This window comes from Pteropus medius, unplaced genomic scaffold, assembly GCF_902729225.1.
Source record: "Pteropus medius unplaced genomic scaffold, Ma_sr-lr_union100, whole genome shotgun sequence".
Lineage (NCBI taxonomy): Eukaryota > Metazoa > Chordata > Mammalia > Chiroptera > Pteropodidae > Pteropus > Pteropus medius.
In genome coordinates this window covers 4,286,648-4,575,005 of record NW_024356249.1, presented here as the reverse complement: position 1 = coordinate 4,575,005, position 288,358 = coordinate 4,286,648, and the positions used below count along the sequence as shown (strand labels likewise).

Below are 288,358 nucleotides of genomic sequence, written 5' to 3'. Positions count from 1 at the left end.
GCCGATGATATCATGTAAATGGACTGTAGCAAATGAAATTTTCTCAAATCAAAGTAAGAAACAAACCTGCATGATCTTGATTATAAAATGTAAACTATTATATGTACTGTTTCCATGAATAAATATTTTTCTGTAGAATGTAGCTCTAGTCAATTTTACTACCACATAAAATTAAAAATTTCCATTATTTTAACTCTTAGTACAATGCGGCATCATGACAAACCATAGTCCAGGGTTGACAAACCATAGTCCAGAGCTGAGTAAATTTTGTTTAGGTGTTTTTTTCAATACCCAATGTCAAATAGTAGAGACAGAGCCAATGACCAACACTAATTATCGAACAAGGAGTTCATTAGCATATGAAGAGACGAAACAGGAAGAAGAGGAAATCCAAAGAGGCAGCTTTTCTGTTAAAAGAAGTAGGAAATGCATTATCAAACAAAGGAGACCAAAATAGAAGATATAAACAAATCACTAATGTTTTAAAGGAGAAAAATATGCTTACTAGGGAAAATATAGCATTAAAAAAAAAAAAAATCAAGTATAAGAAACGTGACACGAAAAATATAGAATCAGCTGTCAGTAGGGGAGGGAACGTGTCCTAGCCAGGTGGACTGGCATGAGCAAAGACAGAGGTTTGGGAGGTGGTGGGTAATAGAGTTTTCTTGGAAGAATACTGTCAGGATATCAGTGAGGAATGAGAACCTGTGGGTTTTGGTTAAGTGCAAAGAATAGTGAGGGAACATAGAGGTCTCCAAGCCGAATCAAGAGAAAGGAAAAGGAAAATAAGGACTGTCTAGCACTGGAGATGCAGCAGGTGGGGTACAAATCAGGTATTAGAATTTTTTTGGAAATTAACTCATTCTTGAAAGATACATGATTTTTCACACGTTAAATATAAAATTTGTGTATAAGTTGCATGTAACCTCCAAGGCCTTACTATTTTTACTACTATATAGATAGCTACATGAAAAAAACATAGGTATCTATTGTTACCTTATATGTGCCTTTGTTTCAGTGCATATTCAAATGCTTTCTTCCTCTAGTACCTTTCTGTATCTATATCAATCTTTTTGTATTTGAAGATGCATTTTTGAGATTTATCAATTTTATATGCATATAAACATTTTATTCGTTTCATTGCTATATAGCTATACCTCCTAAGGCTTTATTACAATTTATTTATAGATATTTTTATTTTGTCCATTATTACCCAGCTAAAAACAATGCTTCAGGTACTAACATCCCATAAATGGGCCCTGTGCCCTCATTACTCTCTATCATGGGAGACTCCATGAAGTGATACTTGAAGTCCTGTAGACTTCTTGTTTTTGCTCAGAAAATAAGAGAACATTGAAGAGATCTCCTTTCACACTTACAATAAGAAAAAAAAAACTGGGCAAACTACGATTCGAAGACCAATCTTGACCCATCAGAGAACTTAAGTCAGAGGATAACACCTTACACAAAATCCAGAAAGAGGTGGGAATTTACATGGAGAAATAGAACCTTACCATTTGCTTATTGGGGGGTTATTTAAACTGGACAAAAATATTTAGCTAGAAAATTTTAACAAATGACTACAGCCTGACATGAAAGTATGAATATCACAGGGAACACAGGCACAAGGGGCTTCACACTTCTCTTCAGACTTTTCCTCCAAGAACCACATCAGGTGCTTTTTCAGAGAAGACCAGGGAGAATATTGAGGAAAATAACCTTGTGGTGCTGGCTGCAGGAAGAGACTAGCAAGCTCTACCAAAACCCATCCACACTCTTCTCTGTCTCCCTGAAAAAAGCCTTAATGTGATGAGGAAATAAAAATTGTCATCAGAGAGAGCAGGTGAAAATGACCTCCAGCTTGGGGAGAGGAAGAAGAAAAAGAAACTTAGGGAAAAAAAAAAAAAAGTTCTACATCCAAGGCGGGTCCAGGAATACATGGTGATCGTATCTCCAGGAAGGGCAGAAACATGTGATTACCATGCCTCTGAGACCCAGGTGCACAGTGCCTGCCTAAGGCTGAGGCTTACTCACAACATCAGAAAACAGTACCCCCTTCCACACACACCTTGCCCAACCACCATCACACTAACAAGCATGAAATGAAAATAATAGTGTAAACGTCGCAGAGAGCTGGAAGACACAAATTTTGAGCTGCTGCCCAAAGAGAAGACTCATCATCAAGTGAGGGGGCCTGCAGCCGAGCAAGGGCCAGACACTGAGAAAAATCCTTTGGCTAGTTAGCCCTCACCCTAAGCACAAGTTGCATGAGAAATGGGAAGCTCATGCTGAGCTGAGGCTAACCACGAGCAACAACTATCTTCAGTCCAAGCAACGCTCCTGACTAGACTGACAAAAACTCCCACACCAAAGGTCTGGCAGAAGGAAAGTCATGTTCATCTCCATGATTAAACATTTTTTACTTTAACATCTTCTGTTCTATATAACATATTGGGTTTTCAACAAAAAAATTAAAAGGCATACAAAAACAAAACAGAAGAGACAAAACAGTCATCCGAAAAAGATTTGTGACATAGACATTGGAAGTAGCAGACAGATAATTTAAACTAATTATGCTAATACAGTTAAAGGCTCTAATGAAAACAAAAGAGACTAAGCATGTCATTCCTTTCAAACTCTTTAGGTGATTGGTCACTGCACATTGTTCACAGACAGGAAAGTTTTTGGTTGCCTTTCTTTTTGTTTCCCAGTGATAAACCCTTGTGACATTTTGCTAAAATGAATAATCAGAAGAGGAAATTGGTCAACAAAGATGAAAGTGTAGCCTAGAGATAAGAAGAGATAATAGTGAAATAGATAAGACATGAAAATTAGAAAGTGGTTGTAATGAAAAAGGATGTAGATGTCCCAAAGCAAATGACACTGGCAAAACTTTCACATTAAAGGGACTCTATTTCACAACATTGAAAGTGCAAAGGATAAAATGTTAGAAGCTAATCTACGCTTAGAAAGGAGAATGACTACTCACCAAGGTGTGGAAATGCTTTCACTCTGAGTCATATGTTATACAAGAATGCAAGCATTATTCAAACTATTCTTGATAAGTTCATTTGTTTTTAGCAAAGAAGTAAAACATTTCCATTCTTAATGCTTATAATATTTTAAATGGCAATGTACTTAGCAAATATTAGTTTTGATATTTTTTCATTTTGACCAAAAATACATTTATGACCAAAAATAAGGGAGTTTTTAATATTTTGACAAAATTTTAAAGATAATAATTGTAATTTTCCCCATATGTTATTATCATTTTCTCAGTTTCAGCTTGCACATTTTTATAATCCTGCAGCTACCATGCAAAGGTAGGAATGAGTGTATATGCACTGTATGTTGCATATTGTGTGTTATAACTACATATTAATATGATCTAATAGTTTCAAAGTTTTCTGTTCACAAAAATGAAAACAAGCCAATAAAGCTCGTATTGATTACCAAATATTTATAAACATTATTTCAAAAAGCATCACCATAATATATTAGAGAGCAAAAAATTGGAAAAAATTTCAGATCATATGTTATAGGTTATTATTGTTAGTATAAAAACAAACAGAAATCAATGAAATAAATAGATCAGCTGAGTAAAATTTGAGCAAAAGCGCATGAATCAGTTAACTCATAATGGTCAATGAGCTTATAGAACCATGTTCAGTTATCAGAGACATGCATATTAAAATAACGATGAAAAGTCCTATGCAGCAGTAGTTGTCACGTCTGGGCGTAAACCAGAATCACCTATGGAGATCACTATATATATTCAGGCCACACTTCAGAGGTGATGATAAGAATAGGAACATTCATACCCTGACTGAGAAGCAAGAAATTTTCTTCTCATATCCTACTTTTGAGGAAACACTCTCAGAGTAAGAGACATGTCAAAAGCATGAGACTGGTAAAGTGATAGAACCTGAGATTTAAACCTAGGCTCCACCACCTAAAAGACTGAAATGGAGTTTTACCGTATCAAGTAGCCTTTATTTCTTTTCCTTATTTATTCATTTAATTTTTTTAAATATTCAATTACAGTTGGCATATAATATTAAATTTGTTTCAGGTGTACAACGTAGTGACTAGACATTTATATAGCTTATGAAGTGATCACCCTGATAAGTCTAATACCCATCTGACATAGTACCCCTTATATCTTTTGAATTAAGGATACCATGTCCTGGAATATCATATTCTTGATACTGCTTCTATTCCATCAAAATTATAACTAGCTCTATCTCTGAGATACTCTTTTTCTTCTCATGGACCAGGGTAGAGAGATGAATATGAACTTTACTTTTGCATAGCTAATGAGATTCACATACCAGAGAGCTCCATGCCATTAAAATATGTTAAGCATTCCCTAAAGGGTATAAAAAGGCAGAATTAAGATTGAGAGTCATCTTCCAGTATAAAGAATACAGATAAAATGTTGTGGAGATTGAAATCAGGAAGAGTTTAATAGGGAGCTGATTTTCATACAAACCTGCATAGAAATCTGTATCTTGTCCAACACTCTTATCAGGGAGGTGGCATTAATAGAGCTTCATAAGAAATTTGGATGAGAAGAGAAGAAGAAGAATCATGACATAACACAGCAATTCAGCTGCAGGGGTATTTTTTTCCTGGACCACTCCCCTGACCTCTTGCCAGTTCATACAAAGCCAATCAGTTTAGACTTAACAAGAAGTAGGTAGGCCAAAAACAGGAGCTGCATATCTCCTAGGCATGAAGATGGGAAATTACAAAATGTATGACTCATAGTTTTCTTTCTTGCAATCCATTCTACATAGTTGGATTTTGAATAAATGCCAACATATTGCCTTTTTCTACAGTTTTTCAAAAGTTAAAAAAATCTCAGAATACTGTGAACAAATTCTCTAGCCTTTCCTTTTCTCAGGCGAACTTGGGATTGCTCCTGTTGCCAATACTATTTACTTTTCAGAGTTGATTTCATGCTCTCTTTTATAGAAATTAAACAATGTCACTGAAAAATGTGTGACAAATGATCCTGGACTTAACTTTAATAGTGACTGTTAGCACACAAACCATGAACGGGCAAGGAACAAAGTCTACCCATTTGTAACGTGTGAATCAGTTAGAAAGATTTCAAGTTAAGCCTTGAGAAGTGGTTCATCCATGTTGATTGGTCCAATAAACTCTGACCAAGCTTCAGGGAAGTACTTTTATATTTTATATTTTTATTTTTAAGTCTGTTCCTCCACATTCTAGAATCTGTCTTGGATGTTAAATTACAGGGAAAATTTTCTTTTGTATTCATTCTTATGTTTAATCTTAATGGAACTGATACTGACAGATTTTTCTCCACATTATCAGTTCTCGAGGAAGACCATCGTTTTTCTATTTCAAAAATCTATGCCACTATGAAGTATTTCTGGTAAAGTTTAAAACTTCAAACTGATCAAGGCTGTAGAATTAACTACAGAAAGTACAAAAAATACTGAGTATAGAGGGGTCTGTTGAAATATACCACTATCATATAATCTTTGAAATAAAGAGTGGAGGAGATGCTACATGTCCACAGAGAGTAGTTTCTTGAACAAATAAATTGAAAAAAAAAGTAATAATGGAAGGGAAATCTATAGATTAAGAGATAATATTAACCAGTCACATCATATGGACCTTATTTGGATTTCGATTCAAAGAAACTCAAAAGAAATAAGAAACTATCAGAGAATTTTGAACACTACATTTTATGATATTAAAGGATTATTGTTTATTTCAGGTATTATAAGAGCATTGAGATTATGTTAAAAGAGTCACTATCTTTAAAACATAGTGTTGTCTACGGCCATGCTACCCTGAACAAACCCAATTCCGTCTGATCGCGGAAGCTAAGCAGAGTGGGGCCTGGCTAGTACTTGGATGGGAGACCACCTAGGAAGATCAGGTGCTCTAGGCATAAAAAATAAAAATATAAGGGATTGTAAGATGACAAGTTCCTTGCAGTCTGTGAGGTCAACCAAGGGTTGCTTTACCTAAAAAAAAAAAAAGATAGTAAAACATAGTGTTCATGGAAAAATTATAGGATATTAATGAGTTTTGAAATTGGCATTATACTCAAGGGAGTGTGAGTAAAATGTGGAATAAATGAAACAAGGTAGACGATGGGTTGGTGGTCTTTGAGGCTAGGTGATGGATAAAGGGGATTCAATGGACTGCTTTCTACATTCGTGTATATTTGAAAATTGACTTACACTTCAAATCAGCAGAAAATATCAGCTATTTGATTTATCTTTCAGTTGCTTTATTTTCAGTTTTCTTTCTCTATCTACTTGTTCAATTTTTAAATGTTTTAAAATAGTTTAAAATGTGTTTAATTGTGACTGAGCAAATAATAGCTCTGTGCTTCAGTTTTCTCAGTTGTAAAATGGAGAGAATAATACGACTTACTGAAAGTATCGCTGGGAATATTAAATGATAGAGAACATATAAATTGCTTAGAACAGTAAATGCCAGCTATTAATGTTACATTGAGTTAAATGGTCGCCTATTTAATCTTACACATCTAAATATAGATTTTTACCAATTTTGTTTGTTCTGTTTTATCTTTTTGACTGACATAATATGAAGTCATTGTTATTTACTGTAGTAAACTGATGTCTGAGAGGTGAGAGGTGATAAAAAAATCACATTTATAAAAGAATAATAAAAGGAAGGAGATAGCTGTTCTCCACTTCTTTTGAAAATGGAATGATAACTTGCACAAGGATGTTTCCCATATACAATTATTAGCTATCAGAACAAATAACAAATAACAGAAAGAAATTTTATCTGTGGAAATGAGATAGGAGGTTCAAACAAAGATAAAAATAAGGAATTGCTCAGAATAATTTCTGGAGTCACTTATAAGCGCTGTGATTTTAAGATCTGATATTGTTTATAGTAAAGTCCATGGATAGAGAATGTTCAAATCGTGACAGTTGGATATGAAATCCAGTATGAGATTAGAAGGGGAGCACGTTGTCACTACTGAAAGGGGGGAGGAGATAGACTTCTAAAGGAAACGAGAGGCTCGTTTAATAGCAAAGGATTTTGCTTATAGGATATTATTATTATTATTATTACTGGTATAAATACAAATAAGCAAATATATTCAAATCTGGCGAAAAGGGATATGATTAAACAGTCACAACAAATGAAAAACCATTTAATTCAAGGAAACTGCACAGTGGACCAAAAAGAAAACATATCTCGTGTTTTTTGATAAAAGTATAAGAATTATGATTATAAAGTAATTAATATAGTCTATTGCTAACTACAGTAAATTCATTTTAGGTTTTTTTTTTTTTTTCTATTTTGAAACTGTTTTCCCTACAGAATTCCTATACTTATCTAGGAAAATTTCCTTCTAAGTAGTGCTTCAGCTGCACCCCATACTTTTACAGAGGGCACTGCCTGAGGCATGCACACAGTCACCCTGGTGTGGCAGTGGTTTTAGCCAGGCTCTCTTTGCCTGCCTCTCTCCCTGACATCTCTGTTATGCTAGCTGTCTCTGTTAGTATCACACTCAGCTGTTATCCTCCATTAATTGCTGAATAATTGCTCTATTGTTTGTATGAATGCCCTGGACTTTAAATTGTTCCACAGTCTGATCTAATTAAATTCATGTCCCTTCGTATAGATAATCTTTGAGACCATCTTTGAGGTCTGTTCTGAGCCCAATAGGTCTCTTCTCTGATGCCTCTTTCCCTGGTTCTACCAGAATAAACTCTTAGCTAGTTTATGGTTTAGCTTGTTGCTTTCACAGAGCTGCCATCTCCTCTTAGTTACTTACCCCACAACCATCTGGATGATCAACAGTCATCCCAGGGAGGACTCCACCACCAGGATGTCCTGTTAGAACTTGTTCATTTTTAAAAACCACATGGCTATGAAATGTGTTCTGTCCTTTGTGGTCAGTGATGGCATACAACAGGCGCAGGGAAACACTCTACGCAGGTAACAGGGCACAGGGCTCTGTTCATCTTTTCCCAAGTGAATCTCCCTCTACCCGCCTACCCCCCCACCCCTGCCGTGAATGAGGGCTGAGGTGAAGAAGTGAGCCCCAGTATGCTCAGAAACCTTTTCCTGGAATAGAATTTTTGCAACTCAGAGCCAAGAAGGGTGAGGAATGCTGGTGGCTGGCCCCTCCTCAGGAGGTGCTGTGGGCCTTGTTTGCAATCTAGAGGGAGAAGGAGCCCTGAGTTCTTAGCCACAGCTGCCCAGAGTGAGACCTCCATAATGCTGAGCTGGGAGGAGGGAGAACGGGAGTGGGTCATGGCACAAATGTCACAGACTTCTGCTTTTCTTGCCAAAATTTAGTAGATTTTCCTGAATAAATGTGTCTTCTTTGGCTGTGTGCTTTTAGGGCAATTTCTAGAGATTTGAAATTGTTATTGTTTTTTAAAAATGTTTGCTATCGTTTTGCTGTGGAGAGAGTCCACAGAGTTCTTCACCCCGCTGTTCCAGAAGCTGCCGCGGTTGGTTCTCGCTTTGCTGCATCACATAGATCACGGTGCCTATGTTGGTAGTCATGTCGTCAATTATTCGAGTGTATTTTGTTTTAGTCTTAGTAATTGTTCTGCCTTGCTCATCCATTAATACAATGACCAGAATAGCCATAAAGACCTACAGTTTGTCTTATAGAAGGAACTTAATTGTAATATATAAATAAAATAACTCCCAGTGCTGAGATCCATGCTAAGCCTTTTAAATATGATATTTCAGTTAGTCCTATAACAGATTATGAAGAAGAAATTATGATCCTGATTTTACACTGAAGAGTTTTAGGTGTGAGAGATTAAATCACTTCTCAGGGTTGAGTTGAAACCAGATCTACCTGTCTCCAGAGTAGATAACTAGTCTTCTCCTTGCTGCCTGAAAAAAAAAACAAAAACCATGATTTGATTATAACCAAATAGAATATTTTTCTCTGGAGTTGTTTAGTTTAAATGATGTAAGTTAAACATAGATGTTCTCAGTAGCACTGAGACACACCGCAGAGGATAATGTGTTCATACGCGCTCTCTCTCTGTCTCTCCGTCTCTTTTTCTGTTTCTCATTCTTTCCCTTGCTGTCTCTCCGTCTCTTTTTCTGTCTCATTCTTCCTCTCACTCTCTCTCTCTCTGTGCACCACCATACCCCTCACACACTCTCTCTCCTTTGTTGATACACTGCTCGTTTGTTAGTCAAAACTAGGAAACTTTGAATAGCTAATACATTTCAACAAATGGCTATGTAACATCAACAAATTACATAATCTTGGATTCTTGTATAAGGTTTATTTAATTTCTTGGTGCCAACAATTTAAAGACTTTGACTCTGTCCAACTTTGAAGAAAATATCTTTGCTGCATTTAAGACACAGGATCTTGTTATGGGTTACTTACCTGACGGTTTAGATTGTCATAGACTTTTGCTCAGTTCACAGACTTAATACTCATCTAAAACATTATTTCAAGATCTATACAAAAATGACAACAGATGTCCAAATAAGATCCACAAAAATTATATCAAATATCAAAGGCATGTTAAACAATTGAAGTGTAATTTTGACTAAAGATTTTGAGGTCTTTTTATTTTTAAGACACCACATAAAGGCAATAATGTTCTGTGGGGTCTCCCCCTTTTTTATAAAGTCTGTAGCAATAAGCTGTTCCCCTAGAAGCCTGGAATGTCTCCCCAGAGCTCAGTTAATCTTTAAAGTTTTTCAGAAGCTAGAAGGGAAAAAATAGCAAAAGAGAGGTGCATTTGTAGGCTCTGTTCAAAAGGGAGTTTAACTAAGCGAATATTTTGTAGATATGGCAACATAGAACACCAAATCTCTATTCGCGAGGTTTTCCTTCTCAAAGACTGTTTCCTTGTTATTCAGCAAGCTCAGTGTTTCTCTGCAACAGCACAATCAGCTTCAAATAATTTTAAGAAATGTTGTATAAAGGCAATGAAAATATTTAGAGACATAATTACTTCCTTTAGAACAGTTTGAGCAGAGTGTTAAACTGTAGACCCTAGGCCAAGAAGCGATGAAACGTCGGCTGATTATTGGTGAAGAAAGGTAGAGGTAGTTCACTGAATTAATAACCAAGTTGCTTGTTAAGTTAACTTTTTCTCATTGCTAAGAAATTGTCACTGAATTGAAAACAGACTTTATGTTTGTCAAAAAAAATAAGTGATATGTATATTATGTCTTGGAAAAATCAAGAAATATAGAACAAGAGTGAAATAAAATATTAGATTAATTCCTCTTGCATAACAGAGCAAGCTAATTAAGTGACATGAAAACCAGTAAGAAACTCTGACATTAGTGACTTTCAATTAAGCAAGAAGCTGAAGTAAGTGTGATAAGACTTTGAAAACACAAACTACAGCTGACTGACTGGTCTGGCATGTATTTTTCCAAAGTCTACAATAAGAGAAAGAAAGGGTTTTACTAGAAAGAGAAAGACATCCAAAGTTCAGTTAAGAGATTATTTATGAGTGACAGCAAAGGACTTAGTGTTTAAGATATCAGTTTATACTTACATTTTTGCTTCTTTCAATCTTTCTCTAAATGACATCTTTTTTAACACATTCCTAAAGGTTATTACACATGTCCAATAAAAATATCTATGCTGCTTACTTAACAAAAAGTTTATAGAAAAAAAATCAGGAATGGAATTGTTTATTGTTATTTGTGCTTCCAATGGTTCATACTTAAGGAAAATCCCTATTGTAGGAAGATTCAGATTTAAGTTGATGCCTTCCAGAACTATAGGCCCAGTACTTAGGAGAAAAATGATCAGTATCTGTGGGGTTAGTCCTACATTTTCAAATGTGTTAAGTGACAGTGAACATCAAAATCCCTCTTCAAAGAGACCATCTTTTTTCACTATTCACTGGAAGAAAAGAAAGAGATAACAAAAGCCGCTCTTTTAAATACAGTCTCATTTCCAGAAAGGCAGTGTGTCTGAAATCACGTCAATGGCAAGTATTAAGCTCATCTGCCTGAAAAGCACAAGCACAGCTGCTTCCCTGTCAGACTTTCTGATTTTCAAAGAATGAACAGAGCTAAGATACATGTAACCCTTTTCACAACAGCTCATCAAGTGTTCAAGCCCTCTGCACAGGCCCTCTCTCCTGCTAGGCAATTAGAATGGTCTTGAGCTTTTCAAAGCAATGATACAGATCGTTTTACCTTTAAGTCCTGATTGCACAAGGCTCTAAGGTAAATGCTTCTAAAGAGGTTAAAATACAGCAATCTCTTACAAAGTCATAGTGCAGCCCAAAACCCAGCTTCCTGCAGCGAGTCACAGGGAAGAAAGCAGGGTCGGCAATTCGACAAAATGATATAGTCGATTTAATAAATATTTCTGCTGCCTTCTCCTTAGAATAGCTGGGTCTGTTTTCAGCATTGTTATCTGTTCCTTCCATATTTTATTTCATTGAGTCTTTATAATAAACCCACGAGGACGGGATTCATTGACGTCTGGGGAAAGGCATGCCAGGCTCCTCTCTGCTCCTTTTCAATCCTCTCCTCAGTCATTCCCTAAAAATGAGCTGGGATTAAGGTCAAGTTACCCGACTCCAAGAAGGAAATGCCCAGATGTAGACCAGTTAGAGTTCAGGTTCGTGCTGGACCTCAGTCCTAATGCAGAAGGATCTGTACATAGCACCAACACAGTGACAGCTAAAAATGTTCTCCTCGCCCACTCTCACTCGGTAACCAGGCCTCAGAAGGGCCGGAGCTGGCTCCATTCCAAGCTTTGGGACAAGTGGCCTTATCTCTCTTATTCCTTCTCTTTTGTCACCAGGAGGTACAGTTTGGTTTATTTATGTATGTATGTATTTTCACCATTGAAATTCTGAATTGAAATGAAATTTAGACTTTGAGGTAAATATGAATGAAATAGGTCTGACCTGATTTTATTTGAGGTCAAAAAAGAAAAGGCAGACTTTCCCCCTACGTCACCAGGTTCTGCCCTGGAATCTGGGCTCAGAACCCCAGCTGGCCCTTCACAATCTTCGAGGACTTTGTGGGCAGAGGTGATCACATTGAGGGAGGATTTGGGCTTGTGGTTCTGGTTAAATACCATGATGTTATCTTCATCACAATACTACTCACACACCCTCAACAATATTGCTGTTTTACACATGAGGAAACTCAACAGCAGGGAGTTTAAATAATTTGCCTAAGCTCATAGAGCGCTGATACACCGCAAAGGCAGGCTTGAACCCAGGGTCATCTGACTCCAAAGCCTTTACTCTTTTTTTTTTTTTTTTTAGTCTCGTTTATTGAGGTATAATTTATAAATAGTAAAATCCACACCTTTGCTCTCTTTTTTAAAAATTATTTCTTTAATTTTCCATGAGGTGAAATTCACATGACATAAAATAAACCATTTCAAAGTGAACACTTCATTGGCATTTAGTGCAGTCACAAAGATGTGCAACCAACACCTCTATCCAGTTCTCCTCCACTTTCAGTTCTATAGATTTTGGCAAACTCACACAAGAAGGAAATTCTGCAGTGTGCAGCAACATGGATGGACCTTGAGGACATTACGCTAAGTGAAATAAGTCATTCACAGAATGACACATACTGCACAATTCCATTTGTATGAAGTATCCAAGAGAGTCAAATTTGTAGAATCGAAGCACGACATAGTGATTGCCAGGGCATGTGAGGAAGGGAAAATGGGAGTTACTAATCAGTGGATATAAAGTTTCAGTCAAGCAAGGTGAATAAGCTCTAGAGATCTGCTGTACAGCGTTGTAAGGATAATGTGTTGTGCTCAAAGCCTTGACTCTTAACGATACCCTAAACTAAAACCATTTTTTAAAAGTGTCAGCCATACAGATCATGTACAAATGCCAAGCAAATGGGACAGTGGTCAGTACTAAAGGAATTAAAATGAAGCAGCTGTTGCAGTGGACAGTGAGTCTTCATTAAGGAGCTCCTGATCCATTATGAAGCCCAAACACTAAAAAGCGGGAAAAATTAAGCAGGAAACAGAAACAAGAAAGGAGAAAGCCAGCCCAGTTCAATACAGCATGCTATCGGCGGGCCATTTGTAGCTGGTCACATTTATGTCGGTGCCCAGATAAAGCTCTCAACAAAATAAACCAGCAGGTAATCAGAAGGTGACCAAAAGGTGACTAGAAGGTGGGAGACACACCTCACCTCCACTCCAAGTATCCCTTCATCCTCTCCTCCCCCACTACGGACCCCACCCTTTTGAAGAGCTCACTGTTTATTTTTGTTATTTTCTCCAACCAATAAAATTAAAACACATGGCCTGTCACGTCGAAATATACTTAAGAAAGCCCTGAAACAAAATATTAAAATTTGGAAAATTCTGACATTGTACTTGATACACCAAAATTAGCACCTCAGTTATAAGGAATGACCCCCAAATCAATATTCTCACTTCTCAGTTTGGTTAACATAGTGAGTTGTTCTTTCGGAATATTTGATTTTTAAATTAAAGTGTTATTAAACCAAATGAGGAAGATCTAAATGATGTGAATTGTGCCCAAGTTATAAAGCCATATATGAATATGAAGTTATATAGTAGAAAATAATGTATTTTTATATTTGGTATAAATTTCCTGGAATTCTTTAAATAGTATTATCTTAAGATCATGGTAATATAACTTTTTTATTTTTATGTAAATATGTAGTCTGAAATAGCCTCTGGCAGGCATTTGTCTGACATTTATAAAGCTTTTTTGTTTACTATTTCTTTGTTATGTTTCTCACATAGTCTAAGTTATCTTTGTTTTTTAAGCACTAAATATCATTAGAAAATAACTTCAAAGACAGAGATTCTTATCTGAGAATGGAGAAGAAAATACTTCAATTATACCTTCAGAGCTGGAGGTTTTTTCTATGAAGAATTTATTGGCCAACATTTTTAATAAAAAAAAAAAGTTTCTATAAGAGCCAATTTGCTACTTTAGAGAATTTCCCATAGTGCTTCATGCGCACATACAAAATTGTTCTTCTTCAGGATATCTTCTTTGTTTTAGTGAAGTAAAACCTGGTGATGATGATGGAGATAACAATAAGAAGAAAAAGAAAGTATATTTCAGAAACAATTGAATGTGCTTCAGCTTTTGGTTTGCCATTGGGTTTTAGATGTATATGTGTCTTTGTGGTAGGCAGAGAGTTCTCAACTCAGAATACAGCTGTTGTATGACTATTCTATTTAAGAAAAGTTTGGATTTCTCATTTTACCTCCTCTAAGGCTGTACAGTATTCCCTCTTTATCCGTGGTTTCACTTTCCACAATTTCAGTTACCTGGGGTCAACTTCAGTCCAGAAATATTAAATGGAAAATTCCAGAAATAAACAATTTATATGTTTTAAATTGTGTGCCATTCTGAGTGGCATGAAATCGTATGCTATTCTTCTTTGTTCCGCCTGGGATGTCAATCATCCCTTTGTCCAGCATCTTCATGCTGTATTCGCTCTCCACCGATTAGTCACTTAGTAGCTGTGTTATCAGATCTATGTCTCAGTATCACAGTGCTTGTTCAGGTAACCCTTATTTTACTTACTAATGGCCCAAAGCACTAGTGATGCTGGCAATTCGAACATGCCAAAGAGAAGCTGTAAAGTGTATATATATATATATATATATAGGAAAAAGCAGTATATACAGGGTTTGGTACTACCTGTGGTTTTGGGCATCCACTAGGGTCTTAAAACATGTCCCCTGTGGATAAGGAGGAACTAATGTATTTGACATGTTCATAACGGTTAGTAGGGAGAGAATGAAGAGAGTACATACATTTTTAAGCTGGTGAGTTTGAATTTCTTTTTAAGAACAGGACACTTCTTTTTTCAGATAAAGCCTCCAAATAGCTGAATTATATACTAAACCTATGAAAAAGAATCTGTTTTGAGTAAAACGGTGCTGAGGTCCAGATTTTTGCTCACTTAGAGTCTCAATGGAACTGTACATGAAGCAACTTGTAGAACTCTAAGGCTTGCCCGGAAGCAGTTTGAAAATCTGCTTTCGATTACATATCAGCTTATGGGAAAGTGGAAGATTTCAAAAATGTCTTCTTAAAGTGGACGAAGTAAAAAGGAAAAATATTCAAGACAGGAAATAAGCACAATCTGGTTGTCTTTAAAAAGGCACATATTGAAAATCTATTTGTAATTCATTGTATCAGATGATGTTAAAATGATATGTAGGTCCCTAACCCAGTCCTTTTAATACTCAAACGTTAATTGAAACAATAATGTGGCTGATGTGAATCTATTAAGACCCTTAAGACCTTCTGAGACTTTAAGACTACACTACTGATCCCATGTCTTAGTTTTATGATCCTCCTGGTTCACGATGAACCTCAGATCTTTTGGTCTTTGTGTTAAGAAACTCTCTTTGACATTACCAGCTAAAAATGTAACCTGGTAGAGAATACAAAGAGAATTAAGGTTGAACAATTATGTATTCTTGATTTGGAAAGACAGTGTTAATTTAAGATGGTTGTTCCTGTGATCAGACCACTTGCCCCAATTTTTGGTTCAGAAAATACTCAGAAAAATATTATAGTTAAATAAAATATTTGGTTCAGAAAAAATAGAGTTTTCGTGTGTGTGTGTGTGTGTGTGTGTTTGTGTGTGTGTGTGTATTTAGAGTTTTTATTTGATGGACATGTATGTTGATATGTTTACAAATGAAATATTCGTAACTTTATTTAATTCAGTTTATGAAACAAAACAAATATACAGGGGAACTAAAAAGGAAGATTGAGTAAATAACGTATGTAAAATGTACTTTACAAAGGAGTATATTGTTTTAATAGTTTACGGGGGGTTTTGAAAAATTAATCCCACTGATAATACTAATTTCTTAAAGATTAAATTAAAAATTATTTTTTGAGTATAAACACAATGCAGTAGAAATTAATAATAATAGAAATAATGTAAAACTCTCTTAATGCCTGGGTCAAGAAAAAATAAAACTATGAAATATAGCACATTAAATTACAGTATATAATATGTTGTTGAATTAACATCTTTAATAAAAGAAAGACTAACTTAGCTCATTAGTTTAGAAGAACAGTAATGTCACAGTATTTATAATAAATAACATCCTGTTTACAAAGTATGGATTTAAAAATTTTTTAATTCAAATTTGGATTGGATAAGAACTTATAAAATTAATAGGGGATTAAAGAGGATTTAGAGAAAAGGAGTGTCTTTGAGATATGTGTTTGGAAAAATACTTTGTCCTCTTAATTTTATTTGGCTAGGGAAAATTTTCCTCTGCCACCGAATTAAAATTTGGCAGTCCTGTCACTTTGCTTTTCACTCTCGGGTAATTCAAGAACTACACAAATGCAGTGTCTAATAAGGAAGAGCCAGTAGGATTGAAAGAGGATGTGGTTGCCTTTTTTCTTTCTTTTTTGATTATCTCTTTTACCACTTGCCAGGGTAATGGTGGAATTAGAGGTTCAGTTAGAAGTTCACATCTCACTGATACGGTTGTAAAATATCTTCCCATTCTCTGGAATGGCAGATATATTAAGCTTTTTTTGTTTGTTTGTTTTCATGCACATTTCCTTACCAGACTCTTCGGATTGCAACTCCTCTGAAACGATACATTCTATTTCTTCAGAAGTTACACCTCTTTAGTCCATGGCTTTTCAGCAGTCCACTAGTTATCTTCCAATGGTTCTATTGGACAAGGGCTAAGTGACTCGAGCCCAGCTGTATATATTACCATGGTTCCCACATCTAGTCCCCAGGATTCTCACTATTCTGTTAAACTAGGGAGTTTCTTCCCAGACACAGAATCTCTGCTACTTTAGTCCTCTCTGACAAGTCTTTTATCTGATTAGTTCTCAGGTCTTTCAGACAGCTGTCCAATATGCTCTCCACATTCCTTGGGAAAATAACAGTTTCTGACTGGCTTCAGTCAATTAGAGGGAAGGCAGTCACACAGCGCTCACTCTTGGGATGGGTTTGACTCATAGTACAACTTGTTTGAAAGCAAATTTTTATCACAAAATCCACTCTCTGCCAAATCATTCTTGTCATAAATTAATTTTGAAAGTAGTTTTTGATATTTTTTATGAAAATTTTTACATGTTAGTCAGATGCTGGAGTTTTGATTCAAATCTAGGCATTCTGGCTTAAGAGCCGAGGACTCTAACCACAAATCTATACTATAAGTAATTATGAAATGCTTCCTAATAACATTTCCCCCTTTATGTTATATGCGTATGTGTATAGGTGTGTGTCTTATATCTTCATTTAGACTTCATGCATCTAGAAAGTGGAGATTATGTTGTCAGTCAGTATTATTTTTATATCTCCATAGGAAAAAATCTTATACAGAAATGGTGTTCAGGTACTTTCAGTTAGTGTGGTTGCCATGACATGACAAAGCTACTTTATTCTCTCTCCTACAAATACTTAGAAATTCAGGATAAAATAATATAAAATTTATTTTAAATGAATACACATGTTCAAAATTTTGAATGGAAAAGTATCAGTTTATTGAAATAGAGAGAGAAAAGAAAATCACAGAACAGAGAGAACTTAGGTGAAAATACTCAATAAAGCATCAAAAGTATAAAAGCCTTGATATTTAGTAACAGGCTTCAACACCTTTTATTTTTAAAAAAAGGGCATTTGGCCCAGAAGCATAGATGAACCTGGTCAATTACCATAAATCCAGAATTAATGGAAGGCTGCCTTGTTCTAGAAATGCAAATTAGACGAGACCTATCTACCAGCTAAAGGGAAGTTTTCAATGGACTAGAGTCATAGTTGGGTAGAAAGTCACCCACAAAAATGTAAATCCTTAAAGAATTAAAGGAGAACATTAACTTCTGATCAACATAACTAAAATCTTATTTTAGACACATGTTAGTGAAATCCTATAACATGAAATGAAACATTAAAAGTAAAGAGAAGAAAAAGGAATTACTTTTAGTCTGATGATATCATTCTATCAGATCCTTATCTTTGAATTCTAAGAGGAAATGACTTTCAGCCTAGGCTTCCTTACCCAGCTAAACTATCATACAATATTTAGAGTGAAATAAAGATAATTCTGAACAGCCCAAAACTGAGAGTCCAGTATTCTCACACTTTTGCTAAAGGATAACTAAATGATATAATTAAACAAAAATTGAACGGAAAAGAAAGAAAGGAGTTCAAGAAGCAAAATTGAGTGAAAAAAATAACTTTTAAAATATTTTTGATTCTATGATTTTGATACTATGTACATATTTATAAAATAATTTTATTTTTTAAATTTATGTAAATGTCATACTGTCTTATCAACATAAAATTTGTTTCTTTTCACTCAGCATTCGTTTTTAATGAGTTTATTTCTGGAAAGCAAGAAAAGAATAATAGAGAACATAAAGCATATTAAATCAATGGATAATATTTTTCTTATAATTAAAAATACCTGGAGCAAAAATGACTAAATTTTAAAACTTATTGAAATCTGAGTGGTAGGTATACAAGTATTGTTATGTTTTTGGTAACTTTAACTTATTCATTTTAAAATAAAAATATGTAAATGAGCTACACATCCAAAGAGTAGAGTAGGGAAAGGGAAAAATGATAAGTCTGCAATGGAGAAACCTGACAAACACAATGTGGTCAAAGTGATGAAGTTTAACAACATCAGTGATGCCTTGTGGATATTGTGCTCCCCCTGCTTTGATGTGACAAGATCACATGTATCATATTTTCTTTAAAAACCCATAACTTCAATTTAATCATGAGAAAAAAAAAAACATTGTATTAAACCTGGATTAGGGACATTATGCGGGGTACATGACCAGGACTCAAGGTTGCCCAAATCATGAGAAACAATTATAGACTAGAAACTGTCATAGACCAGAGATTGGAGAGATATGACAACTAAAACCAATATGGTACCTTAGATTTGATCATAGGACACGAAGAGAATGTTCATGGAAAACTGATAAAATTCATATAGTCTAGAGTTTACTTAATGTACCAGTGTCGGTTTCTTACTTTTGACAAATGTAACAAAATAATTTAAAGTGTTAACAATGAGGGAACAGAAGTATACAGGAATGCTCCAAATTATGTTTGCAACTATCCTGTAAATCTGAAATTATTCTAAAAAAGTTCGTTAAAAAAAGAGTTAAAAATAAATCATTTTTAACTTAGTAAGCAATATACATAATTGTAAATTGAATAGACAATATTTTATATCTGAAGCACACGTGATAGTGAGGAAAAAAAGAAACGTGCTGTCCCGTTTTGCCTGAGAACATGTTAGCTGGTTAGCCTGAAATATTTAAATAATTAATCCTCAGAAAACTGTAGTCACTTTGATCTTTAACAGATATTCCATGATTTTGCTTCATGTGGAATATATTGTAAGCTTGAATTCAGTTAGGAAATTACTTTCTCTTCCAACAAGTTAGAGGATATTAAACTATTTCCATTGGCACTGTGTTGGACAGATCCCAGAGAATATTCAGACAAGTAAAGGCCCATGAATGCTGATCATAGAGCAGAACACCAGCACAGTACATCAACAGATGCCTTTTCTAGATTAAAGTAGGAGCTAGTATTTCACAGAGAATGTTGAGAAAGAACAATCTCGTTAGCAGTCTTGTAGAAAACTGTATTTAAAACCTAAACTGTGAATAACTGTTGACACAGAGACTAAGAATTCTGGTAAAATTCATACAGGGTGGAGTTTACTTAATAATAATGCACCAGTGTCAGGAAATGCTAACTCAACACAAACTGGCCAGGCTTATAGCTGCATGGGGGCACTAAGGGGAAAATTTGCAAAGCCTGGTGACAAAGCAGAAGAGAACAGAGAATATTAAATTAGTAATCCTAGTCTAAGGTTTTCACCAGTTTCTTAGAAAAAATTAGATTCAAAACGAGGACCTAAACTTGAGTCTATGTATAAATATTTGTGTTTAAGATTACTGAGATAAGCTTTACATTATTCTCATTTAGTTGTCTCTTTAAAATTCTTGGTTGAATAATGTCTTCAAGTATAATTATTGATAGATATACATATTTTTTCCATTGACATTCCCGGCACCTAGAACAGTCCATGGTACAAAATAGCTGCTAAGTAAATATTTGCTGAATAACTAAATGAATGGCACCCTTTTAGGTGCTGACAGTCACTGATGTCTCTCAGTGGGGGCAGGGAGTCTCAGGGTCAGTGGGCAAGGAAAGTGTGTCCCCTGGCCAATTATTGTTAGTCAAACCCCTGATTGGTCCCCCTTGCCGGTGCTACCAGTCTGTCTTGGTGTTGTCAGCAGAGCTCCCGTTCCATCTGAGGAAGCTCCTGTTCCATCTAAGTGACCTACCTAGGCCACTGTTTTAGCTCGAGTTGCTATAGCGAAATACGATAGACTGAGTGGCTTAAGCAGTGAACATTTATTTTCCCACAGTTCTGGAGGCCACAAGTCTGAGATCAGGGTGCCGGCATGGGTGGGTGCTGGTGTGAGCCCTCTTATGATGGCTGCCCTCTCACTGTGTGCTCTCATGTCCTTTCCTCCATGCAGGCACATGGAGAGAGAGATCAAGATCCCTCTTTCCTCCTCTCTGGGGTGCTAATCCCATCATGAGGGGCCTGCCCTCTAATTATCTCCCAAAGGTCTCAGTTCCAAATACTATCACATTGGGAATTAGGGCTTCACATATGAATTTGGAGTGGGGGAACGCAGACATTCAGTCCGTAATGGTCACCTTCTATTGCCAGCTGGGGGTTCCTGGAGACCCAGGGTTTGGACCACCTGCCACGGCTGGGTGAGAGATCCTAAGAAGCCCTTGGTACTATCGTGTTCCTCAGTCCTGGGGTCTTCAACCAGTCTGCATCACTCTTTCCATTTTTCACGGTTCTCCTTCGTTGCCTCTTGTATTTTTTTCAGGTTGTTTTTGTTGTACTTAGTGAGGTAGAGTAGGGAAAAATGAGTCTCTGCTATCTTGTTCCCACCAGAAATTGCATTTAATTTTGAAGTCCAGCTAAATCTCACTTCCTTATTTTCATGAGCATCCCACAAATATCTGAGAACTTCAAGTCTTTACTTTCCTGTTGTGATCCAGGTCGTTCCCAAACCAGCTACCCTCTTCAAGAATCTCTCAGCTGAATATTATCTGATTATGAAACTTCTTGATCAGGTCTGCTTTTAAGCTATTTGATTACTGTGAGAGTGGATTCACTATATTGAAGAATGAAAAGTGGAAAATTGTTCTTAAAAGTCAATTTTGGTCATTTTTTTCTTACGCATAGGCATAGAAATTGAGTTGCCTTATTGTGGTATTTTCCCTGTCTCTCGTTGGCATGACTGAGTCTCTTAATTTTGATTTCTTTTCATTTTATTCAGTGAATTAAGTCATCATTCGTGTATATATGAAAATGTTTTAACCGAGCTTATTATGCTTGAAAAGGAGTGACAATAACTATTTTGACTTATTACTTTCTGTTTGGTTAGGATAATCAAACATTCAGCAAGGAAGGATAAAAGCATCGTAGGTGGTATAAATGAGCATGAAAAAGAGCTTCCAAAAATCTCTTCCAAATAGAGAACACTTCCCACTCCCTCCCCTCCCTAATTCCCACTCCACCCACATCCTTTCCCTACTTTTAGACTGTTCTTAAACCAGGAAGTAAAAGTTGTGAGTGGGAAGGGTTGGGAGTGTGTATGTGTAACCAACAAGGGAATTTATTCTCTTGATGAATCATAATGATTGTACTATAATCACATGTTCTCACATACAGTCCTGAATTCCTGTGCCAGCGTTCAGCTAGCTGCCTTTGCAACCAGGCAAGCTGGCTCCTGTTTTCTTCTCCAGCTTTGCAAGCAAATGGTATAACCAGAAAATTAGAGCTATAAGGAACCTTGAGACCATCAAATTCCCGCCTCTTATTTATAGGAGATAACTTGAGGATCTAGTACATGATAAGAATCATTCAAATTCACATACTTGGGAGAGATGGAGGTGGGTTGAGAACCTGTGGCTTTCAGGCCAGCACTGTTTTGATGATACTGGGTTGTCTCATTCTAGTCGTGGCCACTAGGACGGTTATGCTTTAATACGTAATATTTGGCATATAAGAGGCTATCTCCCTGCTACTTAGAACTATAATAATGTCAGAAAAACAAACACAAATTGTAGTGACAATTTATAACTTGAAATGTACACTTAATACTTATGATTCTTGCAACTAGTACTTTTTGTGTTACTGCATGTATCTCATCTTTTATCTTTTCTTTCCTTTGCTTATGAGAGAATAGAGGCATTATGAAGGTTATGGGGATATTTTTGTCTTAATATTAAAACTCTTCTCATTAGAATGGGACAGAGTGCCTTACAGCTGAAGCCCAGGTACATGTGGGAAGAGAAGAGTCCAATGGTCAGGCCAGAGAGCAGGTTCTCATTTTCTTTCCTATGCCCAGCTTGAATAGAGGACGTAGCACGTAGGAAATATTTAGTAAATACTTATTTTAATAAATCCTCGAATGAACATTTCCTACAATCAAGACATGTTTCATTCCAGGCTTTATGTATTGGAACAAGGCAATCGACACAGATGTTATTAGAGGGATCATAAAAAATTGGAAACTGGTTGCAAAGTCTGTTAGATTAACTGTAGATAAGAGGAGAATCAGAAACTGATAGCTGATGAAGTGGGAATCCCACCTCTCAAAACCTGATTGGTGCCCAAGTAATGCACGCCATTGTTAATGGATCAATTATTTGGGAAAAATGTATTTCCTATACAGCTAGGGTGAAGTAAAAAATGGACAAGACTAAACAGTTCTCCTTTTCTGTATGGACCTGGACATAATCCTGTCTGGATGAATAAAGAGTGATCACAGTCAAGCGTAGATAAGTTTATGTCAGATTAGGTAAGATTTGATTTCTGGCCATCTGTGTGTCTGCAGACTGAATGCAGCGGTGAGTCTGTATAAGAGTGTTACAAATGAGCAAGTTCCGATAAAGGGAATTTTCTCAAGGGGACAATGAAGAGCTAGGGAAATAGAAATAAATTAATGTTAAGTCCTGTCTGATCATAAAACTAGGGAGGAGTTTGGCAAGCTGTTGAAAAAGTCAATTGAAAAGAGAAAATTCAATAAGACAGTAACTAGTATATTCAAATACCTGAAAGACGATCATGTGGCAATGAGAATTAGACATATTGAGAATGGCACCGAAGGGCAGAACTGGGACTGGCAGGGAAGGATTAAGGAGAAATGTTTCTGCGAACATGAACGAAAAGTTTCCAATAGCTAAAACTGTTCAAATTTATAATGGCTTGTTTTAGGAACTAGTTTAGTCTTATCGCAGGTAGTGTTCAGATATAGGCTTAATCACCACCTAACAAAACCATCATGAGGGGACTTCAGGAACATAATAGATTCATAACTACAAGGTCCTTCATGAACTCCTGTGCACCAAAATTCAGCATGCTCTGATTTTGTGATTTTTCTAAAACCACTCTTTGACTAGTGAACATTAGGAATAGAACGAGAACCTGGCTGGCCATTTTGACTTCCGTTCCGGAAACAGCAATTCAGTACCTTTTGGAATTCTGTATGTATTTTGATGCCAGTGTTCTATATCAACTTGGCTCTCTTAACATCTCAGATTCAGTGAATCAATCTGTATTTTCTCAAGCTACACCAAAGTGCTTGCTTTCATATAAACACCCACACAATCATATCTATGTACTTATTGTTCAAAATGGAAAACAAAAATAGAATCCTCTCTAATGGGTATAACAACCACCTGTTATATCAGTAGGGTTCTTGGTAGGAGACAAAATTCATCCCAGATTATTCCAATTAAGACACTTTAACGAAAAGACTACTCATGAAATTGTAGGCAGTTGGTAAGGTAACCGATAAAATTCTGAGACTGGCCGTAGCCAGAAGCTATTATTGCTACTAAGGTTGGAGAGAACATAAGGGAACCAGTACTGCAAGAGCCAGTGACCAGAGCTGGAACAGTGGCAGGGGAGCTGCCCAGCCGGACCTGTACCCGTGGCGGGTGACAGCCACTGCTTGGCTGGAGCTGGGAAGGAAGAGACTTGCAGCCCTCTCCTCCCACCATGTGATCTTTCAATGCCATTTTGTGGCCACTTCCTACTAGAAGTTGGCCAGCAAAGGGACCCCAGCTAGTGCATGATAGAGAATGAATGTGGACGGTCAAATGGAGAGCATTTAGCAAACCTACAATGGACATTGTTTGAAGTGCAGTCCTTAGTTATAATATATATTGCTAGATATTGGTTATATGTTTGCTTTATACTCGTTCTAATTTTCTATTTTTATTTTAAAATTTATTTTTGTAATTGTTGCTTTCATAAGGTCTTCAAATACAGGTTTTAGATTGTGACTTATTTTATATCAAAAAGACTACTCATTTCATAGAGGCTTAAAGTTTACTTTACTTTTCATTTCTCCTACATTGTCTTCCTCTTTTTTTTTCAAAATGAGATTTTATTTCCCAGTTTTACTTCTTATATATGTTGCTCAATGCTGCAAAATCTGGTGACATTTTATTTATCAATAGCTTGTATTGTTTATATTACTAACTTAATGATCGACAAATATGACTACTGAACAAATGACATAAAGCAACAATAGACAGTAGCTGCAATCTGTAATGTCAGATGTTTTAATCAGTAGTCATTGCTAGAACATTGTATAGGTGTTAATGGTCATAAGCAAGCCATAGTCATTTCAAGAACCGAACTTTTCTTTGAAAATATATCAAAAGTTACCTCTTAAACCTTTGATGGTTACTTTTGCAAAACTGCATATTTGAAAGAAGCATAAATACATATTCACATCTTTTGAAGTTTCTCTGACACTGATTTCTACAGATGCTTTATGTTTTCACCTACAAATGTCTTTGGTTTTTTCTCTACTTCCCTTTATTTATTTACTGCCCGTCCCATTTCTCTCTCCTGTCTTCAGCCCCATATCTATCACCTAAACAACATTGTATAGTATTTAGACTTACAGGGCTTCTACAACATCTAAATTATTTTAAAATAAGATAGTTATTGCAGATTTAAGAATGGAAAGTAGAATTTGCAGAGAGAAATAAAGGAAGGTCACATATTTATAGACTCCCTCAAAAATTTCAACACATTAAAGGTTAAGAGATGGATTGCTCAAACTTTATTTTGTTCCAAATTACACAGGCCTAAATCTGGCAAGAACACACATTGAATTACATTTAAAAAACAATACTTCTTTAATGCTTCAAAGAGACAGGTTTGGATTAATTGTTTGGGAGAAGAAATGATACATAGATGTAGCTATAGATCTAGATCTCTAAGCACAACAAAAACTAAAATGATTTAATGTCACTTGGCAAGAGTTGGAGAAAGAGAGAATTTAGGAAATTTTTGTGTTCGTATGTTACCATCATTTTCCTTTTCAGCAGTTGATATCACTGCATGTAAACCCAGGGTATCCACAACATGTAAGTAATGTTAGAACTCACAGTAAAGGCACTAGGAGATGTAGCAGGAAAGATCCCTTTTCTGAAAAGTCACCATATAAATGCCTTGAGGAAGGAACCAAGAAATGATGGTCCTGATTTTAAGATATCTAAGGTTCTATCGATGGACGTTATAGCTGACATGCTGCTGCTTTGATCGTAAAGCATTTGGAACTAATTTCTGTTACTTATCATGAAAGTCGTTACAGTTCTCTGAAATTTTATGGCCGCTGCAGAAGAAGGTTGTATAAAGTTAGAGTTGGAGTTAGAGAAGGCTTATGTGGGCTACTACTGGCTTCCATTGCATTTGCAATTCTTCTCTAAGTTATTTGTTCTACTGAAAATAAAATAAACAAACCATGAACCACTTCCTCATTTCAAGGCAGAAAGAAGCTTTTCCTTAGAGAACATATAAGTAGACCACTAAATCTTTGCTCATTAGTACTAGACCTTGACGCCCTGGAAATTTAACACTCTTGCACAAAGTTGTTCTGTGATGAGAAAGACAATATTTTATCTGTCTTAAGATTGATATTTTAAATTTTCACCCCTAAGAAATTAGGTTACAACTTATAGTTGAAGGTATTTAAAAATAACTGTAGGTCAGGCATTGATGTAGTTGTCATTTCTTCACATGTTCAAACTTTGTTATCTTTCCTGCTGACATGACTGGACAACTATCTAGTCAACATAACAGTCAATAAAGTGATTGTGGCCCATTCGAGGACAGAATCTATGTCTTGTTTGTTATATGAAATCATCTATAGATACCCTTGGGTAAGATTTTTTTAAAAAGAACCAATATAAAAATGTACAAGTGGAGCCACAGCTTGGTAGAAAATTCCATAACAGTATGGGATACTGTTAAGAAATATTGCATCATCAAACATCTGGGTAGCGCATAAGTTGCTATTGCATGGAAAAATAAAGATATTGATACTGAAGCCATGAGGAAGAAAGTAGAATTTTTCTTGTCTTTCTACCATAAACAGCTAAAAATCTGGACTACTTCAGATATTGGACAACTGGCAATACAGGAGAGGAGAACCAATGAGAACCAACCTATACTGAACCAGATTTCCGTGTGGAGCCACTGGTTTATTTTGGTGGTGCAGAGACGGGGAACCCAAGCAAAGCACTAGGTATTGACTGAGCTGAAAAAATGAAGATCTGATTTCAGGAAAATAAGTCAGAATTTTCAAAGCTGATTACTACAAAATAGGCAGCTAGGCAGAAAAACATTTAAAAAATCCACACAGGTCTTCTCAAGTCTGTTCCTAAATAAGAAGCTCTCATGCCTAGGGTAACAGTCCATGAAGCCAGACAGAGAATGTCAGAGAAGCTGAAAGCTTAACAATTCCCAAAGCTCACCCAGAGCTGGGACATATTTAAGTTTATTCAGAGTAGAAAATCTCCCTGGAACACAAGGGTATTTAATAGTAATCTCAGGTAAAGCTTTAGAAGTATGGCTAAAATAGTTCTGGGTTTAAAGCTCCTAGAGAACTTTCTAAACAAACCTGGAAAATGTCAAGCTAATTTGTAAGTAACATAATTGCTAGCCAAAACAAAATTCCATACACTTTAAAGAAAACAATAAAATCCAGACATCAGCAGTATAACATCTACAAGCTACACATCAAATAAAAAATCACCCAACACATAAATAAACAGGAAAATGTGACCTAAAGCTGGGAGAAAATTCAGTCAATATAATAGACACACAAAGGAGAGAAATAAAGCAGTTAGCAGAGGTAAACTTTAAAATATTATAAAAATATGATTAAGAATTAGAGGAAAACATGAACATAACAAGAAGAGAAATAATAAATAGAAAAAAAAAAAGAGGCAAGTACTACTTCTGGTGATCAAAAGTAGAGATTCAAAGTAAAAAATTCACCGGATGAGCTTAATAGCAGATTAGACACTGCAGAAAAAACATCAATAAGCTCAAAGAGACAGCAGTAGAACTACCAAAATGAAGCAGTGAAAGAAAAAAACAAAAACCAAAAAACAGTGACTCAGTTATCTGTGCAAAAATATCAGTTAGTCTAGCAAATGAATTGGAATTGGGAGGATGATGGAAAAATATTTGAAGAATTAATGGCTAAAACTTTTCAAATTTGATAGAAAGTCTAAACACACAAATCCAAGAACTTCAAAGAAACAATATTCAAGTAGAATATCCAAATATTCAAACAGAATAAGCACAGAATACACTGTGGTAAACAGTCCTAGTAAGATTTCAAATATATCTTACTATATATATCTTACTATATACAAATATATAGTACAGTTGCTGAAAATCAGCGATGAAGACAAAACTATTAAAGACTGCCAGAGAAAAAAGGAAACAGAATCAGTACAAACTTCCTGTCATACATGCCACAAAACAATAGAATTACTTCGTTAAAGCGACAAAAGAAAAAAACTCCTAACTGAAAATTCTATGTCCAGGGAAAATATCCTTCAAAAATAAAGACAAATACTTTATCAGACAGATAAAATCTAACAGAATTTGTAGCTGGCAGACATCATGGCCCACTTATTAAAAAAGTCCAAAAATGTGAAAACACTTCAGGTTTTTATTGGTTTGTTTTGTTTTGTCTTTTTGTTTTAAGAAAGAGAATGTAGATCCCAGAAATGACATGAAAACTTATTGTTCGTTACTGAAAAAAAAAAAAAGTTTTAGAATGGATTTTAGCCAAATAGCCTATAGCACTTAGAAGAGAAAGTGGCATCAGCGCCAGCTAGTATAAACTTAGAAAGAATGAAGACATGGCTAACTCACCTCATTATTTCCCCCTATTAGTTTACTTGAGAGGCAGAATTAGAGTATGTGGCAAGCACAGCATATCTCAATTTCTAAACTCACCTTAACAAATTCCCTCATGACCCCCTCTGGGTAAAATGCAAAGATTTATATATGATGACAATACACTTAAGTGTTGTCTTAGCTGATTGAGGATTATAATCTAAAAGTTTGATAACAGAAGAGGAAAAAAATTAACAATGAAACTGGGTTTTTTGATGAGTTTTTAATTATTGAGAAAAAACAGTCCTAGTAAGATATCAAATATTCTTTTATAATAGAAAAACATTTTGTGACTAATTAAAATATATATTTATACAGAATAAAATTATGGGAAAAGCATTGATTAGAGAGTAAAGTGTACAATCTCTGTTCTTCAGTCACTTATGAATATCTTTATGTCACTATATTTTCCTGTGCTTTTACAACTTTGTATTTTGAAAAAACATACAGTTTTTGAACTTAAAAATTTCTAGAACCTTTGTAGTTTCAGTAGTCTCTTTTTCTATATTTCCGTAAATAGTCACAGATCTATTTTGTTCATTCAGGTACTCTAAAGTGGAGAGGTAAGACCACAGATAAACCCAGACACTGCGACGTCACAGTAATATAACTCCAGATACTTTGTTTAAATTTGAAACTCAGTTTAACATTTTATAATAACTTATTTTTGCAAGGTTTTTCTGAAGTGGTTAAAAAAAACCTTTTATAAACTCTAGGTAAAGGCAAATCCTTTAATTAAACATTGCTGCATCTGCCTAAGTACACTAACTGGATGGAAAATTAGAAGGCTTTCAAATATTTAAGAGGGAGAAATATAAATTGGTAAGAGAATATTATTAGAGAAGACAGGATGCATAAAGAATAGTCAAACAGAGATTAATTATTTCTTTCCTCCCCCAAAATAATAGACATATTACTGACTATGTAGAAGTTCAAAGCTTGAGTGCTGCTCAATCTTTAGCTTTCACTTCTCTTTCTTCAAGAACTTCTTTCATTGATTTATGGGATATTTAGCATTGAAATATAAAAGGTGGAAGGTCTGATGATACACACACACACAGACACACACACACATGCATACACGTGAGTACTGATATTTCCCAAAGAGGCCTATATGCCTGAGTATGTGGCCAAGAAGTGAAACCAAGCAGAATAAGAGTATTCGAATGCAGACTTCTAAAGAATGTGATGGTTAAATTGCTTCGAATAAGGACATATCAAGAAAAATATTTAAAGGATATAAATACCTTTATTAGTCTCTGTATATTACTGGATATTGAACAGCAGTTTTATTAAACAAGCCAATTTTTATAATCATATTCTTTTTCATCCTTAATATTATGTAGACACATACTTTTAAAAATATTCTACAGATAAAAAACTTACCCTGGAAATTATCTTGATTGAGCACTTACATCTAAATATGTAACATTTTTTCTTGTTACTAGATTTCACCTAGGACTCGAACGTCACCTCAAAGTAATAACGTTTCAGTCTCTAACTGATCATTTATGCATAAGAAACAGAAAGAATCATAAGTTTGATGACTTGGAATGGAAAACTAAGATTGCGCCTTTAAGAGAGAACTTTTTGAATCTATTACAAGGCCCCAGGAGAAACAGTAACACTCAGAAGTCTGGCTGTGGAGGAAGAAGTAGGAATATTAACTACCATAGTTCAATTACTGTCTATATGCTGCTGATGCTTAAATATTTATCTCTAATCCAGATTTCTCCCCTGAGATGCAAACCTGCATGCCTCATTGCCTGTTGACATTTCTACTCAGATGCTTCAACTTTGCAAAAACTGAATTGTTTCCTCTCTGAAACGTTCTCTTCCTCTCGTGTTCTCTATCTCTATGAAAGTCCTCAAAGACATAATGGGACTGAAATGGGGTGGACAGTGCTGGGGCAGGTTGTGTTTGGGTTGAGATGGGAAATAATGTGACCTTATATGGTGGTCATCGTTTTTTCCATGAAACAGCACTTGTCCTTTTCAGAAATTTTACACCTGTAGAAAAAAATGCTGTGAAATGTTTCAAGATGTTTATAGCTAATTTTATGTATGATCAAGTATACACTTATCACAATCTAAAAGTTATAAGTATTTCCTCTATTCTGGGATTCCCGATGCAATGTGACAATACTTGGATGTATATTGTAATAAGATACAGAATTTAAAGAGGTTCCATGGAGGCATGGGCTGCCACATCCCTTGATTCTGTGCTTCAGATGGCACCACCACCTGCTAGATGCGCCAAGACAGAAACCTGTGTGTGGTCCTGAATCTCTCCCCCTCCCTCCCGCCTCATAATCAGTCATCAACTATACCATTCGACTATACCACTCAGTACTGAAAGGAGTCTGGGGTGGGATTTCGTTCACTGAAACTCACTCTTCTCTTTCTGCTACTCCACATCTCTCAGTCATGTGAGCGGAAACAAAAGAATGGGAAGCCAAGTGGAAAACGAGGTATCACATGGCGGTTATTGGTGATGTTCACCAAGTATTTATGGCTTTTCATCTGTCTGGCGTATGGTTGGATTGCGCCTCCACACCATATTTTGACATTAAGTCTTTCTTTGGCAATGAAATGTAAGGAGAAATGACATGTATCCCTTCCCAGTGGATACTTTAAAAGCCAGTGAGGGACTCATCACTTCTCTCTCACTCCTGCATGCTGACATAAAGCTTTAGTACCCCAGGTCTCTGAGTCCTTTGATGAGCAGACTCCCCCTCAGCCCACATTGGACATAGACCAGCAGCAAGAAATAAACTTTTGATGCATTAAGCTACCGATTTTTAGGGTTTATTTATTTTTACAATATAAACCAGACAAATATCCTCACTGATATTTGTCATTTAACTGACAGTTGAGCAAATACCTAATATTTTCTCCCTCCCACACTCCATGGACAATTTCTCCGATGAAAGCATATTGGAGAGTAGTAACTTAAGTGAAGTTTCTCACTTTGTCCTTTTAGTGTAAAATGCCTGGGACTACAGAGGAAACTGTTTCCATCAGCCATCTGACAAAAGGATGACAGGTCCATACCTAGGTCCCCAATTGTCTTCATCCAAACCATAAAATAAGACTCCTCTGTGAAAATTTTATCACAGTATTTGTTGTTGATACCTCTTGCCTTCCCCCACATCTCACAATTGGGATCTATATATTCAGGCATGTCTGTGAGGAAATAGAATAATGGCTGGACTTCAAAAGGGGCCCTGAATTCCATGATCTGGAAGATTTACTGGCTCGCCCCTAGAGACCAGGCTCTTACGCGTATCTGGTGGAGGCAGAAAATGAAAGATTAAGATACACCATGGCTCTTTTCATTAACTCATAATAATGGTAAACACTAGTAAATATGTTTTTTTTGTATTTTTGTTTTTTTAAATATCTTAAGCTTTGACCATAGTATTAGCCTCTTTCTTAGAAAGAAGTTAGAAAGTTGTGGGAGGAGACGTTTTGGAACCATGGGTAAGAAAGTTTCTTCCTTCCTATAGGAAAGGAAGATTCTTAAAGAGAATTTCTCCTTCCTCAAATTTCTCTCTTACTTATTGTCATTTCTCTGCCCTTACTTCCACTAAAGGAACAGGCCACCACGTTTCCTCATTTGTACTATACCAGCAGAACTCTGTAAGGCCACCGAACTCCAGCTAAGGTCTTCTTCAGCAGTGCTGTGTATTACAACCCAAGGGATTTTTTTTCTAAAAATACAAATCAAAACCTTCAGGATATTGTTTAAAATCCTACGATGCTTTCTCATTGTTCTAATGGTAAGGTCCCAAAATCCCTATTCTGGCCTGGAGGAGTCTGCAGTGTCTGCTCTTTCTCTCCTCCTTTGCCTCATCTCGCACCACTAATCTTATAGTTTATTTCAACCACATGGAACTTATTCTAATCATTGAAAAACACCATTTTCCCTGTTGCCCTGGGCAAGTGCATTGACCATTTCTCTTTTAAAATAATCTTCCTTCTCTTCAAGGACCATCTAATGTCTACTCATTCTTCAAGTTTCAAATTTAAATGCTCTTTTAAATGCCAAGTTGACTTTGGTTAACTGCTCTATGCACAGATTATGGGGAAAAATGATCCTGGTGCCATCTCATACTTGGAGGTTTTGTTGTTCCCATCCTGACTGCTGCCCTCTGAAGTCTAGACGCTCGATAGGGATGCTCTAGAATTTAGAGAGAAATTTGGACTTATCTTTCCTAATACCATCTGCTGATAGGATAGCAGATGATATCTGAGAGTATTGTCAATAGAGATAAAGGTCACAAAGGTCCACTTCAATTTTGTAAGTGTAGGTCTTGGCCTAATGGGGTTCACAGAAGGCCCGTGTCCAGGGTTCCACATAAGGAATTTTGGCAAAAGTCTTGTAATAATAAACAACAGACATTTTTCTAATCTAAAATATTCTTTAAGTCCCGAAATCTCTTCTTAACTTACACCTCCAAATTTTCCCTCTCTATTGACTTTTCCTCCTTGATTTAAAAATATGCTCACGTTATGATAAATGAATTATTTTATTTACTTTGTTATTGTTCAAGTTATTGTCTCTCCTATCTGTCTCCTTCCTCTCGACATCACTCCCCTTGGTAGAATAAGCTACAGCAGTTACCCTAACTCATCCGACATCCACTCAGTTCTCAGCCAAGAATGGTTCAGCTACACCCTCCACACCCTTAGCCTGTGATTTAAACTGACCATCGGTGATTGGGAAACTCTGCGTAAGCCAGAGAGAATGATATTCTCTGCCACCATCTTACGTGATCTCTTCACTGTATATGATTGTATTGATACTTTTCCTCTGGAAATTCTCTCTCTCTCTCTTTTTTTTAACTCCTAAGATCAGTACTATTTTGATTCTACTTCCTTTAAGGTTACTTCTCCTGGGAAAGTAATTTTCCACTTAAAAAATTATATTTTCACTCTCATTCTTTTCATTATTTCTTAAATAAATTCTTCAAATAGCTTCATAACTATATTTTCTGCCACAATTGATTTAAATTTTTTTTTTTATTTTTTTACTACTTACTATCTGATCAGCACTGGGCTAGAATTAAGAATGTAAAGGTGATTTAGATACAAGTTCCTCCAAGTGCCTCATTCGTGGACGCTCCTTCCGAAGGATCTGATTCAGTAGGTGTAAAATGAGATATGAGAATCTGCCTTTTGAACAAAGGTCGCAGGTGACCAGATGGATTCAAGAAATTCTGGCCTGGATTAGTAGTTCTCAAAGTTTAGTGTCCCTATGCATCACTTGGGAAGCCTGTTAAGTAGCTTTCTGGGCAGTATCCTCCTATATTCAGATTTAGTAGGATTCAGATGGTGCCCAGGCACTGGAATTTTTAACAGGCCCCTTAAGTTATTCTTTAAAAGTGGTATGAAGACAGTTCCGTAAGAAACATTGGCCTAATGCTACAGTAGATACAAAAACAGATGGCAAAAACATGCCATAAGTGAAGACAGACAAATACTGTGTTTCCTATGGTCCTACTGAGTTCTCTTCCTTTTCCCTCCTGCAAGCTTCTCAATGAGCTCTTTAAGCAAAACTGAGTTTATGGGAACTCAAAGCACTTAGCTGATACCAAGAGCATTAGTATGCAAACTCATCTGCTTAAACTCAGATATGAAAAGATCTTATTCCCAGCAATGGAGCTTGCCCTTTAACTTGGTCAGCTAGCAACTGCCTCTCACCTCCCATCTGATCCCACCTTATAAATATGTAGGGTGGTGAAAGCAGAGTCCCTGTTCTGGAGCGCACTCCATGCGAGTCCAGCTGTGCCTGGCTTAAGCACGCCTCCCAGTGGGGTAGCGAAAACTGGGAGGATTACATATGCTTAGCTAGTTACCTGCCTGTAAATTTGTTAATAAACCTTACCTGGTATATCACTAGTAGTTTGTGTTCCTGTGTCCCTTGTGCAGCCATTGCTGACCGCCGTGGACACACTACATTTTATTGCCATATGGTTTTAAGGAATGAATGAGTTCTAATAGGCCATCCTGGTGGCGAAACACCCTCCTGGTGATGATTGCAGATCGCCAAGGTGGCTGGTGACCCGGTTACTATAATAGTTGTGAGGCATAACGGCCTTAGAGTGGCCAGGTCACTGATCAGACTAAAATGCCTCGTACCTGGTAACTGTGGTGTTCATAAGCTATCATATCTATAGAGTCCCCGTGTCTCTGATGCCCAAAAGTAAAAACGTCATTTGGAAATTCTAAGAGAGTGTATTAGCCTCAGGTTAAAAACAAACAAACAAACAAATTGTAATAAGGCTGCTAGTAGCCAAGGGGAAGGGACTTGCCTCATCAGAACCTGGGAAGGTTCAGCAGCAGAGCTTGGACACAGAACGCACACAACAAAGAAATTTATTCTGCGTCAAGAAGGTAGATGGGAACAAAGAGAAGATTATGGCCTCTGCATACTCAGAACAGACCTCAGAGAGACACAGAGAGACTGCTTTGCTGTTCTTTTATGAGACTGTGTAGCTGATTTGGACTTTCTGAGCTCCTTAATCTCAGCACCAGTGAGAAGACAAGTTGATTAGATGGAAAGCACTGTGACCTCTGCTGAAGGATTCTGTTGCATTTGGCCAGGGGCATTGCTGAGAAATGACTGTAATCCTAAAACTTGCCACAGCCATGCCATCGAAGCAATACCACTTTCCAGGAGTAGAGAAATAAATTAGTCTCCATATAGCAAACTTAATGCAGGCAGGGATGTTACACAGCACTGTTTCCCAGTTTAACAACCTCATCTAAAAAAAAAAAAATAGGCACCAGTACTTCACTGTGGATGGTCAGGTCTATATAGAGAAGTGTCCACTATTGTTCCCGCAGTGACATGTATCATGATGGTGTCTTAATAAATCATATCTGTCACTGACACTTGGTGTGCAGCCTCGGACTAGCTTTTCCCCCTCTCCCCCCACCCCTCAGGGGAGAGTGGACTAAGCTGCCTTCTATTATCAGTGTATTCTGACTGTCGGCACTTCGCAGCTAGTGATGTATCATCAGTGGGCCGGGGAAACCACAGCATAATGTGACTTGCTTGTTGGAGTCCAAATGTTTCCTTATATTGCCTTTAAAAATTCTTGGTTCAGAATATTTAAATATACACAAAAGAGGAAGATAGTATATTAAACCACCATATGCGCATCTTATAATGTAAACATATATATTCTTAATATCAGCATTTATCAACATTCTGACATTCTTGTTTCATTTATACTACCATGTTTTTCCCCCTGACAGTATTTTAATCAAGTTTCAGATTAACATTGATAGTAGTTTTAGAATGGCCCCACTAAGGAAACTGCTTGCATGTGCGTGTCATTCAAGCACAGTCAGCTAAAGATGGATGGGCCTTTTATCAAGACAAAAATCCAAGACCCTCAGCCCAGAATGACATTCCCCCGCTTAGTAAGAGCTATCCAGTGGCCTTGCAGCTACTACCTAAAACAAAAGTGACTCGATACCCGATTGGCCTCCCGAGAGATGAGAGGCAGCATACTCCATGCTGGCGAGTTTTACTGTAGCCAAGTCACCACATAAGTGGCCAAGACCAAATGGGACCCATGAAGCAAGAACTCTTGAAAATATTCCAGGCCTCAGTAAAACAAACCATGTCTTTTCCGTCCAATGTACCTTTCAGAGTCAGTGTGACCAGCACCTGTGAACAGTCTTAGAGATGACCAGGCCGGTGTCTTGCCTGGGAAGCTTCCCGTACTCACTGGCCCTTGTTCTTAGAATTAGAGGATTTCCTCTCACTGTTGACCAGTACTCACCCTCTGAACTGTGACTGCCAACCGATTTTGAAATCCCCTGATGGAACTTTCCTGACTTCACATTCCCATCCGTCAGTGGGACATCTCCAAAACTAAGTCCATAATTTGAAAGAGTTCCCCAAAAGCTCTAGATGAAAATGAGTGTCTGTTAAGAGCAAAGCTTGGTCCTGCTTATATTTGCCATTATATTATTATAATGCCAAGACTTGCCTATTTTCATAGCTACAGGGATGAATTTGTACCTGTTTGTGACTGTGGTTGTGGATGAGCAAAATCCTGGACTTGATATTCAAGGTTCTCCAGAGCTGGATTCTAACCTCTCTTCTCAATCTTATCCCTTAAGCCGTCTTTCTCCACTGCGTCTGAGTACACCTGTGAAATGTTTGATTTGTTCACGCTGATGCCTCTGCGTGGAATACCTCCCTCACTCCATGTCTGACACCCAAATCTTATTGATCCTTTTAGGCCCAGGTCAAATGTTACCTCATATTCTCTCCTCTGACTTCCCATAGAACTTTATTTATAGTTCTTTTATGACACATTCTTCATTGTGGTATAATCATTTATACTCATGACAGACTTTTAACAATCTTGTATCAGGAATTGAATTGTATGAGGTTCAGCTCTGGGAAAGAAACAACAAGAGGAAAATTCATGGCCACATGGAGACCATGGTTGAACAGGGTGGCTGGACAATTAACAAGTGCTGGCGTAGGGCGTGGCGAGGACTCTAACAGGGATGTGTCAAGGGGACTGTGGGAGAACAAAAGGGGCAGCTTCTGTTGCTGAATTTATCATTCAAGGTCTCAGAAAGAAGTGATACTTGAACACAGACTGAAGAACGTGTAGAAATTCCAGCAGAGCTAAGAGGGAGGAAGGGAAGGTGTGCCAGTCCAAGCGTGTCCCTGTGTCCCTGTATGTTATCCAGGTGTGAGCCCGCTGAAGACAGGGATTGTTCCGGTCTTTAAGGTCTCAGAGCACCTTCCTGCCTGACACAAAGGGCAGGGTCAGTAAGTCTGTATTGTCTGAAGGAGATTTTTAGGATATGTGTGGTCCAACAGCACGTGGAATTTGAGTAACCGAGAGGCAACAAAGTGGTAAGAGGGTATCACTGGATGCTTCACCCAGTTACCTAGATTAGTCCTGCTGTAACGAAAATTGGTGCAGGGAGCAGGGCGCCGCTGTGCGGGTTCTGGTTAGCAGTCTAGGAACACAGCACAGTTCTCGTCTTCGCATTTCGAATCTCTGAAGACTGACACTGTTTCTACCGTCATTAAGAGCCCTGTCCTTTCACGAAAAGTGGATACTACTGATCTGTGACCTGCAGTTTGCCCAGGATGCTAATGAGGTTTATGAGCCTCTCATCACTCCTCGTTTTCTCTATTTAGTCAAAAGGTGCACGTTTCCAAAGCCATCAGTGGGGTCAAGAATGCGAGCTATCATGGAAGAACTTTCACCTCATTAGCACCGACTTCTCACCAACTAAACTAATCTTTTCAGAAGAAAACAATAGGCTGTAAAAATCATGTTTTAAAACACAAAAAGGAGTAACTCCAGAAGTTTGGAGTTAGAGCACTTGAGCTTACAATTTAGCCCCGTATTTCAGTTTTGGCACTGGTCAGTTTCATACCTTCCTTCATGCTCAAGTTTCCATAAGGTCGTCTATGCTGCTGGTCTTCATTTCTCTCCCATGCTTCACCCCCAAATCAGTCTTGTTACCCACGTCTCTGTACCACCATACTGCAGGTGCTTACCTCAGTGTACAAGCATCCACCGTCCTCTCTGGCAAGAGTGACAGCTTCACCGCAGTACCCGGTCCCTTTGACCACCCACCTTACTCATAACTCTTTGGGGTTTTTGTCAGTTTTCCACTGAAATCTCCTACTGAGATTTCTTTGCATATTATTCTTTTCCAGAGATTTATCTTCATATTTTTCTGTTTTCACTTTTAATACTCTGATGAATTTAATCTTCTTTTCCTTGCTTTATGTAAACACTGACAGAAATAAACTATAATTTTAGTTAAGGCTTCTGGCCTCTAGATTCATGTATCCAGCTGTACTTGAATGTCCCTTTGAACATTCAAATTTAGCACATTCAAAATTGAATTTCAGGGCATTTTATGTCTTTAGTATCCACCTAGTGGCTCAAGTCTGAACACCTGGAGTCTTCCTATGTTTTGTATTCACCTTCATATCTTTTGTGCCCTTTTTCTTCATAGCATCTCCACTGCTCTTCATGGAGACCCTGAACTGCTTGAGCCCCCTAAGTAAGTCACCTGCCTCCAGTCCTGTCCTTTTCTAAACTTCTCCCAGCTGCTGCCAGAGAGTTAAAAAACGAAAAGCACAAAAACAAAAGCAAACCCCCACCAATGTAAGAATACTGCGAACTGACTAAAATATCTTCACGACTTTCCATTACTTCGGGCTGCCGTCCAGCCTTACCGATAGATCTTCCCTAATTTGGCTGTCCACATCTGCAGCCTCGTTAGTTGCCACTCCACTTGGGACTCTGTGGGCCAGTCACTTTATACCAGTGGTGGATTTCTTGGCTCCATAATCATGTAGAACTTTGTTCTTTATTATGTGCTGCTGCTGCTGCCTTGACTGCCTTATACAGTTCTTCATCTAATTAACCTCATTGGTCCTAAAAATTTTAGTTATCGACCTATTGGAACCCTCCTCCCCCCGCCCCCCACACACAGCTAAACTGGATTAGCTGCCTTCTTTTTTTAAAAAAGTGTATTTCCATAGCATTCTGGAAAAAAGTGTATTTCCATAGCATTCTTGCTAACAACAATGATCTATTTTAATTATCTATTGTATATCACCTTACTCTTCTGTTTCTCCTTCATATTGGCATTGTGCTTTAGTTTTCTTTCTCATCTACCACCCAGCATTATACATGGTACAAAATGTCTATTCACAGTCTTCTCAGTAAATGGATCTATGGTTTATTACCAGTTGTACTCTGTGACAAAAACTACCTCTGTGTATCGCAGGTTCTCCATTTATCAAATAAGAATTATAGCAATATCAGCCCCACTGGGTTGTGATGATTAAATGAAATGTTACACTTGAACAGATTTTCAAACTATGAAGCACTCTCTTTTTTTAAAAAAATATCAAATCAGAGTTCAATCCTTTATTATAGTCCTTAGACAATACAAGTGTGTTTACATTTCTCAAATATGTTTTAATTTCATAAAATGTGCATGCCCGAGAAAGTAGACCAAGCAATCACTTTCATAGTCTGAAAATGTGATAAAAACAGAAGGCTCTTAGCTGAGCCAATACATTTAGGACTAGAAATGCAAACAAAAGTATGGTACATTAATTTGCTGATATTAGCGCCTAAGTATGGGTGTTATTTTATATGCGTGTGCAGGTGCATGTGCGTGTGTGTGTGTGAGAGAGAGAGAGAGAGAATTTAGATGTCTTCTTCTTGCAAATAAGTTGTGAAAATACAGCTCAAAAGAGCAGCTTCATACAGCCTTTTTTCTTACATTCGTCTGCTTTTCTTAAAGTGAAAAATAAGGTGAACACACTGCATTTGAAAGCTTTCTCTGCAGGATGACTCAGTCTTCTGGCTATTGTTCATTCTATTTCTTTTGCTTATAGAGCCACTAGGAGGTCAGTTTAAAGTTTTCAGGAAGTCAGTGTGCTCACCTCTCAATTTACTGTTTCAATAAATAGCAAAAGAGTTAAATGGTTATCTTCCAAGAGCTGTTACATTCAGAAAATGACCAAGCAAAACACACTGAGCACCATATTGTTGTAAAGCTGATATCTTCAAGGTAAAATGGTTTTCTTTATTCGTCAAAGCAGTTTCCTGTTTCTGTGCAGTGAGAGTCAGGGAGTCAAAGCTGGGAACATTAAGTTGTTTTCTGCCTCCTGTGTCATAGGGTATTTGGTCAGGCCCATCGACTATACAAGCTTTAGAGGCTCATTTTTAAGGGTCAGTCAACTCAGAGGTCCCACAGTTTTTAAGAAAGAATTGTCTTCAAACTACAGTAAAATTTTTTTTATTCTGGAGGAATAGGATTTTTTTCCCGATGAATTGAACGACAACTCCAGAGCATGGCAAGTTCAATTTCGTGAAAGTTTATGAGGGTGAAGGGGAGGAAAAAAGTTTTCCTCCACCCTCTCAAGTTCTATGTCTGAGATCTACAAATTAAACTGACAAAACAAACAAACAAAAAAACAGATTAACAGGAGAAACAGTTTATTATGTTTGCATTCGGGGGGCCCTCATAGAAAAAAAGTAAAGATTCAAAGAAATGGTTAGAACAAGGGTCTTACATACCATTTTAACTAAGAGCGATAAATTTGTGGAGAGGTAACAAGCAAAAGGAAAAGAGATTTAGGCTTTCAGAAGCTGTAAATTGTGGGAAGGTAATTATAAGAATATGGGAAGAAACTAATGGAAGATAAGCGTTATTTAGGAACATCCTGTTTATGCAAATTCATAATATTCAATCTTCCACTGGTACCAGGGAGAGGGGACACCTTCCCAGAGGGAATTTTATGCCCAGCTATCAGGCATAGAAGGGGAAGGCAGGGTTTTTTGTACCTGCTTTTTCTGAATTGCTTTCAGCTCAAAATAATCATTATGTCAAAGTGGCATATTTCGCAATGGCATATCATGATCCCCATCAAGGGCATGTCTTATAATTCATATACATATATAATTTTAATCGCCAGTTACAGTATGGAGCTGCAGACATTTTCAGTGTTTCCTCTTCCTCAAACCTGAATATTATTGATTATTGTAAGGCTCTTTCAATACACTGGATATTGTTTCCGAAACCCTTTTCTGTCCAAATTTCCTTCCTTTTTTTCTCCTTACAAACTTTCAGTGACATATAGGGTGCAAAGCTACTGTATCGTTATTACTTTACATCTATCTTTAAAGTGTCCAATTATTTTTGTTAAAAATTATTCAGAAGGAAATTGTAAAATAATTCTTGTGGGAAAACCATTATCATATATCACTCACAGGTTACTGTAAAAATGAAGCAAAATAAAAATACATAATTTCCATTTTAAATAATAGTTTTTATTTCTCTGCTAAAGTTACCCATCTGGACTTGTATACCGTCTATTTCATTAGAAAAATTAACGTATTAATCATGGTAATTTAAATTCCCTGTCAAAGAGTTCCAACAACTCTCATCTTATCCGAATCGAATTCTGTTGATTTCTTCATCTATTGGGAGTGTATTGCTTTTTTCTTTCCTTCTAGTGTGCCTGATCATTTGTGTTAATAGACAGATATCTTTTGTAGGATAGTGAAGGGGTTCAGAGCAGGCCTCCCCATTCGGCACGTGGATTATATTCAACTAAAAGCAGTTGGGGCCCTCCAGGTGCAAGAGAAATTTTTCTCTTTTCCTTAAAGAATTTATATTTGTAACCTTACCCATAATAAGAGTTACTACCAGAAATGACTTTTTATGACCTATCCGTGGGGCAGGGCAAACCTCTAATTACTGAATATCTGCTCTTCTTATCATCCTTCAAATTACCATCCTCCCCTCTGAAGCTCCAGGGCTTCTGATTTCATTCCTTAGAGGCTCAGGATGTCATATATACCTCATTTTACTTCCCTGTCTCCAAACCACTTATATATGTGAGGTTCATGCACATATGTACGTAATTAGATTTAGTTATTTTCTCTTGTTAATTGGTCTCATATTGAATAAATGACTAGACCAACTGAAAGAACCTAGAAGTGTAGAGGAAAATTTCTTCCTCCGTGATAGTAGTACAGATTTTATTCTTAGAAATTGGCATGCTTTTCTTCTACTCGCACTGTGGTGTGGAGGTTTGTAGTAATCCATCCAGATGTTGTTCTGAGCTTGATGTCTGTTATCACTGTGGCCACCCTGGATGCACCACTGTCTTTGAATTCTTCCAGTGATGGTTGGTGTGTAAGGTGAGGCTGATCTGCCAGAGGGTTTGTCTCAGTGTTAGCTCCCTGCTCAACATTAGGTCTCCTCTTTATATGTACCTTGAATAGTGTGTTTCTTACAGCTCCTCCAGCAATATTCAGAGTTTATTTTTGCATAGTCATCATTACTCTAGTAGTGGGAGTTACGGCGACATTTGCTGATGTTCCGCTTAAGCCTCGGTCCCAGCACACACTGCAGTTCTCAAGTTCTTCACCCACTACTGCAGCTGTCATTCTGGGTCCAGGATTTATTTTCTCCCCTTTACCAGGAGCAGAGAATTATTTTCTGTTTCTTTCAGTTACAGTGGATTTTTACTGGTGATCTATGAGAGACAATTTACCACCACCACCCCCCCTTTTTTCTGAATATTAAGTCTTTCACTGCATAGGAAGGATAGGACCGTAGGGTCCAGTTATAGCTCTGTGCCCTTTTCACAGTGGCTGTCTTCTGCTCCGATCAGTACCACCACAGAAGCTTTCTCAGGAATCTCCCTAGTTCTCCCTTTTAGCACCTTGAACAAGTTGTGAGTTATCCAAACCTAAGTTATCAGGGATACCATCATGTATTGGTTTCTCCTTCCTTTCAATAATTGCAGAATGTTCTTGTCAACATAGAACTAGGAGGTTATTGGTTTGGCAGATATGAAATACCTGCCATTGGTTTGGCTGAAAAGCATAGATTTGAAACGTACTTTAAGACTATGTGTCTTAGAATGGTGACGATTTTCATAGAAGGGTGAGATGAAAAAAACGCTGAGAATGAGCAATGAAGATAATTAGTTAAATTTAAATATTAAGCTGCCACTGCCAGGAGGAGTGGAAAGAACGGACTTAATTTTCAGCAGTATCGTCTGTCTCAGAAATAATGAACAGTTTTCAAATCGGAGAATATTTATGGACAGGTAGAATTTATGGATTGTGTGAATGGACAGACTAACAGAATCTGGCAGTGTCACTGTTCATTGTGGCGAAAAGAACAAGGCCACGGCCCAAATTTGATTACAAACAAGAGTCCTGGGCATACATTGGAGAATTAAACAAAACAGATATTTAGACTGAGAGATGTTCTTAGCAGTAAGGGGAGTAAATGCACTACAAGTTGAAATTTGAATACTTTGTAAAACCACAACAAATCGCATTTGCTTTTTCAATACTCTAGGGTGCTAAAACAATAGCAGAAAGGAAAAATATGAAAATACACCTCATGTCTTTGCTGTGGTATGAATGTTTGTATCCCCCTAAAATTCATGTGTTGCAATCCTAACCCCCAGAGATGATAGTATTACGAGATGGCCTTTGGAAGATGCTTAGGTCATGAAGGTGGAAGAACTCGATTATGTTTGCACCTTGATCTTGGACTTACAGCTTCCAGGAATGTGAATAATAAATTTTCATTTCTAAACTACCAAGTCTGTGGTATGTTGGAATAGCCACCCGGAATGAAATGATAGCCTTTTCATCTCAATATTACAGATCCTTTTTCACGACTAAAAATGAGTATCGCATCACATAACTTTACAGTTATCATATATCTAGTTGTCAGTGTTTAAGATTTATGTTAGGCTGGTAGTAAATATTTCCTCCGTTCACAGAAAGATTTGTTCTGCTAAAGATAGTATATTGCTAAGGGAATTTTTCCTATTTTTTTTTTCTTCATGAATCATAAGCTCCCCAAACCAAAACTTTGAATAGTAGAAAAGGAAAATTTCCTAACTTCCTTACAGTGTGAATTGAAAAGGGCATAATAATTTATTAAAATAAAGTAAGTTGAAAGTTATAAATAATAGTATATTAATGTATTCTCTACCCAATAATAGTTCTTTGCTAGCAGAGCTTTATCTTGTTCCAATTGCATGTAAAGAGAGAAAGTAGCCAAATTCTTGAATAACTGAATGTCATTCTTCGTTTGCCTACTCCTTCCTGATTATGATCTCTCAGTGTTTTTATCTTCTAATCGTTTTAAGCATCACACTATGAAGCCATCTGAATTCACAAACTGTAGAACCAAAGAAAACCACACGAAAATATCCAGGTAGTAGGATGTGAAAATGGTTAAGAAGGACACATCCCCGCATCTTCCTCAAAGTGTAGATGCAAGTGGTAGGTGCAGTAAAGTAGGCACATATTATCTTAAGAAAAGTCTGGTACAGTATATCAAACAGAAAAAATGCAGGGACTAATATAATGAACACTTAGGTACCCACATGCCAACTTGGCCAATTGTTGGTATATTTTTCCATATGTGGTATGTATGTTCTTTAAAAAATACAGAAAGAGTTTAATTCCCATATGATTCCCTCCCCAATCCTATTCCCATCTTTCCATTTCAAGAGTTAGTCTCATCCAAATTTTCTCTTTCTATCCCAGAACTATTTTTTTATATTTATTACATTTATTGAGGTGACATTGGTTAATAAAATTATGTAGGTTTAAAGTGGACAACTCAAGATATATATATGTGTGTGTGTGTGTATATATATATATACATATATATATATATAGTATCGTTGCATATGTTTGTATTGATAAATAATTTATATTTAGTTTGTATTTATATTGATATATTTTAAGTGTCACTAAAATAGAGGACTTTGACATTATTATTTCTTCATTAAAAGTATTTATTAAATTGGGGACACTGTCATCTCATCAGGAGGCAGACATGGACCAGTGTTAGAGGTTTGGACTTGGAATCTGGACCAATGAGAACCCTACCGATTATGGGCTAGTAAACAATCATAGAGAAATACATTAGATATATAGGTATAATTAAACAAGTAAACTCAGTGTTACGAAATTATGCAGACTGAAAGGGACCTTAGAGATGATCATACTCAGTAGGAGTCAAATTTAATGCATAAGAATGAAATATAAAGTCAGAGATGACTAGTTTTAGTCACATGTGGAGACTTCTAAGCAGAAAATCAATATTGATTGAATTTGATGATACCTCTTCCACTTAAAGTAATAATATTATTTTTATTATATTTATTTCCTGTGTTAAAAGAGAGCTAAGGCTCTCTCTGTTGAACATGATTAGTGTTGAAACTGGCACTGCTGGAGCAAAGTACTGATGAGAGATTTTCTCCCCCTGAAGATGAGCCAGACACTTATTCACACAGTTATTTAATATAAATATGGACTTCTCTGTCAACGATGCGACTCTTCTTCATTGTCACAAACTGCTGTTGCATGTGCATCAGTGGCAGAGCTGTTCCTCATTATGCTGTTGTTTTCCTTGTCTTAGATCAGGGCCTGGACTGTTTGTTCATTCTGGGGAGTGAAGGAGCTGACAGATCAGGCGCTGCCAGCAGCTCTCTGTCGGCCTGGAGATGCAGGGGCTGCTCAGCCACGGGGCTGGGGCTCCAGCAGCCGCTTCAGCTGCTGGTCCCTCTGGGGTTCAGGGCATGTGTCTCACACTACCTGTCTTTCAGCTTCCTCTGGGAAAAGATCTGTAAATCTCAAAGAAGGCGAAGGTGAAAAAGAGCGGTGCACATTATCATTGTGCTGATTCTTCAGTCTGTGCCACAATATAAGGCTCGCCGTGATTTATTCCGCCCATTCGGCTGGGCACATCCCAGTTGCTTGAGTTTCAGCTACACGCATTTATGCCGGGCAGAACCGCTGCACATCTGCTGCGAAGCGACTCACGGTGTTTTGGTGCATCCTGCAGCACTGAAGTTGGTGTGTTTTCGTGGAAAGGACACCAGACCAGAATCTAAATGATCTGGGATACAGTCCTGACTCTGTGATGGATTAGCAATGTGACCTTGGGCAAATACTTTCAGTCTAGACCTCAGTTTTTTCAGTTGTAAAGTCAGATGGTTGTTAGGTGATTGCTGAAACTTCTTTTGCTCCGATTCTGTGATTTCTCAACAGGCGATTATAAGAACAGCTACCGTGAATTGAACATACACTACTAGCTGGACACTGGTCCAACTCATTTACATGGATTAAATTGTTTACTCCTTAAACAGCACTTTAATGAAGTTAGGTGCTGCCGAATAACTCCTTCAAGGCTAGTAGTAGCCTATTGATGGGTTAGTAAGGGCAGAGCTGATACTCAGACCTACATATATCAGATATCAGATATATTAAGTTTCTATGAATAGAATTCTAATGGCCCTGTAGAACTGGACCTCAAAAGACCCAGGTTATCCTAGAATTAATTCCTGTGTTGGGAATTTCTATAGTATTTCAGAAATAGCTACTATCATGTGCCCCTTCCCACACCAAGATGGTATTGGACTTGGACTCACTGGAATTGTAAAGGCACTTTTGTGATTTCCTTAGAATTCTTATATAAAAAGAACCGCCCACCTCGTGAACATCTCAGTTTGGAATGCTGCCTATAAATTAACAGAGAAAGTGGTAATTAAAATTAATCTTATTGTTGCATACACTTGTGTATTCCTAATCAGCTCTGTAAGGTTAAATTCTTATTAATTTTTTAATTATTGAAAGCATAAAATGCATGGATACTAGCACAAATATGTAAACTAATAATCATTAACATTTTTGGGGGAAGAATTGACCAATAAATATATTTTTTCCTTATGATTTTACTTTTTTGATAAGAAGTAAAAAGAGGTGAGCATGTTAGAAAGAATTGGTAGGGTTTAATAGCAGATCCCAGAGTGGCTTCTAATTCTTTAATGGCCTGACACAGTCTATTTCAATTCACCATGAATAATAGCTACTTCAGAAGCACAAAGATCACAATAAGATACAGAGTCATAGAGTTACCCTAAAGATTTACCTCTCTCCTCAATTATTTTAATAGCCTTCTCATGAGCCTCCGTATCACCAATATATCTTTATTTTATTTACATATATTGAAGTGATCATCGTGATAACATATATTACTTTTTAGCTTAAAACTTTCAATTATTCCTCTTTGCCAAGAGAAGCGAACGCACTTTTCAGCCTGGCGCATAAGACCGGCCAGTCCCGCGGCAGTGCCCCCTTCCTGTTTCATGGCCTCACGTGATAGCACGGCTCGTCTCTCCTTCCCACACTCTTTCACTTACCCTGAAGATCGCATCATGCGTTTCAAAGGCTGTTCACCTAGGCCTCTGGTCTCTGAATTAACTTCCCCATTGTTTCTCTGATACATTCTTACAGGGCCAACTTCAGAGTATTAGAGTTTTGTTTTGTTCCTCTACTGCACACGCTCCTGCCACAGACTCATTCTCTCATGACTCCACTGTATTTTATGGATACCTCTATCCATATATTTGTACACAACCTGCTAATTATTCTATAGCCTCCCTGATGACAAGAAATTTTTCCCGTGGATATGAAGGAAAACATTGTACTTTGATATTCTTAGGAAATGAATCCAATCTTACATAGAATATTTTTATATTGGCTAAAAAGTAATGTTTTTAAGTTTGTTTTGTATTTTACTCCTAAGTTATTAAAGAATCTAAACAGAGCTTTATTTAACCTTAAATCAACAAAAAAATTATATAACCATGGTCATATTTGGGAATATCCGATCTAAGAAATGTTCTTTTCATAGTTCAAGTTTCTTTTAAAAATAAAGTATTCTGGTAACTATAATTAAAACATCTCCTTCACTCGACAGAGGTAGATTGTATGCTTAATTTTTCCATTATCTGCCAGCTAGCAAACTATTGGCAGTAATTATTTTTGTCTCTGCGGTTGCCGACGGAGATGTTACACAGAGAGAGGGACTAAAGTAGAAGTGTCAGCTTAGCCATTTTCTTGTTTATTTATTCTAGCCTCATTGTATGATGGTCAAACCACAGTTTCCATACAGGAACTTTCTCAGGGCTCTTTGTGTTTTATGAGAGCTAATTAAGGTACATTATATGGTATGATGCATAAATTTACTTAATCAGAAATACACAAACTTCAAGTGTCTCAATCTTCTGATAGCAAATAAGTGAGGATACTACTCTCAATTCTACTCATCGTTGCATCCCAACCTCCCTAAAGATACTTCACTTTCTATAATGACATGTGACTAAGTGATGGCACCAATTTCTCTCTCTGTCTCTCTAGATAGAGATGAGATAGAGATAGAGAGAAATATCTGTATTTATATACACATATATATTTATAAAACTTAATTGCTTTCTTATTATATCTGTTGAATTTTTTTTTTTTTTTCCTACTGACACCTCTATAGATTCTTCCACATGAGCCTGGAGACCACTTTTCTAAAAGTTAGAGCAGCAGATGGGATAGAGCCCAGGGAAGAGGAAGAAAGAATGTGGGCCCTTGGGCTCAATGGAACCTCACCTTCGGGGATTCTTTTAGGGTAGGATACAAAGGAATGCTCGGGACAGAAGCCCAATCTAGAATCAAGGGTGTCAAAAATGAAATGGGGGAGAACACTAATAAATGGCTCATTTTTTGTTCAAAGCAGTTTTCTACTTGATTATGCTCTTTATTGACATCTCCAAGGCTCAGCATCCATACTTGTGGAGCCCCAAGAGAGCATGATGGGACTGCAAACACAGGCTGAAGGAATGGGATGTGATACCTCACAAACACAGTGCATATATGACTTTTAAGGACAAACATGCACGAAATTATAAAAACCCTGCCTGAACAAGAATGTGGATCCATCTAACGTGGATCAGGATATTGTCCTTGGCCCTTCCTGCTGATGGCTTTTTCTTCTCTTAAATCTATCAGTTTAGTGATATTCATGCTGATATACTTCTGATAGACAGATGGAAGAACCACAGAGGAGCTGGGGTTATTTGCTGCTTCCTTGTCTGTTCTTTGTGTCTTTGGCCAAGTTGGGACACTGTGATTAATATGAGATACAGATGTCAGCTGTGCAATCACTGTCTGATGCTGGCTGGCTGACAGGCTGATTTGGCTATGCAGGTGACAGTTTCCGTTTGCTTGGGCTTGTATCAGTACCTTCTTCCTCCCTAGGAGGAGAGGGTCTCCCTGTGGCAGTTCAAGGATGATGTTCCTTTCCCAGACTATAAGGATGCAAAGGCCAGAGATCAAGCTATTGCTTATGATATTATTTTTGTAATGTTTCCAGCAACTAAAGTAGACTTGTTAAATCACTCTAGACTCATAAGAACCTTTTACTTTCATGCCAACAGATTTCCAAATGAGAGAAATAATTCATGTGATTTATTCAAAATGGATACAGATATGGTTACGAATCCTGTATCTGCCACTTATAAGCTATGTGACTTTGTAGTAAGTTAAATACTGCATTCGGAACCTGACATTCTGCATCCATTAAATAGGAATGATAATACCTACATAATACACTTTTGAGAAGATTAAATGAGATGAGGCATAATAATTCAAGTGACTCGCAGTGGGTTCTTAATAAATGTTAATTTTCCTTGTGTCTTTTTTCTACACTTTTCTTAGATTGTGTAGAAAACACAAGTGTACAAATTTAAAACTTTAAAAAAATGATAACAACAATAAGATTATATATTATGAACTCATACATACAAAGCCAGTGCTTTGTATATGTCATATTGTTTAATTTCCCCAGTAACACTATGAGATATATATTATCTTTATTGTTATCCTCATACAAGAAATAAGGAATCTTAATAAAGCGATAGATTCAAATCCAGCTTTATCTAACTCTGTGGTCTTAGTCGCTCTAAAGATGCCACTCATATTGCCCATATGTTAAAGACATTAATAAGATTTTAATATCAAATAACAAATTAAAAACTGTTAAAACTTAGCTATTACACTCACTAACACCTGGGTGTGCATGAGTGCAAAGACCCCCATGCAAATGCACACGTGTGTACATAGCTGTTGAGTTACAAACTAGAGGCATCACGCATGGATGCTATTTTTGTTCTCAATAGAACATCTGAGTCTCTTAAAGATGGGACTCAGTCACTGATTTTCCAGACAATAATCTGGTTTGTTCACAGACATAAAATACTTTATTTCAGCTCTGTCATTTCATCCCCCAGAAAACTGAATGATTGGCCAGGAAGCTAGTAGGCCCTGTACCACCTTCACTTAACTTATAGTGTGGTCATCTCAAAAAAGCTTTTAGGTTCAGGTAAGTCTGGAAAATTAGAGGTTGGTTAAAGAACAATAAAAAACCTTCTGCAGTCCTCAGCTACCGTGGTCATGTGTATTCCTTCCTGCGGTTTCTCTCACTGAACAACACATTCTCCTCTCCAAAGTCAGCCACTGCTGCTCTCTGTCCGCTCCGAGCCCAGGCGAATCTGTCAGTTTGCTGCACACCCTTGTCCTTGAGTGGCCGCCCCGTTTCAGGTAGCTGCGCAGCAATCTGGCCTAAAGCAATCAGAATTCAAGTCCTGGGTCTGTACCGACTGTCTCTCTGATTCGTCTGTCTGTTCTTCGTGTCCTCAGATATAACTTCAAGGTGTTTCACTGAATGATTCCCAAGACCAAGTCTAATGTATTTTATTATTTAAGCCTTAACCCCTCTACACAGCTTCCCCACATCAACCTCCTTCTTCAGAGCACCTGGCACTTTCCTCATCAACTCCCTAGTCCCATCTCAGTTGCAGTGCCCGCCTCCCTTAGTAATTTGATGCTGTTGCCTTCCCTTCTCTGTAAAAGCTTCCCTTCTTTTATCTCTGTGACATTCTCCTTTCAGTTTTTCCACATAACTGACAAATTTGTCTGTGGTGCTTACTTTCAGGTTCTGTGATGTTCCGAAAATTCTAGAGACTAAATATGCAAGTATTGCCTCTGAGGTAATACAAGAAGGCTCAGTGGTCAAAAGAATTTTGACTCATCCCCCTTAACTGTGGTTATGCCTAAAACCATGTGAGCAGAGAGAGCATCAGTAATGATAATACCTATTTGAACATGGTGCTTTAAAGACTTACACGCTTTGTCATTTGATCATTAGTACAATATAGGGAGCAATTTGTAATATGAAGGAGCAGTTTAGGATATGCTGACATTAAGGAAGCAGAAATGAAACCATCATCAAAAGATGTCTTTTGAAATTTTACAGTCTGCATAGCGTAGTCGATATATAGGTATGCTTTTTTATTCTTTTAATTATGACTGTAGTGTAATGAGAAAACAACAAAACTAGTTATCAGAATATCTGGGTTCCAGCCTCAGTTTGTCTTGTTCTAGCTGTGTGACTTGAGACAATTTAATAAATTCAGTAAGTATTTTTAATGCCCATCATATACAAGAAACATACTAGGTACTGCCAAAGATTAGAAGAGAAACTAACATAATCCTTTCCCTCGAAGCTTTACCATTAAATTGGAAAGAAGGAAGAACATTTCATCCCCTTTGTGTGTTGGCTGAAATGCATTATTTCGAAGATACCTTATAGCATCTTCAATGTATTCTTCAATCTAAGAGATAAAATGTAGAGAAATATTATTGGAAAAATCAAAAGTCCTTCAAGAGCCAGATAAATTTATACGGAAAACCTGCCCTGGCAATCCTCTAAAACCTTTACCTGGCTACCTTTAAATTGTATTTTTTATTGAGTACAGAGAGGTTTCATGTGAAGAAGTGTGTGGTCTGCCTCATACCCATCCAAATGCCTAGGAGAAGCTGGTGGCCCTAGTCACTGATTTAACCCTCATTTGTAGAGGCGGGGCAGTGACCCAGGGTAGTTGGGAGCCCAGACTGTTTTCCATTTAACTCTGGAGACGGGCTCAGTGAAGCAAGCATTCCACATGCCAGTGAGCAAAGCCAACACAACTGAAGGTTTTCAGTGTCACCGTTGCCAAAAACACTAAGTAGCATCTAAGCCCCCTTTCTCAGTTGTGTCTCGGTTACTTTCTGATGCCATGTTTTAAAAATATTGGAACCTTAAAATAGTATTAATTCCGAAAGTGCTGCTCTGACTTTGGAAATGGTATACTTGCTCTCATAAATTATACTACTTAGGAGGAAGAAATATGTGTCAGGCACACTGTGGATTGTAGCAGCAGGAATAGGGTTGTGGAGAAAAACTGCTTTGCCTCCAAACCAGGAAGTTAGTTGGCCCTCGATCCTTCTGAAATGGAAAGAAAAGAGAGAACATTCTTCTCAGTTTCACCTCCAGCCTCTGGGACTATACTTGGTGAGAAGAGAGATTTGCCAGAAAACAGACACCTCTTCAGATTGTGCCGTGACTTTTCCTGCCTGATGAAAATCTGCATCCCTGTCAGCACAGTCACATCCTTGGAAGGAAGATTCACAAAGGCAGCCATCTGTCAGGGGAATGGATGCCCGTGTTTACTCTGAAACTGCCTCCTCCCAGACTCGCCCTTGAGATGGTTCTCAGGCTGGAACAGGTTGCAGTTTGCTGTCATGTGGCTGCACTCAAATTGCATTTCACGTGAATGTGTATGGCAAGGCTTGACATGATAAGCTCCCGTGATTCTATGGTCGTCTTGACTGGCTTTGAATCCACCCTGGTCCAGCCGCTTACTAGCAAGATGGACTTTTTCTATTATCTAGCCTTTCTGAGCCCCAGTTTGCTCATACGTAAAATGAATGCCAAGTTTTTGGAATTAACTAGCATGTAGTTTGCACTTATTAATGGTTACTTACTCCTGGAATTCTGTTGGTATCGGTGTCTGGAAGGATAAGATGTATTAAGGAAGGCATCACCGGTGCTGCTGTCTCAGGCGCCAGGAGTACAGGAAGCAGATGTGAGATACGGTCTCCCCATGCCTGCCCCTCGCCAGCTCGCAGAACCAGAGGCTTAGGGACACATCAGACCAACCTCAGAGATGAGGACGATTCATCACGCAGTGCCAGCTCTTCCATCTCTGTTTACCAGCACAGGCTGGTTGAAAAATTCTCGACATGGGCAGGGTCAGTTCTCACGAGGCCAGACCACTTGGCAGAGCTCCCTGTGCTATCAGGCCACTGTATCTATCTTAATAAAATCCCTGAAAGCATGCTGATTTAAAGGGAGTCCACACTGCCCCCGCAACATATCAGCTGTCAATGGTGTTCTGTTCTACAGTGCTTAAATCAGTTAATTCCATAAATTACAAAGTAGTCACTGTACAGAGATTCTTCCCAGTGGTGAGATGTTAGAATACCACAGATGGGGTTCTAGTGAACTTTTAATTGTCAGATAACTCCTTAGTTGTTTCAGATGGGTTACTTACATCCCAGTGATGTGATATGCAGAGATGTCAAGTGGAGTGTCAAGTGATACTCCAGCCTAACAGGTGACCAGAGGCAAAAGAAGCACTTGGAAGGAGAATGTGATTATTGCTTTCAAGATATTGCCATTTAAAGGCTTAATGCATTTGCTATTAGGCACAGAAGGATTTCTTCATTTTCTTAAAAAATAGATAATCACCAGATGTAGTCTTTTCAAATTCAATGTCTCATTGGTATCAGACAGCGAGCACCTGGAGAAGGCCAAACATGGCTGAATATGATGGCTCCAAATAGCACAGATAAATTTAGAATCTTCACTCATGAAAAGGAGTGCGATTCCTCTGGCTCCTATAACTGGTTGTGTTCATGTTCTAAGCTGAAACGTATTGCACATTAGCATCCTTTGGTCTCTGTGGAATCCACTCGCATTTCCTTTCTCTATCTATTATCTGCCATGGTCCTCATCCATCACCTTCCCAACCTCTTGCTTCCCTACAAGGCCTCCTGCTTATTCACTCACATCTTTAACTACTCTATTCACGTCTTTGAATGCGTGTAGGTGTTAGTAAGTTCATTGTCACTTGTTTTTGTGAGGGCGTCTCTGTGGGTTTATATACATGTGCATGTGTTTACATATATGTAAGTGGACTTAAGAAATCTTAGTCTAGAGTTGAGTATCCACCTGAATCTTGAACCCCTTCCCTCACTTAAGCATGTATCTCGGGCATTGTTCCAGATCAGGTGGGGGAGTAATTTCTCTGGAAGATGACATTTACATAGTTCACTGCTGGTGGATTTGGGGGCAAGGTTCTTTGTTCCCCATTTTCTCTTACCTACCTCCTTAGTATTGCAAGCAACGAGAAGAGCCATCACATTTAGGAACAGAGAGCCATCCAAATTCTAATTTCAGTAATTGCTTTAAGGGCAGCAGGAATCCTGTATGTGTCGCAAATGCATCAGTTATGGTATTCCAACACAGAACAGGGAGGAGATAAAACCATTTGATACCTCCACCATGAAACAAAGCACCACAGACACCTGCGAGCTGGACCTGGCGGTGTCATGGTTCCATTCCAGCCTGTCCTGTTGTTTCATGGGGTTGGTGACGCATGTCAGGCACAGCAAAAATACCTTTAATTACGTGAGAACATAAAGGAATATTTTAATTCTTAAAATATTTGAATGTTTCTTATAATATGAAGTCTATTTCGATCCAGAATAAAAGAGAAAGAACAATAATACTACACTATCTGAAAAATTGAGTGCCTATCATGTACCAGGTATTTTTATATACTTTTCTTCTCAATATTTAAACTTCATGACCAGTCTGCATGGTGGCATTACTGCTGAAAGTTAGCATGGCTAAGTGACTTTCCTTATGCTATATACTTATTAAGTGACAGAACAAGAATAATAGCTGTACCCTTTCTCTCAGTAATCATCTATTAAACTCAAAATACAATGGGTACAGAAGAAAATTTCCTGTACCTTTCTTCCCTTCCTAGGCCTTAGTAACATGTTAACAGAACTGAAATCCTTCTTTATCTTTTGTTCTCAAGTTAGGAGTCTCTGAATTCTGGATCCATATAAAATTCAACTTGGCATCAAATGCAGTATATAGTTCATAGCAGGTACTTAAAAATGTGTGTTGATATTGACTCTGCCTCATTTCTTGAATAATGCTTTATATCTCTGCTTTCTTTTCTTCTCCTCTTAATTGACTGTCTTCTGTTACTTCTTATTCCTGTATACTCGGCTCTCTAACTCAATGGGATAGAACTGATTAATTGTATGAAGTTTGTACAGTTTTCAGATAAGTTTAAAGAAAGCATTAAATACATTGGAACAAAATGCCTATCAATTTAAAAAAGTAACTGTTGGAAATAAGTTCTTTTTCATTTCTCTGAAAAATCTCCCTATAAAACAAAGTGTATGAATAATAGAAATTGTGCTGATAAAATTTGTTAAGTATACCGAACATTTCTAGAAATATAGTCTTTTCGTAGGAAACAGAGCTTTAAATTCTAGCTACTTATATGTTCCACATATTTAAAAGTGCCTACTTTGTGCCAGATTATGTGTTTGCATTAGCATATAGAGAGTAAAGACAAGATTCCTACCTTCGAGTAAATTCAGATTGAATGACCTTAATTCAGGAGCATTAGACATGTGATGTCTGGATATGTCAACTAACTATTGCATTGCCATGAGAGAAGTGCCATGATAGATTTTATGCAAATATTTTGGGAGAACAGAATAATGGTATCTAATTGAGACCTTGGGTCAGGAAAATTTTCCTCGAGAAGCTGGCTCACAACATGGGGTTTGACAGTGGTCGTTGATTCCATAGGAAAGGGAGAGAGACTCAGAAGTTAGCAACTGGATAACTCTCAAGGTTCATTGTTCTGCACTTCACGGGGTTAGACTTGACTTATTCTGTTCTTTCTCCAGACTAGCCTCTTTAAAGACATGAACAAACTATTTCTATTATTACTTTTGTTTTTTTTTTTAGTTTGTAAGACTGAATGAATTCACAATAAAATTTTTAAAATGTTAGCCCAACCTCCTGCTTCTCTCCAACTAAATGAAATGGTAGCATGGGTTCTGAATTTGTAATGTCTTAATTTTTGACATTTTAAAATGACATTCTGCTGCTGTGAAGTCTGAACCAGTTTATCAAAGCTTTGCCTGGTAAATATCCATACTTCCTTTATTGTTAAGACAAAATTTGTAATTAACATGCCAGCTATCGAAACACAGATGCTCTATGTTGATTGAAAATAATTTCTTCTCTTAAAATGGTTAGCCACTCTGCCTGAAGTTTGTATATACCATCCAGTTGTTTAGAAATGTATTTTCACAAAGAGGATACATGTAAACTCCAACCCAGCTCATCCAAAATGATAAGTTACAGATGAGTGTATTCCAGAGCAATGTGGTATAAAAGTCCATATAAATAGACATTTGTTATTGCACTGTAACAGGATTTAGATTTATAATCTTCAAAATGCAAAACCAGCAAGGAACATTTGCAACAACTTTATCTAGTTTAATACTATAACAAGTATAATTAGAGCCTACACATCCATATTAATGAGGGGCCTGGGATTAGATAATGGATGAGGAGAAGGGAAGAAGGCAGAAAACTAAATAAGAATTGATCCCTTTGGCTGCAGATGTCCAGATCCTGAGCGATGAGCTCATATGGATTTGCATGTCTATTGAAACACTTCACATGTTTTACCTAATACCAAATTGGGCCTTTGTTCATATTCTGCTACCAGCTGGATGTATGAATTTCTTTTTTTCTATGAGTACATTAGGTGACCTTTTAACTTTTTCCTCTGTTATGTATGTAATTCTGATATGTATCTCCTGTCCAAAAGATGACTGGACAGATTCTATAAAGGGTTAAATGCTACCAGGAAGTGAGCCACAGACCTGGACAGATATGATTCCTTTTTTAAGACATTATTCTTTACACCTTACAAATGCACAGAGGTGGCAGGTGGGTTCCTATTTGTATGCCGTGTTTTTAGTACTGGTTGCCTACTGTTGTGTTGTCTTATAACAATTCTAAGATCTGAATAATACACTTAAATTTTTTTTTAATTAACAACCTCGGTGAATTTGATAGCAATGTAAATAAGACATAAAGAGAAAATTAGTTAACTATATATCTGAATAAATTACCCAGGATTAATCAAAGATATATTACTGGTTGGAATGTAAAATAGCATAGCCGTTTTGAAAATGTTTACTAGTTTCTCAGAGAGTAAAACATATACTTACTTTACAACTGAGCAATACTACTCTAAGGTAAATACCCAGGAAAAACAAAAACATATATCAATATAAAAATCTGTATGCAAATGTTTATGACTTTATTCATAACAAAATTTTTAAACCAAATATCCATTAATAAATAAGTGCATAATTATGATAAATGTATATACTCAGCAAGAAAGGGCACAAACTATAAATACCTGCAACAGCATGGATGAATCTCAGATACATTAAGCTAAAGGAGAATCTAGACTTAAAGGTAATATATGTTTTCCATTTATACGACATTCTAAAAAAGGCAAACTGTAGGGGCAGACGATATATCAGCAGTTGCTACAGACTTAGAGATGAGCGAGACTTGAAAAAGAGAGAGGGAATTAGTGAGGGCAATGAAACTTTCATACGTTTTGATTGTAATGATAGTTGCATGACTGTGCAACTCATCAAAACACAAGACTATACTATATAAGTCGAAGGAGTAGCTGGCTACAGTTAGCTAGTGTCTCTCTGTCTCTGTCTCTCTCTCACTTAATTTTGTCCTAGATACATGTACGTGGGGAATTTCCCACATTCAAAGTGGGAAAGAAAATTAAGAGGTTGTGAAGATACTGGAAAGTAAAGGCAGCAAGTTCAAAATATCGGATATGCAAGGCCGCTATCACACAAACGTCACTTGACGGGAGAAGAGTTAGTGTGCACGTGTAGATCCCTTCCCCCGCCCCCCCCGACCATTTATTGAAAATGCATGTGCTCAAATTAACATCTTGATGGACATTTTAAATTCGTAGGTCATGGATTCTAAATTAGTTGAATGATGGCAAGGCTAAAGGAAGATTTTCTCTATTTGTTTTCTCAATCAGTTACCATTGAGAACGCATTATGATCTTTGGCTAGCTCCAAATACAGGCTCTGGGAATGTAATTTTGCCTGGGATAACTGCTCTAGACCCTGAAGATTTTGTATTATTTGGTGAGTGTGGAGTTGGTGTCGTCATACTCTTGAGATATCCTGTTAATGATATGGATTCTAAAAATGAGCAATCTTAGAGACTTGGCACTGATCAGTTTAACTTCCAAGTACTCAAAGACATTCTATCCATTCCTATGGAAGACAGTCCAGGCTAAAGCCACTGAAGAAAGTATATTAAAGCCATATTGAAAATTTATTACATCCCAGGCATTCTCTTAAGGACTTTACATATATTACTTTAGGTAAAACGCACATCAGCTTCATGAGATACATATGATTATCCTTTTCATTTAACACAATGGATATCCGAGAGACAAAGAGATTTGATAGTTTGTCTATGGTCACCCAACTATCAAGCAATGCCCACAGGATTCGAACCTAGGCAGTCTGATCCAGACTCTGCTTTTATCTACTAATTTGACCAACTAGACAAATATGACTAAGCTTTGAAATTGAGGAGAAATAAGAAATTGGGGAGGACTTAAATTTCTTTGGACTATTAACACTTAAGGACAATATGATTTAGTTTGGGTCTACAAATCTTTTGATCTTTGGGCTTTGACTTACAATGGAATTTAATAATTGGATCTGTTTTCTACCAGGGAATTCGATGATGGCAGGAGATTTATATTTGTATCTGAAGCACCTCTGTGTTGTTGGAATTTTAATATTATAGTGTCTTTATGTAGTTTACTATTGAAATATGTGTGTGATGTCATTTGGTCTCTTTGAGGGCCTTTGAAAAAGGGACTGGACATAATATGAAAAGAGAAGTAGAATAAAGAGTGTCTTTTCAGCCTTAAGTACAGAGTGGCCTTGGAGATGATTTAATTAATGCACTTTTCTAACTCGTATCCAAGAGGAAAGCCAAATAAGCAGTTGTAAAATGCAGAGTGGCATCGTGGAGGCTTGTTCTGATGGATAGCTAATCTCTTTCTTAGAGGGATGTAGCACATTCCCAACTGCTTGAATGGTTAGGCCAGTGAGTTAGGAGAATAAAACTTGAGTATGCTTCTACCTTATTCCTGATGATTACCTCCATGTAAAAGGAGATCCTTTGGCATAATTCTCTCTTTGGCCTTTTGCTACCTACTTAATAACCCCACCTGAGAGAAAGTGGAATGCTCTATCTGCTGAGTGAGATTGGAAGGAGAAAGTGAGCATGTGTAGCCAGCAGATTCCTTTCTTTTTAAGGAGCCTGCAGACTGCAGGTCCCATGCATTGTGTCTTGGATCTCTAGCAGCTCTGTCTCAGGGATGGTGTCCTGCTCCTGTCCAGCACTGCTGGGTGGTGGATAAGTCTAGTCTCTTCTTTCTAAGATTTAGTAATAAGAAGTGTACTTTCTTGTAGATAAAAGAAACACTATTTAGTATCATCATTAACAGTTCAAAATGTTTGTTTTCTATATTCCTCTTTCTTTTGCCTTATTTTTGAAGTGGTTAATATTAGGCGAGAAAAAAGAGACCAAGTGATTGTCTCTTTACCAAGTAACCCACCAATGTACTGATGTGATGGACAGATGGATGGATGGAGAAGGGGGGAGAGAAGATTAATTATTTCCATAATTAATATCAATATTAATTTGCAAACTAGGATGTTCAGAAAGTAATTATAAAACAATCCTCTTCTCTTCCCCAAATCTTGGAAATTAAACATATCAGATCAGAAATGAAAATGGTAATAGAAATTTTGGAAAATAAAGTTTCAGAAAACTACCAGAAAGTAGAATAATAACAACAAAAATAAAAAGATAGATAATAGAAAAGGTAAGATAAAGTTAGAGAATCAGTCATAAAGTCTAAATATCCAAATACAGGAAGTCTCTTTTGAGGAGAATGGAAAACACAGAGGGTGGGAAATTACCAGTGATATTTCAAGAGAAGTACTGAAAACCAAAAATAAGTTTGTTGATTAAACATGCCTACCAAGTGCCCAAGCTCATGACAGTAGAACAGACTCATACTAACACACATTATTGTAAACTTTTTTAAAAAAGAAAATAAGAGATTATCAAAGTTTCCAAAGACAAGGTCAGAAACTTGTTATGTAGGAAGCAATGAAAATAAAAATAAAATCAAAATTTTCCACAGCAGTAGAAATTTGACAATAATGAAATATTGTTCTCAAATATAAAGGACAAATTAATCCTACCTAAAATTCTATTCTTAGTCAATTTGTAAAGCCTCAATCTATCTCCTAAATGCCCTTCCCCAAGAAGAGATGAAAGTAAACTATGGAAGAGGGAGATGTATGATTCAGGAAGGAGGGGCTGTAGCTCAGAAGAGAGGAGAGAGACCTTTTCATGATGGTAAAGAGATGCCAAGTTGACAACGATGCAGTTGACCTAGAGGAAAACCAGCCCAGATAGGTCACAGTACTGTAGGACTGAGGTCTCCAAGGCAAGGTGAGTTTGATACAACAATTGATGTGCAGAATACATTCAGAGAAGATATAGAACCATAAAACTCACCTGAAAATACATGTAGAAGAAACATTTTGAATTATCACCCTAATTTCCTTTGATTTCTCCTATTAAATTATAATCAGAATCTGATGAACAGAATTTTTCCTACTCTTTCCTTCTTTCCTTAACTTCTGCATCAGAAATGGTCTGTGTTTATCACTTTTTGCTATGACAGGGGAATTAGTCAGAAAAATAAAATAAAATAAGATAAAAGTAAAACAGCAAAGCCCTGCTTACCAGGTAGAGCTAGCTAACAAAATGCTTGGATCAATATTGTAGTAGCATAATTAATGTTAATATTAAGAACCTTTAGAAAACCCATACACAAAGAATTGACTACTGGTATTTTAAAGCTTCTCAGGACTATGATGATGTGGGGAATGGAGTGAGGGTTTTGAGTACCTATCAGATTTCAGAATATAGGTGACTACCTGCCATACATCTGTGCAGGTAGAGAGCTATTCTTCTGGAAAGTTATGCCACGCTCTCAAAAGGATCCCTATTAATGCCTTGTGTAGCTTCATGGCTGTCTGTCTCAAGGTCCAAGTGGAACCACAAAGATACAGATGTGAACATCAAAGAAAGGGAACACATGTACTTGCTATGCCCTCAAGTAGTTTAAATGCGAGGTTGAGAGACACTTCCTCTTCATCCAAGGAGACAGGTTCACTGGATTGATTTTTTGTGCTCATCTGTTCTTACTCTGACAGATGCCCAGAACTGCTTATAGAGTTTTCAAAAAGAATTATTCACAATAGTTTTTAATACTTTCACATAACCCAAGACTTAGTTTTAGAGTCTTTTCTTTACAAGGCATATGTCTTAAAACACAATGGTCATTTTTTTTTTAATACTTAGGTACAGTTGCCACATGCTCTTAGAAAAAGTAAGCATATTTGGATCTCCAGTTTTTCTTGATCCAGCCTTAGTAGTCCTTGGTTTTTCTTCTTTGAGAACGTCTTTCTTTATCTTTCCATCTCAACATGAAGACATCCAGTCAACTTTTTTATCACCTTTGTTTCAGATTCACAGCCTCAAAGAGGGAGATATGACCCACTTCTGGAAAAGGACTATCCATTTTTGATGTGAGGGTCAAGGGTTGCATACTAAGGAATTTGGCTGTCTGTGAAGTCTTTGCCATGGAGTTGCAAGTCTAATGCCCGAAGAAGCTTCACTTGATTCCAGAGGTCAGGATTGCCAAGTAACTAAATATTTCCATCTCCATTTAACCCCCATCCCAAGTATGGGATCATTTTTCACAAGTATTGGGTATTTCTATGTGAAATAAAGTAATAGGCAAAGTTAATATAAATAATCCCTATCCAGGTAGATGCAGAAGTTCTAGCATCTTTATTTCTTATGCATGGTTTCCACTTACTACAAGTCTACTTGGCAGTATTCTGATTACTGCCGTCCCTCCTCACCTGTCATAAGTTTCAAACAAAGTTAAGGGAGTTTAAAACCTAAGCTCCTTTCCTAAGTGAGACTGATGAACATGTGATGACAAAGGAGGTGAACATCTCACATGGGTCATCCTTTACTTCTCCAAATTCAGACTCTGCAGTCTGTTAACTGCTTAGTTGTGAAAACTCAGAATTTCCCAAGTTTGTCCTGCTTTACCATGCTTCATTCATCATTCCCTTCTAAAGCAGGCCTCTTGCCCTATCTTTCTCCTCTTTTCCATGAACTCTAATCATAGATGTCGTCATCAAGAAAATTCCTTTATTTTGAAAAGTAAAGTGATATTTGGAAGGAATAACGGTTAGGTGTGGTCGGCCTGGAGGAGGCAGGTCTTCCGTCCCTGTTCTGTGTTGCTTGCGGGAACTCTTACCCTCAGGAGACAACACCTGCCCTCTTCTCTCTTCTTTGCTTCGCATCTCTTCTCAGCAGATGCAGCAGGATGCTCAGGAATAGTTTCTCACCAGCCCAGAGAGTCCATGTGGCTTTGGGTGAGTCATAGGCTCCTTTACTAAATCTTTGTGCTTTCTAAAAAAGGGAACGTGTGAATAATGTATCAGCAGTTTCTACCAAGTTCATTAAAATAGGCCCCAATTTATACTGATTTTATAATTGACTGCTATGTCACCAAATAGGGAATATTTTCAGAGTACAGAATGCCTAAAGAGGGGAAATATCAGACCTTCCAGTAAAGTAATGGTGACTCTTCTCAGAATGAAACAAATGTACATAAAGCATTCTTCTAAATTTAATTTCGAGAGGTTCACAGACTCCCATCATCAATCTGTAGAGGATACACCCCTTGACTAAAGTTAAAACCGGGACGAATCAGGGTACTTTCATGAGATGCAGATTTCATCTCCCTACTCCTGGTGTCTTCTCCTTACCTCCATCCCACACTCCTGTGTATCCAGTGTTTGGAAATTGGAAAATCTTGCTTCCTTGAAACTCAGACTTGAGTAAAGAAAAATGAGCAAAATTCAGCAGCATTCCAATTGCATAAGGGAATGCCTTTGTCTCTCCTGCTGAATGATCAATAGAGGTCGATGGCTGAACCATCAAGCCAACAGGGAATAAGGATGTCATCCTTACTCTAGGTGCCAAACCAGAAGGAAGAAATTCATTTGGTGTGCTTTGAGAAAGCTGGCACCCATAAAAAACTGACGACAAATTTACAGCAAACGGACAGACTAAATTCCGAGGTAAAAATGAAAATAATAATCCCAAGCTTCTGCAATGGTCCCCTCCTGTCCTCATGAGGCGCCTACTGGTCTTTTCACCCCTTGCCACTCATTCAGTAGGATTTGTTCATTGCAGCACTAAGTTACTTCTGTGGAAGTGTGAGTGGTCATTGTGTGAACATGATATTTTTACTGTAAAATTAGTGCGTGTTGTGTTCCAGCTCTCTTCCGATCGACCTGGGCTTTAAAACATCAGTGATGCCATTGAAAATTTTAACCTGCTAATCTATAGTATCTGAAAACACTTGAATTATTGCAAATCAGTTCCTGAACCACTTTTCCATTTTTTATGACCCAGCAAAGTGGTTCAGGAAAAAAAATGTTTAAGCTACTTATTAACTCATTCCCTGTTTCACTAATCCAACACATATCTAACGGATGTCTTTGTGTGCCTGGCGCTGCTCAGAAGCAAGGTATATAGTAATGAAAGTGAAGAGGAAGATATCTCCTGCTAGAGCTAGAGACTGCGGGGGAATAAGACAATAAAACAATACACTTCATCATAAGCAAGATTTAGTGATGACTTAGGAGTGAGTTGGGTGGGCTCTGGGCTTAGACATTTAGAAAAATATTTCACTGAAGCTTTGAACTGAGGCTGGAATAAGAAGGAGGAGAAGCTGTGGAGATTTTTGCAGGTAGATTCATGCAGACACAGCAGGCCTTTTTCGTCTTGGCAGTACTGACATTTGAGGGCAAATAATAATTTGTTATGGGGGTTCTGTGATAATAGGATAGTTAGCAGCATCCGTAGCCTTTACCCAGTTATTACAACCAAAATGCCTCGAGAAATTGCCAAATGTCCCATCAGGGCCAAAATGCTCTCAAGTGAAAACCACTGGGATGGAGGCATGACAAAGTGCAAAGGCCCTAAACAGCAACAAGCTAAAGAGGCATGGAAGATGCTCATGTGTCTGGAAGGTAGTGATTTCAGGTGAGAGTGGGATGGAAGAAGATCTGGATGTCGGCAGAGGCCCAATCACATACAAGCCTTGCAGAACATGGTAAAGACCTAGGATTTTACTGTGAGTACAGGTGGAAGACACCAGAGGATTAAGGAAAGCAAATTCTAATATGAATTATGTTTTAACATCACTGTGGCTATATGTAATGTTGCCAGTGCCTCATTTTACTAACTTATTTAAATTAGATTTGCTACTGAAGTTCAAAGCTAAAACTTATTTTAGCTATTTGGTAATAATTTTTACTCTCATTTTATGGATTTAGATTTGCTAAGTGAGCACTCCAGAGGCTCTTTCCTCCAAAGATATAATTATGCTCTTTCCTCCAAAGATATAATTAATCTAGGTAGTCATCAAAGTATGGTGTCTTAGCCATGCAAAAATTAACATAGCCATGATTAGAAGTTAACACACCTTTGCATTTAACTACTACTCTACACATAAAAAAATGGGAGAGAAACAGCATATAGCCATTTATCAATTACTAAATTACTATGTACTATAGAAAAAACAAAGACTCTCAATTACTGATGTAACACTCATACGATTGAGTTCTTTGTTTCTCTGTTTTAGTTGAGTCAACCAGATCTAATAGATGTGGAATTTCAAAGTAATATGCCAGACTGCTGAGTAGATATTTCTCAGGAGGTGTCTGAAGATAGTGAACGAGTTTTCAAATTCGCAGGGAAGATAAAAACAGGTTTGGAGGTGAGAGGCTAAACTGTGGATATGTGAAGAGTTGCTGCCCATACTTTGTGTCCAGCTTACTCAGAATGAGAGGGCGTTCTCTTCTGTCATCAAGCTGAGTGACAGGCAGTGTCATGAAACCATTCTCTAGAATTAGGATGCTCAGTGGATAAAGTGTCTCATAAAAGTCTGAGTTATCTTAAGAGATGGAGGGAGGGAGGGAGGGAGGGAGAGAGAAAGAGACAGAGAGAGATTGATTGATTGATTGATTTGGAACATCAGTGCAAACTGTGCTCTTCCCAAAGACTAAAGGCTGCATCTTGAAGAATGTCTGAGTTTTTCCCATGAATTTTCCCAAAGTCCAGAGTCAAGGGAGTGAATTGACTTGGAGTTGTTACGAACCTTGTGCCTCACATAACTGGAGTAGCAGTGGGGATTTCAGCAGGGAGAGTTCCGTGTGGGATGAATCCAAGAACAAGTGGGAGGCTAAGTCGGGTGCAGCCGCCTGATAAGGAAGGTGAACACAGCCCACCTAGAGCAGCCCAGAGATGGAGAAGAGAGACCAACGGAAGTGCCCCGAAAAGAAAGATTTGAATGTCAGGTGCGCTCAGCAGACTAGTCCGTTAATCACTCTCCTCATCAAGAAAGGTGTATGGTCTCTCTCAATTCAATCAAATTGGACCAAAAGCCCTGATTTGCAAGAAGGGGAAGGTGCAACAGGTAAAGGAAGAGTCGAGGGAGCAGTACTTTTTGAGTTGACCAGGTTCGAGGTTCTGACAAAACAGGAGACCAGGCTTCCTCATTAACAAGTAGAGAGTGTGCATTGCGACTCAAAGTACGTTAGTTCATTGAAAAAAAAAATAGTGGAAAACAAAAATATATTTTCATTTTATTACATCCTACTCATTATGCTCATTCAACACTCCAGTTGTAATGTTGTCGAACTATGAGTGTTACTCTTCATTCTAGAGTATTCCCACAGGATTGAAGGAAACGCATCACTTTTGCTCACCTGGAACATTCTTCGTTCAGTGATGCCAGGTTTTGTCTAGACAGAACTAGGACCAAGTAAGTTTTTTCTTATACTTTAAAGCATTCAGTTATTTATCTATCCATTTATTATATATTCGTTGAGTGCCTAATATACATCAGGTGCTGGTTTTAGTAATCTTAGCTTGAGATGCTTCTTATACTTTAGAGCATTCAGTTATTTATCTATCCATTTATTATATATTTGTCGAGTGCCTAATACACATCAGGTGCTGGTTTTAGTAATCTTAGCTCAAGCTTTAGTAATCTTAGCTTGAGACTTATGTCACTAGATAGGCTCATACCAAGGGAAGCTGGTTTCTGGAGTCGGGACCATGTTTCAAGGCCATGGAATGCTCAGGATACAGTCAAGTAAACATGGTACCCAGAGGTCCACTGTCCAGGGGACACAGTGGAGAATTACGCTAAGATGGGGATGTTTCTATTCTTTATACACTCCTTCTAGTCTTTGATTCTCTCTCTTAAAAAAAGACATGTCTACTTCTATCTTAATCTTCAATGTGATAAAATACTAAGAGAGGTATTAGTTAAGAAATATTTTAGAAAGAAGCCATCGGCAATAGAAAATGCCACAGAACAATGCAGGTTGAATTGTGTCTCCCAAGGCAATATGTTGAAGTCCTAACTCCCCCAACCCCAATCAAACTTCTGAATGTGACCTTATTGTAAACAGTCTTTGCAGATGTAATCAAGTTAAAACGGATCATACCGGGTTAGGGTGAGCCCTCATTTGGCAACTGGGGTTTGTATAAGCAGAAGGAGATGGAGATGCACAATTTAGGGATACAGACGCACACAGAGAGGAGAATGCCAAGGGAAGATCGAGGCAGAAATTGAAGTGATGGAACACAAACCAGGAGATGCCAAGGGTTCCTGGCAACCACAAGAAGCTAGGAGAGAGACACAGACCAGATTTCTACCTCATGTCCTTTGGAGTGAGTGGGCCTGCTGACACATTGATTTTTAGATTTCTAGCCTGCAGAACTGCGAGAAAATACATTTTGTTTTGTTTTGTTTTAAGCACTCAGTTTGTGGTAATTTGTTATGGCAGTCCTTCGAAATAATACAAATTGTAGATGTAGCAAAAAAAAAAAAAAGGAGAGAGAGGGAATAATGAGCATGGACTTTACTAACTTTCCTTTGAAAATGCTGGAATCAAACAAGATAACTTTGTTCTGTCAGATCATAATAATATGTTCTATGATTCATAGGTCAGAAACAGATCAAGTCACAATTTAGTAGGCAGACATAGGTGCAGTAACAACTCCATATATTTAAGTATATAAAGGTGTTTGTAGACTGTTCGATGCTCTGAAAACAAAAACAAAACAGCACTGTTGCTCTTATGCTTTCATTCCTTTTAGTTATAAAAAATTAACTAGCTATTTATATAATCAATTAATTTTGCATTGGGGAATATTTTTATTCTCTTATTTCTGGGTCCCAGTCAAGTTCCTTTATGATAGAACAAATTCTTACATTATCTGAACTTTTAAGATGAACATGTATTACTTTTATAATTAGGAAATAAAAATAACTTTTAATTAAAAAATAAAAGGTTATGATCTACTAAGGTATACAGGCTATTTCTGTTTGTTTCCCTTTGTAAAGTGCCCCAGATTAATGTTAGCCAGTAAGGCACTTAACTTCTTTTAATGATTAAGAAAGTAGCAGGAATGGAAGGGAGATGGTATGACATACAATATAATTTTCCATGAAAAAATTAAATTTTTATTTAGAATGTGTATTTAAATTTATAAGTATATAGAAAAAGGAAATATGAATAAAATGAGATATATATAGAAAATATTGAAGTGAGTGAATGCTAGGTAAGTGATACATGTTTTTTAAGATTGTGGAAAAAAGGTAATAAAATTTTATTTTGTAAAGTCGGAGACATTTAGCATATTATATTCTCAGAAACTAAGCGAATTCAGTTTATAGCTTTGGATTAGAAGAAAGTGATTGATTTCCTTTAAGATGCTTTGTCTGCAATTAAAATATGTTCCTGCCAGGTTTTTATGTTCCTGCCAGGTTTTTATAGTGAGGTTTTCATGGGTGACATAACCTGAACCAGGGAGAAATGGAAACGACTAAACCATCTGAGAGAATCATTTACTAGTTTAACACCGGTTTGAATCTATTTATCATCCTCACAGCAACAACGCTGTAGAACAGCTGCTCCCTGAACAACTCCAGTCGTTTCAGAGGCATTTCATGGCGTCGCTATTCTTCCTATACGTTCACTATTCCTTCCATCTTTTTCAGTGGATGTACTTTCTCTTTTTACCCCTTAAAATGTCTCAGATACCTTTGTACATTCCGCTTTTTAAAATTCCCACAGCCTGATTCAGGATGGTCCACTCTCTCAGTGGCCTCGGGCAGATGGTGCAGTATGAAGGTGCCTGGCAGAGGGGGCCAGAGGGGAGGTGACACTTCCTCTGCTTGCCTCAGGACGGCACTGTGTCCCTCTGGAGAAAGGGGTGCCTACTCCTTCCCATAAAGAGAATATCCGTCTCCCCATATGTGTGCCTCTGGGCTGTATCCACCTGGAGAGAACCTTTATTCTCTTTTTAAAAAATTAATCTGCCTAGAGGAAGTATATTTTTCTAATTTACCCAAAGACATCATATGAGAGTAGAACTTATATTTTCTCATACATACAAAATAGATAAATATATGAGGTGTTGGATGTGTAAATTAACTAGATGAGAAGCATCCTTTTAGAATGTATATCAAATCATCATGATGTACACTTTAAACATCTTATAATGTGATCTGTCAATTGTACCTCAATACCAAAGCTTGGGAAAAAGAAATCCCTCTAAGTATTTCAGAAGGATATAAGGCAGCTAAATGTTTCTAAACTGTTGGAAAGGAGGGGGCCCTAAGGGAAAAGGCAGTGCAAGTAAATGCAAGAAGGTGCTTCAGCTGCTTAGGCTGAAAAGTGAAGGAGTGTCTCCCAGGACCCATAGAGGAGGGAGCCTCACAGTTGCTGAAACCACTGAGCCAGGAGCGCGCAGACCCCCCAATACTGCTGGCCTCACTGCTGGTGTCTCAGCAGCTGCCCGACCCAGAAGCAGAAAAAAAAAGTGGCTTTTCTTTTTCTCCTGTTTTCCCAACTGGCTGCCAGTGCTTCTCATGGGCCGAATTTAATCAAAACCCAGTAAGCAAAGGAGTCCAGGAAAACATTTTGGAGGGTTCCAGTCCTTGGCAGAATAAAGGAACGAAGAAAAAGGCATGTTGTGGGGCTGGGAGCCAAGAGGGACCAATGGACCCAAGAACGGATTATAATAGAAAACGCGGGGGAAACAATCCTACTCCATTTACCTACAGGCTGTGTGTGGTTTGGGCAGCCTGGCAGTTCCAGGGCATAGGTGAGTGGTTCCTGGAGTTTGCTGTGCTTTGAATCACCTGGAGTCTTTTAAAAAGTACCCAAACCCAGTTTCCACCCTCTAGACATTCTAATTTCATTGATAAGGGCTGCAAACTGAGCATAAAGATTTGAAAAATCTCTGAAATGGTTCTAAAGTTTAATTCGTTTGGGGCCAGTGGCCATGGGCGTGGTGGCAGCCAGAGTACCTGGTGGGCAGGACACAGCAGCAGCAGCAGCAGTGGATCAGTGAAACCCCCTCGAGGCTCCAGAAACTGCAGGGAACTGCTGTCCTTCATAAAGAGAGCAAATAGGGTCAAGGCACCTGGGAATACAGACTGTACCAATGTGCGAAAGTCAAACTCCTAACGGATAGGTTTCATGATCTATTCCCATTGCCTACGGCTTCTTTACAGTACAAAACATTCAAGATATGTTTTCTTCTTTATGTACTGGTTAGTCTCATATGTTTACAATGTGATTAGTTTTACATTAAGCAGATTTGCACAGTATCTTCAGGAACATATCTGCTGTATTTTTGAAGAACATTTAGATGAAAATAAAACACACAAAAAAAAATGTTGTAGAGTAAGGCAAAATGAACACTGAACTTTGAGACAGACCAGAATAGTGAATTACAGTCTATGATTTACCTTTATGTAATTGTATATTTCAGAGTAAGAGGTTAAACCCTCGGACCTGTACAAAAAAAAAAAAAAATCATAGATGATGTATGAGAACCCTTCCAGCCCAAATATCAGGCTTTTTTTGTCATATAATTTTTTATTATGAGGTAGTCTGCATAGCTTTTGCACTTTTGACACAAAAGCTATGCAGACTACCTCATAATAAAAAATCCCCCTTAAGCCCTTTCTAGGGAAGAATCGCTCATTTATGGGAGCAGGCTCCGAAGCTACAGTAGTCTCTTCTGAATTGGTTGATCTAAAATTACAAAATGAGCACTTGGCCCGCTACGGGAACTCTCTCCCTCCTGTGCATCTTCTCTGGGGCAAGAAAGAAAGGAGAAGGAAGAGAGAGCTGTATGGCGGAGTGCAGAGTCACGTTCTACGCTCGTGCACTCAAACCCTTGGCCTCTTCACGCCATTATGGTGTAGTCTGTAAATTCGCTGACCATCAATTTTATATTTAAAAAACATTTTAGTAAAATATTATTAAATTTAGAATGAAAATATAAGTATATTTTTAATAGTTGGAACTTTTTGTGACTGTGAACAGAGGAATAAATGTATCTTTTTCTGTGTTGGTGATAGGGAAATTGAGCAATGAAACAAGATTCTACTTGCATTTCTTATTCTTTATTTCCATTAAGTGAAAATGTTTTAAGCTACAATTGCAGAATATTGGGAAAGGCAGCCAGAATGTGGTGGTTTTGTCAGATAGTTCTGGATAGTCAATTCAAATGGAATAAATAGTTCCTTTCAGCCGTCCTCTCTGGATGCCAAGTTGGCAGGTATGTTTCAGTCAAAAGCTGCTAGGCCGACTAGTTAAGCTCAAAGAATGATGGCGAATGGATTGCTTGTCTACTTTGTAGAAGGACTGAGCACTCAACAGGAGTTTTTACACTCCGCACTGTCATTTGGATGTGATTTTAAAAGATCCCTAATAATTTATCATTGTTTTCTTTCTTTAGCGAGCGAAGAACATAGTAAAGGATTAGGAAAAAATAAAATTTCCAGCAATCTAGTTATTTACCCTCTGTGGTAGTTAATTTTTATGTGTCATTTTGAGTGGACCAAGAAGTGCCAGTCGAGATTATTTCTGGGTGTGTCTGTGAGTGTGTTTCCGCATGAGCTTAGCATTTAGATAGGTGAGCTTAGTAAAGTAGTTGGCCATCCCAGCGTGGACGGGCATCATCCAATTTGTGGATGTCCTGAATAGAATGAAAGACAGAGGAAGGAGGAATTTGCACTTTCTGCTTCAGCGGTTAAGCTGAGACACCTCATCTCATTTTCTCTTCCTCTCAAACTGGAATTAACACTGTTGTCTCTCCTTGTTCTCAGACCTTTGAACTTGGACTGAATTATACCACCGGCTTTCCTGGGTCTCCAGTTTGCAGACTTGTGAAGGACAGATGGTGGGACCTCTCAGCTTCCATAATCACGTGAGTCAATTCTTTATAATCAATCTTTCTAGATAGATGGATAAATAGGTACATACATAGATACATAGATACATAGATAGATAATCTACATATGTCCTATTGATTCTGTTTATCTGGAGAACACCGACTAATACACCCTCAAGTAGACTTTTTTTCTTAAGATATGTTGTTCTTTTATCCCCAATATCAAAAATAATATTACGATCCTTCAATAATAAATTTATACTCAGCACCATGCCAAGTATGTCACTAATCTATGCATATAAACCAAACGGAATATCTTTTCCCATTTTAATAACAGATTTCGTTTTTTTTTTAAAATAAAAGATCACACAAGTACTAATCGAGACTTTCTCCTCAGTGTAGGTACCACATATGTTCTAAGAGCAGAATCATATCTCGTACCTCAGGGTTTTATACAGCTGTGGACCAAAATATCTGGTGGAGTGATCATGTGATAACAGTTGCTTTCTATACTATATGTCATCAGCACTGTGTCGTAACTGAAACATCATCTAATGAGAGGAGTTTCACTAATTTTCTCAATAACTTTTTCTGTTTTCTCTTTGAACAAAACGTTAATTCTTAATTTTCTACCTGATTTTGCAAGTATCCTGCCATACTGTGATTTGTACTTGTTTTAACTCAAGACTGCAATTTTGAGTGATACAGCTATAGCTTTAGTTTCTTCTCTGTATTTATTTTTATAATTCATCTTTTTTTTTTTAAACTGGAATCTACTAATTCAGGAAAAGAAACCCTTTAGGTCATTCCGTGTTTTTAAAACGTCTAATTATACAGACTTTATTGGCTCTATGCCAAAGTTCAACTGGCTCTCCAGTCTAATAATAATAGACAATGTTTAGATGTTTATTATCATATATCCTGATTGAAATTTTCCATTTTAGGTGCTTATACAAATAATCACACACACTTTTATGTTAATTTGTCACTACATTAACAGATTTACTTTTTTCATAGCAGACTCTTCTTGCCTGATGTAATTTGAGACATTTTTCTGAGTTCTATAATTCATGCTTTGCCTTTCATTACTAATTTTATGTTTTATTAAAGTATTTCTGAGACACTAATACATTTTCGTGAGTTGTTAATATGAGGCAGCATAAACATCAGAGCAAATGGCACAGTTCAACATATGTAAAAGTCAGCATGAAATGACGTGATCATATTTTAGGGAAGTTAAACTTCAGACAAATTGACAACTAATACCGTCATTCTAAAAAATGGATCGCCTTTAACAATATCTTAATTAAAAAGAATGTATTGTCATACAATTATACATTTCAAGTCTATAAAATGAATATAAATATAACTTTAATTTCTTTTTTCCTCCTTTACTACTTTTTTGACAATTGATAGACTGACCATCCTAGACAAATATGGCTGACCAAATACTTAAAGGAACATACTTTTGCTCATGGATAGAGGAAAAGTAGATGGTTGATATTTTAAAGGTGTCTTTTAAAGTCCTGTATTAATCACTTAATATCTAATTAACTATGTTACCTCAGGTAACATATAATTTCTTGGGAGTTTAATTTCTTCATCTGTAAAATGAGGATAAGAATGTGTTTATTAATTTCCGTTACAAAAATATGAATATCTAGCACAAAATTACTGTAATTTTGTGATAAATGTTAGTTTCATCACTCATCTGAATTCACTGTTGTGTTGACTTTAAGTTTGGATTGACCATAATGGAAAAGTAAAATTTCTTTGTGAAATATTTTGAGAAGATAATGTTACATGGAATTGCGTGTGTTTCCTTTTCAAAAAAATTATCACTAAATGCTTATTTAGAAGGGTTGTACCAGGAAAGGTGCAAATAAAGTGAAGACTGGAGGAAGGGTAAAGACAGTGGCTTACTTCTTGGATTGTTTTCATCCTGGCCTCAGCCAGGGAGAATGTCTATTGATTAGTGAATATTTAGAGCTGAGAGTTTGGCAGTTGGCTTTGCATTTGCTTGAACACTAAGAAAAAATAAGGAAGCCTAAGAGGAAAATTAATAGATCGTCACTGTCTGCAGCCTTCAGATCTTCTAAAATGACTCGAGAGAAATAAGTCCCTAATTCCCTAACTCTCCTAAGCTTCTTCCTCAATCGTTAGATACTTGTTTATGTTTTGGTTCCCAGATCTAGCTTTGCTTAAAATGCTTCTGATGGGGATTGCAGAACGTTCCAAGGCACGATCCAAGGCATGATTAAAAAATAGTATTGGGGATTTGTTCCTTTGAGTTCTGGAAAGGATAACTTTAAATATGATGATTATCGATAATTTCTTTTTCATTATACAAGAATCAGCTTCGTATTTCTCAGCTCTCTGATTCCAGGTCATTAGCATGCATAGAGAATTATATTGAACACAGATTTTTTCAGATATGCTCGGTCCATTGAAGACCATTTTTATATGTATATATTTTTTTCAATTTCCAAGTACTTGAAACATTTCTCTTTATATCTTTTCTTTATTAAAAACATCTGGGCTAATGTTTAAAAGGATCTTTATCAACACAGAATACATAATTATAGAGAAAATATCAGTATAAAAGCTTCATTCTTTTTATTTTAATGTCAATATAATAGTTGTTACATTTTATATATTACAGGTATACTTATATAAGTAAATACATAATTATACATAATGATATATATCATATATGATTCATACATATCTTAGAGCAATTCTTTCAGAAGTTTTCTTGATTACCTTTAAGGATTATAATATTTGCTTTAACATTTTTCATAGAATAGTTTAAGTTAATATTGCTAATAAAAATATGACTCTTCTGATTGAAAGCACAATAGATGGTCATAAAGCATTACTTACTAAAGATTCACATAGTAATGACTTCTTTCATTACCCCATTATAAAACAGCGAAACAACATCTTGCCAGATATGATCAATTACAAGAAACAAAAACCACTTAAAGTGGCTTAAGCAAGGAGGATATTAAATACTAAAGAATAAAGGGCATCTAATTGAACTCAGTTATAACTATAGTTAGACCTTACAGGACATGAAGAGTCAGCAGGTTAATATACTTTCTAGCTATGACTCCAGAAATGCATGGTCTTCTGTGCCATTCTTGTTCTCTGTATCAACAAGTATCATTGCAAACCCCATCAGTGCATGGGGACCAGAACGACCTCCAGATGCCCAAGTCCATTACCATAGTGGATGCTTAGTTTCTTGGTCCTTAATTTACATTTTCACAAAAGAGGATGTGATTGGACACATCCCTGGTCTAAAAAGTTAGACAGGTGCGATCACCTGGTACAAACGTGGCTGTAGGACTCTGCCTCTTTAGCCGAGGTCTGGGTTACGGGTTTGCAAAGAGAAAAATTAATTGAGATAGAGAAGTTAAGGATTAATCTGTCCTTAAAGACAAAGCTGATGATTTTTATTATGGGGTACGTTAGTGGGATTAGGGCAGTTTTTCCTAATATCTCTCGTCAGTACTGTCTAGAATATTTTACTTCACTTTATTACATTGCATTTAATTTCAGATGTCAGAGATTCTTTTGCATTAACAAGGGAAAATTTCTAAGAGAAGATTTAAACTTTCAAGCACTCACATTTAAATAAAATAAGCTATGCCAAATAATTGACATTGAGAAAAGGTTGGGTTACAAAAGTGAAATGAAATCTAATTTTGAAGAATTTAACTCCATGGAGAAATCCAGGCCTGGGTGGCTATCTGTCTGTAGCTGTGGATTGCTACTAATACTACAGCTACCAGCTGGTTTATTCTAGTGTTGCCTCTTCTTTATTCAGCTTTTTCTCTGACTGTGAGAAACTTGGCTCTCATTATTCACAATATGTTTACATATTTTTTCAGCCCTAGGGTACAGATAGTTTCACATTTGCTAAATTATACCTCTGTAAAAAAGAAAACTACTAAATATTAGACAGTTTTCTTCTTTAAAATGGGAGACACATAGATGGTAATACTTTGTATGACTTCTGCAACTTTATGTATGTCTGAAATTATTTCAAAACATAAAGGTAAAAAAATGAAAATTTAAATCTGGTAGTCATTTTTTCAAAATGTCCTTTGAATTCTGTGTTTTGTTCGGGAAGCCTTCGCCTAACAGCCCCTTCGCATCCAAGATTATAAAATATTGTCTGATACTTAATTCTAGGTGTTCTCAGACCTTGATTTTTTTCTACATCTTTGATTTATGGGAAATTTGTTTTTATGTCTTATATAAGGTAGAGAATTGACTACATTGTTTTTGTTTTTGTTTTTGTTTTTGATACGTAGACTCCATTGTCCCCAACCATTTACTTAAAAGTTCATCATTTTCTGGCCATATTAAAAAAAAAAAAAAACCTGTATGACTTACCAAATCACTATAGACATGTGTCTGTCTGTTTCTGGCTATTCTGTTTTCTTCCGGAGTCAGTTGTCTGTTGACGTATTGGTACCTTCGTGTTTAAATTGCTGTGTTTTTGGGTTGCGCTGTCTGCACCTGACAGTGCATGACTGGTTCTCCAGAAACAGACTCTGAGATGGACAATAGTATGCAGGAAGTTTATGAGTGAGTGACCAGCATCTGATGCAGGTACGGGCAGAGGGAGAAAATGGTCTTGAGATATCACAATAAAGCCACAGTTGGCCCCACAGGGAGCTCTGAAGAAAGGAGAGTTCTTGAGATTTGTCCAAAATTGGGGTGAGATGGCTGAGCTTTTGTACTCTTGCATCAACCAGTAATCGGATGCAGGTTACCTCTTGGAAAAAATACAAACTAGGTGACCTGGCTTTCTTCAGCTGAGAGACGTTTCTGGAGAGGACAGGCTACTGAGGGCTACGCACTGGCAGAACTCTACACAGCAGGACAGTCTGTCCTCGGTCCTCGAGAGGGATCTGGGTAGACAGGCACAGCGTTCACCACACGGCACATTATGTTTTCACAATGTTTTTCATTATTTTATATTTTTCCTTCCAAATGAATTTTAAAAGTGGCCTATCGAGTTCCTTTTAATTCTTGTTTATAATGTGTTTAGAATTCCATTAAATTAGAGATTAACTGGCTGTATAAAATAATCCATCCCAAAGTAAACATGTAGATGTTCCCTTTTATCCTTTTCTCCAGAATGTGTTTAAATAACTAATAATCTTGTAAAACATCTTCTGAGGCCTTCTCTCTAAAGACTCAGGTGTTTATTGTATATGGTGATTCTCTCCCAGGTGTCTGTCTATGATGTATCACAATGCCACTCGGTGTGGCTTAAGGAACAGGATTCATTGAGGAGGGGCCCACTCACAGGTGTAGGCTCAACAGGAAAAGATCCAAGCCAAGCATGGGGTTTCTATCCCACAACTCACAGAAGACCGTTCTGGCCCACAGTGTGACTCTGACACAACTCACAGAAGACTGTCCTGGCCCACGGTGTGAGTCTGAGCTGCAGTCACTTTCTGTATCTGCTTCGCTGTGGTGCAAGCAGGAGGACAGTGTTTTCAGGGGGGAAAAGGTTTCTTGACATTGGGTAAGGAGGAATCATGGCACTCGCTGTTTATAAGAGTTGTCTGGGAAACTGGCTGCCTAGAACCTGGGGACCTTGGCCGTGAGAGTTTTGCAGTCCTTGTGGCTTTGGAAGCCAAGCTCAGTGCAACATCCCCAGAGATAAGAGAAGCCGGTTTGCACAGCGAACCTGCAGGGACACACAGGGTCACCTTCAGACAGTCCTGCTATTGCACCACATATATTTTCTGGAAGATAAATTTTCTTTTATTTTCCACCATTCCTTCCACTCTATTCTTTCTATTCTCTCCTTCTGGAATGATTATTTGATTTCCTGGGTATATTTTTCATGTTTCTTAATTGCATTCTCATAATTTCACCTCTCATAATTTTTATCTCTTTAATTTTGAGGCATACCTCTGTACAGTCTTTAAGACAAATGTCACTCTGCCCCTGTGCGTTATTCTACTTTAGTTACACTCAAGTGAAAGTTTTCTTTTTTTGTTTCAATGTAAGGCTCCAGAGCACAGTTTTTCCTTGGTTACTTTTACTTCATAGTAGCCTGTTCTTGTTTTAGAGGTATGCTATGTTGGATGCTATCTTCTATTTCCCTTCTTACTTTCTGTTTCCCTGGGAGTTTGCTTATTCAATCTGTTGTCTCTCTTTCTTGCCTTCATTTTCCTTTAGTTATTTGAGGTTTTAGTTTGTTCCTAATTGTAATATCAGCCCAGATTGATCCACATATTTGGTTGAGGTGTCTACAAACCACAGGTCAAGTAAGCTTTCTCTGCCATAGTGAATGCTGACCTGATTATGAAGGACCCTGGCTGAGAGCAGGGGCAGGGCCTGGTGACAGTGAAGACGGTTGTGTGTCTGGGTTTTTGTTAGAAGAGAAGGAAATTTATGGGCCTAAGAGTTTTTGTCCACTGTAGCAGCTTTTTCTTGACCCACTGTCCATGCAGAGAGTCTGCTAGGGCAGAACTTCCATTTTACTTAGAGTGGTATGTACTTAGTTTTAGCTTCTAGGAAAATTTCTTATTGAGAGACTGATCCAGCTGTCCCGTAGTCCCCAAATTAACCAACCAGCTGACCACCTGACAGGGCCGGTCCCACTCCCAGTTCCAGCTGCCTTTGGTATAGGGAAACTATGGAAATCTTGCCCACTAAATTCATTTCTTTGGTGGGTTTTCATTGTTGTTTGTTTCATTTTGTTTGCCTGTCATGAATTGTATGAGACTAAGCTTGGTTGGGTTTCATAAATGGTCTGTTTTATGCTGTAAAAAATCCTTCTGTGCTCTGACAATGTAATCATATCTTGTTGGCTTTGCAGTGGCACAATGGCTTTAGTGGTGTGCAAAGTTGTTTTTAGAATATTCTCACATTTCTGTGAGGTTTGAAGAAGGAGGAGAGGCGGTCATGGATGGATAGGCAGCCATTCTGAATAAGAATCCCTAATAGAAATTTGGAAAATGGAAACCAAACATTTAAAATCCCACTGACTAATAGAACAAATGTTTTCTCTCATTAAATGGTGTGTATTTTTCCCAAAGATAAATAGTAAGCTAAAACATACTTAAGAGCAGATGGAATATCTGTGGTGGAAACAAAACCCCAGAAAAGGCAAGAACAGATAGAGTCTGGTGTTTAGGGGAGGGAATTCAGCCTAGAGAAGTTAAAAAAAAAAAAAAATTTAATTTTTTGAGAATCGAAAGGATAACGGGAGACATTTACTTTAGTGAAGATAAGTGCTTAATAAAGCTCATGCAAATTGTTTTCATCTTCTCCAGTCAATAAAAAGCTTAATTGTTAATTAAAAGCTAAGAGGAGATAAATGGAGTTAGAGATGAAAGATATAAAATTATCCTTTTGGGGAATGTTTTTTAGCCATATAACACTAGAATTAATAGAATACTAAAATATTTATAATGTACCATGTGGTGCAGTCAGACAGAGAGAGAGAAAGGAACACTATGAACAGGAGCACAGCCAGCACCAGAAATGTTTGGGGTAGTAGGAAAATCCATAGTGTAATAGAGTAAACACTAGTAGGTGACCATGTACAGTATGGAAGTGTTTGATCGGGCAGCAAGAGGATTAGGGAACTGAGGGAATAAGGTAAGCTGATTAATAGTAATTTAAAAGAGACAAATTTAATAGTTCATTAAATTAATTTAAATCGATTGATTCAAAATCGACAAGCCAATTTAAAATATTATTTTCCCGCTCATCTTCTCAGCCATTTATAATAGGGGAAAAAAAATGAGAGGATAGCCCATGCTTTGAGGTTCATTCTTTTATCTTTTTTTTTTTTCCTGAACTCTTTCCTCCTGTGTTGTTTCTTCTGCCAAAAGCCCACTGAGTGCTTTAAAGAACTCAGCCGTTGTCAAAGTCGGGTGTATGCCACTCTGACTCCCACTCTAGTGCCTCGTGGTTGTGTGGTTGCTGTGCTCACTGTTGCTACTGTGGTCCGTGCTTCCGTGTCAGTGTCTGCCACTTCCATATTCATCACCAGCAGAGAAAATCACAAGGAGCCATCTCGCCCTTCCTTTTCCTGTATTCCATGTTTTCCTTCGCCCCATTCTTTATGGAAATGACAGTCCGAATTTTGCAGAAAATTCCAGTGATTTCTTATCACTTGAAGGATCAAATCTAAATTTTCTCAAATGGATACTCAAGGATTTTCCCTGCTTTCTATCTTACCAGCTTCCCCAGCCCGTGCCCTCAAACTCTCCAACTTCTCTACATACCTTCACATGAAATCGCTATTCCAGGCAGGCTGGTTTCTTCTTTGCCACCAGCCATTCCCTGATGCCCCCCACCTGCGATTTAGTCATAAATACTCTAGCTCTGCCTATCCAAATTAAGCCCAGCATCCAAAGCACATTTTATTTATTCGCAATGACAATTTTCTGTCTACTGTCAACCTGTGTGGATTGCTTGCCCCTCTGAATTTTAACAACCCTTATGTGACTGTATTTAATTTTGTTTTCTAAATGATAGAAGTGTATGGATTAGTTAAGCTTCTTATTTAATAATTCTTTGAAGTGACTTTATTCAACTTAGGTCTTGTTATGTCGGGGAAAAGCTTGTTAACAAAAGCTTTTTGACTTTAATTCTCTTCAGCATTTTTTAAATGTAAAACTAACAGAACAGAAACTTCTCTAAGGACCAAAATAAGTCAATAATATATATTTTTTTCATTCTCAATTAAAGAAAAGAGTAACAAAAGTAACTCATTTCTTAATTTAAGTACATTTGCAAGCATCTCCGATTTGAAAGGCATTCTTATAAGTCATCCTGTGTTCTGGGGTATTTCATGGGAGGATTCAATAGGGTGGAATCCTACTTTTTGTTGAAGTTAGAGGGATAATATAATGCTATCTTTACATAAGAAAGAATCATTTGTACTGTTTTACAAAATAGTACAGTATGTTATAAAGAAATCTGTGCCACAGTCAGGGCTGTATGGAACTCAATTAATCTGTAAGCCATTAAGTAAATGAAATCTTACAATGTTTCCTTGCCTCTCCGAAGTTATCAATACATTACAGCAGTCTGGCAAGGCTCTCAGCCATTACAAATAATAGAGTTTGAGTGCCCACACACTCATCATTCTCAGGGAACTCAGCCCGCTGACTGACTCTCCTCAACTGCAGAAAGAAAACTATGCTCACTGTTGAAAGGGGAGAGGGAGAGAAATAGAAATAAGCTTTACCCTTCACTCTTTATCTCTGGGAGTCTTCTTCAGAACACGCTATTGGCTCTTCCTGCTTCCACCAAAATTCCCCAGGGAGGCCATTTGCTTCGTATGAAGCTAAAGAGTAACACTTTTTAATACCCCAGTGAAAAGCCTTCTGTGGCATACGTGGGTAGGGAAGGTGTAGGGGGGGTGACCCAGGCCGTCGCGCAGGCGCTGGGAGTCCCAGGCAAAGCATCTCAGAGTCCGCACCCTGTCGTTTCGTTAGCGATGGCGTGCGCTCGTTTCCCAGTTATCCCTTCTTTTCTTTTCTTTTTTTAAAAGAAAGTATACTTCGTAAAATGCGAAGAAGGAAAACCAACTCAATGAACACACCAAAGATGATCCGAGGGTGTAAGATAGGTGTATCATTTGCTTAACATCTTTCAATAAAAGCCTGTTACTTTGAGTATTTACCAAACCTGGTAGAGAACTGGGAGCGATAAGAGTGAAATGAAGAGAGTCAGGAAGAGTTCTGGCTTCCGGAGCAGGGGAGGCAGTGGGCTGGGGAGGCAGTGGGCTGCGGGCAACCGAAACCCCGCGGCCATCATACGGAAGGAAGGCTGTTCTTACAATGCTCATTTATAACCAAAGCTTTGTGTACGCTAGTACAGGGGACTTATTGTTAGCAATGAGAAAAACAGGTTTCCAAATTTAGAGACCACTCAACGTTAATTAACTTGGAAATTCCAGGCAAACTTGAAGTCTCTCGTTGGCATCTAAGTTGATATATCCTTGGCAAGAGACTGCATGTTTCTTTTCTTTTCTTTCTTTTTATTTCTTTTTCAGAAGAGTAAAATAGTTGCCTCAAACAAAACTTAAATTAGTGCTTTCTTCAAGTTGTTTTTATATATACACACATGTGCTATACTTAGGCATTGTGGAAAATCAAGAAGTACAGATAATAAAAACCATAAAATAATAAAAATGTGTACTCAACGTTAACACCTTGGTGTATACCCTCTGGATCTCGCCTCTGCTTCCCCTCCATCCTTGTCCTCCTCCTTCTTTTTCTCTGAGTGAGGTGAATCCTCCTGTCTCTGTCTCTGTCTCTGTCTCTGTCTCTCTCTCTCTCGTTAGATAAATAAAGCATACATACATCTCTTTTTTTCATCAAAATAAAATCACACACTATATATATTTCTATAACCCACTTTTTCAGTCAATAATCTTCACCTTTCTATTTTATTAAAATATCATCTCCCTTGATTATCAGAGAGGGGGTCTTGGAGCAAGAGGACAGATGAAGATAAGGGGCAGCAGTGAGCAATGGCAGTTTACATATTTAATGTGGTGACTATAGTTAACCTTAAACATATATTTATAAATTCACTGATGGGAACCAAAAGGCACACTATTTGAAATCACATGCATTTCAGAAAGTGCTGACAATTAGTTGACTGTCTATATAGCTGACGTATAGATATTTTCCGATTAAGTAATTTTGAGTTTTACAAATGACTTATAAGACAGCTCCTAGAATTACATAATATTTATATTTTTAAAAGAAATAAATGAGGAGAAAGTAATATTAAGCGCAGAAGAGATGGCAGTGTTTTTCAAAAATACTGTCTAAGCAAAAGGCAGAGGAAGTAGAGTTGGATTCTCAGGGGTTATGTCAAGAACACTCATACTTAATGTAATCTTAGAATGCTGTTCTTGTTTTGCATGTGTGTGCATCCACTATAGTTAATGCTATACAGAGAGAAGGCATCAGTAAGTTATCTGGTTTCTACTTCTAAATATGTAATTGTTAGTATTCTCAGACTTCCAAAGAATTTAATTCCTTTACTTTAAATACAAAGAATCATGGGAGAAGACTGTGTGTGTGATTTTTCACATAATATATGTATGTATATATGGATGGGTGTATATATGTATATATATGGAGAGAGAATTAAAAAATATATATGTATATACACATTTAAGATTTTTTTCTTTCTTTTGCATTTTCCAAATAGCTCTTGTAAGATATCTTCTAGAATGACATAATATTTGTATTTTTAAAAAGAGAGAAAGGAAAAATAAAAGTGCTGTGAGGTGCAGAGGTTACTATTATTTGGGGGACTAGAGTGTAAGTAGTGATTTGAGGGGCTGTCACAGGAAGCAGCTGCTCTCAAAAGTCAGGGAAGGAGGAAAAACCAATATGAGGGTATTTATTGGGGTTTCTACTGAGGCTACTGTGAGACATTTGTGCAGTGCTTATGAGAGCATTCAACAGAAAAGAAGCCTCTACCACCTTTGGTGGAGAACCGCCCCCAACTCCCGGGGCGGGGGCGGGGGAGGGGGTGGGGAGGGGGACATTAACCCTCCTGCATCCACACCATGGTTGAGCCAGAGCATCTCAAGCTCCCTTTGAGAACACAGAAGAAAGTCCTGGGGCCAGATGAGGCAGGACTTGAGGCTTTTGCGCCTGAAGTGTGGCTGAGATTTCTGAGGAAATGGAGAGGACTGGAAGGTGAGACGGCAGGCAGAGAGAGACTGTGCATGAAGGTGAAGGTGTAGGCTGGCAGCAGTGCATAAACAGGAGCAGTGCATGGTTCTCATGCGGTGTGAGACCGTGTGACAGCCTGCAGATCCAACCCTCCCGTCCTCTCTCTTCTCCCAGGCTCCACCTATAGAGTTCCAAGGTTTGGGAGAGAACTATGGTATAGATGGAAAACGTAAGCCTTTATTATTAGGAACCCAAAGCTCTGTCGAGGAACTCTTACGAAAAAAGTTAGGCATGAGAAATGATGTTGCTCTACTGGCTGAAAAACATGGTTAGTACCAAAGATACGGGGGCCAGTGATCCAGATGATGTCAGGAGCATCACCAGCAGGTCTGCACGTAGTAGATTCTCAGCACACATTTGTCGAATGAATGAGTCAGCCATCCCAGTTTTCTCCAATAATACTGATAAAGCATCATTTATATCATGCTAAACACTTTCATATTAATCCTCATACTACCCCGTAAAGTAATTACTAATAACTCTTTTTATCAAAAGAGGAGACTGAGACAACAGAGAGTAGACGTTCTGGAATCGCATAGGTAGCCCGGGGGCAGGCCAAGATTGAACCCATGCACTCAGTTCCAGAGGCCAAGAATAAAAGTCTTTTATTTTACAAGTTGCTGTACTTTTTTCATGATACGCATTTGGCCCTATGCTTCTCCTGTCTACACTGTTCTTCTGCCACTGTTCACTGAGCTAGATTCATTTTATTTTTTATTGCATCTTAAATATAGCTTCTTCAGAAAGGAATTCCTTGCCCACTGGTCTAGTATGTCTCTCTCTCTCTCCCATGTGCTTTTCCATAGCCCCTTGTTCTTTCCACTCGTAACACTTGCTGAGGTTCGTAATGTGCTTCTTTTTAGTTTAATATGTGCCTCCCCCGCTCATACAACCAGGCTGTAAGTTCCATGGAGCATGGAACCATGTCTAATTTGCTTACCACTGAAAACACAAACTTACCTCTTGTGCAATGTACAATGAGTATTATGTGAAACAGTACAGGTGGCTAGTTCACCCATGATTTACAGAAGATCTATAGGGAGAGGTGTTGCCCGATTTTGTGCATCAACTTATAAATTACCTACAAGTAATAATGATAATGGTAATAAGAACAGTAAAATATCATTTAGCAATTCTTGTATTGTCCGGCACTGGTATAAATGCTTTAATTAACTCATGTTCAAGAAGAAAATAAGAAAATAAAAAGCATGCATATTATTACTGTGCAAGGAAAAAACTTTTAACATTTTTCTATTTATTTGAAATTATAGATTTTACTGAATATCATCACCGAAAGAAAAAAGAGGAGAAAGACAAAATAACCTTTCTGTCCTTAAGGAATGTAGAGAGTCAGGTTAGGGATAGAGAACAAGGTCAACAAGTTAACGATGCTTCATAGGCTGCAGAGTGCGAGGTGAGATTTACTGCAATCAGTGGGTGCCAGGAGGAAGATCTCTGAGAAGAGTTAACCTCAGGTGGCATGCATCGCAGTGGTCAGACAGGCAGAGGGTGTCGGAGAACGGAAGGACCAGCAGAAAAGGAGCTCAGAGCTTCTTTAGTTTGGGTCTAGAGGCAACGAGCTTAAGCCCAGTGCATACTCCTATTATGTGAAGACCTCTCACATTCAAAAAGTTTGAGCCACTTTTTGAAAGTCTGTTGTTTCTTTTTATATCTTCCTCATTTCTGTCACTTTGGATCTGATATTACCTGTCTTGCCTTTTTAAAAATCCACTAGTTTCTGCTTCTCTGCTCAACTCGATAATTCTTTATTCATTCAAGAATATGTCTTCCCTCTCCCCCTTTTTCGATTTTTATTCATGATACAGTCCCAGTCTAAAATACCTCAAACCATTTTTTCGAACTAACTCTGTTCCCCCCAAAAGGGCTTGAAATTAAATTCTGTTAGGTCTGCCCAAATTAATCTCACACAGTAAATGACCTCACACAAACAGCGATAAAAACTATAAGTTACAAGGTAATTATAAGGAATTCTTAGAATTATTTTATTTTTGTTTTATTTTTCAGTCCATAGTACATCAATACTTGTTCAACAGACAGATATATACTATGTTGCAGCACTCTGAGCTTGAAATTGGAAAATAAATATAATAAATATTCCATGCCTTCAAGAAGTCTAACATGGGATTGAGACATATTTGATTTTGATATACATTTTCCTTTGTTTGATGTGATAGATAAAATATAAGCAAACATTATCGTGACACTCCAGTGAAAAGGTGGAGTCTGTTTCCCTGCTCCTCAGCCAGCGGAACGTGGTGAAATGAGGTCGCCTGAGTTCCGCAGCCTAGGCCTCGAAGGGACATGCGGGTCTCTTCTCTGTCCCCTTGGAATGCTTCCTGCCTAATCATGAGAAGTTTGCCTAACCCGTGAATGGCAGAGAGGGAGCCCAGCAGACAGGCAGCGCCAAGGCCCAGACATGGGAGTGAGGCTGTCTTGGCTCCTCCAGCCCCGGGCAAAGGGCTGGCTGGCTGCAGCCCCGTGAGGGACCCAGGGAGGATTAGCAGAAGTGCCCCACCAATAGAGGAGTCATGGCTGGTTTGCTACGCTCCAATAGATAAATGGTGCACTTGGTATTTCTTTTAACTCTTCTTCAGTCAGTAGAAAGAACCAAATATTATCAATATTCTCTTTATAAAGTTGCAATGAAGTTCATACTGTTTTATTTTCTTGAGTCAGAATTGTAATTAGATTCTCTTTATATTAATTCTGTTTGCAGTATTTCTGTATCCTCATGTTCCTCCATGTAATTCTGGAAATATTTTGCCAAAACAAAAAAGAAAGGAAGAGTGGAAGGAAGAGAGGGAGAGAGAAAGAGGGAAGGAGGGAGGAGGAGAGAAAAGGGGAAGGAGAAAGGAAGGGAGGGAGGAGGGAGAAAGAAGGAAGGAAAGTGAAAGGAGACGTGGGCAACATAACAGTTTTGGGCATAATTTCATAGTGTTCAGGCCCCATTCTTCACCATCTTACCTATTGTCTGGTTGTCACGTTCAAGGATTTGATGTGTCAGGAATTGAACAGAGTCAGGAAACCCAATTAAATCCTACTACTGCAGAAAAGCACAAAATAATTTATCATTTTGGGTTGTTTTCAAATAGAGTGAAAATTAGTTTGGTGGTGGATTAAAGAGAGAAAGAAACATTAATAAAGCAGAAACAACCAGAATCACAGGAACCATTAGCGTTGACTTCATTCCAGGACGCTGGGTCAGCCTGCACGCTGACTCGCTGATTGAGGAAGGCACGGTCGGTGCCTTGGAGGATAACGGGAGCAGATGTAGAGAAACTGGACGAGGATCAAAGCGACAGTGCCAGAAGGGGCAGCCCAGACGGTGTTCAGCATCAAGGCGGTTTCTCTAATTCTATTTTCATGTCAAGCTCCTGGTTCTGTTTCTCAGTCAGAATTAAGTTTGAAAACTAGAAAACAGGCCCATTCTTATTTGTTCCTTTCCCATAGTCTGATTTTTACTAGAACGTAGAATGCATTCACACCCACATTCCTGCTGCAGGTAGGGATGATTTGGAGGCTAGTGGGTACTTTTGAGGTGAGAGGGTTTTGTTTTGTTTTGTTTTCCACAATAGTTATACCTACCTTAGTACCTGGTTTACTTGATTGGAGTCTAAATTCGATTCAGGTACTTCATACAATGTCAAAATGTTTTACTTCACCAAATGTGAAATTTCTTTCCTCTTCATAGAATCAGTATTCATTTTGCAATAAAGTATGCCAAAATAAAATAACAAAAACGCTATTTTTTTCATTAAGTCAAATTAAATTGAATCTATGCCCCATCTGGAAATTTAGCATGAGCTATTTGTGGGATCACCTCTCCAATTGCCATACAAAGATCTTGATGTCTTGTTTCGAACAAAATATTTCAGGTCTTTTCAGACTTAGGTCCACATTGGTTGCCACTAAGCAACATATTTTCCAAGCTTTCGTGGTCGTTACTCTCTGGCAACTGTCTATTTGGTGACATTCTTGGGACATAAAAATTGCCCAGGCCTAGGAATGCCTGTGCTCAGGGTCCTGCCTCTCTGTTCACACCTCGAAGTCACCACCACTGAGACTGCCCGCTGGGGGACTGACGCGGAACAGAGTCCACCCCAAGCTGGAATTCAGTTTCTCCCCCCTTTTTCTTCCGTGAAAGTCCTCTGCTTTCTCTTTCCGCTTCTGGACATCTGCCATAAAATTTGCAAAGACTTTCACAAAAACCACTAGAAATATCTTTAAATATAAATTCTACTTCCTACCCAGAAAAACACACAAACTGAGGAATATAATGACCTGGCCATCTGCTAATGAGTGACAGTAGTGAGGGCTACACAAGGAGAACAGATATTCATTGATATTACAATGAATTACCCTTCTCTACTGCCACCTTGGTCATTTGAATTTTTAGAACCTTCTCATTAACTTGCTGTTGTAAACTCTTATTACTGATTACAGATTCTTTTCTTGGTTTTAGCATTTTGATAAAAATTATTTCAACACATTTAAGCTAGTAACAACAAAAGGAGGGTCCCCACGATGGTCAGCTTCGTAGGTGACATATAGGGCTGCAAATCCTTAAATTTATATGTACAAGTATACGTTTAAATTTTTCTGGAGATAAGGCCATAACTTTCAGATTTTCTTACAAGAGTTTTTTACTCCAAGAAGTTTTATGTTGGACCATCAGTCTGTATCTAGTCAGAATTATTGTAACTGTCAATATGAGTGAAAACACATACGTAGGTGCTGAATTTTGTTTTGTACAGAAATAGTGTGGTGTTTCCTTATATCTTCTCATCTCTCCTATCAGGATTGAATGATCCCCCTGTAACTGGTTCTTTCTGCTTCCCTGTACGCTACTTCCCCATCTCCCCCTAGATTCTCCTTGACAACTGTCATATGTTTTGTAAATATAGGGTCTTATTTTCAGTTGGTTGATAAATGATTGTGGAGCCTAAGAGGTTTAGAAAATGGACCTTAGCGTGAATCCTGCCTCACAACCTACTTTCTGTGTGCTTTTAAAGGTTTTCTTAACGTCTCTGTACCTTATTTTTCCTCATCTATGTAATGAAGACCATGTTTATGTCTACTCCATGGAGCGCTTATAAGAATGAGCTTAACGTGTACAAAGCCTGGAGAATAAGACCTGGCACAAAGTAAGCACCACGTCTGTGTCAGTTATTATTTATAGTCTAGGAATATTTGTGTTTCAAAAATTTGCTCATGAAACATAGTTCTTTTTAAAACTCCTAGATTATTAACCAGGAAGTATTTTGGACCTAAGGTCTTGTTCGGTGCCCTCGAACCTCATCATCTACTTTTATACTTCTACCACTTTACTATGAGCCCACTTAGGACAGTGTCTTGATGGATCGCATGGTGGAATTTAGCGAGGTCACAGTGATGAGGTGGGTGGGTGGGCCACAACATCATATTGAAGAGACATCTGACCTGGCCAAGGGCACTCATATTTATCCTTCAGGTTTCAGTCTTAACATCAGTTCTTTGAAAAGACTTTCTCTGATCTCCGTTTTGAAGTCACCCCTTTTGAAAACTCCTAGACATAATCATTTCTTTAATATCTCTTTTCCCCCATGTAACATAAGCTGCACTAAGGGGAGGACTCTGTCTGCCGTGTTCAGTCCAGCATCCCACAGAGGGGCCATTATATTTCACCTGCTCAATTGCTGCTTGAAAACTGTAGATCATACCCAAGAGTTGCAATGAGCGGCTACTTCAGCTCTGTTACACCTGACTCGACAAGGTTGCTGGAAGAATTACGCTGAGTTATGTGTATAAAATGGCTGTCATTACAGATGGAACAGAACCCTTGATCTATGATCACTTTTTATAAATGGGCATTTGTTTAGGAAAGCCATTTTTCTTTAGATTGAGTTGTCAGAATTTCTCTTTTCATTCTCATTTGTTCTCTTCCAGACCTGTAAGCTTTGTACCTCATTTCTGAAATAATGTACTAACGTAGCTGATCTCTTTTTTTCTCTCAAATTCTTCTGACATTTGAGAGAGAAACAGTTATCATGCTAGCCACTAGTCCTCAGTGAAATGAAGAAAATCAGTCACATTGGAAAATGACTTTTATTGAAGTCTGAGTAATCTGTTTTCTTCCAGGTAGGTCATATCAGGATTTTCATAACAGTGTCAAAGCGAACAGGAAAGAGAATTATAAAAATGTCAGCCTTCAGTAACAATGGAGATTGGAGCTGATCCTTGCAAGTTACTTCAATAACGTGGCTGGATAATTACACAGAAAGAGCTGCAAAAGCATTTACTCAAAAAAAAAGTTATCTTAAAATTATTCTTTTAATTTCCTCTCTCCACTGCTGGGAAATAAATAAACATGAATATAAAGAATAATTAGAAGGAGAGTTTTCAAAAATTTAAATCAATTTCTCTTTTCTATTTTACCCAGAATGCCTTTCTCTTTTCCTCCTATTATTTTTATGCCAATTACCTGCATAAATTTTATTATATCTCAAATTCACCTCATGATTACAGGTGCTTTCATCTTCTGCTGATACTTTTCAAGGGAGCCAACATACTGGCATCCAAGGCATCAATGCTCCTTATTATAAAACTCATCTTTGCCTCACCCCTTCACAGGACATCAGATAGAACTGTTTCAGGATAACTTCTGTGACCAGGCATTCACTGAATAAAATGTATATCATCTTTTTTTTGACTTTATATTATTAATTTAAATTTCACATTTACAAGTGCTTATGATTGTCAGTAAAATGCCAGAAAATGAAAGGTGCTGTAGGTCTTCTGGTAGCTGGAAATTCAGAGGTGAAACAGATTATGACTGGAAAAACTCAAGAGAATAGGAACTAGTTTCTCATTAAAAGGGTTTCTTCAAAACGTTTGGAGTGCATGCCATCTGGCCTGGTGATATTCTTATATTTAATTTATCCTGTAGATGAAGAACATTCCATGAATTTGGGATTATTGGGTTGCTATCTCTGACCTCTCAAGTTCAAAAGACATTTCAAAAGCAGGATATTCTATATTATTACTTTATGTGCCCACACAGGTATAGACTTCATTTGGTTCCTCTAATTTTAATCTTGTTTTTATCTCTGCAAATGTCTTTTTTTAAATGCTCTTTATATTAACATGCAATACGATTAACTTGTGCTTATACAGTTCTATGTCTTTTAATACATGTCTAAATTTGCATAGTTGACATGTCAATCAGAATACAGATCAGTTCCATCACCCTGAAAGACTTCCATTTGATACCCTCTTTCCTACCCCTACCCCTGGCAACTGCTGATCTGATATAGTTCTGTCTTTACAAGAATGATATATAAATAGAATGTAGCTTTTTGAGAATGGATTCTCTCAATCAGCAAAATGCCATTGAGATTCTTCCAAGATGTGGCAAGTATCAAGAGCTCATTGCTTTTTATTGCTGAGTGCTATTCCAGTGTATGAAAGTACTACAATTTGCCCATCCCATCACCATTAAAAGCCATTTGGCTGCTATAAACTTTTGTGTACAGTTGTATGACTATAAATTTTCATTCCTCTAGTTCGAACACCTGAGCGAGATTATTAGGTCACATGGTAAGTGGGTGTTAACTTTGCAAGAAACCACCACACTGTTTTCCTGGGTGGCCGGCCACGTTCCATTCCCGCCAGCAGTGTTCCAGTTGTTCCTCTTCCTCGCACACACTTGGCGTTGTCAACATATTGTATTTTAGCCATTTAGTAAGTTGACAGAAGTACCTCATGGAGGTTTTAATTTGCATTTCCCTTGGTACAGATTTTAGAGGTATTTAGAGGTTTCTCTAGGTATTTTAATACACATACTTTACTTTACTGATGTTTTACCACTTCAGGCAAAACCTACCACCATGTAAATCTCTTTGCCCTCCCCCCTTTATGTTGTAGTTGTCTATGCATTACATCCACATGCACTGAAAACCTCGTCAGTGTTATAATTTTAGCTTCTAACTGTCAAAACATGTTTATACAGCTAAATAGGAGAATAGTCTATTATAGTCACCCTGATATTAACTTTTTTTGTTACTCTTTCTTCATTTCTGATGTTCCAAGTTTCATTTTGGTATTGTTTTCTCTTGTTTTAAGAATTTCTTTACAGTTCTATGACAGCATGACTGTTATCAATATACATTAGTTTTCCCTGATTGATTATATTTTATTTCATTTTCATTCCTGAAGAATATTTTGGCTAGATATAAAATTCTTCGTTATGTTTCTTTTCATTTAACATTTAGAAATGTTGTTGCTAATTTTTCTGTCTCTCTGATTTTTGACATACCATCCATAATCATTTGAATCATTGTTCCAGTAAAAGTAGGCATCATTTTTCCCTGGGTGCTTTTAAGATTGTTTTCTTTATCTTTGGTTATAAGCAGTTTAATTATGATATATATAGATGTGGATTTGGCGGGAGGTGGGGGAGCATCTTTTTGAGATTTGCTGAGCTTGTTGAATCTGTAGGTTTTTTTCTTTTGCAAATTTGAGAAGTTTTTAATATTTGTTTGTTTGTTTGTTTGTTTACTGGCACTGCATTCTTTTTCTTCTTCTCAGCCACTAACAGCATGAATGTTAGACATTTTAGTATTTTCCCACATGTCCCTGAGACTCTATTTAATTTTTCCATCCATTTAAACTTTGTTGTTTTTATTGGAAAATTTCTAATGATTTATCTTCAAATTCACTGACTCTTTCTTCTGTCTTTCCCATTCTGTTACTGAGCTTATCCATTGAGGTGTTTTTCTTGGGTTTTTTGTTTTCGGTTTTTTGTTATTTTTCAGTTCTAAAATTTCCATTTGATTATTCTTTAGATAGAAAAACATATATCTGTGCCATTTCAGTGTTTAAGTCTGGTTCTTTCTCATGTAAGTTGAGATTTCCCTTGTTCTCCATAGGCTGAGTACTTCGGGATTATATCCTGGACATTTCAAATGTCATGTTATGAGACTGTTTAGTTAAATTTCTATAGAGAATTTTAATTATATTTTTAAGCAGGCAGTCATCCTGGTTGGGTTCAGGTTGCAAGTCCTGACTTAACCTTCTACAGGTTGTGATTCCAATGTCAGTTCAGTTTTCAAAGCCTTAGCAGTACTATTAGGATCTGTGCCATGTGTGCACCACCCAGTGGCTGCTCTGGGACTTGAATGGTGGTCCATCCCTTGGTTCTTTTATCAGAGTCTACGTACGTTGTTTAGGGTTAGAGTCATGCGTGCTCAGCTTAGGGACGAACCCCGGTGTTCATAAAGGACGTTAGGGAGTCACATTCCCATGTTCTTCCCTCTTTACAACCTCCTCGGTACTCCTCTTTAGCTACTCCATTGCACAAGCCAGGCTTTATGTATGTTGTTGTGCTATGTTCTTCCTTGGACTGTTCCTGTGTCTGAAGTCAAGAGGCCAGAGAGCAGAGACACAGAAAAGTAACGAGAGTTTTCCCCTGCCTCTTTGGGACCACAGCTCTCTGATAGGAGAGGAATATTCCTTATTTTTTCAGAGTTTTAGGCTTCTGTGGGTCCTTGTCACCTCTGCTATTATTATATCGTAGGATTATTTGGAGGCTAAAAATTAAAAAAAAAGTGGGAGAATTTCCTCCATTGTATCTGAATGTTAGAAGACCCCTTTCCTGATCCTTTGAGTCAGACTAAGAGGCTTCTCCAGAAGTTCAGTCTGCTCTGATGTGCCCTTCAGGATTTTAGGCTGAATTGAGTTTAGTCTTAGAAATAATGGAGGAAAGTCATGGTAAATTCACCACCCATTTGGTGGGATCTACTTACCCATCTATCTGCTACTGTTTTTTTTTTAATGGCTTGTGTTTTAGAACAGTTTTACATTTACAGAAAAATTAAGCAGATAATCCTGAGTTCCCATATTACCCCTTCACCCCAGACATAATTTTCCATATCATTAATAATTTATGTTAATATGCTATATATGTTATAGTTAATGAAGCAATATTGATATAATACGAGCTAAAATTTATAGTTTATTCATATTTCCTTTGTTTTTACCTAATGTCTTTTTTCTGTTCCAGGATCCATCTAGGATACCATATTACATTTAGTTATCACATCTCCTAGGCCCCCCTTAGCTGTGACAGTTTTTCAGACTTCCCTTGTTTTTGGCGACCTTGATAGTTTTGAGGAGTACTGATCGAGTCTATTACAGGATGCCATTCTTTTGGAATTTGTTTGCTGTTTTTCTCAGACAGGTGTTATGGGTTTGGGGCGAGAAAGATCATAAAAGTATAGCACCATTTTTATCATTTCAAGGACACATACTACCCTGTTGATTTATGATTACTGATGTTGGCCTGATCACCTGGGTAAAGTGGAGACTGTCAGGTTCTCCATATGTTCTTCCTTCTCTTCCCTTATTGGACTCCTTGGAAGTGAGGCATTATGTGCCACCCACACCTAAGGAGCGGGGAATTGTGCTTCCCCTTGCTTATGGTGGATTATCTACCTGAGGTATCTGAAATTTTTCTACAAAGATTTATCTCTTCTCCCCCATTTATTAACATATTCAGTTATTTACTTCTATTATCATGGATTTCGGATATTTATATTTTCTACTGTAATCCAGTACTACTTTATTTCATTTTTTGCTTGAATTGTTGTAACTTTGGTCATTGGGAACTCTTTCAGTTGTCTTCTGTGTCAATTTGACTTGCCCCCCAGGATTGGTATTTGTGGAGGTCTTTTGTTTGTTTGTTTTTATTTAGTTTCTAGCACTTCCTTACTTCCCCTTGCTACAAAATGCTCCAGGCTCATCTTGTGTATTTCCTGCTCCAGTCCTAGAATCATCCAATTCTCTAAGGAACTCTGGTTCTTTTATTAGACAAAGTCATTAGAAACCAAGATCTGAGAGCTAGGTGTGCTTGTTACTAAAAATGAGCCAGAAACAAAAGAAAAATAAACGCTCTTCACTGTTTCCACCAAGGTTCCATCCTCCCTAGTCCATGGGTTTATTCAGCTGAAGGAGAAGTACTACAAACGATGCATATGGGCGTATCAGTTAGGCATTACACTAGCAGACTCTCCCCTGGTGGAGGCAGGGGTCCCAGGAGAAAGCGGAAATGCACAGACTCTCTTAAGGCCTGATATCTCCAAAATGGTATAACATCGCTTCTACCACATTTCATTGGCCATGGTGAGTCACAAGGCCTGCCCAGATTCAAAGAATAAAGAAATAGACTCCACCTCTTGATAGGAAAATTGCAGGGGGTGTGGATACTGGCAGATGAAGCATTGTGACCAGGGATATGCAAGATGATAATATATAATATATACGCATGAGTATAGAAAAAGTAACTAATAAAACTTAAATTTTCACATGAAAGATGCTACTCATAAAAATTATTTAAATGAGTCTATTTAAATACACTCAAGGAAAATTATTACAGGTGGTATGTGGATATGATAAAAATATGAAAGTATAATACAAATTGGTAAGATTTGAAAGCACATTTCTATTCTCATGATATTTTCACTTTTATAGCATCCCTTTGGCATTGTCTCTATGTAGTAGCATCATTGATAGTTTTTATGGCCCCTTCTACCTATAGATTTTTTTTTTTTTTTGGTTTTATTTTTTGGAGAATGTGTGGCTTATTCTGTACTTTACAGTAAAGCACTGTGCTCTGATTGGTCCCTGCATTAGTTAAACATACCACACCTTCCTTTCTGCTACGTCCCAGCACATCTGGACATGCCACCATTACTTCTGGACCAGCAGCTAGTTTATAAAAAGCCAAGGACACTTGGAAAACAGTCTAGGTTTCTGCACTTGGCTTAAATATGAAGAGTGAATTGGAGTCTAAATTAAAGATTTCATCTCAATTTCTTAAAAGGCCCCTTGATAATTTTGTAAGGGATTCTTCAATTCTGTATTCAATATAAAAGCTTTAAAGAGTAAAGAAAGACGGGTTGTGATTATTTTAAAATATTCAACCTGGGTTTATTCCAGCCGTGGATGTAGAAATAAAAGAATAGGATTGTTGATTTTCTTCCAAGCTATGTCCGTATGAAGGGAACAATTAGTAACAAAACTTGGGCCACTGAGCTGCCTCCCAGTTCATATAAGAATAGCTTATTTCTAATGTTTTGAAAATGGATAAAAACAGTAGTTTCATCTTTTGCTCTGAGTGGAGATTTTAAAGAAGCCAATATTCATTTATCTTTAAGACTGAATCCATAAACACAACAGTTCAATCATTCACTCTTCCCTCTATCTCTTTTTGAATTATGAACAGATAACTATATTCCCTCCAAAAATGAATTGTAAAGACATAGAATCATAGCATCTTTGGCCAGAATTTAATGTTGTAATCAAATAAAACAAACTACTGTCTGTCACTAATATGATAGATTAATTGCTACGTAATGTTATTCTGTGTAATAATTAGGCACGGGCAAAAATTAATGTATGTAAATTTTGAAATTACTATTACTCTTTCATAGTAATGTCAAATTTGAAAAATCTTTCCTTTGTTATTACTTATATTATCTTTAAATTGTATCAACCAACATTATTCTTTATATTTACATATTTGCACTAATACTTATTCAGAGGCAGTGCTCTAATTCTGAATTTTCATTGACCTCATGGCTTAGCGCTAAGATCTTGCTGCTCTCTCTTGTTCTTCTCTGTCTCTGCCTCTTACCTGAACTCTCTGGGAGCCTTTTTAGCTATTCCTCTCTTGGAGACCTTATACTAAATGTTCTAGATGATAAAAGGACTGTGGTTACAGTAACTCTGTGTCACTCGGCTTTGGGTCTGTGGTCAAAAGCCTAAGAACGTGATCTTGTGCTTGACCATGGACAGTCACAAAATGGAGGGGAAGAGGAAGAGGCACAGGATTGTGACCTAGGTATGAAGACAAACCAGTCCTCAGGAAAAAAAGCTCCAAGCTCAGGTGTCCTGGTTAGAAGCCTGGACCCATTCCTCCTAGACACAAGCTCCTCCATCTCTCCCTGCCAGCTCAGGGTCTTTCAAAAGGTTCTTCCCTAGGAAATGGAAGGAAGTTTAGAAAAGAGTTCAGCAAAACTAGCATTCAGGGATTATAGACCAACTGATGTTTTTCCTCAGGAGTCAGCCTTAGAGGAAGGTTTGGTAAGATTTTAGGAGCAGTGGGAAGCTTTCTGCAAGGTTATATGCCTACATAACCCCTTACATGGCAATTGCAATTAGTTCAACTATTTCTGCCCCATACTAACTAAACTTGGGCTTTTTTAGCCCTTTATGACAACGTGCTTTGATACTCTTCTGGATTGTGTGAGAATGTTTTTGGATCAAGATTCCCATTCTTTAAAGTTTGCCAAGCTTATCCAGCTGTCTTAGGTGAGTTCTCAAATTTGTTGCCAGTGTTTTGCTTGAGTTTCTGAATCTGATTGCCAGGCTCCTCTCTTGGATTCTGTAACTGTTGTCTGCACTAAGTCTCAGTGTCACCATCTACCTTTGACCATTTTTCCAAATTGACCTACAGCCACCCAGACCTTAGAGAGGTTATCAGTTACCCAATAAGCATCGCTCCATGCTTACCAATGCCCAATATGCTTTTAAAAGTGAAATGTGAAGACAGGGTAATGAGGAAATGCAAGGAAAGCCTTGCAGCCTGAAAAAGAATCCAAAAGGGCATAAGTCAGGTTTAAACAAAACTTAAAGAAGGTTGAATAAAACTTGGATTACTCACTGTTTTGCCTAAAGCTAGCTCTTTTTACTTCCAATCGTGAAGGAAAGCTGGCTCCTTGCACAGGAGTGCTTTTTGTTATGCACAGTAGCACTTAAACAGGCTGCATCTCCAGTCAGGCACTAAATCATGAAATGTGAGCGCTGGAAGGGACTTCAGAAGTCATCTGTTCCAACGTCCTCATTTTACAGATGAGGAAACTGGGACCGAAAGAGGTTAAGCAGCTTGCCCAGTATCAGTCATGATGACTCTGTGCGTAGAAGCAATCAGCCACATCATTAACTCAGTGCCTGGAGGACTCGCTGCACCAGAGCTACAGTTCTGAGAGCTAAAACCATTTTCGCTAATCTCAGAAGCTGAAGCATAAATTCGTCCCCTTGATACTTCTTTTTCTTGCCTTAAAGGGAAACCACTCTGCTGTCCTTTGGACGCTTCGTTAATCATCTCTGACTTCTGTCTGCTAAGTCACTCCCTTACTCCCTGTGTGGAAGTTGATTTAATTGGCCATGACTATAAAACTTCTCATCAACATTAGCAGATAGCAAATCTTTGGCACTAATTTTTCATAAATGTAAGTTTCTTCCCTTTTGCTTTATGACTTTTATGTCACTTAATCAATCCCTTTAAGTTTATATTAGTATGAAAAAGAAATAAGTATTTATTTCCAAAATCTATAGTAGCTTGGCAAGCATGAGGCAACTGCTATGGGCTTCTGTTCATTTTCTTAACTCTTAAACAAGTCTATAGGACCAAAAAGGACATTGTCTCCTCAGCATCTTCATTGGGCACTACGCAGTTCCTGCCGCTGCTGCCCTGAGACCAGCCCAGCAAATTGTAATGAGGCCAAAAGCTCGCCGCTTTGCACCATCCAAAAGCACTTATGAAGTCATTGCATATAACATTAGAAGGAGGATGCAAAAACTAATTTTGCTATATAACTTTTTTTTTTTATTTTAAAATCCTAAGCTATTTTAACGGTAACTTGGGATCTCTTACACATCCAGACTTTACAAGAGTGAAAAAAAAAAAAAAAAAGAGCACTGTACTTACAAAGGTTCAAAAGATTGTTGTGAGAAAAACCACTCTCTTCCTTTCACTAAAACTGAAGAGTTAGTTTCAGCTGGTGTAGCCACTTCCTCTGAGTGTGGGTGTCAGTGTTTGCATGCCTGTGTATTTGGATGAATACAAATAAGAGTTTGCGTATGCGTATATTTGATTGAACAGATCTCTATGTTTAGTGAATACAAATGTATGTCAGCTGTAAATAAATGTAGAGATATGCTTTTTCTAGGAAGGATAGCTATAAATATATGCATGACTGAAGAGGTATATGCTAAAGCATCTTTATGTGCATGCCTTAGGTCTGATTAAATGAGGGCGAAGACATCCATTTAGCCTCTGCTCTTCTCTCTTCAAGAGCTACGTTGGATTTTTAAAGTACTGTTTTCTTACAATGATATATTCTTGTATAAGTAATACCATTTTTCCTATTCTAAAAATATTATTTGGTCTCTGTAAAAGACTTGGAAAACACACAAATATGAAAATTCAAATTACAGTATTCCTTTTTCATACTATCCCTTCGCTTTGCCTTTTTTAAATCTTCTAACTTCGAGGCTGGTCTTCTTTACATAACTCACTGTCTTCTTCCCTCTCCCTTCATCCCACTTCTCCCATGATCTTTTAACATTGTCAATATTGTCTTCTTAATGTCACAGAGTGGAGATAGCAATCAAGTGTTTGGAGCAATTCATTGGCTCAGGGATTGGCCTGTAGCTTAGAAGTTATCTCTAGCCATTATAAGCTAGAGATAGATTGGAGCATATTAGAGAAATACAATATTATAATGTATCATATGGAAACTTTGCATATAAGAGGAATGTAATACCAAAGATGCTAAGCAGGCTACTTTATATAAAATAAATACATTTAGTCTAGATCAGTTATAATAATAATGTTTATTTATTAAACACATAGAGTGGTCTAGGTGCTTTTTATATGGATGTCTTTCAAAATCCTCAAAACAGCCTTATGAAGTCATTCTACTTTCTTCTATAGATAAGGTTAATGAAGCTTATAAAGAATGTTCCCAGGGCACAAACAGCTTCCTAATCAATGACAGGATGTACATTCACTCCCAGATCAGATTCCAAAACCCCTACTCTTAACCCCTATTCTATATTCTAAGATGCATAAGAAGAGGAATTATAAATAAACCGTAACAAAGAAAGTAGTAATTTTGTGTCTAAGGGGAACTGAAAAATCTTCTATTTCAATTCTTCCATCAGCAAAAGAGAAAAGCCAATGTATTAAGTGGTCAATTTTTCCTAATATCACACAACTAGTTAGTGGCAAAGCTGGAGTCAGAACGTCAACTCTCTTGAGTGTCAAAGTCATACTCTGCCATGTAGATCAGTTGTTCCTTTGATGTGTAATTGGCTCTAAATCTTCACAGGGTATATCCTCATAAGCCTATCTACATATTACTAACAAACAACCTGTCCCATGCCCTTTTCCAACTGAGATTCATTCTGATTTCTGCTTAGCTTTCTGAGTGAGTTTAGAGGGAGAGATGGATGGGACAAAGTAAAACATGGACAGACAGCTCCAAATTGGAAAAAGGTACAGATTCTGAATGGGATAGACAAAAGGACAGAGAAAAAAATAAAGCTCAAAATTTTGACTTTAACTCTCCCACTAAATCTCCATTTCTTGCCAGCGTGTCCTTTACTGTGATGTATACTGAACCATGTCTTCCAAATGTGGAAGGTAATGCAGTACAGATGCGGTAAAGGATTTGGTGTTGTCCGAATTTGTGATATATAAGATGTTTAGTTGATCATATAAGTCTCTGTATTTTTGCTTATGAACTCCAAATTATTACTATTTCTGACTATTTAATACCAGAAAGAAAAAAAAAAAACTATATAGCTGGTCCCAGATTATCACATTTTAGGCCACCATCAAGTTCTCTTCACCTTTCTAGGAAGAAGCACCTCATTTCTTTCTGATTTTTTGTCTCTGCCCCTCTTTCTAATAATTTTATGTGAGAAGCCTTTACATCTTATATAAAACTTACTTAAAGTATGGTCATACACCTCTTAACGATGAGGCTGCATTCTGAGATATGTGTCATGAGGTGATTTTGTCATTGTGAGAACATCACAGAGTGCACTTACACAAACCTAGATGGCACAGCCTACTACACACCTAGCTACGTGGTCCAGCCTATTGCTCCTGGGCTGCAGGCCTGTACAGCATGTTCCTGTACTGAACACCATAGGCAATTTTAGCGCAATGGTAAGTATTCATGTATCTGAACATATTTAAACATAGAAAAGGTACAGTAAAAATATGGTATGAAAGATAAAAAGTGGTACACCTGTGTGAGGCACTTAGCATGACTGGCCCTCATAGGGCCGGGTGTTGCTCTGGGTGAGTCAGTGAGTGAGTGCAAGTGAGTGTGAAGGCCTAGGACATTACTGTACATTACCGTAGACTTTATATACACTGTACACTTAGGCCACAGCAAATTTATAAAGCATCATGAGATTAAATCAAGCACAAGAGAGAATGATACAATCAAGAGACACATAAACAAGAGAAGTATGATGCTGCTGCCAGTGTAACATGGCATACTATTTTACAGCAAACTTTTTTGTAAGTAGAAAGACTACCCTCTGAAATAATGATAGTCAATATTATTGTAATGGCTGTGTGTAGTGACAAGCGGGTGCCAGAGTCATCGGGGAATCACTTCATAAACCACGTAAATGTCTAGCCATTGTACTGTATACCTGAAACTAATATAAAACAAAAATATAAATAAGTAAAATATAAAGTAAATAAAATAATGACAAAAAGTATAATATAGTAAACACAGATTTTCTGAGTGTTTTCCTAACTGCCTTGAAAATGAAAATTAAGAAGGTTAAACCAAATTTAAAAAAAAAAATTTCTTTGATGGCATTGTTTAATTCCATATTAAATTTACTATTCCCTGCCATGCTGAAATTTGAGTTCTTCCACCCATCACAGAAACTGTCTGAGAGTTTCCAGTATGAGGTTTAACATTAACTACACAAGGAGGGATGGAGGGAAACCTGTATGTTTCAGTATCTGACATCTCTGTGGCATGTAGTATCAGACAGTCAAAAATTATGTCTTTCAGGAGTGAATGAAACTGAATTTTGGAAAGGCTGACTTGTTCATGGTCCTGTAAGAGTCAAAAGAGATGAAGCTGGGATTTGAATCCAGGTCTTCTTGCTCTGTCTGTGTGTGTGTATGTGTTTCCTAGAGGACATTTTTGTACCCTCCACCTCAAATAACTGCCATTAGAGTAACACTTTCAGCATTTCCTGCTCAAGCATTCTTTACTTGATTTGTATTTGCAAAATGAACGGTGACCTGCTCCCCGAAAAGCACCTACATTCATAGCACAGCAGTGTTTATGTGACTAAAAGATAGAAACCGTCTTTTGGCAGAATACTTCAGATTCTATCCTGATGTACCTGAAGGGTGAGTTTAGACTGGAAACAAATGTACTGAGAGTTGTTCCACCTCTTTCATTCCATTTGGCATTCGTTATATATTGAATATGTTAGAGGTATAAAAGATCTCCTTGGAACAGAAATTCATTATGGAATTCTCTATCTTCGAAGCCTGTGTAAGTAGAGCAGCACCTCCTGGGCCATCTTTCAGAATAACTAAGTAATTGCCTTGTTTCCCACAAGCTCTTATTTTTAAAATACTCCCCCCCGCCACACACACACACTTTTTTTCAAAGCTACAATCGGAAATGGAAAACATAGGCACACATAAAGAAGTAACATCTATTTTTGATCCAGCTTTTCTTGTTCTGACATGAAGGGACACGAGAGCTGGTAAGCATAATCTTACTCATTAAGACTGGTTGGAAGGAGAAGCACGTAATTGTCACATTTACATTTTAGGATGAAATCTCACAATGTGAGATAAATAGACACTGAAACTAACACATATGGAACATCAACTCTGTACCGGTCCCACCTGTAAAGTTTATAGTCATTATCTCAATAAAACTTCTCAAAGTACTAGAAATTACATAGTCACTGTCAACTCCATTTAACAAATAAATGAAAACTGAGGTTTGGGGGAGTTAATTTTGCCCAGGTTCACACAATTAGAAAATAACAGAGTGAGCTTTAGATCACAGATTTGTCTAGCATTAAGGGGTATTCTCTTTCCACTAAACTATATTACCTTTCATGTTAAAACTACTAAGTCCAAGAAGGATGATTGAACTATCTTTAAAATATAAGAGATCACAGAAAACAATTCTCTAAGATACTTGGGGTTATTCCAGAGAATATATAGTTCTTCCAAATGGGGGATAATTGGATATATTTTCCTCCAAGAATTAAATAAGCACCATTTGAAGTTAACACATTGTATGCAAACATCTGCTGCAAAATTAGTTTCCAGAAGAGCTTATAAATAGCTTGTCACATTTTTAGAGTAGTTTACACCTCATATCTTGTTTACTCTATTGATGCAATTAGCTAACAGCTTTTGTAAAATACGATATCGAGTAAAATAAAGATCAATACGTACTGTACTAATGACAATTATGTTTAACTATTAAAATTTAACAAAACTTTTTAAGACCACTAATACCGCTTTGCCTGTATAGTCACTTGAATGCTCAATGGTAAGGGTCTGCTTACATAGCAGCCCAAGATCTGTCTTATTGAAAAGGTGCTGAATTTAAAATATCAGTATTTGAATGTGGGGTATGTGTGTCTGGTATGTGTTTAAATATATATATGATGATTATAGACATTTCCAAATGGCAGAAAGAGTTAATAAGGAAATTGCTTTCTTCTACACTCATGATGTGTTGCAATGATATGTTTTTTTAAAAAGCTAATACAAAGATATAGGCATGTTCAAATTCAAGGTGAAATTCTCCATGAACCAGAAAGAGAATGAAAACATGAAAAGGCAGACTCAGTCTGAAGCCCTGTGTTGATGTTTCAGGTGTCAGTGGCCTCCAAAAGGCATAAAAAGGAATGTTCTTGGCAGCTTTGTTTATATTGGCAAAAACAGGAAAATACCTAACTGCCTATAAACAGTTGAATAGATAAATGAATTGTATTCTACTTAATCAATAAAATATTACAAGCAATAAAATACTACACTGCTATAAAAAGAATCCAAGAAAAGATAGTAAAAAATAATTAAGAAAAGGTGTTACAATATGAGTCAAGAAAAGACAATTACAGCATATTACTTTAAAAATGGTGATAAATACCAGAAGACACAGCTAGAAGAGATCAATATAGCTGCCTGAAGGAATCAGGACTAAAGGATGGTAAGGGAGGCAGCTAATTACAATTTTAAATACAGGCAGCTCTCATGTCGCATAGTACTGCAGGATCATGAAAATGACTGTAAACCAAAACTGTGCAAAGCAGAGTTAATAATCAATGGGAAGAATCACAGTTGATCTTTGACCTTAACACATTTCTGTCAAATCATTAAAAATTCTGCCAATTATAAATATATAGGGCAATAAAAATATAATTAAAATTTAATAAATGTGTATTCAATTTTTATAACTATAAAATTGTAGAATTTTTATTAAATTATAAAACAATTTAAACTATATATCATTGCAATTATACATTTATAAAGTAATGATGTTGCTATATAAAATTATGAATTTAATAATAATTTAAAATGTTCATTTAACTATAATGAACACATATATATTTACTACACTATAATTTAAAATATTAGAAACCTCAAGAATTAAAATGTATTTATTTGTAAAAACTTATCAAGAGTAATTTGAACAGTGCTTGCCTTTTTCTTCTCATCATATAACTTACAATAAAGAGCGAGTATCTTCTCTGTGCCTTGGCAAATTGCCATACCCCATTCTAAGTTTGGATCAACTTCCAACATTTTATCCCTTATGCTTTCAATGTTGTGAAATATGTCTGAGAGATCTTTTAATGTGAGTTTTTTTTTTTTGTCAGTCTCATTTCCTCTGAGACATTGCCATCCTTTTTGTCACAACTGTTTTCCTCATCTGTGACCAGCGTTTGGCCTTCACTGGAGCCTCTGACAGCATCTCTCTGTGCTCTCGGGTGGTGGCTGTGGCGGCGTTCCCACGGTCAGCTTCTGCTATAACTTCGTTTATGTTGGATTCAAGTGCCACTTCTGGCATCACTTCTTTCATTTCTTTGCTGAACTTTTATCTTTGTTGACCAATTCCCTCTGTCAGTTATCCATTTCTGTATGTCATGAGTGTATTGCAGGGAGACAGGAAGGCAACACACCTACATGCTTTGTTGTCTGTGTGTGAGCAGAACAACAGATGCACAGTAGCCAATCACCAGAAGATTTTGAAAGAAGTGGCATGATTGGTTGCTGATGAAAATGTGCACTTGTTATTTACATAGTGATTTCTGGACTAAAGAGCTAGCTGGGGAGTTTGTACTTTATGCAATTACTCACAGTTAATATACCAAAGTAACTGAAATTTGAGTCATGCTGTTGGGAGGCTGGTGTTATTTAACTAAACCATGGAAACTTAACTACATAAATGTTCTGGTTGTGTACTTTCTGTATCTCTGTTTGAAGAAAACGCATTTGCAGCTGCTCCAGGCTTCAGCGAGTTTCTCTCTCTTTTTTTTTCTTTTGTGTGTGTGTGTGTGTGTGTGTGTGTGAGAGAGAGAGAGAGAGAGAGAGAGAGAGAGAGAGACATTTCCTCTCCAATTCATTTCTTGAGGAGACACAAAGGAGGGGAGAAGCTATTTTCTTCAAAACTTACAAAATGATTGAGGGTCCCGTGATGGGTCAAAGTAGAAATGCCGGTAGAGGCAGAAAATGTTTCCTTCTGTAGTGTAAGTTCGAGTTCACGCTCCACGGTTGAACATGCTATTAAATAGTAGTTTTCTGGAGAAAAAACTTCCTTTACCTAAACTCAATTAAATTGTTCTGCTAATGAGTCTGTTAGGCCAGGTGGCAAGAGAATGTTGGGACAGGGAATAGTAAGGGTAGCACTTGGGGGTGGTAGATCTTTACCTTTTAAAATTATGTATTCACATTTCCCAGTGACAAACAAAATATTGAGACCTATCAATGTTGATTTTGTATGTCTAGTATATCAGCTCATGCTCTGCATGTGACGTCGATTTTTTTCCCTCTATTGTCTGTGTAGATTTCCCATACTTTGGTTAGATTCTCACCCTCTCTCTGTTAAGGTCGGCAGCAAATATTTGCACTTTGGTATTTCCTTAATTTGCAAAGAGCTATTTGTGTGTGTTATATAATGAAATGGGCTGGTTCTGTGGTTCTGGTCTCTAACAGCTCTGGTGCTATTTCCTGATTCAAGTTTCAGGGAACATGAGGATAGAGCAGGTAAATAGTAACATGAACTTTAGCATCCGTTTCACTTCTAGATATACTCGTTATACATTTTGGAACAAGCAGATTAGAAAATGCTACCGTCAGTATATTGCAAGTGAAAGGAAGTGTAGCAATCCTATTGCTCCAGCCTCATTTTACTGATGGACTCAGAGCAGTTATGAACTGTTCTTGAAATCAGTGGATTAGGCAGGACAATAACCCCACTCATTTGATATCAGGTCATTGATCTTTCTGCCACATCATGTTTCTATTGGCTGGTAATAATAAAAATAGATACAAAGATTTTTAAAAATAGTCTATAAGTATATTAAATAGGTATTGAAAAAATGATCTCCAAGTAGATTGCCCCTAATGAAAAATAATTCATGCCAGATAGGACCATAGTAACTTACAAGCTCTTGAGACAATTGCCCTGTGCATCTCTTAGACATCTCAAACTGTCTGTTGAGCTAAAACACATCAAATTGAAATCCAGTTAAACCAGTCCCTTGGTTAACTACAATGAATGCACAGGTTTAGTTTACCTGATTGGTTGAGTGAAGGTGGATGGCTGAAGAGATCCAGATAATTTACCTGGAAATTAGGTTTGCTTGTATATGTGGTCATAGTGAAAAGACAGGAGTTTAAAAGTCTGTTCTGAGTTCTCAGAAACTCTGAAGTCAAGGCCCATCATTGATATATATTATCCCAACTCCTTTGGAAAATGAAGATTATATCATGAGTGATTGACGATTGGAGACACATATTTATAATTAATCTTGTACATTTGCACTTGTACTGAATTATATCATCGGTTTTCCTGGTTCTCCAGCTTGCAGATGGCACTTCTTAGCCTCAATAATCATATAAGTGAATTCTCAGTAAATCTCCTCTTTATCTGTCTGTCTGTCTGTCTATCTATCTATCTATCTATCTATCTATCTATCTATCTATCTATCTATCTATCTATGGTGCTGTTTCTCTAGAGAACCCTGACTAGCAGACACCAGGTCCAGAGTATTCTATTTCAGAAAGTTTTAACCCAGGAAAATCTGACTAGGCAGTATATCTACTAGTTCTCTAGTAGGATATCTGCTGAGTGTTCTAACAATAATTGAGGTACAGTGATAATAATTAAGAATAAGCTTTATCTTTATCTTCATCTTTATCTCAATAAATATTATGCTTTGCTAGAAGACAGGTCTTATTTCAAGGATAACCGATAGAGAAGCTAACTATAATATCTGCAGCATAAGAGGAAAACATTAGCAGGGTTAACATACTTTTGAGAAAGTATTTCAGGGAACAGATATAAAATTTAGAATGCATCAGTTCTTGTGTTATTTATAAAACTGAAGAAAACATGACCTCTAAGAAATGAGCAGTGAACAGTGAATTGATAAGACTAGCATCTGAGATTAGAAAAAGCTATGAGAAGCAGATATAAATAAAATGCTGATAAAAAATGACATAGTAGCTCATAATAAAATTAAAAATAAAAGAACAGTAAAATATGTCTGAGACCAAGTAAGGGCAGAGAGACACTACAGAAAATTAAATTAGTAATGAGCAAGATGAACTTGAGATATTCCTTAAAGAAATGCAGAGGAAGTGGAGGAAATGAAATAAATCATATAAAAGTTGAAATACTTCCACCTTTAGCAGTGTGACCAACTAGGCGCTCAGAGAACCTCTATTTGTATCTTGAATAGGACATGTTTAAAGAACTTTTCTGGGTTCACGATTCTACTCAGCCCTTCAAAGAGTAATGGGATTTTATTGGGAATGGTGAGCAGCAGAAGAGAGTCCAAGAGCTGGATGTGAGCTGTGGGTCATCTCCTACAGCAGCATCACCTTTGGGATTCTGAGCCTTGAGCCTGCTGAAAGGTACAGGTGGGAACCAACAGTCGTATTCTAAGCTCAGACCTCCCGTGGGCTAGACTGTGGCTTCTGGAAGAAACCAAAGCTAACTTTCCTTAGAGGAAAAGTATCCTGAATTTAGACTCATAGAAGTCCCACCAATTAGAATCAAACAATGATATCCAATCAAAGATCTACAGTGCTCAAAGAGACAGAGCATCATAAGTAAGAATCAGTAAAAACAAAAACAACAAATAGAGATGCCGAGATTAAATATACTGTAATTGTCAGATATAAATTATAGATTAGTGTATATGAAACATTTAAAGAAATAAAGAGCAAAAACAAAAATGCACAAGTAAGAATGATAAAATAGATCTTAAAAAGGGGGAACTTCAAAAAATGAAATAAAATTGTGAAATCTAAAACTCAGTTGATGGTTTGAACATCAGATAAACACAAACAAAGCTAATATTCAAAAAAATTTTAATCTATATATCGAGATAAATAACAAGCATAGGAAGATCTTAAAAGTGAGCAAAAAGAAATGATAGACTTAAAAAGAATGCCAGTTAGACAGACAGCAGACTCAAAAGCAGCAATGGAAGCTAGGTGGCAGTGAATAAATTGGTTTCTTGTGTTTAAAGAAAATGACTGTCAAGTACAATTGCATATCTGGGAAAATAACCTTTCAGGAACAAAGTAGAAATAAAGGCGTTTTAAGTGAAAACAAAAATGAGAGAGTTTACCAAGTAATAGGATTTCTCTAACAGAACTTCTGTGTATCAATAAGAAAACAGTCCAATAGAAAAATGGGCCAAAACATAAATAGACTATTTACAGATGAGAGCACACATGGTATATAAACATGCAAAAAGACACTCAATATTACTATCAGAGGTATGTAAATTCAGAGCAGGAGGAGACAGAATTTTAAACCAATTATATTGCAAAAATTACAACTTCTGAAAATGTCAAAAGAGGTGGGTCAACCTGAATTTTTATAAACTAATAGTGGGAATATAAATCTGTGTAAGCAGATTGGCGACTGTGGTATTTGTAAACATGAATATTCATATTACCTATGACAAAGCTATTATATTCTTGGACAGACTCTGGAAAAACACTTGAAAGTGCATCAGAAGATACACACAAAATGTTTATCACAGCCCTAGTTTTAAAAACAAAACTAGGAAGCAATATACTTTGTCCATTGTCAGAATGGATAAATAAAAATAGTGTATCGCACAATAGGTTAATATAATGTAATGAAAATAAATGAACTATAGCTACTGGTAACATGAAAAATTTGGAAAACATCATAGTAGATGGTTGGGGAAAAATAAAGGTCCCAGAAATCTATAAGCAGCTTGGTACCAGTTTTATAAATCTTAAAATTAAGCAAAATGAATCAATGAATTATCATGAATATGGATGTATAAACATAGGTGTATAATTTTTAAGAAACTATTTTAAAATGCAGAGGAATGACCCAAACAAAATGAAACTGACTCCTTAGAGTACGGAATAGAATAAGAGGGAGCACACAGGGTTGGAGCGCTGGTAATGTTTCAGTTGTGCAGTAGCACGATAGGATTGCTAGTATTTTGTATTATGCTTTATAACTTATATTCATGTTACCTATTATTTTTTTTGCATGTCAACTATTGTATTAAAATGTAAAGAAAACATAAGTATGAAAAAAAACAGTTGACAAGAGAAAAGAAAACTTGCCCCTAACAGAGCCAGATTCAGTATTCAACACGCTGTCCAGGCACAAGGAGCAATTAGTGAAAACAAATTGGTATTAAAAAAAAGAACAACAAATATGTTTAATTTTGAATATGGTACTGATAGTTTGACTTTCTTAAGAACAGAAAACAAATGAAAGTGAAACAGTAACCACAGTAGAAAATAAAAAAATCCAGAGTGAAAAAAAACATGAGTCAGTTAAAATCATTTAAAATAAAATGCAGTAATATTGTTTTTTCTTAAAATGTGAATGAGTAAACAATCACAGAAACATCGAGACAAAAAATAAATAAACCAGAACAAAAGCAAACAGAAATAATAGGTTACTTACAAAGAAAGAATAATTAGATTCTGGATAGAACATAATTTTTATTTATTTCAGAGTCTTGTAAAGCAAGAGAAGAGAGGGTTTTTTTTGCCTAGCCTTACAATGGAAGGAGGGAAGATGAGTGAGTGAGGAGTATAACAGGTTAATAACAGAAGAAGAAAGAGCAGGCTGACTTCAGAAATATCTTCTGTAATAATAAAATCAGGAAGAAAATGAAACCTTTTGTAAACAGAATTAAAATTTTCACAGTGAGAAACGGAAGCAATTCAAATGACTGAGGATTTGTTAGATTTGGTTATGTCCATACCAGAAATAACATCTATGCCCTGAAAATAAGATTGCAACCTGACCAGATCTTCTTGAAAACAATCAGATCATCAAGGACAAGGAATGTCTGATCAAGAAGAGCCTTAATCCCAAGCAGTAATTAAAGATATGAAAAAAGATTTTCAAACATAATTGTTTATTTCATACTAGTGAGAATATAGAGCAATCTAAATATTTAATAATAAGAAAACAGTTTTAAAAATCCCAATATACATGCATGCTATGAGGTGCTACTCAGCCATCATTAATCAAGTTTTATGACTTTATGAATTAAATGAGATAATTACATGTCAAATAAAAAAAACAGTTTCCTGAATGATATACAGTATAGTTTCTGCATCACTCAGGCCTCAGAATATTTGACATGCCTATTTAAAGTTGTTTGTTTTTTTTCCTCAAATTCCCTTGATGACCTGCATACAGCAGATAAGGCTGTAGTGGTCATTTGACCTAACAAAGCTCTAGGTTAGCCAGTGGCCTAGAATGTTGTTGGGTACAAATTTTGGCCACTCAAGGATACTACTAAGAACAAACAGATTTACTCTATTAGGTCATTGGAATTTTTAAACAGAGGTAAGCAGTTTTAAGCAGGCATGTAAGTAAAACCAAAAACAAAGAAAAAAATGCCTGGAAAACAACCTTGTTATGGAAAACACCCAAGTCATAGTAGTGATAGAGTTTTGGATCACGAAGCCAATGTTTTCCTACTGAAACCTGATAGATAGCCCTGGATGACTTTCTCATCCCCAATCCATGTTCCTGCCTCCATAAGGACAAATTATATGAATATTCCTGAGAACCTGCAAGCTGTTGCTTTTTTCCATATATATCCTTATGCTAATCCTGAGTTACCAAAAGTTATTCTGTTCCTTATAACTAAAAAGCCCAACAGATGCAGTACTATACTGCCCCAATTTTGTGATTGTCTATTTTTGGATGATAAATTTATGTACACGTATCCACACACACACTGAAAATGAACTAGAATGAAATATACCAAAATTTTAACACGTTTTTCAAATATGTATCAAGTGCTTACTATGTACCCCATACCATCCCAAGCACAGGAATACAGCAGTGTGAAGCAAAGACCTGCCTTTCTGAGTTTGCATTTTGGTGGGATTCTGACAGTAATTGTCCTCTAAATGTTGAGGTTGCAGGAGACTTTGTTTATACTATATTTTAGATTTCCAAAATTTGTGCAATACGCGTGTTTTTTTGTTGTTTTTTGTTTGTTTGTTTTTTTACCATAAATCAATGTTAGTTTAAAATATAGGAAATATGTCTCTCCGATTTGTTTCTGATTGCTGCCTCTCAAGGGAAATGCTCGAAGGGGTAACAAAAGCCAGAGACTAATATTTTTTCTTAGATGATATCAACAGAGAGAATAGCATCCTGTGAAGAAAAGATTTTATTCTTCTGACACACACAAAAAGACCATGAACATAGTTTAAGAAGAACAGCAGCATGGCTTCTGAACTGTACACCACCTTTGAGTCATGCTGTAGTTACCATAACACTCTACATTTGAAGAGCTTTGCTGTTATTTGAAGCATTTCCTTCTGTTATTATCCTCATAATTTTGAGAGGCAGGCAAGGCAAATATTATTTCTCATTCGCAGAGACATCACAGGTTAAGAGAAGTTAAGTTGCTCTCCCTGAGTTGGACACTTTGAAATGCCACAGCCCAGACTAGAACCTTTGTTTTCTTCCTTCCTGTCATTCTCTTTCCGCCACATGGCGTGACACATGCATTGTAGTGCGACTGGCCTTTGTTATCATTCATCTCGATTATGCTCCTTTGGGGAAAATTATAGTTACAGTGTTAGGAATTATATTCTAATGAGTTTTCCAACTTTTAACGGGCTCTCAGAATCCCTGAGTTTCAGTAGGATAGAACAGCTAGGACATTGAAAGACCAGGTTACAATAAGGTGAAGCAAAATATAACTTTCTTCTTTCCTCTCATTGTTCTAAACCCACTACTTGGGCTCAAGGTTTTATTTTCATTGCCCTTGGGCAGATCTTTTACTTTGTCTTGAATATTAAAAAAGTCCTCTAGTCCCATTAATCACAAGAAAAGTTTCCATTTCCATAATTAAAATTCTTAATCCAGTTCAATTACAACCCCAAACTATGTGGTAAATACTTATCCCTCCCCAGTTTGATACACTTTCAAACTGGGCATCCTTCAATGAAGACAAATCTCTGATTTTTCCCCAATTCCTTGTCTTTTGCTATTTCTTCCATTACCCTCTTTTCCTCATACAGCTTGGATGTCTTTATGAGCATTCCTTTAAGTCTGCTGTCCCCTGGCCATGGCCCTTACTCCAGCATGAGTGGCACAGGAGTCCCACTTGAATGTGGTTTGTCCCCAAAAGATATAAATGTCAACAAAACCTTGGACAACACAAAGGCTCTTGTAACCAGCCTGGTGGCCCAGCATGTGCAGTGTGGGTACAGATGACAGGGTGGCTTTCACTTGTACTAATGACAACTGAAAACAGATGGAAGAATGCCACCTCAGAGCTGGTGTTTTCAATCAGTCGACTCCACATCTCACTGCCTTTCTTTTAGAGATGGGACTGAAGCGAATGGATATTGGTCACCACTTAAGAAAGGCCCCAGTAGCAGTGTCCTTTCCACCTGAGGGTATCGAGGTCTTGTGACAAAAGCTTGACTGAGGACTCCCGTCAGGGGCACGCCTGTCTGTGTGTCATAGACATCAGTTAAAATGGCGATACACTGAAACCCACGGGGAGGATCCCGTCACAGGGAACGTTGTGTCAGCAGAACCTTTTTTACATTGGTAAGTTGTCTGGCCCCTGGCTGGAGGTGTAAGAGGGGCTGTATGGAATAAAATGGGGACAGAAAAGATCGGAGTGTGTCAAACTGTGGCCTGGGGTTAGCGGGTGTTGAAAGCTTACTTTCCTGCGTGGTACTTGACAGACACCTCAGAGATTCTCCGCTGGGATTGTCTGGTTGTGTCTCTCTCAGTGTGGGCTGCAGCCCCTCCTCCAGCCAGATGCTGATGCGGCCACTGGAACAGTTCCCTCTGCCTTTGTGTCGTCTGAGGGTACACTGCAGCTTCTTTCTGCTGAGGTAGCCTCTCCCTGGAAGGAAGCCCTCTTAGATGAGGTCCTTTTAAAATGACCCGCAGACCAGCTCCCCTCTGCATGGCTCTCCCGCTATCCAAGGCACGTTCTGTCTTGCTGCTGGTGGAAGCTTAACTGACGCCCATGGAGATTTTTCGCCTCTCCCATCAGCTCCAGCCATAACTTTTGCCTTCAAAGTTCTGAGACACCAGACAAAAATTTAGTGTTTCTCTAAATTGCGAGGGATATGTCTCAAGCTCTCTGAGTGATCCTCTTAAAACCCCTCTCACTAGACTTGGAGTGAGAATGAAATAACCTTTCCCTTTTCCCACGGGAGTGGGGGATGGAGATGTGGAGAAATACTGCAACTGTCTCAAAACACGACACCTAAAAAACTCTCACTAAGAAGAGTCGTGACTTCTCTTCAATAGCCTGGAGGTTGGTGAACATCACAGAACTGTTTTGTACATCACTCTTACAAGTCCTGTATAGATGGTCTGATACTTCTTTGGAATGATATAATTCAATGGCCCTTATTGTGTTCCCTCTGACTGTGAGGCCATTGTAAAACCTAGACAGAAGAAGCCCTGCCGAACTGAAAACGTAAAGATGTAGCACCTATGGGTTCTAACTGAGAGCTTTAGAAACTGTCCCAGGAAAAGCAGTGAACTCAAAGACAACTCTCAAAACTGAAATGTGTTAACCTAGTTTCTTTTACATCAGCCTGTCAAAATGACACTATTTACTACTGGTAGGTATTTCAGTATAATACTGTGAATATCTTTTTAAAACATAAATATGCATCTCTAACCCTTCACACTTCGCCAGCTGCCTCTCCGCACATTTGCTTCTGCTCATTACCATCTATCTAGAAACATAATTATAAGCAGCCTAGAAACCAGTGGTTCTCAAACCTGAGAGTATTACCTGGGGAGCTTTTAAAACATGCCAATGCCCATGTCCCACCCTAGACAAGTTAGAGCAGAATCTCTAGGACTGAATTTTTAAGAACTCCCAAGCTGATTCTAATATGTATTTAGGAGTGAGAACTGCTGTTGTAAGCTCTCGAATCTGGGATGCCACTTAGAGCCACTCTTCATTTAACCTTTTTATATATGTATGTATAGAAGGATAAGATACTTCTTTCTTAGGTGCTTCTGGTTCTTCTCTTGACCTCCCCAACCCAGATGAGGTCATGGTTCAGGAAAATACGTAAGCATGGAGGCCAGAGAGGGAGGGAGCCCAGCTACCTGGCCCCTGATGTTTCTCTCTTTTCACCTGGAGATTTGCTCTTGACCCTGCAGGGGAAGAGGGGGGATGGACACTAGATGAATCTTTCTGAGTTTTCGCTAATGGAATACAAATGCCTTTCATGATTGAATCATAAAAAGCAGATGTATGCTAGGGCCAGGTTATAACAGCTCAGGAGAGAGAATTGTTATGTTTTCAGGAATTTTGGAAGCTGTTGTTACATTGAAATTGGCCAGGATGGGAATATTTACACCATAGAAACCAACAAATGCTACAAATCAGGGCTCCCTAATTTTTCCCCCAGAGAACCAACTGTCAGTTACCAGCAAAGCACTGGATGTAAAAGGTGCTTCTCAAACTTTGTCCTCACTTTTGAAGTTTGAGGCAAAGAATAAGAGACTTCGCAGCTGGGTGGTTCCCGTCCTCAACAAACCTGACAGAAATTACCTCCCAAGAAAATTTTATCAGACTAAAGAGGAGGGAACATGAACCAAAGTTCACGCTAATAAACTATATGCTTGCTCATGTAGATCTACTAAAGTATATTTATCACAGTAAAGATAGACATGTCCTATAGACATTTCTCGACTTAAGTTGATCAGTGTCCTTGCAACAATTCAGTTTTACTGATTAGCATCTAACTACCATGTTTTTCAACCTATAAGTGAGGAGGTTGTGTTTTTTGTTTTTCTAAATGCCGTGTTTATTTCTTTAGTTGTTGATGTGAGAATATGTTTAAGAAATTTTTAAAAATTGTTTCTGTAAATTATGGAGAAATACCACCTTTCTTCCTCTGTAGAGTCAAGATTCATTTTCAGAGGAAAATACTTTATATAGGATCATATTACTTTGTAAGAACATGTCACTGTCACAAATAGGATGAAGACTGCGGTCGATGCATCCCGAGATAGCTAATTTTTTTAATATACTATTTCAATATTTTCTCTTCCATCACATAAATGAAAAACAGAAAATTATCTTAATACAAATACTCAATAAGACCAAAGAGCCAGGTGGTGTCAGCTGTTTAATGTGTAAGTAATGATAACTGTTACACGCATGAGTGGCAAATAATAAATAGGTAGGTAGATAAATATCCTGACCTTGACTTTATTAAACTTGAATGCTTCATAAGTCCTAGGATTTCTCACGTCCAGCAAACTTCAAGCAGCTGCTACGTCCAAGTCCTCCTGTGTCCATCTTCCGGTCTGTGTGACATACCTCCTCCCCTTGTCTTGTGCTCAGTTTCCAAAGGACTGCCCCATGATCCCACTTTTCTGGGACGCCTTTGGGGCTGTTCTCGGTGACTCAGAACTCAGTTATGGACTATGCCTCCACATCCTTTTCTCCACCCTCCAGCCCCCATTAAAACGTGTCATGCCTGTGATTCCCCATCCCTTCGAGGACTTATACTTGGTACTTATATTTACAACAAAGGACTTTCTGGGAAAGTCAACGTCCAATTCAAAACATCTACAGACAAAATTTCAAACAAAATCATAGGAGAATGTTGGAGCAATTTGAGGGGGAACAGTGATTTGGCAGCACCATAAAATCATATCCAAAGCCCCTTCACCTTTCTCTAAAAATTATCCTTGGTAAACCCACAGCTGGAATGGCAGTCTTTGGTAAGAATATGCTGCATGTAAGGCTAATTCTTGCCAGTAAATATTTTGCCAGTTATTTAAACTGCATCTGTAGCAATGTATTCAGCTCTTAAGCTTGGCATATAATAGGGAAAACTTGGGGTGTTGTTAGGTCAGCTTAGAAACCTCTTAGAAATTTGAGTCTTTTTTAACTTTTTTATTGTATGTTTGACTGATGTAATTATTGTATACCCAATTCCATTTAATTTATGAAGATGCATTCGTTACATGAGAAAATTAAGGATATAGTAAGTGAATTGATAAACGCAGTGCTGGCAATTGTTCTTTGTGATCGTAACTTAAAAATATGCAGAAGGAGCAACCATTATCTCTGATTGGTGTGATTATTGGTGAGTGATATTTATCCTCTACTTCGTTTCTAAATATTAACCAAGAATGCATGAGTAAATATCTTTTTTTGTTTAAAAATATGCTTATTGCAGAGAAATTCCTGATCATGGGCTCTTCATAATCCATTTAACTAACAGGACTTATAAAATTAGCCAAAATTAGTCATACAAGGGATGAGTTGAGCTTTACAAATTAAGGGGAACACTTGTCATCTGAAATTTTTCCTATTAGCTTATCAATGCCCGATAGTCTTTTAATAAAGAACTAGTTATTTTGTTCTCTATTTAGAGCAACTTATGTCCAGTGACAATCCCACAGTCAAATAATAAATACACATACATACTGAGATCTAAGGGGTCCATCCCGAGTGCCAGAAGGAATTCAGTTCCCCTTATTCCTTCCGCACGCGCCACAAAGGATCATTAGATACTGCAAGACATTCAGTCGGCTCGGAGGATTCTTACTCTCAGCACGTTGGTGCCATCACAAGTCATCCATCAAAATCCAAACCATGAAAGAGTTCCTTCCCCTTCTCTTCACATCCCCCTGCCTCCCAGGTCCCTGGGTGCAGGTTTTAGTTCCAAAGAGCAATCTTTCTAATTTATTTTATTTTATTATTCTTTTTGCCTGCGCAACTGCTGCCTCGTTATCTTTCCGGAACTCATTTCATTGTCTCTCTTTTTAAAATTTTAACTACAATGTTCCATCTGCTGTCACTGAACTAGAATGTCCCCAAAATATAAAGTGAGTCCCACTGGGAATTGCCTCAGAGAATCATTTGCCTGATAAATAGCAAATCACAAAATGGATTTTAACTTCTTTCAATTAATGACAGCAATAAAGGAGAAAGGAAAGAAAAGGAGACAAAGTCTTGTTCAACTTTCATTGTAGGCACTTCTGAATCCACTTATTCTTTATATGCTGAGTGAAGTAGCTGTTGAAGGAGCCATAAGACTTCACAGTGCATGGCAGAGTAGCTGGAAGTTCTTCTGGGGTGAGGGATTGAACAGAGAGGAAATGCTGCCACATTTCTGCATCTTATTAGGAGAGATCTCAGAGTCCTAAAAGCTCCCCCTTTTAAAGTATTTCTCCATACAATATTTATAACGAGAATGTTTTGCCTGCCGACATGTTTAATGGAAAGGGAAGTGTTCCTCTTTTGTGGGAAAGTTGTTGTACAGTTTTGGATGCTCCAGATTGATAAGAGACTAGATCATTTATTCAACAAGTACACACCGAGTGCCTACTATGTGCCAGAGACTGTGCTAAGCACTGGATAAATTAAAGTATATATAGTTCCTGACAATTGAGCTTACTGTCTGATGGAAGAGACAAATATTAATAAACAATCATACAAACAAATGCACAATTGCAACTGTGACTAGGGCTGTAAAGGGGTGGTATGTGATATATGAGAACCTGTAAAAGGGTTTTTCTGTGTGATGGATGCCCAGTTGAGGCAGAGATGTTTGATCTGAGACCCAAAGGATGAGTAAGGGATTACAGCACTCAAAGGGGAGGTAAGAGCATTAACTAAAGCCAGAGGAAAACCCTCTGCACCAGTGCAAAACCCCTGTGGTAGGAGGGAGCACCTCAGGTATTGGGGGCTAGAAGACAGCCCTCCTGGCTGAGGCAGGAAGAGCGAGAGTGACAGAGGTAGATGGAGTGGGGGTCCATATTTTGCTATATAAACAAATGTTAAGGAGTTTTGTTTTTAGTATTTTTTATTTTGAAATAATTTTAGGTTGATGAGAGAGTTTTAAAGATAATAAAAAGAGTTCTCATGTTCCCTTCCCTCAGATTCTCTTAATATGAGCATCTTATATTGCCATGGTACCTTTATCAAAACTAAGAAATTAATATTGATACAATATAATTAACTGACCTAAAGACTTTATTCAGATTTTACCAGTTTTTGCATGAATGCCCTCTGTTTATTTCAGGACCCAAATCAAGATACCAGGATGCTTTTAATCATCATGTATTATTAGCATCCTCCGATCTGTGACAATTTCTTCATTTTTTCCTTTTCTTTCATGATCTTGACACTGTTTTAAAGAGTACTGGTCAGGTGTATTGTTGAGTGTTTCTTCTCTTTAGTTTTGTTTGACATTTTCTTATCATTGGAATGGGGTTATGGATTTGGGGGAAGGTGAAGTATCTTTATCATTACATCATAGCAGGAGCTACATGACCGTTAATAGGACTTAGTAGTAATGATAGTAACTTTGATCAGTTAACGTAGTATCGATAAGGTATCGGTAAGGTTTTTCCACGTAACATGACAGTTACAGGTTTTTCCTTTCATACTCTATTTATTAGAAATGGATCACTAAATCCAGCCAGAGGAAGGAGAATAAAACGCCACCTGTTGGAGACAGAAGTATCAAATAACTTGAGGGCATCTGTTAGAGCCACCACAGTGATGAAAATATATTGTATTGGGGGAGACACTTTGCATCTGTGCAGCTGTGCTGCTGCAGCGTGACACTTGTCACACGCACAGTTTGACATGCTTCAGTGGATCATGCCTGGAGCAGGTATTGCTGAGGTTAATTTTTATTTCCCTCGTTCTTTCTATATTCAATATTTGGAATTCATCCGTAAGGAGAATTCCATTCTCCTCCATTTATTTACTTATTAAATTATTTACTTATATTGGTTTGGACTCATGGATATTTATCTTATTTGGGGAATTATAATCCAATACTATCATTACTTATTTTCTTACTCAGATTGTTCTAGCTTTTAACCACTGGGATCTCTTGCAGATTGGTTCCTATGTCATTCTTTTTTTTTTTTTTTTTTTTAGTTTATTCGGTGACGATGATTAATAAAATTCTATAGGATTCAAGTGTACAAGTCAATAAGACATCATATGTGTATTGCATGGTCTTTTGGCATGCTCTGACATCATTTTTGAGTAATTCCTTGCTGCCCGGCACCAGGAATGTTGAACCGATTTGGCATTTCAGGGAGGAACTCCACTCATTTGTGACATATTAGCTTTTTTATATGTTGCTGGATTTGAATGGCTAATACTTTGGGGCGAGAAGTGGATGCAGCTATAAAAGGGTAACAGGAGGTATCCTTGTGATGATAAACTGTACTGCATCGGTATCAACATCAGTGCCCTGGTTGTGACATTGTACTATGCTTCGGCAGGATGTGACCATTTCAAGGAAGTGAGTAAATTTTACACAGTATCTCTCTGTAGTATTTCTTATAATGGCATGTAAATAATCTACAGGTAACTCAAAATTAAACTTAAAAAAAGTAGGTAACAATTATACAACAACAGATGGATGAACAATAGAGATATGCTATTGTAGGATCTTTACATTGTATCTGAGGTAGTGTAGTATACTGTAAACCTTACAGGATTCACTAACATGTATATATAGCAAATAAATATGTATATATAAAGCCAATGAAAGATATAAAATGAAATCATAAGAGATAATCAATTAAAAAGAAAGCATAAAAAGATAAAAGAGGGAACAAGGAACAGATGGAAAAATAGAAACCAACTATCAAGTTTGTAGAATTTAACCTTAAAAAATACATTAATATAAATTATTTAAACTCACCAATCAAAAGGCACAGATTTTCAGACTGGAAAAATAAGCTACTCCTCACCCTAATCTACAGAATGTCCACATAAATTTAAATAGTATATTATGTTTATAAATATATATGTATAAAATATATTTTAAAAATAAATATAATTTATTAAAAATAAAAGGATGAAAATATATGCTATGCTAATATTAACTTCAGAACAGCGAATCCAGTTTTGTGAATTTAAAAAAAACTTAGAACAAGGAATATTACCAGTGATAAAGGATATTATTTCATAATAATAAAGCCATCAATTCATCAGGAGGACATTACAACTCAAATGTCTATGCACCTAATAACAAAGCTTCAAACACATGAGGTAAAATGAATAGACATGAAAGAAGAAATAGAAATATCCATAATTATATTTGGAAATTTCAACAGCTCTCTCGAAAATTGACAAATCAAGAAAACAGACAATTAGTAAAGATAAAGATATGGGGAACAATATCTTTGATTATCAAGTAAATCATAAAATATTACACCCATATTCTGAAAAAGATGTTTGTTTTATATTAGAGATATGTTCAAAGTCATCCACTCCAGATGTCAAATATGCCACTAATATAAGAGATATTCTGTCTGTCTGGCTGCTTTTGCTCAGAAGTGTGTTTAGGAGATTCAGTAATGTTGTTGTTATGTGTGTCCGAGTTAGTTTCTTCTTATTGCTGGGTAGGAGTGCATTGCTGAATGTTCCACAGTCTTTTATCTTAGACAAAGAGGAAGGAGGAGGAAAAGTCATGGCTACTTATCGGGTATTCATTTGCCAAGCAGTGGGCTTAGCAATTTATATTTATTATGCACATTAATTCTCACAAGGAACCTATAAAATAGGCACTGTTGCTATTCTATTTTACAAATAAAATAACTGAGACACAGAACATATAAAATACTTGGCCAACATCATATTGCCAATAAAATGATTGATCCTGGATTTGAATATTTGCTGTATTTATACCCTAAATCTTGACAACCATGAAATATTCCCTCTTCACCTACCTCCAAAAGTGTGTAAAAAGCTGTTTCTTTCTACATTAACCACCACTGTTGTAACAAATGATTTTTAAACTTTTAACTGCTATCTTGTAATATCAAACTTTACGTCGATAGCAAAAATCATAATTTCAGTCTACAGAGTGAAGTCAGTTTTTTGGTATATTCCAAAAACACTTCTAAATTCTTGGTATCATTTTCATAGTACTTTAATCTCACTTTCTTCTCTTGAAGCTTCCTGCTTCTTACAATGTTGGACTTTTATAAAATTCCAGAGGAAGACGAGTCTACAGTTGGTTTAATATCGATATCTAAACAAGGATTACCAGAGCTAGTAAATAAAAATACAAGGATACCCAGTTATATTGGAGTTTCAGATAAATGATGAAATTTTTAAAAAATGTACTTATGCCTCTGTGAAATTTTGGCGACAACTCATATTAAAAAATGATTTGCTGTTCATCTTAAATTCAAATTTAACTGGGTGTCCTATATTTTATTTGGCAAGTCTCATGTAAACTAAATCAATATAGTTTCCAAGATTTCCCCCAATGAGAGATAATCCTTTGTGTCCAAGGCAATTAAAAACGTACAGCATTATCACAAATATTGCTTCCCCGCTTTGTTTGTATAAAAAAGAACATCTAAAGTCTACAATTAAAAATACTTCCTTCTTTCCTCCAGAAACCATCCATATCAACTCCTCCCCCTTCCAAATACTTTGAGGCGAAAACATAAAAATAAAAAATAAGGCACCAATAGCATGCATAAGTTACTTTAAAATAAACAGGGTCTACTTTTTGTCCAAGGAAAGGTACCCTCATGGACGTAAGCAACCACAAATACAGGCCAGCCTTTCTGAAGTGGATGTAAGTAGTTGGGGAGGCACCCTCTTCGCCCGCTTCTGTCCTGCTCCATTTTCCCACCGCTTTGAGAACTTGAAACAAAACCGGAAACAGCAGTTTTGCAAACCCAATGAAATTAGTTGCAAGTAGCTATCGCGAGCTCCCCAGAGTAGGGTGTCTTTACCAAACAAAATTGGTAAAGATATTAAAGGAAGGCAATTTGAGACTCCTTTCCCTTCTTCTTTTGCTTCGAGTTGGTCAGAGACCCTTAGAGTCATCAGCTCCCTCCTGACACTAGCCCCAAGCCCCTGAGGTTCTCCTGGATGGCACTGGTACTCAGCATTAACATGCCATTCGATGCAGTCTATTTAAAACTTTGTTAGGAGCTTGGATTTGTCCTCCCCTATAATTTAGAAGGCAGAACAGAGAGGCAGTTTGCTCTTAAAACAATGCAATTGTGAGCTCCCGAGCTGTTGTCAGACCGACTTCTCTTTTATGGAAAGTAACTCCCTAGATTAATGAGAGAGGATTCACACAGCTTGTGCTTAATTCTGGACCTGGAAAAATAGTGAAGTGACCATAATAGGAAAAATCAAGGAAGGGACCTGAGTGGCAAGCAGGAGATTAGGGTCTAGTTACCTTTTTCTCAGTCTCGCCACCCATTTGTTATGTGAACTTAGGTTAGTTATTTATCATCTTTGAGCTGCAGTGTCCTCTTCTATAAAATACCGAGGCTTGACTATATTATTATAAAGATCCTTTAGGAACTAGAGGTTTATGGCATTCTACATTAGCTTTTCGTTTCTCTCGAGATTCTTGTGTTGCGTTAAGTTCTTCCAGCTATGCCGCTGCTTGAGCAGTAGTCATATATCACAGAGCTTACTGGCTCTCTAACAACTCTTTTAGAAACCTTTATGTAACAAACCAGCATAAGAAATATCAAGGGCTGCTACCTAAAGGGCCTCTGGGAAGAAAGGTAAGGATGGATAATTCTTAAAAAAAAAAAAACAAACAAAAAAACCCAAACCACTGAAGTATAAGTGAGAAAAAGAAAAGAAATAAATCAGAGGGGAATATTCAGATAATTGGACAACAGTATGAGTAGGAAGAAAACACAGAGGGGCATTATAGTACGACAGGGTTAGAATGAGCTGCTGTTGCTTAGAGGGGGTGGTAAAGATGTTACACAGGAAGAGGGTGAAAGAGGTTGTGACACCAAGCAAGGAGCAAGTTCAAGCTGCAGAAGTAGAACTGTGTTCATTCTTCTGGCGAGCAGAAAGGCTATAAAGTTTCCCTAAATGTTCTTGAGAAATAAAACACGTACAATCACATACCCAACTACCAATTTCTGTCTTTGGGTCGTTGGGCTATATGACACAAAGAGGACAGAGAGGCAAGGTAATGAGCGGGGTGGGGTAATTGGGTAACGGTTCGTATTATGGAATGGAAGAAATTAGTCATGTGGGAGTGGGGATGCAGAGGAAATGATGGGGAAGAAGAGCAGTGATGTGTGTCTGTACTCCCTGGGAACACCAAGAAATAGCAACCTATTCAGGAACTCTTGACAGTGTTGGGGAGAGAGCTCTGGGTATCGAACACTTAAGGAAAGAGAAATTTCTCAAAATTCTTCCTATCGAAAAATGTATAATTCAGTGACAGAATAGAAAGAATTTGACAGACACTTGAGTTAGATTTCATGGATTTTTCTCTTGGCAGATGATAGGTAGCTGCTTCCTCAAGCGATATGCACTCGGTTTATCCTGAGCCGCATGGGCTCCATGAGGCTGTCTTTTCTTGAGATAGACACAGGCTTCACAGCTAAAAGAACAGATTATGTTGTTTCCCTCTCTTTGCACCCACTATGTCTAGTCATTCTATTATTTTTTTCATTCATCTGCATGTAAAGAATGAGGTATTGTCTCATCCGATTAAGAAAAAAGAACTGTCTTGGACTCTTACTGATTGATGCAAGTGTAGTTCGTGTTTTCTGCCAAAAACATGATATGAATGTAAACACGAAGACACAGAATAGGGAGGAGCTTGAACACGTGCATCATTATGGAGTGGAGAGGGATGTAGACAGTGGAATAAATAATGAAGAAGGTTATCGTTTTCTAGGCATCACTGTCTTGTAGGTCAGTGAAGGAGATGAACATCCCTAACTCCATGAAATTTTTAAAGCTGACCACCTTCTACAACCCGCGATGTGTAAACTTACTGTCCAGTCAGGGCTGTGCACTCCTGGCTGTAGAGACATGACATTAGATTAGAGAAAGGCTTGTCACACACATGGTCTGTCCTCTCAACTCTGTAATTCAAATGCATTTATCCTCAGTTATCTCTTATTTGTTTAATTCACCTTTCAGAATTGACAATCTGTCATACAAAAGCAAACTGTAAGAGGTTACTGCACACCTACTCTGTGCAAGTCCAGTATTAAAAACTCCCTAAGAAACAAAGAAAATCTCAATCTTAAGTTCTCATTCAAACTTTGAAAAGGGAAATCATTCAACAAAGCTAACTCATAGCAAAACAGGTAAAAGAAAGCTCAGAGAAAGAATGGAAGAAATGTTGAAAGTGGATACAAGACAGGAAATATATACAGAAAAAGAAATGCGGCTTAAAAACAGTTGAAAAGAGATAGCTAGCTAGATAGATAGATACATAAGTATGTACATACATATTATAATAACATTAGCATTTTCATCAGATTGGTAAAAACTGGAAACATACAGAATGGTGAGTATGAGGAAAAATAAATTCTCAAATGTACTGTTGGTGAATTTTGGAGGGGAACTTATAAACTTTATCTAAATTTTTGACACAACAATTCCTTTCTGATAAATTTAATAAATGTTATTTATTCTATACACGAGTAGAAATATCCAATTCATCATCAAATTGCTTGTCATAGCAAAACATTGGAAACAATTCAAGAGATTTTATATACACACACACACACACACACACACACACATATATCATCACATTCAAGTGTGATGTGTGCGTATGTGCGTGTGCAAAGGCACATGTACATATGCACACTGGGGGAAGAGGAAAAAAGAGATACTAGATGCAGAAGATTGAATGTGAGCTCTGTGAAGAACAGACTGGCTTTTACTAGCTACACTAACTATATACATTAGCAGATGCATAGAAAAATACTTCTCAACCATAATACATTCTTAGCAGTTTTTACTCTGGGTGGGGAACTTGTAGTTAGTTGTCTTTCCGAGTTTTCTTCATACATCTCCAGGCAGTTCCAGTTTATTATAGCAAGTAGTTAGTACTTTTGTAATTTAAAAAATCGATAGGAAAAATTAAGAGATATCACAAAGCACCACAAAGGTTAATATTCAGGTGAATTATAGAGACAATAAAAATGCTATAGAGATTCAGAAAAGATAGAGCAAATTCCCAACTGGCTTAATCTTGATGGATTGATGACAGAGTCACACTCGAGTTAGGTCTCTGAGAATGCTGCATTAGAATCCACGAATCTGGGTATTAGCCTCATGTTAGTTGCCAGCTCCCTGACAAGTGATGGACGGTGGAAATAGCATAGACTTCAGATTTCTAAACTGTGGGTCTGGAATAGGGGCTTTCAGTCACTGTAAAAATTGGGTCTGCCTAATCTTTCTATATCTCTGTTTAAAATGAAGGGCTTTAGATATCTCTGAAGACCCTTCAAGTTCAAAAATTAGTGATATTTGAAGAGGAATGAGCCTTTCTTGGAGAGAAGGAACAAGAAGGTGGAAGGATGTAACCTTAATTCTGAAATTAGTGGGTAAGCCTTTTTTTTCCCCACAGAAAAATGTTGATGGAGAAGAATAATGGCAAATATTGCTGAAAAGGTGTGAATCAGATTGTAAATGGCTTTGAGTGTCAGGCTAAAGAGGATGAACTTTCTTCATCCAATGTGAAATCATTGATGATTTCAGAGTAGGAGTCTTACATTGCCAAACTAATGCTTTAAGAACTGTGATTTGGCAGTGAAATAAAGAAATACATAACTAAAAGTGTGGGGAGGATTATTTGGAGGACCTGTCTGTGAAAAAGGTGAGGTAAAAATACTTGCGTATTGGCCATGGTTATAGAAAAAAGGAGACATATTGGACCTGGTGTTAGAATAGATAATGGAAGCCCGGGGGTTGGAAGAGGTAATCTTGTTGCTGATATTTTAGTTGAGGAATAAAAATGTTAAACAGAAATGTAAATGTCACTACAGGATCCTGTTGTGGGAGAAAGAAAAAGGATTCAAATTTAAGCTCCAGGTAATATTTATTTGTGCTTTGGTCACTTATTTATGAATCATAGGAGAATTCATTCAAAAATCTGTAGGCTTGCCTGTAAATGGAAACGGAGTGATCTACCCAGCATTAGCTAATACAAACACAGTGCACTAGGAACAACACACAAGGAAAGTCAAAGGACCCCCCCCCCATATTCGAATTGTACAATTTTTTTCTAACAAGTGGAATACTGGAAAGTTTAAATTTTGCCAATTTCATGACATAGACTGTTTTTGTAAAGAGCAAAATACTTCTTATTCTTGTTCAACCTTTATAATTGTACTGCCCTTGGAAACACATTGACTCCTTGGAATATGCATAATGTTTTGAGCTAAGGATGCTGAGTATTACAACACTGCATGAGGGGACTTTAACTCACAGAGCCTGCGGTGATGTACCCAAAGGCCAATGGCTGATTAGCGGTAGAGGGGGACCAAGTGCCCAGGTCTCTTTTAACATACTGACTCTGATAAGTGTGTCCCAAGATGCAGTGACTACCGAAAAGAGATTTCTCATACATCCTTATCTAAACATCAGCATAAACACAGATGGTTTCCAGAAAAAAAATTGATTCGTGGTTGTACTACAAGGTTTATTATGTAACCAGCTGTATATCAAGGAAGAAAACTGGTGCATGTCTTCATCACTGCAGAGGAAGGTTATCACTCAGAAGATAACACCCCTCCCTCCAGTATGTGCAACAGGCACAGTTGCCCGGTGGTCATGATGGTTCTTGTTGGTTCTAACAGTGGGCATGGCCCCAGGATTCTCCCATATCTTCTTTCATTTATCTAGAGCTCCATATCATTTATTTATTCTTCTCAAGTGAAGAGAGATCATATTACATTTGTTTACATCATGCAACAATTTCTAGAAGTCTCATCCATGGTTATTTTTCCTAATATAACCATACCAAAAATTAACCAAGAAGAATTGCTCATTAGGGAAAATATCATTTTTGCACATCCTGAGGATGTATGTAGCCCGTGTGAGATGCCACTGGAGTGATTTCTGGATGTCTGTTGGACACTTAATGAGGACTAGTCAAAACTCTGGTTATTTCGAAAGTTATGTCGAATCTTGTGTTCGACTGTAAGAAATGGTGAGGTAGAGGTGGGACATTCTGCCATATGTAAAATCTTTATCATTTGCATTAATTTGGATCTGCTGAGAAGCAGATGATGGGATGAGCCTAGATGTGCATGCAGGAATTTTATTCACTGAGGCACGGAAGGAGGATTGAGTGAAAAAAATCTTGGACCGTTAGCACAGTTCCAAGAAAGATTCAGCCAGATCCATGTAGAGTCCCTAAGCAAAGTGCCCAGTTTCAGCAGCCCCACATCTCACCGTCTTGGCCTGCGTTGGCACCTCTGCCAGGTTCAGTCTGTGGGAAGCACGGCCTCTGTGGAACCAGAGGATCAGCACCTAGTCATCAGTCAGCTGTGCTCACCACGGCAGGCAATCTGAGCCATGCATCATGGCCCCTGCATGTCGGCCTACCTGTTCCTCTGAAACATGTCCCTCTAGAACAGCTTTGGTGCCTTCATACATAAGATGTTCCCAGTGATTTGCCATGAGAATCAAGTGACCTATTATTTAGTCAAAAATACTGAATGTAATGTGCTTTTTAAAAACTACTTAACTAGAATTATTATACACATCTTGATTGAATTTGTTTTTTGTTTCGTGTGTTTATACATGGGTACATAAAGACAGAGCTCTATATCCATATGAAATATATCCTTAATTTATTGAATATTTGTGCACATCTTCTATTCAAATTCACACTTTATGTAAGAAAGTTATATTGACAAGTCATATTGACATCTCTATAGTAACAGGACTAATTGGTGGCTCTTAGAGGGAAAACTTGTGAAGATCAATGGCATAATGATTACTGTTTCCTGCAGTGTGTATTAAGAACTTCGCAAATGAGTCTTAAAAGCAACAGAATCTTTTTATTTAGTTTTCTACTTGTTTCAAGTCTACAGAGGAATTTGTGAGTCTTAATGAAAGAGGGATGCCTAGTCACTAAAACAAGGACATTAAGTTTTAAATAAAACTTTGGCAAGTCAGACGTGTGTGTGTGTGTGTAAATATTTATATTTATATGAAATTAATACAGTCATTAATAACTAGATTTATTCTTAATGAAGAATGAAAAGGAACATGGCACAAAAATTCAGAAGAACTGAGTTTGGGTGTCACTTTTGCCATGTGCTAATGACAAGTAGCCTCAGACAAGCCTTTCAAATCTTCAGTCTCATCCTTTAGAAAATAGAGATAATTACTCATGTGCCTTCTTCAGTTAGTTTCCAGGAAGGTCAAATGAGCTATGAGATCACACTGGAGTTACTGGATGTTTCTGTGAGAACATTAAAAACTGGAATGAAGATGTGCTTAGATAAATTAGCTATAGGGGTTTTCACAGTGAGGCAGCATTCTTTCTTCAAAGGAGTTGGATACATCTCCTGGAAACCACTCTGTATTGTCCCCCAGTAAAAGCGTATACAATCCATCTATGTCCATAAATTCTCCTCTGCGAGGAGAGACCACTGTCTTCTCATTCATTGATTTGTTCAACAAATATTAATCAAGCACCTTTCAGGCACTGTTCTGGACATTGGGAGATGCAACAGTGAGTAAGAGTGAACCAGATAGATGAAGACACAGTTCTCATGGAGCTTATACTCCATGGAAGAATCATCTTCTGTGTCCAATGAAACAGACTCTGAAATGGAGATTTGTATACAAGAGGTTTAACAGGATCGCCACATGTCAGAGAGTGAATGAAGCAAGTTTGGGCAGAGAGAAAGGCTAAACTGAGACTCAGTTGCAACAAGGGCCTCAGAAAACCCCAGAAGAGGCCTGGAGTTGGGATGGCCTTTGCACTGACATGTACTTGATGTAGTTGCCCCTAGAAATGAACAGCATCTTGAGTGGGGACAGCTTCTTTTAGCCAAGGACAATGTCAAGTGAAGCAGGTATATTACCCGTGATCTGTGAGTAGACAGCTCTCCACAGCTTGGAGGATGAGCGTCTAGTTCCTGAAGGGGTATCTGAGAGGTGTGTCACAGCATCCATTACAAAAAATAAATGGATGCTGTGTCCGGTGGTGACTGATGCCATGGAGAAAAATAAAACAACGCAAGACATCAGTGTCTCAGGGGCAGAGGGGCTTTTATGCAGAAATGGGTGCATCGACAAGAGACCTAAAAGAAGTGAAAGCATGAAGCATGTAGATTTCCACGGTCAGAACTTCTCATCTAGCGGTGAAAGTAACTGCGGAGGCTCTGAGACAGGAAGTGGCAGCTGATGTGTTTGGTGAACAGCCAGCAAACCACTGCGGGTTAAGTGACGTGAATAAGGAAGAGTCAGACAACTGGTGTAGGGGAAACAGAAGGAGTCATGTAGAGTCATACTTGTCAAATATCTTGTTTCTGCCATAGTCGGGCCTGATGAGCAAGCTATCGGTAAGCAAGAATGACCAGGTATCTGCTGTCGTGGAGTTTGTATTCAGGTGGAAGGTTGGAGAGCATGGTTCGGTAGATAGTAAAAAAATGTATATAAGAGATTATATTCAGTAGTGCTCAGCACAAAAAAAAGGAAGTTTCTAAAAGGATAAAGTGACAGGAAACGAGTGAGGTTGAGAAGTATCTTCAGATTGCGTCATCAGGAAAGCAGCTTTGAAGATGACACTAGAACTGAGACCTGAATCGCCTAAAATGACATCAGAACCTGCATGTAGATTAGTGAACGATGTAGAATCTATGTACAATGTATATGTGTTCATCTTTTTTCTTTTAATTAATAGCAGCTGGACTTTGGGAAAGTTCTGTCAGGCATGGTTATTTTTAATTGTGCCAGTCTCACTAGCCAGGTACAGGATGCTACCGGACTGACTCTAGAAGACAGACCACCAAATCCTTGAGTTCATTTTAGCTCATTAAAATCACTCCTGGAATGCAAGGCCAATGAACATCCAGGCGGCAAAACAGATAGACCTGGTCTAGTTGAGCCACTGTTTATCAGTTTTTCATTACCTTATTTAATTAGAACTTGGTAAATGAGACTAAGGCAATCTCCTCTGTGAGTCAATTACCTTCACCCGGTTCCATAGTCACCTAGCAAATTTATTATCTCAACTAATTTCAATTCAATTCACCTCAAAAAAAATGCTTATTAATGACTGATCATGTACAAAGCACAGCGCTAGATGCAACAAGTGTACTCAGGCGATCAATGTATGTTCCATGTCCCCAAGAAGATTACAAGAGAATTAGAGGAGGTGATATTTAGGGAAGAATGGAGTACCAGGCTGACTGTGATAAGTATAATGGAAGCTTAGTGGCTAATTATTAATTATTAAACACTGCTTTTGAACATGAGGCAGATAAGGCAAGTGAACTTAAAGCAACCCATCAGTAATACTAAAATACAATTTAAATAGCATGGCTTTGACCAACATTAACAGCAGGTGGAAAGTGTAACATTTATTAGTTTATTTACTTTTTCATATTGCACAGATAACAAGTTCTATGGGTTATATTGTATCTCCTCAAAATTCATAGTGTCGAAACGCGAACCTCAATACTTCAAAATGTGACCTTTTTTGGAGATAGTGTCTTTACAAGTTAAAAGGAGGTCATTAGAGTGACCCCAATTCAATATGCCTGGTGTCCTTAAGAAAAGGGTAAATTTAGAGACATTCTTGCCAGATTTGGAGAACACCATGTGAACATGAAGACAGCTTTTACAAGCCAAGGAGAGAAGCCTGGAACAGATCCTTCTCTTGTAGCCCTCAGAAGGGACTAACCCTGCCAACACCTTCATTTCAGACTTCTAGCTTCCAGAACCATGAGACAATGTTTTCTGTTGTTTAAGCCACCCAGTTTGGTATTTTGGCAGCCAGAGCAAACTAAGACATTAAATTTAATATGCTAAGTTTGAATGTGCTCCCAGCTAATATCTAAAGGCAGGAAAGACTTATCTAATACAGCAGTCCCCAACCTTTGTGGCGCCAGGGGCTGGTGCTCCTATGAGAATCTAATGCCTGATGATCTGAGGTGAAGCTGAGGCCGCAGCAAGTACAGATGAAGCTTCACTCGCTCCCCCGCCATTCACCTCACGCTGTGCGGCCCGGTTCCTAACAGGCCACCAATTGGTACCAGTCTGCAGCCCAGGGTTTGGGGACCTTTAATCTAATGCATTGATTAATCCATGCTTTATATATTTATCTAGCTCACATGTTAATGAGAAGTTTAGGAGAGGTTAGCTTTCAAGATGACTAAAGTTTACTCACTGAGTGCTATCATTTTTTTCCTTTAAAGCAGTTAGTCTAAAATGCATATGAATTTCTCTGCCCCTTTAAAGAGTAAAGTTAACATAACTCAACCATAGGATCATCAGAATGACCCAAAAGTATTTAGCCAACTTCTAATCCAGAGAAGCTTCAAGGGATATTGGGATGAGAATGGTTGTATGTTTGGGCCTTGGCCGCAGAGAACTCGGCTTCTTGAGGCCTTAGGACAATCTTTTCTTATCTTTGTTTGTTTGTTTGTTTCTTTGTTTTCCCATCCTTACCATTCTTCTTAGTGTCCGCATGCCTGCTCATCAGTTTTTATAATTTGATGCAGTTAATCTTCTATCCATTGGGCAGTCAGATGAAAGAATCTGTAAGAGTTCCATGGACAAAGAAAAAGAAAAAAAAAATTGGATCTAAATGTCTGAGGAATTCCCCCACGAAACATATCTTATGGTCTTTTTTTAAACATGTATTTTTAAATCAAAAGAGATATCTGTTTGCATATAGATATGTTCCAAGCACTACATTTGGTGGAAGTCTATTTTTCTGACCAAGTTCTTGCTTTATTTCAGTCTTAAAACCTAAGGCTAGCTGATGTCCTGTTCCCACGAGTACATTAATCACCTGCGTATCCCTGAGTGCACTGCGTGTCATGGTCATGTGCTTAGAACAAGTCTTTGTTAATAAACACTCAACTTTGGGACAACTTATGGGAAAAAGAGAAGCAGCCCATTTTGAAGATGAGAACTGTCCTTCCTTCTCTAATTCAGATAAGCTGAATGATTAATTTGTGAAGCAAATTCTCTTACAGAGAACTTATTTTTTTAAAGCCTTGTCCCTGGACTATGGTGGACGGGAACCCAGAATTCCTGATGTTTGTCCTGGTCCAGCTCTGGTTCCTGCCCTGCATCCTCTGCTCTTTCTCTGCTTGCCATGCTAGTCTTCCGTTAGTCCCCTGTCTTCCTGCTTTTGTTCCTCCTCATTCTACCTTCTCTCCCTGAGCAGTGTCAGCCTTGCCCAAGGCTTCCATTACCTCCCAGGAGGAACAAATGGCTCACAAAGTTATATATCTAGCTTAGACCTTTTTTTGAGTTCCAGACCTGTAATTTCAACTGTTTGTCATGCCTCTTGTTTGTCTGAAAGGTCCTTCAAATTCAGTATGTCCCACATGGAACCCCTCTCTGCGAGCTTTGGTCTCTTCCAGTGTTTCCAGTCTTACTCAGTGGCATCGTCCCCTCAGATTGCAAAGAGTCAGCTTAGAAATCTCCCTCTTCCTCCACCATATCCACTCTTCACATCACAGGGATACTTTAAAGTTCATCACTTTTCTCTGTTTCCACCACAGTGCCCCGAAGCTGCCATCCCCTGTTCATTGGTCTTAGGTGAGGGTCATGTCAACCCACCTACATTTGCTCTTACCTTTCTCCCACCCATTCTCCTCACTGCGGCCAGAACATTTTTTAACATATTTGATCACAGTCATCTTTCCTCATACCCTCTTAAATCCACCAATAGCTTCCCACGACTCGATTATAAAGACAGAGGTCCTAAACAAGGCCATCCTTCCGTGCGTGGCTTCCCTCTGTCATGCCTGCCCGACTCATCTCTTTTCATGTCAGACATCCCATAAATCTCCGTATTTCATTCAGACTGGGTCTTTCTAGCCTCCATGCTCTCTCCCACCACAGGAGATTTGACCTGTGGTTCCTTTTTCTTAGCAAATATTTTCTTTCACTCTTCAGCTGATTAATTCCTCCTCACTATGCGTTGTCAACTCAAGCTTTACATTCTTAGGCAACCCTTCTCTGACCTCTCTGGCAGATTCAAATCTCTCTATTATGTATTCTCAGAGCAACATGACCTCTATTTCATTACATTTATCATAGTTGTCATTTCCCATTGAATTTGTGCAATTACTTTCTTAATATTTGTCTCCTCCACTACCCTGTAAGTTTTATCTTTGTTTACCATTTTACCCCAAGTGGTTTGTCCAGAATCTGGCATATCGTAGTTGCTTAATAAATATTTATTTAATAAACAAATGGATGAAAAATGATATTACAGTGATTCTGAGGCTGCCTGGACTCCTAAGCATTGCCCTGGGTGACAAAGAAAATTGTGAGAATAACTTGGGCTGTGGTGTCAGGAAAATGGCAAAAAAGCGACGGCTCCCGAATAGAATAATTGTATAGGAAAGAAATAAAATCCTCAGCTATATCGCTAGGTTTGAATTTTTAAGAATTAAAGATATTGGTTCAAACATCTACCCTGTTTTTCCAGATAAATATTAGTATGTGAAGAAATAGAAATTATTAAGTAAGAAATAGGACAAGAAAAAAACTGGCATTGTTCGCAGGTGTGATCCACGTCCAAGCTTAGTTCAGATTTGTGCAGTGCTTTCTTGGAGCTTGTTTGAGACTAATTCAAAGCCTTTATGCCAGCTATTTCCACTGTCCAAAATATTCCTACCCCAGAACTTAACACTGACTACTTATTAACATTATTCAGGTCTCTGATGAAATTTTAGCCCCTTAGTGACATGCCTTCCCTGTCTTTATCAGTCAGAATGGATAGATTATGTTGCGGAGGGAAAGACAAATATTTGCGGCATAAAACAACAAAGTTTAACTTCACAACCCCACTCTACATGCACTATGGTTAGTTGGAGTCACTCAAGGGCCTAGACTGTAGAGCTTCTCTCTTGACCGTTGCCAGTTGCTGTATTGGAAGGAAGGGGAGCTCCTGGAGGTTCTTACACTGGTAATTAAATAGTCAGCTTTGAATCACATCAGTGCCATTCACTCCTCATAAGTAGGACTAATCACATGACCCTATCTCACCACAACTGCAATCTGACTTTGTGCCTGTAAGGAAGGAGAACATACAGACATTTAAACTAGTCTCTTTACTTGCTTTTGCATTTTTTAGTAATTATCATTGTTTGATATTATTCTATCATCTATCTACCTACCTACCAACCTAACTAATCTATCTATCAGGCTGTTTACTGCCTGCTTATTCTTAAAACATGCCTGTGAAAGTAAGATTTTTGTCTTTATCTCTAGCACATAGAACCGTACATGGCTTATGATAGGCAGTAAGTAAATATTGTCTATTAACTGAATGAATGGATAATACATGGTGGTTTTTTTAAAATCATACCTTCTTTCATCCAAGCCTTCTAGTAATGAGCCTGTATTACAGTCTAGCAATGCTCTTGCTTTCATTCTAAGTCAAGAGCATTGCTAGACCGTAAAAAAAAACAGATTATAAGCAAGGGCTATGAGATTCAAGGTAGAATTTGTGATGCACATGGGGAGACATAAGGAAGGCAATTCTGACTAAGAAATTTCACAGAAGTTGCATGTGGTATGCAGCATTGGGTCAGAGTAAATCTGACATTTTAGCTCCTGCTGGCTTTGTCAAAACTCAGATGAGGGAATTTGATGATGAGGCAAGAGCTACTCCAAAATGAGGTGACTTTACACTTCCTTCTTAAGTTATGATCAGCCTAATCTCCAAATCTCAGAGATCTCCACAGAGGCTGGCACCACAGAATATTTGACCAGTTGGGCTTATCTTGATAATCTACTGTGAAAGAATGTGTCCTGTTCTCTCTCCAAGGTACTGATTCAAAACTGTTAAGTATGGCTGAACTGTCCTAAGTGCTGAACATTTCATATCAATAAACTGCTTCCTTAAAGCTTTTACACCCCCTACTCCACCCCTCACCCTAGGAAGTTTATTGTAGCCACTATACTTGACTCGGACTTTTGGGCACTGTACTTGGCACAATTATATTACCACTAACATAAGCACTTTATAAGCACTGGAAATTTGGACAAGCTAAATTACTGTAAGCCTACGAAATGTAAATCACTTTCTATAACACTAGTGGAAACTTGGTATATTAGTTCTCTATGGCTGCTATAGCAAATTATCATATACTTGATGGCTTAAAACAGTGCAAATTTTATTATCTTATAATTTGGTAGTTCAGAAGCCCAATACAAATCTCACTGGGCTAAAATCAAGTTATCAGCAGGGCTGCATTCCTTCTGAAGAGAAGGAGAGAATCTGTTTTCTAGCATTGTTCCAGCTTCTACAGACTGCCTAAATCTTGGCTCATGGCCCCTTCCACCGTCAAAGCCATCAATGGCCAGTCAAGTCCTTTTCACATCCCATTACTCTGATGCTGTGTCTTCTGCCTCAGCCACCACTTTTAAGGACCCTTGTGTTTCATTGGGCCCAACTGAATAATGCAGGATAAACTTGGATTGCTATGTGTGGTAGCATATGCAGAAGTTCCAGAGATTCCATGTGGACATCTTTGGATGGGAGCGGTATTATTCTGTCTAACATACTTAGTACATATTAATATTGAAGATTATAAAAGTTGTCATAAAATTGGCCAAAGGAGTATCATGAAGAGCTGGATTTCTCAAACTCTGATAACTCTTGAGGTACTAAAATATTTTTTAAATCTAGAATCAGGATGGACACATTGCCATTTTTTCAGATAAAGAGATCGAAGCATGGATGAGTTAAATTACTTATTCAAGGCCATATGTCCTGGAAGAATTGAGATTAGGAGCCAGGGCACTCTCTCCTAAGATGTCACTGTTGCAGTCCATTTAGGAAGCTGGGCTATTTTGCAGTACATTTTAGAAGAGATCTATCAAATAGTTAATGTTTGTTTTAAATTCATGAAGACCAAAACCATAAATTTACAATACTAGAGTAATTCAGAAATATAGAATGAGTTCATCCTTTGATGTTGGCCAAATGATCATTCTTCTAAGTACATGATTTCAGTGCTTCAGGTGACCTGGTTACAAGAGCTGATGTTCCCAGATGTGTCCAGATGTATTCACCCAATTCATCCCATTGCTGTTGGGCTATTCTGGATACAGGCTACATCCTTTCCGTGAGAAGCAGAAGTTAGTCATTTGCTGATCTCACCACACAGAAATGTGCATATAAATAGACAAATGTTTAGCGAATTATTTTAAAAGTCGAGATGGTCACTATTAAGAAAAAACATAAGCATTAACAATGATGGGGCAAGGCGAATGAAGACTTGGATTCTACTCCAAAAGAACCGTTCATCTATAAATTTATGTTGTTTGGAATTGTATCATGACGTATTATCTGTACAAGAGAGTCACTTTTATTCTTCAGGGCTAACTGAAAGCTAAATAAATACTCTGCGTGTTTATACACAGTCACACAGAAACGCTTAAAAAGTGCTGTCTCTCTAACACTGCTGTGCTTCACAAAACTGGCATTGATGCTGTTTATATCTTTAATAAGACATTTAGCTTAATTTTTCTGGTTCACCACAGATCCATTTTGAGAAACACTGTGGCATGGCGGTTTGGGGTATTCGACTCTGACCCTTATCCTTAGCAACTAGATCGCTACACATTTCAATTCTCTCCCCCACGCTGTCACCACACCCCCAGTCTCTCGTGAATAAATTCGTTTCCTCTCTGCCATCAGGTTTGTAAAGAGGCTGACAGAGAGGATTGTCACCGCACAAGGAAGAATGTGAGCAAAACGAAAAAAAAAAAAATAGGAGCTTTTTCAGGACTATTTTTGTCTTTGCTACTTATTTGCCTAAGAAGCTCAATGGAATAGGTTTAGAAAGTGCATCTGAGGCAGCGAGAACTTGTGCGTTGGTTTGAGAGAGCCGTGCTGGAGCCGTTTAGCAAAGGAGCACGAAACAGCAACAGCTTATGGCCTCTTCCCGACAGCGTTTGTTTTAGTTTCCCATCCTCTCATGGGTGTGTTTTGTGGTGGACACAGGGAGCTATGTCCCAGTTGTGTGTCTCTTTGAAATCATGAGTGTTGGCTCCATTAGGACATCTAATTTCAGTTGATAAGTACCTTTTTCACAATTCCTTCCCACATCCTTTTTCTCCACCCTAATCTCTTTCCATCCTCTGCAATCACGTTAGAATTTATTCCTGTTTTTCCATCTTCATTAATCTGTTAATTCACTGCTTTCTTTTCAGGTCACAAGTTAGACTCACCAGGGATATCTCCAAATTAGAACCCAAAATAACAATCAAAAGTTCTGGAGAGGAGAGAGAATAAAATAATAAATTTTGCCAATTCTAACATTGCATATTAAGTCATTGTCACTAAGCAGTAACAAGTAAAAATTTTTTTAATGGGCCGGGATTATTTTTAATAATATATAAATAATGCACTTATATTAATATGCATATCATGTTCTGGCCACAGATCATAAGCCCAGCGCCAAAGACAACTCATATTCCAATATGAGTCTAACATTCCTTCGTGAGAATCTTCATCATATTCTTATAACAGTATCCTGAGAAATGCCGTCTAGAGTTGTTCAAGTCATGAGCAATTAACTATATTAAAATAAAGTTGAAATTGATATACTTAAACAAAACTGGCTTGGTGATTGCGGGTAAGGGTCTACTCTGCTTACAGCCCAGCCGCAGTGAGCACATCCCGATTTTATAAGAAATGTTGTTAGATTTAAAAGAGATGGCAGAGGCGTATTTCCGACCAGAAAAAAAAAATTAATTCAAGAAGGAAGAGTCCAAGTTCAAACTTTCACAGAAGCACTAGAAAGTAAGGGGGTGAGGTCAAGGTTATCTGGTGAATCTCAAGTCAGTCAGTGTACTTCAAGCATAAGAACAGAGCAGCAATTGGACTTCAGAGAATGTTTAAAGGCAAAAGGCTTGGAATGAAAGAACATTGGTGAATTTAGCTGAGTCAGCAAGAAAATTGGAATTTTCTGTATAAATGCATAGATTCGTAGGGAGTTTTTCTATATCATTTTACTATCACAACGTACTTATGTTCTGGAGGATTAGAAACTAGTTTCTAGAGTTAACAGACATCACTACTTGTATCTTTAGAATCCAGAGCAAAGCAACTGTTGGGAGTTATGTGTTCAACACAGGACAGGAGAGCCATCTTTGTTTTAGAGGAGAAATTTCCCCTTTTTTATTGAGAGCCATATAAGGACAAGGGGTACCTAGATTTGATACCATGAGCTGATCAGAGTAAGAAAGTAAAGAAAAGGAGACACCCGTGATTCCTTCATCTTTCTGGTAAGGATAGACATATCCTTTTCTGGTATGGTTGAGTAAACAAGCTTAACACTCTGCCCCCAACTTTTTCCGGCCCTAGCTACATATTAGCTAGTATTCTCCTAAGTCAATGTTGTTTTTCAATTAAGATGGAAACACCTGCCAGGGGAAAGTTGGAATTAGATGAGGAGAAAATAAATCAGTTATTCACATCACAATTTAATTACATATACACAGTTAATAATAGCGCACATTTTTCAAAATATTTTTTTTTACAAATGCTTCATGTAATCATCATCATGACCCTGGGACAGACTCTATACTTTATTTACATACTAGAGAACTGAGTCGTAAAGGGGTTACACACTTTGTGCAAGGTCACATATCTAATAAGTGGCAAAGTTTGAACCTGAACCTTACTTTGCTGTGTGGAGACTTTTGGATCCCATCTTTCTCACGTATTGGCCCAAAAAGCAAGTTTGTACACTAGCAATTTTCTTCTCGTATTCTCCAGGTCATCCTGCTTCAGAAATGATGATAAAGAAGCTTTCTAGAAAAGCACTGATCTCAGTGGCTGAGCGGCGTAGTCCTACTTTCATCTTGGAAATTTACGTCCTTTCTCCCGTTTCATTCTCTCACTCATCACTCTGGGCCAGCTCTAGGGCAAGACATAGAGAAACCTGAGAGAGCATTCCCAGAGGTAAACCTAGTATTATTCCGCACACTGCAAGTATAAACTGTCTGAAAACGGGTTTCTGTTCCTTGAAGTCCATTCCATGAACAACTGCATTCCAGTTATAAGATTACTCTCATCCCTGATGCCATCATACAGGTAGAGGAAGCTGTAACAGCCCTGACCAAGAGTTTTCTTCCCAAGAAATTACGGAAATGTCCATGTGCCAGAGACAGTTTTGTTAGAGGAGACAAAATTATGGGTTCACTGCCGGATTTATTAAAATTTCACAAGCCAACAGCATACAGGATAATGTCTCTTAAGAAGCAAAAAAGAAATCACACACTCCAAAGCAATGATAGATTAATTACACTATTGTTCCAGGCAAGGGGAAATGAAAGGAATAAGATGCAAATTTTGCTGAGGTGTGCCGCTATAAGAGTTGGTACTAGGGAGAGACTGCCCAGCCAACCGAAAGCTGACTTCCAGGTGCCTGCGCAAAAGTAAAAGTCCCTCGCTGCTGGAGCATGTTGCTAGGGAACTACGGCACCAGTGTTGCCAGGCAAGATGTTCTCCTTCATGGGGCCGCTGCATGGTTTTCACTACTGCTGATAGGAGAGTCACCGTTACTGCAGCAAAAGCTAGTGCCCCAAAGGTCTTTGGAGAGCTATTTAGATCAGCAAAGGGTAGCCTTGCCCAGGTCAAATGGGTCACTTCTACTCAGTTTTCCGAGCTTCTCCTGTGTCTGCTGTTTCTTAAAAATAACCAGTTCAAAATACTCAATTTGCCAAAGAGGCATATTTGGGGTGGCATATTCTGCTCCCCTTCAGTGGTCATTAATATATGTCTTCAGTTTTAACAGCAGCTTCCTGGCGATTGCTTTAAATATTTTAAGTATTGCTTCATCATCCAGAGTATCTCCCTCCCAAGATCTAACTTACAGCTTCCAAATTCCAGGTAGAGCCTACCTTAGGTGGAATCCACGTCTGGAATCGGCTCCCTGGTGAAGTGTCAAGGCCCTTTTCCGAATACCCCATGGGTTATGACATCAGCGATTTTGTCACAGGTGCCCAAGGACAACAGTCGTGGTTATGTCTCTCTCTCCAACTGCGTTAGATTCTGGACTGCAAGAATCCTTTCTTTGTTGTTGTTGTTGTTGTTGCCACCCTAATATCTAAGATAATATTGAATAATATATAAATATTTGTTGAACCAATTTCAATACTTCAGTTCAGTTTATGGTAGGCTTTTGAGATTCATTCAGTTCTCAGGGACACAATATGGCATTGTCAGAAGTGTCCCCTGAAGAAGGAGGCAAAGCAATGGCAGTCTGTTTGTGTGAGACTCGCTCAAGGAAGAAACATTTCCAGGAGACTACCATCAAGCAGGAGAACCTGTGCTCCATATCCGGGGACCCCCAGAAGGAGAGGATGTCGTGTGGCTGTGGCCTCTAAGGGTAGGTTTAGAGTGGTTGTTTTTGAAGACACTGAGTGATCACCAATACATGCTTATTGGGCATCGTTTTTAAGTTAACTCACTTTCTAGGAAAATGTCAGTAAAAGCCTTGTGAGAATGTAGCACGTACATTGACTCTGCCTGGGACCTGAATTTATTCCTGTCTGCAGGGATTCACAGAATATTACTCATGAGATTTTGTGAATGATGCCCGAAAGCCAAAACCTGTCACCTTGCTGAGTAAATGAAGAAGAGAGGACGAAGTGTCCAGAATCCACTTTGTTAGGCACAGTAAGCCGAGGAACGCGTTAGGGAGTGCTACTTTCAGGTGCACTAGCGGGGATGAGGGTCCGCTTTTAAAGTTTTGAAGAGGTCTACGCAGAGTGATATCAGACACGCTCAGTTGAGTCTTGCTTGACACAACACAGCTTTCTGCGTCACGATGGTCTCGGTCATTCTCAAGAAATAGAGGGTAGGTCACATTTAGCAAGGAGGCTGTCCTGCATTGTGGTGTCTCCTAGGATGTGATTTTCTGAAATGTGTTAGAATTTCTACCCGTCCCTGAAGGGGCTATTCTCGTTAGCTTAAGATCTAGGTAAGTATATGATCTGGGAGATTATCTAAATTCTCATGAGTCAAAGTGATTAGTTCACTCTAAATTCTAAAAAAATCAAGTTTCCCTACAGGCAAAAAAAGATTTGAGGTATTCCTAGACACTAGGGAAAAAAGAGCCATTGATTCAAATAATTTGGGGCCCTATACACAGAGAAGAGTGATAAGACTTTCACTTTGAAGCTCCTTCAGTCACATCCCCACCTGAGAGCCCAGCCTCTGACTTCAGCTGGGAAAAGGGGGAGCTTAAGCTGTTTGTCAGAATACACCCTAATGCTGATGTGGTTGAAACGTTTCAGTTCTCGGTTGAAACGTTTCAGTTCTCCGTCTTAGAGATTCACCTCTAAAGAGGAAGCCAGCATTATTTCACCCCCGTGGGAGCAATACCCATACACGGAATGCTCCTCTAAGTAAACACGTCCCAAACGGCCTCTTTCTTCTGCATTCTTAACCCTGATTTATCACTGTTGCAGCTGCTTAACATTTTGCAGAGCGGGGTTTCATTCCCCCCACCCTCCTTCGTGTTCCCTGTTTGAAAAAGAGCTCTGTATTTTAAATGTTTTAGACTCAGCAGCAGTAAATGTTTCCAGGCTCTGGTTAACACACCACCACCGCTAGGAGAGGAAGAGTTTAAAACAGCTGCGGTGCCAAATTTCAAGAAAAAGGGGAAAGAAAAAAATAGCAAAGCATTGTTTGTTAGGCTGTCAGCAAACATCACTCAGAATCAGCCTTATTTGTATATGGAGACTCCTGTTGCAGAGTCTGAAAAAGGAAAGCTTAGGATTTTCTAGGAGGAAAAAAGATAATCTTTTCTAGCTAAAGAATGGAAGAATTTAAATTACTTTCTGAAAAGGTTGTAGAGAAAATAAATAACTCTAAGAAGAATAGTGTGTCTATTATAGCGCTGTTATGAATATTTTAAAACAGTGAGGGAGACTGAAGAAGCCATTTTAGGCATGAATGTCATCTAGTGGATGTCCGCCTTTAACCTAGGATTGTTATATATAAAACTGAGGTCAAGGAAAAGAAAGCTTCCTTTGGCATATGTTGGGGCGGAAAATTTTTCCTCTGCCCCACAAAGGTTCTCTGGCTGGTCTAATAATCAAATTGACAGGAGATAAATTAACAGGAGAAAAACAAACTTAATTTCATATGTACAAGAACCCCCTACACATGAGAGGTTCAAAGACAGAAAGATAAAGTGACGTATATGTGCCATCTTGAGCCAAGAAGTGAGATGGGAGCCTGGGGCTTCAGAGGGGAGGGGAGTAATTCACAGGAAGATAAGAGGAACAGATGTCCAGTAATTAGATGTTTGCTCTGCCGTACAGATAGGTCATACAAATTTCTTTCTGATGATAACTCTTATTACAGGCAAGGCCCGCAATTTTAATTCTTTAAGGGAAGGTAAAAGCATATCTTGAGCCCGCAAGGTCTCAATTGACTTTGGCTCAAAATAATCCACATGCCAAAGTGGCACATCCTGGGGAAGCCTTTTCTGAACCTCTTCATGTTCATCAGGTACATCAGCCTGTCTTTCCCAAACGTCCTGCTGATAAATGCTATGCTTTCCTAGCTCAACTCTTGAACAGTTTGTGTGAGTGGGAGACGAAGGACGAGGCAAGGTCTCTAGCTCTTGGCTCATTTTCCCCGTAAAGGCAAAGTCCTCCCCTTCATTTTCTTGATTCTTTGAAAGCAGAAAATTAAGAAAATGTTAGGGCCGCCATACCTGGTGGGAAATCACTCAAGTTGAACTTGTCACCCTCTTAATCCACTTATGATGATAGAGTGCTGATTTGCGCATCCAATTACTGGAGGCTAATTATTGCTGCGCTGAAATCAACGTGACACAATAAAATATGCACCACCTTCCCGTGGATGAGACCCGTCAGTCATTCCGCATCTCCTCACCTTAGTGGTGACCTTATTTCCAGGCTCATTCAAAAGTGAACTCTGTCAGAGATTCAAAGTCATCCCTTCCAGGCCTCTGAGCTTTTCAGCACGTGCCTAAAACTAGCTATATGAAGTTGTAGGTAATGAAGTTTGGCTTCACAAGCGGAAATTACTAATTTATTAGTGTTCTTTGAGGTGGAAAATAGGCATGTAGATAAAGGGAAACCCATAGATACATTCTATAAAGTCTTTAAAAAGCACTTTTGAAAATGTTCCACACCATGGGTTACTAATAAATGTAAACGCGGTATTCCTAGGGTTGGGAGTACTCTTTTTATCTCAGAAAACGAACTGTCTTAAGAGAGAACAATAAAATGCTCAGAATACACATGATCTTGTATAGAATAAAAACGTAGAAGGGGAAAAGAATCGGGTTTCTTGGGGTTAGTGTTAAGACGAATAGTGTTTAACATGATTTTGATGGTTTTCATTGTCAAGATTCACACCTAAATGTTTTCTAACTCAGTAGTCAGATGCATGACTCAGGAATCAGTGCTTTAAGTTCCTGGCTGACAGTCTTAACAATTAAGGCTATTTGTTTTATGCTATGCACTCTTCTGAAACCTTTCCATGAATTAACCCTGTTATTCCTTATAACAACCCAGGAGATATTGCTGTGTCCCTTTTACAGATTAAGACTCGGAGGCACAGATCAGTTAAATGATTTCTCCAAAATTACATATTGAGTGGCACAACTACAAGTATATATAAAAAACGTTTTTTTCAGTGATGACCTACAAGAAGACAATGGTCATCATTGTTGATTGTTTGCTAAAAATGCAAACAGTCCATTTCCAGCTCCTCTCCAAAAAGCCATAAGTATAGTGACTTCTTTTTGACATAGATATGCAGTTACTCATGAACTCAGTTTTATTCAGGTTTAAGAAAATATTTGTTAGCTTTCATTGATTTTTTTGCTTTGTCGCTCTTTTTGGAATGGGTAGCCCTGTTGGTAAGAAGGCACTAATGATATGAAAAAACAAAGTAGTGACAGGTAATTGAGTTTTCCTCTTCTCTCTTGCCAGTCAAGGATTCATTCCCCTTTCTTTTTCTGCTGTGTGTGTGTGTGTGTGTGTGTGTGTGTGTGTTTCAAAAAAGATTCAAGCAACTCCATGGATTTACGGAGGCTTAACAGACAGAAATAATGGAGTAAGGAAGGAAAATGTGGATTCGTTTTCAAAAGAGCATCTAGAGAATAAACAATGAAATCAGATATTTAATGTGATGGACCAAATGCTGGGAGAGGCTGAGATCAAGACTCAACAGAGCTGTCTTGATTTTCTAATAAGTATTTTATCTCCTGGTGATGGCGGCATGTGAGGGTGTGGAGGCCGAAGGTATTATAATGCATTATTTCAGGATGACTTCAGTCAAGCAAAATTAAGTTTATGCCAAGTCCTGCTTGGTGTTAACTGAGTTAACAAAAAGGGCAGAAACTTTGAGCTACAGGATTTCCATTTATCAATGAACTTTTATTACTACATAATTAATTATCTTGATTGTCAACTGTTGTGTAGGTGTTTCATATGAGTGTCTTTCCTTGCCAGTAGGATTGGACCTTATAAAGAACAGACAGTGAGTGACCTTTGCTATTCTCTAGGCTCTTTGACACTTAGCAAAGTCTTGGGCATGGAGAATTGAACTGAATTTAATTGGTTATATTAAACTAATGCATCTTTAACCTGCTCTTTGTCTGGCTTTGTGATATAAAAAGGGACGCCTCTAATTCTGTATTATTCAATTTGTTTCAGCTTTTTTCATTTGATTGCTGAAGGTAGGTGAGAGAAAATGCAGCCTGTATAACCTACCATATTTGGTGTTATCTTCATATATACATATAATTTCACAAAAGTAAGTCTTGTCCTATGCTTTAGAACTGTCATTGTACCTTTATTAAATGGGTTAGTACCTAAAAATGATGAGTACTTTTTGAAGGAATTTCTCATTAAAATGAAGAAATAAAAATCTAAGGCTGATCTGAACATAAAAAGTTGGCATCGTAATGTTTTTCATGGAGATATGAAAAATTCCATGAAGCACAATACTTTGTAAGCTATCGCCTGTTAAAGAAAACATGGGCATCGACTGACATTTAAAACAAGAAGAAGAAGAAAAAAAAACCTCTCTCTCCTCTAACACATTTGTCAGTGTCCCGGGGTAATAAACAATCCAGGAATAGTTTAGCAGGTTTACATGTTTACAAAGCATAGTGGATTTATTCTAGCGTTTCCCCACCTGGAAAAACTGGGTTTAAGCACCTTCTGCAAAGGAAAAGCAACGTTGTATTCTTCCCAGTATGTCTTGTCACTTTCATAGCAATCATAGACTTGCAGAAATGGGGCTGGATGGTGGTGGTGGTGGTGGTAACTGTAAAGGTTCTGATTTGGAAATTGCAGATGGAGAGCTGGTCTCTGTGGATGGATGTGGAGAGGAACCGAAAGGCGCCTGGAGGAAAGGCTGTCATATTTGCTCAGAAGAACCGCCAAATCAGAGAGCAGAGAAGATTTCATTGGAGGAGCGCCTTCAACAGCAACTAATCCTGTCATATTGCAAGAAAATTGTAAATGTGCTCTCCAGAAATTGTCCGCCCGTTGCCGCTAATCGAACGTACACTCACGAACACCGATCTGCTCTCCTGCCATAGCAAAGGCGCCTGATGCAGAGACCCGCTCCAGCGAGCGCACGCGCGCACACACACACGCACACACACACGTACACGCACACACGCCAGCCTGCGGGTTGGCCAGAGCCTTGAAACCGCAGATCCCACTAGGAAACAGCCACAGGCACCGAAGTAGGTGTTGCTCCTACACTAATTACTACTTTCTCAAGCACTTCGGTGAAGAAATGAATCCCGCCCAGCTCGCCAGTCCATCCAGATCTCGGTTCTGTTTTGCGCTCCAGATTCATCGTCGTAAAAGCCAGGTTTGAAAGTCTTTTTTGCTTCTCCTTGGGTGGTTTGGTGTGGAGGGCGGGGGCAGCGTCTGCTTCACTTCATTCTAAACCGCGGAGGGGACCCTAACTCGCCAAGTGGCTGGGACCCATGTGAGGTGCGCGACTCTGCTCGTGCGCTCCGGAGCTTCCCAGCTCTCACTTGAGCCTTTGGGTCAGCTCACTCCCCGCCTCCCCCGCCCCACCCCTCTGGGTGTCGTGGCACCAACTAATCTCTTCCTTTTTCTCTTGCAAGATCCTGGGAGAAAGCGAGCTGGCGTCTGGGTTCGGACTCTGAGCCGTGCGCAGCTCGCGCTGGGGCGGTCAGCCCTGAACCAGCGAAGGTCTCCTCGCTCCTGCCAGCCTGCACCAAGGAGATCGCAGCCAGGGAGGCAGCTGGAGCCAAACCCGCGGCAGGTAAGGGCACCGCGCTGGCCAGCGCCTTGCTTGCCGGCACCAGGGGCTCTGGCACGGCGGGGTCCCTCCCAGTCTCCACAACGGGGCGCGGAGGGGTCGGGGGTTGGGAAATTGGAGGATGGTTCTCCGCAAGTGTAGATTCTCAAACGGAAACTTTGGCTTCTAGGGCTTGGCGGGCTGAGGGCAGCAGTGGCGGGTCTGGCACGAAGGGGCAGATGAGGCGCCGCGCCGCGCGGGGCGGGGGTGCGATTCCGCGGGTCACCGAGTCCCGCGGAAGGTGGAAGGCAGCCTGGAAGTCGCGCCTGTCCGAGTGTCGCTCCCTCTTCCAGCCCGCCACCCCTCCACTGTCACCTGACCCCCTCCTTCTCCCCGAGATGCCATCACGGAAAAGTCGAGAAGCGCTTCGCCCTTTCCTACCCCGCACGCTCCTTCCTGCCCGGAGTCTGGCCGAGCCTTCCAGGCGTTTGGGGTGCAGACCTGGCTCGCCCCGTCTCCACGCAGTACCCCGGTTCCACCCTTAGGTGCTGCGGTCCATGGACAACGGCCAAGGGGCATGGGGTTCAGGGCTCCAGGACAGAGGAGGGGGGGGGGCGGGTTCTGCAACCCCATCCCAATTTCGGCTCCGCACATGACCGGCTGTCCACCTCGGCTTGGGGACAGGGTCTTATTAGCCCGGAGCCGGCGAGGTCCCAGACCTGATCATAGGCCCTGGGCCACCCCGGCAGGGCTCAAGGTTGGGGATAGGGGGCCCCTGCACTCCCGATGTCCCTCGCTGTCCGCAACTGCGGACCTGGGCAGATGCGGACAACTTGTAGCTCGTGGCACCCGGGAGGTGCGGTTCCAGCCGCTGGGTGGATCTCGTGGAAATTCCACCTGTGCTCTCCGCCCTGAGCCCTTGGGGCGCCCCCCACGGGTCAGTAGGGGGCTCGCCCAAGAGAGCTCTCACGGGTGAAGATTCCCCCCAAATTATTGGCAGAGAGCGACGCACACACCCTGCCTCAGTCCCCCTCTCTCTACCCTCCTGCCCTCCGCGGTCCTCGTGGCTGCCTTGAGCCATCAAATCATCCAAGGGAGGGTCCTCTGAGCTCACGAGCCCCAGGCCCAGTGGCCGGTATGGAGCTGTCACCTCAGTGCGCTGTGGAGAGGCGGGAGGAGCGCAGAGAAACGGGGGTAACCGCCTAAGCCATAGAGCTGCCCGCCGACACCTCACCGGAGTCGCCCTCCGGTGTCCTTATGTCAGTTCACGGCCCAGACACGTCTGTGACTGAGGCCACCGAGGGTGATACGTCTGCCAGCTCAGGCGCGGGCAGCGCTTCAGGAGAACAACGCCTCCCAGTCCTTTAGCTCCGAATCCCCCACACTGACTTTCTATTTCCCTTTCATCTCTTTTCTTTTTTTGGCTTGTTTTGCTTTTCTTGCTCTTTTTCTTAGTGCTGGGTGGCAGTGAGTACGTGGCAGCCAGCCGTGCGGTGTGTCCGTCTCCTAGTACACGCAGCCAGCAACACAAACGCATGTCCCCACGCTCTACCGCAAACCGGCTGCGCTCCTGCGCATAGCCCCGGCTCGACGGCCCCCGCGCGCCTGCGGCCATGGCCACCGCCAAGGCCACGGTCACCGTCACGGTCCCGGCTGCGACGGCCTCGGCTCCGCAGAGAACCAGGCCCGAAGAGCGCAGGGCCAGCCCTGACTCCAGAGAGAAACCGTGGGCGCAGGAAAGGCCTGTGGAAAAAATTCCAATTTGGGTTGGAGGTGGGGGGAGGCTCTAGGGGAAGAAAAGTCCCCAGCCACTCCTGCCCCGCTGTCCTGTGCAGCGATAAGAGGCCTGAGTCTGTGGACATTAGCCTCCCCCCCCACACTACTCCCCCTGCCGCCCCCCCGCCCCCCGTGCCTCAAGCCAGAGCCCACCCACGGGGTGGGGGGCAGCCTCTCTCTAGCATACCCAGGAAGACCAGCCAGCTGGGTCCTGGGGTGGACTAGCACCTCACTTCTCATTCTGCTTTACCGGCTTTGAGAGGGCTTTGAAAGTGGGGAGGCTCTTAAACGCCTGATACGCAACCCGGTAAAGGCCTCGCGCTGTTGTATTTTGTTGTAAGTTCGTATATATACACATTGTATTGAAAAGCATATGGTAGGGAGAGAAATATAGTACATTTTCATTGATAAGCATATAATAAGGATGATGATTCACTCTACAAACTACAAACAAGTGTGTGTCTGTGTGAGATCTTTGGGATGATGACTACAAGGGCCCTGATAATCATAGAAGTAAACCAGTTGTTTTGGCCAAGAGACAGTTTCAAATTGGTAACTGTATTAGGCTGCAATTCAGAAAATATACTTTTGAGACTCTTGTCAAATGGATGGAAGAATTTTGTGCCAGTGATGTTGCAGCTTTGCAGAATTTGGCAGCTGAGGACTAAAGAAGCAATAAGTTAAAACCAGGTGACTTTTTTATTGTTGTTGCTATTATTAGTAATATGTTCTGGTTGTGACAGTACAATAGAGAAGCAAATTCTGTTGACTGTATATACTTTACTGGGCTAAACAATTATGCCAATTAAAACCAAAAAAATAAAACTCGACCCTGAAAAGGCGTGGAAATTCTGGCCAAGTCCACTTCACGTTTTAAAACTCTGAATGAGATGGGAGTGGAGAAGAGTCTCAGGACCCAAAATTCAGGGTGGACTTCCTGGTAGATGCTTAGTTTGTCTACAAAAGAAATAGGCGTGTTGGTTTATGTGAGTGTGCCTGAGGGTGTCTGCAGGGGGATCAGAGTGACAAAATAGGTGGATTTAAATATCCCTGTCATAGTTCAAGTTCAGGAGAACTCAAAGAGCATGTTTGCACTTCTCAACTGACTTCAGGAGCCAAGGTGGAAGAGACTAAGATGCCTTTGGAATGATCCCCACAGTCTCTCAACTTTGGGGGGCAGAGATTGCTGCGTTCACATTGAAAATTACATTTGCTCCAAATGCGACTCTATTCCCTTGTCTGCCATGATAACCCCCAAAATCAGGCAGGTGATGTACGTTCAGTGGGAATTTCTAATTCCAGTTCCAGGGTAGCCAGCCCCTAGGTTCAAGGGCACAGACAGAAGGGGCAGCTTCAGAGGTGGGAAGCAAACAGCTGTCCCAGCCTCCTTCCTGTCCGGCAGGGAGGGCCAGGAGGGCATGGCATTCACCTCAGAGGACGAGGACAGGTGGGTCGATTCAGAGGCTCATGTGTCTCTGACCCACAGCACAGAGCAAAGTTTAAGCAGGTGCAAATTTCGAAAAAGAGGGGACAGTAGAAAAAAGAGAAATGAAGAGGGAATGAGAGAAAGAAAAAAAAAAAGAGGGTGGGAATCTGTGAGTATGCTATTAACAGCCACCGCAGTGCGGGTTCAGCTTCTGTTACTTGATGTCAGTCTTTGGGGTATGCCTGTTATAATTGTCAACCTGACCACTCAAGCCCCACTCTTTTATTTTTCTTTTAAAAATTTTTACTGAAATATAGCTAACTTATAATATTACATTAGTTTCAAGTGTATGTACACCATAGTTATTCAGCATTTCTGTATCTAAAGAAGTGATCACCACGATAAGTCCGGCAACCCTGTGACACCGTGCCGCGCTATTATCCCGCTCGTATCTTAATCTCTCTTCCCTTTACGCGGTAGCATCAAGGGCCTGCGAGAAACATTCTGTTACCCAGTTCCCCCAAAGGACTAGTTTTCTTCATTTAAACTTATATTCATAGTGGTTGGGCATTTTATGATGCGGACTCTGTGACTTACCTCAGTGGACTCATACATCAAACACTGCCAGTCTCCTTGTGACTCTCAACACTTGGCTGTCAGTTCCTATCACCTGTCCCCATTTTGTCTTCCTTTGGTTCATTGAGCAGGTGTTGGGACAGCTTTGATTAAAGGGTATCAGAGCAAGGGTACTGACTACATACTTGAGAGCTCAGCTGGGTCACGTGATGGTGGTGGTGGTAATTTTAGTAGTGTGCGTTTTGTGTGAGGCAAAGGAAACAGGTCATTTTTTCTTAAAAAATGCATTTTCAAAGAGTGTGTGTTAAGCCTCCAGCACTGTCCTAAGCACCTTATATGTATTATGTTGTCTTTTCTGTCAGTGCTTTATCCCCAGTGTTTAAGGTTGTGTCTGGCACATCCTAAGAGGTTATTAAGTATTTGCTGAATGCATCGATAGATGAATCAGTTTTCTCGTTTTATCATTGCAACAATTCTATCAAGTAGATGCTATTTTTCCCATTTTACAAATGAGGAAACCAGAGTTCGGAGGGTCAGGTAATGGCCCAAGATCACCCAGCTAGTGAATTGGATTCAGACACAAGCATGTTGGACTCCAGTCTGTCGTTTGCTGTGCCGGCCGTCTTTCCATGAATACTTAAAGCTCTGGTCTGCCTTATGTTTGGGGCAAACTATGGCGTTCAGAGTTCAGCAGTGTTCTCCCCATCCTTTTTTTTCAACTCTGCATATTCTTGTTGGATCTCCCAGACCCTAAGCAAGGAAGATTCAGTGCCAACTCAATTCTTACTTGGCACAGCAGGCTCGTTCCGATTTATCAAGTGATTGCCTCTGGAAACAAGGTCTGGGAAATTACCTGATGTTTTGGCAGATGCTGTTTCCACGTATAGCTATACTGAGATTTTCTTTGTCTCGTGCAAAAGGATGAAAGAGAATTTTGAGATCTTCCAGTTTAATTCGTAATAGGCATTGAAGTGGGTGAAGAGGCTTCCCCAGTGCGATGCCGATCACCAGGAACTGCGCACATCTCGACTTCCCGTCTAGTCATTGCTTCTTTGTTTTGCCACGCTGGATGCGTTCCTCTTCTTTATTAAGATTGCTAGTGCTTAAGGGTCTGAATTTCAATGGCAACTTTTAATTTTAGTTAGAATTTATTATCCACTTTTGCTTTGAAAGGCATAATGTGACTCTGGGAAATTGCTATTAGCAAAGAAAGGTAAGGTAAGTTCTGACTGGTTTGCCTCCCTTCACAGTTTATATATTCTTGTCTTATTTTATTTCATTTCCTTCTCTCCCTGCCCCCCCCAACATGTTCAGACTCCTTCTTTTATACTGTGACCTAAATATACAATCATCTTAACTGGTGCTTGTTACCATGGTAATGTTTCATGGTAGATAAGGGTACACACTAAAAAATCAGTTTCTTTCATTAGCAGTGGAATTCCTCCCCTCTTCCTCCCTCTCTCCCAAATCTAGGCTTTCACCGAATGGTGCCCTCTGGCGTTCAATGACAGGAAGCACATTCCCTTGGATAGGGCAAGAACGTTTTTAAAACTTTGATTTAAATTTCAATTATAATTTGAAACGGATAAAAGCAAGGAGACTTTTAATTAGTATATTTTTAAGCAAAGAGATTAGTAGAAGACATTCATTGCCTGGACATATTAAATGTTGCTTGCTATGTAGAATTCTAGAAAGTTACAGGAAAGGGGAGGTATTTATATACCCTTATGTGTGAAAATATTGTGAAAATATTTCTATGAGAGACAAAGAGATTCCATTGAGATATCTCTGGAAGAAGAATCTAATGGAATCTTCTGTGTCTAAGTCTTTAAAACTTCAAAATGGAAGTCTTTTTAGAATGGGGATGTTTTTTACTGTCGCCTATAGATTATATATTTTTATTCTATTTTTGTATTTATATGTATTTAAATTCTATTATATATACACTTTGTTGTTGTTTTATGGGAGGAATTTGGAAGTTTTTCTCTCTATTGTGTGAATAGTAATATCAGTCTGCATGTGATTATTAATCACAAATCACACGAATTAGAAGTGAGGTTGATATGCTATAAACATGTTTCCTTTATTCCTCACTCCAAATTCTACTGTCAACATCTGACAGTGTCACCAAGTGAAACCTGTCTCTGAGTCTTGTCTAGAATCCATCCCTTCCTCTCCATCCACACACCTTTGTCAGAACATTAGCATCTCACGTGAACTGTCACCGGAGCCTATGTTTCTAACTGGGTCCCCACTTCCGGTCTTTCCCTAGTACACCCCAGGTTTCACACGGCCAGACTGACCTTTCTAAAACACAAATGCGAATATGTTATTCTCTTATTAAAAGTTCTTCACTGTTTCCCAACCGTTTAAGATAAATTCTAAAATCAAACCCACACGAGATCTTCCGTCACTGATCAAAGCCCTATTGCCAAGCCCTCTGTCTGTCAGCTATTTCTTAGTTCCCTTACTGCACAGGAGATAATACATATACATAGCTTAGGGTCATGACTGGTACAGAGTAATGTTAAATCAATCGGGCCAATGTATTTCTTCTTTCCTCTTTGTTATCCTTCTCCTCCTCTCCCTCCTCCTCTTCATCTAATTCATTATAAATATCGTCCTTATACTAGGCATCCCCCCGATATCTTCCTAGGAAGATATCTTTATGATTCCAAAGACATCTGTGCCCCCTTCTGCCTGACATTCTGTCTACGTTTCATCACTAATCTAGCTGGACCCCCAAGCGCCAGGCCCTCTTCCTCTTCCCCTCTCCCAGCCTGGTGGAGAAGTTCCCGAGAGGGAGGAAATTGTCTTAAATGGTAATGGATATGCGTTTTGCTGTTACTGTTGCAAATGTTGGTGCAGCAGGATGATCCCCAGTAATAGCCCGAGGTAATACAATACCCCCTCTAAGAACAGAGAAATGATAATAATTTGTCCTGGCCTTATTGCTCACCCCTGGTTATGAAGATCATTCTTCCACTCTAATAAAGCTGAGAAGCTTTCCCTTACCACCCCCCCTCGCCCCCCCAGCTATGCCGAGTCAACAAGCAAGATGGAGTAATATAGGAAGACAGGCCTATTATTTCTTGATTATTTAACTAACTACAAAGGAGCTCTTTAGAAGGAGTGAGATGGGTAGCTAAAGAATTACCTGAAGGCTAATTTTTCCCACTCTTGATAAAAGCTAAGCATGAAATAATTTGATGGGTAGAGGGAAGAACATAAATTTTACACAGTTTCATATTGCTGAAAACGACGACAGTTTTCAAATACTCTGTGCTTTCCTTGGCACTGCTACAGAGGGAAGAAGCTTCTGCCATATAACTAGCCTGAAAATAGAAAATGGTAGGAATACTCTACTTGTGTTTCTCGGAGGCTTCAATGCATTCAGTTTCATTTTAGAGAGAAGATAAAGACCAGCCCCAGGGCCAAGTGTTTCCCCAAACTACTTTTCTATCAGATTTTATCAGTGGAGTGGGCATCTATGTCTTCACGTGGAAGCCTAAATATTAGACTTTTTTTTGCTCCCTTTGATCTGTGTGCTGGGAACACTGAAGGCGGAGAGCAGTGGGTGATGTAGGTTTAATTTCTGTCGTCCGTCTAAGGGCTGTCACTCAGAGGTAAACAAGGAGTCACAACTTTGCTTTTATTTTAAAGTGAGCATGACTGAATATTTTCCATGACTAGATATTTCTATGTTTGGGGAAATTTCAGAATTTCGGATGAGGTATTTTTCTGCGACAGTAATAATGACAACAAAAACAGCGAAATGGCAGTTGCTCTTTCTTGAGGGTCTACTAAGTATCAGGACCTGTGCCATTTCTTTACATATGTCATTCCTATACCTCATGCCAACCCTAAGTGGCTGATGTTTGTTATTTTTCCTTTGTCAGTGTAGGAATCGGTGCCCACTGACACTAAGTAGCTTGTTCTAGCAGTGAGTTCATTCCTTTGGGCATCGGTCTCACGTCTTAACGTCAAAGAAAAGTTTAAAATAATTGGGTTTGGTTTTACTATCCCATAAGCAGTTTCTTTAAAAAAGAATATCCCATTATGCTATTTGACATCTAATTCTGATAACGCCGAAGAAAAAGAGAGAGGGAAGAAAACAAACTAGAGACACGTGACACTTTGAGTCGGTGTTCAGAAAATGGAGTCATGAAAACAGAATTCACATTGGAGGAATCAGGCTCCGAGGAGATTGAGACTCCATCTTGGCCACTCACCTCCCGGCTTAGTCCTCAGATTTGAAGGAGCTTTTTCCTTCATAGGCCCTGGGGAGCTCTTTCTAGGCACACAGGGAAAGAGTCTCAGTAAGGCTTCTAGCTATGGAAATTCTAAGGCATAAAATATGATTTTATGAATATTTATCAAACATATATGTTGGAATGTTTCTGTTCACTATAAAAACACTATGTTAGTAAAATCTTGTTCTATGATTTCTTCTATTTTATATTGTTCTGTCTATTCCATTTCTCTGCAAAAGAGTTGTTATTACTTAACATTAACTCTGCATTGCAAAAGTAAAACAAAAGGCCGAAGGAGCTAATTATTCTGAGGGAGGAACCATCAGTGAATTAATTCTGTTCCTGTTTACATGTCCACTGTCAACTCTGTTTCTGGGTCCCAAGTCTCCTGAGGATCATTAGTGTCTATTGGTAAATGATAATACCAGCTAATTTTTTACAATTAATTGAAATTTCCCACTCTTACATTTCAATGTCAGTCAATATTTTTACATACTGACACTTTTAATCAAGGATTATCTTTCACAAGGGAGCAACAACAGGGCCCTAATTAATTAAAGTGATAATTGCTCCTCTCTTTCGCAGTTTGTTAGTTACATAACACATTCTTAAGGAAGTTCACGTCCTTAGCATTCCTCTTTAAAATTTCCCCATTTATAAGGCGATTCTTGACTTCTGTCTCTGTAAGAATTTACTGAAAATTCAAATTACTTTTCTTTCAAGCAGATGCATAGAAAGGAGGTCATTTTTATTTCCCAGCAAGTTTCCATACTCCTGACAAAATAAAATGACATCTCTCTATCATTGAAATGTTCTCATAGAATCCCGGGGGGGTCCTCTTCATGGAAGAAAGAGAGGTTGGCAAATGTCTCCCCTTTGATGTTCACTGGGTTATTTTAGCTTCTTTATCGCAATGCAAGTTTCCATGGTCCATTCCTCCTGGATCTGGCTTTCGTTTCTCAGTCCCCAGCTACTTAATTGCTCCTGCCTCTCTGCGGCTTTTTCAGTGCCTGAGTTTTGTTATCTTTTCCCTCTGGTTTAGTCCCATTATTTTAGTAAACGTCAAATCTAGAGAGTTGGCTGTAACTGGAGGCCCTGCTCTCTTCTTTAATAGATATTGCTCTAATTCCTATATTTTGGCATCTCTTAGTGAGAGATGCATTTTCAGAAATAATTGATGATGACTGAATCTGTTGGCTGATTTTCCTAAGACTTAGGGATTGCAGAGCATTGAAATCACTGCATCATATGTTGGTCAGATTTTCTGAAGGCCGTTAGCCTTGTTTGCTTTTTTAAAAATTAAATTAGTGTGACTTATTCATTACACGTGCAGCCAATATTTGTCTGCTTTTAAAATTATTTTTTTCTCCCAAACTCTCATATGCTGTTACTTTACCAATAAAAATGAACATGAAGCCATATCAACTGCTTAATTATCTAAAATTCAAACTCTTTTTTCATTACTATGTATAATTATTGAATGATAACTTTTCTCTCTGTACTAGTTCTTTTTAATAGACTATTTTTAGAGTGGTTTTAGGTTCACAGTAGAAAGTACAAAAAGTTTCCATATGCCCCCTGCACCCATATACCAGCAGCATCCCCCACTATTGTCCTGCACCAGAATGGTGCATTTGTTACAATGAATGAACCTACATGGACACATGATGATCACCTGAAGTTCAAAATTTACTTTCATTTTCACTCTTTCTGTTGTCCGTTCTGTGAGTTTTGACAATGTATAATGAATGACCTGTATCCACCGTTTCGGCATCACAAAGAGTAGTTTCATTGCTCTAAAAGTCCTCTGTGCTGCCCTATGCAGCCCTCCCTCCCTTCCTCCATCCCTCCTAACCTTTGGCAAACACTCATCTTTTCACTGTCTCCGTAGTTTTGCTTATTCCAGAATGTCATGTAGCTGGAATCAGAGAGTATGTAGTCTTTTCAGATTGGCTTCTTTCGCTTATTAATAAGAATTTAAGTTTGCTCCTTGTCTTTTCATAGTTTGATAGCTCACTTCTTTTTAGTGCTGAATCATGTTTCATTGCATTAGTTTTTCTTTGGTATTTTCATTAAATCAGTACGTTTTTCTTGACTTTTTGAAGATAAATTTTAGCTATGCATTAGAGCAAGGCTTTTTTTCATTTTGTCATGTGTATTATTTTATTCTTGTATGGTATTGGATTTCCTCTCATCTTACGTTTTCATTTTCTTAAATTCTGGAACTTTCTAACATTAGCCACAGAACTTAAGTTCTGACGAGATCAAGCACGTTCAGGGTGGTGTGGCCGTAAGACTCGAACTTATGTTCTGAATGTTTAATTCTCCCTCTTTTTCATTTTCCTCTAACTCACCTTGCCTCTGTTTCATCACTTCGTGAGAAAAAGGCATTGTTTCTTGGCATCTTAGGATTTTTATTTAACTATTTTTATTTTCCGAATATTATGTTTTTCACAAGATTTTCTTTTTTTTCTTTTTTCTTTTTTTTTCTTTGTTTTTGCAATTCAGGTAACAAAAAATTTTCACTTCTTTTATGAAAGATTTATATGGTTCATTTATCTAGTTTGGGCAACTCTTCTGCTTCCTTGAGTCTATAAACTCAAGAAGAAGGAAGAAAGGAGATCACAGAGCTGTTTCTTTTCCATTTGATCTTCCAAGCCCCAGCAGTTACGCTCATGACGAAGCTAAGTAAAAAAGCCAAGAACTTATGGAAAATATTTCACCCCTCGATGAAGCACTGTAAGTCTTATTTGCTTACCAACAGCAGACAGAGTATTCTTATTTCTATTCAAGAAGAAAGAGACATCTACGAGTCCGTTCAGGATTCTTCTGGGTTGTGCCCTTTCCTTTGTTCTCTGGCTTGAGGAAGACTGATGCTCTTCCACATATTGGTCTAGTCATTCCAGCTGTTTAGACATGGCCTTTGCTCTGGAAGCTAATGGTATCCACTTTTTAAACTTGACTTTTGACATCTTTTCTTGGACCCACCATTCAACTTTTACAGGCGCTTTATATTCAACTCCTTTGTACAACAGAATCGTAGTTGATAGTCTCTGATCTCATTAGAAAACTCCATACGGTCAAGATTTGTATTTTTTACATCTTCTCAGCATTGAATCTTGTGCCTGTCTCTATTCTTTTCACATAGCAGAACCCAATAAATGGGTTTTTTTTAGTGATGATTTTATGCCACTACTCTGCGACAAGTCGGAAGTTTCTTTCTACCCCAATCCGCTCTTCTGTTGGTTTCATAATATCAAGTCCTCATTTTCTGAAATAGCTCAAAGAAAGTCTCTAGGTAAAAAACAACAACAACAGCAATAACAAATCCTTTCAGAATAAATTTTCCCTTCTGTCAAATTTTCCTGCTTTTGAAACCAACACTTCATCTAAGCCTGAGTAAAATTGTCTGTGGGCTACCTTTGTAGGTGAATAGTTGCATTCTTACTTTATTTAAGCAGAATCTAATTAATATCTGGGACATAAACTTTTAAAGGGATTCATTGCGTTTGTTTTTGTGTGTAACATATCTTGAAACAAATTTTTGCTAGCACAGATCACAGACCACTTTTTTCCCCACACCAGGATGGATCCACAGCACCATTGACTCTTTTTTCTTGGCTCCATCAATAAGATACGTGACCAAAGACCGAGAACAATTTACATCATGAACCTAAGTGCTATTCTAGATAACTTGCCAACTCTGGCTTTGGTCTTATGCATGGAATTGGAGTGTTCATTTATTTGTTCTTTTATTCATTCAACAGGTATTTGCTGAACACATATTTTGTGTACATACTCCACTGTCAGGCAGTAGAAAATAGTGGTTAAGAATGTATAATTTGTACCACTGTCAGTTTGCCTTTAGTTCCTTCAGCATCATAGATTCAAGAATTTAGTGAATTGTTCAACATCATCTAGCTTGGCACCTTTATTTTGCAGTTAAGGAGACTGTGACCAAGAAATAATAGTGAATTGTCCTATGAGTGACAATGACTTGAAGTGATAGAGCCAGGTCTTAACATCTTGACACCCGACTCATTGTCAATTTTATTGCCCGGCCATGACTACCCTTATGAAATGTTCCACATGGTTATTTTAAATCTTAGAGTTGAATTCCTTCTAAGAAAGATCTGAGGTAAAAACAACAAAAAACTTTGTGATACTTCCTTATTTTTGTGGGACTTCTGACTTTTTTGGCATCTCCCCACTTTTGTTTTTCTGATGTTTTACAAAGGGGTCTCATGATTTAGTGGTAAGTTTTTGTTGGAAAGGCCGAGGTTAAAGCGTGAATGATTGTCAAAACTTTAATGACAATATGACATGACACCAACCTATCAGAACATGGATCAACCATTATGTCATTCTTCTGGGTCCCTGCTAATAATCAACCCTTGTTCAGTGAGCTCCTCCAGTCTTGAGAGTATCTACTTTCCTGCCTTACAGAAGTTTGGAGATCTCATCTATTCATTTTTGATTAATCGCATGTATGTAATTAGGGTTTTCATTAATCCCTAGTATATATTTGAACCAGTATTTTTTAATAATGTTGATGCTTAACCTTTTTATTTGACATAATTGAAAACAAATTATACAATGCGATATTTACTGAAGATATATGACAATTTTTAAAAAGCAAAGAGAAGTATAATGGATAAAGCCTTTGAGAAAACAACATTAAAGTGAGGACATTAGGATAATCTGTTGTCACATAACCTGCCAAGTTGGCAAAAATTGTCCATGCAGTATCTTTAGAGTAAGGAAAAGACAAACTGGAAAACTGTAGTTTGATATCATCCCTCTTAATTCTGTTGATGTACTTTTCTTTCAAATAGCAGATTACTCCATCTTGAAGTCCTGACAACCATAAATGTAATCTGCTTTGACACAAATGTTTTCAAAATGAAATGCCCATTTTTTTAGAGTTGTCTTTCTGCGTTGTTTCATATCAGAGGAAAGTGGAAAGGAGAAGCAAGTGGTAGTGAGTTGAAGATTTGATGTTGTCTGGGACACTGGGCATTTCATGGTCCAGAGAAATTCACGATGAGGTGACAGAATGCTCTCTCAGACCGCTGTCACTTACACTGGAACGTGATGTGCTCCTAGGGAATCTTGGGAAGGCACTTGCAAAGCTATTTTAAGAGGTGTTTGGAACTGTGAGAGGACAAGGAAGTACAGGAGAACATGCCAGAAGCCTTGTTTGCAAATACTGTATTCTCTTTAGGGGCTATTCAGTGACAAAACCAAAAGCATGTTTTGCCAGGAAAGGAAGCTGTTTATCTTGCTTCGCTAGAAGAGAATTTCACACTAAAGGAAGACCTAAAATTAAAATAGAAACATTTCAACAAAAATCTCAGGAAATCTTTTTGTTTATGTGTTTTGTGTTTCTCTGGCGCAAGCTCCCCAGGCTTATCAACGAGCTGGTGCCATTAGTTGGTACCAGTAAGTAATGCATCAGAAGACAACTGGAACTTTGTTTTCAGTGAAACTGTATTTGTGGAGACTGAAAGCGAATTTGCCTCTACCTTTTTAGAAAGCGTTTCACTCAGCTTCACGTAGGCTCAATGAAAAAAGATTTGGACACGAATGTCAGTTCTGCTTTGGCAGATTGCACCACATTAACAATGAAGAAAAGGGAGGAACTAATTGGACCACAGCATTTCCCACCTATTTCATCTGTAGAAACCCCTGCAGATTCCCAAAGGAACTAGATACGGCACAGCTTGCTCACGAGATGAGCAGGACTGGGGAACTCCCTTCAACTCCACCCCCATCTGAAAAAGAGCTCAAATTCCAGAGGTATCAGCTAAAGTGGACACTGTCCATATTTAAAACTGAGAAAAAAAATCCATCACTCATGTCAGTATCATTCTCATCTCATCATTCTGTATCTTTGCAGTCTTCCGTCAGTTTTTATATAAAAAGTTGAAGTGTTTTATAAGGGACAGATACCGATACATAGGAAATACTTGTTTATTCATTTATTCTTCAAACATGTATTGCTGCAAAATTAGGTACAGCCAGGCACTCCACTGGACATCCAGGATATACAGGTGATTAATCATAACCTCAGCCCATACAGCCTGTCCTGGGAGATAAGGTGAGAAATAAACAATGCCGCACACTACACAGGTGCTGTAATAGAGGCATTAGGACTCCTGGACTCCTGGAACCACAGGGGAGGAGGGGAGGCCAGCCCCACTGAAGCCTGGCAGATTGCACCACATTAACAATGAAGAAAAGGGAGGAACTAATCGGACAACAGCATTCGTAGAGCATTTAAAGAACGAGGTGGGTTTTACTGGATTGGTGGAAACGTCTTAGCTAGAGCCCTATGACAAGCATACCGCCGACTAGGTGGAGCAACAAGTGTGGTAATTGAGCGCTTGTTATGCATAAGGTGTTTTGAAGATACAGATATATATAAAATAATTCTAACTATAAGCGTGTGTACGATATGAAGAGAATAACTACTATAACTCATCAAGCAATGACTGTCACAGCAACATAAAGAAAAAGTATTAAAATATGTAAAGTACACATCAGAAGGTCAGAAAAACAAGAGCGTGTGTTTGAGCAAATAACCCCTTGTATTTGCACGTGGTTTTCGAGTTACTACAGCTCATCATGGCATTATTTTAGAGCAGGGATTAGGGCCAAGTACAGCCTTCAACCTGTTTCTATATGGCCTCTAGCCAAGAATGTCTTTTGCATTTTTAAAGGGTTATTAAAAATCTCAGTGTGATATACTTGCAGAACATACTAGAGATTCTACCTGCTAATTGTAATATTTCGTACTCGTGTTTTGCATTCCTCTGGTTTCTTCAGTTTATATATTTTTATTTTTTATTACATAACTTATAAGCCACCCGATCTCTTGAGACATAGGTGTAATAAATACTAAAATTGAAAAAAGGAAGAAGAATGCACGACAGAGACCAAATGGGGCCTTCAGTGTCTATAATATTCACTATCTGGCGCTTTACAAAAACCTTTTTCTGACCCCAATTTTAGATGAAGTTTCATAGATGCCTGTAGTGCTTCTCAAAGTGCAACTCGCCAGCTTATTTTTATTCTAATGGAACGAAGGCAAGACGGGGAAGCGCAGGTTTGGGTTAGGAGAACTCGATTCGGCTGCAGTGGTTCTAAATGAGAAATTCTGTCTACCGTTGTCCCGTAAGTGTAGCTGGTAGATCGGGGGTCTCAGTTTGCATTACGGAACACATGTCCATCTCTTTCTCTTTGTTCCTGATTCCCGCTTTCGCAAAGTCATGTTTGTGGGTTAGTTAATAATGATTTGAAACAAACAATACTTTGTTTTAAAAAAGCAAACCTTTCACTTACAGTATATTAGCAGTTCTGTCACCTCATTTTATTCTAACAAAAACTCCAAAAGGTCGATGATAACAGACTGAGGACATTCAGCATCAGCCATGTCAGGCTGTCCCACGTGGAGCTGCTGGCATGAAGATGCTGAATGCCCCACCCCTGCCTGGTTGTGCTTTCCCTCCTTCCTCACAGAAAACCCTCTGTGTCGTTGCCAGAAGTGCCCTTGAGTGTGTCACGTGCAAATGTCACATGCAAACTCATCTGTGATAAATCCTCTAGATGGGTTACAGAGAAGGAAATTAAGAATGACGGGTCCAGAGTTTTCTCTTGAACCAGCTCACCCTCAGAGAACAGAAGTTCCTTGTGGAGCTCAAAACCTCACTGCCCTGCCCCCCAGGAAGGGACCTGTCTCTCTCCTGAGGAAACCAAGTGTCCCCTTCGGGGGAGACAAGAACAAAGCCTCCGGCGCTTGATCTCAGTGAGGCAGCTCCCCTTTGTGGGACACTCAGGATATGTTTTTCAGAATTTTACTTGGAATAGTTTTGTGATCTGACTGTGGCCTCATTTTACGTTTGAAGAAACGGATGTGGAGAGGAGGATTTCCCTGTCTGCGGAGGCTCCTTGATGGCCACCCTCAGTTCACCGAGACAGCCCCAGCCTAGGGGTCTGTGCGCAGGTGGATCTGAAGGTCAGTCACCTATAGGACTTGAAAGTCCTCTGAGTAGAATGTAGGTTTTCCCCGGGGAGCCCTAGGAGAGCTCTCTGGGACTCCCTCAGGGCCGAATTAAGATCACCGGTCCCCATTCTCTCTTTCTGTGACTCTGCTGGATGTGTCGCTTTGCCCTGCCATGTTGAAACCGTTGAATTTTACTCGCATGCTGCCATTCCCCACAGAGGACCAGAGCGTCAAGTCGTTGCTTAGTTCATGATCCCTAATATGAAGCCTAAGAAAGGCCTTACTGTCTTATAATGGATAAGAGTTGAATTCCCTCTTCCCCTGTAATGCAGGAGTCCCCAACGCCTGGGCCATGGACCGGTACTGGTCCGTGGTCTGTTAGGAGCTGGGCCACATAGTAGGAGGTGAGCGGTGGGTGAGCGAGCGAAGCTTCATCTGTATTTGCATCTGCTCCCCAGTGCTAGCATCACTGCCTCAGCTCCACCTCAGACCATCAGGCATTAGATTCTCATAGGAGCACCGGTCCCTGGTGCCACAAAGGCGGGTGACTGTTGCTGCATTGTACAGTTGTGTCCATGCCTGACCTGGGGAAAGGAGAGATATGATACCTCTGAGAACCTTCCTGGTTTAATCCTTGCTTCAACCTAAAGCGATCAGTTGACTTGTGGTGTTGGAAGGTATGGGAATTCAGTGAGAAATATTTTAGCAGGTTTTAAGAAAAGAATCACATATATGAGTAGGAATAACCTTTTTCAAGTCACACCAATTATTAGCCCTCCATCTTCAGGGCAAAAGTTCTCTCTGCTAGGGAACAAATTTTGAAAAATAAGGGATTAGCATTCCTCCTCAGACTGCTTGTTTGTTGATGAGCCTCGTGCCTCACAGTTAATTCCTTTTAATTTAAAATGGGGCTATCATCTGTTTTCTTTCCTCCAATGGGAAAATCATAAGAATAGTTATTCTTGTTAATAAAGTGACTTGGGAGCTTCAAAGAAATGTTGATGTGATTATTCCAATTAAAAGTGATCACCTATTCAAAGAACAAAACTTTTCTGTCTCACAGCCCAATTTGTACTGTCCTCATTTCCTTCAGAGTTCTCGCTTTTGAACTTGGTTACAGTGTTCAGTACCGATGGGTAGATGTATTGAGAGGAGAAAGGCTGGTGGGTGAGGTTGCATGTTCAGTTATCACTGAACACTGGTCTTGTACAGCTGGCTCCCAGTGCTCCGGGAGCCACTTACATAGAGATGACTTGACTTCGAAGCATGCCCAGTGTTTTTTTAAGCTAAGGAAGACAATAACCATTTTATACCTGCTTAATATTTACTGCTTTCACATGTGTTTCTGCGTCTGTTGCTTACTTTACAATCCTGTGCGGTAGGTGTCAGTTATCACTGATTTCCAGGTGAGGACTATGAGTATTAAGCGTTTACCGAGTCTCAACTTTGAGTATATGACAGAATCAGGAAACAAATCAGTTTTTCCACCTCAGGTGCACCCCGTCTTTTTCCAGAAGGGTGGTCCTCAGGACAGCATCTCACCCTGCAGCTTCTCCATGTCTGTAATGGATGTTACCAGTACCTGTGCTCCGACTTCAGAAGATTATTCAAGAGTCAGAAGAAGTAAATTTGGAAACAATTTTGTAAACACTTAAAATGCTACGCAAATATATGTACTAAAATTATTACCATTCACAGTAAACTTAGATTCGGGTAAAACCTCTGACCATTTTTATTTTGGTGTGTTTAGCTGTATAGGACTCTTACAGGGGTGCTTTTTTCCCTATGTTTAATGTATTTTTAAGTTATGTTTCTTGTCTTATCAGACTGATGTTCCTATTCCTGTTGAACCCAGTGATGTTTCACAAACATCGAGCAGACGTGACAGCTTAGCTGCCTTCTCAGTTGACTGAGATTACCCCAAAAGGGATACGGAATTCCTCCCGCCCCAGCATTCCTTATATCCAGATGGTCCCAGTTATTTTCCATAAAATTCCAGCATGAACCTCATAATTAATTTGCCTGTGTTTTTTTCTAACCTGCGGTCACAGGTTAAAGTTATAGCTACAATTTCAGGGAGATTCCTTTAAAAACGAGATAGTATATTCCTATTTGTGGGGAAAGTTAAGAAATGTCTAGTTTGTACCTAAATATGATTTCCAGAAGTCCCGAGTTACATCTTGCTGAGATGCATTGGGAAGGAGGGAAAAGAAATGTGATCTAAGGAAAGATGTGGGCACATGGAATCAGCTGTGATGTCACCTCGACGTCATCCATGTCACTGCCTCTAATGCAAGGCAGCGTACTGCTGTGCATGCACAGCTAAGAATAACTGATGATATTGATCATCGCATTCTGAGAAAAAAAGAAGGTTCTGAACAGTATATTCACGACCATTAGCTACCTTTCAAATTAAATAGTTTTCCTTTGCAGAATCCCCCAAAGGGTGTCAGTCTCTAAAAAGAAAATTGCCATGTTCTGCAGCAGAGGGAACTTGTGACTCAGAGGCAGAAACACTGTTTACCAGGGCAAAGCCCAGAGGACCAGCAGCCAGAAACCGTGGGTTTTGCTCTATTGAGTAATAGAAACTTCCAGCCTGAAGAGGGTGCAGGGTTTGCAGCTCTTACTTTGTCCATCTGAAGAGAATATGACAGATGTCTCTATCCAAAGACACTGTTCATGGTAATTAAACTTGATGTACCCTTCAAGGAGTCCATCTTAAGGTCCAATATCTATCTATCTATCTATCTGTCTGTCTGTCTGTCTGTCTATCTATCTGTATGTATGTATGTATGTATTTATCTTAATCAGTCTTCACCAAAACCTGCAGGAGAAATGTTATCTCCATTTTACAAAGAAGGAAAATGAGGTTTAAGGAGGTCAAGTAATATGAACAAGGTCACAGAGCCAGTAAAAGCTGGAGCTAGGATTCAAATGCAGCCTAGTGTCTTTGTCCTTATGTCACATAGTCATCCTTAGAGGTGGTCATAGAAGGGGCCAAGGGTGTTTAAAGAAAAGCTGTCTGGGAAGGACACTTAGTCAAGCAACCGAAAGTCACTACTTCAGAGACATGTTCCTTGACTTTCCACGTAGACCAGGTGCCTGCTCAGCCTTCACTGTTCTTTTCAGCACATCTTGTTTCTCATATGTAATTTGGGTTCATTACTACATGTGTAATACGGAAAAGGATCATAGAAGATAAGTTGGGTCCCAGCTACCCAGAGCCATTTACTCTTTTCATTGAAGTAAAAAGTACATAACATAAAATGCGCCATTTTTAAATGTATAGTTCAGTGGCATGAAGTACATTCACATTGCTGTGCAAACGTCATCGCATCCATCTCCAGAACTGTCATCATCTCAAACTGAAACTCTGTGCCCATTACACAGTAACACCCCCTCCTCCTCCCCCAGCTCCTGCACCCACCATTCTACCTTCTCATTTACTTTGTAGGTCTCATCGGACAGGCGTATCTCTTTGGGTGTTTCACTAACTTAAAGTGCTCTAAAGTAAAATTTTGCTAACTCCTGAAACTTGTTTCTTTTCATCCTGCATTCATCCCCACTCTGTTTCCTTGTCTTTCTCATTTTAGGAAATAGCACCACCATCAACTAGTTCACCAAGTATAGAAACTTAGGACTCATTTTTTAAAAATAAACTTTTTAATTTTAGCATTGGCTTAGATTAAATGGAAGAGTTATAGAGATAGTACAGAGAATTCCCATATACGCCCTCACCTAGTTTTCCGTTTCAATATATGTTAATATGAAACATTTGATACAACCAATGAATTGATATTGTTATATTATTATTAACAAAAGCCCATACATTATTGGGATTTCCTTAGTTTTTACCCAATATCCTTCTGAGATTCCTACCAGGTACTACAATAAATGAACTTGTCATGTTCTCCTTAGGCTCCTGACACTGACAGTTCCCCAGACTGGCCTTGTTTTTTGATGACTTTGACAGCTGTGTGGAGTCCTGATCAGATATTTTGTGGAATGCTCCTCAATTTTGGTTTGTCTGATGCTTTTCTCTGAGGCTATGGTTTAGACTGAGGCTATAGTTTCTGGGCAGGGAGACCACAGAGGATCAGGGGTACATGTCACTTTTGGAGAAGGGAATTTTCCCCTTAACCCTTTGAGTCTTTATGACCCCTGGAGTAATAATAAAATTGGCACAGGATCAAATTAACAGGAGAAAAACCAGTTAAATACGTGCAATCAGGAGATCATAAATGATGCTCAGAGAAATGATTGAAGCAGGCAGCTTTGTATACTTTTTTGACAAACAATAAATTTGCAAAGAATTGACAGAACCAAGAAACTTAGGTGTGAGTGCTCATTAGCAAGCAACCTAAACAAGGAGAGAGTTTGGGGGTAGTAAATAAGTAGTGGGTAACAAGGTTTGTTTATACAGGCTTTTGGCCCTGAATTCCTTAACTCTGGTGATAAGAGTGTCTCTCTCAGTCCTGTTGGAAAAAGGAGGACACAGTTCACCAGGGAAATTTGCTTCCTGCATCCAAGGAGACAACAGAGGGACAATGTGCTCTCCCATCACTGGTTGCTTTTCAAGTAACTTTAGTTCAAAATAATCAATATGCCCTTATGGGATATTTTGGGGCAGCCCTGCCTCGGGCCCAAAATCCATCAACATGACTTGTCGTTGATGATGTCAAGCCTGGTCGCTTGGCTGAGGGAATGTTTGCAATAGCTCATTTTTTATTCTTCCCTCCCTTCTCTCATTATACGCCTTATCATGGTCTTCAGTGCGTGATCTCGAACTTCCCATCTCTCCGGCCTCATCTTGAGCCTGCCTTAATCATGTTTTAGCCATCCTTGTTTGCCTTTCAGTTTTTTGAACATGATATGCCCTTTTCTGCTCAGAATATATGCCATATACTGTTCTTGTCGCAGAGGACCTTGTCGTGCTTAGCATAGAAAGCATCTTCTTATTATTCAGTCTGATTATCTGCTACTCCACAAAAAGCCTTTCCCTGCAAATCCAGTCTAAAATAATGGCTTGGTGTATAAGCTATCTTAGCACCTTGTCTAGTTCTTTCTTGGAATTTAATGCAGTCATCTGTGTAACTTTTACTTTATGTCTTTAATATCCCACTGGAAGGCAGGGATAAGAGCCCTCTAATTTACCACTGAATCACAGGGCCTAAAATGGTATCTTGTATACAGTAGATTTTAACACTGGTTAAATGAATGAATGACTCATATTGTCTTAGATAAATGCCAAGTTTGGCTTTGAAAGATGAGGGGAAAGTGTCCCGACCTGCAGGACCTAGTTATTGCGTAGAACCCGAGGAGGACCATACCTTGAAGAAAACATGGGCGGGAGAAAAGAATGGAGGCAAGACAGTGTTCTGATCAAGCCTCAAAATTTTATTGTCGAGCGGTTATATTTATACACTCAAGTGGAGAGGGCAGTGGCGGGACTGATCAGGGAAGAGAGTATTTGTTACAAGCTCATTGGCGTCCACCAGATGAGGTGACTTCTACTTGGCTAGTCAGAAACAGGTGGGCTGTGCCAGCAGTTGCAGGCTTAAGGCTCCCGACATCTCCTCCCTTTCTTTTTTAGAAAGGTGGGCTTTGACCGAGAGAGGGAACAGAGGCCCGACTCCTCCCGTGAGCTTTTAATGAACCCACCAGCTATGGCTCTTGGTATCTTTTGGGGAGGAGAGGCAGAGCCGGTTTGTGTAATATTAATATGATACCAACCTCTATGCAAGTCAGGCATGTTCTCAGGAAGGACTAGAGAAGGCACAGAAGGGCCCTTCTTTGCGGTGCTTTGCCCGTCACTCTGCTCGGTGCCCATACCTCGAGACCCTCATCCAAGGGTGAGGTAGGCATGTCTCTAGTTTCATGCCGCCCCATGTGTGGTGGGGAGCTAGGCCTTAAAGAAGTCGATGCAGGCGCAGGGGTGTATTAGAGGGGTTAAGATTTCTAGGGTGCCGGGGATCTTGTTCCACATCGTCATCATCCTGAGTTGTCAAATGGTGGTAGTGGACGGCAACAGCTGGTTTAGTTAGTTGATCAACCTGTGCTTTAATAAAAGCAGTTAGTTTTTGCACTGCCCAGGGGCCAATCGACAGTAAAAGGAGGAACCTTGTTAGAGGTCCGAGAATAGTAGGAAGTAGGGTGGACAGCCAGGGGGTTTTTGAGGCCCAACTTTTATACCAGGCTTCGTCCTTTTCTCTTTGTTTTTGCCGGGTCTCCAGATTTTTCTTTATTTTTTCAATACTGTTTTGGACTAACCCAGTTTTATCTTTGTAAAAACAACATTCTTCTTTAAGGGCAGCGCACAGACCGCCTTCTTTAAGAAATAGAAGGTCAAGACCACGGCGATTTTGAAGAACTACCTCAGAAAGTGAAACAACAGATTCTTTAAGGTTATCAAGGCCTTCTTGCAGATTTTGAATGTCTTTATCTATGGCTAAGCTAAGGGTATGGAATTGTTGATTTGTAGTAATTATAGAGGCAATGCCGGTCCCGGTTCCGGTGGCCCCCAACCCCAAGAGGACTGCCAGAGTGATGGCAGTTACAGGTTTCCTTTTGACACGCGAGGCGCTATGATAAAAGGGAATCAAATCTTCAGGTGGATGTATTGAGACCTTAGGCATTAGCACAACTAGGACACAATATTCATGATTTTCTACCAATAACTGGGGGACAATAGAAGGGGTTATTCCAAAAGAGCAAGCAAAATACATTCCTTGGGGAGCAACAAGGAAATGGTGTTGTGTTAAAGGCGTATGGGAGGTATTGCAGATAGGCAACAATTCAGGGGGAAGAAGCAATGAGGTACTATGAATGCAGAGGCCAATTCCTGACAACCGGGCCAATGTAAGCCCGGGAGAGGACTCAGAAAAAGGAGAGTCCACCCAGCGTCCGGTCATAACGGAGAGAAATCGCGTCCGATGCACTACGCAATGCCTCAGCAAGTGGGGAACAGGGGAAAAACACATCCAGCAATCCTCATAGGTCGAGGTGTTAAGGGATTGTGCAGTGGCATTAGCTAGGGCCTTTAAGGCCTCACCTGTGGAAGGCCTAACGGGGGGCAAACGGGCTTGACAGGCAGTGCTCTGGGGAGGAAGAGGAGTATTCTCTTGGAGGGGTGTTTGGGGGCTTTGCGGCCGAGACAGGGCTCTATTTGGGCCTAAAACAATTTTTGGTTCAGTATTAGGTGTGGAACGAATTAATTTCACCTTGAATGTGAACCCTGGATCCATTCCAATTGCATCAAGTCTCAGGCCCCATTCATGTCCCCTTGTCCATGCCACAAGGGGTGCTCTTTTTCCTTTATCGGTAAAGGAAATAAGAAGGGGAGTACACCACCCTTGGGTTCTATGAGTATTTTTGCATTCGGGGGTAGCGGTCACATTAGGCTGGGAATTATGCCAGCCCTTTTTAACTATAATATAATCCCATGTGGAGACAGGGTGCCAGTAGGCGTCGCCAGTGGTTTCACATCCCCAAGAAGCACAATAGAAAGAATCTCTAAATCCACATTGGTGATTAAGGGTCCGGCTTCTGTGCCCACCTGGGCAAACATAGAAATCAGGTTCTCTGAGGGTGGATCTCCCTCGGGCCGATCCACACCCTCCCCTCCAGCGACCAGCTTGGCTACCCTCAGGGAGCCAGGAGAGGGGGAGCTAAGATCTGCCCGGTATGGGGAAGTGAGCATAGTCGGGCAACATGTCCAGGTTGTCCGCAGCGGAAGCAACACCGAGCGGCAACGGGGGTATTTTGGGGAACAGGAGTGTTACTATTAGCATGTTGCATTATAGCCCCGATGGCCAACTTTATTTGATGGGCGGTGGAGTCGACATCATTGCACAAGCGAATCATCCCATGAATATCGAGATTTCGGAGGTGCCCCTTTAAAGCCGCTTTACAGGCAGCATTAGCATTTTCATAAGCAAGCTGTTTTACAAGTTTCCCTTCCCCGTCCTCTGGCCCTAGGACGCGCTCCGCAGTTTCCTGTAAACGTGCAACGAACTGGGAGAAAGGTTCATGGGGCCCCTGAACTATTTTGCTTAAGGGCGTGGTGACCGAACCTTTTAGAGGAATGGCTCTCCAGGCCCCGATAGCAGCGGCCGCTGTTTGACTAAGGATCCCAGCGGACAAACTGCGTTGTTTACGCTCAGAGGCAAAGTCTCCCCTCCCACATATCTTATCAGCAGTCCAGGTGGCCATGGGAGACCGGGGATTTTTCTGGTTGCGCATTGCCTGAGTTTCCCCCCGTCGAGAAATTCTGCTTTCCAAGTTAAAAACTCTCCCCCACTCAGCACAGATTGGGCCACTCTTGTCCATTCTCCCGGCAACAGAAAGCCATCGCCAGGCAAACTTTCAAGTATGGACAAGGTAAAGGGAGCTGTGAGGCCATAGCTCTTTATAGCACTGTGTAAATCTTTGACAGTTTTAAATTTTATCCGTTCTACAGTAGGCAAAAGGTTCTGATAGTCTCCCTCACTCTCAGAATCATTGGGTGGACCTTCCACTTCTTCCTCAGAGTTAGCTACATCGTCATAAGCTGGGTCATCAGGTGTGCTGGCTCTAGGGGCCTCTTGGGCGTCAGTAGACGCCTCCTGAGTTGTATCCGGGTCCTGTGAGGGTTTGGTACCGGATCGAGTCATGATGGGGAAAACAAAGGGTTTGGCCCAGGGTCCCTTAGGGGGCTTAGATTGAGGCCCCGAAAAAATAGAATTTTGTAGAGCGGAGACTTCTAATTGTAAATTAGCCAATTCACTCTGTAAAGTAAAGACGCTTTTGAGGCTTTGAATTTGTTGTTGCAGTTGTTTCTTTGTCTCCAAAAAGGGGTCAAGAACCGCCTGAGGGATATGGAGGGGGTTGTAAGGAGGGGGGCACGTGGCAGGCCTCCCTGCAGCAAAAAAGGTATGAGATGAAGGCCAAACAGGCTCATGATATTTGGCGGCCTCGTCCTCCAGAACAGTTGCATCTCCGGGATCAAGGGGTTCAGGGCCGGGTTTTGGTATTATGGGGTATATTTGGGGAAGAGGGTCTCCGAACAGAGGCGAGGGCTCTACGTCCACGACTACAGAAGGACAGGGGGAAGAGGTAGCTCCACCTTTAACGGATGGGGGACGAGAGAGCTGTTTGAGCGTTTCAGTGGCTACCGATAGCAGCTGTCTCTTATTACTATCAGTTTCGGCCCCTTCAATGATATCTCGAATGAGTCCCCAATAACTGAGACAACTAACGGGGACAGCATTTGGTCCCTCTTTTTCCAGTAATCTATTTAAATCTTTTCCTACTTTTTGCCAACTCAAGGGATGAATATCTGGGCCGCTAAGAATGAACCACGGACATTTTTCATCAACAAAACAGAAAAAACTAACCAAATCCTTTTTCTTAACCCTAACTCCTCTCTCCCTTAACGACTTCTTTATCTCTTTGATAAAGGTCTCCTCTCTGGAGATTGAATGGCCCATGTTAAAAATGGGACAGCAATGACTTACCCGCCGTTCCGACGTCTGGGGGTCGCAGCCGCCGGGAAGGCACTCCTAGGTGCGTGCACGCCTTTCACGAATTAGGCTGTCCGGTAAAGGTCCGTGCCTCGAGCCCCACGTTGGGCGCCACTTGTCCCGACCTGCAGGACCTAGTTATTGCGTAGAACCCGAGGAGGACCGTACCTTGAAGAAAACATGGGCGGGAGAAAAGAATGGAGGCAAGACAGTGCTCTGATCAAGCCTCCAAATTTTATTTTCGAGCGGTTATATTTATACACTCAAGTGGAGAGGGCAGGGGTGGGACTGATCAGGGAAGAGAGTATTTGTTACAAGCTCATTGGCGTCCACCAGATGAGGTGACTTCTACTTGGCTAGTCAGAAACAGGTGGGCTGTGCCAGCAGTTGCAGGCTTAAGGCTCCCGACAGAAAGACACAAGATTGGATAATTCTTTTTATATTTGTTTTCTTAAATTATTGATGGTTTTCTTAAATTATTGATGGTTGGTGAATTGCGTTCATTTAATGTATTTAATATCGGTTATCTTCCTTGCTTTGATACCGAATGAAGAAGATTTACTTTCTGTGACAAAGAAAAACTGTTATCTCACTCATCAGTGAGATGATATTCATCTTATGAGACCCTAGCTGGGTTATTATGCTTGATGGGCCCTGAATATCAAAATGGTGCAAACTAATAGGTAAATCTTAAAGGAAACAAACAAATGAACAAACAAACATCCATAGCATGAGCAGAATGGAGAATACTTGCCTGAGCCTAAAAGCAAACAGTAAGTTTGCTTTTAGTAAGTTAATTTGGGCCCAGATATGGTAAGGGTAAAGCACCAAAATGGTGCAAAGTTCGAGATATTTGAAGATGTCTAAGGGTGACACCAAGGAAGAAAAAATAAGGTATTCTTACCACAGTTCTTTTACAGTGACATTAGATTAAGGGTTCATGTCTCATCTCTCCTCTGTCCTGTGAAACAAAGAAAAGTCCATCTGTCCTCCTCTTCTCTCTTTTTAAAGCTATCATTCCACTGACCTTGAAATTGCCATCAGACTTCCTGGAACAGCCCTCCACTCTACTCACCACCCCCTTCCCATCTGACCTCTGTCTCCCCCACCCCCACCCCCCACTTTACTGACAGTGGCACTTAAGACATTTTTTCTTCAGTCCCGTATTCCCTTCCCGGGGCTGACCATTTCCTAGGATGAGGGAGAGGGAAGCCTAAAAAGACTTGCAGCAAAAATTTGTCTGAGAACGCAGGAAGCAGACATCATCTTTCCATAATGCTGCAGCATTTCTGGAAGGACAGGGCAAATTTCCCCCAAGTGATAGGGGGACCAAGCTCTGTACCGAGAGAAGAAGAGGGTCCTTTGGCAGAGAGTGCAGAAGAAATTCAACACACACACACACCAAAGTTAGAGTCAGAAGGAAAGCTTATAGAAAAGGGTAACACTCCAGACAGTGTGGTCTCCTCTCAGAGGCAGAGAGCGAGAGGGAGAGGGAGGGAGAGACAGAGTAAAGGCACTGAGAGGGACCCTAAGCGTTCAGAGAATTCAGTTCATATGTCATTCTTCAGTTCCCATTTCCTTTGACATGGACATACAGTGAGGAAGGGGAAGCGTAAGTAGCATGAAGAGGTAAGAATATGTAGAGTGAAAGGCCCGCTGGCAGTTCCCAGCCTTGAATCCTTAGGTTCCACATGGTTTTAACCATAAGGAATGACTCTCGGTTCCTGTTTCCCCTTCACAGGTGTGGGGAATGGGTTGTTAGCAATCCCAGCAGAAATCTTCCTTTGCTCTGAAGGTGTCCTCCTGGCCTGGCTGCAGGGCTGATCAGCATATTGCAGCCTCTGAATGTAGCTTGATTAACATTTTAATTCTCTTGCCTCCTCCCTACATTAGAAGGACTCATCAGAACAGGCAGTTGCCTGAATTAAAATAATCTCCATTGGTTGATCATAATGATTTAGAATTCAGATAATGGTGCAAACTCTTTCTTTTTACTACTTGCTCACTATTTAGACCACAGAGTCACCAGTTAGGCCAAAGTTACCTGGGTCCACCTTTCCCCTTCCCGCATTGCTCCTGGATAGAATTTTTGCTTCTTCAAGGGCTTGTGCCTGATAATCAAGCTCATTGAGGCCACTGAAGATCGTGGTACCTAGATCCAGCCTCGAAGCCAGGTAGGTGGATCTCTGCAGTCCTGCTGCCTATGGAAGGAGGAAGTGTAGGCAAACAAGCCTTTTACCTGACATTATAACTATCTGGGCTTAATTTCAAGTCGTTATTATACTCATAGAACACCTTCCTCCCTGAGGCAAATAAGGGATGGGCTGAGGGGTTATGCTGACCTGGGAGCTAAAAAGAAGGGATTTGGTAGACAGGGAGGAAAGGAACTCTTGGGAGTACAGGGAAGTAATTGTAATTGATTATTGGGTGTGAAAAACTCTTCATAAATACTCCTTGTATTTTATTCTGCCCTTCTTTTATATCTATGTCCTCAATTTTTCTTCTTTCATTTTTTCCTCTCTGTATGCTCTCTCTGCTCTTGTCTCTCGACCGGTTCAAGACTACTTTTTTCCCTACTCTAAAGCCATGGTATTTATTACCAAAAAGTCTTATTGGCTCTTCTTGGTTTCATCATCATCAAACTATGCTCAACTTGGAGGTGACACCTCTTCATATGGATCATTATATAAAATCATGGGAAGGTACAAAGTATATTAAAATGCTAACAGCAAAAGTAGGTAATCTCAAAATACCTTCTCTGACCATTTTATGTAGAATGATACTAATGATAACATCACGATCATCATAATAGATATATCGAGGGGAGTATGTGAATCAAAATACTCTCAAAGGATATACAGAAATGCAATATTGGTCATTTCTCAAAGAAAAACATAGTGAACTTTCATTTTATAAATTTTGGAGTTCTATTTCAATTTTTGCAATGTGTATGCATTTACTTCTTCATCAGAAAGAAAATGTCCTTAATGTTTTCAAACTATAAACAAAGGTTAGCTGTTGTATTTCATAAGCATCCAGCATTTCACTCTGCCCATCCACCAGTCCTCACGAATTGTTTAGAAAGGACAGTAGTTCTTCAACAGGGCCTGATTGCCATGGTTGTCAAGTAGCAGCGTAAGGAAACTAACATACTGAAGGCTGTCACTGAGTGTGCTTTACATTTGCAGTTCAGCTCGCTTAAATTTTCTTTTTCCTGAGTCGGTATTCCGTAACTTGCAGTGCTTTGGAATATATAGGCATCTCATTGCATCCTAGAGTTGGAAACTTTTTCGAGGATCAGCAGAGGAAATTAGAACAGAATATTTTTTCTGTATGGATGCAAACATTCCTGGAAATTTATGCATATATACTCACAATGTTATATAATTATACAAAATATTTTCATAATATTAGTCTTTATTTGATCTTTAATTTGGGCCTGTGTGTAGAAATATAAAGCTTTTTGCTTAAAATTGATCTCATTTCCAATATGATAAAATTTACATGTGTCCTATAAGGCATAATTTTGCACATATGTAATCAGAATCTAAGTTCTAACAATTTTACAGAACGCTCTTAAAGTGAAATATAATTTGCAATCTTCCAGTTTTTAGCAGTTCAGTCTTCCGCTGTTTCTTGGTATAAGCTTAAAGCTACAAACATTTTCCCTCATTCCATTCCCATCTCCCCATTAGTCCAGGAGTTAAAATGCAGAACCGATAGGCAGGTTCTGTGAGCCTTTTCTGATGTTTCTGCTTTTTTGGCCATGCTGTTTATGTCTATGGCTCAGTTTATATACTTCTTAGGGTGGATTCTTTGAAATTAAATTTAATAATTCTGTTATTAAACAATTGGAGTTTTATTCTTAATTTGCTCATGGCCCTCTGTCTATCTCCCCTGGTTGCAATAGCAAGATTCACCCAGTTTAAACTTTCCTGCTTTTATACCCTCTTCACCCTGCCTCTAGCCCCTAACATGATATTTCTTTCGTAAGTTACTTTGTCCTTTTTATGGCAAAAAAGCTCAAATGTCAAATCGTGTTTGATGGGTTAATCCGCCCTTTTGCTGATAACGTACTATTATTAATGTGATTCTGTTTTATCACAGCTTTGCTTTGTTTAATGAAACACTTGTAAACTTCTTTTGCACCTTTAAAAAGTAAAGAATCCAGTGGGATGCCCAAGCAATATTCTCAACTAGTTGATGTTCAAATAAAGAACTAAATGGGAAAAAAAAAGTATAGTCACCATTATATAAAATATGGATTGGACTCCAGTAATTTTAGGAATATAATGCTCGGCTTCTCTCGGGGGCTGGGGGAATGAATGTGTGGTATGTGCTGTGTTGGGGGGACTTCTTGGGTGGATTGTTTCCTTGAACATAAAATTTTTGTTGCCTGTTCCATGCTTCGTATAGTCCAGGGCTTCGAGAGTATAATAAAGACTTGTCTATTTCTTGTAAGCTAGTGCAAAAGGGAAATGAAAACATTTGGACAGTTAGGAATTACCTCTAAATCTTTCTAAAATAAATAATAGACTGGTTCTTAAAGAACCAGTCATCTGGGATTCAGTCTCATCTGAAAAGGAGACCGTTGAACTGGATGACTTCTAAAATATCCATGAGATGATATTCATCAGAGGGAGTTGGAAAGTCAATCTCAGTTTCTATTATATAGAAAAGCCCTGTCCCACAATTCTTTCATAGATAGAACATGATTCCTCAATGATTTTGAAAAGGTGAAAATAAATGTTGCTTTCCTGAATTCTCATGAATCCCCTGAATTCCTCGGTGTAATCTAGATCTAGGAAAGCATAATGAAATCTTCTAGTATATCTAAAGAGAAGGCTCATTTTCTCACAAGAATGGGTTATTTTTCTAGGTAGAATGTTATATTCTCCAGGCTGGAAGATTTTTAAGTAAATCGTAAGCCTGTACACCCCAGAGAGTGATAAGGGTCAGTGCTTATAGAGTTAGTAATTCTGCCTCCATGTGTGTGTATGTGCGTGCACGTGTGCACGTGTGTATTTTCTTGTGTGCAGTCACCTCTGTGTATTCAGAGTAGTTTTAGCTAAAAATGAAAAGCACACAAGAATATCTGCAGGGTTATGGAATCTCAGATGAGGTTGAGGAATCACTAGTGGGGGAACAGGATGTGTTTGCTAAAGTAAAGTAGTTCAGAACAACTCGACCAAGTTGATGAGCCTGTGAGTGGTGGTGATGTGGCTTCATAGGTCGGCAATGACACACTATCAGGAGCCTTTCATGTTGCCTGAGGTTGAGCGAAGCATCATTAAAGGGTTAATCAAGAGGTAGGAATGATTGATTTGTGTTTAAGAGAAATGACTGTGTTTGAAGAATGCAAAATGATTTCAAAAGAAGAAAAGCTGCAAAGAGGGAGGCCAGATAAGTCAATGAGGTGGCAAGGAGAGGATGGATTGGAATTAAAGAGAAAGGACAGATTGGCCTGGGTGGTTGGGTATTTGTGGTGGTGGTAGCGGCCATGGTAGTAGGTTGGCCCAAAAAATGAGACCAAAAAGCAGTTAGGTCTGTGGGATAGGCATTCGGGTGATGGAGATGGAGCCAGCCTCCTGAGAAGGATGATTAGTTCAGTTCTGAACATTCGAGTTGAGGAACCCCCATTCGTGCTTAGAGGAGGGTTAGGGTAAGCTGTCAGACATACAGGTCTCAGGAGAGAGATCTAGACTGAAGACAGGCACTTCGTATTCACCATCACATTCAAGGCACACTGCCATTGCGTGTGTATATTCACATGTAAACAGTTTATGTTCAATGCATTTTTGTCTCCAACTCAACAGTTCTCGCGCTGTTTTCCTTCAGGAAGTGAAATTGCCACATGGTGACATAAAAGGACAGATTTGCAATGAGCTCCTGAGCTGGAAAGCGGTGCTAGGTCCCTTTCCTTAATTGAGAACAGTTTATCTTTTATTCATTTCCCTGCTTTTGTTTTCTGTGTTTGCCTCCTGAATATCTAGGTGTAACTCAGAGGATAATTAAAGGGTGTGTGGTTGTACCACTGTTAGAGCCATTTTTAGCAATCATTAATAATAGTCATGAAAAGTAAAAACAGACATGGCTTTTGTGATATTTCACAAGGGAGAACTCGAATTTGCATATCTGCACGTCACCATTTTTACTTTCGTGTAAACCTAATCACAGTTTCTCCCCACTTTTGTTCTTCATTTATATCACCCCTCAATGTGTTTTTAGCAAGTTTTTAAAAAATAAGAATGCTGGCTACAAGAAAATAAAATTCTAAATGTCATTGCTATCTAAAATCAACATCTTATCTAATTTTATGCCCGTTTCTGCAGTGGAATCACAAAGGCTGGCTTATACTGGGATATACAGGCTTCTCTTAAATACTTTGGGCCACATTGTGATGGCAATAAACGCATTCCCGCGATCTTATTTCTGGTCATTAGATTCTTTGCCAGAAGTGTTGAAACTTAATTTGACAGAAAAACAAAAAGTTGGAATTAACATGGAAGAATAAGAAATATTTTTTCAAGGTTTATGTATTTCTTATAGTCCAAATTTTTTTTTTTGGGGGGGGCGGAATGTTTATCTGATAAGCTCATGTTGGCATCATGCACTTGATTAAAAGTAGAATTAAAAACATGAATTTATCAGTTGTTAAATGCTTTCAGTGTGGTGTTAAATCTAGAAAATACTTTTAATTTGATGACAAGCTATCTCCATTGACAAGCGCTAAAAACATTTAGCAGATGAGATTGTTTAGGTCATATCAATAACCAGTTTTTTGGTACATTGATGTTTCATTCATGCAGTTAAATATTTCACATTGTTAAATCTCTGAGACTGTGGCTTGAATATTCAAGTGTGTGTTGATTTTGTGTGTGTGTGTGTGTGTGTGTGTTAATTAATAGATTATCTGGAGGCATTTCTGTGATCCTGCTAGAGAAAGGATGAGCCAGTTCCAGTGTCTAATTCATTATCAAGGTTAGAGAAAAAGTAGCTGGCTAAGAAGGACAAGACATACCTTAATTCATAGTAAATAGAAAGTAGGATAAAGGATTTATTCAATGTCTGTTGAGTGCAATAGATTCTGAAGGCAGCAAATTGATACACAAATTGGTAAATTAAAAGGCTAAAATGAACAGTTTTTATTTGTTATTCATGCTAAACAAAATAAGTCAAAAAATTGAGAACCATATGATTTCAGTCATATGTAGGATACAAAACTGAAAGCAACAAACAAATAAGACAAGCAAAATCTCATAAACACAGACAACAGTTTCGTGGTTAGTAGAGGGAAAGGGGAGAGGGAGAGACAGATAAGGATAATGGGGATCAAATGTATGGTGACAGAAGGAGATCTGACTTTGGACGATGAACACAGAATGCAATGCATAGATAATAATATTATTGAATTTCACACTTGAAACCTATATAATTTTATTAACCAGTGTCATTCCAATAAATTTAATAATAATAAACCCATCACTGTTAACTATTGAGATGAACACTGTAGTGAAAGATTTCAAAGAGCTTTAACTTTGGTTGCTAACATAAGAACAGACATAAAACAATTCCAGAAGAACAGAAAATTCTAAAGAGTTATAGAGAGTATATTTTATGTGATAAAGTTGTGTTGGCTCATTTATGGCTTATCGTGAATTTGTTGTGCTACACAAATGCAAAACATCAGTTATTATTCTCATGAAAATTACCACTAAGAAATATGCAATTCTGAATTTCGATGTTTTGATTATATTCTTATCTCTCATACTTTATAATGTATGTGATTTTAATACTAGGCTAGTGGGCATAGACCATTGCTCTCAAAAAATGAGCAGTTTAATGAGGAGTTCTTACAGATATGTTGCTCTTATTATTTAAAAATAAGAACTGATTCTGTATTGAAATTTCATCGTTTGGCAAACTGAAAACAACTCCTCCATTGGGAACATAAGAGAACAGCATAGAACACGTGGTGTTAGAGCAAGAAACACAAATGACCGCTTATTAACTTTTTAATGTGAATAATTGGCTTTGCCCTCAGAAGAATCTAGACCACTGATTCTAACTCAGCGGGTTTTGTGGTGAGCCTGCCAGGGATTCTCACTCACCTGCCTGATCTCCATACTGCCAAAATGAGATAAACAAGATGAAAACTTTTCTAAGATAGATCACATCTTTGCACATCTGTTAGTTACCTAATTCACATCACTGAGGGCCAGAATATGTCATTCAGTCCAATTAAACAGTTAAGGAGGCATTGATTTAAGAGGTGTGAGAAGTATTCCACCACTCCCTTTAAAAACAATGTAGCAGGCCTATATAGAGAATATTAAATTCTGCATCCTTCTTCCTATTGCGTTTATGTGCATTGTATGTAAAATATAAAATGTAGTAATTCATCCCCTGTTTTACAGTTCCTTGAGGGTAAAGACCTGTGTTTGAGAACATCAGAATCTTCAGAGTAAATATTTGGAAGCAATGATACTAAAAGAGTAATATGGATTAGGTGACAAACATTAGATATAGCTACACTCATAGCTTTAAAAGCGAGTGTTCATGCAAATTTCTCTAGCAAATTTCTGGGGGAAGAGAAATACTGAAAAGGATCTGATTCAAGAAGAAGAATAACGTCCTTTAATCAGGAGTGCTTAGTTTTTATTGTTGTCATTATTTCTCCTTTCGTTTTCCAGAGGCGTAGAAGACTGTTTAAATAAACAAAAACCCAGAAACCTAGTGAGCCATTTTGTTTGCATGAATTAATAGGTTCTTGAAAAAGTAGAAATGTACAGTGGGTTTGCATCTGTATTCAAGGTAGAAATGGATTGAGGCAATTCAGACACACAGGAACTTGAGAGGCAAGTGTCCGATGTCACTGTGGTTTTGCCATCTAGACAGATTTGAAAACACACAGTAAATACTGACCAAAGGAGAAGAAAAACATGCATTTCTTCATCCAACAAATATTTATGTAGCATCTATCATGTGCAAGGGTTGAGTGAGTCAAACAGACCAGCAGCTGCTCACATGATCCTGGAGTATAGTGACGTGTCTATCAGTGATTTTTGGACATTGATGAACCCACTTTGGCCCTTCCCTCTGCCATTCTTCCTCTTCTCCATTACTATTACTAGAAACATACAACTGCTGTTTGATCCCATTTGTTGTAAGGACCTATTCCTTTAGCTTCTCAATGAGTTAATTTATTAAACCAACAATATGAAAAATTTCTTAAATGTGTAAGCTTTGCAACTTACAAAGAATTTGCACACACGTTATCTTATTTATAGGTCACAAAATTCCTCTTCTTGTTTTCAAATAATACATGGAGAGATATGAACTCAGGGGCTGAGTGACTTGCCAAGATGCTGCTGGTTATAAATTGTTAGAGCCCCAAGATGAGACTGAAATTCGGATTTCATGAAACAAGAGTGCATGCATATCTCTGAGTGTACGAATCTATTCCATAGCCAGATAGGAAGTACTGTCTGTCAGTGGATTGGCTCATTCTTTCCTCCTGTACATAATGAAATGGTATTCTTAGTTAAATTAGATTAGATAAATGAAGAGCTGTCTTTAATACAGCAGCTTCCCATTACCAGATCATTGCTTTTTTCATGGCTTTCAACAGGCTCCAGGATCTTCTGTGCACCATCAAAGCCTACTCTCAGATCAACTATGAAAATAATCATTTACTACTAATATTCATACTGTGATCTTTCTTTTAAACTCAACTATCTGTCTACCCATTTTTGCAGTCCGTTGCCAATAATTAAGATACTTAGAATCATTTCAGAATTAATAATTAGTATAAATTTCAGAAGAGTTTTGATTTAGACAGCAACTTCATAAGAAGTAAGAAGTTAATCTGTAGTGTCTTCCAAGGGTATTACCTTTTAATTTTTATCTCTTCTCTAATTGAAAAATAATAGACATAGCTACAGTTAAACACATTTGAAAATCAGAAGCAGATGGAATGCATCTATCTATCTTTTTAAAGTATAGTTGGTATACAATATTATATTGGCTATATTAATTTCATGTGTACAGTGTAGTGATTCAACATTTTTATACCTTACGATGTGATCACCCCACTTATTCTAGTAATCATCTGTCACCATGCAAACTTATCACAATATTATTGACTATATTCTCCTTTACCATTTTCACCCATCTCTCTACCCTGTCCCTTCTGGTAACCTCCTTTTGGTCTCTGTTTCTATGAATCTCTTTTTGTTTTGTTTGTTTTGTTTTCTTAAATTCCACAGATAAGTGAAGCCATACAGTATTTGTCTTTCTCTCTCTGGCTTATTTCACTTAGCATAATACCTTCTAAGTTCATCCATATTATCACAAATGGCAAGATTTCATTCTTTTTTATTGCTGCATAATATTCTATTGTATATATATAAACACCACATCTTCTTTATCCATTCATCTATTGATGGACATCTAGAATCTTGGTTATTGTACATAATGCTACAATGAACACATGGGTACATATATCTTTTCAAATTAGTGCTTTTGGGTTTTTTTTTTTAACAATAATGCTCAGGGGAGTGGAAAGAGGCCGACCATGTGGTAGATCTGTTTTCAGTTCGTTTTTGAGGAATCTCCATACTGTTTTCCGTAGTGGCTACACCAATTTGCAGTCCCACCAGTGATGCTGAGGGTAAGTGTATTTAAACACAATCTTTCCCTCGTCCTTTAAACTCATGCCATCTATACAGGTACTTCCTCTCCCTATGCCTTAGGGACATCCTAGGGACAGTGGCTGTTTTGGGGGAAGATATAAATGCAGAGCTCTAGAGCAGCCAGAGTACCCATCTGCTAGGGGCTGAGGAGCACAGCAGGAGTAAGCAGAGCAAAAAGCAAAAAACAAACAAACAAACTCCAAAGATCCCTTGAAATGCAGCTCCAGGGGTACCAGGAACAGGCTACAGCAAGGATAGAACAGCCTTAGGACAACTGTGAATGTAAAAGGGCAAATCATAAACAACTAGCCCTTAAAAGTTGGTTGGAGTCCCAACCCAAAGTCAGTTTTTACACATGACTATTTACTGGGCATTTTTCTCTGATTATATAAGTACAGAAAACAACTAATTAGAAGCACGTTCGTTGAACTTTGAAATTCCACAGCAAGATGCAAATGTTTGGCCACCAAGTATAGTTTGCTATGTTTGTTATACAGCAACCACAATTTTGTACTCTCTGGACCTTTATGATGATAAGGTAGACACGGCGTGCAATTTTTTGCTGGTTTCCTTGTTCATTTTTCTTTATTAAAGGCAAAATGTTCAAGCTTGGCATTAATCTGGAGTCTGGGAAGCAGACATCATGGCCAGGAGCTTTAAAGTGGGCCAGAAATGGAAAACGGATGGAGGAAATTCTGACAGAGAAGACCAAGGACAGAACCTGACTTGGTCTAGTGTAGATGTAGGCTGTGTGTTCTCCAGCCAACGACGGTGAAGAGGAAGGCGCTCCCCTCCCTTTATGGAGACTTTGCTGGTTTGGAAAGTTCACTGTTCGACACCATGGATCTCCAGGTGGGTCACGTTTTGAGATACACCAACCTGGAGGACTCCATGCTGTTGAGCTGTTCACAAGCACCGGACACTTCTAACCCCATCTTCTCAGGAATTAAACTGTGTCTTCCATAATGTGTATGCAAATCTTCAAAAAGAAATCTCTTCCCTCTTTCAAAAATGGTGGCACGCTTCCCACCTCTGCATCAAAGTATGTTGTTTTTATGGATATTAAAGCTGGTGTCACAATGTACTCTACTATAAAAGGATTTATCTTCATAAAAGCTAATTAAAAATGAGTATAAGTACCATATTTGTGAATTTTAGTTATGGATAGCAGGGGAGTTTTAAGTAGTAGGTGAGTCTAGTATATAAAACAATGCATTTTTTCAAAAATTTGAACTTATTGGACTTGGTATACGTTATTCATAAATAATGAAAAATGTCCCTTTGCAATAAATATATTTCTTGATTTATTTCTTGATTTATTTCTTTTTAAATTGGGTAGATATTTTATATTCATGTTGTAAAACTGTTACTATAACTATTATATTGTTATAAAACAATAATATTGAAGCATTCATTATTGTTATAGTTTAATAAGAATTCTAGTAGTCTTTTATCAGTGATATGGAATTGTGATTTGGATTAAGGTAGGTGTTACATATGATATTAATAAAACTGACTTTTTTCAAGGTGTTTTTAATGCATTGGGATTTGTATATATATTGTTATTGGAACTGTTAAGTGATATATCAAATTTTAGTTTTCCTAATAGTAACACATTTTCAAATTCAGTGGTTTTAATTGTCGTGATATGTTGCTCTATTAAATGTACTGTTGAATTCCATTTGCTACTATTTTATCAAAGCTTTGTGCATTTCATTCATAATTGAGATTGATTTAAAGTTTAAAAAGTTGTTTTTGAGCTACATTTGGTTCATATTTACATCATTTACACAGATTGCATAAAATTGATTGGTGGCTTCCCTCTTTTCCTTATGCTGTTGAAGAGTTTATAGAGCGTGAGGGTTATTAATTCTTTAAATGTTTGAATAATCCACCTTTTTTTGTAAAAAGCTCAAATCCTTTTTTACAAAAATTTAAAAAATTGATAATATTTTTCTGAGCCATTCAATTCATATTTTATATACCTTAATTAATTCTGATAAATTATGAATTTCCTATTGAATATCTAGTTAATGAAAATGCTTTGTCACGGCCATGCCACCCTGAACAAGCCCCATCTCGTCTGATCTCGGACGCTAAGCAGGGTTGGGCCTGGTTAGTACTTGGATGGAAGACCACCTAGGAAGACTAGGTGCTGTAGGCATAAAAAATAAAAAATAAAAGATTGTAAGCTGACAAGGTCTTTGCAATCTGTGAGGTCAACCAACGGTTGCCTCGCCTAAAAAAAGAAAATGCTTACAATTTTTATCAAATAATTGTACATATGATTCTGTTAAACTTGATTATTCTCCAAATCTGCTATTTTCTTTTTTCTTTTTCTAGTTTTAGTTGTGCTTTTCTCATGATTTTTTTTTGATGAGGTTTGCCACAGTTTCGTGAATTTTTATTGTCTTAATTCTGTTGCTTTTGATTTTATAATTTATTACTTTATTTTTTGTAGTTGCTTCTTTCTAATTTCATAGAGATTTTTGTGACCCTCCTTTTTAAAACATCTTGAGTTGAACACTAGTTTCTTCTTTTTAAAAAAATCTTACTTGTTCGGTATTGAGAACATTAACAACTATGAATTTGTCTCAGACAATTGCTTTGGTCTCATCTAAAATTTTTAAATGTTCTGGTTAATAAGAACATGGACCTAGAGCAAGGCAGGCTTAGGTTTGATTTTTGCACATATTGTGACAGGAACTTTAACTTATTTTCTTCTCTTGTAATTTATAGTAAACATACTTTCCTTACCATGCTTTGCAAGATTAAATGAGATCCTCTGTTTGAAAGAATATAGTACAATAACAGCAAAATCAAATGCTCAACACAAATAGTATTTGTTGAAATTATAGTTTGGTTTTTCTTTTAACTCAATAATCACTTTAACATTTAATATCGAAAGTGTCGAATATCATTTGCTTTTCTCTTTTAAAATTTTCTTATAAATTTCAAATTTTATCGCATTTTGGTCAGAAATGTGGCCTTATAATGTCTACTTTTTAACATTTTCTCAGTTTTTTAGTTTCTGAATTTGGTAATTAAAAAGAAGATTCTATTCTTTGTTAAAGAGAGCTGTGGTAAATAAGGGTAAAGGGAGAAAAACATGGTGATGGAGGGAATTTAACTTAGGGTGGTGAGTGTACAATGCAATAGACGTATGACATTAATTGTACACTTGAAACCTATATAATTTTATTAAGCAATGTCACCCCAATAAATTTAATTTAGAAAAAAATAAATAAAAATTTAAAAGAGAGCCAGTTATATACACACATATACAAACATGTTATATATATTTATTCCCCATATCCATTCTATTATTCATTACTTTCATTCTTATTTTTTAAAAATCTACATGATCTGTAGCTGCACATGCATTTCTTTCACCTATTCTGTTTTGGTCAAATTCTAGTAGGTTTTTTTTTTTTAACATTTTGAATTTTATATATAATTTATTATTACTATATTCTCTGTTCTGTTTAAAATATTTGGTTGTGGTTCTCACTTATCCGCTTATCCGAAATTGAAGTTGCCACCTACCGTTTCTTTTCTCTTGCTTTGTCTGAGAAACATTTGCAATGCTTTTATTTTTAAATTCTCTGTGCCACTCTGATGAGGTCAGTTTCTTTTAAGTCGTGTGTAATTGGGTTTTATTTATTTTTAATCCTTGAATATTTGCTTTCAAATTCATAATTTAATCCTCTCCTATTTTCTCTTCTGTCATTTTTTCTGCTTTCATTTTATACTTTATGTTTAATTTCTTTTCTGTCTTTTGCTTTAGGAATAATGGTTTGCAGAGTATTTCAAAACTTAATTAGCTCTTAGTTTTACTTTGAAAAGCTGTATTTTATTATTTTTATAAGTAACTATCAAATCCAAGGATAAAAAGTAATACTTTTCGAATTAGCATTTGCTTATTTCACACCGAGCTTCAGACCTTTTGTGATACAGCGTGAAGGTTTAGGGTGAAATTATTGCTATTAAATGTTTGTTCATTACTGACACATAGACATCTCTGCCTATTTTCTCTTATTCCAGTACCATCGGTCAGTTGCCTTGTTCTGCTCTATGACCATGACTTTCCCACTTCTTGTTTCACTGGTATCTGTAATTACAAGTCCTTGTACAACAGGATCTCTCCATTTCTAAATTTTTTGTTCTGATTCAGCCTCTTGAAAAATGGTTTTCATACTTACTTTTGATTCCATGAATTTAATATTTCTCGAGTCACTGCATACCTATGTAGGTCTTTGTTACCTTCACGCATGAATGTCTTAGATGACTATGAAAACCGCAAATGCAACACCTTTTATCCCTCAAGATTGTAAGTGCTTCTTAACCAGTTCATAAACGTGGAGGCTTCTCTCTGGGAGAGAACGGGGTTGGTTTGCCTGGGTGGAATCTGAGAACTCACCTCTCAACCAAATGGACATTTGTATGAAATATTCTAAGCACTTCATTTCGTTTGACTTCTGATTATTAAGAAACACAAAATCTGAGATGTCCTAGTACGTTCTAGTTATATTTCTATTTCGACATTTCACCCTCAGTCTCTAATTTGTTCATATCCAGGAAAGAGCAAATTTTTCAAACAAAATTCCAAGTGCCTCTCTCAAGCCTTGAGCCAGCCCGGATAACATGCGTTTGTTTTGTGCCCTGTCTCAGCAAAAGGTACCTACACAACAGGCATTATCAGGCCAAAGAATAAAAGCAAGGAAGAGCCAAAATTTCCAACAGAACTATTCTACTCCTCTGTTTTCTCAAGGTTTTTTTTGCCCCGCCCCTCTCCATTTTCTATCCCAGATGGTCCATCTCCTCAGAGTATGCAGGTGCCGTCAGGGATTCAGGGAAGAGAAAGCTGATCTCACCCAGCTATTTTTCCAGGGCAGGGTAGAGTTCATTTCTTACTTAATTTTTGCTGTATTTTCCACCAGCATCATTCTGCCTTTCCCTAGAGATGCTTCCCCATGTCTCCATAAGGAATAATTTGCTTGACCCCCTTGGTGATGTCATGAGGATTTACAAAAGAATCACTTGATTTTAGGTATGAATATCAGTTTCCCAATTGGGAAATAGGGAAAAAAGAGTTTTAGGCATGGCGAATAGGAAAAATAATAACTACTAAATGTTTGAGGACTTAATATATATCTGAAACACTAAGACATTTTTATTCATCATCTCATTTAATTCTCAAAACAACTGTAGGAGATGATAGTTTTAACCAGCATCCTTTAAGGGGACAGAATAATTGAGCCCTGAGTAGTCTGTTCATGGTCAAACAGCTAGGAAATCAAAGGGCGTAGTTACAAGGTGCTTATTCTGAAGTACTGCGCTGTTCTGCCTCAGTGCTTTAGTACTGAAGGCAAAGTGAGATAGGACATATGTAATTGTGTTTATTCATAAATAAGTGAATTTGCAGGTGGTATTGTGGTAGCATTTATAAACTGGATAAATATAGACTGTGATAAAAATTTTACAAGCCTGTGAGTTGGAAAACAAGCGATTGGGTGGTGGAGGTGAGGCCGTTTACCCTGATATAATAGGAAAGCGTGAGCGTTCCGACTAAGTTATTGAAGAACTTTTGCCTCTTCTCTTTGACCCTAGCAGTATGCTAATTTGTATTGACTGAATTTTTGAATGATCAGGTGTTATTTTTTTTTTCCAAATGAACAACCCCATCCTGATTTTCGATGAGGAATTTTTGACAGAATGAAAACATATTTGCAAATATGTTTATCTGCAAATTAAGTTTTTTTATGAATAACTTATAAAACATAAGCAGAAAACTTATTTTCATTCTGTGCAAGTCTTCTGTATATGTCGATGAAAGGAAGAGTTGAAATATATATAAGTGAGCAAACTTGGAGAATGAAAAATAAGTCTTCATCTCTAATATATAGATGAAACGCCTTAATACACACAGAATTTGTAATGCCTTATATTGACAGTGAACAACAGGGAAGTTTTCACATTATTTTGAATTCTGAGTTTTCAGGTTTGTTTTCCCAAAGGAGTTGGCAAGTCTTCGCCTAGGTTTTCGGCTTCGTTTCTGTGTGCTAGTTGTGTGCTGCTATGTTTCATATGCTGACCAACCAAGGACACAATGTGATGCTCACTGGATTTCATCTCACTGACTCCGGGATTACTCTGGGCTCAGTCATTGCTTCCATTCCTCTAATCTTACTGTGTTAAATTCTGATAATGGAGGAGGGGCCAACATTTACAGGGGGAGAAAGGAGAACAAAATAAATGCATACAAGGCATAGACAGTGGTGTTCTCTGACACAAGCACAGCAAGCAGTTATATTTATCAGAGCATGTATCGTTTCTTCTTCGGTGGATATATATAATAGTATTTACTCATTACTATGTACCATGGCTAAGCCTTTTATAAGATTCCTTTATTTAATCCTCATTACAACTACACAGATAGGTACAATTATATGCCCACTTTATAGATGAAACTAAGGCACAGAGAGTCTAAATGACTTCCTTAAGGTCACACAACTTATAAATGTTGATCCTTGTATTTGAATGCAAAAATTTGAGCTGCAGTGTTCAGGTTTATAATTATGCTACATTGCATCCCAAGATCTTCTATATGTATATCTATGTATACGCACATATACACACACATAAATACACACAGGGAGAACACATTCTCGAAGCCTGCGCTCTCCAAGCATGTTTGTTAGCCACATACACAAAGAACCTGAGTGTACATCTTTCAATGCACTTCCTTCTTTAATTCACACACATTTATATCTATCACATATCAGACATAAATCTATACAAATATGCATGGATAAACAACCGTTTTTGTCAGAGAAGCACTGACTTTAATGAAATCATCTTGTACTAGGTCATTCGCATTGTATAACCAACATTGGGTGAAAGAAGTGTTATTACTTGAATAAAATTTTCCTCTAAGATAAAATTCTCTCCTTCTCCTCTTCCCCATCCCCTTCTCCTCTCCTCCCTTCCCCAAGAGCCATTTAAATTTAGTAGTTGGGTGACATGGTTAAGTGTGATTTTTAGCCAAGTTGGAGGGTTCGGTTGGGGCTAGGGGAGCAGGTAAGCAGGGAAGAGCAAATACAATATTGCAGATTATTTAGGTAATTCAAGCAGACAAAGAGCTGTCTCCAGTCATTTTGTTCTTAATATTTAAAGTATTGCCCAGATCTTTATATAGTGTCTTAACTTTATAAATACTCAGGAGATATTAAGTAGCAATGAATCTGATTAGCATAGTAAGCATATACATGTTGATTCTTTTAGTAACATTCTATGTCCATATGACCTTAATGCTCCCTTATTTTCTACGAGTTTGAATTGAAGCTGGGTAATTATTGTTGCAATTAGATCCTCCGACAAGATTTTGAATCCTCTTTAAGAACTTTTAAGGTCCTTGTATGAAAGCACCAAATGTTCTATTGGCTCAGCTACTACACCTGTCACCTTTGTGGGACGTGAAGGCTGCGAATCTCTTTTCATCACTGAGATTCTCAGAATAAAGCCTTTCGTGTTTACTAAAGGGGAACATAAAAGGAACATGATTGGAGGTGTGTTGATACTTAGGCACAGCTCAACCTGCCATCACTCTCTCCTCTCTCCCCTGTCAACAGCAGGTTGCCATCTTTGAAAACCTGAGTCTGGCTTTTTTAGTTACTATTTTCCAGTGCTACTGATGTTTTGTTAGTGATGAGTAGTTGCTAACTCCTGACCATATCATTCTTAGGTTTTGTTAATTAAAATTAAGTGGTGTGTGTGCATGTGTGTGTGCGTGCCTGTGTGTGTGAGAGAAAGAGAGAGAGAGAGAGAGAGAGAAACAGAGAGAATGCCAAATTGAATGATTTAAATTATAGTCACTCAGTTGTCATTCCAAAAGGCGTGTTTTATTTAGTTTTTGCTTAAGAATTTAGTTGTTCCAATATACAAATCCTATTCCTGATCATTAGAGCTGACATTTCATTGTTTCTGTCACTTCCAGAGAAAGCTAGCTATTTCTGGTCAATCACATCCAAACAGGCTTAGTTTAAAAGGCAGTAACAGAACCAATAACCTTAATATACAATGATGATAAATTAATAATTTGAAAAATACATTTTTTTATCCAGCAAACAAAATACTGGGTTCCAGCAATGATATGGATTAAAATTTAACATTTCATAGTTGAACATATAATACCTAATAATATACCTGATGTAATATTTGTATTGATACCTTCTTATAACAGCAGCAAAATCAACAAAAAAGCAAAGATAACATTTACTACTTTCTGTACATTCAGTACTTGCCTAAGTATTCTCCATGTACAACCCCTCTATGAATTAGATGCCACTATTTTTCCCAATTTACATTTGAGGAAATTAAGAATCAGAATTCTTATTAAGTAACTTGCCCAAAGTTACACAACTAGTTTCTGACAGGGCTGGGACCCAAAGCCATGCTTCTCCCCACTGTACTGTGCTGACGCTAATATTCTTAGATCCTCAGACTATACCTTCATGTGCACACTGTTTTGGAGGCAGAGAATGGAAGGATTGTATTTGGTTAAAAATAGTACTTAGTAACTAGTTACAACTGAGCTATAAAATATCTCGGTTCAATTAATGTTTTCTTTTCCAAATTTATGTAATATTTATGATTCGGGTGAATCTGATATGTGCGTGTGTATTTACTTTGCTCCTCTGTACATCTTATGATATTCTTGTAAGTGTGGATTAGAACAAGTCTTAAGGTAGCTTTTTAGATATTCTGTGAACAAGGAGGTCTCCTTTTTTAGTAGATCTCACTGACTTGTCAAATGGCCACCCATAAAATCTTCTGTTTCTTTTTTACATATAACAACCATATTAAATATCTGTTTCTGTAGACAGTGCTTTCAAAACAATAAAATAAGTGTAGAATAATGGACTAATGGTGATTTCCCATTTTCTTCACAATAATTTCATTGTTATAATTTTGTCTTTGCAATAAAAATATGACTAAAACATAGATTTTAATTTTTATACCTTTCTATGAGAGGCTTTTAATAGAAAAGGAATTTTTAAATATCAATTTTAAAAAAATTATATTGAAAATAGTTTTGAATATTTTTAATGTGTTTCTCCCTCAATAATATTATGGGGTTTTTAAAGCAAGATATGCTTAAATATTTACTTCTTTAATATTAGATGTCAAGGAATAAAATAGTTATTTGACTTTTTTCCTCCTTCTAAATGTATTCAACTCAACAGATATTTATTGAGCACACACCACAAGTTATCTTAGATTCCCCGTTGTGTTTCCATCAATTTTTCACGTGTTTCACAAGTAACTTACAATAATATTTCAGGGACAAAAGTCTGTGAATGTTTTCCTTCCTTAATAAATCAGAGCAGACCTATTTTAACCTTACTTACTTGCACTTTAATGTACTCATTTGAGTGAGAGAAAAAGAAGTAGAGTTATATTTATTGCTTGTTAGTTTCTGAGCATGCATTCCCTAGGGAATGTCCCTTCACTGACTTGTGTGTTTCACAGCCGGAAAAAAAATATTGCTTAGAGAGAGAGAAAGATAAACGCTGCTTCTTGTCTCTAAGGGACTCAGTCCCCAAGTCTCTTCCCGTCCTTTTGGTGCACTTTGTTCATCATATTTAGCAGGATTGCCACTCTCAGTTGTAGGGACCGCTCCTAAGTCCATGTAGAAGGTCTCCTTTTTCTCATTGGTGGGTAACAAAGGTGGGACTTGAACCTGAAACTTCTGGCTCCTGATGTAGCTTATTAGGTGGTAAAGACTTTACCAACTAAAATATTGTTGCTTTGAGAAATAAGGCTAGAGTCTACATGATCCCATGGAAATACCATATTAATTCTAAAAGGATAACTAAGTACTTGTCATTATGACCCAAAAGATGCTGATTGACCTTAAATAAGTTTAATGCCAACATACATAACATTAATTTATCTATGCCTTAGTTGCATCCTCTGAAATGGGGTGACAAGGATGCCCATCTCATAGGATGCTGTGCAGAATAAGTGAAAATAATCCGCCTAAGAGCTTGCTGTGATGCCTGGCACATGCGTCACAATTAGCGTTATTGTGTTATTGCTATTGTAGTTTTATTTAGCTCATTACTATTATGTACAAAATAAAAGAGGGAAAAAACCTAGAATGCAAGTGGAAAACTGATTTTTCCATATTAATTTATAGTAAATAAATTTGTGATCAATATGTTTTAATCTGTGAAGCTCGGGACAAAATGTCTGCTTAATGAATATTCAGTATCTATCCAAATACATTCATGATATGAAACAGACTATTCAGTGAATTTATATGATAAATGTTTTGGAGCACCTTCTTTATGACTGGAATTTTTCTAATTGAAAGATTTAGAATAAAAATAAATTATAAATTAGCTTATTTATTATTCAAGATGGCAAAATATGTTTTCTATGTTTACAAGAGGAGTTGTTTAAAGGAATCCTTTTTCAGAAGCAAAAAAAAATCCTTAAAAATCTTCCTGAAGTAGTCTCCCGGTTTCTGAAGGATGTCTCTAAAGCACATTTGTCTATTTTTGAGGAGATATTTCTTCTCAGCTTATGCCCACAGTGAATAGAGCTGAACTGCCTGTGCCCTCAGAGATTGGAGACCTAATAACCAGCTACAATTTCGGATGTGCACCAAGTGTCCATCACTTTAGTGACAATTTAATTTTCAAAATAATGCGATGAAGTGTTTTTTTGTGTGTTTGTTTGTGTGTTTGTTTTTAACATTTTGAAACTAGAGCCCAGAGAAATGACAAAACACGTAGATAGCAGATCTGGGAGGGACTGCAAATGTCTTTCTTTTTCCTTTATAGTTTATTTCCCACGTAAGTCTTATTTCCCCAGACCCATTTCCAAATGCAGGAACTATATCTGGCTTGGTAGCACATTGTGCCAGGAACAGTGCCATACCCATCTGGCCATTCATTAAATGCCATTTTAATATACTGAATGAGAAGTCTGGACCTTATTTCAAAAGATCACACAAATATTACTGGTGAAACCTGACTTTAACTTCTTTCTTCTCATGCCTAACTCAATCTCTTATCTTGCATCGGGATTCCAAAAATACACATGCAATTGCTTACCTCTGCTTCCATCTATTTCATTTCATTATTGTTCCAATTTTTCATTTGTTTTCCAGTTCATGCAATTTTTCTCAATTGATTATGCAATCACTGTAGTAGCAACATCAGACTCACCTACCCTCCAGTTGATTGCAAAGAATTCATAAAACAGCCTCTAAGGGAAGGCTATATTTGGAAGAAAAACAATTACAGCTTTTATTCATTATTATATTATATAGTGGTTAATAAAAGAACAAACATCGTCAACCTGCTTATTCAGAAAGGCACAGTAGGGCTCTTTGGACAATGCTACAGTGCTTTCGCATTGGGTCCCCATTTGGAATGACTTCACCTCTCCCGCTTCAGAAGATGGGATCACATAGGAGCAACGTGACCTGCACTTGGAACAGCCCATGAAAGGAGGCAGCCCCTTTAAGACATACAAAGTAAATGAGGTAAACACAGAAGGAACATGGTGTGAACATGCTTGAAGTGTGACCTCAGTGGTGTGTTGGATAGCTCTAATAAGCAGTGGGATTTCGAGCCTGTTTCCTCATTTTTAAAATACAAATATTAATCAAATCTGCCTTATCTCCCATATAGAACTATTGTGAGAATAAATGAGATAATGTAAATGACAGGTTTTGGTAAATTGTAAGTTACATCCCAACATTTGTTATGATTAACGTGACTCTGCTGAGTGAAGGACAGATGAAGTCCTTGAGTACTTTTAGTTCTTTTAGATAATTGTTGATTTCTTCTTGGAACAGAAGAGGTTGGGATCCTATGTGATAACCTAGTGGATTAGAGGGATGGATTTATGCACCTACCAAAGTGTCCAAACTATATCCAGGGTCTGACTTACAGAAGTTTTAAGAGTTAGCATCAGTAATTAACTGACAGACTTCTACTACAACACTCAAATCATTCCTGTAAAAAATGTACGTGGGGAGAAAAGAGAGATATTTGAAAAGAGATATGTAAAAGCTCATTTTGATAGTTCAGGAGAAACAAGATACAAAAAGAAATGCCTGGGTAAAGTTACATTACTTTGCTTAAAGTCACAGAGTACATCCATGCATCATCAATCTCAAGTTCAACAGGATTAATTAATTAAAGCTATGCATGCACACCATAAGATTAATTTACTGAATAATTCACTGGGAAAAGTCTTTTCAGTTTTAAAGCGTGCAAACTAATGAATCATTGACACGACTAATATGCCTTCCCTGAATTGACTGATAGGTTTTAAATTGAAACTATCAGTAATTTGAGCATATTGATCCTAGTACATGTCACAAATATTATTAAGAAATTCCAAGACTTTCGAAGGACTGGAACATGTTTTTCTTTACAGAGAGATTGAGGAATCTCATAACTTTCAACTGGAATTTCTCCTTTAGACCCACATATATCAACGAGTCCTAATTTTAGGTCACAACTACTGAATCAAGCGAGAGGGTGATGTTGGTACTGAAGGCAGAATTCTCAGGAACTCAGGGAGGAAAGCTAACAGAGAAATGCCTACTATTATTCTTTATGACAGACTTTTCATCCACGCTGCCAGCGACTAGCCTGAATTCAGTACAGCATGACAGCAGACGGGAAAATGCGACAAACATGATTCTGTTTTCCAACTCAGGAGATATTTGGAAAGAAGAAACTCTTTTTCTTTTTTTTGGTCCTGTGAGATAACTACTCTAAAATGTGTCTTAGAGAATCACACACTCTACTTAGAAACAGAAGCCAGGGGAATGAGATATGTCCTCATGGCTGTGTCATATTCATCTTTATATAGGTTCCGTCTCTCTCCAAGTCTGGCTCATTGTAGGTGCTTATAGATAATTCCTGAATTAATAGAGTAATGATCTGAAAAAGTAGAGTAATGGATGATCTAACTGAATGGTAGGTCCTGTCGACAGAAACCATTGCTGTGTTAGTCTCACTATTTCATCCAGACTGGGTACCTTTTATTGGTACCTGTGTTGTTCTCACTTTCCTTTTGCACCATCTCTACAGTTGCCATCTTGGTTTTCATATCAGAATTATTATTGGGAGTAACGTCAGCCTATAAATCAAATCTGCTTTGCCTTCTTTAAATCTCAAGTTGAGAAACATCTGCATCACTTTAAAAACAAATTTTATCTTAGAAGGATAAATGAAAATAAGAACAAATTTTACTAGCCTTTGCCTGCGTTTCTTCATGTTTTCTAATCCTCATTTTAGATACTATGCTATTCCCTGTAGAGAAGCATTCACTCTATAACGGGTTGGCTTTATCTTTCAATGAAAAATTTTTTTTTTCATGTATGTAAAGAATCTCATCTTAAAGTGCCCTTGTGCTGTGGATTCTGAGGACCATATTAATTAGTTCAATTGAAGACTTGTTTTATGCCTGTTCTCTTCTGTTTTTTTTCTTTGGGTATTGCTACATTTCCAGTTGTCACGACATATTTTTTTCATATTTTCTGTTTTTCCTCTATATGTCCATTCACTTTAAAGTTTATCTTTTCCACACATTTTCTCTTTTATTTGCTTATCCCCTTTCTCTTTAAATGTTTATTTTTAAACTTTTCCTTATTTTTAATATATAGTAGATAATGCACCTCTGTTTTCATAAACAACCATTACAAATACTGTTTATTATATGAAGGTCTTCATATAAAGACACAAAGGCTAAATTCCTGTTAGATTCAGGATTAAGGGAATTTAACAATTGTGTTGTTTTTCCCGCACCCTCACCCCCACCCCCTCTGTAAATGAGTACACGTGTGTAGTTTCTTTAGCTATCAGGAAGCTCAAGTTTAGAGCCAAGTTTCGGTTTGTTTTAGTTTTCTTTGTTAGGTATTTCTTATGAATCACTTCTGCCTCTTTTTTTATGACTCCTATCTTCTTGACCATTGTATTGATGGTTCTAGAATATGCCTAGAGTTTATTATAAAAATCTCACCAACTCTTTTTCAGAAATAGGTATATTATGAATTTTAAAAGAAGGCATGATAGCTTCTACATGCAACTAAATCACATTCACTGTTTTCAGCTTTCCTCATTTTCTTTGCTTTCTCTCATAACTTTTTTAGGCTTGTCTACTTATCCACTCATCTTCCTCTTTGCTTACGTTCCTTTTCTCCTCTACTTCCTCGAGTTTCGAATCTTTTCTCTGTTCAACATTAGTCACTGTATTCTTAATTTCCTATCCTTTCCCATGATCTGACGCAGGGAAATAATGTGTGAATAATGAACTTTGTGTCTCTTCGCTTCCTATAGCTTCATAATGTGAGAACATATTACTGGTTTACCTGTTGAAAGGAGAGGCTGGTTGCTGGCTGTCCGCAGCTCAGAAGCACAAAGGGGTCCTGGAAGATTGGCTGGCTATGACTTCTGCGGTTTCGCTCTGCATTACTAAACGCTCAGAGAAGTTTTACACACATTTACTTTCACAGGGAGAGAATGAGGTAAACAGGTGTGGTTGGTGGACTGCTGATACCTTTCACCAGAGCTAATGTACAATCTTAAGCATAAACCCCAATCACGAATCAATGTCACCATTTTCCTAGAAAATACTGGAGCAGCCTAGGAAAAGTTGTGATGTAAGATTTAAAAACTTTGATCCCATCTTCCCTTTGTCCCTTCATAATATAATAACTCAGGTAGCCAATAAGATCAGGGTTATTAGTCTTAGGGAGTAGGTGAGATCCAGCATAAAAAAAGGCCAGTGGAGTCATACTGGATATGAATATTTCTGATGGTTTTCCTGGGCTCTTAAACATGTACATAGTCTGCCTAATGGATAATCCATCACGGAGCTAAGGTAATCAACTTGAAAATTTACTAAAAGTAGATAGATAACATATAAGATTTTAGAATAACTGTGATTTCTGCTGAGAAGAAGAGAAAACTTTTAAGAAAATCTGACTTTGGGTGGTGAACACAATACAGTATACAAATGACGTCTTGTGGAATTGTACACTTGAAACCAGTGTCGTCTCAATACATTTAATAAAATTTAAAAAAAGAAATGGGGAAAATGAATGAAGAGAATAGGAAACAGAAAGATATAATGTGCGTCTGGAACAAAATGCCTCGTCTTTCCAACCAGGCTTATAAACCACCAAAGACGGACACTTTGGTGGCTCGGAAAGGTTTATCAAGCAAATGAATCCTCAGGAGAGACAGGAAGTTGAAATTCACTACTTCAGCTCATGCATTATGCACTCTATTTAACATAGCTACTTGATGAAATTTTTACCTGTAAATTACTAGCTACTAACAACTAGTGTGTTTTATTCTTTTTAATATTAAAAAATAATAAAAACTTACACTATTGAATTTTAAGTTTATATTGAAATTCTAAGATTTCTATACTGCCTTTTAGGATTTATCCTCGTGGTCATCCATCTCATTGTTGTTATCCTGAAATTTACATGCTCATAAAGTGGGGGTCATAATCACCTGATGAAAAGTGTCCTCTGGAGTGACACTTGATGTTGTCAGCAAGACTGTTGATTCTCAAGGCTAGTGTTATAGAGGAATTTCCAGCATCCCGGTGATTTATCTTTCCGTGGGACCTTCATGACCCTGTGCTTCATTCCTGGTCAGTGGGAAACACACAGGTTAAAGCAGATGCCATGGGAGAGGTATCCTAGCAACGCTCCCAGCCCACTTCATTGCTGCTTGCTCTTCAATGATGGATAGTTTTTGTTGGTGGCTTCTCTTGGGGAGAGCCACACACTGAGGTCCTCTAATGTCACTGCATAATGAGATATGAATATGAGCAAATCATGCTGAATGGCTTCTTAACAAAGTAGAACTCTGGGTGTATCTGGAGAAATCGCTGTTACTAATGGTCCAAATACTTTTCCCAGGCAATGAACATTTATAACTTTTGTGTAGCTAGCTATTTCTAAAGTGCAATGTGGCAGAAAACAGTAGGCCATTTCCTCTGCATTATGCTGAATGGACAATCTTTTGAAGACTCTTAGGACATGTCATAACAATTTATTTTGCCTGTTCTCAGTTCAAAGCATGGTATGGAAACAATAATTTGTCCAGCATTACTGGAGGGAAAAGATGTTTCTGTAAATGAATTTCCAAATAACTGTAGCATACTCCTTTAAACCTAAAGTTTTGAAATGGGATCATATTAGGATCTAGTTGCTTTTATTGAAACTTTCAATTGGATAGAAGTACTTCTTTAAATGTTATACATCCTCATATATTCTTAGGCTCTAATGAATACGGTTTGTCTTAATTAAAAATCATTATTAGAAATATCCATTAGTATTAAACAAGTTATTTCATATTTCACATTTATTTTCATAATGAAGTTAGGGTGCTTGCATTCTAACTTGCAAATCCAGTCGGGTCATCCTCCTGCTTGGAATCCTTCAATAATTATCTGCATTCACTGGCCCCCGAGTCCAACAGATGCTTCAGGATCCTGTCTCTCCTTAACACTTCAGTTTGTGTTCCTTCTTTCTCATCACCATTAACTCTGCAACCCTGTGAAACTATACACAGCCCCCCCCATGGACTGCAGTGTGCACGGCCCTGGATGCTCCTGGGCCTGGATGCTCCATTCCAGGAAGCCCTTTCGCTTTGAGTCTAGCTGGACTGAGCTCTCCCTGACCCTCCTCCTCTGATTGCTTTGGCCCTTTCAGCCCTGTTGTGTCCTACATATACTCATCACAGCTGTCCTCCATCTTCGGATTGCTTATTTGTGTAGATATTTCATTCACGGTGACTTACTCTTTTTTTTTTTTTTGTATTCCTCCGTGTTCTTCAGTAACTGGGTTTGCTAACGTTTCGTACATGCTGACAGGATCAGTGAATGCAAGGTAGGAAAGGTCCAGGGAGTCCAGAGACCCGTGGGACAGTCTGCTGTAACTAAGCGACCCCAGCTATTCTGATAGTTACGTATTTTGTGACTGATTTTTATGTTTTTTTCCCATCTTTTCCCATTTCATCAGGCCCTTGTCGGTTGCTGCTGTCAGTGTGTACTCTTATTAAAGTACCTGTGTGCCCTTTAAAGTACCTGACGCCTTCTATACCTCGCTTCCTTCCTTTTGTAGCTATTAGTGTAATAAATCGGGGGAGCATAGCAAAGTGATTAAGTGGTTGACACCAATGTTTGCACGTGATTCAAACTTTGAACGAGACCTCACATCCATTTACAGCTTGAGAATACAGTGCATTCATAATCGCGGTGTTAAGTGCAGCTAGCTCATCAGTTCCGCATTGTGAGACCACATCTGTGAGGCTCTCCACGCAATTTTGAAACCTCAGCTTAGGCCATTTCTGGGGTCACCGTTGGGGCGCCTTTTGCCCTTACAGGATCAGACATACTCCCTTCACACCGTAAAACCTGAGCGTGTGTAAATTAGATTGGCATATTAAATCATTTTGGAGGGGAAAAATGTAGTCACCTTAAATGCACCACACCTGAGATCCCTAGCATTGTTTCTTAAAGCCCAAGCTGGTATACCCTTCCTGACTCAGCTCTCCTCGTGATCTTAAATTCATGACACTCAGTGTTTCTTCTTCCGAGACACAAACGCCTCATCTACCCACTTCTGCTAGAACTTCCCACCAGCCCCTCCACATTTTTCATTTCTGCCATGAATAATTTTCTTCTTCCCCACAGCTCCTTCCCAGAATACCTCCCGATCTTAACTGGCATCTTACTGTCCCTCGAGGGTACCACTTTACAAACATCTGACATGGAATGTACTTAACTTTTTCACAGCCCAAGGATCTTGGCATCTAGATGTGGATATTGAAATCCTCAAACCTCCCCAGTGAATGCTTCCAGAATGACTTTTACACAGTTCTATAAAAAAAAAAGAAAGCCTATTCTCCTTCTCATTTCTCTTACCAACCTCCAGGTCACTTGGTCCCCTTCAAGGAAGCCTCAGCACCTGGCCCACACTCTTATCTCCTCTTCGAGTCTCCTGGTCAACCTGGATGGCTTTAATGTCCACCATCTAGTAACTTAATTTCTCAGTCCCTGTTGTCTCCAGTGAGGTTCGCCTTCACCCATTTCAGTTACCCAAACACAGAAGATACTGTTAAGATCTAATATCAGACAGTCCACTCTCTGTCTGCGACTTCCTGTCTTTACAGCTCCCTATTCCAGTTACATGCACGCCTCAGCATTGTAAGGACCTGCAGCAATGTCGGCCCTCTAACTGAACTGTATTGTCAGCTTCCTTTTCTCCTCACTTCTTTCTCTCACTGGTTTAAATTCCACAACCCATCACAGCAATGCTCTCGTCACGACTCCACCTCAGTTTCCCCCACTGCCTTCTAGTCACGACACTCAGAAAATCCCCTATCCTAAAAACAACGACAACAACAAATCTGCGTTCTCTGAGGTTACATTCTGACCCACAAGTGGCATTGTAGAAATGTCCCCTTCATGAAGCCTGGGGCCACTACGAAGTCCTGGTCTGCAGCCTCGGCTGGGCCTGGGAGATGCTCCGGAATAAATAAGATAAGATTCCTATCTGATTTCCATAGCTAGCATTGATACCTGCCCTGTAACCTAAATCCCTTTGCTCAGGCAGCAGCTTAGGTGTCACCCTCGACCCTGCTTCCTTTCCTGCAACACATCTCATCAATCAGAAATTCTGTGAATTAAACACAGTTTTGCTACTCAAATCTCTCTGCACTTCACTGCCACTCTCCTAATTCAGTCACACGTCGTATTTCCTCTAGATTATCGTAAGGACGCTTTTTACCAGGCTGCCGTCTGGCCCTGCTCCTCTCCACAGAATAACTCGCATGATCGCTTCACAGTGAGATTCTGTCCACTGCCTTAGAGATGTTCTCCTTGAGCTTCTTAGGAAAAAGCCAAAGCTCCTTTATGTAACGTTCAGCATCCTGTGGGATGTGCTGCCATAGCTCATCCCCCCCGTTCGTGCCTTTCTGTCCTTTCTGCATCCGCACGCCCGTCGTCTATGGCCCCTTCACAGCCCTGCCCTCCTCACATTCAGGTTCTCACATTCAGGTTCTCTCTGTATCCCAGCGACTCCTTGTTTACTCCTTTTGACAGGCTTGGATAATGCAGTTGATCTTTCAAATTTGATGTCATTCCTCTGGAAAGCAGCCCTCGACTCCCTCCTCGGCAACCGGGAGAAATGAGAGAGTTTTAGCTGGCTCTCGGATTTTCTTACCAAAGGCCCTGGATGTGTTGAGTTGTTATTTCCTCCCGCCTTGCATTTTTATGCTGAGGCGTGGCCTGACAGAAGACAATTTTGTCTTTTCTCTTTTGGAGAAAAATACACTTTACGAAGAAATAAGAGAAAGTGACTCTGCCATATACTTGCCAAATCCTGAGCCTCAGTTTACTTCTCTACTGAGTGGAGATTATAAGAGGATGTGTATATGATCACTGTTATGATCGAGCGATTAAACAATTCAATGATTAAATGTTAACCCTTAAAAAATTTTTAATTACAATGTCCTTTTAATTACAGTGTCACGTTGCAGAGGATTTTTAGGTCTATCGCAAATCCGATGCCAGATTTTATGTAAAATGTTTCCTTTAAGTTATCTACCTGCACGTTTGGCAACCATAGGGATCATGCTCATACTTCTTACAAAAACAGAGGTCATGAATGATAAAAAATAATAATAATGACACTCAAACAAGTTATCATTTTTTTTTCTACTACAATCAGTAAATACGTGAAACTTTCAAGCCAGTTGTGAGTCCTGGTGATCCCAGGAGGCATGGCATGGACTTCGGCACGCAAGCCCCTCGCGTCGTCCCAGGAATGTGCTCCTTGCCCTGACTCCACAGTTTGGATGAGTCAGTTGGGAAAACTCCTTGTCAGTCAAGCAATGGATGAGTTGTTACAGTCCAAACAGCTGTTTACCCTCATTCAGCCAAAGCTGGGCCCTGAGAGACGAGTGACTTCTTAGAACTGGTTGTGAATACAGACTCGACACAGGGACTTGCATCGCATTAAGGAACCCCCAAGGCTACGTGGCAGGAACACTGTGCCAGTGTCTCAGAGAGCATGCGCATGTACCATGTATCCTGCTGACATTTTCCCTAGTGTTGCAAACGACTTTTTAATGTTTTTATTAAAAAAAAAAAAAAAAAAAGATAGCTTTCATAATTTAAGAAAACCAAATAAAATGAATTGCATTTTTTTGGTAGTCTCATCTCCTGCAAGTAGATAGGTTATAAATAGTTTTCCATCTGTTCACCTGAATACAAGGTTCCTACAGGAAAAATGTGTGTGTGTGTGTGTGCGCGCGTGTGTGTGTGTTTGTGGGTGTGGAGCGTACACATATTATTTCTAAAATTCTATAAAATTCCACCCCATTGATATTCTCACAAGAGATTCTGGATTTACAATTACTTTTACATGTTGGGATCAGTTGTCATAACATCACAGACTTATTAATGGAATAACCCAAATAGTTATGTTGGCACATTCCCTACACGATGTGGACATTCCCTCTGCCAGCTGTGACCTGCAGTCATTCATGCTGTGCTTGACACTTCCAGTGCAGTCACATCTTAGCTCTCGTGGTTATGAAGCTCCTTTTTATGGCAAGCCAACTTTTGTCTTCCATAGCTTTCATCCATTTGTCATGGTTCTGCCCTCTGGAGTAACACAGAGTGTTTGAGAAAGACTTACTTATATTTCACGTGTTCTTCTCCAGAACCAGCTTTTGTACTTGTACATACTGTGTCATGGTTTTATAATCATTCATTCATTCATCCATTCAGCAAGCATCGATCGAGCTTTTACTGAATATAGGGTATTGTTTGTGGTACTATAAGAGACAGAAAGATACACCAGACATGACCCCTTCCTTCAGATAGCGAAAACACAGCAATTTGTTAATGTTTCTCTTAAAATATGGCAGGCTGGATGGAACATAACCCTCCAGAGGTGTTCTGAGTTAAAATAGATTACTAGTTCTCATGATTTGAACTCTGTGTCTCTAGTAATAAGATCTGTGTTTGTGTTGACTTTATCATAACTGTGTCATATATTATGTTCTGGTCAAATACAAACAAATCGTTTTTCCAATCTCATCTAGCTGACGTAGGTGCTACTCATAAATTATGTCTAACTACTCAGGCCTCATTAGAGGAATGTAAGACTCAGGAAAGTTGTGTAACATTCTCAGAGTCACAGAACAATTAAGTGATAAGTAAAAAGGAGGTTTAACTTCTCAATCAGTATGATAGTTGATGACTCTTTCATTTTTTCTCCCAAAGTGTAACAATCTGAAAGCTTCAGAAGTTCCGTGTTGGTGCATCCATAATAGACGATAGGCGTCTTTTGATATATATAGCCTTTTATGACCCTCCATCATCAGCTCAGTCTGGCAAGATCTCTCCATTGACTGGGTGTGGGAAGCTGGTCCTCGGCACTTCCTGTATCTGCAGATGTTCAGGGCATTTTATTTAAGACAGCTCCTGTTCACCTTCAGGTCTCCTTGTCTTTGGCTCATTGCATCTCCTTTTCTCCTCTCTTTTTTTCTTTTCTTTTTTTTTAAATTGTAAGGCATTGGTTAATGAAAGTCGATAGAGTTTCCGTTATTTGCAATTCAACCGTAAGTCAGTAACAAGCATTTTTGCGTTGTATGTTCACCCCCCATGGTTCGTTTCTCTCAATCTTATTTTGGTACTTTTGCCATCTAACTCCCTCTTCCCCCCGCAAAAAACAAACAGAGACTCATGGATGTGGACAATAGACTAGTGGTCCTTCTCCTCTCCTGATTGCATACCTGACACTGAATATTCCTTATCATAACCTAAAACCTTTCCTGACCTCCTCTACGCTGATGTTTGCCAGCTGTGCATACTTCTATGTGCCTCCTTGGAAGAAATTGCCTGACATTTTTAGTTTCTGATTTCAAGCTTTGATGTAGTTCTTCTAGCCCCTACTTATAGTTCAACTCAGATTAATTTATGCAACACATATTTCTTGGTACCTACTATGCATCAGGCAGGAATAGACCAATGCTCATGGGCAGGTAAATTTATATGTGTTTTGGTGCTAGTATCTGGGGTGGAGTACTGAGCAATAATCTGTCCCAGTGTGGAAATCCATGCTTTCTAGCCCCTCACATAAATCTATCTTTATAACTGTCAGATCTTGGACTTTGCACATTAGAGTCCTTCTAAGTAGACATTAAGGTAAAGAAGTTAAATAAGGAGCCACATTATTCCGTCTCTTAACTGAAGCAGTATTGTTGCTTATGAAAGTTATAGCAACATGTAACATTTCAAAGGAGGTAACAAGAGTGGATGGTATGAAAGAAATGAACTATTTGTGGAAGAGAATTAAGTCTAAGGAGTCTCTCGTATGTGTCTCTGTTCCTCTATAGACTTTAGTTTGTGATATGCTGTGAGCATCCAGGAACAAGGCAGTTACTGTGTTTGCAATGCCTCCTGATGGTGTTTCTACTGCAGCTGTCAGATGGATGGAGACATAATTAATGAAATTCTATTTATACCCAGGGATAAACTTAGAAAACCAAGCCATGCCGCCTAAACTAGCATATTCAGTGGATCCCCATGCTGCAGTCTCTACCATCCAAGTGACAACAATATTCATTTTCTGTTTGCCTTAAAATCTCTAAATTGGTTCACACGTTTGAATCTGCTAATGCTGTAATAGGAATGCAGCTTCTGATGTCAGAAGGCCTGCGTTTGAATTTTGGATCTGTTCAGAAATATGAGCTCAAGCAAATTTATCAACTACTTTTCGGTAAAATGAGAATAATAAATAGTGTCCACTTTACAGTGTTCTGAGGATTAAATAAGCCACATTATATTAAGCTCTTAAAACATTGCCCGTATACACAGTAAGCACTCAAAATCCGTAGTTATTTTTAATCTCATGGTTATTTCACTTCTAGTGCAGACAGGGGAAAGGGTGGTGGGTCAGAAGGTACTCCGGACCAGGAGCTGACACACCTGGTTTATAATCTCAGGTGCACTACTAGCAAAAAAATGTGACTTTATGACCTTGGACAAGTCATTGAACTTCGAGCTTTAGTTTCCTCGGGTGTAAAATGGGTGTACATGGGGAGAACGTTACAGTGTTCTAAATATTAAGGTTTCTTTTAACCCCAAGAGGGATCATCATCACCATCGGCTGATGGATCCCTAGGTAATACAGCTTAAAAAAGGAAGATAAATATTATTCAGGAAATCAGATGCTTAAAGACTCCTATAGGAAATACTGCGTATGCAGGAATATACACATTATAGAATAGGAAACCCCACAGGGGCAGCATTGCCCAATGATATGTTTACTCAAGCGACAAGCTACTCGGTGTCAGTGTGGAAACAGGGGCAATAGAGTTCTGTTTCTCAGAGGAGTCGGGTACACCCTCGCTGTCATTCCCATCGCTACTAGAAATTTAAATACAGGCATAGGAGTGAAGATTCTTAAATCCCGTGCAGAGAGCATCACCATATCGCAAGGATCTCACTCTAATTTGGCTACTCCTAAGAAGTAGGCTCATGATATAGACCCTGAAAACAGAATTATAAATTTAGGGGTGTTTCTCTGTTGGCTATAGTGTCTGTGGTACAAAGGTTTCTTATTGATCTGAGTAGAAATCAGGCTTTACATTCCATATCCCGAATTTTTTCCCAGAAACAGAATGGTTTCTCGTTCTATGGTCTTACTGAGCAGAACCTTGCACCCTAGAGTGGATCAGGAAAGGGAAAAGCAAATGTGTAAGAACAAGAAAACATTAGTCAAAAGAGGGGTAGGGAGGAGGAGAAAGAAGTTGCTGTAAGTTGCTACAGTGGTTGAACCTGGGATCCAATTCCAGCTTGCTGACTGTGACCTTGGGCAATTTCTTTAACCTCTCTGAGCCTCATGATTCCCATGAGTAGGTTGAGAAAATAATAATATGTTGACAAAAATAATAATATTTTAATAGAAAGAAAATAACATTTTCTTTGCTGGATTTTAAAATAAATTAAATACGTAAAGTATCTGACATAGAGACTGGAAAGTAGTAGATGTTCCATGGCTTGTGGTGATTATTTTCTGAATGTTAAGGGGGAAGTTCGCACATGCTGTGCTATGTTGATCCTGGAGCAAAGTCACACGCTCCATAATTCTTCAAAACATCAGAGGAAACAATGTTTTTAATATTCACCCACTTTACTTGTATTCATTGTAAATAATGGAACTGATTGACTGAGTTAGCAGTGTGGCCATTCCAGCTGCTATTTCTTTCTAAATGAGATTATTTAGTAAATATTCTTCAGAGAAGAATTCAGTCATGATTTCAAGACTGTAGAGCAAAGGGGCTGCGACTATACCATTCTCGACAATGTTGTATATTGGAAGGAGCCCATGATTTTGAATCCTATTTTGTTTGAATGCCAACTAAACCACTTACTGGCTTCTGTTTCAGGGGTAAAAAGCATTTAACTTCTGAGAACAAGATTATGTAATATGAAATGGAAATGGAAACAAAAATAGCACCTATCTCAAAGGGCTGCCACGAGGACGAAATACAGATGTACATGGATGTATTCCGTGAGGGAGTAAAGCACTGTAAATGTTGATATTGATTATCAGCTGTTTGATCCAGAACCACAAGGAGAAGCGCTTCCTCTTCTCTTAGATCTTGTTGCATGCGTGAAATACAGGATGAGGTGGGGGACTCCTCCATCTCCTTTAGGAACTGTTCTTACTCCCAACACTTCTGACGCCAAATGTGTGTAGGTTTTTTTTTCCCCCACACCAACCAGTTCTCCAGCTCTCCAGATACCAACTGTGTGTCCTAAAATTCAGTTCAGTGGATACTGACCACCCAGATTAGTGCAGACCCCCCTTAAGTTAAGGGTTCAGTCTTATAAGACTCCCTCCAACGTCAGATCCCAGTCACAAGTCCTGGGTCTTCTGGACTCCTGACCAGCTGGCTATAACTTGGGGTTCCCATGATCCCCTCTTCAGGTTCAGTAATTTACTATAGTGACTCACAGAACTCGGGAAAATACTTTACTTTTACTGGTTTATTATAAAGTATGTTATAAAGGATATAAACGAACGGCCGGGTGAAGAGAGACGTAGGATGTGGTCCCGACCATCGGAGCATTTGTTCCTGAAGAGTCGAAGTGTGCCACCCTCCTCACAGCATGTGGACGCATTCGTCCACCCAGAAGGTCCCCAGACTCTGTCATTTAGTGGTTTTTTTGTAATGGAAATTTCATCGTATAGTCATGATTGACTATTAACTCACCTCCCACACCCCCCATCCCTCTCCTCTCTCTGGAGGCTGAAAGTCCCAAGCTTCTAATCAACATTTGGTCTTTTTAGGTACCAGCCCCCTGCCTGAAGCTATCTAGGGAACCACCAAGAGTTGCCTCATTAGAACGAAAGACACTTCTGTCATCTCTCTCACTTAGAATGTTCCAAGGTTTTAGAAGTTCTCGTGCCAGGAACCAGACAAAGACCAAAACTATGATCCTTATTATACCACACCATTATACCTTTTCCCAGGATTAATAAATAGGGGTATAGAACCTTTAGTCATTTTACTTTTTTGCCTTACCAACTTGTATGGAAATAGCTTCCAATTTATTAATTGAATTAAGTCAGCCTTTTTCATTTTCTCCAGCTTTATTGAGCTGCATGCAAATCAGGACCATAATGAGATATCACCTCACATCTGTTAGAATGACTGTTATCAAAAAGACAAGGGATAGCAAATGCTGGCAAGGATGCGGAGGAAACAGAGTCCTCATGCACTACCGGTAGGAGTGTTAATTGGCAGGAACGGCCCATGTAGAAAATAGTATGGAGGTTCTGAGCTTCTTACTATTGGACCACATTAAAAACTTTGGAACTCTCTGCTCCAGAGGCATGATAGTTTTTCTGAACAGAGCAAGAAGGAACATGTGTCTTGCCTCTTCATTTTTGTAGACACAGCTATGCATCATGTGTGCTGCCTCAGCCCACCCATGTTTTCACTACCAATCCAAGGAAGCTGGAGGAGATGAAGGCAAAGATCTAATAGCCACCTCCTCAGCTCTGCCGGGCTCCATGGTAGCCTCCTTCACGAAGTTCGGGCCCTGGGAAGAAGAGAGCATCCCACGTTTGATCACTCTTGGTTTTTCTAGTTCCTTGTTTTCCTTCCTCTTTCTTGCCACTCTGAGACTTTTTATCCCTCCCAGACCAGAGATTCCAAGTGGATAGCATTTGATAACCTGTGGGTTAATTGAACAAAGAAACCCTGAATCATAGAGAAAAGAAAGATACTCATGGAGAATGTAAACAATGGTGTTTGAGGCACAGAGCAAATTGTAGGAGAAGTGGGTTATTTGGTATTCTGTTTTCAAATAATAGTGGAAAAACTTATGTCTGAGTTAAAAAAAAAAAAGGTTACTAATTATGAAGAGGTGAATGAACCTCCAAGTTAACAAGGACAAATATAGAATAAATATGCATCAAGTCAACAAAAATAAGAGGATAAAGAAGAAACCACAAAGGAGAATAAATAATAATCATATTAAATGGAAAGGTTAAATTCAAGTCTATTAGTCATTACATTGCATATCAATGGAATGAATGTTCCATTAACTGAGAGACTGTTGTTGTATTTTAAAAGGAAAGCTCAATACATGCTATGTGCGAGAAACTATTAGAAGAAAGAAACAAAGAAAGCTTGATAACAAAGAATGGGCACCACTAGCAGTGATAATCTAGCTGAATTTTAATTTCTTAAAAGTTATTTCTGTTTATAGAACAGATTTAAAGAGATACAAGCCTAGACCATTTGATCTATAGGTTTTCTGAACTGTATATTTCATATTTTGCATTTATTCTTTTATCCAACAAATAAATAGTGACTCTTTCCATCCACTGACAAAACTGCATATAGCGACTGATTGAGAACTTTATTTGGCAGCCCAGAAGGGACTCGCGATTGGTTCAGTCTCTCAGATCGCTGCACTTTTCCCTTTGCCCACTGCTCCGGCTGACAGTGGCGCTGCAGTTTTTGTTGGAGCCGATGTGATCTTCTGTGTGGCATTCTTATGGACTACTTTTTTTCATACTAGCCATACTAGAAACTCTTACATTAAATGTCTGAGATCCATTTTGAACATGAAGGGGCATTATTAATTCAGTAATTAAAATTCTAGATTATTTGCTAGTTGCCTTCTTTTTGTTATCTTTAACTTTAGGGCTACGATTTTCTTTTTCTATTTAAAATGGGAAAAAGAAGAGATTTTGCTGTTGTCCTTTGCTGAATTGCCATATGGGTGAGCCAGCAGTGAAGGCTTCAAAAGGATCTTATTGAACTGCAGCTTCATCTAGGATGTACTTGGAAATGCTCAGGCCCTACACCTTCTGGAACAGAATCTGCATTTTAATAAGATTCTCACCTGATTTCTCTGCACATTAAAATTTGAGAAACACTTCTCTAGGTGATTTTTTTTTTTCGGTTGCTATATTAATTCTGCAACTAAAAATATCATTGATCACACAGAAGAAAATAATGGCCAGAAAGGTTTTTACCCCATATTCCTGCTTAGCTTTATCTGTAGGCGTCTTGAGATATAAAGGGGTGTTCAGTCACAGGAGTTATCTTAGTCTAATTTTTCTGGTACAGTTACCTCTCAATTTACATCACTAGGATCATTTTAATTCATTCTAGGTTTCAGTGGCCTAGATATGTGTATGGTTAATGTTTATAAACCGCTTCGGGGCCTATTTGAAAGAGTATAAATAACAGAAAACTAATTCAAAAATGTGTCTTTTCTGATAACAGAATTTAAGTATGTTGAGAAGCGATGATACTTTAGTTTTGTATTCAGTTGAACCATTTGGGCACAAAGACAGAAAGGGATTTTTGTTCCAGCAAATGCACAGCAGAAACAGCTGAAACCCAGAGAGAGATAATGCACTAAGTATAGCAGTTAAGTGATAAAGATTTTGATTCCTAAAGTGGCAGGCTCCAAACATCAAAGTAGTAGGAGCAGCTTAAAGCAGCAAATAGAAATGGTAAATATCTCCTGGAGCTATGAAGATGTCTTTGGCTACTGTGAGAGAGGAGGCCAAGTGAGGTACATCCTAAAGGGATAATTATAGTTGGTGACAGTTGATTAGAGATCATATAAATCACCATGCTGTACTAAGATACCAAATCCAAGGATCTTTTCAAAATTATTTCCTGTTTGCTCTGCAGTGTTGTGCATTCCTAGACACTTTGTCTTCCTCTCCTTGACCTTGCAGACCTGGCTTACACTGTCCAGACTTGTCTCTTTGACCTGATCCCTTGAAAACTGTATTTCTTTTCTTAACCACTTAGACGTCTTGCTTTAATTTTACTTCCAGAGAAACAACTGAAAAATACATTTCAAGTTCAAACATCCAAATAGAATATCCCAGGTACACCTAAAATTCAGTAGGTTGATCAGAACCAAACAGCAAACTAACTTATGATGTTTAGCTCTACACACAGAACGTCTAAATTGTGTTCTGTAACATCATAGGGTATTACTAAGAGCCCCCAAGGGAACTCTTGCTAAAGACAAGGGGACCAAGCTGCTGAGATTTTCGGAGGACCTCCCTTTTTATAAATTTTATATATTGGTAGTTATGTAGGTTGCATTTGGTAAAATGATAATAATGAGTTGCATTAAAATTTACATTATTGACATTACAGAAATAAAAAGGACTATAATGGAATACTGTAAACAATTGTATGGTAGTAAGTTAAAGATCATAAAAAGGATGAAGTCCTAGAAACAAACTAATGAAATTGGCTCAAAAAGAAATAGAAGATTTGAACAGACATACAACAGTAAAGGAATTGAATTAGTCATTTTAAAATTTCCCACAGAGAAAAGCTCAGGCCCAGATGGCCTCAGTATTATCCTGACAGCAAAACGAGACCAACAGATCACATGAAAACCAGAGACTAATATCTCTTGTTAATATAGACATAAAAATTACCCACAAAATACTAACAACTGAATCCAACATATAAAAATAATCACAAAAAATAACCAAGTGAGATTTGTGTCAGGATTGCAAGTTTGTTTTAACATCTGAAAAATCCATTAATATAATACATAATATCAAAATGATAAAATACACAAAAAACATAATCATCTCAGTAAAAACACAGAAATAGCATTTGACAAAGTCCACCATGCCTTCAGGATTAAACAAAAAACAAAAAACAAAAAAACACTTAACAAAGTAGGAATAAAGAGAATGGCCTGTATTTAATTGTGAAAAACTGAAAGTTTTCCCTTAAGATCAAGAACAAGGCAAGGATGTCCACTTCTATTCAACATTGTATGGGAAGTTCTGGCAGGGGCAGTTAGGCATGGAAAACAAAAAGGTATCCTAATGTAAAAGAGGAAGTAAAATTATCTCTATTTTGAGATAACATGATCCTTAAATAAAGCCTAAGGAATCCACTGAAAAAACTATTAGATTTAATAAATGAGTTCAGCAAGGCGGCAGGATACAAAGTCAATACACACAAGAAATTGTACTTCTGCACCATAGCAATGAAAAATCTAAAATGGAATTAAGAAAATAGTCCATAAGCACAAAATCATACTAAGAAAACTACAAAACAGTTGAAATAAATGAAAGGAGATCTAAATAAATGGGAAGGTGGCCCATGTTCATGGATCAGAAGACTTAATTTTTGTTCAGATGGCAATATTCAAATTGATCTATTATTTCAACAGAATCTCTATGAAAATTCCAAATGTGTTTTTATACAAGTTAACAAGGTAATCCTAAAATGCATACAGGCATACAAGGGGACACAGAATAGCCGAAATAATATTGAAAAGGAAAACTAAAGTTGAAGGACTCACTCTTTTCAATCTCAAAATTTATGAGAAAGCTAAAGTAAGCAAGACATGGTACTGGCATAAAGATAGACACATAGGTCAATGAGAGTACATTTTTGTGTACTAACTTTAGGTTAGACGATAGTTCCTTAGATACAACACACACAATCCATTTTACCATTTTCTCAAGCCCCAAGTCCTCATCTCTGTCATTCCACTGGCACTTGAGTTGTATAATCTAGAGGTGGGCGATGTCTTATGTTTGTATGCCGAGGCTCCCGACCTCAGTGGCTGTCAGCCTTGCCTGCGCATTGGGATCATTGGGAGGCTTCAAAAAATACTCCTGTGGTCTCACACCAGAGCTTCTGATTTCATTGGTATGGGGTGCAGCCTGGGCATGAAAATATTTTAAAAGTTTTACAGGTAATTTTAATATGCGACCAAATTTAAGAAACTTACCCTAAGCTAATAATGAATTCCTTATGACTAAGACTTGCTTTATGATTCATCATATTTCCACCACATACTACCTAAAATGACAAAGATGCCTAGTTTTAATCATTGCTGAGCAAGCATCCTTTTATTATAATTCTTTATCTTATTTATATATTCATTTCTTATGGCAATAAAAATGATCAGGCTTAAAGTTTTGAAAAAAGTTATGTGGCATAAAAGTCAGATGTTTTAGCCTCGTATTACTCTCCTGAACCCATTAACAGGAAGAACTGACAAGCGATAGTTCTGCCAACACTGAAGGCATCACTGACATTGGTGACCCATGATCCAGATCAGAGACATCATCATTGCTACTGGACATGACTGGCATAGTGGTCACACCCGATTCTGTAAACTTTTTGCCCTTGAGCTATCAGTGTAGAAATAAAAGCACACAAGAAATAGCACTTGTCTTTAAAGAACTCACAGTCTAGTAAAAGAGATAGAACTTAATGAGCCAGGTATCTGGTGACGTTATATTTCAGAAATGATATACTTAACACTTGAAGTGTTTCTTTTAATATCAAGAATAAAACCATGATGTCCACTAACGTCAGAATCACTTTGACAGTGCAGGGAGATCATGACCAGCATATTGAACAAGAAGACAAAAATTAAAAGGATAAGGTTTAGAAAAGAGTAGGTAAAACTGTCTTATAATACAAATAATGTGATTTTTTTACATAGAAAAACCCAATGCAATATTCAGATATATTATTAGAAATAGTAGAATAGTTTATAGTAAGGTGGCTGAGCAAAAGATTAATATGCAAAAAAGAAATTGCTTTCCTATGCCCCAGCAATAAATAAACCAAAAATACAGTTGCAAAGAGGACATTATTTACTATAGTATCAAAAATATCAATAACCTAGAAATAAATATAAAAAATTAATTGCAAGACACAAATAGGAAAAATCATAAAACTGTCAGGGGCATTAATAACCTACAAATAAATGAAGATTAGATTTATGTTCAAGGTTAGGGAGACAAATTTTAAAGATACCAATTCTCCCTTAGTTATGCTTCATATTCAGTGAAATTCCAATTAAAATCTCTAATAGGAATTTTCATGGAACTTTATAAGCAAATTCTAAAATTCCCATGGAAGAATAAGGAGCCAGGAGACACAATTTCTGCTCCACCAGGTATTAAGACTTACGAATTTATATTAGTTAAGGCACTTCTATCCAAGGATAAACACATTGGCCACAAGGATAATATAGAGACCTCAGGAATCGACCTGAACATATGTGGAAGACTGTCCTCTTATAAAAGTGTGCAGCATCAATTATGAAAGAAGTTAGGTAACTCAGGGGTTAAACCAAGTACTAGGATTGGGTGTGTACACATTAGCCCGGATGTGAAACAGTAGATTAGATAATAATTTCAAATCAAGCTGGATTTGATTTCACTGGGAGATCATACAAGGCAACTGAAAACCTAATAATGAGGTATAAACAGGCATAAAGAGGAAACTCAGCTACAGGGGCCAAGACCAACAGATTGACTGTCTTGAATTCTGAATTGTCCTCTCAAGGAGCAAGTATTTTCATAGTCTGAAGCCGTTTGGGAGGCTGTTCCAAAATGTGCTGTTTGCTGAAATGACCCAATCCTATAATTAATTCCGTTGGATTTTTTATCAGATTAAGTTACACTGGAGGCAGGGAGCCCTCTTCAAGTTCATAACAACTATTGTTATTTTTATCAAAAGGAGAACTGCCCTTTAGGACAGGCTCAGGTGTCCAGGTGAGTGTTAGGATCCTCGGAGAATGTGGTGGACATGGCTAGATTAGGACAGGGAACCACTCATTTCCTGATCATGAGACCTCTGGAAACCTAGTCTTTCCTGAGAAAGCGCAATGGACCTAACCCAAAGCCAGAGACTCCCCTGTCAACCCTCAGTGATATTTACTTCAAAAATACTTACACGAGGATTGTTTCCTCTGTTGCTGCCTTTCCAATGACATCCCCGCCTCTGCCACTGAGGGGGGAGGGTCTGCTTCATACTGGTGTCTCATTCAAACTCTTGACAAAACCTTGTTTTTAAGATTCAGATCTGCATTTGAGTTGGGTGAAGATTTTCATCAGTCTGTCTGCATGAGCCACATGATACATATGACTGTGTAACGTGCCAGCATACGTAAAGTAATATCCCTTTCCAAGGCCACGTTCCCTCCTAACGTCAAGCAAGTGTTTAAGTCCTTTGAGTGATGGTCTGAATGGTGTCTCTGCCTGTGACATACTTCAGAGGAAGATGTGGATGTACCCGAGACAACTAGAGATCAGAGGATGTTTAAAATGTCAATCAACCTCCGAACCTTCCATAGTGAAGAACAAAGGTGGAAACTGCACATGTCACAACGTGTTGTACTGTGGCCGGTAGTAGATGATTAATAGGTACCTACTAAAGTAGGTTTTTTTTGAATGTTAATGTAGAAATTGCTTTCAAATGAATGGCATAATTTAAAGTGCAAATCAGTCATCGCAGAGTACAGATCAGTCAAAGCTAAATCATTTAAAACCCTCTTCCGTGTGTGTATGTGTGTTATGTGTGTGTAGAAATGAAGACCTGAACGATACAGGTTACCTTAAGAACAATTATCATTCTCTTTGTATTCTCTTTATTTTCTAAATTTTCCGCAGTTGCCTTGTGCTACCTTATAATCAGAAACAAAATCAATTATAATTTTCAAATACCTGCAACATTTTTATATAGGTTGTAATAGTACATCTAGCATTTTCTTTTATATGACTTTTTTATGTCTAAACTTGCTTGCTTTATAGGTTGAAAAGGCTCTAAATCGAGGAGTCTGGTTATAACTGGAGACTCTGTGTAACTTTTCTCTTATAATCTACTCTATTTCAAACAGATCAAGGTCACACATGCCTTCAAGTCCCAAGATCAAACCATTTCTATCAAACCAGTCGACATGAATGGAGTTTCTTATAAGCCCAGTGACTAAAAGTTGGGGGTACATTGTACTTTATTACATTCTGAATATTAATATACATCAGCTTTTCTGTCTGGCCCAAAAACAGGTTTTGACTAGAATGAAAATAGGTAGATTTTGATGTATTGTTTTTTTTTTTTTCTGATTTATTTGATGATCTCAAAAATGATTAGAGTTTCAATGGTCACACAAATGAAGTTCCATTCTCAATGACTCACACATAGGCTCAGGACAGTTAGGATAACTTTAGAGACAAGGAGAGTTTTGACTCTTACAAAAAAAGATCATTTTTTGCCTTTTAATTCTTCTAGATGAACAAGAAGCCAAACCAAATGATATCAATAAGTTTTTTAAGCACTGTCTTACATGCAGATTCACTAAATTACAGTATGTTCACCCCCTTTTATTTAATAAGCTAAAAATAAGAGATAAGGCAATGACTGTGATTACACTGGACTCCAGTGCCCTGTGTAGAGTCTGAGCAGTTTGAATTGACATTTGTGTTATTGTCAAAAACCAACTGCTTGCCACATCCATTGGTGTTAAACACATCTGGTCCCGTCTAATTAGGTTTTCAAGTCAGTTGATGAGAAAATGAGCCTTATGCACTTATCTAAATAGAGAAGCATGAAGAATTTTCTTTTGACTGATGTAAATATATGAGTTGAGTTAAAAAAAAAATCAAGAATTAGGTCTCGAAATCACACTTTTGACCTCAAACATGACCACTGCATAACACTTAGGAAGGAAATAGAGACCAAGTTGTCTTTTATCACCTGAGACATGGTCGGTCATGATATTTCTTGCATGAAGTGCAATGGGAGAGGGTCTCCTGTAGTTGTTTGTTAATTGAGAGTTTGTCCCATAAATAAAGAGGAACTGAGCCTGGTGGATTCATGGCGGCCCGTGTGAAGGCATCAATGTGGTTGTGGGCAGGGCTGTGAATGTACCTGGATCACTGGACTTCACTCTTGGCGAGAGGAGAATGAAAGGTGTATTTGGAGTTGGAAAATAGCCAGCTAGGTGGAATGGGGCTAGGTGAATTGGTGCTCGCTTCTTCTTCTTGTCAGGATCTGAGTACTATCTCCACACGTTGCTCTGGAATAGTCCATCGCGCGGAGGCATACTTCTCCTTCAGAGTAGCCTTGTTATTGGGCCCTTGGCTAATGGCTTCAGAAACTTAAAAAAAATAATAAAATTAAATTAAAACGCTTGTGAAGCAGTTCAATGTCTAAATGATTCCAATTCTGAGAGGCAGATTTACCGGAGACGACAATTGTGGTTTAGGGAGCTTCTTTCCTGGTCTTTTTCCACACTCCTAATTTCACCTCCATTTAGCCACTGTCGACATCAGCCTACTTGTCCCCATGCAGAAGCAGCAGCAGAAAGGAAATGCCACCAGGTCCTCTTGCTAGACTGTCCCCTCTAAGAGAAGTTGTCCTGTTTCCTTTTAGAAAGAATGCCCATTTTATCTTTCCCTTTCTGGGCTTACGCAGGCGTGGAGTCTGTTTAACCTGTAATTTCATTCAGGGCATTACTGGTTTTAATAATAGTATGTACTTGAGTTAAACAGACTTCAGCTCAAGTCCTAGTGGTGTCCCCTTTAAGGTATGTAGATTTGGGAAAGTAACCTTTTAAGCTTTAATATTTGTTCGGTTTTAATCGGTAAAGAATAATATTATTTCCTGTACCCAACTAATGGGTGATTGTGAAGACTAAATGAGAACTAAATATGCAGAAGGTCTTTTTATAAGTTGTTTATGTGAATGTTCTACCATTTTTTTCTTTAAAGTAAAATTATGAGATTGGAAATATCAAGTAAATAATTTTAGTTCTTTAATCTGAGTCAAAAAATAATCGAAATAAGTTAGAGCAGGACTTACATCTACATTTTTCAAGTGAGGAGACAGAGTTTCATTTAAATTAAATGAATTAAGGTGACATAACTGGTACAGTGAAAAAATAATGCTCACATTTTAGTGTATTTTAAACTGGCATATGATGAAGTTTCGCAGGAGGACCTACACTCGCAATGAAAATGAAGTATTGTGAAATATAAGAGGATTTATTTGAATGAGTTTATAGCCAGTTATACAGTTACTTCCAGTGAATGGCAAGTGTGTGTCTGTGTTTGTCTAGGACCAGATCACTAGCTGGGTTGTGTTCTCCTCTCTGTTCTTATGCTTTGTGGTATGTTTATCAGGGCCTCAGATAAGGCCCGGAAAGTAAAACAGCTTAGTGTATCGTGGATAACGATAGCGGAACAGAGTAGTTTTACAACGTAGAATAAGAAATCTAAGCAACACCATTAGGTTTACATAATAAGCCCAAGCCAATTAGATCGTATTTAAGATATTAAGGACAGTGTTATACACTAAGTTTCAAAAATAAGCCAAACAGGAAAAAGTAGTTTGTAAGAAAGAGTCACTTAATTTGATGACAAAGTCAGTAGATTTGGGATGTGATTCAGATGCTGTAAAGCCACGGACACGATCTTAGGGAACGACTGAAGAAGCAGCGGGTAACAGTGCCGCTCTCCTGACAGACCGTCCCTCAAGAGCAAACCTCATCAAGTGGCTGAGGGTGTGGAATCTGGAGTCAGATCGCCTGGTTAAACCCTGGTTTGTGACTGGCTGTCTTCTAGTTGTGTGACTTTGAGAAAGGTACTTCATTGTCTTGTGCCTTACTTTCTTCAGCTTTGAAATGGAGTTTGTAACAGCGCATGGCACAAAGAGTTGTTAGGAGGCTTCATAGCATAGCCGAAGTCTCAGAATGGGTCCTGGCACAAAGTCAATTAGCCATTACTATGGTCACCATTAATTGTGAATCATGGACAAAGGAAGGCTCTTACAGTCTGGAATATTTCCAGAGGAGGCAAGAAGGGTGGCATACATCACTATTTATCAAACATTTATTAAACTCCAAACCACAAACTTAAAGCATTTGTATTTAATCCTTTCGAAAACCCCGAGGGTAAGGTAGTATTATTTTCATATTGCGTATGAAAAAAAAGCATGAATTAGAAAGGTTATATAATACAGCCAATAAGTGAGAGATGTTTGATTGACTTTGAAATACCTTTACCCATTAAGTAATGCTCCTTTGAGGATCAGATGATACAACTGAGGAATTTTGACATGGACAGGCAGGGTAGAAACATATTGAAATAGAAATATATTATCCCCTAACATTTGAAGGACTGTCGAGTAGAACAGGGTTTGACCCTGCCCAGCTAATAATACAGTCCTACATAAAGATTGCAGGACAGGGCTCCTGTTTATCCCCTTATCTGTTCAGGCCCCGGTTTTCTGCATTAACCTCTTATCTGAACTTCATACCACTAAGCTTTTTTTAGTACAATTTATCTTGCATCCTGTTATGAGGTTAAATCTTCCAAAAATACTACCACTGTTATATCAGCCTCCAGCTGAAAACCCTTCAGTACTTCCTCCATGGTAGACAGGATAAACTCCAGATAGCTTAACTTGGCATTCAAAATCTTCCATGACCTGGTCGCAGCCAATACCTAGAATCATTTACTTCTATGACCCAAAGATGCCTCAGACATAATATAGTCCTGTCCCATCAATGTCATCTGAGGAAAATGAAGCTCAGAAAATGTATGTGATTTATCAAGAACCCACATCTGTTTAAGAGAAGAAGGTGATGAATACCTAGGTCTCTATCTTGCTATTGCAAAGAAGACATTCAAAACGATGACAGTAACTGAAACAAAGCGAAGTACCTTGTCCCAGACAATATGGTGGATTTTCCATACACGCTTCGTCCATGCAACTCAGAGAGGTTTGTCTTTTTTCTTCTCCCCAATTGTAACATATTAATTTTTTTTTTTCAGAGCAGTTGTAGGTTCACAGCAAAATTGAGAGTAGGGTACAAAAATTTCCCACAATTCCCCGCATCCCCCTGGCCCCCCTCACGTGCAGAGGCTCCCCCAGTATCAGCATCCCCCTCAACAGTGGTACATTAGGTACAACCGATGAACCTGCCCTGACACACCATAAACACCCAAAAGTCCATAGTTTATGTTACAGTTCACTCTTGTCATACATTCTGTGGGTTTGATAAATGATTAATGACACGTGTCCACAATTATAGTAGCATATAGAGTATTTTCACCGCCCCCAAAATCTTCTCTAGTCTGCCTCTCCATCCATCCCTCCACCCCCACCCCTGGAAACCACAGATCTTTTCACTGTCTCCACTGTTTTGCCTTTTCTAGAATGTCATATAGTTGGAATCGCTAACTATATAGCCTTTTCAGATTGGCTTCTTTCATTTAGCAATACGCATTTCAGTTTCTTCCATGTTTTTTCATGGCTTGAAAGTCTTGTCTTTTTACAACCCGTTATTACTGTCTTCCTATAGTTTTCTCTGAACCTGTAACTCTATCTAGACTGGTTTGCCGAAAACACATAAATGTAACTCTAAGCAAAGTCGAGTGAAGGGCCATGTTACAGTCACAGATTTTTGTGCTTTTTGTTTTTGTTTTAATTAATTTGCCATTGTTAACTTTGAGCCCCATGTAAAGAAGAACAGGTGTCCTGGTAGTAGAGAATCATTCTGCATAGTTGTCAAAATACATTCCTGGTTTAGACAGTTCTGGTTCTGGAGTCGGACGGTCCAGATTTAGCACCTTGGCTCTGCCCGTTTCTAGCTGCGTGACCTTGGCCTGATAAGTACACTCAGACCTAACAGGGATCTTTGTATCTTACTTTTTGATGCATGTGAGGTTTTGTTGGAATATTGAATCGAAAATACTGTACAGACTTAAGAGGTTGAATCGTGTGCCTCTAGAGGAAGTGGGGTACAAGGAGTCCGACTAGCCTCGTAGTTTTTCCTTTGAACACCTTGTGTAGCTCTTCGCACATTAACCTAATAGAATAATGAAATAAAAACCGCAGCATTTAAGGTCTGCTGTATTTCTCTTATTGGGACCCACTGCCATCTCACTAAAGGTCCCCAGCTTCTGACAGAACTGGAAACTCCCGTGAGAAGGCCACCCCCCACCCCATCCAAGCAAAGCACAGCAAGTGTTTCTTAACTTGGCTTTGTGCAGTGGGGAAAAGCCGGCTTTTGTGTCCTGGCAGCTTCCAGAAGCTCACTGCTCTCCATCCCTCGGGAAGCCTTCTGGTCAGTGGTCCCAGAGAGCTGGTGTCAGTCCCATTACTAAAACCCAGACACAAACGGCCTCCTGCAGGACTCAGTTTTCAAGGTACCTATTTTGAAAGATGAATCGCATTCCCGTCGGGAGGCCCAGAGCGCTGCTCTTGTCATTCTTTCGGAACTCGCTTTGTTTCCCTGTGATGTCTGGCATTTTTAGTTCTCTCGTCCCTTTACCCCTTCATTTAATACGTCACTCCTTGACAGAGGCTCACCTTCACTGTCAGGGAGGAATAACCCCGGGGCAGGCCATTTGCTCTTCATCCTCCCTGGTGAAGAGAAATGCCGAGAAATAATTTTGTTTTTCCCCAATCTCTTTATCCTCTTTGATTTTTTTCATACTTTGCTGGTTTGCCGGCACTCACTAGGGTGGCCACGGACAATGCACCAGAGACATTTTTTTTTTTAATTTCGTTCTTTTCTTCTCCTTTTTTTTCCCCCCTCTCCCTTCAAAAATCTGTCTTTGTCCTTCACATCATTATCTAACCTCTTACTGTCAGAGTCTTCATTCCATGCTAGGAAATATGATGTAGTCACGTTTCCATTTTAATCATAGCCTCTGAGGGTTGGAAGGGGACTTAGAGGTCACCAAGCCCAGCTTACACAGGGCCTCTGTCTTCAGCTCGTGGACCAGACAGCCAGTTAGCCTTTTCCATGGACGCCTCCAGGATGGAGAAACTCCCTGTTCTGCAGTGTGGCTCGTCTCCTTACAGGAGCACGCCCATCGTCAGGGATCTCACTTATTTTTAGCCGTCATCTGTTTCTTGGTGACATCTAACCATTACTGAACTTGCCTCCGGTGCTGTAGAGAATAAATCTATCACCTCTTAGACGTTATCTCTTCCTGCGTGCTCCTCTCATTCTATCTGTGCCTTCAACCATTCCTGATATAGCGTAGCTGCCTGATTTGTTTCTTTAATTTCTGGGGGAAACGATTCAGCTTGCAACTACTGTTTTCTCCCCAAAATTGAAAACAAAGTACACAATAGCAACATGACTTTCTGTCACTGGAATAGCATTTTTCATTTTTCATTTTTGTTTCTTTTACTAATGCAACCTAAGGCATTTTGCATTATAATATGAATTTTTTAATTATGCTAATTTATGCATCTCTGATACATAATGTTCCTGTTAGGCTGGTAACAGATGCCAGGCTAATATTTCATTGACCAAAAGTCTGTTCCTGAATCAGTGATTCTTCAACATCTGGGAACATTTTAGGGCAAGAGTAAAAGGAGTTCTTGCAGACATCAAGAAATGGAGACAGGAGCCAACAAACTCTTCAAGGTGGGATCATGTTTTAAATTGATAGCGTTGAATGATCTCATGGGAACTCAGCAGGAGAAGGGAATAGAAATTAAGATGGTCCATATACTCACTTATGGAGAACACAAGATATACAGAGCATCTCAAACTAAATACCACAAAAAGAGAGAACCTGCCTCCTAAATACACACGAAACACTGGCTAACGGACTCCTTTCAGGGAGAGTGTACATATATGTACAGAAGGGGTTATCCAACATAAAGGCAGAACGAAGCGAAAACAGCGAACAGCTCTGTGGCAAATAGAATTCTCAGGTGTGCACATGTGCGCTGACTGACCATGGCTGCAATACAGGCACCAGCATGACCTCCAGATTGATTTTCTACATGGAAACAGAGGCCTCGGTCAGTAAAAACTGAAGGAAGCTGGTAGAGAAGCAGTGCATCCGCCAGGCCCTGAGTGGGCTGTGCACTCAGAGTCACCTATAGGTGTGGACACCCAGGTGCAGAGAAGCACGCACGGAGAAGCCCCAAGGGACAGAGGCACAGGGCTGAAAGTGCAGGAGGTGGTGTGCGAACGGCTGCGTGAGACAGAGAGGTCAACTGGAAGGAAAGGGAGGATTCAGGAGAAAGTAAAAATAGAACCTCGAACTTGTTATCAGTCAGATGTGCAGTATGGAAAATCTTCCTGGCAATTAATAAGAACACGTTTCCCCATATTTACTAATAGTAACTATTATGTTTCAGCAATCATTTATTGGACACTTAACCATGTGTCTGAGCAGATCGAGGGAGGATTCAGCCTGGCTTATGTCTAAGGCCAGCAAATATCTGGGACACCATGAAATTAGCAGTTTTAAAAGCAGTTTAGAATGAGGATTTTTTTCTAGATGCAGAGGTGGCCGAGAAAGGAAAAACATACAAAGAGACAGATATTAAATATAGAAAAAAAAAAATGTGTGTGTCCTTTTTACTTTAAGTTCTCCCATTTCTGTAAGATCTAGGGATGGAGAGTATTAGAACAGCAGAAATGTTACAAATAGCCAGAAGGAAAAAACGATACAATAAATGAGGTATTTGAGTTTTTTTCTACTTTGATTATAATAAAGGTTAGTGTAGACATGCAGTAAAGTGATTATTATGGATTTTTATCACCTGAAGTAACAACAAAGCCTTCTCCATGGAAAACTGATTATAGCTCTTTTATCATTACTGACCTGGGTTCGTGCCCAGAAGGCATCATCAGTTACGTCATGCACCTGTTAACTGACGGGGGGTTCTTCCTGTCATGGATCACTGCTAAGAAGATCTGCTTTTTAAAAAAAAAAAGAAAGAAAAAATTATTTCTTTCAGTAATATTATTATCATTGATAATTTACAGATCAAGGAAAAGAGATTAAGGACCTTGCGGAGGCTGGAGTTGCTGGGATCTGGTGCTGGGGTTAAGTGCAGCTAAAAGAGGTTGCCTTCCACAGAGTAAGGAGTAAAGATTGGATACAACTAGAGAGAAGTCACTAGGTGGCAAGGGTGGATGATTAGGGAGTTCTCTCTCGATAGCCTTATTTCCCGATGATGTAGGAGACACAATTGTGAGAGTTGGGGCAAGTCGAGTAGTGAAGGTTTGAAATAGCTACCAAGGGAGTTTGGATGGAGAGATGACTAAGGAGGACCCAGAGGAGGCTGGAGTCTAGTCTTAATCATGGTTCCAGTCTTCGTGGCTGGGTGATCTTCTGCAGCAACAGGCAGTAGCCAACTCTGCCACTGGAGCAACTGGAATGGTATATAGTTCACAAGAATGGTTTGAAAGAGAGCAAGAAGCAAGTGATCCAGGGCCACCGATGGGTCAGGTAATTGGCTATAGAGTATTGTATAGATGGGATGGAAATGAGAAAATGTGGTTAAGACAGAAATTATTACCTGGAAGGAAAATGGAGGACGGTCTCATAAGGGGTCTTTCTACATTTAAGGAGATAGTATATTAGATTTAAGAAAACTGGCAAGCAAGAATGCTAAGTTGGAGTCAGAAAGTAGAATATTAAAGTTTAAGATTTCAAAGGAGAAATAATTCTGGTCTATAACAAGGTCTAACATGTGCCAGTGAGAGTGGATCACTGAAATTGAGTGGAAGCGAGGGCAAATGGAGTTTGAAGTCAAAGAAATACTAGTCTAGGACATTCAGTGGGTTCGTTGTGTGGACATTTAAATCACCTGGTTAGTGGGATCAGAAGTACAGAAAAATATCATGAGTCAAGTGCCAAATTCTCCTGGAAAAGCCAATGGATAAGCATGGATTAGGCTAAGTGGCAGAGGAGGTAGAATTAAATGGCAAGAATGTTTCAAGTTTTTGTTACTTGGAAGGAGTTTGAACAATTAAAAAAAGTGAGAAAATTCTCCCTCCACAGGCCCTGTGGTACACAGAGAGTGAGAAAATGAGCATTCTCCAGTGGATAGGCAGCGTGTGGTGGGACAGGAAGTAAAGGCAGGTCAGGTCACAGTGATGCACAGAGAAATCAGAGCAGGAGGGGAAGGGAGGGTAAGCTGTGGAAGGTAACCACGGTGGGATGAAGGAGGGCAGGACCCCGAGGGGCTGTGATCTGGTCCAGTGATGAAGGACATCAAGGACAAGTGGCAGGGTAGCATTAGCCAACTGGAACAATGATTTAAAGATGTGCCTGTGCTTAGTCATACAGAGACTGTGGGTGGTGTCCCCAGCAAGATGGCATTTATTGTCTGTGGCTCATTGCAAAATAGCCTGTATTACAGAAGGTAAAGAAGTCAGAAATGAATATTCATCTCACTGTAAATAAATTATCTCATTTAATCTTCATAAAATCTCTGGAATCTCTGGAATGTAGACATAATTATCCTCATTTTTTAAGAGACGAAGACACAGAAACTCAGAGAGGTGAAATAATTCTTCCAAGGTTATTAATGCCAGTGCTTAGTACAAAAATAAAGATCCAAGTCTGTCAGAAGATTCTTTCTCTTGTACTAATTGAGAATAAACAGCTAGCTCTGGACCCACACTTACTCTAGGTAAGACAATTAATTCTAAGTCCGATTCTTTATAAAAAAGCAATAACATCAATTTTTTCTAACACTAGTTGACTTTTTAAATGATCAAGTGAGATGTTTATAAAAGCATTCTGAAATAAACGGGTAAAATTATACATACACATAGTAAATTCTTCATTCATGAGTCTTTTTTTATGCCGTTAAATTCTTACAAATACAGGGAAGTAGATGACTCGTTTATTTGTTAACTTTAAAAGCGATTGTGTTTCTACAGTATAAACCTATACTATGGGGAATGACTAGGTGCAGAAAGTAGAAATAGTCACCTTTATAAGGGAAGACCGTATTATTTTCTATAAGGGAAAATTTTTCCAGCAACGCGGAAGGGATCATACCCGCTCACTTTCTTTTCATCACTTGGGTATTTTAACATTTCCTTGTCGTTGCCGATCTAGTGGGAGAAAAATAGTATCTCACAGTGGTCTTCGCTGGCATTCCTCTGATTACTAATAAGGCTGAGCATCCCTTTATTTGTTCATCGGTCATATTTCTGCGAAATGTCCGTTAATGTTTTCTTGCTCATTTTTCCATTAGGGTCGTTGCCCTTTTCTATCAATACTCTCTCCTTTTATAAATGTTGAGTCTACATCAAGACCGTGAAGTAAGGTGCAGAGTCACTCAGTAAATTGGTAGAAGAGCTTGAACTTGGATGGAAATAGCCCAGTGCGTTTACACTATGTCCTGGCTTCCTTTCCACTGAGCTTCCAACAGGGGGCACCTGAGGGAGGCCATCTGCATGTGGCCATGTGGACTATCCAGTTAGGATGCTTCTTGTGACTTGAGCTTTATTCTCCCAACAGAAGTGAAACCAAGTGTGCCAGACACATCAATCCCGAGGGAACCCTGTCAATTCTGATGATGCATGGTATCTGTTGTAAAGCAGCCACTGGCACAGAGCTCCCGGTCTGGAAAAAGGTGGGGGTCGATGGAGATAGGATTTGAAACCTCGTGTAAGATAGATGCTGGGCCTTAGAGGAATGACAGTTGGAGCAGAAAATAATAACATGTGACTTTCTAGAGAGACTGGCTGGTCATATTTAGGAGGTTTTATTACTGCGGCTTACGTTTCATGGTATTTATGTCGCACTCGATAGTTCGTCTTTCTTCCTCCCCTGACTGCATACGAGAAAAGAGAGTGGGAGTTGGCATATGAGAAGACAGGAGTGATTTTCTATCATTTCCTAATGATATCCCCAGCTAATAACTTGAAATCCGGAATGGAAGAATACTGTGCAAGTGCAATGATTTAGTGGATTTACTAATTTATCGATTCATTCATTCTCTCCATCCTTCCTACCCCTCTCATTCATCATTTTAAGCACCGAATCATTTTCCTTCAGCAATATGCTGAGTTGAACTAGAGGGAAATCGTATTTTTCTACTGAAATGGCATCCTGTGGTCTCGCATTCTTTGCCTTTTCTCCTGCTTTTGGTTTCCCAAGTTCTGCCACCCCCTCTCTCCTTCTAGCTCTTTCCTCGGTGGCTCTCAGATTGAGAGGCAAATAGTGTCCCTGGAGCTGTTCGTATGCAACTCAGATGACTCCCCTATCAGACGCACGAGATCCAGCTCCCTGGCCCCTTAAACCTTGGACTGAAACCGTAGATCCTCAGGGTGGGCAGGATCAGAATGTGGATCGTTGGCTGGTCCCACCATGTGTCCTGTGGGATAAATCCCATGGTTGGTGGGCTGGTTTCCACGACAAGGGCACACGGAGATGGGAGGGCTCGTGGGGGTGTGAAGGGTGAAAAGATCAGACAACCCGCAAGTGAAGGTTTGAAGACATCCAGCGATCTCCAATATTTGGTGCAGGACAAATAGTTTTGTTTTGTTTTTTCTAATATGACAGTGTAAAATATAGTATCTGTAACTATGCCATGTTCTATCAGTACAGAGTGCAAAATCGTCTTTAAAAGCAATATTTTAATTTAATTCTCCTCTTGCCTCCCTTGCATTTTCTCTTCCTTACTTCTGACTACTGTTATTTCCATATTCACTTTATTGATTTATAGAGCTATTTATAGAGCTATAATTGAGCTATTATTGAAGAGTTTATAATCCAACCCTGTCATTTTACAGAAGAGGCATTCAAGGCCAGGGGCCTTGTTCAGCCTACTTAAGGTCTTAAATCCTGAAGCTCTGATCTTCTGACTTCTAGGCTAGTATTCCCTGCTCATTAGGACCAGAGTTTATGGCCTAGAAAACTCTTTCTCAGACATCTTCTTGGAGACTTGCTCCTTTTAAATTTTTTTTTGAATTTTCGGAGACCAGGTGTCTAAGTGTCCGACATTCTCCGCAGTTAGTTGTCAGTAGCAGAACCAATGACTTTGTGGTATTCACCAACGAACCTTGCAGAGACATCTTAGCATCCTCCTCTACGACAGCTTAACAACATGCGATTCACTGTAGAGACAGCTTTTCTGGTTCACTTGTCTTCTGGAATTCTCCAAGATCGCAATATCTTGGTTATATGAGTGGTTTAATTTGTTTTACCTATCCTTAGGAATCCATATATAGTAAAAATTTCACATCAAATGGGACATTTAATTATGTCAGAGGAATGGTAATTCATTCGACAAACGTGCATTGAATAGCTGTCATGGGCATTCAGCTGACAGGCAGAGAAAATATAGAGCACAGATATGATGCTTGCCCTCTGGGAACTCATAGGCAGTGGCAGAAACACACATACATACCAAAATTTTTAATCTATGCCAGATCGGGCATTGCATATCCTAAAGAATGGGGCTTTTTTTTTTTCAGGCAGACAAAGCAACCCAGAGGAAGTCCCGGCAGCATCAGAGAGACAGTGCCTGCTGGCTCAGGGTTGTACCCTACTTGCCCCTCGGCATGGGTCCATCAACACTGCCAGCTGATCGTGGAAGCAGGAAGTCTTATCTAAGCAGGATACTGCCTCAGAGAGGCACAGACATTCTGCCATTTTCCAATCCAGTGTCATGTCCATCCCCACACTATGTTGATAACAGGGCAGCTTGGGCCAAAGCTGAACTGGTCAAGTATGTAACAAGAAATGAATCTTGGTCAGGCGGTGGCCTTTTTTAATGTGAGGAGAGCCTCCGGGGCTCAGCTACTTACATCAATTGACACTTTGTGTTCTTCCTTTGCAGTAACAAGAGATTGTGAGTGGCACCTTGATGAGCTACCCAAATGGAGGAGGACATGATCCAAGGCCAATATATCTCTCCTATTGTTTACATTCTCTCTCTCTCTCCACACACACACACACACACACACACACACACACATTTAATCCCACAATGTCATTGTTAAAATTTGGTGACCTGTTGTCTGAGTAAATGACCAGGTACACATGGTTAGCTTTGTGGGAAATCTCAAGCTGTCACCATTCTTTCTTTTTCTTATTGTACATCATACTTCTAGAGTCAAAAGAAAGGAATCAGCTCACAATTCCACCAGCTTCTTGCTCCATGTCGCCTGTCTCTCCATAAGGTCCCATGGACTTGGATATTGTCTTCCACACTTGTTAATTCAGCTTATTTTATTTCTTTTGGGTAGCCCTCGCACACTTTCCTCGTCATTTTTAATGGATTTCCTTTCGGATTATTTCTCCCCGTGAAAAATCGGTTCATACGACTACATATAACATAGGAAAGCCAGACTATAGGAAAAAAACTTGGAAGACTTTTGAACAGGCAGGTGTGCCGGATATACTTTATTCTCCACTCTTTCGCCACACTGAGTGCCCAGGAAGCTGACCCACATAGCCTGTATCCATGGGTTCTCTTCCCCTTTAGCTGCCAGTCGGGTTCAACCAATGGGAGTCACCAGAAGATGATCAGAAGATGGGAGAGTTAGATGAGGGTATTTATTTACCTCATCTCTCCTGCCAGGTTACTGCAGATCGTCGTATCCCTCTACTGAAGACCGAAGGTTACGTCGGGTAGCCCTCATCACAGAATGACAGGCTGGTTCCAGGGATCTCTTCTTCTATTCCCTTTCAAGCCTAAGGTTATTAATGACCCCTGTAGGTACTTATGCTAACTAAGTACTGCCCTCTCCTTTCATAGTTCCTTTAAAGCTTTCTCATAGATCTGTGTCGTAGAGGGTCAGATACGTGAGCCTGAGGCTCAGAATAGAAATTCTAGCCTAAAAGTATATATTGGTAGTTGATCTGTGGGATAGTGTGCAAAACAAGAAAAAAAAAAAATGGTTGAGGAGAGAAACTTGGAGAGTGCTCATAGATGCCCTGAGGGATTTTTCTCTTGGCGTTCTTCCCATATAACCCTCTCTCTTTCTCCTATCCATGAGTCTTTCTTCCATTCAAGAATATATAATGGTTAAATTGTAGTCATGAAAGAAATGAGTGATTACTTAATGAGCAAAAACATAAGTAAAAAACTTTTTTCTTTTAATTCTGACATATAATAATGTCATGGCATATTTGATTCTGTGTAATAACAAGTTTTATTAGAAATTCTTAACATGTGCTGTGTATTGGTGGAAAGAAATGCTTTAATTAGACTCTCTTTTCCCTCATAACATTTCTCACTGTTTCAATTGTTTGTCCTTTTTATAGCACATTCATTTAAACGGAACGGGTCTGGATCTCTATTATAATTTTCATTTAGTTGAATGTTAATTATTTTCGTAGGTAGAGGAACTGCAGGATAAACCATTTTCCAGTCTCCCTTATTGCTCTTGTAGTCCCCATTTCCATTCAGCCATAAAAGAGTTTTAAATGCTTGTGTTTTCTTTAACACTGGGCCACTCCTTTTTGAGAAAAACATTCACCTTTCCTCTCAATTTCTCATGACTGAATTCAAAAATATGTCCTGACTGCTTCCGTCACTAGCCAAGGTCTTTTCTACTCTAGTCATATCAATGCATTAATTAATTCAGTTCTTATAAATTATGTTGCTGATCCAAATAATACTCATAAAAATGGCACTTTTAGTTACTATCATTCCTTTGGTGTTTCAACTTGGTACATGTTTACTTCTTTGGAATATTCCTGCCCTAATATTCAGATTTTACTTGACTCCTTCACATTTGCCAGCAACAAAGTCTCAATTTTAATAGCAGAATAAAATGGGACACATTCTACTGTATGGGTTATCAGCATATTATTCATCAGATTCCAACTATGAGTTGTATATCCACAGCCATGATGGAATGTGGTTTAGTTTTACCATTTCATCTCTATGAAGAGTGTCTTGGCCTCTTTTTCTCTGTTATTAAGGAGGCACATTTGTCTCTGTCCTAGAATCTTGGAGGCCTAGAAAGCCTGGTCTTTGGTCTGAGCAATTGGTTTTGCACATTTTTGGACTAATGACTGTTAGCACGCTGATATTTGGGCAATTGTCTATGCTCTTTGGTGCTAGTTTTTGTTTAATACTATCTTGAAACCAAGTTGATAAGTTAATGAAGACCTATTCTCTTGAATTTCAGCTCAGCACATTCAACATATGCTATCTGTGCAAAGTGTCATAAATCACCTTATAAACACTAACTATACCTTTTGTCTGCGTATCTGAGTTTATATTTTAGTTTCTCTGTTGTATATTTTCTTTTATTTGAATAAATGAGGATAATGCATCAACTGATATGAATCAAGTACCTTCTCTCATCTTTATTCCACTCTTGGTGTTAGAAGTAACTCAAAAGGAAAACTGTTTGGATTCTTAGTCCACCCTAATGTCGATTTTTGGTGGGAAAGAGAGAGATACTAAAACTGTCATTGTAGAGAGTAGAATTTAAAAATAATTTTGAACAGGGAGGGTGAGCTCGTGAAAGGATGGCATCTATTTCAGGGTTCTGGAATGGCGATGGAACAGACTGTAGCGTGTGGCCTTTACAAGAGAAGGGACAGAAGGGATTGTTAGTGGCCTCTTTGTTTTGATCTTTATGCATTTTTTTATGCATTTTTTTTTTTATGTACCATTCCTTTTCTGTTTGGACTGTTTTCTAGATGATCCTTAATATAAATGTGCTGTTTAAGGGAAAATGCCAACTCTTAGTCATCTAGAAAAGCTGCTCTACTCTGACCTAAGATTAATGGGTATAGATAGTAACAGGAATCCCAGATTAGAAATAGACCTGGCTTCTGAATCTTCCATTACCGAACTCCAATATCTAAAATAGATACACATGGAACTTATCAGTTGCAAAAGGAGACGGGAAGGGTCTACCTCCATTTTCACTCCTCTGCCCAGAGGGTTTGAAAATTACTAATATGCGTCTTTTCTGTTGTTAGAGCATCTTTGTATTATCCTTCAGTATTCAATAAACACGCATAAGCCTCAAGTCAGATCCCTTTGCCTGTGGCTATCTAGTCAGCTGCCAAGAGGGTTGTTTAATGAAAACTGAAGTAACAAACCAATGCAGACAGGAAACAGAGAGAGGGAATGAAGCTGTAAGAAGTTTTTTTCTTTTTCTTTTGTCATTATTATTCCCATTTTACCAGAGAATGTGTGCAAAGAGGAGAATGATGACCCCTTTTTACCACTGACCCCTCAGCAAACACAAGACATCCACTGCTCCGAGACTGCATTTCAGATGATGAGAGGTTAGCGCTGGAATCCAGTCTCAGGAAAGCTGGGAGACTCTCCCTCCTCCAGGTCCCCTCAGGAGCACCTGATGGAAGAATAAGGTGGTGGCCTGGTTGGCAACCATCCTGGCCGGCCCCATAGATCAGGTGCCAAAATTCCACTTTAGTTTGTGCTGAGTAGGCAGCATGATAGGTCAGGAACTCAACAGGGACAGGAAGCCAGGGCTCTGGCCATTTCTGTGCCTTGTCCAGCACAGCTTCTGGAGGCGGTTCACCCCTACCAACACTAAAGTTGTCATTGTGGGGTTTTTTTGTTTTTTTGTTTTTTTCTTCTCTAAAACAGCTCTATCATTTAAGGAATCAAGTAGTTTCATTATTGGCGAAGTATTCAGCGGGTCCTGATTTCCAGGTTGTTGACTTACTACCTATCTACTGATTTGATGCTCCTGCAAATGAATAAAAAGTATTACAGTTAAACAAGCTGAAAACACATAAATCAGAGAAGGAAAATGATTTTATTTTTTTGCTGCGCAAGTACATACTTAATATGATAAAAATATCGGGGTTTTGGGGGGTTTGGTTTTTTTTTTTTTGGACTATTGCTTAGTGACACCTAAGTGAGGGTAAGAATTTCCAAGAAGATATACATATGGCTGCTTGAGATTATGCAGTCTCTTCAACTGGGGGACACATTTTGAAACTGGCTACACTACTGTCATTTAAAAAAAAATTTCTAATTGTCTAATGAGAATTTGGCAGATTATTAGTTAAGAGCCCATTTGTATGCTGATGGGAATGAGCCAGGCGAGGAGGACGAAGAGAATTAGTGGAGAGACATCTTAAAGTAGATGTGAGAAGATGGAATCTGGTGAACAGGGTGACGTCCCTAGCTGGGGTGTAGAGACTTCATCCTCAGCAGCAGCAGGCTGGGCAGAATATATGGGCCCTGGTGCTCATAGTTATGTAAATGGCACAGTGGGAACACGTGGACTTTTTCTTCAGTTTATTCCTATTTTCTCACTGTAAGAAGAAGGAACAAGGTCATTTGCGGAGAGTGAGAATGGGTAAGGGAGTGCTGGAGACTGGAAGATTCATAAATGACATGAAGTAGTCCTGTAATGGAGACAGGAAGGAGATGGGCCACCAGCTCCGTCTTTACCACCTCTTCAGTTGACAGTGATATTATTCCAGAGTCTTAATAGTTTGACTGTGTGCCTCTCATTATAGCCCGTCTGAGGCCCATCAGTTGTTTTCTCTTTGAAAGAAGGTGGCTGAGAGACTGTTTTGAGGTTTGTGCCCTGGAGACCCTGAACCTCTCCTGGGGTAGGCACCGATGTCACGTGAACAGCATCTGTGTCCCAGCCTGAGAGTTGGTTAAAGGAATGACTCTTTCCAGTGGCCAAAGACAAAGTGCTTCTCTGTCACTGGGCCTTAGGAGATAGAAAGGGCTGGAATAAAGCTGCGTACTGCCCTAGAAAACCATCCACATCAGCCACATGGGGACTGCCACATCTCCTCCAGCAGTCCATGGAATGAGCCTGAACCTAGGACTGCCTGCACATCACACAAGTGTAAAAAACTGTGCAGAAGGATCTTCCTGCTTCCATGACCAGAGCACCCCACTCACTCATTCCAAGGTGCTGGAGTACAAGGAAGTGGCAAGTAGATCAGAATCCGGGCCCACTCAGCAACCAGAGAATTAGTCCCTGCTGGCGACGGGGGACGTTTTAAAGTGGGTGGACTGTTTTAGTAGCTAAAAACAGCTGGGATCTCCCCAAGACAGCGTTGAAGAGTGATTTGGTCAAGCATGGCTGAAGCCAACGGTTAAAAAAATATTTATAATCTCTCACTGTGTTAGAGTCAGTAAATCAATCTCACAAGTACAGAAATAAACTGAGCTTAGAAATATTTAAATTACGGTATTAAAATTGTTACCCCAAGATATTTTTAAATTAACTTCGACCAAGTTATTCCCACTAAAAATATTTTTAATTATACGTTATAATGAAGGCAAAAAGTTTCTGTTCGATTAATAAATTAAAAAGTAACAGTTTAAGATACTGGGTGGTTTGTTTTTTTTTTTCACATTCTTTGAAATTTCTTCCCTGGGGTATATTTTTACATAAAAATTAAGACAGTAGTTGATGTATGTTTGTTAACTTATTTATAATGATATAAATTTGTTGTCGAGTAAATTCTCAAATTTTATTTTTATTTTTTTGCCTTTTAAATTTTTTTTTCAATTACAGCTGGCATTTAACATTATTTTATATTAGTTTCAGGTGTACAGCATAGCGGTTAGACATTTATGTAATGTATGCAGTGATCCCCCCAATTAGTCTAGTGCCCACCTGGCACTTATACATAGTTATTAAAATATGATCGACTATATTATCTATGCCGTACTCAAACTTTTCTTTTTTAACCGAAAGAGGTATCTAGATACACACCGTCAGAATAAAAAGGTAGGAAAAGGGGTCCGGAAAAGGAAGATGAGACGAAGGTAGAAGGAAAGAAATACGAAGAGAAGGAAGGGATGAGAAGTCTGAGACAAAGGGCTGGCCATTTTTATGTACAAAAGAGAGGAAAGAAGTTAGGAGGAGGGAAGAAGCACGTGAGGGGAAGACAGGTGAGGAAGACTGGGGTCACCGTTGTTCACATGACATCAGTGCCTGTCCCAGAAGAGGTTCAGGTCTCCAGGCGCCGACATGAAAACAGCTTCTCAGAGACCTTTTCCAGACATCTATAAAGGGAATGCAACATCTGGAAGGTCTCACACAGACTACACAGAGGAGCATATAGCCACATTTTTAAAATTCTGGAGTACCAATATTATTATCAACTGAATGGGTGGTAGAGGGTGGAGTGGTTAGTGGGGAGCGGACGGGAGGAAAACATTAGGTAAACTCTAAATAAGAACAGAAGTCATGTGTTAGGCTTTTCATATTCAAATGTGAAAACATCCTTTCAATTCAAAGTTAATGGAAAATACAATTTTTAGAAAGAGTGAGAATTTTAGTCCCTTAGAATTGATTTGCAAAAAACCAGTACACACTTTAAATGATATGCTTCCTCCGCTGGAGAATGGCATTGTATTGGGAATAAATGGCAGCATCTACGTTATAAGAGCTTGTAAAAGTCTAATAAAAATATATTTTTGTGCAAAGTGCTTTCTGTACCTCTGAGAAACTGCCTCAAAGTGATTCAGAGTTCACTCAGAAAAATAATCCTTGAAAGTCAACAAGCATTTATTCAAGGCTTACAATATGCTCTATAGTGTAGTAGAAAATGTGGTGGATATTACATACAGTCCTTGGTTTCAAAGCATTTGTCTACTTTTAGGTAAATTGAAGATAGAGATTGCAGTATAGGCTTGATACAGTTATGAGTAAGCACTCATGTTAGTATTTACAAAGAGACAATGCTGGACAAACTTAATAGAGTTGAGTTGTGATATTACATAGAAGAATGAGAGAAGGGAGCAGAAGTGTGGGTTGGAGTAAGAGAGAGAAAACATTGTCCAAGAGTTCAGGAAGAACAAAACAATAAGAAACAGAAGGGAAGACAATAGGAAGTTTAGACCAGGAGGGAAAGAAAAAAAGATGAAGTAAGAATAGCCAGAGGAATGGAGACCCCAGAGCCTGAACGCTTGCTCATTTTCTTTATGTTTTCCATTAGATAATAACATTTATTGAACAAGCATTTATCTCTTAAGCATCAGGCAAGGTTATGAGCAATGAAGAAAAGGAGTTAAAAATGACGTGATCCCTACCCAGGAAGAAATTGCAATTCAGGGGAAGCAAAATAGTAAAGCATTGGTTACATGGCAGTGGGTGATGGACTCTGCCAGAAAAAGTAGTTCATGGGAACTCGGGAGGAAATTAATTTACCTACAAGATCCACATGCTCCAGGATCTCAGATGTTTTGTTTTCAAGGATAAAAATCGAAGGAAAAAGTACGCTGAAATTGATGCATACTTGAAATTGATTTTTCTTTATTCAAGAAACATTTATCCACTAATCTAGAGAGATAATCTGTGGTTCGTCTGTTCCCACCTAGGAGCGCGGTTTGACCGATCAAGTATCTCAGCCCTGATTTCATATTAGAATCACCTGATGTGATGCCGGGATCACTTAGGTGGAACCTAAGGAAAGGCATTAATTTACAAACTTCCCCAGACGATTCTAATGTGCTTCTAGAGTTGAGACTCACCAGCCCATAAATAGACTTGGACAGACTCCTGCTACAGCAGAAGCTTATCAAAGTTTTCTGGCTCAGTTCCAGATGTTATAAACAGAAACAGCCTCTGTTGGTGACACTTATATCCTGTCCTTATACTTCCCATTTATATACTGCACCATTTGGTTGAGTCCATACCACATTTGGTCTTGATGAAATTGATTTTATTTGAAGAACATTCTTGTTTTGAAATTTTGGCTATTTATTATTGGGTCATACATGTTGGCAGAAATGTAGCTGGCCAAACAATTCTTTTCCAAGGATATCTATTTTAAAAATTAGTTAATTAATTAATTAATTTGGACAGCGTAACATTTTCACGAGAATATAATATTCAAATAATTTATTAGTATCAATTGCAATCTCTAAGAAATGGCTAAATATAGCTACTTATCAATATATTTTAAAAGAATCAAGAACAAATTAAGAACTTTTATATGAAATACATATACATGTTATTGCTATTTAGCAGAAAACTACTACTTCAGCTTATTCTAATGCAGATTTTAACTCTTGATAGGTTTTGTAGACAATAAAGATTAACCCAAATCTTGACATCCTGTGACCTCTGTAAGCCTTTTGAATTCTGCCTGTGTTATGATCTCGAGTTGGCCTTTGCAGTTTAAGGGTTGGAAACAAAACAGTTTTCAGTTGTCTACCTACAAAACAATATCAGGAAATATTTCGAGACTAATGAGCATTGCCAAAATGCTTTCTTCTTTCTTTGTCCAGTCTCCCACAGAAAATATTGGATTCCTACCTCCTTTTCCTTTGCAGTTAGAAAAAAAGGAGCTGACAAGTCTATTGAGACAGCATTATCCCCACCCTCATAGGCTCTTAACCAGCGCATGCCCTCGTGGGGGTCTGGAGCACAGGCAGTGAAGTACTTAGTCTCTCTTCTCTCTGTGTCATCTATTCAGTTTTCCAGCCTCCCCTTACTGACTAATGGGCCAAAACCAACCACAGCTCTCTATTTACCTGAAAAGGAATTAAGCTCCTTTTCCTTCTGAAATTTTTAAATATAATTTGAACAAATTATTTTCTGGGTACTATAGAGACTTACAGATACTGGAAAACTTGTTGAGTAGGGCTCATGGCTGATACAATGGTGTAATATAACACCATTTATGTTACATCTCTTTTATTTAAATGAAGTATAACTGAAGTATAACTGAAGTATAGCAGTTATACTTCATTTAAATAAAAGAGATGTAACATAAATGGTGGAAATTCTATGTTAAGAATCGTACCGAAATGTATATATAATTTAATATTAATATATAAATATTAAATCACTATGTTGTACACTGAAACTAATATAATGTTATAGGTCAATTACATCTCCAAAATTTTTTTAAAGTTTAGAACTCTGTAAACCAATGCATAGAAACATTGTGATAAGCTTTTAAAGCATGATAAATTAATAGAGAAACAGAAGCAATGATGGTTAGGGTGATTTATGCAGACTGCCCCATCAAAATGCTTTCTTAATCCAGGTATGCAAGCTGATGCACCAATGATGCACATTAAGTGTAAGGGAATTCAAACACCTATGTATTAGGAGTCAACTTTTGCTAAATAGAAATAATCTAAAAGCAAATCGATAGATGAAATAAAAACAGAAAATTGTCAGAGAGAGTTGCCATGTCATTTTATTGTGCATAATAATAATTACACTTTGCAAAGGAAATTTCAAAGCAGAAGAGGAGGCATAAGTAAAAATTCATGTCCAGATACTCTAAAAGAAAAAAAACAGCTGAAAGGAGATGGAAGGGTCCAAAATATAAAATTAGAACAATATAATTAAAACAGTCGTGATGAAGAAGAAAGAGAAGCTCCTACAGATACAGAAATGAATTAAACACTTTCATCTGAGTTGAAATCACAGTGCCGTCCTCTAAAATCAGCCTTCCAGTCACCAGCTATGGAAGCCATTATGATGATGCGTTTATGTATTAAAGAGAAATGTATCCAATCGAGATGTTAAGTACATAGAAAAAAATAAATACAAAATAATCACATGTCGAAAAGGTAAGAATAATATTTGGAATAAAAAGATCTTAAAAACTATGTTCAAAAAAAAAACAGGTTAAAGTGGGTGGCAAAAATAACCTTAAACCTTCATTTAGAGAAAGCTCAAGGAAAGGTAGGTCTCTGCCTTTAGGATATGATATAATTTTAACAGATTACCAAGGGGGAATAGAACTCAGAAAATATTGTTTTGCTTTTACATTTTTCTATGAAGGAAGATATACTGTAAACCAGAAAACCCGGAATAATAATTGATGCTAAAAAAGAGAAAGTTAGCATAGATGAGTCTCCATGGTTTGCGTCACTACCTCCTAAATGTTTGTCTTCTGCAAAATAAGAAAAAGAAAAACAATTTAGTTGAATTTATTTTATAAAACTCTAATTTAAGAGTGTCCTTTATTCGTATACTATTTTCTTCATTTGCTTTTGAAATTTTCACATATTTTTGTTTTTGTTTTGATGAAATATTGGTGACGATAGATGTAAGTTAGCTGTAATGTCTTTATATAATGAAATAAAAAGTAAGCAATGTTATGTTAGTTACTATTTTTAAGTTTTATTGGGTCACAAAATCTAAAAACCTGTGTTTACTAGGTTTTTTTTCAGTTTTTAAAGGTCCTTTGAATAAAGAAGAGATGCACATGATAGAAATTGAAAAGGTACATATAACCATGTGGCCTTTTGCCTGCCTTTGTCCTCCAGCCTCTTGTCCTCCCAATTTCCTTCCAGAAAGGCAACCACTGTAATCAATGCTGTACATAATATTGCACAAGTTATGAAGTTTGCATAAAATTGCCTGTGCTTTTTTACACAAATAACAGCATACACACCTGATCTGTACCTCGCTTTTTTTTTTTCACATAGAAACTATATACATCCCATAGCTCAGAACATTGGAACCGATATTTTCATTGTATTCTGAGTTGAAACCAAATCTAGACAGTAAAATAATTTATTGATGCGTTTGTGGAATCATTGTCAGAAGTTTCTTAAGAAATGCTGTAGGATCAAAGAGGTGTCTTAACACCAGAAAGATAAAAATGTTCACTCACTATTTCACAAAGCAGAAAAAGAATAACTTAATAACTTACAGACTGGTGAGCTTGATATCGTTTATGAGCAAAGTTTATGCTTAGACTGATGGCTCAGGCACATATTGAATATTGGGTCTCGTTATGATTGGAGAAATCATGAATTGGTATGACTGTACGCATAAAAACTCCATCAAGGTTTCTGTACTGATATACCAGAAGAATGTCAAACATCTTGTACATTTTGATTATGACTAGTTATTTGACAATATTTTTCAAGATCTGTGTTTGGGCCAGACTATGGAAGATAAGGAGGATAAAGTGTAACTCAGCTGATTGAAGTTTTATCCCAAAAAGATTAATTAGTTACTTCCTGGAGGGACTTTAAATGTTAACTTACCCAATTAGAGTGTTGCCTGTTAGTATTTTATCATTCATTACATTGATGACAAATTGAGTGTGATCTGCAAATTTATGAATAATGCCAATATGGGAGAAAAACTGAATGGTATCTTATTGGAGTCAGGTCAAAATGACCTTGACATTATGTAACAATAAACAGATTAAACAAAACTTAAATTTCAAAGGAGTTCAAAATACTAACTATCTAAGTATAGGAAAGTTGATCCAGCTTAATAATTCATATAAAGAAAACCTGGGCATTTTATGAGTTAACTGCAAATACATCATTTTTAACACATGTTAGGCCCTTCCAGTTTGAAGAGTGGAACTTTATTTGGATCTAGAAATCTCCTTTTTCTCTTCTATTATTTTCCCTCTGACATTATTTCTGTTCTCCATTTCTGTAATTTCTATTAGATTTTTGTCTCTAACCTTCTCTCTTTCTCTTCCTTGGTGCCTTTTCACTCTGTGTCCATGCTATAAGCTTAGCATTCTCCTGAAACTACTCTTATGTTCCAAATAATCTTATCCTTGGATTTCCAAATATTTTTATCTTGTAAGATTTTGTAAATGCCGGAACTGCTGAAAGCTTTCTAGTTCTGTTGTGGATTTTCTTCATGCATACACACACATATTTATGTTGCATGATGGGAGTTGGAGCGATAAATAGGGTAAACATTGTATTCACTGCTCTGTCTTGATCCATGAACATAAACCAATAATACCAAATGTGTTATATGATCGTATGAGCATTAACAGAAATTGGGTGTTCAGGGAAAGAGCTGTAATAATTTCACTCATCAGAGCCTATTGGAATATTATATTCAGTTCTATATATAGTAATATAGAACTAAGTTATACCAGGAATGTTTGAAGGAGGTTGAGGTATCTTGCTTAGAAAGAGGCAGAGATATTCATTTTCAGTTATCTGAGGGGATAGTATGTAGAAGTTTAACGTATGTTAAATATCTGTAGAAAACAGACCTAAGATCAGTTCTTTTTAAATGAAGTAGACTTCATGTTAGAACAAATAACTTCTTAATAAATAGGCCTGTACAAAAGAAGAATGAGATACTGTCATAGTTGAAGCACTAGAAATGTTAAAACAAAGACTGATGGATAAGTTACCATAGAGATTTTGAAGAATAAAACACTTATTTATCTAATAGTACCTCCTAAATTTCCAATCCCAAATTGTCTGTTTCTCAAGGTTTCGTATAGTCTCTCTGGCCCTTAATTAAAGTTTGTTTTTCTTGTCTGGATCCATCTAATTCCTAATTATCTGCCTGGTGACTACTTTTGCCTTGAATTCTGTTTCCCATGACCCTCCAAATTCTCAACCCCCTGCTCAGCCAATTTTGGTTCTGGGCCTTGCTTACTTCCAGACCCTAAACGCATCTCACCTCAGATTTCCCACTTGATTCCAAAACCTCCTCCCCAAATTACCTACCAGGTTTGGTGTATTCTTTTGACCAGGTCTTGCCTGCATGCCTGTCCTCTGCTCGGTGCTTTCTTTCATGTTGTGGGACCCAGAGATAGTGCATCATCGCATTTGCTTACTGTGAAGCCTTCTGACTGGGCACTGCCACTGCTGTCTTTCCTTCCTCCTTCCTCCTCGTTTGCCGTACACTAACATGCAGCCTTCCAGCATATTAATCTTTTAAAATGCTCATTTAATTATCGCTTATCTTCCTGAAACTACTGTCTCAAAACCAATATTTTCCACTATCTGCGGGCGGAAGTGTACAGCAGTCAACTAGGGCTGCCATGGCAATATATCATGGAATGGGTGGCTTATACAATATAATTTTTTTTCTCACAGTCCTGGAGGCTGGGAGGTCCAAGATCAAGGTGGCAGCTGATTCGATTGCTGATGAGGATTCTCTTCCTAGCTCACAGACAGCCACTTTCTTATTGTGTCTTCACATGACAGAGAGAGAGAGAGAGAGAGAAAGAGAGAGAGCGCATGATATCTCTGGTGTCTCTTTCTATAAGGGCACTAATCCCACCACGAGGACCCTACCCTCATAACCTCATCTAACCCTCATTACCTCCCAAAGGCCCCATCTCCAGTCACTGAAGGGTTAAGGGCTCCAGCATGAATTTGGGGGAGACACAGACATTCAGTTCATAATAAGGTGTGTCTTTATGGTCTGATTCTAAACCATACTTCTAACTTTATTTTTATTTTTATTTTTTTTGGTATTCCAATAACCTCTTCTGCAACTAATTCTGTTTATTCGCTCTTTCTCCATGACACCGTTTCTGCTCTCATAACTCCTTACAGGATATACACCGTCCTTATTTTTTAAATCCTACCTATCTTTAGTTTATTATATTTCTTCTATTATTCTCTTAAAAAGTTTCAATTCTCTATTTTTTTTAACTTTCAAATGACTAAATGGGGGTGGGGGGTAATTCTTCCCCAACTACGCTGTAGTTCTTGTTGAATGCAGAGACCATGTCTTAGATTTCTTTGTACTGAGTACGTAGATCTTGAAAAAATAATTTGTGTTTTGATTCACCTTCAGTCCTTTATTTGTTGAACGACATTTAATGATGCCCTATTTTGTGCTAGAAGAGTAAATGTAGTTCTTATCGTGTGACTTGGCTCTCAAAATGTTTTACTCTCCCTGAAACTTCACTGTCAATAACTTTGAAGAAAAAGGCCATTTCTTTTTTCATCTTTTTCTGTATAATGTTACACAGTTGAGTGCCTCACTTGCCTGCATCACTGGTGACTTAGAGATTTTGTTTGTTCCATAAACCTAAGATCATAATTTTTCCTTTAGATTTCATTACGAAACAGAGAGAGAAGATGAAGATGATGTCCTTTTATCGTCCATATTTCAAAACATCTGAGGAAAATAATTGGAAAAATTGGGTAAAAGAAATAAACTACTCTTCTTCTCCATCCCCTTGGTTAATACTAAATTTAGCCCAACGTCTGGCAATATTAAGCACTGAAAAATAGATTGAATGTTGGGTGAAATAATTCTTAAGACAATTGCCGAAATCTGACAACGTAGAAACAGGAAACATGAGAATTAAAGACCAGATCTTAGAGATCATCTAGATCAACTTGTTCATTTTCTAGATGATGGAGTAGAAGTCCGTAGATGCTAAATGTTGGCCCCTACAATACAGAGTAGCCAGCCTAGAGGAAAACTCCGACTGGCCCTACCCCATTCCAGCACTGTTTTAACTGTGCCCTATAATTTAGACCACACTATTTCTGTGAGTTTCGGTGGGTAACTTAAAGATACGCTGAAGGAGTTTGGGGAAAATTTTGTAGAACAGAATAGTTATAAAAAGACCCGGGAAGTAAAAAATACAAAAGGGAAGAGGATAGACTTACTCTAAAAATAATTGGTGATTTATTTCTTTCATGACTTGGTAAAAGTTCTTTATTAGAACCAAAGGACAAACTGAAAGAGTCTTGTGTTTCTTAGAAGCTACAGGATTTTTTTTTCCTTTTTTTTTTTTTTTTTTGCTTTGCATCCACTACTTGCCTTCGTATTTTTGGTATTAGTTTTCAAAGAGAGGAGACAGTGGTAAAATCTCTGAACTCTTTAACCATTTGAAAACTTCTGCTTTTGTTTACATGATTTTAAAAAGGGCAAAATGGTTTGACGGTCTTATTTCTGATTGATCTGGTATTTGGACATTATGCACACTGAGCCTTAGAGGAATGGAAATGCAGCCGTTTGGGGAATGTCAGCATGACACTTTGTCACCCCGGTGTCTCTCCTAAAGTTCAGTAAAGGCCATCTTTCAGAAGCACATAAATCCACTTCAGATAAAACAAAACCAAAGGACTTACTTTCTTTATGTGAGAGTAAATCCTTATTTACTTCTTAAATACCTCTTCTCCCTTCCCCCGTAGGGGAAGTTATCCGTGTTCATTTTAAGCCCCTCTCATCTGTCCTCCATCTTTGAATCTCTGCCCTGTTTTGTCCACCCTGAAGGATAGCAGCGTTTATGACTTTTCTGTGTCTTGTTCCCAGAAACCGTAGCCCATGGGACTTTCATTAGTTATTCTCTCTCCTTATGTCAGTGACATAACATAGCATTTTCTCAAATTTAATTTCTTCTGAAAGAAAAAAGAAAAGAGGTATGGCTGATAGTTCTACCAAATGGAAACTCAGCATTGAGTGAAATAGGCAGGACTTTTATGCTTGTGGCCAGCATTTGAATTGTTAACGAAGGCATAGTGGTGGTCGCATGGTGGTAGGTAATGATGGTGATGGTGGTAAAGGTGGTGATGATGGTGGTAATGCTTGTGATGGTGGTGATAATGATGTTGACAGTGTTGGTAATGGTGGTGATGATGGTAATGCCTACTTATTGGTCTGCTTTTTCTTCTAAAGAGCCAAGTGGTTCTTGGGATGATTTGATCCCATTGTAGAGTGATAGAGGAAAAAATGTAACAATAATTTAATAGTCTAACGTGACAGCACATAATTTATAATCAGCATTATACTATTTATGTGATTCTCAAGAATGGAAAATAGTTCAATTATTTTTCTTGAGAATAAAATGTTTTGTTTTATTGTCACTCTTACTGTCTCTTTGGCTTATGTTTTTATTATTTTTGTATGGGAGAGCCCATGATAAATATAAGAAATAAAATCGGAGAGTGTATTATGTTGCTGTCACCTGAATGTACTTTTTACCAGAATGTATTTAATAAGCTTCTCCCAAGCAACCAACACCGATTTTGGCACTGAGAGGGTTATCATGGTTTTGTTTTCAGGTTAATATATTTTAGGACGAAAGATACGATATTAATTTATCCTATAAATATTTATCGAATATCTTCTATGTCTTAGACACTGTGCTAAGAGGAGTAAATACAATGCTTGGCCCCACATTCTAATTGAGAACATAAAATTGCAAAGACTGTTGCCTAGTAAGAATTTTGTTAGAATGGAAATACACAAAGCATACTAGAAATCAGAGAAAAACCATCTAAGTTTTACTGTAATGGAAGGCTTAATTTGAGGAGAGAACAATTTAGTCAGGACAAGAAGGGGAAATTTAAGCAGTGAAGCATTCGATAGGAATTCACTGTCTTGAGTGCATCTGTCTTATTGTGGCAACTGCAGTGAATTCAGTGTTGCTGTAGCATGTCATTTGGGCCAGAGTGTAGTGTGGGAGAACAGAGTACTGACCTGAGGTGAGGCTTAGCAGTCAGGCAGAAGCCATTGCAAGAAAGGTCTTGTAGACCAGTCCAAGTTGGGATTTTATTCTCCACTGGGTAATTTCAACAGCAGATCAGCATATTTAAGTTTGTAAGTTAGAAAGACCATTGAGAGATCAGAGTAGCGAATATATTTGAATGAGTTAAGACTGAAGCCAGAAAGACCAGTTGGGTGGTGGCCTTTGAGGGTGAGAACTGGTGAGACTCTGAGCTTATATACAGTGATGGCAGTAATGCAAAGGTGCTAAATGACACCCAGTGTATAAAAGAAATAGTATCTTAGGCAGTCGAACTTTTTAATGTGGAAAGATTTAAGGATGGTTCTCAGTTTTCTGGCTTACGACATGAGACTGAACAATACAAGACGGTGTAGAATTAATTGCTGAACTCTGCATTTTCAAAAATAAGTACTTGGAATCTCATCGGAGTGAGCAATAATTGAAGATAATCCTTTGCAGAAGATGTCAGGACATAAGTTGACATATCAGATACATGGTACATATAACTGTGTAAGAAAGTAATTTTCCTAAGTGACTTAGAGCTCACTTACCTGTTCCCTGCTTATTTCCTGGAGAGTCACTTGACTCCCACAGAAGAAACTCTCCCCCTTCCTTTACTCTGAAAAAGAAGGGTAAATTGGTTTAGACATGGTCCACAGTCCTTTCCCAAATAAAACTCTGTTTCTAATTGGAGAAATACATAAATTCTTCATCACAGATCTCAGTATAGAAGGACAGAGGAGGAAAGGAAGATGGAAAGAGTAATTAGTAACTATTTTCACAGAAGATTGGGAAGGAGTCAGAGAGTAAGATTTTACTTCTTAGGCTGGGAAAAACTAATCTGCAATGCCCCAATACAATAAAGTAAAATTCAACAATAAAATAATCACATCGGCATTCTCAGATATTAAAATGTCATTTTTTGCCGCCTTCATACAGGGTCTACTACATCAGGGGGTATATATTTGCTACTTTATTAGGAGAGCTATAATATTTTCATTTATTTTTTCTCTTCCTATTGGCTTCATTTTCGCAATTTGGTACAATATTTGGAGAAAAGCATGTAAGATTAGTGTCCATAATGCAAGAGTCAGCTGACAGAAACAAACCAAGAAAATAGAGTAAGGCAGTTTATGACCTTGTCCAATCTCGCTGTGGGTAGATCAGGAAATTCCAATACTCTCAAAAATAATGGCATACTGTTCATATTTTCAAGATGAATGTACTGAGATAGGTTTATGTAAACTATACATCAGTAGCTGTGTTGTATCATGGGGTTATTTCATTTGCTTCAGAAAATAAAGTATCATCTTTATAGAAATAGTAGAATGATCTTTCCAGTGAAGTTCCACTGGAACTAGACTCTGAATAGTGGGTAGAAATTGACAAGTTAGAAAGGAGAAAAAATATATTCTGAAAAGAAAACCATGTATACAGAACCTCAAGACTGGACTAATGGTTCGGTATGTTTTGTGTAAACTTAGCAAACCTCCAGAATGAACTTCAGACTACACTTCAAGGAATTAGTGGGATATTCAGTATTATATGCAATAGAATAGTTTCAAGGTTAGGAGTTTAGATTTGGGAAGATCTTAGAAGATTTTGGATAGAAAGAGCGAGTGACATTACTGCTTTATGAATGATAAAATATTCACATTATTAATAATAATGAAATAGCTAACACTTAGTGCTTATTATTATAAATGCCAGACACTAAATAAATAATTGAGTACTGATCATACTCTATGATATTATTATCACAGATTTGTAAACCGAGCAAGTGGCCAGGGAACTTACACAAGAAACACAAGTAGCACTGGAGAGAGAAGGTTCATGAACCCAGCACAGTCTGGCACCTTGATCTCTGCATCAAGTTTGTTAATTTTAGGGCAACATGCAGGGGAAAAGCAAAGCCGAGAAGCCCCTTAGGAGGCCTGTGGCACGTACCATGTCTGAGATTTTGAGGTGCTGAATATTAGGGATGACAGAGGAGGTCCACATGCAAGCCGTCGGTTTTCCTTTTATGCAGAGCCAGGTGTCTGTTCAGGTCCAACATAAATTTATTTCAAGAGAGAAACTCTTAGTCCGTGTCGCAGAGATGGACCTCCCAACCAGCCCCGAATCAACTTGGTCCCTGGAACAATGGCCCTAATTCTCTCAGTGCAGCCACTTGTAATAGTTTCTTTCTCTCAAGGACAATCATTTTCTTAATTCCATTCACAGAGTTTTGTTTCTGGAAATGTCACAGTCTATTGACTATGTAAATGGTGCAGTTGCTTCCCATGAAAATGAATAAAATTCCTATTGTACTATGTGTACTACTGTTGACTCTCAAGGGGAAAAAATGTAAGTAGCTCAGCATCATTGTGGGAGACAGAACATCTGTTTGCTTTGGACTCCAAGAAAAGTCTCCACATGGCTTCCCTCTAAAGCAGATTAGTAAGCAACTTATGAATAAATTATCCCAAGGGCTTTCTTGTCCACATGACTAAGAGTTTAATGTTTCCTAAAACCAATTTTATTATATTGTTACATCATATCCATTCTTTCTGGGATAGATTTCTAATGGTAAAGGGAAGCTGTGGTTTCATTCTGATTCCATAAACCTCCCTCCTCAGAGCCTTATTATGTCTCTGATCAGCAAAACCTCTCTGGGCATACGATTCTCTGAAACTGTTTTGGTTTTTTGCACTCATCCATTTTTCAAACGTTTGTTTATCATTTCCCATATACAGGGTCTTTTGAGAGGCACTAGGTTTACAATAGGGAACAAGGCACGACCAATTCATTCAAATAAAAAGAAGTAAAAGAGTTGTAAGTGCTAATATAGAGCTCGTCCACAGCACGAGGAAAGACCAGAGGACGGGAATCCCAAGCCATTTGTAGGTGTCATGAAAGGCTTCTCACAGGAAATGACTTTTAAGCTTGGACTTGAAAGGGCTTATCCGACATGGGGACAGGGAGATGGAGTGGGTGGCTTGCAATGCAAATGATAGATTGTCATTCCAGGGAGAAGGAACAGTACGCGCCCATGCAAGGAGGTAAAAGAATCATTGTCTCGGACTTCAATTATTTCAGCTCAAATGCCCATCCATTTATCGATTCATTTAGCACAGCGTTCCCAAAGTGTACTCCGTGGCATATTTTTTTTTTTTTACGAGATATTAATGCATATCCTGTGAGAAGAAATTTTCCCTGCTCAAATATGTCTCAATATTGAAAGAATCTAAGTGAATGATTTCTTTGCTACAGCATTTTTAAATACATCCGTGTAAATAGTGACTCAGCAAAAGAAGAACTGAGGGTATGACTTTTTCCAAACTTATTTAACAATGAAACGGTTTATTCCACAGGACATCTTTTAACAACTTGTGGAACTCGTGTTCTATAGAACAAAGTTGGTAACTGCTGGTCAGCATCCTGGGAAGGTGTCGGAGCCCCCGATTCTGTATTTTCACCACACAGCATTGAGAAGAAATCTGCAGATGTCATAACGCGTACATTTCAACCATGGTATTTTTGACCAGCCACTAGGATTTTAAGATTGCTAGAATTAAGTTTGAAAGCTGGCTCTAATATCTGCAGTATCCGACATCGTGACATTGACGAAACCAATGAATTCTGTGCTGACCTAAGACGGGATTACATTTCAGTTTTCTGAGAACGTTTCTAAGAAAGGACTAGATCAGCCTCTCAGAGGTAGCTCCAATGCAGCCTGTGCCGTTTCTCTTACGTCTAGGACAGACTATAATGTGAGCGTTTCCTCCGGTTCCCCGTGTGGCGTCCATTCCGGAGAGGGCCGGGGCTGGGATGGAATGCAGTTTCTCGCGGACCTGTGCATGACGGTGTCAGTGGCTACATCAGCATTTCCCATATTCATTTGGCAAGGACCAGCTTTCGCATTGAGTAACTTTTTAACCAGTGAGCGAGGCAAACAAGATCTAGCGGCTTTGCCATCGCCATTCCATAGGGTTCCATAACATGCATATCACACAGCCATTAGATAACGAAGGGTTAGAAGAGAGAGGATCTTGAGGATAGATGACACCTCTTATTTCTTCTCTTTGATATAAATGGATAGATCTTCAATAACTACATCAACTGGCCCACCCCACAGCCATTCTAGAAATTGATGGAAATACAATCAGCTGATTTGGACTCATGTTTCGGTGGTGATGGAAATGGAGAGGATCCTCTTTTGATCAGGCCCTGAGCCCACCCCATAACTATTTTTTAAGTTGAACCTATGTCTGTGAAAGTACCTAAGAACTTCCTTATTTTGGCAGGGTTTTGTTTTGTTTTTTTTTTAAGTATTAAATATCCTCCTCTTTAAATTGTTGTGGGTACTCTATTTTTTCCCTCTAATACTAAATTATTTATATGGATACTTTCCTAGTTCCTAAAAAAGCCTCAGCGATGTGCACATAGTCTCAAACGTATTATCAATAGATTCGAAGTACAAGCTCTCCCTTCAGCATAAACACAGGAAAGCAGGACATATTTACCCACTCCACAAGGCCCTTATGACGCGTTAGTTCAGTTCATTGTAAACTGTTCAACTGCCTGCCAGACTCAGGCCTCCTTTCTTCGAATGTCTTTGGTTCACCCATTATCACATGTTTGGCCAATTAAGATTGGCTATTTTTGCCCTTCCATAATTTGCCTGGTCATAATTTTGACACTGTTTATGTTGTTAAAAATTTGGTCTGAATGTCCGAAGACATTCTGCTCCGAAAATGTCAAATAATGCTTCCCTTAGTCCCGGGGGCAAGTCTGTTCTTGAGCGGGTTCACTGAGGAAAGCTTGCACAGTGACAGATACCTTACATGGGCCTCCCTCATCCACGAGAACCCTTTGCAGTTGTAGGGCGAGTATAGGTTCTACAGTTGTTCAAAATCACTCTGATTGTACATGAAATGTACCCATCCTGTATTAGACTCGGTTTGTTTATTAGGACATTCATTCATTCAGTCATTTATTAACTTAAGTTCTACCTGTACTTTAATGCAAATATCTCACACCCTTGTGTTAAGTAAAACCAAAACAAACTGGCAGAACCAGAACAAACCAAACAAAAATGATTTGCTCTTCTTGAGGACGTGTCCTTTCAGTGTGCTTGACATAGTTTCTTACTGTCTACAGGCATTTGTGGTGTTTTGATTTTTGTCTTTTGTTTCTCTCTCTTTTTCTCCTCCTTCATCCTTTCCTCCTTTCCCTGAAGTCCAAGTTCACAGCACCCTTTCTAGAGTAGCATCAGGGGCTGCATTAGAACAGCAGTTGCCTACATTCAGAACTTCATTGTTTTGCTGCAGACGGCCATTCGGAGGGGCCCTCTTTGCTTCAGACATCAACTCAGTCATCACTAGGCTCCTGCTTCTGTCTTCACCTTCTGGGGGCTGCACTTGTGGTCTACTCATTGTACCCTACATTTTCACAGTCCAAAACCAGAGACTTCCCCTTTCCTTTCAGAGTTAGAGGTCGGAAGATGGTTAACGTAACATCATTTATTGCACACCCAAAGTTTACCTACCATGGTCCTAGCAGTTGCAGATACAAACTCTACAAGACTTTCAGGTCAGTACATTTGCCAATGAACTTCACAGTTACCAGTGGCCTGGGGTAGGGGAAACGAATAAACTGCACCTAAGCAAGGACACATCAATTAGCGCTTGAGTGACTGTTTTCAGGAGATCGGCCTCTTAAATTTGCATCCCTCTATTTTAGTCATAACCAAATTGCCCTCTCTGGGGCCACTTAAGTATGCTCTTAAACACGTTCAGGCTTTAATTAAGTCCTCTGTCTTTCAGGGACTGTATATAACACTTTTTATTGATCTCAAGGGTTTGAACATTTTTAATTTTATTACACTTTTTTACAAGCAAATAGGTAGGGAAGAAACAAAGGTGCAGAGATTAGCATTGTATTACTATTTTTCCCTTCTAGAATGAGAAGGTATATCGTATATGTAAATCATACTTACAAAAATAAATATTTAGATATCTCATCTCCCCCAAATTTTAAACACACACACACACCCACAATGTATATTCCAGGAAAGTTTCTCTGATACACAGATATATCCCAAAACAATTTAGTTTTCATCAAAGTGGTTTCTTATTGAAAAAGAAAGGAGATTGAAAGAAGGGAAATAAAGAGAGGAAGATGGAAGAGAAGGAAGTTGAGGTCAGGGAAGGAAAGTAGAAGGAAGGGAAGGCAATGAAATAAGTCGTGATAGACTATATCATGTGATCATCTGTAGAAAATGAAATTTAAGTGAATAATTACCAATTTGTGTTCTAACAGTGAACATTTTTGAGTGCTCACTATCTGTTGGTGTTTATGCTACGTATTCTGCTACATTATCTCATTTAACACATTTATCATTTTACGTGAGCTACAGTGCTGTGAATTTAATGTTAATGAATCAACAATATGTTAAATGAGATGTCTTTAAACAGAAACACATACATACATAAAACAAGGTTATATGTTGATTCATTGACAAAAAATGTTGTGACCAGAGGCTTGCAGGAACCTAATGCTGTATTTCAAGTAGGAGCAGTGGTTCAGTATTCACTAATTTAGTGTTCGTGTGGACTTATAGAACATAACTACCACACATAACAAGGACTGACACTATGCATATCTATCTGCCTCTATCTATCGATCGATCAATCGATCGATCTATCTATCTCTATTTAGCATCTCTCTCTCCTTCTAAAGAGATTAATTTTAAAGAATTTGCTCATGCATTTGTGGGCCTTGGCAAGTCCAAAATCCATAGAGCAGGCCAGCAGGCTAGACACTCAGACAGGAGTTAATACAGCAGTTTTGAATTTCTTCTTCTCTAGGACACCTCAGATTTTGTTCTTATGGCTTCAACTGATTGGGTAAGGCCCACCTGCATTATTGAGAGCAATCTCCTTTACTAAAGTTTGACTGATTATAGATGTTACCCATATCTACAAAGTACCTTCAGAGCAACATCTAGATTCATATTTGATTAAAAAACTGGATACTGTAGCCAAATCAAGTTGACATAAAATTAATCAGCATCATTATGACAGATATTGATGAGCTTAGAATGAACCCAGTTCACTGTGTGTGTTTTTATTTATAGAAATGAGTTATAACTGTACTGAGAGAGAGAGAAAGAACATGCTTGGACAAGTGAGAAGTTTACATGATCAGTAACAAAAGCTTTGTTACTAGACTCCCTTGGTTATTGGTCTGGACACCACCACTAGCTGGCGCTGGAAAACTCACCTCCATGGGCCTTAGTTTTCTTATCTCTAAAAGAGAGAATAACAATAATACCATCCATGACAGTGAGCCTATTCTTTGTAGCTACTCAAAAAATGTTAGGTCTTCTCAGCACTAGCTCCTTGCAGAGGGTGGAGAGTAATATAAGGCCATGAATGTGCGCAGACTCCCTTGAAGATCAAGCCACAGCCCCTTGCCAGGCATATGGAGAAGGGCTAGAGATGACAGTCCACAGGAAAGCAGCCCAGTGGCTTTCTGCTTGTCACCTAAATAAGCCCACTCTAAGAAGAACACGAGAATGGGGTGGTGCAAGGATTTGACCCTATTTTATCAGTAAAGGAAAGCTTTCACATATGTTAGGCATGAAATTCGTATTTCAAAGTTCTATGATCAAGGAAATACAACCCAAAGCAGAGGCAATAAGTATAATGGGGGAAAATACAGTTTCCGGCTTTCCGTATCTGATTTTTTCTTCCAAAAGAAGAAAGCACTCACAAAATCAGTCCACATAGAAATTACAGCCACCAACTGAAAAGTGAAAAATTCATTCAGTTAGCACATATGCACAGTGCTAAACAACAGTGTCACCGTGTTTCCGCTGTTTCGTGTAAAGGCAGCTTACTTCTGTGTGACTGGTATAGTGCTGTGTAATGCAGAAGACTCAGTAATGAAAGGTGGATTCGGGACCTTGCTGTTTCAAATGCTCTCCCTGCCTCCCTGAGTGTACCTGCTGCCAGGCACCAGTCCCTTCCCTGACCTCCCCATCACAAAGTGACAGACCCTGGGGAGGGTGAGGGGACATTCTAAAACAAAAATAAACCTGTCATTTCTATAGTCAGAAATGTCAGAGCTCAAGCATCAGTGGTGATTCAGAAGAGTCAGTAATGTATTTTGTGTCTATGCTTACTGATACTCAGTGTTTACTGTATATATCAAAGTTATTTTCATTTTAACCTAAACAATATTATATCTTGGGCTTAAAAATACTATTTCAACCTGGCCGAGTCATTCTGTATAAGCCACAGCAATTCCTTATTTAATACAGAGGTATTTATTTGTCTATATAGTATTCACCAAGTGCCTTCTGCCCCTTTCCAGCAGAGACACACTTCACTTCATCGTCTCTACACAAATAATTGTCATAATTATTAGGTTATTTTTCAAGTTTTATATGATTAAAGAACTATATTTAATATTTTAGATATGAATATTTTTAATTTATTAGTATCATTAATTATGTGATAGTTTAACTTCTGACTGGAACTAGATTCTATACAATCTCAAGTAATTTATAGAGCAAGACAGTTTTAATTGGGAAGAGGTGCTGTACAAATTTACATGCCATATTCATTATTTTGGAAAATTTCACTTCTATACAGGATAAATGTAGAAGCAAGAGAATGACCATCAAATTATTGCAATAATCTCATTCAAAGGTGAGAAGACTGTGGAATAACATGAACTTTAGTAAATAAAAAGCATAATTTTTAATTACTATATCAGTTATTTATACATGGAAATTGGCCAGGTGTTAAATAATAGCTTTCGCATACTAATATGTCCTATGTACAGTATGCAGAGAAGGCCAAATACACATTAATAATTTTATTTTATTAACATATCCCCTCTAGTCTGTATGGGTTAAGTACATATCATATATCATAGTTAGAAATATAGTACCAAAAGATTCTATTCATTGTGAAACTAGAAATACGTAAGGTCAATCTTAGCAAGATTGTATTTATATATACTATACACACACACACACACACACACACACACACGTGTATGTATATACACAATATATAAATATATACATGAATATAAATATGTATACAAGTATGTCTATACATAAAAATACATATAAATATGTATATATATAAATATATATACACAAATGCACATACAATCGCAGGTCTATAGTAATTTTATGTTGAGTATATATGAAGAAACCTACAAGACATCATAGAAGAACAAAAAAGAAAATTTGAAAGAGTAGAAAACATTCCTGTATAGGAAGATTTCATAATAGACAGTTGTTAATTTTTCCCATTAATTTATAACAGTCCAATAAAAGTTCCATAAGGATAAAGAGGTTCACGAAATATTCTAAAGTAAAGTTTATATTTAAAAAAGCATGAAAATGTAATATAGATAATGAAAAGCAGTACACTAATAAGATGAGGTTTATAATGAGAGCCTCTAAATATATTATAAAATTACAATAGGAAAAATAATGTTATTGGTACAAGGATTAAAACAGATAAAACCATGAAATAGAATGGAAAGCCGAAAAATATACCTAAGTTTGTGAAAATATTTAGTAGATGATAGAATTAGCTTTCAAATTCGTGGAGAAAGTGTAAGTTACTCAGTAAATGTTCTTGGGGTGAGTTTTAAACTATTTGGGAAAAAAATTCAGTCTCTCCTTATGTTATTCAAATTACAGTTTTATGTATGAAATATGCGAAATAATTAAAGGAGATTATCTTAAATATTTACTTATTCTGAGTAGAGAGAGTCTGAATTTTTTAATGATACCATAAAGTTAAATATTAATAGAGATAACACATGTTCAAAATTCCCCTGTTAAAAGGGCAAATAAAAAACATCAATTATCAATAACATAAAAAATATAAAACTTCACAAATCAATAAAGCTAAAACTTCAATGGAATATTTTATCTGATATACAAAGGTTTTTTGAAATAATTTTTATTTTTATTAACAGCTATAGGAAAATAACTATCATCCATTGCTGGTGAGATTTTACTACCAAAAACCGCAAATGTATTATTTTGGCCAACGACCCAATTTTTTTAGAAATTTATTCTAAGAAAGCAATCAGAGATCTTTTTAAAAACTTATATACAAGGACATTCATTGCACCATTGTTTGAGTGAAAAATTGGAAACGACCTGTGTCACAAAGAGAGGATTGTTTGTTTAAATTATAGTATGGCCACAAAACTAAATATAAGGTATTTATTAAAATGATGCATTAGAAGATGATCTAGTGTCAGAGAAAAATGTCCATGTCTCTCTTTATTTGAAAACTGTTATAGGCAGCAAATGCCACAGGTCATAAAGGAGGGGCCTACAGGCTGAATCTGTCCACACATGGACGTGTTTTGCTCACTTGTCAGTATTTTCGAATGTAGCCAAGGTTTTAAAATTGGGAGGATACACATAAAAACTCCAGTGTATCTTTACAATTCTGAGTATCTGACAGCTCTGTGTCCACATTCCCACCTCAACTGGAGCTGAGCGGTGGAGTAGCTGCCAGCCCCTCCCGACTGTCTCTCCAAGGCCTACCTGCCATGCAGCTTGCACAAGTTCACCTACACTCAGCTCGTTTCTCTTCCCCTTTCAGTTCCCTGTCAGGTGAATCGATGTATACCCCACATGCCGTGCGATCTAAACTTTTAAAGTTTGTATGTGTAGGTAGGTGAGTGTATTTATTGCATGCTCGTGCACGCATGTAGGAAGATGTATGACAAAATTTCAACACCAGTAAAAGCTCATGGGTGCCTACATCTATACTGTAGGGTCTTCGACAGCAGGAAACAAGTTGATACTGTTCACTGTTTTATCCCCTGATGTTAACTAGAAGAAAAGTATCTGGCGAAAGGTCAAGTAAAGTAGCTCTCGTGGGTCAGATGTGAATGAATCAAAATCTTTTTCCTTTTGATTTACTTTTCTAATTGTTCTAATTGGAAATAAAATTCACAATAAATTTTACTTTTTTAATGACCAAAGCAGAGTGAACTTTGTAAACACAGTGAAAATCTATCGTAAATAAATCTCATTTTTAAATAAAAAAGAAAAACACACCATGCTTAATTGAGACTTCACACAGAAATCTCTGGCATTGAGTTGTGCTCTGTAACACAAAACATAATACAAGAGCCGATTTATTCTTGTCTGATTTTGGAATTTTGTTTAGATTCTGGGCTTTCGATAGAAATCATCAAAATACCCTTCCTTACCCTCTGCAAGTTGTTGCATATCTCAAACATACCCTCTCCAGAACCTTCCTTTCATTTCCCTCCCTCCTTACAGGAATCCTTAGGCAGCGATTAAAACGATGCTATACAACCAGCATGTAAGTCACTGGACGACTATTTCTAGTCTGCCCTCTAAATAAGTCCAGCATGAAGTCACCAGCACAGAGATGTCAGTTAATTGTAGAATCAGACAGCCAGAACAACCAGACTGGGCAAGAAAACAGCCTTATCCCAAGGACACCTTTGCTCTGACATTGGAGAGAATACTCAAATGAACTTGCCAAGTAAATTGCTTTCCTTCTCTAATATATGATCTCTTGCTCTAGTGCTAAAGTCACTTTTTAATGAGTTGGTAGGTAAATATGGAGCTAGATTGAGAGAATTAGTTCATGTCTGTACATTTTCAATATTGCAAGTGAAATGAAGATACAGATAGCAACTCGAATCTCATTTTCAAGCTTTCATGGATGAAGGGTCACAGGGGGAGGCGGAGACGTACCAGGATATTGGGGGTGGGAGGCATGGTGGTAGTGACAAAGAAAACCAGCTGACGCAAAGCAGAGGCCTCTTCGGTAAGACCAGCAAAGCCCAAATAGTATAAATTCAAGAGCGAGGGAGCAGTCAGGAAAATACACATGTGAGGCAGAAGTCAGCGAGACCGTCTCTGACCTCCCAATCAGCATCACATGGATCCTAGTAAAATTAGAATCCTGGAATGCTTTTATAGCCGAGACATTAGAGTCACACGTCCTCACTGCCACAGAGGACAAAAATCAAACTCAGAGAGGTTAAATGCGATCTCCCGGCTGAGAATGCAGATAATTTAACATCACGGACCCCGCGAGTTCAGACCAACACCACCGTCTCAAAACAAACAGATCCTGAGAAGCGGAGTGGGTGGAGCGGTTTCCCGTCTGCCGCCAGTCCTCTGCAGTTCCTCGGGAGGACACCATTTTACAAAATTAAACATTATGTTTGGGGGGATGAAACGTCAAAATAAAAACCCGTCCCGGATTGCGCCCCCAAGTCCCTAAATTAAAGAAAGAAACCGCACACAGTGGCTCAGGAGGAGAAGACAGTAGGACGACCAGCTAGCTGCAAGAGAGCAGAATCGGTGGTTGGCATGAAAATAAGGGCAGGAAGGGAGCCTCCTTAGAGTCAGTCCTTCGGCTGCTGATGTCAGGCCGTATCAAGTCCTAAGATGAGAGGGAAACCTTCGCTTAGATAACTTGATGATTTGGGGCTGAGGCTTATCTCATGTGGTAGGTTTATTTAATTCAGTCATCGAACCGTCTTATGGACATTATTTTCTAGTCATAATCCCCTTCTTTCCATTTATTTGTTTTTCATCCCGTAGTGTGGAAATGGAAAGTATTCAAGTCATCGTTAATAATGCCACTTACTATTTATCACCCTTCAAAATGTATTAACAGTTAAACAGAAGTCATATAGGACACGTTTTTTGCTCCGAATGTTTGTAATCTGGGGCCGTTCATTCTGCATAATGGGATGCGCAAACAGAAGACGGAGCACGTGTTCCCTTTTCAACATGTTCACCGCCATGGTCTGGCAGCTTAGGGTTCATTTCTGGCTAACATTAGTGAACAGGGGATGATTATTAGCAAACTTATTTATTAAAAACATGTACAGAGCCCAGTAATGAATGGTGATTATATGAACGTAAGAGGCCATGACTTCCTGAATGTGGTTATCGTGCGGGATAAATAGAGGACATCTGTGTAATTCCCATGAGCCTAAGAAACTCAAGGTTGTACTTTCTAAATAACAGAAAGCGGTCAAACGACAGTTCAAACAGAGCCATGGTGCTGTTAATAATTTTACAAACTGGTGGGTAATTCTCTTCCCACTTCTATTCCCACCGTAGCCAGAGACAACTTTTTCTTAACTTTGTGAATGAATGCCGAGGAGCGTGGACCAGGAGGCTTGGTTTAAATCCCTTTGTGAGCTTTACCTCATTTAATCCTTGAAATGGATCTGCTGGCCGGGTGTCGTCACTATACAAGCCATGAGAAAACTCATTCTTGGAGAACTTAGAAACTTACTAAAAATCTGTAGTAGGCTCTGTACTCGGACTGGTGTTTGGAGCTGTCAGAGAGAAGGTAGTCAGACCTTCTGGAACATCAGCTCACGCCAGGGCTGAATCCAGAGAGAAACAACAATTCAGGTGGCAAGGATTTGCGATCGAAATCCAGTTAAAGGTCCTGGTCTGTGAGATGACTCTTGATGGCAGCTCGGTTGATGATACTGATAGTTCATTATAGTTTCTGACTTTAAGTGGCCATCACCACCATGGAGTTCTCAATCGCCATTGCTCCTTAAGTCCTGCTGTACCTACCCTCTTCCTACTCAGTAGACAGCCTTTAGGAAGCTCTCTGAATTCCCTGTTCCTTGATGTCTCCAAAACTCCTTGAATCTTTTCTCATCCTGAACCCCTTCCCTTCCGTGCGCAAGATTAAACCCAGGGGCCATTCCGTGCTCACCCCACCTCCTGCAGGTACCCCTTTCCTCTGCTTCCTTAAGCTCCTGCGTCACCAATGATGCTTATTGCTCTTAAATATTTAGACCACTCGCCAGGGTTTTCTCCCTTCAACTTAAGTCAGCCTCATGGAAAAGGAAAGGGAAGGGAAAAGAAAAAAATACTAAGCCAAAAATTTTCAAAGGCTTTTCCTAACCTGCTTTTCCTTCAAAACATCTTTTTTTTTTTTTCTACTTTGTTTTACCCTCAAGTTACAAAATAGGGGACTGTCTGTCCACCCTGTCATATTGTTACCCCCACCAGCCCTGAGCATGCACAAAACTGCATTTCATGGTTTCCTATTCTCTGGCTTTTATATTAGAAAATTTTAATCTTATTTTTGTCTTATTGGAAGTAAGTCGTAATTTTATAATTCATTTAACCCCAATGTGTGAAAATATTGTTTGGGTTCTATAAATCCATGGAGTCTCTTAGAACAGCCATTCAAAAGTTTGGTTTTGTTTGAGAAGGAATGTGCCGTTTATACTAAGAATAAAGGCGCTGGCTATAGGTTGAGTGTTTAAAACTTGGTTAGAAAACTTGGCATTATATCTAAACAGAAATTAAACTTTATTCAAGTAGCTTCCAATCTTTATTTTAAAACATAGGTGGGAAATTCGAGGATACACTGGGCATTGTGCCACACAGAATGAAAACCACCCCACCCCGCTTCACCATCCCTGCCCCCACCATGCCCATTTTTGGTATTTCTGTAGTCTAGCTGCTTTCTCCTCTCCCTTAGACAGGGCTGCACCACTGCGACTTACTGTTTTGTACACAAAGCCATTTGTTATTTTAATAATAGTACCAAAAAAAAAAAACCCATGGTGCAGAGCGAATCAAGCAGTCACCTTCAGCTTTATAGTGGGTTTTGGAAGCCACCAAACAAGGGAAGAGCCAGAGGCAGGCTGCACACAAGTTACATTCCTAAACGCAGACCCGGACACGGAGCGGAGGATGTTCTATCACCAGGAGCAGAGACTGAGAGGCGGTCTACGAATGAGCCTTTCCTTGGAACACTTGGGTTAAGTGTTCCCATCCCAGTCAGCACACATGACCCACAGTGAAGACAGACTGGAAAGGCATAGATCTCTCACCCAGGCGTAGGATGAGAAGTGAGCCATCGCACTGTAGAGGGTCCGCTCAGCGGTCTGCGGTGGGCCAGCCGATCCTCTAAGGACTGTCAACACAGTGGGTCCCAATCCTTCGTCTCTCTGTTAGAGGTCAGCTCTACCCAGGTCATGACCCTTGGATTCTAAGAGGATGTGGCTATGCCTACCGTTTGTGGAACAGAATATCTAGATAAATGTTTTGTAGTCACCTATCATAAATAAACTTAAGTTTCTTATTTCATTAAGCCAGTAATGGCAGAAGAGTGACATGACATGAGAGATTAAGAAATTGGCCTCTTGTAGCAGTTCCTCCAAAAACTTCTGCCATCTCCTACATGCTACATTCACTGAATATAGGGTGGATGAGAGAGAGGGTGAATAAACATGTGGAAGATAAGGATTTAGATAAAAAGATTGGGGAAGCCAAGAGAAATAAGCATGAGTAAGCAAGAAAAGGCTTAAAACAACTCAGTCAAGAAAACTAGAACTTTTTGTTGTCATTATAAGGTATTTACTTTCAGCTAGCAGAACTGCTAAGATGAAATTTTAAAAGTAGTTGTTTCTTTGAAAACAGCACTTAGAGTGCTATGGTAAAAGTAAATCACAGATTAATTTTATGCATATTCATAGACCATGTGCCACATTGCTTTAAGCACTCAGAGTTTGACATTGAATGGAATTTTTGCTGATTTTATATTTGTTAACAATAAATCTCTTAGTTTCATTATTTGTTCTAAATTTACGTAGGGCAGAAATTTTTCATTGTCCGTCAAAAAGTTCAAAAATAAACTGATCTTCTTTCAGCTAAAATATAAGTATAGAACCTCTACATGATCTTTCTTGAATGAACAGCCGGAATTTTAAATGGAAGTTTACTTGTCTGTAACCTTTGGTTAGGAAGAGAACTAGTTACTAATTTTTAGATGGAAGTGTTTTGAAGTTTAGATCGAAGACTCTTACCATCTCAGCAGGAGTCCATAGAATGATCATGGGGTTTCCTGGACCTTTATGATGAACGGAAGCAAATGATAAAAGTGGCATAAAATACACTCACACAAAAATAAAAATTGCTTCAAATTACTTTCTTATTTTCTTGGGAGAAATACAGAGTGGATCCATCATTCCCTTTTCTTTCTTTCTTTGATTTTTTTTTTTTTTATGCTCTACTTGTTGGTTAAAACCATGTGTTAAATGATAATGGAGTTAATAATAGTGACTTCTTAATGAGCACTTGCTAGGAGCCTTGTGTATTGTGTACATTAAAAAAAATTCTGAACAGTAAATTTTATTTTTCATATTTTTTTAGGTGTAGGGAGTGGGTCAACAGATTTAAGTTCATGCAACGAAAACCTAGCAGAGAGAGGTTTCAGTCTCAGATTAAACTCCAAAGCTTTATCTACTGCATCCAGAGACCCATGATAGTTATTTGTGTACAAAAGTTATAGAAGGAGAAGCTAGACCACCCACAGGGAGCAAGGAGGCCAGCATTTCTGCAGCCCGTCTCTTAGAAGCATATCAAAGCCTGGTGGCCTTGGTGGCTCTCTCCCTCAAGAGGAAGCGATACTTCCTGAGAAATTTCCCTTAGACTATTAATCCTTTAAGAGCAGAGACGTTCGTTCTTTGTTTTCTTCTTCAGTGGGTTATCATCGCTTCTTTCTCAGCTAACACGCTTGCCCCATACTTGCACACGCAATGATTAGGTGAGAGAGTCCAAAGCAAATTCTCTAGCTTCTTATTGCTGTTCATTTTTTCATTGTTTCATAGATAAGTGAACTTTTTATAGAACCCAACTCTAACGAGTTCTGTTAACGATCCAGCTATGTACGTTCCTGCCCCAGCAGATAACACAAACTAAAACTGCTTTGCTGATGGAGCCACTGTGCTGGAAGGAGACATAAAACATCCTGCCTAGCAGATCTGTGCACAAATCCCAATCCGTTCACGGTCTACCTATTTGGAGATCTTCCCTTCTCATGCATTATTTAAGTACAGACATTGTATTAAATACCTCTACGGTGTGAACTGCTCAAAGTTTAGCTACTTTTCACTAGATGACATGATGGACCCGGGGATATTTACTAACCAACGTGGTATAATTCAGGAAGGGAGATGTCATTTTTGTCATAGCTTTCACACTGGGCTCATTCAACATGTAATCTCCCTCCTGGGTAAAGGGAAAGATGTGGGTTCATAATTCTAGCTCAGTCTGAATGAGAGATTTGAGTTTTCAAAATATTTGGAGAGTCTGAAGGTAAGGAAGAGTCAGGGCATTTAAATATTTAAATAGATTTGAATTAATGGCGTGGAGTGGAGGAAGAGAGGGTTGGGGTAGCACACGATGGCATATATTGCATATATTATGTTGTGATTTCCCTCCACCGTTATCACCAAGAAAACGGTTTTATTTCAGGCAGGTAGGAACACTGACTGTCCTGATTTACCACACAAAGCGCTGCTTTCTCTCCAACCAACTTGCTTTATTTTGACTCTAAATTAGTGCTTTACATACAAAATTCTTTGCTGAGTTGATGCAGCTTTTTATGTCCCTTCATCTCAATTGCCATTAGATCATTTAGTAAAGACTTTAATCTTCTCTCTGCTCTCATTTTACAAGTTTTAGTGGGATAACACTGGTCATTTTGCTCAGTCTAGAAATAGGCTGCAATCAGATGCTGAGGAAACAATCATTTTGTCTTTCGATTGGAAATAATAAAAATAGTTGCTGCCCATTACTCTCTACACTTCATTACTATTTTATTTTTATAGCCTCATTGAATCTGGTATGAATCATAAGCATATGAGGCCTGTGTCATTTCTGTCATTGAAAAGTCAAAGGACCCAAGAGTTAGCCTTATGGAGGTGGATTTGAGTCTTGGTTCTCTATACCTACATTCTAGGAATTGTTCCCAGATGAATGGTGGTGTCTGTTGAGCTTATACTTACAGGTGCATTTGTTTTAAAAAATGATAACCCAGAATATCATGTCTATAAAACGCAATCTGCTTAACTCTGCCTCTCATATGCAAGTATTAACTTTTCCTTCCTCTCCATAAGCCATACAACTTTGAGACGTGCTTAAAATAAATATAGATTTCTAAGTACACCTAAGTACCCTTTTCTCTACTTACCTGTTAGAAATGTGTTATCTAAATTTGTATTTTCTTTGTACCCAGAAAAGGAATTTTCCTGATACATGCACTCCCTAATCTCATCACAGCTTCTGATCCCATTTATTCTTAACTATTCTAGTCTACTCTTAACTTCCTTTCTTTAGCTTTTCTCTGAGCCTCAACTGATTTTTGTTCCTCTCTTCAAAACTGTCCTTGATCTAATAGCCAAAACTTCACATCGCATTGTGCTCCGTTTCAGCTCCCGATGGAAGGCACGTGCACCATTGAAAAGAACCCTTAAAGATTGCATTGTTTGGAATTGCTCAGCTTCTCTAGAACAACAGCTTTCATTCCAGAATGTTCCATCAGAGTCATAACAAGCCTCAATCCCTCTGCAAATTTGATTCACATGTTTAATTCAAAGCAATGAATTAACTAATTTAGAGTTATTAAACCAGCAGCCTGCCGACTTTCGGGAAAAAATAAAACAAAATAAAAAAAGCCGACTATACACATTTCCAACTTCTCAAGACCGTAAGACACAGACATCGATTCAAATACAGCTGCCTAATCATACACGACGTTCAGCAGCTCTCCGGGGATTGCTTCCATTTTCCTTGGTTAGAGGGTCCACCCCGCTTTAGCTCTGTTTGATCAGAGCGCCCCCTTCAGACAGCACCATTTACCAGATTATGTTCATTGTCAATATTGGAGTTCTGTCAGATTCCTGGTACAGCCAAAATAAAAATAAAAAAAAAAGGCCTACCGTGCTTACTCAAATGGAATTTTATTTTTAAAAGTCAGAAGAATGGTTTATTCCAATTGTGTTTCGTTTATAACTGTCCAGCGCTCTTTTCTTTTTGGACAGGTCGTGTGTCATGTGGAAAAATAACCAAGAGGTGCCACAGACATAGAGACAAGCACAGGGCACTAGTTAAATCACTTTCAGGCCCTTTTCCCTCTTCGTCATGAAGTTTTTCTGGAGTAAATGGTGTTTAGGATGTGTTCTGAAGAAGGGAAGAGATAGTTTGGTGAACGTGGACGGAAGTTTGTTCAACGTCAGTGGAAATAGTATTACGTTTGACGGGCAGCCAAAACTGCGAGCATGTTTACATCATAATAAGTGCTTGGAAATTCTTTAAGGTTTTCACATTGGAAAAATGCATGAGTTCTCTAATACTTGTGCTAACGTGGGAATCAAAGTGCTGCTTCAGCTACATCGCTCTTATCTACCATTTGCTTTTACATTTTTTCTTTTTTTGAAAAAAAGTGAAACTTACATCCTGTAAAGTACACAAATCTTTAGGGTACACCTTGATAAATGCAATATGTTTTAAGTATGACTTTCTTTTTTCAAATAGTTTACATAATGCATATCTGGCAAAGTCTGTAGCACTGTGCTGCAATTTCCTAAATGAAAAAAAAAAAATCTTTTGCTTTCAGAATACTTTTGACACATATTTTCAGATATAATTAAAAACTCAGTGTAAGAGAGTCAACAACTAAGTCTCATTCTGTGTTTCTGAACCTATAGGTTGTCAGGCTCGCGGCACTGGACTCAACAACGTCCACCGTCAGTTATATAGCACTTTCCTGAGAAGCCACTATAATATAGAATCTTGAGAACAGGGTAAAAAAAAAAAATGTATACAAAATGTCACACACAGCAGATATTGAGGGGAAGGAGAGAAAGAGAAGAGAAATACATATATATGTGGAGGGTTTCCGGGAAGCCTTCTGTGTTCGCCTCATCCCCATTTGACCAGCCTTCCTCCGTGGATACTTAGGCTTGGGACTTGTCATGGTATTGGTCCAGAGCTGTCTCAGGTAGCTGGGAATTTCATCAGCAGCGTGTGTCTCTCCCAGATTCTAAACTCCCTGTGCACACATAAGCTCTATTATGTTTGGTCACTCAGTCCCTCTTCGCTTCCATCCTCCACAGCCCTTGAAGGCATATACAGATCTCATCACAACAGAAGCTCAAAAAGATGTTTTAGAACGAAGAAAGAAGCAGAGAAAGCCCTGGTTTCCTGACGGGCCTTATTGCTCCCTGCAGCCACCACCCCCACCACAGCTGCTCTTAGAGTGAGATTCGGGAGCTCATGAAAAAGCTCTCAGTCTGTACACTGACTCATAATGTGTTGCTGGGCTAGAAGGAAAACCTGATTAAAGGGGAGGGGAAAAGTGGAAATTACTCCATTTCTGCCTCACGTTGTCAAAGTATCAGTGCGGAATATCAATAATGCCAGCTATGAAAGCCGCATTGTTTTCTGAGCCCCAGGCCAGAACTCCCCATTATTTGCAAGTAAAATTGAAAGACACTCATAAGGGCCATCATAATGTAAGCAAACTGTGTTATTATCTATGACATTAATATTAAAACTGTATATGTTGAAACCTTTCTTTAGAGAAGGGGACCTGGTTCCCCAGGATTTCTTTAAAATGCCTCTCTCTAGGTCTCTTTTCTTTCTTTCTTTTTCTCTCGAGCATCATTGATGGCAGGAATGACTGATCCCTGATGGAGGAACAGCCCTATCGAAGCCTATTAAATACTTAGACCAAAGCTGTTTATGAATTAGTGGGATTAATTGAATGTTTAGAAGATGAAAAAACAGAGTATAGACTACATAGCTCAGTGGTCATCTCTTCCATTATGTACATTTTAAAATAAGTTTCATTAGCTGTCTTCTTGATAACAGAGTTTAAAATTACCATATCTAATAATAATATTAAATCATCAATGATGATAATATTAATAAGGCAGAGAAGAGATGATGAGTAAGTTTTCTAGACTGTCACCTGCTAATTCCTCAGTAGGTATAGTCTTATCTCTAATATTTTACTATATTATCCTTATTTCATTTTTCCCAAATAGTAGTATTTTATACTGAAAACTAGACATCTATACATAATATTGTTGAAGTAAACTTATAATTATCTCAGGACAGACTGTGGTGTTTAGCTCTTACATACGCAGTTTAAAAAGCTAACCTGGGCCTTATTACTCATTCGGTGGAGAGAATATCAGGCAACACCAGTGAGGCTGATAATTTTATCCCTAGTGTTTGCTCAACGATTAGGCTACTTCTTAGAGATCGATGTCTGAGAGAGACAGACAAACACTCAGAACACCCTGCCATTTTTGGTAATGTATTCAACGAGCAGCAGAAACCAGAAAGCTATAAAAAGTATATACACCAAGATTACATTTTAAAAACGAAAATTAAATAAATACAAACAGTCATAAATTCAACTTCGTGGGAATTCCTCTTAATTTCTTGTTCTGAAGTTTTGTTATACAATTACGTATTTTCTCTCTCTAGATTCCAGTTATCAATCACGGATTTCTTTTTTCCCGACTTGTCGTATTCTTCTAGAAAACTTTTTCAGTGAATTGGGTTTTATGTCACAGTTTGGCATAGTAGAAAGAACGTGGCCCTAGGAGTCAGATACTACCCAGTGTTTGCTGGCTTTTTGATTATTGTCATCTGTAAAACTGAAAAAGACGATACTACTTTTCAGGATTATTGTGAGAATTTAATTAAAGAAAATTATGTGAAAAAAATTCTAGCACTTAGGTTATTTGTGTATTGATAAATTTATTATTAGCTTATCACATTGCGGATGCACCTATGAAGTGATCATTATATATCGGGCATCCTGCATGACTCGGGCAGAGTGTAAAGAAAGTCTCATTTATGTTATTTAATCTCCACTATGTATCTAAATATTTATTAGAATGTATTTTTTAAATATTTTCATTTACATTCCCTCTGTAACTTCATAAAAATATTACTGTAAATGTTTAGAACTTCTACGTAAATGAATACTCTTGTGAGAGGTTATATATCAGTTAACGGGGTGATATATTTTTATGATGATTGCTTTTAGGAAAATGCTTTAAATATTAAATGTTACATATTTTCATGGGTAGAGACTCACTCTGTATCTTATTGTGAATCTCTGCTACGTAAAGTCACAATTTTAACCTGGCCACAACGATCTTGTGTTGTTTACACCAAGAACACAACTTGAAATTGGGGCAAAGGGTTTAGTCTTGGCAGGTCAGAGAGGCAAATGTATAGGTCACACATTTGTTGCTAGGTAAGACTGTCCCTCAGAACAAACAATAAATATTTGTAGGAGAGTCTGGAGTCAGGCACTTGGGGTTTGAATTTCACATAACTTAATTTTTTGATTGCTAGTTCAACATTTATAAATATATAAATTACCCCAGGAGTTGCTGTGAAGAGTAATTATGCTCAGTACATGTTAATTATTATTAATATTATCATTGATAATTGAGTATTATTAATATCATTGATGATTTCATATTATTAATAATGTAAATCATTGAGAATAACTATTATAACTATCACTCCATCCCATTTCTCCTCACTCTGACACATACACACACTTTTCTGTGAGCTATTAAGAAAGGTAATTAATTTCTACCCATTTAACAAATGTGAATATTAATAGCATTTATTTAATAGTTAACACTGACAGAACATTACAGGGACATTATCTCACTTTGATCCCTACCATAATGCTAGAAGAAAAATAGGGTACTTATTATTCCTGTTCGAGAAAAAAAGAACATTAAGGTTCATAGAAGTTAAGTAACATGATTGGACTCATACAGCTAAGAGTAGAGATTAGTACTCCCGACTTTACAAGGATAATATTAGATCAGGATACATTCCTTGCCGGTACGTATAGGAACTCAAGTACTGAAGAAACTAAGGGCAGAAAAATTTTTTCCTCATAAATTTCTATAATACTTTCAGGACTTAGTCATCAACATTGTAAAATACCTAATGGATTATTATACACTTGCCATATTAAGACGTCGAGTCAGTCCTTTGAAGTTCCTCTTCGTTGTTTAGTCTGCTGGGATTATGTTATTTCATCAACGACAGAACAGTTACTGTATTAACAAGATCCTAGGCTGCCACACCAGAAGTAAAAACTTTTACAGAAGTGTAAACAGCAGAGGTGACAAGAGGTTGACAAAAAGAAGCTGTTTTCCATAGTAGGAGAAGGGCCTTCCTCGCCGAGCTAGCGCATCACACGGGGAGAAAGGAATGCAGTCCTCAGACACTGCTTGCTTCTAAGGAAATGTTTCCCATTTTTACATACAGCATTAGTAGAAACAAGCAAATGTTATAACTGTAAAAACGTAGAGGATCCAATAGCAACTAATGATGTTAACATGAGACCTTTACTATGTTTTCTACCTGGGTCCCTCAAACCGACTCTGCCTTATCTGGCGTCCTCTGGGGATAGTTCACCATTATACAGATGCTTAACACTTTCACATATCATTGGGTAAAATATAATTCTCAGATGGGGAAAGGAGAGAAAACGTATCCCACTGAAGGGTAAGGATGTACGTTTTAGTTGCGGATCATTTACTCACTAGCCTCGAAACCAAGGACACTGTTTAATTTCTTATCACCTCAGCTTCCTTCTTCAGAAAAAGGGGATGCCAGGACCTGTTCTGTATGTTTTATAGAGTTGTTTATATTAAGTGTGACAACATATGTTTGAGAGACCTACATTCATGTTTTCTTTTAGATGTGTGTGTGTGTGTGTGTGTGTGTATGTGTGTTTAGTTGAAAATGCAGTGCATGCTCATGGTAAACAAGAAGGAAAAGGAGGAAGGAAAAAACAAAGCAAAATAAACAATATGAAAAGAGATAGAGAACCACGCAGCTCTGTGTTATCGTAAAGTTTTACCGTAATAATTGTTACTGTTGTTAGCGCAAGTGAGGGCAAAACCCAGATGTCCACAGGTGAATCGCTTATTCTGACAGTTTCTTAATCTATAAAAGAAGAGATCAAACAAGTTTATTTTTACCATAAATGGTATATTTACACATTATTCTCCAGAGGAAGTCACCAAAAAGCTTTTTAAAACTAAACTATAGTTCTACATTTTATTAAAACAAATGTGAAAAATAAAAGTGTCAAACAGGACACTCACAAAAGAAATGTTTGGTATTTTCCAAAGTTTATTAAAATGAACATTGTGTGAAATAGATATATATATATAATTCAATTCCAAAAATGTCCGTGAATTTCATGAAGAGACAAAAGCAAGCTTATAAGCAAAGGAGAATTCTGATCCTACAGTTGCCTTAGCTAATAAGGAAATAGCTGGAATAATGATCGAATTCGCGAAATTTTAAAAAGTGAAAGAAAAGTGCTATTGAAACCGTTTCTGTTGGGTAAATAAGGGTTGCAATAATAATATTAATTGTTGATCCTGTGTTGATTCCACAAACAGTTTTTGAGCGCCAGTTATACTTCAAGCAGTGATCTGGATGGTGGGGCAACAAAGACTAAGAAATCAAAATTCACTGGTCCTCTAGTGAAGGAGAAAAATAGATAGGCATATAAATCAGTGTCCCCTGGGGTCAAAGGCATGAACAAGGGATCTACAAAAAATGGAAACCCGAAAGACTCCTCGCTATGTGAAAAAAGTGCTCAGCCTCTCTAGTAATCAAAGAAATACGAATTACAGCAAAAAGCTACACTTTACCTCTCAGGAAGTGGCAAATATTAGGAAGTCGCATAACCACGATTGTTTGAAGGTTATTGAGAAATGGGGCTGACCTGGTCGGAGTGGGGCGCCGCTGCAGCCGTCCAGGAGAACGATACGGCAATAGTCGGAATCCGTACACCCACACTTTGATCCAGTGGCCTCACTCCTGGACATTCACAATAGGGAAATTCATGCTCACGGCCATGACACAATGTGAAAATTTCAATGTCGGCACCACTTCGAGCAGTTTGAGACAGACCGCATACTAGAGAAATATCTAAGAAAAAATGTCATGGGAGCAATACATTTGAGATAGCTAGAGCAACATAAAAACATAGTATTGAGTGAAAATGAAAAGAAACATCAAAAGCTAGAACACAGGATTGTTTAGTAAATTAAGATCATGGGGGAGAAAAACATATTTTCCAGAGTTGAATATCTAGCCAAAGAAATAGCCTAAGCAATTCATGCAAGTTCTAATGGAGAGAAGGGGTAATGAGACATGAGAATTAAAAAGGAAGGCAGGAAAATATTGATGAAATAAAAATAAGAGGAAGACCTTGCAGAAACTAATGAGAATGTTATAGTGTAAGGAGTATGATTAACTCGGCTTAACACTTGACATTCAGATAACTCTAACCTAAACAAACAAGGGAGTAAGAGCAACGGAACAGAATAAAATGACACCAAGATGTGCAGTGGATGCAGAAGGTGCAAACCAGCTAGGCCAGGAGCTATCGGAAGGATTTCATAGAGTTGATGCCTGAAGGCTGAGTAAGAGGCACAGGTGAGATGCGAAGGTGTGGGATGAAGGATGTCGGGGAGATGATTTTAAGGTAGGAGGGAGGAAGGGAAAATGGCATGAATTCATAAAACGCAATGTCGTGTTTGGAGAACTGCATTAATTCCCTTTGATGGGACCTATTTAGAGAAGTGTCTAAGATACTTCTGGAAAGATGCAAGGGGGCAAGATTACAAATTTTATCAAGGGCTTAATTATGCCAAGGATAGAGGTAGGTAGGGCCTGACATTAGAAAATGGAAGTGAAAAAGGTATAAACTCAAACGATCTTTCAGAGGTCACAGGAAGAGGGTGAGGCCAAGAGACGGTTTAGAATTTTAATTTGAGCACTTTGATAATGGTAATATGATTCACAGAGATGGGCAAAACAGGATATGGAAAATTCTGGAAGGGAATATGGCCAGTTCCATTTCATCTAAACTACTCTCTCAATTAAACTTTTCAAAAGTTTCTCTATGACTTAAGACTAGTTCAGACTCTTCTATTGGGACTTTATGATGAGAACTCTATATGTGTCTCCAACCTTACGTGTTATGATTTAATAAAACCAAACTCCTCACAATATCCAGCGAGGAATTTAAGATTAAAGAAAGAGTACCCTGCTCCTCAACTCAGTACACAGGAGACACTGGGAATGTTTATGGGATGGATGAGGACCGAACCAACAGACAGGTTGTGGTATATGAGGGTCAGACAGTTCAGAATGGATCAAATTTTAAAAGAGATAAGAGAGGCTTTACAAGTGTTTTGTAACATGGCTTACAGGTTGTGAATCGGGAGGTCTGGGGAAATTACATAGCTTTCTATGTAATTGCTTTATAAATATTGTTTATATTCATGTGCTTTATAAATATTGTTTCCCGATTTTTACTTTTGTTTTTGTTCTGCAGAAATTTCAAATAATTGTGTAGTACTTACACACATTTTTTTTGTTCTGGCTTCTGTTTGGGGTCTTTTTTTATTAAGGCCAACCTCTCTCCCAAAAAACTGTTAACTTGTTTTTTAAAAATGCTTGAAGATAACTTGCTCTCCAAGCAGAATAAACCCTTTGTTTAAAAGCCGTGCTGCGAAGGTGCTTAGCGAATTATTTTACTACATGGATTTCAAGGAAAAACCACTGCTCCACCTGTAGTTCATATTTCTAACTAGTAGGATCTGAATTAATAGAGATGTCCGACTTTTGAAATACTGTTAATTTCTTAAGACTTTCTGATACACACATGACCCGCATTGATTTTGTCAACTTTGGCTAGTTTTTCTTTCAGAAGCTGTGTCTCCAGAGCTGTGTCAATGCTCATTTGATGGACTCTTAACTTTCTTTCCTATGCCTCCAACATACTTTTTCCCTCATGAACAATTACTCAATTGTAACCAGACTTTGGTAGTATTATCTGGAAAATGGCGATTATGTCTTTACTTAAACACAACAGAGTTTGGCGGCAGAAAGTCCACTCGAGTTTAATAATTGCTTTTTAACCAACCCATTGCTGCCACCAGCGAATATGCCTCTCCCAGGCCGGAATCTTGTCTTAATCGTCACTGAATACTCAGCAGATATATCACAGTACCTAATACAGAGAAGTTACTCCATCAGTATGTGAAGACAAAGTGAACGAAAGAATGAACAAACTAAGGTTCATAGTCTCAATTCTGTCATTGACTTGATATGTGTATAAATCATTTAACCTTGCTGGGCCCCAGTTCCTCCTTCTGCTAAACAAATATAAACCCTAGCCTGAACACCTATAGGAAGAATAGGAAGATAGTCGACTTAGTGGTGATTTGAAAAATAAGACATTCAGGAAATTGACACAATCATATCAATATACATTTAATACATAACTTCGTATAAAGATGCGGAATATTAGAAATGCTAATTATGTGATACTGGCTATAAATGTAAAACAGAGGTCAGAGAATAATATTCTTTGTGTAAAGTGTATTGGCTAATAAAGTACTATTATATTATCTTTATTATCATTAGCAGTATTATTATGAAAAAGACAGAGCTGCCAGGTGGATAGGTGTTATTAACTATAAAAGTCATAACTCAATATTATAAGTTTTATGCTTTCTTTCATAATTTTGTTCCCACATTGGTTTATTAATTGTTTTGCTCATACTAGAAACTTCTTGGAAGTTTTATGTATAATTTTGATTTATTTAGGTCACTTTATAAACATTATACTCAGTTTAATTGATCGATGATAGTAGATCATTAGATAGCTGGACAGACAGATGTTTATACCTAGATATGGTCACATTCACACTGTTTTCAGACTTCCAATACATTGCCAGCCTGAAAGGATCTTGTGAATCCTTCTTTTAATTGGGGTATGTAGGCCCGATAAAAATGTAGAAGAAGGAAGGTTTGGAGGAAAGCAATGTGGTTCAAAAGGAAGGAATCTAATATATTTTAAAGCACTGTTTATATTTATTAATTTTATTCTATTTCCCTGCAGGTTTAAATGTTCATTTGGCTACTTGACTCCTGATTAGAGAACACAAAAATGAATAACTCAACCAACTCTTCTAACAGTGGCCTGGCTTTGACCAGCCCTTATAAGACATTCGAAGTGGTGTTTATTGTCCTTGTGGCTGGATCGCTCAGTTTGGTGACCATTATTGGGAACATCCTGGTCATGGTCTCCATTAAAGTCAACCGCCACCTCCAGACCGTCAACAATTACTTTTTGTTCAGCTTGGCCTGTGCTGACCTCATCATTGGCGTTTTCTCCATGAACTTGTACACCCTCTACACTGTGATTGGCTACTGGCCTTTGGGCCCTGTGGTGTGTGACCTTTGGTTAGCCCTGGACTATGTGGTCAGCAACGCCTCAGTGATGAATCTGCTCATCATCAGCTTTGACAGGTACTTCTGTGTCACAAAACCGCTCACCTACCCTGTCAAGCGGACCACGAAAATGGCAGGGATGATGATTGCAGCCGCCTGGGTCCTCTCCTTCATCCTCTGGGCTCCAGCCATCCTCTTTTGGCAGTTCATCGTAGGGGTGAGGACTGTGGAGGATGGGGAATGCTACATTCAGTTTTTCTCCAACGCGGCCGTCACCTTCGGTACTGCCATCGCGGCCTTCTATTTGCCAGTGATCATCATGACCGTGTTATACTGGCACATATCCCGGGCCAGCAAGAGCAGGATAAAGAAGGACAAGAAGGAGCCCGCGGCCAACCAAGACCCGGTTTCTCCAAGTCTGGTTCAGGGAAGGATCGTGAAGCCAAACAATGACAACACGCCTGGCAGTGACGATGGCCTGGAGCACAACAGAATCCAGAACGGCAAAGCCCCCAGAGACGCTGTGACTGAAAACTGTGTCCAGGGGGAGGAGAAAGAAAGCTCCAACGATTCCACCTCAGTCAGTGCCGTCGCCTCTAATTTGAGAGATGATGAAATAACCCAGGATGAAAACACGATTTCCACTTCCTTGGGCCATTCCAAAGATGAGAACTCTAAGCAAACATGCATCAAAATTGTCACCAAGACCCAAAAGGGCGATTCATGTACCCCGACTAATACCACTGTGGAGCTAGTTGGTTCTTCAGGTCAGAATGGAGATGAAAAACAGAACATTGTAGCTCGCAAGATTGTGAAGATGACGAAGCAGCCCGCCAAAAAGAAGCCTCCTCCATCTCGGGAAAAGAAAGTGACCAGGACGATCCTGGCTATTCTGTTGGCCTTCATCATCACGTGGGCCCCGTACAATGTCATGGTGCTGATCAATACCTTCTGTGCGCCCTGCATCCCCAACACGGTGTGGACCATTGGGTACTGGCTCTGTTACATCAACAGCACCATCAACCCTGCCTGCTACGCACTTTGCAACGCCACCTTCAAGAAAACCTTTAAACACCTTCTCATGTGTCATTATAAGAACATAGGCGCTACGAGGTAAAACGTCTTAGGGAAGAAGGAAGGCCGTCGAGAGGAGCTTGGGAAGAAGAAAGGGGTCAAGAGCTAGTTTTAAAATCTCTGCCGTCGCACTTCACAGTCTTATTACGGACGCGCAGTTACGGAGCCCAGCAGTGACACTCTCATCCCGCCTATGCCCCAGAGTGAGAAACTTGCACCTTATAAACCCCGTCGGTGCAGGGGCGATGAGACCGTGAAAGAGACGTGTTGGAACTGTGGATTGAAGGGATGAGCTACCTTTTCTCATCGTCTCTTGAAGAAGGGCTTCTGAATCTACAACAGTCCGTCTCTGCACAAAAAGAAAAATAACCTCGCTCCTTTCCCCCGCCCCCCTTTTTTGTTTTGCTCCCGTGTGTTTATATAAGGATGAAAGGTCACAGTTACAAGCTAACATGGAGACTTAAAGAGATAGACAATGGGGAAGTGAGGAAAGGCAATCAAAAGGATGTAGAAATGGTCTCCAGCGTGTTAAGCATATATTATCATTTGGTTATGGTTTTATTTGGAGGATTGCAATGTAATAAATGCTTTTTTTACCTCCCCTTTTCCCGCCATCAAAAGCAAGCAAGCAAACAACCCAACCGGATCACATCATTATTTTTCTCGTTATGGCATTGGTTTTTGTACTTCCCTGTTCTACATTGTATAAGGGCAAATTCTGCAGGATTCTCCCGAAAATCCAACCAGGGACAGCCATGAATATGGATGGGCGTTTCACCCCTGCCCACCTGTTCTTTGCATTCTTCGAGAGTATAAAGGCCTGTAAGGATGTAGTCCGTTTATGGTTCTTTATGTGAAATGTTTTCACCAGTCTGGTTTTCTCCTAAACTAGCATCTTATTTTAATAGTTTTCATAATATGTAAACATGCTTGAGAAGCCAAAGTGATTTTCTTTTTTTTAGTTGAGGTGTCATCAAGCTAAATAATAGTCATTCTAGTTAGAAATAAGAAAATAGGTGGAAAGGGCAATTTGTTTCAACCTGAATCTGCCTGACCCATGTATAAAATGCTAACTTAGAAAACATGAATTCATGGCCTTTGTCAGCAAGAAGAGGATGCTATTTACTTTTTTTTCTTTTGGAATTCCAAATAGGATTAAGGTACTCACATGGCACCAGTGACTTCTGGGTCACTTCCCCAGAGATTAAGACCATCTCTTCAATGCCTTCTAAGGCCAATATTCAATTTATAGTCAAGCGAGGTTGTTTATAACCATCCTGTGACCCAGTTGAGGAAAAAAAAAAAAAGTAATTGAAAACATTTACTGAAACCACATGTTCCACATCCCCCAAATTGTCAGTTCTCCCTAAAATTTTTTAACTTCAAAATTCTATCAAGAGAAGTATAGTAACCTTTGTGACAGAAAAGTAATGGATGACTAAACAGAAGCCAGGTGAGCTCAATCGAATCTGAAAGAAAATTGTAGGTGGCTGTACTTATGGCTTTATGAAGAATCTTGTCCATGTAGAGACTTTTTATTTGGTAGCCCAAATAAATATATGATTATGTTGTTCACATTTAACTAGTTATTGTTATTCATCATTTGTTTTCTTACTATATTTGCTATAGTCTTCAAATCAGATTTTCTAAAGATGGCCCAATCAATAGAAATCAGACTTCTAAAAGCCTTTCGAATTTCATATTTTACCTTTTAGATTTATGGTCTTTATATCTTGGCCAGTAATATCTGTGTGAGTTGCATGATGAATTTGTCAGTATTAGACCTTAGCACTTTAATTAGATTTATCGCGTGTGACTTGCCTCACTGATGGCATCTCAACAATTTTGAGAGTTAAAAAAAGCACAATGTAAACAACAACAAAAAAGAACATAAGGAGCAAATTGCCAACAATATTTGTACTTGAGTTACCCTTTATACCGATAACTTCTTGTCTGAATAATTTCATTTTCCCCAAAAATCTTCTGTGTATAAATATATTGCATCAATTCACACAGATTTCTTTACAGTTACATCAATGTAAACTTTTACATTTTAAATCTATATTTATTTTGATTTGATTTCTTCAAATCAATGAATAAATTGAGTAGAAGAAACCAATAGAGTGTTTGGTTCCCTGTAAACAAAACAATTGATTGGCTGAATATTCCACTTATTAACTTGTTGTACTATTATGATGTAAATTCAGCTTTAGTCGGGATGAACTCTGGGATTCAAGGACTCTGGGTCTCTTTTTCTCTGGCCTGACAATCCAACTCAGCTTGAATCAAGTTGGCTGTTCCTCTCCATTGCCATTGAGTCCTTCTCTTTCTTCCTTTTATTTTTGATTTGTGCCATGGCCACGGTGACCTTATTGGAAGAGAAAGCATCAAGTATTAAAGAAAGGAACTGCAGATAGACTGACACATCATGGAAGCTTTGTCAACTGGAATCAAAAAAATGGCAAGAATACTGAAAATCATAGATGACTAGAAACACGGAGACTGGACTCACAGGTCCGCATTAACTGCTGCTGGATTTGTTTGTGTCAGCGGCTCTCAACCAGGGATGATTTTGCCCCCCAGGGGACACTTAACAATGTGTGGAGACATTTTTTGGTTGTCATGGTTGCGGGAAGGGCTTTTGGCACCTAGTGGATAGAGGCCAGGGATGGCCTCTAAACAGATTACAATGCACACAGGACAGCCTTCCCCACCCCCAACAAAAAATTAGTGGCTCAAAATGTCAGTAGTGCCAAAGTTGAGAAACCCTGGTCTGTTTTAAGGGATTCTAGAGCTTGCTTTGTATAAGTGGGGAAATAATCCTGTATCACTATTAGAACATCAATGAAAATTGCTCACCTGTTTGAAAAAGGTAATGCTCACCAATCGTGTATCAGACACACTGTCATCCGTCCAGTCTGGTGTATTTGTCATTCGCAGATCGGGAACACAGGCCACAACTATATATCCAAAATCATCATACCAGGCTCATGGCATGTTGTTTCCAACATCTTAATGTCAGATTATGATTGCCAGAGACCAGTCAATTGAGGGTTCAGTAGTTGGCCATTAAAATGGTTGTGGTTGATGTGGTCAGTTTTCTATGAGCTGACATTTTTCCTTTCAAAAACACTAAGAACCTCTTTCAGAAACAATATGATTCATCTCCTTTATTTTCCCTAGAAAGGTGAATATCTGTCAAGAATTTCTTCTCTCCTCAAAGCAATAATGTAAATATCACAGAGCGGTCTTGTAAGAAGAGGAGATTAAGAATGTAAAAAAGCCAGGTCATTTCTTCAAAAAAGAAATGCTTGCCCTTGCGCCGGTCCATCATTAACTTAATGGCATATCTCAAGTGTTAGGACAAAGTCACCAATATGGTAAGTCCCATGGGATGAGCTTTCCTGTTAGGATGTGGACGCTGGAGGTCTCACATACTCCTGCTCTTTGTCCATTCACCGCTTTTTCAGTCCTGAAGATCTGACACTGAGGGAGATGGGAGTTCAAACCGATGACAATATACACTTAGAAATGCAATCTATTTTTTTTTCCTCCTACTTAGTTCATCGATAGTGGCCTTTTCCCCAGTTTGATAATGTCCCTTTCAACAACCACAGCACCAGTGTTGCAAATAGATTAGGGAAGCACCCAAAGCCGGATGAATTGTGCAAAGCGTACTATCAGCATGTATATACAATACCATGCCTCTTCGATATGCTTCTCTTAAAAGGGTGCACGCTGCAGCATGAACTGTGTGCATATTTAATGTATCTTCCTGAAATATGCTGTATGCCTAATATATACATATTCTATAAATAAAGTAATGAAATGTATAATAGAAATTCATATTTCTGTATGCAAATAAATATATTATACACAAAATCTTAATATGAGATATAGTATATGTTGCTTCGGAGTAACAAGAATAGATTTTATTGCCCAATTGTCAAAGTTTTATTTGCTTTGAAGGAAGAGATTTAAGAATGGCCCAAATCCTACCCATGTTACCATTAATCTGTTTTATTATGTTTGAAAGCATGGCACTGATTTTAAATATGTCGTTAAGACATATATTAATAAATCTTTGCTGGTGTCACCCCATGTGACAACAATACTTTTTGCTCCTGCCCTTCTGATAGGCCTGTGACTAGCATCTTCCTGGCTGTCGCTGTTCCAGCAGCTGTGTTGATCCCACGTCTGATTGCCTGATGAAACTGCAACCAGTTCATTGACACACAGCTTCGTTCTCCTCCAAATTAACTGATTTTTGCCAAATAAAAAATAATCACACTGGGAGGACAGAATAACCTTCAAAATGTTTTTCATTCTGAAAAACAAGGTAAAAATTGTGCAAGCGTTGTATTTTATAAACCGCTCTTTTCAGTTGGGGCTCAATACAGCATCCCATACATTAAGTATCAATAACTTTTAATGTAGTATGAAGTTGTAAGTTTCTCTAAGGAATTACGAAATAGAGGGTTTGTTTCTGAGTGTCCTGCATTTTCTCCACAGCAATTCTCTTCCTTTTTTTGTTGCTCACTCAGCTACCCACGATCTCCAGAACATTTTCTTTCACCCAATAGCTTGAGTTCTTAATTGGCAAATATCGTTATGATATTAGTTAATACTGGGCATGCAATCCAAGAGATGCTTGCATTTTTATAGAAAAATTATAAACACTGGACATTTGAAAGATTCCTATTTAGATAACAAAGCAATGCAGCAAACGCAAGTTTTCTTCAAATTTTATGACCTATTTCCATGCCTAGTCACTTCTTAAATTTCTCCTTTTATGCCACAGTTCACCTTTGTGAATTGCTGTCCTTTATCTGAAGCAAAATCATTTCTAGAAAAAGAAAGAATTGAGTTTTCTATCAATTCTCATTAGTTTCTTATTGTTCCGGTGAAACGTTCTCATTTCATTTTTTTAGAATTTGAATCGAATACTGTATTGACGAATTGTCAAATGCTATTCCTGATTAGGTGGTTGCAAATACTGAGACAGGAAACATATCTTGTCCTATTAAAGTAGGAATTTTCCACTTTATAACATGTACCAGTCATTCTCAACCAAAAATGGAAGAAGCTGAATGTGGTAAGTTATGGAACGTAGATATTTATTAAACAGGTGACAGTCTAGAAAATCAGTTCTTTAGCTTCATAAACACACATTCACACGATAAGCCATGGGAAACTGTGGAGAGAAAAACAGGCACTCATCTTCTGTATTTTCACTATATACCTAGCAGTTCGTCTGAATTCTTAAACTATATCTTGTCTGGAAATGTGGATATCTTTGGAGATTTTGTCAAAGGATTTTTTTTTTTTAATGAATATCTTACTTTTACTCTTTTAAAGGAAATTCCATACTGTTTTCCATACTGGCTGCACCAATTTACAATCCCACCAACAGTGCACGAGGGTTCCCTTTTCTCCACATCCTCACCAGCACTTGTTGTTTGTTGATTTATTGATGATAGTCATTCTGATAGGTGTGAAGTAATAACTCATTGTGGTTCCAATTTGCATTTCTCTGATGATTAGTGACCTTGAGCATCTTTTCATATGTCTATTGGCCATCAGTATGTCCTCTTCGGAGAAATGTCTATAAAGGTCCTCTGCTCATTTATTATTCTGATTGTTTGGGGTTTTTTAGTGTTAAGTTGTATGAGTTCTTTATAAACTTTGGATATATTAACCCCTTATGGGATGTATCGTCAACAAATATGATCTCTCATTCAGTTCCACTGCTGGACACTTGGAACTCTGTGAGAGAAGACATTGACCTCTTGGGTCGGCTAAGTGGTATTGAAGAAAAAATTCTACGGTCTCCTCTTTGTGCTGTGTTCAGTAAACTGCAGAATTCTCTCACAGTTGTTAGGTCTGTCTACAAGTACAAACCTTCACTGTGGTACCCCCAGACACTATACAACTATACAATATGGTGCTTTTAACATTAACATGACTATCTAGAAAGTTGAGGAGAAGCAAAAAGTGATGATTTCTCAGCACATTCCTTCTGAAATCCCTCTCAGATGTTCTTCTTAGGTTGCTAGCTCTTGATGGATGGTATGGAAACGCAGGAGTGATATTCACCAATAATCAAAACGTCTGAGATCCTGAATTAGTAGACAAGAGGTCAGGCATGCATGTCCCATCTTGCAGAAAAAAGAACATTACCAACTAGATTATTTTTACTTTTCTTGGGATTCTCACTATTTCAGCTTATTAATAAAGAAGTACAGGGCGGCATTTAAGGACTAGATATTAAATAGCTGAGAAAAATCATTTTATTTTTTCTCAACCCTATTGGGTAACTCAACTTACATAAAAAAAATATAAACAGAAGCAATAAAAATATGATATCCTGGTGAAGGAAAATAACAAACAGCTTATCCCTAAGCCTTCTGAAAGGAAAAATAATAAATATTTAATAGAATTTTTTTCCATGTTCTTTGTATTTTTTTTTTTTTTTGGTATGTTTACTTCTTCTCTTTTGTAGTATTTTTGCTAAGGTCTTTACTAATGGTGTTTTAAAAGTAATTTTTATAAATGTTTTGAGAGGCGAATATAAAAATTGCTGTTTTCCTAAGGCTTGTTTTTTATTTTATTTAGTTGATATTGCTACTCCAGAAAGAAAAAAAAAATTAACTGCTTATCCTGTCACATATGCTTCCAATATCAAAGCAAAAACCACAGCAAAAAGGGCAGAATTATACCTTTAAAGGCAAAAGTAATTCTGTGTAACGATGGTTTGCAAATGTAATCATTTCTGAACAACTTGGCACTGATTTCCTCCGTGGTCACACAGCTGTCCTCAGTGTGGTGGACACTGGTCCTTGGTCACCCCGAGAAGAGCTCAGGACATATCAACGTGCCATTTTAAACTGGGCCCTATGGAGACCTGAGTGGGCACAATCGCCAGCTGGGATCTGGTCATGTTTAACCATCAGGCCCATGCCAAGAAGCCTGCCAACCCTTTTGTTAAACACAGAGTGTGTGAGAAACTATATTATCAAAGACTTGGGAGAACCGAGGGAGAATAAAATTATTGAAAGTTTCAGACATTATTAAGAGGGAAACTAAAGTTTATGCTCAGTGTCCATGCTTCTATTAGGAAGCAAATTTTAACAAATACAGTAGTATTCCTTGGCCACGCACAGGTTAAATCTTTTATGTAACTGACAAATTAGAATTACAAGGTTATGTTAGCTGTAATTCTTACAAACTAGTCATGACAAAGGAACCTGGTATCGTTCTTGTTTCCATTGTTTTGCTTTTTATTTAAGAGTAAGAAATAGAATGTTCATTAGAGAGAAACCCACACATGGTGTAGAGTTCTAGTCTTCTTAAAATCCTGTATTAAAAGATAGTTACTTAAATGTATATGAATTCCAAAATACAGAGTGAAATTATTTAATAAAGGAAAAGTACACACTAGAATAACTGAAAACTATATTCTTAAAGAAAACATTTTATCTTCTATAAATTATATGTGTACTTTTTGATAGTCTTTAAAGATAATCCAATTTATATGTAGATTGAATTAGATATACACATGTTATTGCTATAAATTACATATATTTAACATCTGTATACTTTACATTTTATTTATAAAAAGAAAAGAATGTTCAAAGAGATGGTCATAGGAATTTAATGGAAAGTGATTCATGAATACAATGAATGAGGTTGTGCCAATGGAAAATTTCCCACATACCAAAGGAGTGTTGGCTTAAGTGTTGGTGATGCATGCATGCAAAACATTCCAACTTCCAGATTTGGTGGGGAGGAAAGGGTGGTGCAAATCCCAGAGATAGTTGGAGGATGATAGCAGTTACATGCCGTGTCCTTGGATGTCTTTCTGCCAAGCTGTATCCTAAACAAAGCATTATGCCCGTCAGAAAAGTCAACAATAAAATGCCTTTTCACATGATTCATCATGTTTGGAATACATTTGTGAGCATCTTACAAGTCGGACTCTAGGCACTCCTGAGTTTTCTTTCAATCTTATGTGCATCTTTTCTTCTTTTTCCTGCCCACAGGGAGGTAAGCTACAATTCATCGTATATGTACTTATACAAAGGGAATACACACATATATGGATAATGATTGGTGGATATGCCACGTAAAATATTTAAATTGTCCATAGTAGGGGGAGGAACAAATGTTAAAGAAACATAGCATCTTCTAATACAAAAAGAAAGAGAGATAGAGAGAGAGAGAGAGAAAGGAAGGAAAGAAGGAAGGCAGGAAGGAAGGAAAGAAGGAAGGAAAGGAAGGAAGGAAGAAGGAAGGAAGGAAGGAAGGAAGGAAGGAAGGAAGGAAGGAAGAAGAAGGAAGGAAAGGAGGGAGGAGGAGGGGAGACAGAAAGAAAAGAAAAAGCAGGAAAAGCATGAAAGAAAGAAAGAAAGCATAGAAAGAAAGAAAGAAAGAAAGAAAGAAAGAAAGAAAGAGAAAAAGAAAGAAAAAATACCACCTAATGCAAATTCCTCATTCGAAAAAATACTAATTTCAATGCAAAATAGTGGGAGCTCTGGCTTTCTCTGTGAGATGCAAACTGCTCCTGAGCTCTGCTCTCCATCTCTCAAATAGCAAAAGTGTTGGACAGAGGGATTCAAAACTTGCTCAGGTTTCTAGAAGTACTTGCTGGGTTAGGTGTGTAAGGAAGCTTTCGTGTGTGTGTGTGTGTGTGTGTGTGTGTGTATGCATGTGCGTGCGGGCGCTTTCCCCGAATGATTTCCTTTGCGCTATTCATCTGGAATCCATTTCCTTCTTCCAAACAAGGAGAAACGAGTCAAGGCCCACACAGATTAATACCAAGTGTTCTCAAAGGTACAGGTCAAAACGTACAGGGGCGCGTGGGCTTAGAGACGACCACTTCTTGCCAGTGGGGTGGTGCCAACCCCAGGTCTAGGAAACGATTCATTCAGACGTATTCATTCACTTAAGTTGGTGGTAAGCTTAGATCCTTTGAGTCTCAGAGTTGGTCAAAACATCATTTGATATCCATTCTTGTCCCCATCTAAAAGTAGAAATTCTCTAGCCTCCCTGATGGTCATAAAGACAGATTCATCCTTCCCAGCAATGGGCAATTCCAGTTCCTCAAGACTTCATACTTGGCTCTCTCCCATCTCATTATTTTCTCCCAACAGGATCTCATCCATAACCTCAGCTTTTCTTATTTTAAATGTGATGAGGCATAAATATTATCTCCATCCCAGCCTTCTCAAATGAACCTGCAACCTATCTAACTGCCTCTGAACCCCTCTGGGGTATCTCAAATGTACCTCAAACTCACCAAATATAAAAACTTCCATTCATGACTTTATCCACAAAATTGACCCTATTCTGCTGTTTCTTAACCCATCAGCCACTCGGTCACACAAAATGGAAACCATGGCATTATCCTCGACTGGCTCCCTGAATCACATTCCAAGTTCTCCCCATTTTCATAAATATCACATCTGTCAAGTTGACCAACTTCTCCCATTTCTACTAATGCCACTACATAACGCAAGTGGCCTAAACGATCTCGCCGCATCAGCTCGGACCATGTGCCGTCCGTCTCGTACTCTGCAGCCAGAGCGATCGATGCAGAAGGCAAATCTGACCATGTCGCTCCCGTGCTTCAAACCTGATAGTGAGTTCCTCTTTCGCCAATGTCCAGCCTCCTCCATCTGACCTACGTCCCGTGAGCGCCTCTCTTTCCCCCTCCTCGCCTTTCACCAAGGTCCCACGTGATTTCATTGCTCTTGCCACATGGTCATGAGTCACACTTGCCCTCGTCATGCCCTCTCCTGCCAAAGGACCTTTGCACATGCACTTGGAATAACTTTGCCTGGAAAGCTCTTCTCACGCTTCGTTACCTGGCTAACTCCTGAGAATCCTTAAAATCTCAAATCAAAGATGGCATCTTCAGCAATGCCTCCCCTGACTTTTCTAATTATATCAAATCCTTCCACTAGAGCACCATAGCATTTTTCACAATTGCACTTTTATTTACTAGATTATTTGTATAATTGTTTGTCTCTGCCTGTAGATGGTGAGCTTTATAAGTACAAAGCTCACATCCGCCTTTGTCCCCCTGAGACAGTGTCTGATACATGGTCACTGCTGTCCCTCTCTATCCAACATTTCTTTTTCCACTCACTAGTTATTTGATCTTGAGAAAGTCATTTAGTTTCTTCGCAAGTAAATATAATTCATATTTATATGTACATGGTATTGCTATAAATTATATATATAGGTATATATATATATATATATATATATATATATATATATATATATAATCAATATTTTGAGGATTAGAAGTAACTGTGAGGAATTTGAAAGTTCCTAGCCAAGTGCCTGGCGAATAGGGCACTTGATAAAAGCTGTACATTTATAACTCATGTTGTAGTGGAAGACTCTAACAGGAAATAAAGGGTCCAGGGCTTTTCAAACTGTACTTTTCAGAGCCCCAAGTAGCCCATCAACCCAGACAGTGCTTTACTGAAACAAATGAGGCTTCTGGACCCTCAGGGCCCCTCTCTCAGAGCAGAGAATTCACTCAGAAACACCCAGGATGCAATTATTCTTTCCTTTAGTGACATGGCTCAAATTCTTTAGTTGTTTGCTTAAATAATCAAACCTAACACTGTAATAAGATTATTAATATCTTTCACAGATATAGCTCATTTTATATGCCAGGTGTTTTATTATTTAGATCTGACCATAATCATATGAGAAGTTGTTATTATACCCGTTTTATATGAGGAATTGGAGCCTCTGTGAAACCAAGTAATTGCCCAAGGTCACAGCTGGTACATGTACGGCCAGAACTCAAATCCTAAAAGTAGTTTATTTCAAGCAGGAAGCACATAGAAGCAACTTGACCTGTTTTCCTGGGTCCAGGCCTGGTTTATACTGGCTGACCTGATATAATTAATTGAGCCTCTTATTCCCACACCATATATGTGTGTGCGTGTGTGTGTGTGTGTGTGTGTGTATCAGTACAGCTCTTAAGAATTTGCAGCTTCGATAAGGCTGGACATTTTTTTCCCCTTAAACCCTCCCAAGTTTCTTACAGTTATTGAAACTTTTGGAACTTCTAAGATTGTCAGATACTCTGACATTTGCCTTCAAACAGTTCCTAGTAACCTCAAATAAGACAGTGAAACCATCAGTGGAACAAAATGCCCCTTCGTAAATGCCTATAGACTTTTTCATTGAACTTGACACTTTTTACCCAAGCTAATCCCTATACCTACTCTTACAAGTAGTTGCTATTATCTCCTTTTTCAGATGACGAATATGTGACATAAGAAGTTAAATGATTTGGCCTTCACCAGTTTGATTGCCTGTAAACGAGAAAATAAATTGCTCTTTCACCTTCAGGCTGTAGAAAATGAATAGACAATAAATAGATTTCATATATGCTTACAGTAGAGGATATTGTATATTCCTTCCTAAGTTCAAATTTGTGAGGAAACTTTTAGGGCCTACTCTCAGGTATGAGTCAAGATTTCAGGATATTGTCACAGGTAAACAGATCTTGAGGTCATGTCAATGCTGACCAGTTGGCTATGTCATCCCCAAATGGTGCTTGGTAAGGCTGACTATAAGATCCAATGATTTAATTTTTAAAATTTATTTCAAAATAATGTACCCAAATATATGACTACTATCTTTGCTTTTCAAAATCGTTCAAAAATCACTAAGATTTGTCCAATTTGCTAAAATTAAAATTTTTTCTTTTTCTTTTTCTTTTTTCTTTTGGTGAGGGGAAGATGAAAAAAATAGTTGTCAGTTATCTTTAGAAATATTCTAAGATAAATTCTGATGAAGCTGTTTGAGGTTTTCAAATTAAATTATTGAATATGAAAACTGAGACTGTAGTTTTCTATGTCCCTTATTCACTCTCAAGAGCTCTAATCATATTTCTTACACTAACTGCCTCAAGAGTCAGAAACAATTTTTCAATTTAAAGTAAAGTCAGACCTACAAGGAAAAGTCAGACAGAAGAGATGGATTGGTGCTAAAGACTGTAACAAACTATCCAGAGCGATCTCATTAGTGAATGACATAGAGCAAGAGCAGACAGTTGAAGGGAACAGTAGATGGAGATCTGTCCAGGAAGAGATTGGTCCAGTACAGGAAACACAATGAGGTGGGAACTTTATCACTGGTCATTAGGCAGAGTCCTAACATCTGGATCCCTGATGGCATATAGTAAGGTATGTCAGATATTTTTCTTTAGCTCCTCCCAGTCTGATCTGTGGATTCTGGGAAGCTGATCTGTATGCACTATATTAACATGCTCTTTTGCCCTCTGGTTTCCAGCTGGAGTCAGCCAGGGGACCTTGCAGGATGTCAGAGGATAAGAGGAAAATGAGATCATATTTATTTTCCTGGACTAACTTCCTTTTGCTCCACTACAACCTGACCCGTGTCCTTCTGCAAGAGGTATCCAATAACTTACCCATTCCTTAGGCGGTGGGGCCTAAGGGTGGGAATGACTCCTCGCCATGACTAGTCTCTGTTGGATTTCCTAAACTCTTTTGGATTACCCTCACTTTTGTGCGTAGTGCCGTTATTAAACTTTCCTCAACGTACCTATTTTAATGGACTATTACCAACTACATCCCTAAGTGATAAGCAAGGACTGTTCATGAAAGTAGAAGAGTCTTTGATTTCCATGAAATGTTTAAAAAGATAATTTAGAACACTAGTTCCTGAGCAATGAATTTAAAAGGAAGAATATCAGGATAGAGACTTAGGAATAGGAGAACTATTACGTATGTGTTGTTTTTTAGAACTATGGTTAATTCGATGAGTTGGCCAAACAAATCAGGAACCAATTACTATTAATGCTTCAATTTCTTCATAAAATCAGTTATTCAGCTAATGTAATATTGAATGAAAATGCTATGCCTGGCTCTGCCCTGGGTGCTCGAGTGTTGCTTGGGGAAGAGGTGAAGAGGTCTCATCACGGACTCCTGTGTGGCCACAGGAGCATGAATGGATGGGGGTCCAGGAGACGGTCTATGAAAGGTCTTGTCTATGGCCGCCTTGGTGAGACTGAAGTAAAGATATTCAACTCGCCAAGCTGTCCTTGAAGAGTGAGAGCACATACTTGTAGTTTATAGACAATGGGTGGTGACAGACACAGAGAGATCAGTGAGGGGATTATCACAGCGGTCAAGATTTCTGCCTTGAGTAAGGGAGTGGTTAAATGTGCCATTTGCTGGCATAGTCAATGTTCTTTCTTGTGAATGTTTGATTTTCAGAAACGTCTAAAATTTAATCACAACCATGGTGGCCTCAACTGGAAATAAAAGAAATGAGATACTTGTTTAATTTTTTGTTATATCTGATGTTGTATTCTGTGAACAGTCTTTAAAGAAATATATAAAAAATTTAAACAAAGTTTCAGCGATTATTTATGCAAGTATTTTGCAATACTTTATTCATCATCATCTGAAATGACATAAGATTAATATATCTTCTCTAAAACAGAAGATAAAGAAGCTCTACATAAGTAATAGATAACAAAGAATACAATGAAACAACAAATGGACCATCATTCAAATCTTCCTAAAATATTTGGAATGTCGAATAGAACAGTAAAATCCATTATAAGGAATTACTAGATATTTTATATTTTGAGATATTGGAGTATTGCAATATCTAGGCAACAGATCTAGTTCTTACATTATATAGAGTTGAATTTATTCTCTTTATCCGAAGTCAGGGATAGTGATCTTAATATTTTAGAATACTCGGAAATATTTGCCTGAGTTTGGGGAAGTCTTTTATGTTATTTAGATGCTAAATCATCTGTGAGAAAATGTAAATATTCTGATTTTCTCAGATTTTCCTTACCTTCTGCTTCTGCTGTTTCTAATCTCCTTGTCAGGGTAAAAAAAAAAAAGTGCTCTTTTTAATATGTTCTTTTTTGAATCAAACATAATAATATTTCTGGTTTATTTTTTATCTTATTTCATTTGGTTAGAAATGCTTAAAGATTAGAGGCTGAAAACACATTATAATGTCCATTTATCTCGATGAGGAAAAGTTAAAGTTCTTTACAGACACGGTCAATTACAGAATACCTTCTGGAGTAGTTGTTATCATTGGCCCCCCATTTTCATCTCACATATCTGAGAAAGATGCTTTAGAAACCTAGGGCTTTGATATCTAAAGCACAAATCACAAAGGAAAAGATTTTCATGTTTGTCTTTGAAAATTATTTTTAAAATCTATGTTACACAAACCTTCTTAAACAAAGCTGAAAGACAAACTGCAAATTGTTTGCAATATATATAAAAGAAAACAATAACTATTCTTAATAAATAAATAGCTTTTGCCCATCAATAGACAATTGGATAAAGATATGGTACATATATACAATGGAATATTACTCAACCATAAAGAAAAATGAAATCTTACTGTTTGCAACCACACGGATGGACCTAGAGGGTATTATGCCAAGTGAAATGTCAGAGAAAGGCAAATATCATATGAGTTCACTTATATGTGGAATCTAAAGAACAAAATAAATGAACAAACAGAACGAAAACAGACTCACAGATACAGAGAACAAACTGATGATATTTAGACGAGAAGGGATTTGGGAATGAGTTAAAAAGGTGAAGAGATGGAGAAGTACAAATTGGTAGTTACAAAACAGTCACAGGAATGTGAAGTACAGCATAGGGAATAGTGTCAATCACATTGTGTAA

General features: G+C 38.3%; 1 protein-coding gene, 2 long non-coding RNA genes and 2 pseudogenes across 14 annotated transcripts in view; 4 read left to right on the top strand and 1 right to left on the bottom strand.

Moving 5' to 3' along the window:
• Nucleotides 1-5,810: 5,810 nt before the first annotated feature.
• Nucleotides 5,811-5,929, top strand: LOC120601346 (uncharacterized; annotated as a pseudogene).
• A 121,579-nt stretch (nucleotides 5,930-127,508) lies between these two features.
• Nucleotides 127,509-274,221, top strand: CHRM2 (cholinergic receptor muscarinic 2). 5 transcript variants are annotated; one of them, XM_039860552.1, is made up of 6 exons: nucleotides 127,509-127,520; nucleotides 131,682-131,687; nucleotides 139,917-139,919; nucleotides 145,370-145,432; nucleotides 145,695-145,855; nucleotides 272,227-274,221. In XM_039860552.1, the coding sequence occupies exon 6, from the start codon at nucleotides 272,275-272,277 to the stop codon at nucleotides 273,673-273,675; it is 1,401 nt and encodes a 466-aa protein (XP_039716486.1). In that variant the 5' UTR covers nucleotides 127,509-127,520; nucleotides 131,682-131,687; nucleotides 139,917-139,919; nucleotides 145,370-145,432; nucleotides 145,695-145,855; nucleotides 272,227-272,274; the 3' UTR covers nucleotides 273,676-274,221. The 5 variants fall into 5 exon arrangements, with proteins under 5 accessions (XP_039716486.1, XP_039716489.1, XP_039716485.1 ...); XM_039860555.1 differs by lacking the exons at nucleotides 127,509-127,520; nucleotides 131,682-131,687; nucleotides 139,917-139,919 and adding an exon at nucleotides 228,825-228,958 and having other exon boundaries at nucleotides 144,840-145,432; XM_039860551.1 differs by lacking the exons at nucleotides 127,509-127,520; nucleotides 131,682-131,687; nucleotides 139,917-139,919 and having other exon boundaries at nucleotides 144,840-145,432.
• On the top strand, nucleotides 184,107-184,225 carry LOC120601337 (uncharacterized; annotated as a pseudogene).
• On the bottom strand, nucleotides 231,793-246,798 carry LOC120600968 (uncharacterized). 7 transcript variants are annotated; one of them, XR_005652329.1, is made up of 4 exons: nucleotides 246,335-246,798; nucleotides 244,939-245,006; nucleotides 243,009-243,147; nucleotides 231,793-231,927 (listed from the first exon to the last, which is right to left on the bottom strand). It is a non-coding gene; the product is annotated as an uncharacterized LOC120600968 (long non-coding RNA). The 7 variants fall into 7 exon arrangements; XR_005652331.1 differs by having other exon boundaries at nucleotides 243,051-243,147; nucleotides 246,335-246,796; XR_005652328.1 differs by lacking the exon at nucleotides 231,793-231,927 and adding an exon at nucleotides 232,062-232,501.
• A 6,953-nt stretch (nucleotides 274,222-281,174) lies between the features above and the next one.
• The window catches only part of LOC120601240 (uncharacterized), a 95,419-nt gene continuing 88,235 nt past the window's right edge, over nucleotides 281,175-288,358 (top strand). The window contains exons 1-2 of one of the 2 annotated variants that reach the window (XR_005652408.1): nucleotides 281,175-281,678; nucleotides 285,957-286,079. This is a non-coding gene — a long non-coding RNA (uncharacterized LOC120601240). The remainder of the gene's footprint in view (nucleotides 281,679-285,956; nucleotides 286,080-288,358) is intronic. The other variant, XR_005652407.1, reaches the window with a different exon arrangement.

Bases quoted from the DNA above. Each gene is read 5' to 3' on its own strand.
- CHRM2 (XM_039860552.1), top strand. From the start codon at position 272,275: ATGAATAACTCAACCAACTCTTCTAACAGTGGCCTGGCTTTGACCAGC.